Source organism: Xiphophorus hellerii, chromosome 17 (assembly GCF_003331165.1).
Source record: "Xiphophorus hellerii strain 12219 chromosome 17, Xiphophorus_hellerii-4.1, whole genome shotgun sequence".
Classification (NCBI taxonomy): Eukaryota; Metazoa; Chordata; class Actinopteri; order Cyprinodontiformes; family Poeciliidae; genus Xiphophorus; species Xiphophorus hellerii.
In genome coordinates, this window is record NC_045688.1 from 5,465,067 (window position 1) to 5,673,122 (window position 208,056).

The 208,056-nt window shown below is 38.5% G+C and overlaps 8 protein-coding genes, 3 long non-coding RNA genes and 1 pseudogene across 12 annotated transcripts; 7 read left to right on the forward strand and 5 right to left on the reverse strand.

Moving 5' to 3' along the window:
• Nucleotides 1–1,214: 1,214 nt before the first annotated feature.
• On the reverse strand, nt 1,215–2,611 carry LOC116736503 (uncharacterized). Its single transcript, XR_004342585.1, has 2 exons — nt 1,738–2,611; nt 1,215–1,616 (listed from the first exon to the last, which is right to left on the reverse strand). It is a non-coding gene; the product is annotated as an uncharacterized LOC116736503 (long non-coding RNA).
• Nucleotides 2,612–16,320: 13,709 nt separating this feature from the next.
• On the reverse strand, nt 16,321–34,164 carry st8sia1 (ST8 alpha-N-acetyl-neuraminide alpha-2,8-sialyltransferase 1). The gene is made up of 5 exons (XM_032588993.1): nt 33,242–34,164; nt 31,415–31,559; nt 24,913–25,019; nt 23,298–23,390; nt 16,321–21,966 (listed from the first exon to the last, which is right to left on the reverse strand). The coding sequence occupies exons 1-5, from the start codon at nt 33,418–33,420 to the stop codon at nt 21,486–21,488; spliced, it is 1,005 nt and encodes a 334-aa protein (XP_032444884.1). The 5' UTR covers nt 33,421–34,164; the 3' UTR covers nt 16,321–21,485.
• Nucleotides 25,026–30,610, forward strand: LOC116736506 (uncharacterized). Its single transcript, XR_004342586.1, has 2 exons — nt 25,026–28,959; nt 29,069–30,610. It is a non-coding gene; the product is annotated as an uncharacterized LOC116736506 (long non-coding RNA).
• Nucleotides 34,165–40,362: 6,198 nt separating the features above from the next.
• Nucleotides 40,363–44,372, forward strand: LOC116737069 (troponin I, slow skeletal muscle-like). The gene is made up of 8 exons (XM_032590030.1): nt 40,363–40,441; nt 40,837–40,871; nt 40,973–41,014; nt 41,395–41,436; nt 42,396–42,527; nt 42,605–42,694; nt 43,208–43,390; nt 43,472–44,372. Exons 3-8 carry the CDS (start codon nt 40,994–40,996, stop codon nt 43,571–43,573), a joined length of 570 nt encoding a protein of 189 aa, XP_032445921.1. The 5' UTR covers nt 40,363–40,441; nt 40,837–40,871; nt 40,973–40,993; the 3' UTR covers nt 43,574–44,372.
• A 9,330-nt stretch (nt 44,373–53,702) lies between these two features.
• iqsec3a (IQ motif and Sec7 domain ArfGEF 3a) lies at nt 53,703–148,798 on the forward strand. 2 transcript variants are annotated; one of them, XM_032589166.1, is made up of 14 exons: nt 53,703–54,614; nt 73,926–74,006; nt 101,565–102,168; nt 109,233–110,500; nt 122,354–122,515; nt 127,102–127,224; nt 131,638–131,804; nt 136,303–136,442; nt 138,601–138,726; nt 140,308–140,407; nt 141,020–141,178; nt 142,346–142,438; nt 143,621–143,664; nt 146,198–148,798. In XM_032589166.1, the coding sequence occupies exons 1-14, from the start codon at nt 54,019–54,021 to the stop codon at nt 146,741–146,743; spliced, it is 4,209 nt and encodes a 1,402-aa protein (XP_032445057.1). In that variant the 5' UTR covers nt 53,703–54,018; the 3' UTR covers nt 146,744–148,798. The 2 variants fall into 2 exon arrangements, with proteins under 2 accessions (XP_032445057.1, XP_032445058.1); XM_032589167.1 differs by having other exon boundaries at nt 53,714–54,614; nt 146,215–146,390.
• Nucleotides 148,799–150,929: 2,131 nt separating this feature from the next.
• slc6a1l (solute carrier family 6 member 1, like) lies at nt 150,930–164,920 on the reverse strand. Its single transcript, XM_032589169.1, has 14 exons — nt 163,947–164,920; nt 160,801–161,167; nt 160,151–160,282; nt 159,121–159,221; nt 158,771–158,880; nt 158,545–158,677; nt 157,022–157,260; nt 156,779–156,903; nt 156,559–156,671; nt 155,894–156,025; nt 155,527–155,629; nt 155,227–155,327; nt 154,288–154,455; nt 150,930–154,073 (listed from the first exon to the last, which is right to left on the reverse strand). The coding sequence occupies exons 2-14, from the start codon at nt 161,039–161,041 to the stop codon at nt 153,978–153,980; spliced, it is 1,794 nt and encodes a 597-aa protein (XP_032445060.1). The 5' UTR covers nt 161,042–161,167; nt 163,947–164,920; the 3' UTR covers nt 150,930–153,977.
• Nucleotides 164,921–169,426: 4,506 nt separating this feature from the next.
• Nucleotides 169,427–182,202, reverse strand: LOC116736606 (sodium- and chloride-dependent betaine transporter-like). The gene is made up of 16 exons (XM_032589168.1): nt 182,076–182,202; nt 181,631–181,827; nt 181,396–181,530; nt 180,315–180,455; nt 180,042–180,159; nt 179,179–179,226; nt 177,546–177,675; nt 176,571–176,705; nt 174,834–174,937; nt 174,630–174,754; nt 174,312–174,424; nt 174,085–174,222; nt 173,825–173,927; nt 172,087–172,187; nt 171,333–171,479; nt 169,427–171,199 (listed from the first exon to the last, which is right to left on the reverse strand). The coding sequence occupies exons 2-16, from the start codon at nt 181,818–181,820 to the stop codon at nt 171,074–171,076; spliced, it is 1,854 nt and encodes a 617-aa protein (XP_032445059.1). The 5' UTR covers nt 181,821–181,827; nt 182,076–182,202; the 3' UTR covers nt 169,427–171,073.
• A 567-nt stretch (nt 182,203–182,769) lies between these two features.
• On the forward strand, nt 182,770–188,068 carry LOC116736907 (protein mono-ADP-ribosyltransferase PARP11-like). The gene is made up of 8 exons (XM_032589782.1): nt 182,770–183,091; nt 183,192–183,316; nt 184,513–184,633; nt 184,765–184,840; nt 185,448–185,520; nt 185,785–185,912; nt 186,209–186,360; nt 186,448–188,068. Exons 2-8 carry the CDS (start codon nt 183,200–183,202, stop codon nt 186,762–186,764), a joined length of 984 nt encoding a protein of 327 aa, XP_032445673.1. The 5' UTR covers nt 182,770–183,091; nt 183,192–183,199; the 3' UTR covers nt 186,765–188,068.
• A 1,379-nt stretch (nt 188,069–189,447) lies between these two features.
• On the forward strand, nt 189,448–192,930 carry LOC116736908 (protein mono-ADP-ribosyltransferase PARP11-like). The gene is made up of 7 exons (XM_032589783.1): nt 189,448–190,405; nt 190,494–190,608; nt 190,685–190,754; nt 190,868–190,931; nt 192,051–192,184; nt 192,286–192,437; nt 192,523–192,930. Exons 1-7 carry the CDS (start codon nt 190,310–190,312, stop codon nt 192,771–192,773), a joined length of 882 nt encoding a protein of 293 aa, XP_032445674.1. The 5' UTR covers nt 189,448–190,309; the 3' UTR covers nt 192,774–192,930.
• Nucleotides 192,931–193,412: 482 nt separating this feature from the next.
• Nucleotides 193,413–196,317, forward strand: LOC116737142 (methyltransferase N6AMT1-like; annotated as a pseudogene).
• On the reverse strand, nt 195,840–196,674 carry LOC116737143 (trifunctional purine biosynthetic protein adenosine-3-like). Its single transcript, XM_032590157.1, has 4 exons — nt 196,530–196,674; nt 196,324–196,465; nt 196,104–196,219; nt 195,840–196,031 (listed from the first exon to the last, which is right to left on the reverse strand). The coding sequence occupies exons 2-4, from the start codon at nt 196,361–196,363 to the stop codon at nt 195,840–195,842; spliced, it is 348 nt and encodes a 115-aa protein (XP_032446048.1). The 5' UTR covers nt 196,364–196,465; nt 196,530–196,674.
• Nucleotides 196,675–199,699: 3,025 nt separating this feature from the next.
• On the forward strand, nt 199,700–203,234 carry LOC116736909 (uncharacterized). The gene is made up of 3 exons (XR_004342701.1): nt 199,700–199,882; nt 201,321–201,430; nt 202,532–203,234. It is a non-coding gene; the product is annotated as an uncharacterized LOC116736909 (long non-coding RNA).
• The last annotated feature ends 4,822 nt before the right edge of the window (nt 203,235–208,056 follow it).

Here is a 208,056-nt window from a genome sequence, read left to right on the forward strand (position 1 = left end):
GTATAAATAGAACATTTATACCTTCTATAAATGTTTCTATAAAAACATTTATAGAAGATAAAAAAGCTGATTTTAAGCAGCACATCCCTCATTCACTAAGATGACTTCTGCTTAGGTTGAAGTAGTGACAGAAGGTCACTACATAGCTGCATATACTATATCAATATGGCCCATATTTTATTCAAAAGTGAGTAAAAAGATGACATATCCAAATGCAATAGTTTGTGTATAGAATCTGATGTTTCTGTTTGGTAAAGTATTGTGAGACATTTGCTGTGAATCTGCACCAAATTCATATTCACTAGTGTAAAATCTTTCAAAAAAATAAATAAATCCCCTTAACGCTGTAAAACAGGGGTCATCAAATCCAGCCTTGAAGGGGTGGTGTGCTACAACTTTTATTAGATGAGTCTCTGGTTCAACATACCTGAACAAATGGCTGAATCACCTCCTCAGTATGCTGTCAAGTTCTCCGGAGTCCTGCTAATGACCTCACTATTTGACTCAGGTGTGTTAAAGCAGAGACGCACCTAAAAGTTGCAAGACGCCGGATCTCGAGGACTGGAGTTGAAGAACCCTTCTGTAGAATATCAACATTTTTACAAAATACATAAGACATACTGGATTATACTGTTCTATTAGAATGCTGTTCTAAATTGTTTCAAAACAGAAAGTGGAAATACTGAAATATACTAAAGGTTTTAAATTACCCTCCTGCCCATAGGTCATTATATACCAAATTATAATTGTCTTTTTGTCCCCCCCCCTTAAGAACATCATAACATTTGGTCCATTAGATTTTACTTAAACCTTCAAGCCTTTTACATGCTTTTTAAACTAAGCAACCAAGGTACTTTTATGTTTTGTGCACCATTACTTCCTGTCAATTTTTTTAATTTCACATTTTCCACAAGGGAAAATTTACCATGTATTGTAAAAACATAATTGTATTTAACTGCACACACGACATATTTTTTAAAAAAATTATGTTTCTGCTATTTTTGTGTGCCAGTACCAGATGAAATCTAATAGTAAAAATCTGTTTAAATTACAAGCATAAGCCTCTAAAAAATCTATGCCAGTCCATTAAAAGTGAAAGGATACTAGCTATACTGAAAATGTAATATTTGTGTGCAAGTTTATCAAGTTTAGCTAAACCTGTTAAATATGCTCACATAAACATAAAAGCTTCCAAAATCACAAACCACACTAGGTACATTTTAATACAAATTATAAAGCATTTATTAAATATTCTCTTTAACAGAATTACCACATATAAATTTTATTCTCCGCAACAGGTCAGGATGAAGTGGCAGTAAACGTCACCATGTGTCTGTCAGTCACGTGAAAACGGACTTCCGTGTGCTTCTCGGCCAGCCGAGTCACGTGTTCTGCCAATGGAGACCTGGAAAACGCTCAGACAACAGTGACTGTTGGGAGTACTGCATCACAATGCAGTGCAACAAATAGTACACACTTCCCCGGTTTACCTGGATTTTTCAATCCGCGGACCGGATGAGAACTGAGGATGTACGCGGTTTAGTCGTTTCCTCTGGACGCCGCCACGAAGAGCTCAGCAGCGCCCCCTACCGGACGGGCAGCGTCCAAAAGCGCCGCTGTGGGACAGATAAAGGCCCAACCATGAATCATGAAACAGACCACACAACATGAGCTGGGCTACAAATCAACACAGCACAAATGCATTCATCTCAGATTTACAATAGTAACTCTTCACACCTTCTTTCACATTTCCTAGTGATCAGTCATTGAGTCTGCACAGCTAGTCGGAGCAGTTCCACAGCGGAATGTGAACCAGTTCATTCCGGTTTCCAGGCCAAGTCGTAGAGCTCCTCAAAGTCTCGGAGTTGGTATTCCAGAATGTCCTCGAAGCAGGAGTCCAGAGCCGCGGACACGCTACTGGGAGAGAGATTCTCACAGTAGATGTGACCGGTTAATTCACCAGGAGCTGATTTTATTACGGTGTCCATCTTCATGTCTTCGTACACATTACTCATTAGATACTGCGTGGTGTTTCTAGGCGCCATCCCCCCGGCTGGTGGTGGATTCATACAGGCCGCAGCAACACGCTCATCATTCCTGGACCCTCTTTTTCCCTTTTTCCTCTTCTTCTTCCCAGAGTCCATAACAATCGGGCCGAGTTTAGCCCGATGAGCTAACCTCTGGTCTTGACTGGGGTGTTTCCGGGCGGCTGCGTTGTTTCGGTTCTGCTCGAAGGCCCATTTCGCCGCTCTGGGATCACAAAACTGCGTCCACGTAGCTGTAAATCCATGTCGCAGACACTCAGGTTTAGGGAATTGTGTGGTTTCAGTATCCATGATCTCTAAACACATTTCCTAATCGACAAAAAAAAGCCACGAGGAAAACTGCAGTACCTGTTACGAGTTAGTTGATAGGTTTTGTAGCTTCTTTCGGAGACCAAATAAACTCTCGGAAATAAAAAAAATATTCCAAAACAGCTTGATATCAAAAAGTTCTCAGAAATACATCAAAAGTATATCAGATGTAACTTTACTTGCTCCTGTCGGTTCCACTACCGTGCCCTAGAGCCGCTACAGAGATATGTCTGCTAACGCCTGAACAACGTTGCATTTGATTAGAGGAAACCACCCCGTTCTTTTCTTTGGTAGGGTCGCAGAATGGAGTGCCCTCTAGAGGTGTGGAGGAAGACAAACACGCCAAGAGTTTCTGTCTGAAAACCTCTAACTGGCGATTATCCTTGAATCCTGCAGGACTATTATCATTTCAGCGTTTATTTGCATATAATATTCACCACACTGCAAGGGTACACAACTAAATTAATTAGCATATCAGCATCAAAAAGGTAGTTATTTCAGAAAATATATTCATATACTGAAACTTTTTGTATTTTGCGAATTTGTTACTCAGAGTAATGTATGTAACGTGTTTGTTTCTGTGGTTTTGGTAGAGACCATCACAGAAAGAAAACATTAATCAGATTTAGAATTTAGGCAGCCAGTGCTTTAAAAGCTATCCCAAAGTGTTGTACAATTATTTTGTGTTAAGCCTCTGCTGTATTGAAGACATCTAATCTGGGTTTAGCAGAAAAATGACTGCACAGTTGCTTTGGACTCCAAAGTTCTGTTTTCATAAAAGTCAAGTTTGTGTTTCTATAGTTTGGAGGAGAAGTGAAAGAGGACAGAACCCAAGATCCGTGAGTTCTTGGTAAAATTTCAAGTGTTCTCTACTGTTTTATTATGCCCACAAAAATCAGGCGGTAAATAGCGGTTCATGTTATGCTCATGAACCGCTAGATGGCAGACTCCCATAATAAAATACATGATGAAGAAGTCTGTGATTGCTGCAGAGGGGAAATACATGAATGATAGAAGCGCATTGTGCTCTAATCCCGAATGTCTTGCAGACATATGTTTTTCTCAAGGGCTCTTATGGACTCTGAGTATATTTGGATATGTCCCAGAGATCATTTGCATAAAAGTGTTTTGTAATAGGATTGGAAGTGGCTAAAAATGCTGATTTTAAACTTACTGTTTCCTTTAAAAATACTATAAGTTAGTTACTTACTTTTATGAATTACCATAACTGAAATCTACTTTTTTTTTTTTACATTTTAATACTTTGTTATAATATTATAAGTAGACTTGCAAGTTCATTTAGAGAATTACTTGTAGCATGCTCTTTACCAGATTGCAATGTATTTACAAAATCACAAGACAGAATGTTGAGAACTACTTTCATATAATTACACAACATTCTAAAGCATGTCATATAGTGCAATACCTGCTTAAATTACTAAAGATGTGCATTTCAAAAACAAAAAGCTTCTATGAAAATCAAACTATTCTCAATTGACAAAACTGAAAGAAAACAATCATTTGCGTATAAGATGCAAATGATTGCATTTCAGATGCAATCATTTGCACAGATGAATCATGTATGAATCATTTGCACATATGAATCAAGATATTCTTAGAAACGATCAAAAATGGCCCACAACTAGCCTCAAGGATAAAGCATTTCTTTGTCAAAAATGGTAGAGATGTAAAACAACACATTAGTGTAAAGATTTGTAAAATTTGTATTCTGTTGTATCAACCTTGCAGACGACTCAGGTCTTCTGGTTCACGTCTACAGATCCCCAGATTCAAAACCAAACATGGAGAAGCACCATTCAGTTTTTATATGCCTTTAATCAGGAACAAACATCCCCAAAAAACTACAAATCTCCTGAAAGACTCAGTTCCTTTAAATCAATGATTAAAAAAACAACAATAAAAAAAACATTTGTTTAGAGCTGCTATTGATTCCTAACTACTGGAAAATAGATTCATTTTGGTCTGAATTACAACTTTTCATGATTTCTCTTCATTCTGCCGCTGAAATTCAATGTTTGAAAAGCAGAAATAACCCTGACTCTGTGGTACTGAAGTGGAAGACGACTCTCAGGATCTGTATAGCAGATCTGGTTTCGCTGCCGGAATGATTCAGGAGAAGGTTCTGTGTAGTTCATGATAAGCGTTGGATCCCTTTGACTTCTACAAAATCAGAAACTACAAAATGATACCAGCAGAATCCAAAAACAGTCTCGATTAAAAACACAGCACCAAATGGGTTCTCCTGTACAATTAGTACCTCAATGGATTGTACCTCATTTTTAATAGCATTAAACAGGCAAAGAGAGAATTCAATCAGAAGATTGGACATTGTTCTGGACTGGCAAAAAGAAAGCAGGTTCATAACGCTCATGGAGACTGGGAGATCTGAATATTTATCTGATCATTCAAAGCACATTGTGCTCATCGCCAACAAAAATTTCCTTATTTGTTGAAGATGAGATATCTACTCATAAAACTTCAACACAGTCCATAGATTAGATAAGAGTTTTAAATTGGACTTTAGTAAATTCTACCAGATATTACTACAGCAACGTGTAGTAATATCACGTAGGTCTACAGTATACATTTGCAAAGGAGTGCATGTGAAAGGAAGAAAATGAAACATGGATTTTATTTTTCATTTTTCCCTCCAATGCACTAGTTTGTGTTGGTCTTCAAACTGCAATGAAATACAAATAAATAAGCCTTAAACACCAAACAGAGAGAAGCAGTATTCAGCTCTACTGTATGCTCTTCTAATCTGGAACAAACTTCCCGAAAACTGCATAACTGCTGAAACACTGAGCTCCTTCAAATGAAGGCTACAAACCATTTTTTTTTGCCTTCGATTAAAAATAAATACATATTGATTGTAGTCTGTATTAAAATTTTTCTTTATCGTCCTTTGTTATATCAATGCAATTATGTGATGCTTGTCTCACGTTTCACGTTTTCATCATGTAAAACACTTTGTTGCTGCAAAGTTCTGTGTACAAATAAACTTGTATTGTTATGCCTGGTATATAACATGGAAAATATGTTTCCCAGTGGAGTTCAAAGTTAGAACATCCTACCCTCTATAACAAGAAATTACTTGCAGAAATATACAGTCTCTGACATGACCGACTTTCACATTCAGCTGTGAGATATTTGAGGTTTTTCAAGTCATTCTAAAAGTATAAAGATTTGAGATTTGTCTTGTTTGGAACTTTCTGTCACTTGCTTACCAGAAATTTTACAAGGCTCCAGTTCTGCTTTTCATATTTATTTTTGTGCCTCTTTATGAGAAAAACAGAAGTCTTTAAAAAGTAGATGGTCCTACAGTGATATAAAAGTCAAACAAATTCCTTTTGCGTCATGAGTTTTTTTTTGTTGCAAAATTATGTCTTCAGCATATTCTTTAAAAAATTCAGTGATGCAGATGGTTATGAGTACCATCTGCATCACCTTCCTAAAACAAAACACAAAAACAAACACAAAACACGGACTTGGTTTAAAATGTACGTTCATTGGTAGCTGACTTCAGATGAGGAGTGCAACAGCTGGAGTTATTCTGTTCAGACTGTAACTCGATTGGAATCAACATTGAAATAATGTTGAATACATTAGAATTTTTTTTTAAATTTCAGGTCAATAGCTTTAAATCACCAACTAGGCAGTAGTGTGGGGTTTAAATGTGCTGGGTTTTGTGCTCTCTGAATTTTCAAATGACAGGAAGTATGTTGTGCCAGAGTAAATATTTGAAGGAATCAACAAGATTTAAAAAGTAGTGACTTCCGGAGTAAAATGTTATTTTAAAGATAAGAGCTGCTTTCTTTTTAATCTGCTGGACAAAAAAAAAAAAAAGGGAGATTAGTCGTTGCCTCTGACAAATAACCACAAGACAGAAAATGAAGGAGAACTTTGTACTGGAAATTGTCAAAGACTCTTGGGTGTTGTAACAAATGGAACAGGAAGGCTTAGTGTATCCAGGATGCATGCAGTTCTGTGGATGTCCTTGTTTGTCCCTTTGTTGCTGTGTGCATTATTGGGTTAAAGTAATACTTACAGGTACTTGGCCCATTTTACATTTCCTCTGCGACCAGGATGGGAGCAGGACACTCACACACACAATCATCTGGTTCATCAAGCATACTTAGCCACATTTTAATTTGATTTCAGCCTTCGGGCTCCTTTGGTAGAAAGCTGTCATCATCCCTCATCTTGGCCATGAAGTTCTCTTTATCTCTCTTGGATTAAATTCTTGGTTTTGTCTACAAAACTTAACTTTTCTCATATGGAAACAATTCAGGTCAATTGAAAAATTCTGCTAATTTTAAGCCTTCTTTGTGCCCTCTGGGTTGCAAAAGGTTTCCATATTTACCTGCTGTTGAGGACTTCTCTTTTTTGTATCTGTCTTGCAGATGGCTGAGGGTTTTGGGTCAAAAGCCGGTGCATAGAATTAGTCAGGAGTTCACCAAAAGTCTAGATTCATCTGAGCATAAGTAAGTTGAGAGCATGTTTCACTTTGGATATGGTGCTCTTTTGGTTGTGTTGTTTTTTTTTTTTTTTGGATTTGTGGTCGAAAGTTCCAAATTTGGTTTGCTCCCAGTTACCAGGGGACTCCAGTGGTCCTGTTTAAGCTCACACAAAAGGGAAAATGCAATAAGGAATGACGTATTTATCTGATATGACATCGAGCCTGGCAGCATCGTAGCACTTTCCATAAATTGCCCTGGCAACTCACAGAATGTTCTGTTGGTGGGCGATCAAGACTCAGAAATGGTCCACTTAAGAGATTGCTTATTGACATTCACTGAAAGTCAGCTTGGATTTATGCATATTGCTGCAGTGTACATGCATTAGACGGATGAAAAATTGGTTTAGTTTTTTCCCAATTTAGCTGTTTCCAGACAAGGTAAAACTCCTTCATGAATTCAACTAAAATTGATTAAGCAATTTTTTACTTTTTTGTTATTTTTACATGAATGCATAAACTCACAACTTGTTAAATGCATAATAAGCATATTGTCATAACTAGCTCTTTCATCTATAAAAAAGAAACATTTTCCCCCTTGCACATTCTGTTTTTTTTTTGTTTTTTTTCACTTCTAAGAGCAGTGGAGGCTTTTTTTTCACAGAAAAAGTGAAAGTCATGATGTAAAAATGTGATTTGATAATCTGAAATACACAGGCGTGACAAAACAAACAAAAACAGAAAGAAATTGTTTTTTTTCTTTTGAGTGCTGTGTTCATGTACTGGCACATTTAAATTAATTATGATGAGATGGGCTTCTTTCTTAAATACATGTATTTATTTGTACACTTATTTTAATTAATCTTCAGTGTGAAAATAAGGACTGTGTTGTTGGGAAATTTGTCATGATGAACGTGATTTTTGTTTTATGCTTCTTCCTCCTTCTCGTACTCAGAGCAAGAGAGGAATCCTTTCCGCTCTGATACTTGTTGCTATGCCAACGGAGTGACCAGCTCTGTACAATATCACAGTTGTTCAGTCAGCAACCGTTGTGACGGTTTCTTTTTTTTTTTTTTTTAGGGAGATTATACTTGGAAACCCTCTGTGCATGTTCCATTCATTTCGCCCCTTGTTTTCTGGTCTTAGCATGGCTCCAGTCTGTACGCCCACGGACCACCTGCTGCACCGGCCTGCGCTTCCATCTATCACTCTGACGAATGATTGGCTCTGACGGTGTATTAATGTGTCTCAAACGTGGGTTAAAATCTGCATGCAGAAAAGGAATTTGGGATTTTATTTTTGAAGAACGTGTCGTTGTACTGTACATTTTTGTTAGCAGCCTCCATATGTACAGTGCAAAGCCGAGTGTGTGTGTGTTTGCTGGTGTGAGGGTGGGAAAAAAAAAATCTCTCTCTTACAATTCCAGCTCACTGTGCTGTGACCGTGGCTCGAGCAGGATGTGGCTAATGAGAACTATAAATATCCTGGAGCAGACCAAGCTGACGCTCACAAGACCACTGCTTCTGCAGACGCACACACACACACACACACACGCCCACGCACGCACCAGTTCAGTCTTAGTCCTGCTGCTCCTCCCGTAGGACAAGAGGGGGAGGAAGAAAGTGTTAGAAATCTCTTCAGAAGTCTGATGCAGACCACCTACCCGCATCTCAACCCACACTGGCCACTGTTTGCCAGGATGAGACCCGCACACCTTCCAGCCTCAAACAACAGCAACGTGTGGGTGTTCAGACGGTTCGGTCAATAACTGCGACGGCGTGATGAACAACGGTGATTCAAAGGGAGGGAGAGACAGAACAGAGCCGTGGGTGGAGGGGAACCAGAGCATACAGGAAAGAGAAAGGCTTAAGCATTAATTTAGGTGTCCCTTTTTGAACAAACACAGGAGCATAATTTCAAAAAGGCAGAATGAGACTCTCACAGTTTAATAACCTTCCTAATAAAATGCAGCACTGTATTTACACAAGAATATCTAATAATACTGCATGTCTTATTGCTTTCATTTCAAAACATTAATCCAAGTTGCTGATAGTGTGCCGGTTGTTATAGAGTTACATTAATGTCATATATACTGTATATCACTATAGCAATATAGAACAAATTTTTTGTGTATGTTGTGCAAAATGTAGCCCATTTTGTGCCGTCCTCAGCCAGACTGCAGTGGGCTGCTTAACAGACAGATCACAGCTGGAGCTGTAGATGTGCAACCACAACCCCTCGTATAGTTAGAGTTAATCAACATAAATTCACATCAAACCACAACAGATCCACTAGGCCATGTGGTACTGATGCACGCCAATTCATGTTCATCACTCAGCAAGGATATTAAGCATTTTTCCTCCGTTGAGGGATCAGTTATGTCTAACTGTTCTGTGTGTGCTACATACAAATTCAAGATAATCTATGCCTAACTAAGAATCTGCTTAAATCAAAAATGAGTGTTTTGTTTGTACTTTTGGATATGAATTCTGGAAGTTGACAAGACGGATTAATTTTATTTCTTTGGATGTCAAACTGATACGTTTGTATGGGGAAAAAGTGTTTTAGAAAAAAGGAGCAGGGTGCAGCTTTTCTGTGAACACTTGTTGCTTACTGCATGGGCTCAGCCCCCTCCTCCATTGGAGCACAGTGATGTGTTGTTGAGACGGCATGCAGTGAAGGTCGGGAGCCAGTCACGACCGAGCAAATTCTGTAGACCAACAAATAAAGAGAAACATCAAGAAAGGAGAAAAAGTTGGAAGTGGTAAACTTGTGTGCCTTTTCTTTTCTTCAGATCACACGCTCTGCTTTTGACAGTTTGCATAGACTCTCAGTTTAATCTGATATAAACTTCAGATTAAACTGAAGTTTATATCAGTTTATAATATATAATTGAATTAGTATGATATGGACGGTCTTCATTTGTCTTCAGCGTCCCAATTACCGAAGCTTTTAAAGTAATTGCGGATCTCGATCAAACCATCTCATCTTATCTTTTACACTGGTGGCTCAAGCCATAAAAAGCTTACTCGGTTACTGACAAGGGAGATTGATTTTCATTGGTCAGGGAGGAACGAGACAACTCCACTGGTCCACAGGACATTTAGCTGCAGCCACTTCACTGTTCCTCTTCCTCTGTCCCAGAATGACTCCCTGCCAAGCACGAAGCGTCTGCTCACTCTGAGCAGCTGCTACAAAAGAGATACTGGATGCTCTTGGTATCACTTTCAGACAGAAAATGAAAACCGGACCAATATTAGAAATTAAATGACAAAGTGAAAGCTTTTTTAAAAAAAACTGTTCTCATTGTAACGTTTAAACAGCAAACATCGCGTTGCTTGCAGTTCAAAGCTAATTTGAGTAGCACAGAAGCTAACTTGATTAGCTTTGAACTGTGGCTAATATTTAACAATTAAGTCCATATCAGCTTTCTTTAAATCTAAAACCCAGAGGACAGAACGGGGAAATGTGATCTCTCGTTTTCACATCCAGTACATATTTAGCACAATGAGTCAGCAACGTGACAGGGTCAGTCACTGGTTGTGCTGACCTGTAGCTGTGAATTCGGTTTGCAAACTCAGAGGGCGTGAAAACAAATGGACAAGTTTCTATCAATGCCTCCAAATTCCTACCCTCAAAAAATATTCTTCACATAATATTCTTTAAATTACTATTACTTCTATTCCGTGTGCCCACGTCTTCTTGTTAGGACACTGTTTTTTTTTTGTTGTTTTTTTTTTTGCCACAAGCAGTGAATTTCCAAATTGGCTCAAGTTGTACTGCAGCCTGTAAAGCTCACATCCGTCTGCTCCACTCAGATGCGCCGCATGGGCCATTTCCAAATTACCCATCACCCATTGGAATGCGTCCCTGAGGCTTTTTGCTACCATCCCCCTCCAACTTTGACTTGGCTGTGCCTTACATTATAGACTGAAAGAGGGAGAAAGTTGGCATGCCATCAGGAAAGAAGCCAGAACCCAGAAAAAGACAGATGCCCTTCTACTTCTCTCTGTCTCTCTCTCTCTTCCTCTCTCTCTTTCTGCTTGTACATATTGAAAATGAAACCCTTCGGTTGTCATCAGATGATGTTCCACCGAATTTGTAGTTAGCAGCATGCATGAACAGGTCTATTTTCTTAATCATCTGCTTCTGTCATCAAAAAAAAATCACACCCCGTCTCAATTCCAAAAGGGTTCGCTAAAGGCAGGTTTATTGCTGCTTCAAAGCCTGCTGCACCAAACTCTGCCCATCAAGGCTTTATAGGGATCAACTTTTCATGACCAACACATTTAAGTGCAAATGTATTTTGCTTTATACGAGATCATTGAAAAGCTCAGACTAAGTGAAGCGGTGGACTGGCGATCCCCTCTTTCAGATCATCTTTATCATTCCTCCACTGAAGGCGTTACAAGTGACGAGCAAATCCTACAGGGTTTCAAAGTGCAGCCCTGCGTCCTAATTGGCTGTGGGACCCTGCAGTGGGATGATGAGACCTGACATTAGAGGCCTATGGGGAAACATGTTTTTATTTACATATCCTAGAGCCTCTCTTTGAGGTTATCTCCCTCATGCCTTCTTCCCTTCAGCATTGAGAGAGAACAGAGAGCTCAGGCGAGGCCACTGCATCTACCACCAAAAATAGTCCTGGTGGGTTGGCATACTCTGATAAAGGGCATGCATATCATTAATCCATTTTTTCATTTGGATTATTCTTTTTAAGAAATGAAAAACAAATGTGTTGACATAGTTCAGCTTTATTGTGATCACAGAAGTTTACTGTACAGCCATTCTGCTCTGTAAATACACCAGCCCAAATGAGTCTGAACACAAAAACACCATAACCAGTAAAAAAAATAAAAATGCAGCTTATTTATCTCCTATCTAATACAACCTCCAATGGAAAGCTTATCTGCCTCTGAGTCAATTAAACTGGCTTTATTGCACATTCATTTAGTGCAATAAATCTTCATCATTGAGCATAATATTTATGTTAGGTTTTTAAAAGAAACATGGTTGAATGAAAACAGGGAGACGCCTATAATATTTCAGTCAGTGCCTCCGAGTTACAATTTTCTAAGCGAAAGATGTAATTATCTGACTCGCCAGGTAAAAGACAAAGGATCTTATGTCATTAATGTGAAATATACATCGTAATTCTGCACCAGAAGAAGCCATACACAACGAGTTAGAAAATTAGATTCGGCTCTAATCTAATTTTCCAGAATTTTCTAATCTAATACTTTCAGAAAATTGTAAAACTGAGTTCCTGATAGTCAAGGCTAAAAGCCCTTATAACAATAAGTGAAACATTTATCATTTCTAGTCTGGATTAGAACTTTTTTTTACTTCTTTACCTTCTGCCAGTGCAATATACTGGTTATCTTTTGTTTAATTATGTTTTTATTATGCAAATCACTTTGAACTGCCTTGCTGCTGAATGTGCTGCACAAACAAGCTTCACTCGACTTAAAATCATTGGTTTAAGGGTTTATATAAAGTTACAAACATTAAAGTTGGATGAAATGCGACATGAAAGTAGCTGTGCTTTTTTTTTTTTTTTGGACTTGAGAAAACCCAGATGACCAACAGCAGGAAATGACATGACCTCAAGACGTCCGTAGGAGAGACAGCTAATTCAGCGTCGTCTCTGGTGAAATCGGGTTTATTTGAATAAGGGCCTTACGTAATAAAACATAATGCAAGCGAAAACAAAACAAAAGCATTACATTGCAGCGGCAGAATAAAGAGAAGAAATCAAAAGTTGTAATCCAGTCTTGAATTAATCTATCTTCGTGTGTGAGATTATAAAGTCACAGGTTGGCTTGGTAAATGGCACCCGCAACACTAGACAGCGTGACGTCAATTTCAGAGACCTTGGCTATATTTAGACCTTCACTGATAATCATGTCTAAGGTGTGTCTATGGCTGTATGTTGCCTGTTCATCATGTTGAGTAAAACAAGTTTTGGAGAGTATCATTTCGTTTTTTCCCCCCACCCGTCTGTCTTGGACGGTGTCAGTATGGATGTTGAAATCTCCCTCAATGGGTTTTGACTTTGATTCCCAAATATTGTCAAGAAAACTGGCATAGGGTGTGAGATCTTTTCGGGTGCATGCAGAAAAGGTGTATAGAGGCCTGAGAGAAAAATACAGCAATCTTGTGATTTGATTATAATAAGAATTAATTGTATATGTATGATATGGGTATAAGTAATCACTGAATAACATTCTGAAATGTATGTCTGAGTAATGATCTGTAACGACAACAACAATGAGATGATTATGTCTGATGATTTATAATAAGTGAAAGATGTGATTTATTGTTAATGAATATCAAAAGCTGTGATGATTTGAAATCAATTTCATAGTAATACAGGTTGAATGTGCCTAATGAATAGTAACAGATAATATAGTGAGTTAGAGAAAGAAGAGGAATTTATGGGTGAGGTCCTGATAACAGGAAATGTCGCAAGCGGTTCTGAACAGATGGCCAGGGCGCACAGGATGGGTGGTACGGTGAAGTTGGCTAAGACCAACAGGGTTGGGGAAGAACGGGACTTTCCACACTAGTCAGCAGGCAGGAGGGGCCATCGGGGCTTTGCAGCAGATGTTCAGGAAGTCACGTAGACCGAACACTCTACATACACACATATGGTAGAGAAGTGTATAAAAACAGGCTGAAAAGAGGAACCAACTGTTCCTAGTCCGGCGGCGCTGAAGAAGAGACAACACGAAAGAGCAGATTGAGCAACGGACCGCACTTTGGAACCACGGTGAAACTCGGACTTCACGCTGCTAAGAAAGGACTGGATCCCATCGCCTCAGCGCTGGTTCTTAATTCGACCATCGGTCCCGTCTCAACCCAACAATTGCAACCTCTGCAACAAGACTTGGAGGAAGGACAAAGACCCCTAAGGGTTAAGGAACTGGGTTTTGCAAAAGGATTCGGACCCGTTCTACTTTGTTCCCTTCCTAAGGAGGATTTTTCCACACAAGACAAAGACTTCGACCAAGGATACTAGAAACTCCTGTTGCCAAAAGATCCACCATCGTCTGGGTATGAGTTGAATCTGCTCCCTAAAATTCCATCTTAGAACGTGCGACATAAGTTAGGGAAAGGAGACAGGGTAGTATGATTGTACATGTAAATTTTATTACACTGTTTTTGAATTATATGCAAATGATTATTGATTTGTATGTCGCATATCCCTGCTTAAGCGTGCTTAATAAATTCATACTATAAAATTCTAATGAGGTTGGTGGACATTGGAATTAATTGAGTCATTTGACTATTTTTCAGTTCTTTTAATTAAGGTAAAACTAATGTACATGATTCCAGAAAGTAGGAGGCTTCATAATTTCCTTTGGTGAGTGTAAATAATGACCCTGGGACTTATATCCAAGTCACTAAATCTAATCTAGCCGGTTCCAAGAGCGAGTTATATGATAGGAAGCGAGCTACCGTTAACAGAAGTGGTTATGGGGATTATGCAGCTGCGAGGGCTACTCAGCTGATTGTTTCTTAACTGTAAAGGGTCGTAGCTTCTGGATTGGAGGTAGTTAGAGCTAGACGAATCGCTTTCGCCACCAGTTTGAACAGATTATCTCTCATAGATCTCCTCTAGGGTAATACCCAGGTCTTAGAGATTTTCCGGACCTGTTAGACAGAGAACTGGTCAGTAGTCAGCCCAGGAGAGTTGTGAGGAAAGGGCGGGGCTGGCTATTGCGCAATAACAGACAATATTTAAGAGTCAGATTTTCCCAGGAATGGCTAATGAACTCAATTAAAAATGACCTGACAGAGCTAATGTTTAATAAAGCAATTTAAGTAACACAGTGACTAATATTTCTTCTGTGGAAGTTTGAGCTTGATAAAATATAGATGTCGGGTTTAAAGGCTGACTCGAGTGTTGTCCTTCTATCATGTTCCTGTTATTGCAGTGGGATATTACAGGATTTTCCTGTCCGGAGTAATCAGCAATCTGTAACACATGTTGATTAGGACTGTTTAATCACTGCAGGAGATTTCAACATCCAAGACAGAGGAGCAAACGAAAATAAAACAAACAAAACAACAATATGACACGCTTCGGCTTGACTCGGCACGTAAAATCCTGCTGTCATCCTGTAAGTCAGTGGGTGCATGAGGGCAATGGTGTCATCATGACAGTTAAGGGGTTGAACAGCCAACACAAGCACACTCTGAACTTGATGCATTCATACATCTTTGGCAGAAAGGAGACTTTGAAATACAAATATCTGATTGAACATATGAGTACATTACAGCTCTGTTGTTATGCCAACTTTCCAGACCACTTAGGTCTTCCGATTCAAGTCTAACGTGCATCCCCAGAATCAGAGCCAAACATGGAGTATTAGCATCCAGCTTCTTCGCTCCTCTAATCTGGAACGAGCTTTCAGAAAACTGCAAAAACTCTGAAAACACAGTTGTTTTTAATCGAGGCAAAAACCCTATTAGCTTGGAACTGCCTTTAATTAATCACAGCTGGAAAATCATAAACTGAAGTCTGTGTTTAAATCTGTCATCATTTTACTTTGAATCTGCAAAGCACGGCCATTATGGACTGCTCAGCCTTCTATTACAGACTCCAAGGGGTGTGATCTGACCATCCAAAAATAATGTTTACCAGGAGTTTCCTGACAGGGCATGACTCTCCACATGTCCAGAACTCACTGAAAGCAGTCTTTCATACAGGTGCCAGAGTGTGCTCTCAAATTAAAATAAGTTGCCAGTTCAAAAACAAGGCTACATATTTGGAATAGAGAAAAGTATTTAGAAAATCAGACAAGCTTGAATCTAACATTGATTTGCTGAATCTGTGTATAGAAGTGTCAATAGAAATATTAAATATTCATGTATCTAATATATCTTTATCCACAGTGAGGTTTTTGATATTGATTGCTTTGAAATGATCATAAAACTCTGGTATAGCAACAGAGGTGTGTGAAAACCTTCGTTTTGGTGACTACACAATGTGAGTTGACATTCTACAGGATTGTAATATGCAATATGACATAAACAACAACTTTTACCATGTGTACTTTTGTACTTTATGCAATCCAAAGTAATCAAGCCATACGAAAGTTAAAATAAGGAGTTAATTTTCCTTTTGTTGTTAACCTGTGATCTCAGTGCCACGGACAAGACAGTCAACTGCGTTTCTTCATAACTGAAAAGGTTAAGCTCTGAGCAGAAGAGGCCTGAGATAAAGCTGCGCAGCTTCTGCTGACATCTTTAAAAAATTCATATCCCATACAAGCCAAGCGTGCAGACAGGGCTGCGGAAAGCACAGTGGATTTCTGTGAACGCTTACAGTCCTCAGAAGGTGTGTTTGGCTGAATTACTGCGCGCCCACGCAAGAAAAAGCAAATCCTCCCCTATAGTAGATGTGGTTCTGTTTAACATTTCTCCTTAAGGATGAGGGAAACTCTCAGGGGAAAGCAACAAAAAAAGAAAACAAATATTATTTTTTTTTAGATTTTTTCTTTTTATTTGATTCTGGTGTTGAAGTTTTACATGGTTATGGTTGTTCTGTGATAATTTTTTATTTTATTTTATTTTGGCCATAAACAGTCAATTCAAAACAAAACCTCTAGTTTTATTTTTACATGCTCAGGCCGGGTTGCTGACATCAAACTGGACAAAATGGGTGAAAGTCAAAGTGGTACAAAGGGGAAAAAAATCTTTGAAAAGTGGATCTCCTTCCTCATTTTGCATCAAATGCTTCAGGTGAAGACAAAGAAAAAAAAAAGAACATTTACATGTTAAATAATACAAAAAAAAATGTCATTGAGATGTCATGAGTAGAAGCTGAACCCTACAAAACGACTCATTGCACTTGGGCTTAACTGCGTTTGACATGATCAGACAAGTTCGTTTCAACACAATTTATCATAGCACCATAACTAAAACTGCAAGGTTATGTACGCTAAATTACAATAAATCTGATTTTACAATTTATTGAAAGAGTAAGCCCCTATTAAGCCACATGGTGAACAATTTGCCAATCTATACCTTGTATGCAAATGCGGGTTGTTAAGAAATTGACAAAACTGAAAAATACAAAATAAAAATGATAATAAAAAAAAAAAAGCTATACCGATAGTGCGACAATGATGTTTGGCTAGTGATGTCTCAATCAGCCTCAATGTAACGGCGTTAATATAAGTTGATGTATGTAGTTTGTAACCCTAGAAATGAAACCTGTACTGTGATGTTGGCTTTAATGTTTTCTTATTCCAAACTCCCGTGAAAATATCTAAACAGACTAAACTAATTTTGCATTATTGTCTAATCATCTCATGCAAACTTATCTTTTTCTTGTCCTAATTTTACAAATCTCTTGGACAAGGGCTAAGGACTTTGTTTGACCTTTTCAGATTAAATTAAAGTTTCCTTCATCACCTATTAAATTTGTGCAGCTATGCTGGCTTTGTGAAAGGCCTATGTACAAGAGTTTTTGTTTAAAGCCACTGCATCAAACTAATGGTGTTTTATGGTGGTATGAGTATTTAGTCTCATGTAAATGAATTTCTATTCATCTGTCCTCTGTGCACACATTAATCTGTTGAGTGACAGGGAGGAACTGCAGCAGGCAACAGGCTGATGTTACTAAAATGTCTTTTAATGTAAGTAAGCAAGTTGCATCGTAGGTTAGATGACTTGTAACAAATATTCTTACATAAAACAAACCAAAAAAAGAGGAAAAAGAACCCTCACTTGAGGGGACATTCACATCAGCCAGATGCAACGTCTAATGTTCAAGCAGAAGTTGGCGTCTTTGATCAGCGTCAATCAGTAACAGTAAGATTAAATATTCCTTTGAGACCGATAAAGTACATTACAATTTAGAATCCCTGCCCAAAACATCCCCGTCTTCGTCCACTTTATTCAATATTATTAGACTCAGCTGAAAAGCCCTGATTTGCTTCAAACAATGTAAAACTCAAGACCGAATACACAAAGTCTTAAGGAAAGCCTTTAGGCCGCAGAACAACTAAGCAGTAAGATTATATTACAAACTTTACAGTAAAAACAGGCGATTTTGCCGTCGGAAAACCCCACCTGCTGGTGATGCACTAGAATGCGGTTAAAACAGGAAACATGTTTTAAAGAAATACTAACCTTAATCCAAGACTTGCCAACTAGCTACATATGAAAATGTCCAAAAACCTCTCTGTAAAATTGCATTAGTCCTAAAAAGAACTGTATGCTAATGTGAGATGGTTGTTTGCAACAGCCGCTTTATTATTTAACAGTCAACCAGCACAGCAACTAAGAAATAAATCATCTAAAGCTTCAAATATTTGCTAAAATGATCCGTTTTTAAGCATTTCTTCACAACTAGGCACGCAGCAACTAAATTCCAGATGACGGCAATAATAATGCACTGCCTCTGTGCAGTGCACCGTTATCTCCATATCTTTCTTAAAATAGTTGAACATGTGTTGTTTATATGGGTTTTTTAGCACATCAAAATGAGATTTTTTAAAAATCACTGTTTTAAATAATTCAAAAATCTACTCTTGCTATGTGAATTGCAAAGCTCACAGTGTAGCAAGAGAAGCATACCTTCGACTGGAGCTCAATTAATTATGTCAGATCTAAAACTAATTTGCCCTTCTTCCACAAGACCAAAATTTACATCACATTTTTTTCACTTCACGTTTCCACAAAAAGATGAAGCTGGCAGGCAGGTGTTTTCACTTGTTCTGGCTGACTTTTACCGACAGCTTGTGGTAAAAAAAAAAAAGAAAAAAAAAAGAGAAAAATCGACGGCCCAAAAGCGCCTATACTTTGAAAAGTCATCATGCTTACTTACAGTTAAACTGTCACATATCATTCGTTCACAATACTGGGCAGAAGACGACAAGTAAAGATGCAGATTAAAAAAAACAAAACAATCAAACAATCATAGAAGTTGAATGGACCGCAGTAAAAACTATTCAGGATTTTTTTTGTCTGTTTGTTTTGGAATAATTCACATTAAAGTTACATTTACATAGCAAATGAGGTTTGTAACCTCAAACAAAAGAAAGTCAAACACACATGCTGGGCATTAGTTATACACTGTCCTCTTTAAAGGAATCGTCTTCAATTAAAAAAAGAACTCCATTTTTCTTCTCATTATTGTGAGTCTGAGATCATTGGTCACGCTAACTTGGCATTTCAGGCTAACAAGCAAGGCAGTACAGAAAACAGAACATAAATCTATCAGTGCAGAGTAACGTTCACTTAAAAAAAAAAAAAACAACAAAAAAACCCCACACGATTCTTAGATAAAACCAAGCCTGCACTCTGATGGTACTCTGCAGGGAAATCTTTTCAGGGTAAATATAATTTTTGGTGTCAAAAACGGATACCTTTTTAAAAGCTAAAAAACACTAAAAAGAAAAAGAAAGAAATAATGTGATTTCTTAGTATTACAGCTATTATGTTTACACAATCACAGCAGAGTTTTGCTTATAGAAAGAATTTCTCTGTTGTGAAAAATGCTAGTCAGAAGCAGGGAGGAATTTAAATCTACCTGAATGATTGCAGATTTTGAGTTATAAAAATTAGCACTTTTTTCCCCATCAGCAGTTATTTGCCAATGTGGCAGCTTGCTGGGTAAATGAGCTTGCCACAGAGTGCTTTTAAATCCTGAGTTAGGGTGCCAGTCAGTTGGGTCTCCAAGCTAATTCTTAGACAACATTTCTCCTGACTTTCTTTTTGTCCCTGGAAAAACTGACCAATAATATGTTGCCAATAAATCTGCATTTGAGTTTTATAATTTAGCTTTGTTTCTGGATGGCCATTTTCTAATGTCTCAAACTCCAGGATTAGTAATAGCACTTTCTGGCACCTTTTAGTTTGGACGCAAATGAGCACGAAAAAAAATAACATTTCAAATATGATGATTAACGCCCCTTAATGTAGAGAGCTAAAGTCATTGATATCTCTTTACAAAGCCACAAAAAGCTTATGATAACCGATTCATAAAAACGTCAACATGTTTTTCTCGACAGCACTGAAAACTGAAAAAGTAAGCATCACCAATTGGATCACGTCAGTCACATTAGTGAGAAGGTCACAAGGAATTCTCCTCTAATTCATATAAAAGGCACTGGACCTTATTCAGCTTTACAGACGGAGCAGATAAGAACATAAAGCACTAAACTTACAAAGACGTTTGGTACCACCAGCAGCGAGGACTGTGGTTCACATCCTGCATTCCCCATGCAGAGTTCTCAATTGTTGCACCATCACCGGTATGGCACAACAGCATATACAAAGTACATTTTTAAGGAAAAAAACCCCAAAACAAAACAAAAAAAGACACCCTCAAATAAATAAATAATGCAGGTTTTGCATGTTTACACAAAAATGTCTGTTTGATTTGATTTTGAAGGCAATTGTTCAGGACAGAGGCTAAGTTGTGCCCGTTCTCTGAGGCAAAAATGATCAATAACCGAGTGCAACAGATTCACTAGTTACTCAACAAGGTTTCCTACATCGAATGGGAAGAAGCAACACTGACTGAAAGCCCACTTTGTGCCATTGAGTCCTCTTCATCTGTCGGTGCCCTCTTTATATCAGTGTCTCCTCATTTCAGAGCACAAGCAGCACAAGGACTGGGCGGGAGAGTATGAAAGAGTCCACTGTTCCCCTGGTTTGGCACTTGACAAGTACAGTCCTGCAACCAGGGGGCCGACTTCCAGCAAGGCTCTCTACAGAAGTGGATTAGATCAAACTAGGGAGCCTGCTTTTGCTGAATTGCACCAAAAAAGGTAATCACTGTTAAAAGAGGAGTGAAAGCTGAGGTACCTATGTGTTTTGGCAGGACAATATCTCCCCCCCTTGATGTACCACAAACACAATTCACATTAAAACCTAAAGAAAAGCAATAATAATAAAAAAAACCCATCACATTTGGCAAACAAAGACAAGATACACAACAGCAGGTTTTCCCTTTTAGATTCAAGGTTTAAAATGCAACATGGCTTAACATTCTAGGGGATTTAATTCATGAGTCAGTTTCTACATTGTATAACAGCTCCATTTGGAATCAATCAGTTTGAGAAAAACACTGAGATTACACCCTGAAAAAAAAAATTTTTTTTTTACCCCTTGCTCAATTAAATTTCACTTCTTTTCAAGCCACTAGCAACCACAATACCATTATCTGCATTGTTTGTTGTGTTTCAGCAGCCTTTTCAGTGCATATTATTCCCCTTTGGCCCTTCGCTCCCTCTGCCTCCTTACATCAGTAACTCAGATGGGGGTTGATCCAGCTGCCACATGTGTCAGTCAAGAGGAAAATCCATCCCCCTTTTCTCTTTCGCAGCTGAGGTTTCCCGTGGAAACACACAAACATGCACACACACTGTTCCACAGATGAGGGCAGGTGCATGGCAAGTTTTGGGACTGTATGGAAACTCTGTGTGTGTCAGGGAATAGACATTTTTATCACGAATAGGAAGAAAATTGGAGAAAATCAGGTAAATAAATAATCAAGGGTGCAGTGTGGGTACCTTCCAGAGGAAATATGTGGCCCTATAACCTTTATTCTCACAAGCGTCTGATAATTTGCAGTCCAACTCTCTTCTCCTGCTCATCATAACCTCACTGACATTAGGGAGTTGGTAGGCGCTCTAACTCCCTTCATTCTGAGGTTGACAGCTTCCCACCTTAACTCGCAGAGTGCCGCTTTTGTGGAGGTGCCACAGCTGGACGAACTCCTCCGGCATGGCGTGGAACCACTTACCGGGCAGGATGTTGTCATAGTAATGGTGGCTGATGGGCTGCCCGTCCAGTCCGATGGAGAACGGCCAAAAGCCGTAAACTGTCACCTCATCGCACATCCCCAGGGCCAGGCTGACCAGGAAGAGGCCCGTAGAGAGGCGCTTGGCATGAACGCCGCGGGCTTTCCAGAATTTGCCTACGTTACGCAGGAAGTCGGGGTTGGCGAAGAGCATGGTGAGGTTGGAATGGGAGTCTGTGACGGCGTAGTACGCCCGGAGCGACGGGTCGGTGCCGGGCTTCATGGAGAACGCTGGCATGTAGATGAAGCTAGAGCCGTATGCCTTCAAATAGTCCACAAAAGCTTTTCTAGACCAGAGAAGACCTTGGAATCTGAAGAAGAACAGTGAGAGTTGCTCTAAATGCATCAGTGCAGCAAGTAAGATTAACAACCTGGAGTAAGTGAAGCAATGAGCAATTAAACACAAAATAGATTTATGTTGACTAAGAATGAAATTTGATCTTGTGTTTATGTTTAATTAAGCCTTTAAATTATTAAAGGCCTAATCTAGTCACCATTTAATAAAAACAATTTTTTTTTAGTTGCTGGCTGATAGGATTAATTTAATAAACTATATAAATAGAGATCACTATACTAAGGACTGTGAGAATCTATGTCTGTTTATTTCTAGAACGTGTGCCTTTTAGTAATGTCTGCAGGAAAAGATAAGCATGCCAAAGTGGAAGGAGAGGCCAGCCACTCCCGGAGAGCTGGCCTGACAGAGAAACACCCAAAGGCTAACGGTCGAAGTTTGTGACCCAGAGATGATACTGAAACTGCGCTTAAGACTTCACATGCAGAAAGATAGGTCATTGCATTGTATAGAAAAGATAGATAAATGTGTGTTAGCAGCTGGGTTTGCTGTTTGCCCCTCCGATAATTAGCAGCTGCTATGTAAACAGGGATTTCAAATTACAATAAAAGGAGGAGAAGAAAGAGGGGACATCAGAACTGGTCCGGAGACAAAGATAAGGAGATACCCCTGGGCAGAGTTCTCCGTTCAATTGTAAGAAATTTAACCGTCTCCCTGTGTTCTTATTTTTGTCCAGCAAGAATGTCGGGTTATAGATCTGACACTGGCCTACAACTACTAATCCAAGAGCTCATGAAAAGAAAACCTAGAATAATATCTACAGTTCTGCAGGTCTGATCATGATGTCAGTCAAACATGTGATGATCTGGAGTTGCTTTGACACTTCAGTACCTGAAGAACGTAATTCATGAAGCTCTGGATTTGTCTCTCTAGCATAAAATCCTAGAAGAGAATGTCTGGCTATCAGTTTACTGTAGAAAGTCCCAGCAAGTTTTCTTTCCTCTGAAGCACTCAAAAAATGAACAGCAACAAACTGAAGATTTTGGAGTGTCCTAGACAAAGTCATAATAATAATATTATGATAATAATAATAATCATAATAATTATATACTTTCATTTTTATGTGAAACTAACTTTTCATGATTGGGTCCGTAGCACCGTTGACACACTATGTTCAGTAGCCTTAATAATATAACCTCTTGCAGCTTTCATTTTCCATCTGCCTCTAAACAAACCTCGAGATCTCCTTTCATAATATAAACTCATTGACTTCATTCATTTGTGAACACAAAGATCACCAATAACATTCAGTACATTTCCACAGTCAGACTGACGAGCAAACGGCTTTACCTTTTCTCAATGATGCTCGGGTTGGCGGTGACCAGGTGGGTTTTGTTCCCCACGTCCTCCAAATATTCCTTCGTAAGTGGTGGAAGGTTGCACCTAGAAGAGTAAAAGACCAATAATGAGAATTATTTTAATGTAATCCAACATAAAGACACACATTTATTCATATAAGTTAAGAAACTAAATGTAACATGTTCTTAAAAATATGAATATACTGTAGGCCCATTGCATGTTATTGTTTACATCCGGAAATTTATCACATGAGCACAATACTGGAGGGCAAAAAGAAAATTCTTTTATTTTCCATCCATAGCCACGCTGCCGTGGCAGAACAATTTCGTTAATTAAACATGGAGATGTAGGTATTATTAATTTAGTGTAGCGCAGCACAGCAAAGGGAAAATAATGCAGAAATGCCACTGAATAACATAAAACCCACTCGAATTCTTTTTTCCTCTCTCTCTCTGTGTGTCACCTACACGATACACAGATCAGTAGCCATAGCAACTGAAAGACAACAGTTCCACTTGTAGAGCAGAAAACAAAAAACATGCAAATTTTTGCCACACAAAGAACAGAGCGTCGAGTCTCAAAAAGCTTGCTGGTGCAGTTTATGTTTGATGCACTTGGGTGTGAAATTAGAGTAAGTGACCTTATTGGTTTCATGATAATTCTTTACACAAAGGTTCAGTGAACTAAAACCCCTCACTAGGTTAAGGGGCCTGATTGTTGGGTGGTACCTTTTAAAGCATCGATTAATTCCCAAAACATTATGATCAAATATCACAAAGGGGCCCTGAAACTGCAGGGGCCCAGGCTACCACTCCTGTAAGTCTAGGGTACAGTGTGGCTCAGAAAGAACCTGAAGAAACTGAATTACATGATGCACACTTGAGTGATTACGGCTTCACTCTCTAGCACTGATGGTTTCACACTTGTTGCTCCAGGAAACTGCAAAACAACATAAATTTGCATCTATTACTCAGATGGGAAAGTTACACACAGCTGGCAGTGAGTGAAAGGTTGAGTGTGTCTTGGAAACGCCACACGCTATTCAAGCTGTGAAGGAGATGTGTGCTCTACTAGCTACTGAGGATTTTCTTTTGTTCCACAGTCTTTGCATCTCTCCATTCATACTGGGCATTCAAATGTGCATTTTGTGCAAAAGTTTAGTGACATTTTCATCCAAAAATCAAACCCAGATGATTGAAAATACTCACGCAATAATCGTGAGTAAATAAACGCAATAATCACGCAAACCAAAGGAGGGCTCTGAATAGTTCCGCGCTTTAAGCTGGTTCTGCTTATGTTTTATGTTTGTCCATTTGGAAATCTGAATCGAATTCAGTTACACAAAGTACATTTATTTCAGGAATTCAATTCAAAAAGTGAATCTTGTGCATTGCATAGATTCACTGCGCGCAGAACAACAGATTTCAAATGTTTGATTTTTTTATTACCCATGACCAATAAGCAAAAGAATAAAATTCAATGGGTTATGGGGTGCTGTACAGCTTCAATAAAGTGAAACCAGGCCCCAAACCTACAGCTCCTTTTCCCTTTTGCTGTTTTTCTTATGTACTCTTAGCCGTAGACTCCAGAAGTCTCTTCGTCTCACCGCATGACGAAGTCAGCCTGGTCAATGTCCCGTCCACACTTGCTGTGCCTGAGGATACCGCCGTTGCCCACCACAGCACACTTCTTCAGGGGTTTCAGAGGGGTGGTCTGGAGGAAACAAGAAATGGTTTTGTTAGCAGGCAACCTGTTGCGCAGATTCACAAAACAAGCATTCATTTTCTCTAAGCAGTAGCCTAACATTGAGGTCATTATACAGTTGAGCATGTGTCCTTGTGCTAAAATTCCCTCAAAAGCCCCGGAGCGCTGAAAGACGAATCTCCAAAGAGATATGAAGGGGAAAGATTTCCGAAAACAAGCTGAGATCATGCAAGCCATGAATCCTACGGCGTCACTGATATAACCTCCTAGAACAAAGTCCATATTATGTGTGGAAAAAAATCATCTAATTATCAGGCGCAGACGAGAGGCACCATGTCTCTAAATTAATCTACCGATGAAAAAAGGTAATAAATAAATGTACACTTTAAATAAATATACCCTCTAAACCCCTTTTTCCTAAATATGTTAAATGTTCCACTACTCTAGTAATACAATCAGTCCTCTGCTGGTTTTGAAAAGAATTTAAAAAAAGCAGATCCAATATATCTCTGGAGAAAATAAGAATTAGACGCTCCCCTAAATGACCTGAAAATGACATAAAAATATTTGAAAAAGGCAAAAGAAACAAGCAAAAACATAAAACGCAGTCTGCACCACTTTTCCGCAGATAGACATAACCACAACGCAACTGACATCATAACGGTAAGCTGTTGGACAAATGTCTTCAAGCACTTCATTGGGAAAGAATCATGTTAGTTTAAATTTATGGTGACTTTTACGGCAGCTTAACTGAGACAGGATCGCCGGTTAAGCCCAGAATTTTTACGCCAGCAGAAAAGTTTATTTTTAAAGTCTGACAGGACAGCTGGTTTGACAGGTTAGTATCTGAAAAAAAAAAAGAAAGAATTGTAAAAGCACACACAGGGTCAGTGCGACACCGCCAGACCGCGCACAGAGTAAAAAGCTTGTGGGGTCTCTTTAGATCGCAGACGGGTTAACAGGCAACCAAGTCTTTATGTCACTGCTACAACACTGAAATAGCATGAACATAACTTTTACAACAGCGTGGCACATGTGATATAAACATACGGTGTCTTATTTTTGTTCCCAACTTGTGATAAATATCTACAGTATATAGGTTATAGCTGATTTGCTTTTTTCTTCCTTTTTCACAACTGTCTTGCCATTTCATGCCTTGTTATAAAAATGAGAAAACCAACAACAACAACAACAAAACTGTTTAGAAGATGCCAAAAAAGGCTGAACAAATTAAGAATGTCACAATTCAATTTAACTACATTGATCAAGTTCAGATTTTTATTGTGTTTACGTGTCCCTTTAAAGAAGTACAATCTGTTATCTCTATAATATATCTTTGAGCAGGTAACTATAAACTAATAAAACTTGCTGTCTGTGCAGACATTATGTAAGCTTCACATAGTTTTGAACGCCAGCAAAGCTGTGGAAAACGACACGAAAAAAAACAAAACATGCCGGATGCAGAAAAGACCTTGCTTCTGCAGCGTTTATTGTAAGTTCAAGGTAAGGATGATGACACATGGTGGTAATAACTGCCCTCCTTTCTCTCTCAGCGAACTTGCATGAGAACACATACGCAGGATGTACGGTTCGGCATCTGGGTCTCTGACGTGGGTCTCTTTGAAACCACTTTGAAGGAATCAGCTTTGCTGGTCACTTTCATTTGCGTCGGTGCAGACGAAATATTCACAATGCAGATCACAGATAAGAGTCCAGCATCTCACAACTGGAAAGTTGAAGCATGCTGATAAGGTTCTAATGTTCACAATCACATCAATGATGGATTCTGCTTTGCGGCAAGATAAGCCTTATGTATACAAGCTCTGTTTGAACCATCTTACTAACCTGTAATTACATGTCAAGCTGCTTTAAGGCATATTCTCTAGCAGATTCGGTAGCAGCTGCCAGCGCCGTGCAGCATGGCTGGTTGTCTGTGTTCAGACCCACAATCACAGCAGCGGTAGTTTACTGTATTTAAAAGAGAGGGCAGGACTCACGAGCATCATCTGCCTCACATAACTACCTGTTCTCTTCTCTCTGAAAAACACACTGCAGGTCATATACAGTAGGTTCACACAGGAAGTGCAGTACCTGGGCTAAAAATAGAGCTGCAATAACCTCTGTTTGGTAGATTCACTGGCGTTGAAACCGAAGAAGGATGATTACCTTTCATTAAGCATGTACACACTTTGGGGCTCGAGACTGCATATGCTAGATATGAAATGACTATTTCTGTAGATCATAGAGGCATGGTGGGTTACACAGAGTTTTTAAACCTAATCTCAAAGAATTTATATTTTATCTTTTTTTTTTCTTTTAAACAAATCTGTCAATAATTGTGACTGAGTGCGGCTGGCGAATTTGAACTCAAATCTCCAAATAAGTTAATTTATTTCCTTCTGCAACAGGCCGAGTTGCTCGGATAGCTTTTTCATTCTGGATTATATGAAGAGTGATTTTGGAATTTGTTCTGGTCATCTCCATCTGATATGAAAAACTAATGACATCAATTACGGCATAAAAAAAAAATAAACAGAAGAATTATTATTGAATGCTTTTCGCATCATTGTACATCGTATAAGACCTATGTAGAAATTAAAGACAATTCTTTTTACCAAGATGATAACGCTCAAACCAGCCCCTAAGAAACCAGTCTTTAAAGAAAAAGGAATGGAATAATTTTAGAGAAGCGATTGTAGAAATTCAAATTCATCTGAATAATATTAAGAGACATTTAATGAATGTTCAATGGATCACTTGGAGTCCATCAAACGGTTTTTACAAATTACAAAAACGTCCCATAGGTTTTTCGCAGTACTTCTAGTTGTGGCTGTCTCAGCAACATGAAGACAAGGGGCCCTAGTACAGAGAGAAATTTAATTTTGAATGCTAGAGGCAACTTCAATGAAGAAAAAAATAACAATTCTAAACTCTTTAAAAGGTGTTACACAGAGGACATTCCTGCTGAATATCTACCAGCAAGATATCACTCAAGGGTTCAAATCTCTAATAGTTCATTGGCTCAAACAAAGTCAAGAAAATAATATTTGTAAAAACATTACATGTGAGATTTTATTGTTACTTTTTATTATTCAAGTATAGGTGGTCTAGAACAAATTGTGAATAAAGAGAAGCTTATTCAGAGCCAGTAAAAAAATAAATAAATTGACAGCTGAAGTCAAAATTAGGTAGAAAATTCTAAAATATTTTTTAAAATGTTACTCCATAAACCCAAAGTCCATAAGGTGAAACAGTGTATGATTGTAGTCACATAAAGGAGGTACAGATGGGTGTGAAGTAAAACCTGGTGCGAACTGACAGGGAGGGGATTTGGTTAGCGCTCTAGCTTAGATGAAACAAAGCTAAAGAGTTATTGGTAGATGATAAACCAAAAACATAACTAAACCCACACACCCTAAGGTTCGCAAAAAGTAAGATTTTCATTTCAGACTGTCAAAACTTAGTATTGTGAGAAATAAAAATGTAATCAAGTACATTCATACTCATGAGTGAGTTTTGCATATTTTGAATATCAAATATAATGCTCTATATTGCTACACTGTGTTGAACCCTTTACAAACTTGTATTCTCATTATAGTTTGAAAGGTTTCAGCTAAGGATAAGATGAATAACCCTGTTTGCATACCACAGTTAGATAAGGAGAGCGCAAATTGTGGCAGAACAGGATCCAGCCAGTCAGGATGTTCTAGCAGCAGAAGTAAAAGGTAAAACAGCTAAGAAAGCAGAACTCCTTAAATGGTTAGCAGCCAAGAGTTGAGTATTTTATGCAGGAGAGGATTTGACAGGTATCATTTGCGTGTATGGGAACAGTTGGAGGGATTCGCGACGTCTCGGGGCGCGAGGATGAGAGATAAAAGTATGAAGTCCTCACTCTCGCACTCAGACACGACCTCCTCCGGCAGGGACTTATTGCTGTTCGTGTTTGTGGGTGAGTTGTGTTTCCATTTGGTCAAATGTATTGATTTAATAAATGTCTTGTCTGTGATTTTACATTCTGGTTTGTGGCTCATTTTTGTGTCTTGCCTGAAATATCTAAGATCCGGGTAGAGAGACGTGGTTTTGAGGCGATGGTTGTTTCGCTGGAGGAACTATGTCTGTCGGCTGGCCTGGGAACGCCTTGGGATTCCCCCGAAGGACCTGGAACAAGTGGCTGGGGGGAGGGAAGTCTGGTCCTCCCTTCTGAAGCTGCTACCCCCGCGACCCGACCCCGGATAAAGCGGAAGAAAATGGATGGATGGATGGATGGTTGTTTCTGTCTCAACAGTATGTTAGAGGTTCCAAGTCCACAACATTAACACACGCACATGTATGATTTTGTTTGGAGATGGCAAAGAGAGAATTTCTTTTAGCTCTGAAAAGACAAGAGCAGTATGGTTTTGGGCTTGTTAAATATTGCAGTGTTTCCCAACCCTGGTCCTCAAGGCACACTGACCTGCATGTTGTAGATGTTTCCCTGATTGCAATTCAGGAAAAGCCTGTTAATCAGCCATCTACTGAAATCATGTGTGCCAAAGCAGGAAAATGCCTAAAACATGCAGGGCAGTTTGCCTTGAGACCCAGGGTTGAAAAACATTTAAATATTCTACCTAAACGGCACATAAAGTGAATATCGGAAGTTTATACTCTTATGCCATTTTTCCATGGCATGTAAAGACAAGAACAAGATACTTCTTCAGAAGATTTTTTCCCCTATGATAAACATGAAACATATTTTGGATTATAGATAATTGTGTGTCTGTGTTGTTCCCAAAAACATGAACTAATGAGTAAAGGAGCAAGGGGGGAGAAGGGGAACTACAAATTGCTGTTTTTTTGTAATTCCCCTACAAACAATGGGACAAGAAACAGGTGGGAAAATAATTAACACCGACGAAAGCTGAGGTGAAACCTAACGAACCATAAAACCAGGAAAGCAGGAAAGCACAAAGAAAGTCAGAATCAGAAACAAAATGTGTGAAAATTAACTACATAGCGGAATAAACAAAGTAAAAAATATTATATTTGCTTGGAAAGAAAATACTAATAATAAACAAGCTGCAGTAACTTCATTGCATAAGTGCACACCCATAAGCTAATGTTTTAATATTAGGTTCCAGCATTTATTTTTGTTGTTGTACACTCCTGCCATCAATTACAAATAATCTAATTAACCAGTTTTTGCATTCTGATATGTATTTTTTTCCTTCAATAAATTATGTCAGTGTTGGATATTGTATCCTGCTTTGTGTTCGTAAAGACCTAATTTCAGAACATTAGCAAAGACAACTGCTCCTTTTCACCCATGGCGTCGCTTCCATCAACTTCATCTTCAGTAGCCGCTTGCATTTTCTGTAGAGCTTAAAAAAAAAACTTGTACCAAGATAATAACGAGCAGCATTTAATTAGCAGAATAATCTCTGAGTGCAGAGATGAAGACGTTCTGGTTTTGCGCTTACTCTGATTTAGACATTTCGAGGTACCATTTTGATTTTTAAAAAAAGCTTTAAGAACTATTCAAACAAAGTCCACCAGTCAAATAAAGAGTGGTTTCTGGTAGTAGAACTTCGCAGCTGTTGATGAATTAGCCCAGCTACTTGGGGGGGGGAAAAAAAAAAAAAAAAAAAAAAAAACCAGCACAGACAGGCACAGTGGTCCTGCCAGGTCACTTTCTCACTGCTTTCACATTTTATATTTATTCACCCGCAGCTCCCAATGCTTGCATGACTGGACAGGCACTGCTAACGACTTCAAATTAGGGTCAGATATTCATCACGGTCCTCAACCGGTATACTGAGTGCAGATATGCATCCGGAGCGCCTCCACTACGTCTCAGAACCACTTCAGCTTCCTGTGGTTACACGGAAAAACACAAAAGTTCGTGGTGCTCCTTCACCGTCAGTTTGTTTCTCACAGATGAATCTGCACACGCTGAGCCACGCAGCTGTGAATGCAGGGTGAAAACTGCTCAGTAGCAAAAATAATTAATTAACTACAAAATTAAGAAATTTGTAGAATTCTAGATGTTGATTTTCGATTACGGTTAAGCGTCTTTAGAATGACACCTTGGATGCTCGTCTACCCGTTCCCCCGCAGCTTCATATTGACTCCCTTTCACGCAAAGACAATGTGCGAGTAATCCTCTTCCCCTCGGAGGATGACTGTCTGCTCCATAATGGAGGAAGGGAGGGGTCAGTATCCCTGAGAAAACACATCGTCTTCACATGGCAGCAAGTGTGCGGAGAAACTACCTCAAAATGTATCTACTCCAAGTTACTCATGTGTCCTTAGGAAACGATTCCATCAGGAAAAATTGTGGCAAAAGAAATATTTTACATGTAACCTAAACATGCAACCCTGGGAAAAAAAAAAAAAAAAGAGTGCACCACATGGAAATGCTGGTTTACCTGCACAAAAACCGAATACGTCTCGTTGTTGACAGTGTGCGAGTAGTAATACTCTCCATCGTACCACAGGACCTTGCCAATAGGAGCGTTCTCCTTCGTCACTGCAAACATCCACCTCGGATTGCAACATTCTGTCAGCAGATTCCTGTGCAGGAAAGAAGGGAGGGTTAGTCTGACCTCTGAAGACCTCTAGACACTTTGGTTTAAACTGTGCCACAAGCAGCTGCAGGAATGATTTATGGTTGCGAGCTAAACAGCCAGTTGTCTTGTAATCGTCGCTGAAAAGCTTGTTGCTGAGCTGGAAACTGTTACCATTACAGAAACACGGTTATACGGTACATCCGATTGGTAAAAACGCACAACTCCAATGCTGACACCACAGGCCGACCACTATGGAGGCCAACGTGAAAAAAAGTACATTTAGGATGTCTTGCAAGACCAGGAAATAATAAAAATGTATGATTTAATATTTAGCTGAATGATGCTCTGAATGCTGTAGGCATGTTCTTGTTTCATAATCTTCTCATTACAGTTAGATGTAACACTACTTAAATTGCTCATGTAACTTCCTGAATTTAAAATATGTAATGACCCTCCCTCTTCTTTTCCCCGCTACACTCCTCTCCCCCCTAAAAAAAGAAAAACATGATGTGTCGCTTTTAGACTTCTGTATACTGGCAGACATACAGAATATCTATTTAAAGCTCCACACAGAGGCCCAGCACAGGGTGCACATCCTCCTTTATTGGATGGCCTTCGTTCAGTTTTGGTTCTGTGAACTGACTGGCTTAAATGAGATGAATTAAAGGTTGAAATTTAAAGACTACCAGTCAGAAGGTAAGTGGTGAACTTCCAAAGGTTAAAAAAAAAGGTTGAGCTATCCCAAACGGAATAATAATGCACATTTCAGGAATACATAAAAAGGTTGATAAAGCTTTGAAAGCAGGTGATGATCCTTCTCTAAAGATTAAATTGCAAAGAAAGTCAAAAGTTGTTCCCCATGCCATCAAATGGACCACAGGCTGACAGGAAGCGAGCTGGCCAACACAAAGCCACAAAAAATGAAGGATAAGTGCTACCAGCTTCTGTGTTAGGCAGATCACAGACCAACGGCTTCAACCACAGCTTCACAGTGGTTGTAGTAAACAAACCATAGTTTCAACATTAAAGAGAGGCCTTCGAGCAGCTGGTATGACAGTTGAAGCAAGTGAGAGGCACTCTGAACCAAAAACGGCTTCCACATTCTAGCATGCACTTAGTTGGTCAAAGGCTCATCCAGCAAGACAACAATCAAAAGGTCCATGCTATGACAGAACTAGAAAGGAAGAAATCACAAGATAAGACGAAAACATGAAATGGTCAACGCAGTCTTCAGATTTTAACTGCGTCGAGCTGGTTTGGGGTGAACTAGAAGGAAATGTGAAAGAAGAGCAACCTGCAAGTGCCACACATTTATAGGAACTTCTGCCACTAAGTTTCACTTTCTGAAGATTATTTGATTTCTATTGTAGGCCAGAAAGAAAGCCACGAGTGTTTGACTGATAAAAAGATTCAAAAAATATAACAACATTCCACAAGTTATTCATTGAGCGATGATTTCATTTCAGAGTGACGTAAATGCAAAAAAACCCCCAAAATAAATAAATTAATTAAAAATCAGTGGAACCATATATATATATATATATATATATATATATATATATATATATATATATATATTCTGTTATCTTTTAGCTACTCTTCAGTCTTCCTTACCAAATGTAATGTAGGATAAATAAGCTCTAACGGTATTTGAGAGTCAGGGAGAAATGTGAGCCTGGAACCGACCTGTACAAATCGATACCCGTCTGGTTCTTCTTCCACGCTTCCCCCAGTCCCAGCACCTCCTCCACAATCTCTTTGTCGCTGGGAAGTCTGTACGCAGGGAAAACGTAGAACCAGCCGAGCACCAGCACGCACAGAGCGGCCCACACCGACAGCTTAACCCGGCAGCATCGCACCAACATCTTCCCCCTCCGTCTTGTGTCAAAGCAGCAGCAGCAGCAGCAGCGGCGGCGGCGGCGGCGGCGCGTCAGAAACCTTTTGAAATCGCCGGATCAGAGCTGCTCCCTGTGCAGCATCCCGACAAGGAGCGTGAGCCGGGGTACAAGCTGCTCGGTTACCCGGTGGTTTGGTCCATGCATCGGTCTGGAAGTCCGACTTTGAATGAGACGGGCTCTGATTTACAGGAGAAGCAGAAGCGTGTGTCCGTGCGGTGGCTCACGCTCGGTTGCGGGGCTGTGGCGCAGTGTGTGAGGGTTTGTGGGAATCTGGCGCTCTGCTGGATGTGCATCACCACCATCATCCCAGCCACGGTTATTGTGAAGAATCAGACGGGGGGCCCCCACTTCAAGCCCGAGGTTCTGGAGCATCCCATTCTGTCCGTGTTGCTCCCCCCTCCTCGACCTTGAGTACTAAAAAAGCCACCCTTCTTACGGGATCCGGGGCTTTCCTTGAGGCCCCGGCTGTAGCCCAAAATGAAGAAAAGTGTGCGGCCCAGATTAACCGGGCCAGTCCTCCTCCTTTCTAAAGGAGCGCAACCCCCTTCCGACAAGACAAAGTACTTCTTGTGGGGATGGAGGTGCGTAAAGCCGGACGAAATTGTGGACGTGGAGAAAAGAATGTGGCTTTCAAAGTAAAAGCATGCGCTCCAACGCCGTATATTTCAATCACCATCAGCCCCCAAACGAGGTTGTTAACGCCACGCACAACCGCACTCACTTCTCTGACAAACCCCTAAGCTATTCTGCTCAGCAGCCCAGAACAACAACATTTAGTTTTATCCTTCACTCAGCCCAGAGCAGGAATTAGAACAAACTTAGAATCCAGAGAAACTTCTATTAGTTTATCCAGAGAAACTATTCATTACCTTCAGGGGTGTCAAACCCCAGTCCTCAAGGGCCGCTGTCCTGCAACTTTTAGATGTGCCTCTGCTGCACCACCTGAATAAAAATAATTAGGTCTTTAAGGCTCTGGGGAACTGATCTACACAAGGAGGAGGTCATTAAGCCATTTCATTCCAGTGGTTTATACCTGTGGCACAACTAAAACCTGCAGGACAGCGACCAGGACTGGAGTTTGACACCTGTGCCTTAGATCAATATGTAGCATTAAACTTTTAATATCAGAGCAAGACATACAGAAACTCCTGTTAGTTAAAAAAAAAAAAAAAAACAGACTAGAACAAAATTAGAAAGTATAGAATCAAACATTGAGAACCAGCATTTAGTTTTATCAGAACAAGAATCCCGATAAACTCCTATGAGTTTATAAATTATGAAGTACTTTTTGTTTGCTTTCCTTTGTTATTTTGTTTGTATTTCCTCAAATTTATATGAAGCACTTTGAATTGCCTGGTTGCTGAATATGTGCTATATACATAAAATTAGCTCAGCGCGCAGGACTCTTATGTGGTTTGATGGTTTGCATATTTCCGTCTGGTTCAGGTAATCTGTAACTCATTGGCCCGACACCATCCTACATAAGGGAGCCATTGAAATGAAAACAAGTCGCATCCATTAGTTTGTTATCTTGAGTTTTGAGATCAAAATTATTCTAATGCAACACCAGCAGAGCCACAGCAGTTACTTTCCTTCCATTACAAATGGCTGACATATCTGGTTCATTGCTGGACTTATGACCCCGGTGACCCATTAGTTTTTAGCCAGTAATTAAAGTTAGTTGAAAAAAGCTCAACTTTCATCATATGACTCAGTCATGTAAAGTAATTTTTCCTCTGCATGTATTCAGTAAGGAGTTTCTCGCCTTTTCTTTTCACAGTGGTCCATCTCAATATTTTGAAACTGAGTGTCTAGTTTATGAGGTATCAGTGAGGAAAAGGTTGCAAAAACAGTTGCGCAGCATCATTTTATATCTGCAGCGCAGTGACGAATGTATTCAGGAAGTGGTAAAAGAAATGTACAAATACGATATATACAAAAACATGTTCTCAAAGGAAATGGCAACAGCAAAGCTGACATGACTGGAGATCTTCTGTTCTAGATTTAGCATGAGGGTTGCAAGATAAGCAGCATGTCACTTTGACTCATTTTTTTTCGTTTGTTTCAAACTAAAAAAAAAAAGCTGTGGTCTTTGGCTTCATGCTGGAGCCTGAACTGTGTTGCGTTCAGGCCCTCTGCTGGCTTTTGTCGGCAATCGCAAAAATGATGCCAAACCAAACCGGCATAACACACTTAGTCTCTTCTAAAGACACTTCATCGCAGGGGTCTCAAACTCCAGTCCTCGAGGGCCGATGTCCTGCAACTTTTAGATGTGCCTCTGCTGCACCACACCTGAATAGAATAATTAGGTCATTAGCAAGACTCTGAGAACTGATCTACACAAGGAGGAGGTGATTAAGCCATTTCATTCCAGTGTTTTGTGCCTGTGGCACATCTAAAAACTGTAGGTCTGCGGCCCTCGAGTACTGGAGTTTGAGACCCCTGCTTTATAGTCTTTCTAACCCAGGAATTTCCCCCTCGCTGTCTGTAGCAGCTTATTATTCAGTGTAATCTATAGAACTACCAAAGATTCCCAAAATGGGAATCTTTGTCCAGGTACCAGAGAGGGGCCAGTTTGGCCCTGTCCCTAGAGCTACCAGAGAGGGGCCAGTTTGGCCCTCCAAGAGAGGGTGTGAAGAGGCGCCTTTGTTATGTAAATAAGGCCATTACTATCCTGTTCCAAGGACAATCAGCGTGAAAGTTGATGTAGTGAGTTTGGCTCTCCTCCCCCCTGCTCATCTACAGGGATGCTAATTAGACCATTCAGAGTCGTCAGTTTGGCCACATTTGGATGCTAATAACCCAGTTTGGCCCTCTCTCGGTAGCTCTAGGAAGATACCCAATCTGGCCCCTCTTGGTAGAGATAGGAATTTCTCAAAATCCTGGTAGTCCTAGTGTTAAAATGTTCTCATATTTGTAATTTGCTTGCCAACTAAGGAAATTCAGAGAACTTTCCATGTTTTGTCAAGTAGATGTAAATTTTCTTTTCCTTCTTTTAGAGCAGGTTCTGTGTTTAGACCTTTTTTAACCGATTCATTTCCATAAGTATAAATTAGTGCAGGTGTAGAGAGCGGGCGACTGTAATCTGAACCTTGCAGCTGCCAGTTGTGCTTTCTCTTTGCCAGTGTGTCTTTTGACATTGATAGGTTCTCATGCCTAAAGTGTTTCCTGTGGCCGGCTTCTCAGGGCAACCTGACAGACAAATAAATAGAAAAGAAACAACAACATTCCTGATCGGTTTAAATGCAACAGAGGCTCGTCCAAGTGAGGCGCTGAGAAATGAGGGGCGGTCGCGGCTCCTGCTGGGATTAATGGCGACCCAGTCAAGGTTGAGAGGGTGGCAAAGGGGATGATGCAGGCCACTTGGGTGAAGTCATGTCTCAGCTGTTCTCTGCGCTTTGCAGACAGAGGAGTTACAAATCAAAGGTTTGTGCAAAGTCTAAGCTGAAAAGTGTTAGCAGTAGCAAACTTGTACCAAAATAATAATAATGATATAATAAATCAAGATCTATTTAAGGTGTGTTAGATCAAAAAAGACCCAACACATATAACCATAACAAGGGACAAGCATAACCTTAGATGTATTTATTAATGGAGTCTAAATAGAATATGGCAATTAGAAAGGAAAGCCTGGCTATTTAGATAATTAAAAACAATGTTTTTGATTATTTGTTTGGGAAAAAAGGCATAGAAGTGTGCGTGGCACGAATACAACAACGTACTGGCAAATTTATAGACAGACTAGAAAGTAAATGACTACAACAAAGTAAAAATTGACCGTTTTTGGCAAAATACAAACAGGAAAACAGGATGAAAATGCCATAAAACTACAGAATGCAGAAGAAGAGAAAATACAAAAAAACAAATCCCTAATATAAAAACTAAAGTAGACATGCATAAATACAAAAAGAAACTCTAATCGACACATTGGAGCAGGTTTTACAGGCCAGTCTTGAATGCGGTCTGAGGAAAACTGTCCTTAATACGGACCTGACCGGATCGCTCGTGTCAGAGACAGGTGTGACTCAGGAAGTATGTCAGAAATGACAAGAACCCAAACGATGGACCGGATGGAGGTCATGCTCAGTGACCTATAACCTAACCTGCCTCATCGGTGGGACTGTTCTGGCTCCAGTTTAATGCTCCAACATCCTAATAACAAGCCAAGAACGAGAAACGTCTTCACAAAACGAGTAAAGACCTTCGGCCATTTCCCGTTTAAGTGCTTAGAGGGTTGTTGCGTTCTGGACGACCTAAAATCTGCACCGATTCAATTTTCTCAGAAATGAATAGAAAACCCAAACCACTGCGATGTAATGTCATGCCCATGTGTGCAATTTAGTGAAAACTCACTAAGCCGTTAAGTTTCATGTTACGTTTTTTTACAGTTCCCTTTTGTCCGTACTCTAAATGTTACTCATCAACTTAAAGCAACAGCACTTCAAAGTGCATCATAAAAACACATGCGTCTCGGTGGTGACAGTAGCGGAGTTGGGTTGCGTCAGGAATAGCTCTCCCACCTGCTGAGGTTCGCTGGATAACAGAGCATTTGTTATTCCATGCAGCTTTTCTCCTCTTATTGGCCCCGGTGTTGTTGTTCTCTTTACATCTCCGACACAATATAACTAAAAAATGTCTCCAAATTAAAATAAACTCTAATGAGCTTTCATTAATGTGAAAATCACAAATGGGACAGGAAAACAAGAAAACACACCAAATGAGCTTGTCGCATTATGCAAACTAATATCTTTTGCTCTCATTATTGTTTCTAATCTCTGAGAAGCCTTAACAAGTCTGTTGACTAGTAATCTTTTATCACAGCACCTCGTGTTCCTCTAAGAAAGCCAGTGCTCAGTTTACCCAAAACACCTTAACGCTCACATCAGCTTTATTCCGGTGGAAGCTTCTGGAAAGATTAGAAACTTGATGCAGCAGGGGTTAAGTGATTTACAAATAGTGTGGCAGCTCGGGTCAAGATTAGCGCTCGCGCTCTGAAATCTTCGCAATGCCACGCCGAGGAACTGATGAAAGGAGATGCAAATAGAAAATACAGAACAAAAGGGTTTATTATGGCGAAGAGGTCAAAGAGTGCCTCGAGGGGAATTCTGAAACGCAAAAAAAAAACATGTCTCTAATAACTTGATGTTGAAATTATGGGTCATTTTGTCCTTCCAGTTGTTAGTACTCTGTTTATTACTTTATGAAATGACACAAAATGATGACACTGAAAGTATGGCATCGGTGTAAGAACGTTTAAAAAGCATTGATTGTTTAAAAAGCGTTGATAAGGAGATGTGCAAACAGAGACAACAAATCTGTAGTTTGGGGTTTAAGAGACATGAAACTATGCATGCACACACTCACACCAAAGGGCAATTTAAAGTGGCCTAAATGCCTGAGGACAGCCCACACAAACATGGAGGCGACATTGCCAACTCCAAATTTAAAGCCTGGCTTGGAGGCAGCAGTGCTCGGAAAATGTCCAATTAAATCTTTTTACATTTGATGCAAAGAATATGTATACATATATTTTTTCAAAACAAGGAGACGGGGGTTGGGAAATTAATCTCAACCAGAAAGTGCTAGTTTAAGAATAGCTTTGGATTCATGCAGAAACCCAGGAAGCACTCCTCTAACACAAATATCACTATCAAATATCTTTGTGAGTGAGAGTCAAAGTAGTTCATTTAAAAGGTTAAATTGCAGACAAATGTTTTGAGTGACAATTTGGAAACATATGAATGAATGCCTTTCACAACACAAAGGCCAAAATGTCCAACGCTGCCCCCATATTTTATTTGACCAACTTATTTTCAGAAGAATATATTATTATTATTATTAATATTAAATATCATTTTAGAATCGTTTTAAGTTAGGGAATGTAATATTTTCATCATAAACAAAATAGAAAGACAATAGTAATAGTTGAAACATATTTTGCAAAAATATCTAGCTGTTTTTGATGTAAAATATACAAAAATATTAAATGGATGGATGATTGGCTAGAAGAACACTTGTAGAAAATAAATACGAAACTTTAAAAAAAGGCTAGACTAATTGAGAAAATGAACAGTAGTTCTAGTTCTGTTCATTATGAATAAATTTATTTGAAATTAGTTGCAATTTTTGCTGCCTTCGCCTTTGTTCTCTGTCTTTTTATCGAGCCATTGAAGGTACCCCAGGCCTGCTGATGCTGTGTTCGGCCGTCTCTTTTCCCAGCAAAGGGGCGTTAATGGAGTTATTGCTGCCATAAACTTTGCATATGCTCTGTTTTCTTTCTTTTTTGTTTGTTTCCATAGCAAAGACTCTGGGTGCAGTGCTTCGGTGATTGGTTGTATCTATTTGCTCAGTAAAATCACTATGGTTCCTATAAACTATGTGTGCTCTCTTCTTTTTTTTTTTTTTTTTTTTGTCTTCCCAGAAATGACCACATGTTTACTCAGGAGGATTGGTAATAACTCAGTCCTTCCAGCTGGACATAGATCTTTACCTATTGGTGTTTAGTAAACTAATCTTACTGCACTGTACCATAATTTAAATTGAATTTGATTGTACACTACTCAATCTGAATGTGACTATATGAACGCTTTGCATTGGAATCAATTAGATAGTTTGATTAAGAACAAACAGCTGGATACGAGTTTGCCTTGAGATGACTATTAGTTGTAAACTGAGTCCAAATAAATTTGTGGGATGGGGGAGAAGTGTGTTAATGTGGTTGTTCACTTTAAAAGAGTGAAACACATCATACACCAGAGGGAAAAGATGATATCATTAAAGCAGCGCTCATGATAGATCATTACCCCCTATGTGGCGCTATTACAGTGTTAGGGAGGAGATATTCTCTTCTTGGTCTCGTGCCAGCACATTCTTCAGACCAGACGTTATATTTACTGTCCGCCCCCTCATCCCTCTTTATATAAAAAGCTTTCCATTGTCTGGAGCAGCTGCTGTTTGACTCCACACGTCTGCAAACATCCATTCAAAGGTAAACTTGCTTTGGAGTTTGTTTAAAATATGACTTAATCTCAACCAATCGCTAGTTTTTGATGTTTTTATTTAGTCAAAAGTATCGTCGGGCTACTTAGGAGAGCAAATCTGGAGCTCTGTATTAAAAAATGATATGCCTTGGGTAACAGCTCACCTTTGTTGCTTACTTGTGTATGCGTTATTCACAATCAATCTGCTGAAAAGATTTGAACTGCAACACATTTGATTTAGCTTAGATGGTCCAAGTGACAATAGTGATGCCGGGTTCCAAACTTTTAATGAAGCCAAATACAGAAGAAATATTGTTCTTTTGCCCTTGCTTTAATCTTCCTGAATTACATGGTTAATTAATAGCCTAAATTGGAAATAAGATTTGTTTTGTTTCCTTTCCAGGTGTTTGATTTTTTTATAATTATAGGTAAACTGAGGTAATAAAATCCCACTTCTGCTGCCATTTTGTGATTCTCTTACAAACCAAACTGCTCGTGTTTTGATAAGCAGTCTCACATGTCCCCGTTTGCCGTTTCAGGCCCTCCGCAGACGTGCAGCCATGAATCCCAAAGGGGATAAGGTGAGCCAGCTATGTTCCACTGTGTTAATCCTCCATGCATGGGACAGAGGACACATTGTCCTTACAGACATGGCAAAGATGTGGCAGCGGTTATCTGTCAAAATTGCTGTCGGCATCCTTGAGAGCTTTCCACTTGACTCCGTCCTAATAATAAAGTGTTATCTTTGCACATGTGGCCGCAGCGAGTGGTGTTGAGCTTCTCTAGGCATTCCCTTTACATGAAGCGGTTCACAGCTATCTTGATCAGCTTAAAACACAAATATTCTGGAGTGATAAAAATGTTGAAATTGTGTGATTTTAGTAGAAATGTGAAGATTTTGTTTTTGCACAAATTGTGTCACGTAACTACATTTCATTCATACGAATTTCATTTCCCACAGCCGAAGTCAAAGATTTCGGCGTCCCGCAAGCTCTCCCTCAAAGTAAGTTTCAAATGTCACATTTTGTTTGTTTTTTTTACCCCCCACAATCCTGCAGCACAGATATTTCACATTTTGTCCTAGTCTAGAGATTCTGTGATTTTGATGAATTAATAACGGCATGCAATACATTGCAAAAGTATTCCCTTTAAGTCAAATTTTCAATTTTATGAAAATTTGATGTAATAGACATTTACAAAGTAGTGCAAACCTACAAATAAAAGCCTGGAAGTGTGCTGTTTTTATTATTCATCAGTCATATTTCACTGCACTGATAGCTGTTTTTATGTCTCTGCAAAGCTGTCTCCACTAGATTTGCACAAGCAGGGCATCTTTAAAGGTGCTGCCGATTTTCAGCCTCGGACACGTTTTAATTTTTCCTGCCGAAGGAAAGTCTTCCCACAGCATGATGCTGCCGCTACCAGACTGTGGCAATGATGTGTTCAGGGTGATGAGCAGTGTTAGCTTTCTTGCGAGCTTGGGATTTTTGCACGTAGGTCCTGAAAGTTCAATTTTTGTCTAATCTGACCAGAGGAACATCTTCTGTGCCTTTACTGATCCTTATTTGGCTTGTGGCAAATCAAAGATGAAGTTTTTTTAAAAAAAGTAGCTTTCTTCTTGCCATTCATCCCCAAAAAATGCTCTATTTATTTTTGCTGGAAGTTGACAGATTCTCCCTCCTGGACTCTGATTAATGCTCCCCCATCTAGCTCAGGTTTGAATTGTGGTGAACCAAACAGTGCACCATTAGATGTGCAAAGCTTGGACCAAAGCTTGTTGTATTCCAACCCTGCTTTTTACTTCTGCGCGACTTTATTCCTGAGCGGTCTGTTTTGTTTCCTTTGTCTTTATGAGAATTACTCTGAAGGTGTGACAATTGTGAAAGAAAAACAAAAAAACAAGGGGAAGCAATCCACTGCATCAGGCCTGGGACCAACATTGTCTCTAACTGTTCTGATCAGATGTTGCTCCTCCAAAGAGCATGTGAGGATCTGGAGAGGGAGCGACAGGAGCGGGAGGAGGAGAAAGGGCGCTACCTGAAGGAAAAGCTGCCTCCTCTGCAACTGTCCGGTTTGTCGCTGGATGACCTCCAAGTAAGAGGGATTTATGCCAAATGAAGTTTATTTTTAGACGCATTTATTGGACTGTAATGTGAAGATATCCCTTTCAGAAACTGTGCAAGCAGCTACATGAAAAAATTGACATTGTGGATGAAGAGAGGTATGACTGCGAACATAAAGTCAGCAAACACAACAAAGACGTAAGTTCCTACTTTGTCACGTCTTACATACATTTGCAATATATTTAATTATACACATATACTTAGAAAACCTGAGACTAAAGACATAGTTTCTGTTTTTAAGTTTGTTGAACTTTCCAGTCACCTAGGTTTGCAACCACACGGCTCACTGGGAAATCTTCGATCTTTCATGTAATTTCTGCAAATATTCCCCCCCCAGAAATGAGAACATCTAAACGACTAAATGAAACCATGTGATTTCCAGCCAAATTACATTAAAATTCTTGTATTATTATTTCTATATAAATTTCTAAGTTGTTTCATTTTTCAGTAAATTTAGAAAGAAATTATCATGAAATTGCATTTTATTTTCATGTTATAATTTGTTAAATTATTCTTTCTTCCTAAATGTACATAAGTTTTGAGGTTCTGAATGAAAATAGGAAAAGAGAAAAAAAGGTTTTTTTATATATATAATCGCTGCAAATACTTTACTATAGCAGGATGTTCATGTTTTGCTACATTTTGCTTTAGATCCACGAGTTGAAGCTGAAAGTCCAGGATCTAGGAGGCAAGTTTAAAAAGCCCGCCCTCAGGAAGGTGAGGGTCTCAGCAGACGAGATGATGAGAGCTCTGCTGGGCTCCAAACACAAAGGCTCGATGGACCTCAGGGCCAACCTCAAGTCTGTGAAAAAGGAGGATGTCAAGCAGGACAAGGTATGAGTAGATTCTCCGTTTATTCATCCGCGCTTCATTTAGGCCGTCTCGATATTTCAAGTGTTTTGATCTCTTCCTCAGGTCCTTACCAGCGAAGTGGGCGACTGGCGTAAGAACGTGGAAGCCATGTCGGGCATGGAGGGCCGCAAGAAGATGTTCGATACCGGCGGCGGAGCGCAATGAGATGTCGAAGCCAAAACTGGACAGTCATCGGGGAGAAAAAAGAAAATATGCCACACTTACTCGAAGGCTAACTTTGGCATCTTTGTTTGCTTTTTTGTTGTTGTTGTTTTTCAATGCAACATTTTAAGACAAGTAGCAACTCAGTATTTATTTTTATTTTTGTTATGACACTTAGTGATCAAAGATGAGCTAAATAAAAAAACGATCACTGTTTCCATATCTGTAGCTGACTTTATCATGTTTCACGTTCTTGGAACCCGTTAGTTTACACGAGGCACAAAGGGAGCGCGGCGATGCTGTGATGAATTATAAAAAGGACAATGAACAAATCAGGGAGGGGTAAAAGACAGGTGTTCCCAGAAATGCATCAGATTTAAATAGATGGCATGACGGCAATGTGACCTCCATGTTTGTTGTGACTCCCTCAGCAACCAAAAGTAAGCATTAAAATGTATTTGGGGAAGATAAAAGAAATAACGAGTTGGAGTGCAAAGCATAAACTGCTGGTTTATGCTTTGCTTGCAGTCCTTTGCTTCCCCTACGCGTGTCGCCGGGTTGACGTGGCATTTAGCACCTGGGAGTGTCATTGGAAGCACGACAGCAACGGCAACAGCAGCCACGCTCATGTTCCCAGCAAATGTAGCCTCAATTTTGTGCCGCATGCTGTTAGGGGCGAGGTGTGAAGCAGTCCATCTGTGTCCAAGCAGCTGAAAATGTTTTGTGTGCCTAGTAAAAGTATTAATATACCTTAATGAACCTTTCCACAATGTGACACATAATAAACACAAACCTTAATCTATTTCATTGGGACTTTTTTTTTGTTGTAACAACAGAATGCAGAGCATAACGAGTGGAAATGCTTTTCGAAGGTTTTTGTGATTAAAAATCTGAAAAGTGTGGCGTGGGTCCTTTTTAATGAGCTACAAGAGTTGCTGGCCGGAAAGTCGTGTTGTCGTCACTCTAATCTTCGGTGCCCTCTACAAATTCTCAGATTGAAGTCGGGAATCTAATTGGGGCCATCCAAACATGTTTTATTTCCAGATAGCTAAACAGTTAATCGCCACTGTAACTGTGTGTTTGGAGTCATTCTCATGCTGGAATGTTCAGTGTTGCCCAAAAACCACAGTCCACTTTTGCTTCTTTGTTCGCGGAGCCGGCCGGGCAGGTAAGGAGCTGTGGTTCCAATCGGGCCGGTCAAACAGGGCCGGTTTGAAGTCAGGTGTTGATTGGTGCTTTGGCTGCGGGGCGGGATAGAGAGGCGAGTCCTCGTCCAGATCACTGGGTCAGAGGAGCGCTAGACGGTATCGAAGTCTGGAATTTTGATACGAGGCGTCAAAAAATTCCATTCATAATGTTCTTACCCATTAGTTTTTAAATAACGTGCAATTGTAATTTTATTTTTTTTTTCGGTAGAAATAATATCCAATAAGCTGAATGGAGGATCCATGTATTTCATCACATATGAAAGAAATACGCTAATGTTGTCCCAATAAACAACAAAATTTTATAATTGCACTTAAATTATAAGCCATTGAACTGCAGCAGCCTGAACTTATATGAGCTCTCCTGGTCAAGATAATTAAATATCTCAAGGGTTTGAAGTTGATCTAGAAGCTGAATCTGATTTCTGAATCTCTCTACTAAATGCGAGTCCAGCTCAGAGACGACACTCGCATGAGAATTTTTGTTAGTTATACTTTTGGGATTGTTTTCTACTAATTCTCCTTTTTTCAAAAGAAAAAAAAGTCATTGTGGCAAAACAATTTACTTCTTGCTTCTTGCTGACCACAAAGAAAAACATAAAAAACCCATAGAATTCTCCTTTGAGGTTTTTGCAAAAGGCTACGTGGAATTTAGCGTGTGGGTTTACGTTGACACTAACACATTTGGGAGTGGAATTCTGACCCACTAGTGTCAGCTTTCCCTCGAGCGACTGTGCAAGCAGCCTGTCTCCAGTTATGAATAGTTCTGCTACAGCAGGGAACGTTTGAAAACTGCCTCTATGATTCAACGAGACTTGTGGCTTAGCTGCTTTTCAGCAGCTGAGTGCCTCTGTCTCACTCCTCAAGGATTCTTTGTGGCTTTTTAAAATAAGCAGCTCAACATTTCACAGACCTCAGTCTGCTGACGCTCAAAGAAACTGCTGACGCAGTAGAATGTGCAAGATATGGACTTTAAAAGGTCTCCTTCCTAAGCACCCGACTGACTTGTAAAACAGGCTCTGTAATCCATCTTCTTCTCTTTTATCATCATCATCTCCTTTGCTTTGAGGGATTAGAGAGAATCGATGAAGAATAATGAATCTTACCTGTGACTGCCTCTGCTGTGCAGTCTATAGAAACAATCTCTAGTATATTTCTCAGTTTCCCTCTGCGCAGTGAGGATCTGGGATGCTGCTCTCTTTCAAGCTGAAGAAAAATCTTGAATTTAACTTGTAGGAAAATACATTTTTCAAAGAGATTTGGTTCAAAGATCTGTACACAAAGAAAGAATGTTCTTTATGTACTTAGTGCAGAGTAAATGGTTCAAGAGTAAATTAAAATGCATAAAACTGGGATATTTTGTCTAAATCACATCCCCAACATTGACATACATTATCAATGAGCATATTACTCTCAAAATGTACACCCAACACAGACACATGTTGCATCAAAAGAAGTATCTCAAAACAAAAATTGCAATTTGGGCAAACCATAGAAAGCGATGTTTGGCAACGTCTCTTAAAAACTGTTTGTAAAATCAAAAATGTACAAAAATAGTTTAAAACAAGCTAAAAGGTAATTGCATTTTTATTCAAATGCAATATACTTTGTGATGCTCACATTAGATGTGGTGTGAGAATGAGTTAGAAAATACTTAAAAATAATTTTTTTAATGCACAGGTGTCAAACTCCAGGCCTCGAGGGCCGCTGTCCTGCAGTTTTTAGATGTGCCACAAGTACAAAACGCTGGAATGAAATGACTTAATGACCTCCTCCTTGTGTAGATCAGTTCTCCAGAGCCTTAAAGACCTAATTATTCTATTCTAGTGGTGCAGCAGAGGCACATCTAACAGTTGCAGGACACCGGCCCTTGAGGACTGGAGTTTGACACCCCTGGTGTCCATTATTTAGCAAATAATGGCTTATTTGCTAAATCTGGAAACAGGCAGAGATGATGCGATGCTTCAAACGGATCTTCAAACGCAAGGCAGACTCAGGGAAAAAGCCACTTGGTGGCAGCAGACAGCTGCATGACAGCAGCGATGTTTGCAACCGCAGTGTATCGTTGGAGTATGCCAGCCTCCACACATGTTAAAGCAAGCTCTACCATGGCCTTAAAATGCATTAGTCATTTATCCAACAGGAGCACATTGTCATAAAGATATTAGGAAAAGTCAGCAAGTAATCGTTTTTAACAAAATCACTTTGGCAATAAGTTTGCAATAACTGACAATAACTTGTTTATTCTGCCACCAAGCGAAGCAGGAATGGACAATGTGATTCTTAAAACTCAGGGACAGTGAATGCAACGAAGGGGGAATGTTGGGATCACCAAAACTCCACAGCAACCATTAAATGGTATCTGAATCTTAACCAGTTGTATGGAAGGCATGTCAGAATGAAGATTTTTTCATCTCGGCCTCCAAATCGTAAATGTGCTAAGCTTTCTAAACACAACTACTTTATCAAACTATATGGTCTTATTGTGTGAGACAAGAGGTGAGAAGTTTAAAGAGCTCTCTCTGTATGTCTAAACCAAGGCGAGATGTGACGTGTTTTTGGTCACGTCTCATAACACGAAAACTAAAACAATTTTCACAAAGTTGTAAGTGTTATCCTAATCTTAAAAAATAAATAATTACCGCTGTACCAGTTCACTTCGCTGTATCTAACTTAAAAGGTCTTGACTTAAAAAGAAATCATATTTTGTCTTCAAAGATAATGCGGAAACAGATTACAGCGCTTTCAGCCTGTACTTGTGCCTGATGAAGGATTCTGATTGATGTCATTAATCTTCCAACGCGCGCACAGCATGGGCGGTGTGTTTATTAGCTGAGAGACCGGGTAACACAGAAGGTGGTCTGCTGGTACAAACCACCAACTAGCTGTGAGATCCATGCTTTGTTGTGTTTCATCAAGCCTTTACTTCCAGTCATGTTCATCACATCGGTGGTATTTGCCTCAAGTTCAGCCACTGCTGGGCTGCTCTGATTTATGGTGCGCTAGGCTGTGCTGCTAATGCAACCTGAACCACAGCTCTGTAATGTATTGAGAGCTGGCAATATTTAATCAATCATAACCAAATTCAAAACATCAACATAAAAGACCGAATCCAAAAAGCAACTGGAAATAATCCAGTCTGACATCTCACGTTTAAGTTCACATACTACAGCCGTTATGCGATGAGCAAGAAGCTTCTTGGCAAATCCAATCCTCCTCTAGTCTATATTTGGGAGTTATGGCACAGAAAAGATGCCTTGGAACTGCATTAATAGCATCAGACTGTTGGATTTAATGGTTTAGACAGAGAGAAAAACGCACAGTCTTCAACACACTCAACCCTAAATGCTCTTCTTAGTCAAGAAGTGTTAATTGGATTTTACTCCAGGGTTAATTCATAATAACATAAACAGGCAGCAGATAGAAGTGATGGAAAAGCACATGAATATATACGTATATACAGTATATATATATATATATATATATATATATATATATATATATATATATATATATATATATATATATATACAGTACAGACCAAAAGTTTGGACACAACTGTGTGTCCAAACTTTTGGTCTGTACTCAATACAGACCAAAAGTTTGGACACACCTTCTCATTGAATTCAATGAGAAAGTGTGTCCAAACTTTTGGTCTGTACTGTATATATATATATATATATATATATATATATATATATATATATATATATATATATATATATATATATATATATATATCCATGTGAGCCATTAGGAAGATTTAGAGCTAAAAGTGAATCATTTGAACCAACGGTGCTGGTTCCCCACCACACATTTAACCAATTACGCTCTCTCTACAACTAAATCTTTATTAGACACTCAAAGCAGCACTAATCATGGTAAAATAGCTCCATAATATGGGAAAACTTAGTACCTCTACTGAGAGCTGTGACCTTTGAAATTGAATTTACATACACGCTGCGCAAATTTAACAAAAACTTACTCCCTCTTTCAATTTGTTCCCTGTAATATGCTTTCGCTCCCTCATGTCATTGAACCTATATACAGATATACATCAGTTTCAAATTTGTTCTTTTACGATTTGTTTTGTTGCACCTCGCCGTTTCAGACTATATAAATCAATTCAATGTATTCTATTTCATATTCATGGGGATAATCCAGGTAAATATAAAATGTAGTTTTCAAATTATTATTTCATTTACTGAGAGGCGGGAGAAAACCACAAAAACCAACCTTTACCATCACTTGCCTCATTTGGTGTTCATAATTCAATAATAATAAAACGCATTGGGCAAAAATAGCGAGTTTTGAGGCTAAAACAACTGCCGACCAAAAAACAAACCCAACAAAGACCCATATCATATGTCTTATAAAATATCTTAATGAAGACTTTCGGAAAATATTTAATAAATTCATAAAGCAATGAAGGTTGTGTCACATCTACTTCTGGCGGTTGGTGGTAGTATGATTGTCCTGGAGCTTAGCCACTTTAGGACCTGGATGACTTGCTGTAATTGCCGGAAGCCTGAATTCCTCTGTCTATGATAAAATCCTGAACATTAACTTCCAGCTATCAGTTTGTAGAATTAAGTTCAACAACACTTGGGCAACATAGCAGGACGATGATACAAAGAAGATATAAGATTTACACTGGATGGCCCAAATAATGTCTTAGTCGTTCTCTGGACTAAAATACGATGGAGGTGTGTGAAATGACATCAAGTTGTTCATACTGGAAAACCCTCCAAAGTAACTGAGAAAAAACAATTCTGCAAAAAACAGGATATAATTTCTCCAACGAAAAGTAAACAATTCATTGGCAGTTTTTGGAACCGATTGATGGCAGCATTTGTTGGCAAAGGTAGGAAAAAGCAGTTACGAGGTTTTGCCATGACCTTTTTTTGAGATGGGGCCAAATTGTGTTGGATCCCAATTTGAAAACTGATTTTCTGCTCCTTGAAGTTATCCCTGTTTGATGATCTGAACCATGTAGGAAATGTCAATGTCAGAAATGCGCAAGAACCTAAAATTACGCTGGAGTAGATCATTTCTTATTTTCGTAAAAGAGAAAAAACTTCCATGCAGCCAGACACCTCAGACTACACATACACAGGTTTTAAGGCACTAAATAAATTTTAAACTGTAAATGTGGCACTGTTGCTAAGAAAACACTTTAATCACAATTCATAAACTGCAGATGGGAATCAGATTGGCTTAGAGGACTTTCTGTCTTTGAGTTTGCATCTCCTTTAAAACTGTTTCATGGTCGTTTCATCACCTGCAGCTGCAGTTCCCAGCAGGCTGGGCTTCATCTTCCCCACCTAGTTCTGGTGAATAATAAAACGTGCAGCAACAAAATATATATATTTTTTACCTATAACCTATCATGTAGTTTTAGGAGACCTTTGAAAACAGACTGTGTTACTTTGCATTGCTTATAAAATCCTAATGTATTCTGGACAGGATATTTTCATTAAGAACTTTGAGTACAGTACATTTTATCTCATCAAACAAAATCGATGATTGCCGTTACCCCTGTATAGTCCACACTTTTGTTTCTGTCAAACCTGATAAGCTGAGTTAATCTACCATATAGTCGCCATCGCTTTTCTCCTTTCTTATTGATGTTCCTTATGGAAGAGGAGGTTGATGACTATTGGTTTTGGACACTGAAGCCGGCCAGAGGTCAACCAGATGCAACCCTTATTAGAGAACCCTCTTGTTTACTCAAGTGGAAGATTTAAAATGACAACAAAAATAAATCAAGCTTTACGGCAGTTTGATTTTAAAAAAAAATAAAATATGGGCTCTTACACAGTTTTAAACTCCTAACGATTCTAAGAAATAGATGGTAACATTTGCAAGTGGAATCCAAACTCTGGAGACAAGACAGAGGGGAAATCTATTGTTGCCTTAGGTCTCCCTGGAGGGTTGGTGTGTGTGTGTAGGGGTGGGCGTGTGTGTGTGTGGGGGTGTGTGTGTGGGGGTGCGTGGGTGGGTGTGTGTGTGTGTGTGAGCTGCCTGCTTCAAATTATTAATAGTTCTGGTGCAATAGAGGATGTTTGGAAATTGCCTCTGCGAAAGAACAAGTTTACCCAAAGTCGTGGCTTTTAGTCGCTTTTTGATGGCAGAAACAAACACCCTGAGAGCTTCTTTAGCGCTCCTCAAAGGACTCTTCCCGGTTTCTACAATAAGCCACTCAAAATTTTATAAACTGCAGTCCATGCTGACGCCGACAGGAACCACTGACTAAAAAGAATGTGGGAAATATGCACATTAAAACCAGCTCCCTTTTCACTGCTCAAGTCTCACTCTCTGTCTTCGTAACATATCTCTCTCTCATTTATCTTCATCTTCTCCTTGGCTTTGAGACATCAGAGGGAATCAATACAGAATAATGAATCTTACCTGGACCTCCCTCTGCTGTGCGCTCCATAGAAACAGTCCGCAGTATGTTTGAGCGTCATTTAGCTCCTGACTGGCGTATTTCTCAGACGTTGATCTGTCTGAATCTAGATGCTGTAATTAGAGGGCCTTTAAAAATAGTTAAAATCTGGTGAAACAGACACAGGGGTACTACGTTTGGGGTTTTTGTTTTTGGCCTAGTTTTCTACTTTTGAAACATGCATTTCTGTCTCTCCAAGTTTCACAACACTACTCATTTTTGTCTGAATAATAATGAGAAGAAATTCAGCAGGTGTGCTTTCCGCCAGAGAAGCAACGGCACCAATAGGGAGTGAGCCGATGCCGTCGAAAATCAGTTTTGGAGTAAAGTTCTTGAGGACGATGCATTGGAACGACAACAAACTTTTCAACTCGAGTCTTTTGGGCAACAAATGTTTTAAACTGGAACAAGAATATCAGATCGTGTTAAAGTAGGATTTTGATGATGAAGCATCTCAGACGCTGACACCGTTTTCATGTCTGCTCTGGTGAGTGATATCCAACCACGCCAGGGCCCGCTCGCTTCTGGGATGATTGGTGTTAGGGGTGAGATTTCACCCTTGCACCAAAGTCACCGTCTGGACCATTTTCCATTTCTACAATCCTACTTGAGGAAACTTTTTTTTTTGGCTCCGGGTAGCCTGCATCCTATTTTCACTTTATGCTGCTTGTAAAGGAGCCATATGGAAGGAGAGACCTGGCTGCAGCCACACCGGCTCGCCTCTGTGGTCTTAATATTTCAGAGTGTTACACATCAAGAATCTTTCTATGCTGCTTCGAGAAAGAAAAAAAAATCTGCTGAAACTGGAAGTAATAGAGAAAATAGAAATCTATAAATATAGTCTGACATTTAGAGATTATTAGGACTAATCGTGGCACACAAATCTTCCTGTGAAAATGTGACCTCGAAAAATAAAACAATCACCTTTATTACGCCGGAAATCATTTAGCTGGTAGCAGAGTGCTAAGCTTCTCACAGTTTAAGCATGTGCAGCTAAAAACAGCCCAAGGTTTCCTGCAGTAAAAATCACTAAAAACTCTGCAAGCTCTCCATTTTCTGCCCGTTCTTTGCTTGCATGACAACAACTGTGTTTTAAGTTTTTCTCGGCTGAAGGTGAGGAAAAAAAACCCCTGAAAGAGTACCTCTGCTTGATCAAACTTGCAAAACAAAAATAATAAGAAAAAAAATCATACTCAAGCACCAGAATTCTATTTTTCTTAAATACAAGTATCATAAAAATGAAAAATCTATCGAAGATTCCTTGAGGGTTTTTCAGTGGGAAGTGTCAGAGGAAATCCACACATTTCCAATTTTTCCTGTAGAGGAATGTTAAAACTGATGCATCACTTCCTTACACAACTATGTACCACTTATGCATAAAAACAAAGTTGATTATGCAATTATAAGCAAATGCTTCAGCAATCAGGTAACCAAAATATGATCAATAAGGAAGGACTGTTTGGAGCTGAAGGCATTCAAACAGAACACCACAAAAATGTCTGGTTTGCTTATTAGTTTCCTGGTAAAACAGAAGCTTTTCTACGATCATCTGAATTAGTTAAAGAAAAGAAAAAAAAAATATATATATATATATATAAATATATATATATATATATATATATATATATATATATATATATATATATATATATATATATATATAAAGATTTTATTTATTTTATTTATTTATCTATAAACACAAAAGGCCTTTTCTGAATCCCCTGAAGATCTTGTTAATCTCAACACGCTTTCTTCCAAGATCGCCGTTGTCACCTGAATTGCTTTTGGGAAACGCCAAACATGATGACTTACAGCTTTCTTTTTGCCACTCCTGCATAAATACAATGTTTGGTGGGTGCATCTAACCACTCTTAGGGAGACATGTATTGGTTGGATTGTAGTTGTGCCAGATTCCTCCAAAAGCTTGTTCACTAATATGCTTCACCAAACCTCTTTGGTCTTCACAGAACACCACCATTCATGCCAAACACTATTACAGATGTCAGGATAAAAGGATCGTAAAACATTTTGGAAAAAATCTATTCTTTTTCTTCCAATTCAAAATTTTATGCTACTTCGTTGATCTAAAGAAAGTACATAGATGTTTGAGGGAGTTATGACAAAATATTAAACACACTACAGCTGCACAGATCCTCAACCCTTTCCGTGCAGCGTTGCACTTCAGAATCTGCCAGACTTTTCACATTTCTGTCAAATGCGCAAACCTGATAATGATGTTGTTACGTCAAATCACCATCTAGGTTATTTTTAAACAGACAATCCCAAAGGAGATTGGATTTACTGACCAACATGTAATCATTTCATGTCTTATCAAATCAGCCATATGAAAAGAAATAGTCACATTAATATGTATCCAATATATTTTTGAAATAACAGCTAGAATTAGCTCTTGAGGATCCGAAGTTGGTGTAGTGAAATGCTTAGAACATTCAAAACATGCAAAAAAAAAAAAACAGTAAAAAACCAAAACGAATTCTGCTGCTTTCCTGTCGGCGCTGCGTGTTGACATCACCGTTTCACTACGGCTCCGCCTCCGCACTCTGCTGATGCTCATCCGCCACTTGCATCAGCACCATTTCTGGCATCCTCATTAGGCAGACGCGCAGAGAGAGCCTACCCAGCTCGCCGGAGCGGAGAGAGAGGCGTGAGACTGGTCGCTACAGCATCCCGAACAGACAGCTCACAGTCCGGAGGCCCCGCAGTCGACGCGTCGTTGCCCCAGAACCAGCTGAAGAGGAAGCCCGTCACAAAGCACAGCTAGCCCACTCTTAGTAATGGAGAGCCTGTTGGATAATCCGATGAAAGCCGTTCTGTACCTGAAGGAACTCACCACCATCGTCCAGAACCAGCAGAGCCTGATCCAGACGCAGCGCCAACGCATCGACGAACTCGAGCGAAAGGTGGAGGACCTGATCGGGGAGAACCGACAGCTGCGGGACCCCCACCTCTACGTCCAGCAGCCGCCCTCTCAGCATCACCACCACCACCAACACCACCACCACCACCCGAATCAGCGGAGCGCCAGTCCCCAAGCGCCGGCCCACCTCCATCAGCACCCGGGCAACAAGGCAGCGGCTCACCTCGGCCAGCAGCTGCCGCCGCCTCAGCAGCAGCAGCCGCCGCCTCCTCAGCAACAGCAAATTGTCCATCAGACAGCCCAGCCTCAGCAGCAGCACCCGACTCCCCCTGCGCCGTCTTCCCACCACCCGCAGCAGCTGCAGCTCGTCCCCACCTCGCCGCAGTCGCCCAAAGTGAGCAAAGCCGGCTCCGAGTCCGCCGAGGACGACAAGAGGAGCGCCTGCTGCAAGTCTCTGGTTCCGCAGACTCCAAGCACTCTGTGCCGCTCGGTTGGACTGGCCAGGAAAGCAGAGTAAGTAGCTCTCATGTGTTGTGCACAAACCAGGTATAACGAAAAGGAGTCCGTTTTCTGATTTATAAGCAGCTAGATGGAGCTGCTTATAATCGGCACCAGCTGGAATTTTTTTTTACATTAGTGCTGAAAAAGACTTCATAGCTTATTTTATGGCAAAAGATAGATGTCATGATCAGGTTTACTCTTTTGTTGTCCATAATACATTGTGTAGCTTTCAGATTTTCTATACTGTAACGGATCACATTTAAGGAAAGCAAACAAAGACATAACATCCTCAAATTTCTCTCTTTTTGGTTTGAGCCCTGCTTCTGTTTTCACAACACTCCTCTGTTAAACAAGTTGCACGCTCTGTATCGATTGTGCAAATGCATGCCAAATATTTTACGTGAATGTTTTATGAAAAAAAGAACCTTGCAGAAAAAAGTGTTTTTTTTACCCCCTTTTATGATTTTGCAGAAAAATTTCAGTCTTGCTATCTTCTGCTCTCTTTTTCTAGTTCACACCACTCAACTAGAAATGATTTTAAAACCAATCTGTCTCTCAGGCAGCTGTTCATAGAAAGGGATGACAATGCAAACAGACTTCTAAAAAAAACAAAAAACAAAAATAGAATAACACAAACAACCTCAAGCAAAACTTTCATTGGGTATTTCATAGAGCTGTGTTATACAGACTGTAGAGACTTAGACCTCATTAGGACACCGACATGGAAATGTTCCAGGGAAACTTCAAGTGCCTGGAAGCAATGAGCGCTAAGACAGAAAGACATTAGCAGGTGTTCATGTGTCGCCGCAGCGACCTCTCAGAAGACGCAGAGGGGCTGAAAGCACTTGTGTTGCAATTTTTCAAAATGCCAACCATCCAGTCTCAATTTATTTATTGCCAGGAAGCAGTGCAGATTAATCTGTCAGCTACAGAGAAAGTAGAAAATTCCTGGAAAATTGAGGGAATGCTTGCATGTCGTATTCAAGCCCCTATACTCTAATGCTCCTAAATACAATTTGGTCGATTTAAATCACTCATCAAATAGATCATATATAGAGTGCTTTTGTGTGAATTAGATTCAATATCATCTAAATATTAATATATTTCTACATGCTTTGTTTTTTAATCTGGTGAGGTTTGTGCTTTTCAAAACATAAGAATGTTCTTGGTTGCTGGTGTGTGCGCCTCAGAACTCTCCATGGTGCAGAATGTTCTTTGCCTCTATCAAGGTCACATGAATCGCCTCAGCCAGAGCCACACGCACACTCGCATCACGCAGTGCTCCAAGCCACATCTGTTTCACTCAGCCGCATTTCCACTGTTTCCGTTAATCCACATCAATTTATCGAGCTATTGAATTGTAATTCCTAAAGAGCAAGGGTCAGAAATGGGGCACGAGAGCAGGCACAGCAGGATGACGAATGCAAACAAAAAGGTACAGCACGAGAGATGTAAAATAAATGTCAGAAGGAGGACCGTCTGGATTCTTTAAAAAAAAAAAAGAAAAAGAAAAAATGCAACTTGACAGCTCTGAGGGATGATGAACAATGAGACAGAGAGAGAGGGATAGTCTCAAGCAGCTCTGCTCTACCCTAATGTAAAAGCAGTGACAAATGAAACACTGGAGATGCGATGAAGCTTTATCATTTTCCACATAGAGCACTGATCCGGTTATGACAAGATAGTAAGTCGCTGCAGACAAGAAGTGACGCTTTTCTCTTCAAGGTGGGGCGGCGGGGGACACGAGGACATGATGTAAACTCACTAATCAGGCATGTGTGTTCATTTGACTTTGCCATGGCAACGCAGTTGTTGGATTTTCCCTTCGCTGGAGAATCACTGCAATGAGCAGCTCATTAAAAATGTATGCGAGCTGATACAGAACACACATTTTCTGCAATCCTCCCCGCTGTAGGTTGCGTCTAATAGATTTCATTTTTGCTGAAGAGAAAGAGCAAAGAAACAACTCAGCCATCAAACATAAGCCCAAAGTAACCAAAGAAGGTGTGGGTAAAAAACCCCCAACAAAAAACGCTGTCTTTTTTTTACCTAATTATTATTTATTAATTCAAGTGATCCTACTGATTTGATACGTTTCATACAACACATTTACGTTTGGAATATTGCAATCTACATTTTTTGCTGATAAGAATTTCATGTGGTTTTTATGTGATCAGTAATAAGCTTTGGAAATTGAAGTCCAGGAAATATTTCAATTTCTTCATTTTGTATTGTGTAATTTATTCTTGAGTGCTGTGTGCTTCACTTCAAGACTATAATTCTACTTTTTTAGTTGATCAAAACTTGTTTACGACCAAAAAATGTTGTATAATGAGCAAAGTGAGTTAAATTTATTTTTTTTACTTTACTGGGTTGTAAATATCACTGATGTACAAATTAAATAACTTAGGCTCCAGTATAGAACCTGGTGGAACTCCTGAAGTGACTATCAACAAATCTCAATTTCCATTATTTAGTTGCACATAATGAAATCTTTCAACAAGTTAGTTTTGAACAAAGTGTATGATACATCATAAAATTAAGTAATAATATCACATCAATTCATTTACTGCCACTGCTGTTGATCTTTTTGTTTCGAAGCCACACTGACAATTTAATCGGCTGTGTTGCACAAAGTGAATGTTGCAGGCAGTTGGTGCTTTATATTGCCTATATGCATGTCTGATTACACATGTAATCAAACATTCCACAGTTAGTCTTATATATTTAATAAATATTCCATATTTAGACTCTGGTCGGCCATAGACAGATAAAAAGACAGATTTGAAAATTGGAAATGAAGGGAAACTGGCTTATCTCCAATTTTGTTGAAAGGCAAAAGATTGTCTATTTTCATTTTTCACTGAAAATGCCACACGGCAAAGTCAGATCACACTAAGAGAAAACGAGTATCAACAGAAATAATACTTCATCATAAGGATTTAAGCATCATTTTTCTACACCAACTATATATTTTTTATTTAATTAAAAAGGAGCACAGCATCCATTTGCAGAGCTCCAAATGAAAAATTAAATGCTTGCTCATGCCCATCACACATTCATCATCTTCAGCAGTGGCGTAATTTGAAGAATGCAAATCAAGGCTTGCCTCCAGCTCTGAGCAGTTGTTTACTGGAATGAGGCAAAACTTTCCCCCTCCGAAAAAAAGGAAGAGACGTCTGAAGTGTTGCAATTGCGTTATTCAGTCTGATAAGGATTCTCAAAAGGCTCCACTTATCTGAAGCAAGTTGCCACCAATCCCATCTTCTCTTCTTTATCCCCCCCCCCAATTCTGTGCGTTATTCCATAATTTTCACTTTCTCTTTTCCAATTTTGACTTTTGATTATCTGCCTCCACGTTACAGTGACAGAGTTTGTTTTGTTTTTTTCTCGATGTCTTTTTTTATTCAAACCTGTTGCCCTTTCCACCTCCATTTTGTCCTTTCCTTCATCAGCTAAGTGCTACAAGCATCAGCTGTGGAGTTTGAATCAGTATGTCTTACCGTGTTTTTTTTTTTTCTTTCTACCAATTAACCAGTCTCTGGACTGAAGCCCTTAGACCTGTTCTGTGTACGTCTTTAGAGCTGCCAAGTGTAAAACTCAGCGTGTGAGAGCTGAGCCATGTGTTCAGGAGAGTGACAGTAATTGTACAAGAGGTAGAGCCACGCGAGCGTCTGATATGCAGCAATCCCGTTGCCTGAGGTGGAAATCCCAGCATTCCCTTGCAGCTCCGGGTGTCTTACTGCTGCTGCTAACTCCTACACGCTCTCGTTGACATGTTAAGCTCTTGTTCTCACAAAAATGCATGCAAACTGTTAACAGGGCACATGCCAGCTGGCAACCAGCCTGTTTTCCTCCACACTAGTTGTGACTCCCTCTGCACCCCACGTGCCCTCTTTCCCCCCCCACCCTGTTTTTGGAAAGCAGAATGCGCAGCAACTCCTCTGCCATTTCCTTCACGCACCTGTTTTCTTCAAAGGATGTGCAGTAGCAGCAGGTAGATGAGGAAGTTCAGCAAATACATATCTTAACATCTACTGCGACTTGCTCCTGATTGGTGCAAAGGCAAAATCATTTGATCCTCTCAGATCAGTGATAAAGTTTAGATCATGAGGTACTATGAACAGCAGGCATTCAGAAGTAAGATCATTTCTATCAATAGATCAGCAGCACATAAAACACCTTAAAAAGTATTTGGGTCTCTGTTACTTTTACATTTTGTTACATTACAAACATATTTTATTGGGATTTCAAAGGAAATAAGAAGGTTTTGAAATTTTTAACAACTAAAAATCTGGGAAGGGTCAGGTACCAGGTATATACAAGAATATGAATCTAAATAAAGGAGCAATCCTTAGGAAATACTGCAATGCTCTACTTTATGCTAGTCCACAAAATATAAATCCCTTTAAAATACATTGGTTTCTGTAACATACTGTCATTTTGTCGATTCCTTTGGCAAGGACAAAAACCTGCGAGGGTTTAGGTCTGAGCAAAACATTCACAGTTCATGGTCTGCAGAGAAAGACCTGATTCATAAGTAGGAAGAAGACAGTTGAAGAACTTAGTGAACTTTTACTACTAGCTGCTGCAGGAACGGATGATAAATATTCATGAAAAATGTGTCAGAGTGGGGCAAAAGAATGACAAGGGACATCAAATTATCAGGTGCAAAGCAACCCGGGCAGAATATATACCAAGGGAGGACATAACATGTAACAGAAGCAGGAATGACAATCAGCAAAGGTCAGGTGTGAGACAGCAGTGGTGGGAGAAGCAACAGAACAATAAATTGGCAAAGTGACATCAGGAAGTAACCAGAATACAGAACAATTTCAAGAACTGGCTTAACTTGGAAGAATGAGCTGAATTACAATCAGTCAAAGAGAGGCCAATTTCATTTAAGCTTTGATCCATGTAAAATTTCAGATGCTTTAGGAGATGAGTGTGAGATCAAAGTCTGTCAAAACGGTGAACAGTGTTGGGAAGCTGAGTTTGCATATCTTTCCAAAAGAATGCAAGTCATTCTGGGTGCTGAAGCAGGACCAAAGTGCTGACAGGAACTCAGGAGAAGCAGTTTGATCAGGATTTAAAGACAAAAAAAGGGGAAAACCTACAGGTTTGGCACGAGGAGAACAGAACATGGAATTAAGTGCAAATATAGGATCTAGCAATTAAAAATGTTAACTATAGGAAGCTATAAACTGAGGAGGAGTTGGGAGTGTAATTGAAACCAGGTGAGTCTAATCCACAAGTGTCAAACTCCAGTCCTCAAGGACCGGTGTCCTGAAGTTTTTAATTGTGCCACAGGTACAAAACACTGGAATGAAATGGCTTAATTACCTCCTCCTTGTGTAGATACATTCTCCAAGCCTTGCTAATGACCTAATTATTCTGTTCAGGTGTGTTGCAGCAGAGGCACATCTAAAAGTTGCAGGACACAGGCCCTTGAGGACTGGAGTTTGACACCCCTGGTCTGATCAGAGGAATGTTGAACAGCTGTGAGACAGTGCAGAGCAGGGAGCAGAGGGGAAATGATTAATTACCAAAGAGAAAGCTGAACCAAAAACGCTACAGGAACTCCAAACCTAGACGGAAACGACCGACGCTAAAATAAGAGTCACAACCAATAAGTGCACAGAACAAAACACAAGAAGTCACTAAAAAGATCAAGACAAAGAAATTAGCATATTATTATTAAAGACTCAAATAGGAACATGGTTAGAGTGCAATGCCATACAAAGTGTTGGAAATGCAGTGATTTTAATCAAAAATTGAATATTTTGCCTTTTCAAAACTAAAACAATAAAAGATTATCTTCCAACTTAATTTGTACAAATATGAATATTTTGGTCCTTTCTTAAAATTCAGTGATTTCTACTGCTATGTCATTGTAAGAGTATCATTTTTCGCCTGAGTTTGGCTGCAACAGTTGCTTAAATCATGTTTCAAGCAAATTATGCTTTCAAATCATTACAAAACACATTTCCTCAGATTAGTTTTAAAGGGAAAAAGCTTCAACATCTTTCTCCGACAATAAGGAACTTCGAGGATGTCTCCAGCTGGCACTCACTGAGAGCATCTGTAATCAGAACTGTGACTATAATAACAACAATAATAATAATAATAATAATGGAGGAAGTGGGTTGCAGTCTACGAGAGAAATTCAAACGATTTCCTTTTTTTTATGTAATTGCATCCAGATTTCTTCCATTTATGATAATAGATGTAATTAGAGACTCACATCTTAAAAGTAAAACCTTTAGAAAAGTAGGAAATGATTTACATGGCACAATGTCACCTTTTGCAAAGGGAGAAAACGTACATTTTATCAGTAGGTTTTCTCTTTCTTTTTTTTTTTGTCTCTGGAGCCTAACAGAAATCCTCCTTTTCATCTCTGTACTGCAGTGGCAGGAATTCAGTGAGAAGTAGATGGGTGGAGACGGATTCAAGAAGGCTAAATGGTTTCCCAGACATTCTAGTCCTGCAAGGCTTTGCTCTTTCCTCATCCTCTCCTCCCTCTCCGTCCGCCTGGGAACCACACGTGCTCGGTTATGACTGGGCTGCTGCCGCCGCAGCCCAAATTATGAATATCACATTTGGTGGATAGTACTTTTAAATTGCTTCATTTCTCTGAGGATGTAGCTGCCGGGTGATTCCTGGCTCTGTGCTGCAATATTAGCTGCCTTCGTGCACCGGCTGAGGAGAGTGGGGGGGACAAATAGAGACCGTCCCAGGTGTCTGTTATACAACTGTGTGTTCATGCGTGATTATTTGTGTTTATTCCTGTCTTGGGGTGTTAAAAGGCCATGAAATTCCAGTGTTTGGAATATATATATATATATATCTATATATATATAGATATATATACTGTATATATAGATATATCTATATATTTATTGTTAAAGCCTGGTTGGGATAGCTGTGCTTATGGTGGCCCTGAAGGGGAATGAAACTACTTGCAAATAATAATAAAAAAAGAACATAATTTCAGAATCAGCTTTCCAGATTGCTATTGTATTCCTTCTAGAGAGTTTTCATTCGTAAAGGTAATCGCATGCACTTTTATTAAATTGCATTTTTATACAAAAACACAACCCAGCACCTCAACATTATTTATACCATATTAATTACATTAAACAGAGGGCACAAGTACTTTGATATCTGGTAGAAATACGTCATAAATATATTATTTAACATTTTGATTAACTTGCGGTGTGAATTTTGAGGACACCTACCTCATAAATCTTGAGTGAAAGCTTCAAAAACTCATTAGGAACATTGTTTAATATTTGGGCGGGTTAATGTTGCACCTTCACAGGAAGCAGCATGACAGACAGGCCAAATAATTGGACAGATTACAGAAAGACAGAATAACTCCACAGCAAAGCCCCACAGGACTGAGGGACCCAAATGTTGCCCTACTTACCTCACGGCTAAACTGCAAACAGCCTCTTCCCCGAATCCCTGGCCGCTATAATTTTCAGTCAATCAAAAATGCCAAATTGGGTTTTTAACATTCACGTTTCTCTAAGCAACGCTCCCACACTATTGCCACAGAAATAAACAGAAACGTCATTCGAATGACACATCATTTTGTGCATAAACACGGCATTTACATCTCAGGATATTTATGTTTTCGTTGTTAGTCGTGTTACATTGCCTGCACACTGAGTTGCTTTCTTCCTGGTTGAAGGTTAGTTTATCTCATTTCTTCCCTTATTTCAGTTTCATCCGCATGCAAATTAGCAGCAGGCCTAACGAGCGATCAGAACAGTGTGTCATTCATGTGTAATCTGCATATTTCACGGTGGTGGCTGCAAATGAGAACGCCATCGTCGACTCGTGCGGCGCGATGCAATCGGATCGCATTTTGTGATGCATGTTGTAAACACAATGTCATAAAAATGACATTTCCCTCCACATCAGTTCGAGTTGAGCCGTGCACGCTCCTGTCGGTCGTCCTCTGTATGCAGCAAAAGACCTGCAGCAGTTCTGGTGATAGATTTACAGTCAGTCGTCATGTGGATAAATACATTTTGAGCATTTTGATGATGCATTTGAACCGTCAATGAGGAAAGGATGTGCATTTTTTTCTGGATTTTGCACAGTGTTGTGAATATATCTTAGAAGCAAACATTCACCCGCACTAATATTTAAATAAATGTTCCACAGCAAGTTGCAGTTGAATCATATGCAACAAACTTCTGCCATAACTCTGGCTGAATATTTGACCTCTCTTTTTGGCATAAATAGAAAAGTTTATTTAAATTGTTTGGTTTCCAGGCACAGACAAGGACATATTTTCAACATTGTTGAGATTTATATTTATGATCTTTGTCGTTTTGAAGCAGCCAAGTGTGTCCCAGTTTCAACCCGCTGATCCAAACTGTCACCTCAGATTGTGTCAGACTGGTTTACGATGTTCATGTACAACCCAGGAATCATCAGAGCTCAAGCTTGTAAACCAAGAGATGCTAAAATAACTTTGTTATAGTAAATACTGAAAGGAACTTGCAATCAACTACTCCGAGACTGACAAGTATGTTGGGAAGAGTGACACAAACACGGTGTTCTGAAGAAGAAAAAAAAAACAGTACCACTTCCAATTGCTTCGACTTTCCGTTTCAAGCGAAATGTAAGCACTGTTAAAACAAAGGTTAGCGATCAAAAAAATGCAGATCAACTACAATATTACGCTTATGGGATTCCTCACACGATGAAACCTACTGCAAAGCAATGGACTACAATAGGGCGGCACATTTTCTTTAAGATTTATTATCTCATTATCTTACATCAACATTAGAAAAGAAAGGTTTGGACTGCTACATCGGTATTACATGTTTTTCATGCTTGTTTTTTTTAATGCATTAGACAAGATTAAAGAAACTTAAACTAAGTAGTTTTATTGCCAATTACCTAACTTCAGACACAGAAAAAAATGTATCTAAAAAAAACTATGCTATTAACATTGAAATAATATTTCTCAGTAACTGGACAGATGGCTTACTATCTGGGATGAAATCAGAGCAACACTTTTTGGGTCAGTATTTGTTTGTTTTGTTTATCTAACGGCCATAAAAAGTAATTGGTCAAAATCCAAAGACATTCAGCAAAGTTTTACTGGCCATGTGCAGGACTCCGCAATTAATCAAGCATCTCATTTCATTATAATTTTGGTTCCAAACGATCACAAAGACAATATAACTTAAAAAAACAAATAAATGTAATAAAAGCTAATTGCGTTGCAAGTATGTGCTTATTTTGTAATGTCTCCAGACTGGTACTTGTTTCCTCTCCTCCGGAGGCTGATCCCTTGTTGCAAATTTGTAGCAACGTTTACTGATTCCTCAGGCTTCGCTAGCAGCTCTTTTTGTTTTTAAGTGACAAGTAGCAAGTCCAAAAACATTTCATGTTCTTACTGGAAGTCTCCAGCGATTGGCGAATACATGCAGTGTTCTTACTTTTCTCAACATACAGTGGGTGCTGCCATTAGCCCCTCTCTGACCTTGACCAGCTATTGAAGCCAGACTATTGCAGACTGAGCAGTAATAGTTGGCTTTGTGTAAAATAAGTCAATGCAGTTTTATCATATACTTGGTCTGTTCAGTTGTTTAATGTTAGATGTGCATGATATTTTATTGTAATTTCTTGAAAGTTCCTAAGTGCATCAGAAAACTATTGATGCATGCAGTGTGATGACTAAAGCCTAAAAATCAAACTATGATTTATCTGTGTGCTACTCCACTGTTTGCCCTTTACCTTGCAGAGCTGGAATTCTTGGGGGACGAAGTGTGCTGTTGCATTCCTGTCAGTAATCAGTGAGCTTCCACTCTGAAGGTTCTTGTAAACAGGGAGCAATGTGCTGTTATGGAAAAACAGCTTCCCATCTGTCAAAGGGATTTCACCTCCTGGGGCTTAGCGGTGAAAATCCCTCAACAGGCATTTGTCACTGTTTTGGGCCATGCGCACAATTGTGCATTCTTGCATATGTGCATATATGTACGGGTGCATGTGCGTGTTCAAATAGGGATAGGCTCTTTGGGCTCACTATGGCCTCCTGTTGGAGCTGTTTCTATTTGTACTTCTCTCTTTTTTGTGGGAACTGAGTACAGTCCGAGCAAACATACAACTGATTCAAGATTTAAAGCCTTATAGATGACTCAAGCAATCCATCAGCAAAGTTAACCCAAATGTGCTAAGTTGTTAATTTTTTTGGCAAGTCACAACATGATTTAGAGGAAGACATTATGCTTGTGTTTTGTACAAATGGCAGCAAATCTGCCCTGCATCACTGTGAACAGATGGTGAGTCATCTTTGCCCGTATAAACTGTAAAATGTTTTGGCATCACATTGACGCTGAGGATTTTTAGCCCTCAAATCTGTGTTTCTACCACTCGAGCTTGCTGAGCATCTTTACAGGTCCGAATCTTTGTGATCTCACAAATTTAAAGATGAAAATCTTCAAACGTGATCTTCTTGCAACGTTGAATGGAAGAGTCTGTTAATAAGCAATCTATCCATCAGCAATATGACATTTAAAACTCGCTTTATGAAAAAAAACAAACCCAAGAAAACTATCTACCAGGCTTAAATTTGATCCTAATACTTGCATATGCCATTTGAAGTTTTTGACGTGAAGTGCTGGCATTGTGGCTTCCTGAGGTTCAGCTGCAGCCCTTAACTGTTGTTGTGCATGCTAAAATGCTCCAGCCAAATGATGATTCATTTATGCTGGGACAGATTGCTCCAACTGTACAAGAAAGCCTCCCCAAACCAGTTTTGTTTGCTTCTTGAGGCCCATTATATTTATTTATTTATTGGATTGAGCCCAGTGTTATCTTATCGAGCAGTTTTGCAAACCTTAGCTTGTGGTCTTTATAGTCTACTTTCTGCTCCACCTACCATTGTGATCTTGGGGAGAAAACCCCCCCCCAAAACATTATTTAACTTATGCTTTATAGTTACATTTTTGGAGTATAAACACTTAAGTAAGACACTGTGTATATAAGAATATATCAGTTTCCGCTAAATGTCAGACTAACGCACTAAACATAAATACTGTAGAATAGTAGGGTGAGGCATTTCATCTTTATGTTTAGTTTGGTTTGGAGTATAATCCCGATCACAAACACAAACTGAAATGGTTCTGCACAAACATGCATTTACCTGAGGAAATGTCAGGTGTTGTTAACTTCAAGGTCCTGAGTAATGTTCAAAGTCGTGGACATGAGGCTGGAAGGCTCTGCAGAGCCGATCAGAGCAGGCACTGCATGTCCAATTGGCTTTCTCGGGCTTCTCAGCAGATCACATGCAGTCTCAGCAAAGCTTCAGCTATGCTTTATTGCACTTTGGCTTAGAAGAAGAAGAAGGAGAAAAAAAGACACACTCATTTGCACATGCAAAATCTGTTAATTAAAATAGAATTACACAGTTTGTTTACTGCAGCAGTTGGTGAATTCACCTTCCCATGAAATTTCAGGATTTTATTTTTAAGCATATAGCTTTGATTATTCATACAAATTGGATGAAATTAGGCCTGTTTGTACATGGCGTAGCTTTACGCTTAACATGAGCATCTGGATGTTTTTGATAGTAGACACCAGCTGGAAGTCACATGCAAACTCATGTTTCTTTCTCTATCTTCTGTCGTTGTTGGCTCATCTTCATCATAAATCATTATCAGTCCTCTGTGGGAGACGTCATACCGACGATGCCAGCGTCGAGTTGGTCCCAAATAATCAGCGTGACGGAGATACAGCAAATCAACATATCATTTCTGACTATTATTTCCTGCGTTGGAAGGAAAATCACTGTTCTGTCCCACTCCTTGTTGTTAAAACATGACTCAAATAAAGGGTTCTTAATCAAGACTGACGTATGGTCAATGCAATTGATGTAAACAGATCCCTTTTTGACATTTAATTATTTTTTCTTTAACTGCCAATCCAAATAAGGATGGGCCATTTCTGTTCTGGTTCTGGCTTTGTGCACAGAGCTCAGCACCCCGATTTCTTTGATTAACTGTTACCAAGAATAATTCAAATATCACAAGCAATACAGTAATTATGTCAAATGAAAACAATTGTAAGTCCCCGTGTTCTAAGCATAATCATAGAAACATTACTGACAAATATTCCTGGGGAAGGAGGCATTTACTATAGATTACTTTTTATTTCTGATGAGATATGAGGCCTTTACACTGTACCTATGAGGCTTAGTAATTTTTGCCTGCATAGCACCATTGTTGGCTTTTGCAGCCACACATCCATTTCAGACATTCCTGTTTGAAAAGGTGTCCTTTTCATCAAGGAAACAAAGACTTTTCTGGTTACAACATCACTCTGTTGTTACAGTATCAAACAGCTATCTTCATAGAGTTTTCATTTGAAAAGGACATGGTCTTCAAGGTGCTTTTTGTGCCACAAAAGTGTATTTTAGAACTATTAGGCATGAAAAATAATAAAAGGTTAGGAGTGTGTTTTGTTTTCTGCTTCAAAGTTTGTTTCTCTGAAATCTGGCCCTTGTCGAGCACTGACCTTGCACTCTGGCCAGTAAATACCCTATTGGTGGACGAACCTCTGTAAAATAGACGCTGTATGCTTGGGCACTGATAGCAGAAAAGTGGAGAGAAAATATTTTGCCTTGAGTGCTGTCATTGTCCCTTTTTGGTTTGTCTATTTAGAGAAAAAAACAGTGAGACAAACATGAGTGCATGTTTCAAACTGCATCAGTGGCAGTAAAGATTTTAGTTGTCATAAGGAGCTTTTCAAATACAGAACCAAACATAAAGGCTGCAGAAAAAAATAAACTGGTATTTTGCATAACATATAAGTAATTGAATTATTATATATTTTTCTAAACAACATAAATATGTAATTTAAAAATAGAAAAGCACAAAACCATACTGTACTAGTGTACAGATGTCTTTGCAGGGTTTGTTAAAAAGACTAGATATTAGGGCTAGTTTAAATTAGATCATTCTAATTTTTAGCTAGCATAATAAATTACTGTCAAAGTAAAATAAATAATAATGCAATATCCCATTCTGCAGAATAATGTAGCATGTGCATCTTTGGAAATTAGAAAATTTGGCATCCTCCTTTGTGGACTCCTCCCAGACAGAACACTGTGTGGTTGAAAAAATGCAGTGTATTGAAACCTCATTCTCCTTTATATCTGTCTAAACCCAGAGTTATTGCTGTCTGACCAAAAGTGTTAAGAGGAGAACACTGATTTACAGCTCTGAATAAGACTATTTCAGCCAGCCCCGTATTTGACAGAGATTTGGAGGGAGCTGATTTTAAATCTATAGTTTGCTCTGGTGTATACAGAGAAATACAGTTCTGGAAGTGTTATATAACAGATTTTCTGACAATATTTCTTTGTCTGACTATGAACATGAAAGGTTTTTTTTCTCCTTTGTTGGCCTTTCTCTTGGGAGAGCAGGTTTCACTCTTTGGTCCATCTCCAGCTCTCCCGAGTTTCACTTACAAAAAGCAGGTTAAGCCGCTTGGTACAGACCAAGTCTGTGCTGACATGAAGCTTTCAGGGGAATTTTGCTTACTGAACAAATTTACAAAAAGAGTTGAAATGGCAGGCGTCCAAAAAAGAAAATCTATGTATTTTTGAAGAATTGGATACCTGAGAAGAGATTTAGGTTAGGGGCGTGTCTTCAAGCTAATCCACCACCATGCTTAAGCCATCATTAATACAAGTGATGGGAATATTAACCGGTTTTCATCGATCCACGGACATGCACATGCGTGATAGGAATGCATCGGTAAGGCAGCTTTAAATTTCTGTGCTTTATAAAGGAAATTTTTAATTAGACCGGATTTTACCTCATTGTATCGGTTAAATTCGATGTTAATGTACAAATGCAAATAAATAAATAAATAAAACTAATTATTGACCAACCAGCGCTTCCTGTAGACCGGAAGAGGAAAAAGCTGTGCGGGTAGGCGCGCGGGCTTAATTACCACAACAAAAATGGCGGAGCCGATATATTGACCTCCACACTATGGCTTTTACAAGAGAAACGGACAGCTTGATAAAGCAAATACGATTTGCAAAATGTTCGCCCTTTATTGAAAACACTTTAAGCACGACTAACCTTATCACTCACTTAAAACGGCGACATGGAATCAGCGTGGAGACGCCAATCAGTCCATCGTCTTCCGAGGCAGATTCACGTCGTTCTTCATCCTTCAGCTCCACGCATGGTGAGACTAGCATTTCATCCCTTTTTAGCGGATATTACACTATTAATATCCGCATGTGCAAAAACCATAACAGATGCCGTATACCCCTTGCTGGTTTTTGTGTGTGTCTGGAAATTTCACGCATGCGCACCACGCTGGAGGGCATAAAGACTATGCCACCCACAGCCACGCTGCCGCGGTAGAACAATTCCGCGAACTAAATGAAACTTGGAGATGTAGGTACTATTAATTCAATTAATTCAATGCAGTGGGCCACAGCAAAGCGAAAAATAACGCAGAAGAATAACTCAAAACTATTCGTATTCATAATTGCCATAGCAACTGACGACACGACATTATATTATGCATCAGGATTCAATGTAAAAAAAAAAACCCTCAAACATTTCCCACGCAAAGATTATATGATCATTAATAAATGATTTAAATTTGAATTGCTTCATTCATTTTTATTAATGAAAAATTATTTAAACAAACATATTTTTCAGCTAAGTTCATTTAAATCGAGAGGCATCTTGATGAGGAAGTAAATCCTATATAATTGAATCGCTGGTTGATGAGGATGTTAAATGTATTGGACGATCGTAGCTTGTGAATCCAGATGTGTATCGTATCTGGTAGAGATCAGAGATTTCCACCCGTAATAAAACCATATACCTAATACAACAAATAGAAAATTAGACAATTAGATAAATTGGATTCAAATGATTATTTTTTTTAAAAAAAAAAGAGTTATCATAAAGCTACAGTCAGAGAAAATGCTTGTGTGTGAAGCAAACCCAAGTACATCTCTATATGAGAATTTTGCTCTCTATTTTTTTCAAGTATAACATATTTGTTTGAATGCAAGGCAAAGAGTTTGTTAAGGGAGTGAGAGAGACATCCTTTAGGTTAACAGTTGGAGAACTGCGGTATTTCTAGTGTGAGATAATGCAAATGCTATTAAAGATACATTTTCTTTTAAAAAAACAACATATTCACATTTTTGTCAGAAGTGCCATTAAGTGGGGAGGGTACTGTATTCTGTGTGTACCAGATGCAGTGTGTGGAGGAGCTTATAAAAGCTTAGATGCAGTGTTTTGGTCCACGGGGGTAAATGGGAAAGGGGTGTTGAAAATCAGAAAGCAGATCATGCGAGTTCAGTTTAATCCCCAGTGATAACATTGACCAAAACTGAATGCTTGTTTTGGGGCGCGAGTGTGCATCTTTGCATAAAAACCTCAAGTCAGGGATTTTTACTTATGCAGGTTTTGTAATTCAAATCCACTGAGAAAATAGTCCACTGACTTTTGTAACTGATGAGCTTAGCAATTGTTTTCTAAGCTACACTTTGTACATGTTTTATGTTGATTCTAACTTCTTTTGTTTTATGTATTTTTGATGTGAAAGATTTAGCTTGTAGCAGTGTGCCTTCTAGGCCAGGAAGTTCTCAAGGGACTTTCTGCTTAAATGGAGGTTGAGTATTACTAATAAAAAAACAAATTCTGTAAATAGAAATATAGGAGTTGTCAACATGCTGTTGCTACGTGATGTAGACAAATTTAGATAATCTTAAACATCACAGTTTTTAGTCTAATTTCTGTTTGAACAACCTATTTTTCCACACTTGTAACAACTGAGACATTTTTGTTGTTTTTTTTTTGCTCTGTCTCTGTAACAGCTGCTCCACTGAAGGTCATGCCTGGCCATAAACCGCGACAGTTATAAATGGCTCGCAAGCGTTTTGTGCGGAAAGATGGAGGCGATGGGAGCAGATAGACGGCAATTGAAACAAAGCAAATTGAGGAGAGAGAAAGATCAAAGCAGGGAACGATAGTTACGATGAATAAAAGGGCTTTAAAAGATCAAAAGTGTTCACTCTGTCTTTTTGCCCACATTACTGCCCCGGGAGGAGAATTTTCCCCTCCAAATTCGGCAAAGTGAGTCACCCATTTTCCTCAAGGTTGACCAAAGTGCATATAATTGCAAGATTTGTCTGTATCTCAGCATCGTCTATGTGTGTGTTATTCTCAAATTCTCCTAACCCCACTGCACCAGTGAATAATAACCTCTAATTAAACATTGTGGTTGATTAAGCAGGTCTAAGAGTCTCTTTACCCGTATAGGACTGAGACAACACACAAATTAAAGAGCCAGGAGCTTTTCAGGCTACAGTGGAATAATTGGTGAAATAATATTGAAGCTTTATGGGTGTGATCGTCACAGTTAGGGGTTTTTCATTAAGAGCAACTAAGGAAACAGAAAGATATTTATTTAGTGAGTTGTAAAGGTTTTTGAGGGATGAATGCAGAGCTGGATGCAAGCTTGGTTAAATTGCTGCTTTTGATCAAATAAGTGCAGGCACATATGAGAGATGTATCCATGCTATCAATTAAATAGCAATTGAAATTCAAAAATGTAAGCCCATGACTCTTGGGAATAGAGGTGTGCAATTATAATAAGCAGTATAAGCAGAAGTAAATGCAATTTTAAAAAATCCTGCACACACTCAGGCTGGGTTACCAAGGTGAACGAAGAATAAAGAGTTCATTGCAGTAGAACTAAAAGTAAAGTGGTTGACAAAAACTAGACCATGCTACCAAAACATGTGTGAGGAAGTTTTTATATCCACATTTAGATGTACAATGAAAATAAATGAATTTTGATTTTATATAAATGTCAGCCATTAGACACCAGAGGCATTGACAACATGACAGATTTACTGTACATAGCCCTTTACGAGGCAGACTTTTTTATTTCTTTGTTGTAAGTTTCAATATTCAAAATCAAGTCTTTGACCCTTAAGTCAGTAATGGATTGATTTAGCCAAATGTTTCTTCTTTGTCCATTTACTGCTGTCATTTCCAGTTACTTTTGTTTTCAGGTATTTTTTCTTCAGCCTCCTCAGTCACAGGTATAATGCAGCAAAGCAGGATTTTATAACCTTGGAATTTCGAACTGGGGTCTAGGAAAGAAATAAATTGTAATCATGTATGAACCTTTTTTCCAACTCATCTCTCCAATATATTACATGAGCAAAGTATGGTTCCATGTTAAAATATCAGAGCAGCAAGGCAATTTTCTTTTAATTCCACTACAGCAAAAATTTTAATTTTGAAACACAAAAGAAGATCAACATTTCAGCTGTTTTCAACTTTTCACATTTGTATATGTTCAGGAGGAAGGGTTTCCTTGCCGATGAGCAGCATATGCAAACTTTATCATAGTCCACAAGCGTCTCCACTGCTCCAGCACTCCAACTAATCTGCGTTCCCTCAGAGACTGTCTTGTGTCCTGGACCCCCATTAAAACTAACCACAGCAGTGTCATGGTTGTTAAAGAGAACACAATTAGAGGAGACATTAACAATGAAAATTAATTTCCTGTCATCCCCTCCCTGGACTATCAGCCATTGTTGCTTGAAAACACCCAGTGACCGCCTTCTCTGGAATTTTTAGTTTTATTTATTTATTTTTTTCCTACCCTGCTTTTTTTAGAGGGACTGTTGCTTTTATGGATGTGCTGAATTTTCTATCAGCTTGCAGAGTAAATATGCTTGCCATTCTCTGTGAGATAAACTGCTACTCTTTACTGACCAAATCAGGGTGGTTAGAGAAGGAGGTTTAGTGAACTGAACCTAAAGACATCACTTTTCTCAGTAATTAATTGACAACACCCTTTGTGCATGCTCATTTCTCTCACCTGCTGTGTCCTTCCTCTATGTCCCCATGACGACACAGCGCAGCACACGTTGGGCTGGCCACATTTTCTGACAGAAAGAGTAATTGAGCATATTCCTCTTTAGCACAACACAGGCTGTCTGTAGAACCCAGCAACAGAAGGGGGAGGATGCGGATTCTAAGAGAGAGTGATGTAAAATCAGCGTGAAAGAACGAGCAGAAAGAAAGTAGAACGATGGGGGGGGGGGGTTGATACCGAGCGAAGGGACGGATGAACGTTTGAAATGCGAGGCAGTGTCCAGTCTAAAAGGGAGAGAGCGTAAACTGGAGATAAAAGGAAAGCTTTCTCGTGCGTGCATGAAAATTTTACACCCGCGTTCTTTCCACTTGAGCATCCCTTGGGAGTGGACATCTGCAGAGACCACCAGTTTGATGGCTGAATATTTTAACAATGCTTTGAAGCTATAGAGATGACTCACTTTATTCCCAACTAATTTAAATATACGATTTCACAAAAAATATAAATATTTACTTGTATGTGTGCAGAAAAGCTGTTGCACCAGTAGGTCTGTAATTAGAAAATGCCTTTGTGTATTTTTTTTTCTTTTGAATATTATCCTAATAAGACCTGTTTTAGAATAGAATAGAAATTAATTATTCTTTCTTTATCTGTCAGAAGACCTGGGGATTCTCAGTGGCTAATTTATTGAAAGCCAATCTCACAAATATGTAAGATAACACCATCTTTTTTCACTTCTTTGTGGAAAAAAGTTATTATTAAATCTCCGATCTTGCTTCCTTCTGATAACCTTCAAATGTCCTGTATAAGTTTCCCTTTTGACCAACATGGGTCAAAAGGGAAATGTATTTTTTTATGCTATGTCATTCGGAGCTTATTTAAAAGTAAAGAAAGCTTTGCTTTTTAGATATTTTCTGGCTAAAGAAAAACCCACGCTAAAATTAAGTGACTTGTGGTTGTGTAGACTGGAGTCCTCAGTTTCAGACAAAAATCGGATTTTTCATTTATGGTTGCAACTATTAATTGTATTATTTGTAGTATGCTTTCTCTTGTAGGTGGTTAACTGCGCTGCATTGATTGGTCAATTAATACTTCAAGAACAACATCAAATTGCCCTTTGCATTCAAGACTATATCAGCATGTTCATTCTTGCTAGATGTTTACTGATTTTGTACACAAATTTCATCAACTAAGTAATTTTTCATAATGCATTGGTGTATTTTTTTCATGATTAAACGCCTACATAAACAACTGCAATTATTGAGTACTGCTGATATTTTCTGTTTCACAGCCCGAAAAAAAAAAAAGGGAAATTGATCTGCTTCAAACCTGTTTTTATTAGAGAAAATCCCGACAAGTTGACTCTTTCAATAGGACCCTCTTAAGATATTGTCTTTTTTGTTTTGTATTTTTTTTACACAGCAACCAAACAGTTCTTCACCAGTTCTGCTGCCCAGCCCCGGAGGCCCCCGAGGCGGAGACCTCCACTGCCTGTGTCCCCAGGTAAGAGGATTCCCCTCACAGTAACATCTTCACAAATGTTTTGATTTTCACCTTTATTTAATTTCCGTTTTTAAGATCCTTTTCTCAACTGCAGCCTCTTCTCATGCATCCTGTTAGTAGCAGTGCTTCAGTAGCTAAACTCTTGTCCAGTCAGCTGCCTCAGAAGTGGTGTCTAAAGTTGAAGTGGTTGTAAACGCTTCAAGGTCTTGCAGGGAGGAAAAGCCAGAGTTCTCTCTTGAGTCTCTAAAGTCGCATGGCGGAAGAAGCCTTCCACAGATTTAGATTTCGAAAGGGTTTTGTGCTTCTAAATTCAAAAATATTGCATTAAATAACATTCCTTTAAAGTTTTCACAATTAATTACTTTTAGGTCATTTCAAAAATTCTGCATGCAATTAGATGCAGGTATTGTCTTGGCATTTTTAGACAGAGCTGGCTGCTTGCTCGCCTTCCACTTTTGTTTACACAAGTGCAGTCCACCTACCGAGTTTCACTGGAAATTATAGCATTCAACCAGCCAAAGCACATCAATAGCAATTAAGCCGTTCACCCGAAAATGGTTTGTTTGTCGCAGACTTTGGTTTCTCATAGGATTGCTTTTCTGCATTGTTCGAGCTTGGCAGAGGACAGAGGATAAGCAAACACACTTGATAGCAAATCATAGCCCTTGCACTGCTGGACACAATAAGTGGCAAAATGGCTGCAGACCAACGAACGCTGATGCAGACGCTCTTTAAACAAACTTATAGGCCTGCATGGTGTGCAGCCAGCTGCATGAACTGATGTAAAAAAAAAAAAAAAAAGTTTTTTTAAAACCCGCTCAAATCAAAATTCAAAATATATTTCTTACACATTCATATTATGTGTACATAAATGATTTTAAAAAAACAACTTTTTAAGCTATTTTAAGTCTCGGAATTGATAAAAAATCAAGCACACAATTTTGAAATCAATCTGAAGGATCAGTTCTCAACCTTTCCATAAAATCATCAATTCTTCTAGATGAGATTAGTAAAAAGAGAGCAGATCAATAAAACATATAAGACAAAACAGCTACTGGAATCCAAAAAAGACAGTGAGGAAAAAAAAGAAAACATCTCCAAAATATCTTTGATTCCTTTTTCATATTCTTTCAAGAGGTCAGACTTGCACTTTTTTAAAGGAAAGGTCTGGCGTAGTTATTTGGCTTTTAGCCATGTGAATTAATTTACCTGCATATACATTCTTACAGTACATTGGGCAGAGTATGTTTTAAAACTAGTACAGCAGCAGAAAGGGAGGAGAATAAGAAATCTAGAACTCAAGGGAAAATTAAATGGATTTTTTTGGTTCGTTTTTAGGTCCTAATCTTTGTAAGAACTGAGAAGCATTAACTTAGAGTTTTAGGACTCTAATGTCTTTTAGGATGTAGAAAAAGAGAAACATAAGCTGAGGAGTGGAACACTTTAATGCAGCTATAGGATTTAAACAAGAGCAAAAACAGAATAGAAATAACTTTTATTGTCCCACTGCTGTTGGCGTACCAGCACGGAGCACGCAGATTTACACAAAAACAAAATTATTAAAACAGAACTTAGTATATAATACTATACAGTAAGTAAATTCACAACATAAGAAAATAATGTGCAATTATTAGAAATAGCAAAGATATAAAAAAAACAAACAGTAAGATAATTTCAAAAATGTACAAAATGTGTTTGTGTGACTGCAGGTTGTCATCAGATGTCTTTACTTAAAAAAAAAATCTGTGAGAGAAAAACGTTTGCTCCCTCCCTTTAAAAATGGGGAGCAGGTGTTCCCATTGTTCAGGCGTCTTCGGTAGACTTAGACAATGTCCCTATGCGGCATAAAAGGTTGAGAAAGAAAGTGTGAGGCAGGGAAAGTTTGAGGAGACCAAGTCAAATTCGAGGTGTTCCTCTGCACCACACCAATCAAAAATTTGTCGCTCTTAACGCTCAGACAGCTCATTTACGCGGAAGGTGATTTCAAGATAGATGAGACGTGAAGGATGTAAAGTCGCGAATCAATCAGAGTTTATTGAGTCGAACTTTGCTTGATAAAAGGTGTATCGGGCTGTTGTGTTGTCTAATTGTTTTGTGCTCTGAAGGCCACTAACAAAGGCTTCAAACAAAGAGCACAGCACAAGGTCCTTAGTAACTTTCAAGACTTTAAAACGTCCCCCTGGCAACCTCTGAAGCAAACCACTTCAAAGCAGGACCCCCTGGGGCTGAGACAGAAAGCAGCTTGTGGTTTTTTGTCTTTTTTTATTTTGTTTGTTTTGGGGGGTTTTTTTGTTCTTGTTGCGTCTTATCTCTTTTTTAGAAAGCTGTATTCTGTTCAGGTTGATTTTCTGTATTTCCGCATTGTTGTCAGTAATTGGTTGATCATCCTTTCACGTGGCATCCCCACATCCCAGCAACATAACTCCACACAGCACCCCCTCCCTCCCCACCACCCCTCTCACCTCATCGCATCCGTCATCACTCATGCTCACTCCATTCGGGCTTGTCTCCACAATGTGGTCATACTGATTCCAAAAAAAAAAAAAAAAGTGCAATACTTCCATGTTGGTAAAGTCTACTAATATGTGTTAAGACTGTCATAGTGCATCAGTGTGTGTAGAATAGGGTCCTTCCCATGTTGGAAACTTGGTGAGCCTTCTTGTTGACACATGTAATGCATTTGTGTTCATGTGAAAAACAAACAAACCAAAAAAAACCTTATCATGTTGCATGCTTTGGCTTGGCAGTAATCAGGCATCCTGTAGCTCCCTGTCTTATTTGTTTGTGTGAGTGTTAGTGTGTGTTTGTGCCGTGTGTCACTGCAGTGAACATGGCATGCAGTAAACAATTTAATATACAGCGCCTTGCAGATGTGTTGCTGTTTCCCATTTTGTCACAATACAACCACAAACCCTGATGTATTTAATTGAGATTTTAAGTGAAACATCACCACAAAAATAATAGTGAAGAATAATACTTTTTTTTATTATCAATCAAATTTTAGCAACAAGGCATTTCAAAGTGCTGTACATCATAACAAACACAAAAACACAAAGTCATGCAACATAGAATCAACAATTAAAACATGACATTAAGTCAAGTGCCATCGTTAAATTTGTAATTGATTACGTTTCAAATACAACTCTAAACAGGTGGGTTTCTAGTCGAGATTTAAAGGATACTATGTGGAAAAATCTGTCATGAATTTATATTTGGCTTCCTGAGTCAGTATTTTATTGCATCACTTTTTACTGGAATTGCATTTGCAAATCTTGTGGGGGAGGTCTTCACCAGATTTACACATTTAAAGACAGAATTTCTTAACTTCTTCTTTTCAATAGAACTCAAACTTCTTGTAATTGTATGAAGAGAATTCTAAAACAGATTTAGGCCTGGATTGAGACTAACACATGAGTAGTCTTTGATCTAAACCTGCATGAGTTTAGATCCAGTTAACCTGCTGGAAGATGAACCTCCATCCCAGCCTAAACTCTCCCGAAGCCTCTAAAAGGTTTTTCCACCCGTAATTAAACTCCATCCATCTTCCGGTCACGTTTGACCGGCTTCCCGTTCCCCGGTGAAGAAAAATATCACAACATGATGCTGCAGCCACTGTTTTCCACCGCAGAGATGGTGATATATCTGATTAATGTACGCTGTGTAGTCTCCAAGGGTTTTACAGAACAGCTGTGGATAATCTATTAAGGTTTTATCGGGAACATATTTGTAGAATTGTGCACTATTTTCCTTCAACATCAAAATTATGCGCTGTTTTGTGTTGGTCTTTCACATAAAACTTAAAATATTTTGAGCTTTATGGTTGCATAGTGGAAAAAAATAGGAAAAAATCCAAATGGTATCAACGCTTTTGCAAGGCACTGTAGTTAAGGAATACATATAACACTGTAACAGATCATCAAGGCCAGATTGCACAAAATCTTGAGATATTTTACCAACTTGTACTTGTGCAGAACGTTTTAATGTTTTCACAGGGCAAATCTCTGAATTAGCATATCAAAGACTTCTAGCACCTTTCACAAATACTGACTTAAATTTTATGCTAATAAAATTTAAAATGAGCCATAGAAATGATGCGTAGTGCATGGTTTCCATAAATGCTTTTGCTGTATTTGCAAGCTAGCAAAGCGTCAATGAATGTTTCGCTCCAAAATGTGTAGTTGTTCTAAACTGAATTTGAGCCCTATTTTCATTTGAAAATAACATTTGGGATTATCATTGATTGACAGTTGATGCTAGGTTGTGTTAGTAACTTCTTACATACTGAATAATATATTTTCATGTGGGTGTTAAGGTTTTTATTGTGAATGTACGGAAACATGTAATGCATAGGATTCAGAACATGTATAAAAACTGGATTTATCCTGTTGTCCGGCAGAACTGAAATATTTCATGCTGAACTAAACCTCATTAACATAAAGAGAGAGCTCAACACCACTGCCATTTTAACACGCAACAAAACCTTCTTTCTCTCACTGGACATGTCAGAGAGATTGCAATCATGATGATGTTTCATTTGCACTGCTGCTTCTGGCTCGAATAATTTCAGCCTCCGTGTCAAAGGGGGTCAGTTTGGAAAAGGGCAAAACCAGGAGTTGCAACAAAAGCCCGCTGCTCCAATTGCCATGCTGCTTTTGGTAAACACCTGAGTTTTTGTCCTTTTGTTTTGTTGGATTAGGTAGAAACAGAAAAAGGACCCAACTTGGTATGTGAGAAATCATTAAAAAGAGGGAAAAGTTTGAGCTGAAAAGAGAGGAGTCAGGTTTATGCTGTCACATATAATGAGCACCCAGAGGAGGCCGAAAGCTCATCAGGGTCACCATCGCCAGGTCTAAAACGGGCACCAGAGGGTTTGGAGACAGTGGCGGATTTGTATCCCGGCACATAACGTCACATCTATAATCGCAGATGGAGTTGGCTGATTGTCTGAGATGGCTACAGCCTTTCAATTAGTTGTGTGGGCCATCGTCTGCTGTGCTCTGCTTCGTTTGCACATGGGAGTTCTATTGTTACCTTTATAAGACCGCTGGGGAGCCGGGGCTCAGCTTTCTGCTTTGCTGCAAAAACAGAACAGAAGTGCTGCAGTCGACAAACAGGAGCCCAGAAACCTAATAAAAGGAGGGGGAATTTTATTTAAAAATATATATACTTAAGCACCATTCAACCAATCTAAAATACCATCCAAGTTTATCTCGCCATCTTAACAAAAGTGGTTGTTGTTCAGCTTGGTGTTCCTGTAGTTGTTTTGAGAGTTGAATCTGTTGAATTTAACCCTGGAGAGCCATAGAAATATGCAAACACCGGAAAGCTAAGAACTTGCAACCTTGGTGGGTGTCTGGTCTCTGTGATCTTAAAACTGAACTTCCTAAAAGGTAATGAGCAGACTAGCTGGAGCGTAATAATAATGAGCTCATACTACAGGGTTCCTGCAGCCTTTTAAAATGTAAAAGACTAATTTTTAAGCTGCTCAAATTGGGTCCCTTTTTAAAAATCAAAAACCCAAACAAGAGGAAATGTTCAGACTTGCTCTGTAAACTTGAGCGCTCAAACAATTTGACTTCAGTGAAAGATTATTCAAGTGAGTGGCTTTAGATGCTAGAGCTCGTTAAGATTTGTATAAGTTTGTTTTTCTTCTTAGGTTAAATTATATGCAGGTAAAAAGCTCCTTGGTTCTGACTCACTCTAGTCCTCTGAGAAAAACGGCATTGTGATGGGTTTTTTTGGCCACATAGTTAAATATAAACTGTTCAGTCAGCCTTTGGCAGGTGTTGGCTCCCACTCTGGCCACGATGCTCTGTCCTGTCAAAGCTGCCAAACGTTTCACTCTTTCCCCTCTGCAGGTCCCAAAAAGACTGACATGTTGCTCATCATTTCAAACCCCTTAAAATTAGCCCTCCTGTGGTCCTCCTAACCAAATGCCTCACACACACACACATGCGCACACCAGCGCTTTAATTAGCTATCCTAATTAGCATACACAATCTGCCATTTAGCTAGTCAGAAAGGAAATTAGCTTGCAACGTCACAAAGCTTCATCTTGATGAGCACATAATTTTTTTAGGCTTTTTTTTGATCATGTCCTCAATTGCTGCTAAGGCATCCATCCAAAAGACGCATTTAAGCATATGATTACAATTTAATGCTAGGCATTTTATGACTAAGTATAAAAATGCTAAAAGGCAGGAGAATAAGAGGTGTGTTTTTAGCAACTGTTGAATTATGACTTGAGAGAAACGTAAAAAGAAGGACAAAACATTTGGGTTGTAGCCAGATCCGGTTTAAGAGACCGAGGTCATAACATCCTTGATCATAAGTACTTCTAAAAAGGATTTTCAGCGACCCACAGAGAGAAGAAAGTAGAAAGAATTATGGCATTTCTGTTGGTAATGAATTTAATTATGTCACTCTTTTCTATAATTAATGACTTTATTTGATATTAAACTGACATAATTATTGGAGTCCTGCAGCTTGAAGTGGCCTGAATAAGGACTTTATAGTTTATATCCAAGTAAAAAGGAAAAAAAAAAAAAATAGTATTAGAAAAAAAGGAATCCCTCATGAAACAGTTTTTTCCTCAGGGAAGTACAAAAAGTAGTGATGTACAACATTTGTCCAATTTTGCTTTTTCATTAAGTCTTTCTGACAAAAAAAAAAAAAAAATCAATAACTAACTTTTTCCTGTTCTATTACAGCGCCAAACCTAAGAATGTTTTGTCATCAGGCTACATGACATGAAGTAATTTTGCAGGCCTAAGAGAGGGTCACTGAGGAAATCCACAGCTGATTTTGTTCACCCAGAACAACGAGAAAACTTAGTCTCTATCTGCCAAATAAGATCTGAACAACTTTGATCGCTACAGTCTTAAGAGCTTCTGGAAAATGACTTGATTAAGGGAAATATTTACCATCTGCAATATTTTAGGGAGATAAAAGCAAGAAAACATCGCAGGAACATATAAAGGCAGATCATAAATATGCTATTTAAAAGATACATCATTTATTTTAGAAATTTAAACGGTGAAAATCATTTAGATGATGGTTTGGGATGCACAGGAGACATAACCTGAAACTTGTTGGCCATCAAGTTAAATTTTAGTTCCAGATGTTTCCTATGTTTGCTTAATGGTTATTTTAAGCTCTTTTTAAGTAGCTTGAATACCTCTGCAAAGTATTGTATTACTGAAGCATTTTTTCACCGCTTTGAGGTGTGCAGCAGCCACACGTGTTAGCCGACTAACTTGTTATAAAGTACAAAACACCCTCTGCTCTTCTTCCTCTCTCCATCAGGCTCACCTGTCCATCTGAGAATTGAATTTCACGAGCGATACCCCCGGCCACAGTTTCCTTGAACTCTTTGTTCCATAATTTAATATTTGTCGCCTGTCTATGCCTTTTTCTGCAATACAGTAAATGTTGTGGCGTTGGCCGTCATGCTGCTTCATCTGGAGCAAGTGACCTTGGTTGCTGGCTGTTTTGTTGTCATGATAACGGAAGGCACAGGAGAAAAGAAAGCAACCAGGTTTTTGAATATAGAGAGATTGCCTGTTTTGCTTTCCCCTTCTGCCATGACCTAAAAAGCTGCAGACCCAGACGAAGCAAAAGTTGTTATTTCTATTGTCATCTTCCATTGGGCCTTTAGAGTTAGGCTTCTGGCCTATCAGAGAAGCACGATCAACATCATTATCCTCTGGGGTCCCACCATTTAGCTGTTGTTTCTTTTGCTTCTGGTTATTTCCATCAAAACACATTCTTTGGGACACATGTAGCCTAAATTCATCCAAATATTTGAAACCTCTACAGGGAATGAATAAGAAAGGAGCTTTAAAGAATGTGGGAGCTTGGAGTGGTTTCTAATTAAATTGATGCCTTGAACTAATTTATTTTCACCCTAAGGTCTCTTTTATGCAAGCAGAGCAGCGACGGCACATCTGCGCTTCCTTCACTGGCTCGTTTCTTTATACGCATGAGAGAAGAATCTATATAGGCAATATACAAAGAGGACTGCTCTTTGTATATATTGCAATATAGGCAAATATATTTGCCTATATTGCTATATTCCTGCAAGTCAGCTACTGCTGTTTCTGTGTTCAAAGGCTTGTCTCAGTATTGTGACATAAGAGGCAGATGTTACAGCCGGGAAAAGAACCAGTGAACATATCCAACCAATAATACAAAAATCAAACCAATTAATAAATAAATAAAGTTGCATGTAATAAAGTGGAATGGCACGCTTACCAACATTGTTAAGTAGTTTTGTTGTTATTGACAGATTAAAGACATGTTCTGTATTGAGACAGTATTTTGACTTATTGCTCAGGTTTGATCTTGACACATTGTGCACATAAACAATCTAAATCTTTTTCAGCTCTTGAGGAGCTTCTTTCTGTGCACTCTGATCTTCACTTCTCCCCATATGTTTTCAATTGGATGCAAGTCAAGCCTAGCCTATATGTATTTTCTTCTGGAAATAGCTTGAGCTTCCTTGGCTGTGTGTCTGAAATCAATGTTCAACTTAAAATTCTTCTTCATCTTCAGTTTCTTTTCAAGAATTTTTCAGTTACTTTCTCAGTTTATTCTTCCTACAATTACGTCCTATGTTCAAAGGCAGCCTCATTCCGTCATGTTCCCACCTCCAAATGTTGGTTTACAGTTTCTGGGATGATTCGCAGTGACATTCATCCTTTTCCAGTCTACAGTGACATCTAAAATATTACATTTTTGGTCTTGTATGATCAGACTTTTTCTCCCAGTGCATTATTGAGTAGGCAAAATGTTTGGCAGAAATCTTGTGCATATTTGGTTTAAGGTCATTATGTCCTTTCTACTTCTGCATTTGGCCAAAACATTCTAAAATGTAGAAATATGTTCATAACCAATGATATCAGGGCATTTCAAGCAGAAATTTGCTAAGACTTTCTCCTGAAAGTTTCTCCTGAAAGTCTTGGCATAAAAAGGTTATGAGAAACTTTTTTATCTACCTTTTTATTTATTTAAAAAGGTTATGAGAAACCTTTTTATCCAATAAGGATTTGAATCAGCTGCTTTGGTGACTTTCTGTCATAGTGCATCTTCAAGTTTTTAATGCATATCCCCATGCAAATCAAATTTAACATATGAACTAAGTTCATTAGACTTTTTTGTATGTGTGGATTACTTTGGCTGCTACTGATGTGTAATGGAAATTTCTTGCCGAGTATCTCTGTTGGAAAAATACATCTACTGACATAAGCATGTGTTGAAAACTTAATTTAACTCTGTGTCGCAGGGAAGATTTCCACAAAGTTACAAAGTTGCTTTTGTACGTTTTCAAATGATTAAGCATATATAAATACATAAAAAAAAAATACGAGTAACTTTGAAACATTCCGTAACTGAATTTATTAAGTGGAACACAACACATAGATTACACACAGATTGATGTATAAAAGCTTTCATTTCTGGTGGTTATGACGATTTTCTGCTTGCAGTAAATAAAGACACAATGTTTGAGTTTATAATATTAAAAAAATAATAATACAGAAATACTGGCTTGATGAAAAGCATGTTTAATTCCTCCTAAAATGTTATTTCTAAAAGGTGCTTTTTATCTGATAATCAAGACTGATTGGAATGCATATTTTAATATTGAAAGTGACTGTATCTCTTAGAGACCACAATCAGCCATCCTTTTACTTTTGAATATAAAAAAAATGGTAATTTTGTCCTCTTTTACACACACACACACACACACACCCACCCCCGCGCGCACACGCACCGACACACACACGCCCACACACACAACTGTGGAAAGAAGTATATTCAAAGAAGACTGTGAAGATTGCACACATAAAAGCCAGTGTATTAGTCAGGAGTATGAGTCAGCCAGGCAGAGCGGTTGTATAAGGTGTTCTGTGGCGCTAAAGGACAATCAGGTTAAGAAAGAAAGTCTTTAATGATGCCATTGTGATAAGTTATCATTGCTTGAGACTTGTTTTAGATTTTGTCAGCCTGCAGGGTTTAAAATAAATTGCCACAGCGCCTGTTATGTTCGCCATTATGAATATTTTTAAAAGCTTCCCTAATACAATATAATAAAACCTTCCTTTGGGTATATTCCAACCCAGCCAGTCTTCTACAGAATTGAATTTCTGAACATGTTTTATCACATTATTATATAAAGCAAGGTGAATAATGATTTCCATCATTTCTGAGAATTTCCTCCTTTGTCCTTGCAGACACAGCAACAGAAGGCCACAGTATTTTCTGAGATATGCAGCTATTACGCCTATTATCCAGTAACAATATTCTCTGCAGCTATTTTGGTGAAAAATCTCAGGAATAAATCTACTCCCCCCCCCCCCTGCTTACGTGTTCAACCTTTTTCAAATGAAAAGGACCAGTTTGTGGTGCTCTTTCTCTCAGCCTTAGCACAGATCTTTCACCTTTGTAGATCAGTCCTGTGTTCTGGTTACGAGCAGCTCTTGAGATTTCAGATAAAGATTTAGAAAACAGTGGCAAATCTCTCCAAAAGATGAGATTGCATTTCTGTTTCCCTCCTTTTGTTCCTTTCTCCCGCTGTCTTTAATGGTTCACCATCTTATTAGTTTCCATCATCTTTGAGGCCCCTGAGTGCCCATAGCTCCAATCTGTGGCCTGGTCAATAGCTCAACTCACGTCTGAATATGGAGCGATAACATGTCCCCAGTGTGTAGGTAAATGTATGAGACAGAATCAGCCAAGACAGAAGACATAATGTTTTGGGATAAATATCCATTCTCTTCATGTAGCTGACCCTCTATCTAAATTGCCCAGAGCTCCAACGACGGATAAAATAAGTTGGCTTCTCTGTACAGCAGGGTGTGCTCATGAGAACCAGAAGCTCCAAGCAGTCACAACATCTGTCTGCCCACATGACTGCACATGTTGTCCTGACCTTTATGCTTATGGCCATTTGCCCATGATTTCATCCCATGTCCCCCATCCAATTAGTCAACTTTAATCTCATAGTTAAGCTGTAAAGAAGTAAATGATGGCAGTTTTAGAAAAAAAAAAAAAGATACACATGCCCACACACAGTCTGCATCTTTATCTGGCCTGCAAAAAAGGGAGCCAGAATCCAGAATGGGGGCATTAAGAGGTAACACGAAGGGCAAAGAGACGGCCTGAAACCAGATATCAGTTGAGACGGAGAATTTGTTTCATACAGGGCAGTGAGTCTTAAGGATCAAATGAGAAGACACTCTTAAGAGGATAGATTCCTTATCTGGCTTTATTCTGCCATGCTGCTAGTCTTTTATTGTTCTTTTTACCAACTCACCTTAAAACCAAGGGCGCAGCATAACAGATCTTTTTGTTCTGCATTTATTGCATTTCTCTTTTACTTTTAAATGTAAGCAAAACTCCCCCAAAAAACAAAACATGGTCCCTGTAGGGACTCTGTCAATCTAGGGACCATGCAATCAGTGTAGCTAAATCTTCACCCTTGTATGTTTTTTTTTAATTGTTGCCCCTGTTTGTTCTTGATTTTATTATGCAGTAAATTACTGTGTAGTTTATGTATAATGTGACTGTTGCTACACTGAATCAAGCTAATCGTCAGTCAATTCAGTTCTTAAAACATAGCCTTCCTAAGATGGCTATGATCTCCTAAGAGAAAGTTCTATGTTGACCAAAATCCAACTCATAAAATTATTCTGTTGATTAAAAACGAATGCTGCAGACAATTTGTTTGTAACCGCTGATGCAATTAAAGCAGCGGTTGTGAATGTATGACATAGTGGAGCAGCTAGTTGCCTACATGTGCCAGGGCAGTTAGGTGTACAAAGACCATATCGTATGAGATTAACTTAAGTCAAGACGGCGTCTGGCATCACAGACAGGGCACATCAGTGAAATGAGAACTTGTATTTGTATGACCTTCAGCCATTTGGATTATGTGTATAGATGTGTAGGAGGAGGAGGTGTGAGAGTCTCTGGAGAATGTGTGTGTATGAATTTGTCACCTGGAGGTACAAAGTTGTTAGATTGGTGAGAAGGGCAGAGGCCCTGTACACTCAGTGTACATGAGCAACGCAGGACAGGTATTCTCAAGTCCCAAAGCCCATAGCAGCTCCAAACAGGCAGACAGACACTTGGCTCCCCCACAAAATAGTTATTTGCCAGAAACAGTGGTAGGTTCGCAGCAAAGCACAGGAGCTGCAGAGCCCAGGCAAAAGAGGAATGAGAAGAGACGTATAGCACTGACCTATACCTGCTAAAGCTCCCCTCAGGGCAGGCCAAAGCAAAAGTTTGGTCACCCTGACTGCCAGATGGTCTTCAAAGTCCCTAAAAGCAAGACAACCCTGGGCTGAAGAGAGGAAGCTTCCCCCAGAGCACCCTACCTGCTCAGCAGGCTTCAGCTGGTCTCACTCGGACCAAAGTGCTTTTTTTTACATAACTACTAACATGAAAAACTATTACTGGAACCATTTCGAGAAAGTAAGAAAATAAATGTTGACCATTGTTTTTAATAATCAACTTTGTCAAAACACAATACTGATGTTATTTAACACAAGGGTTATTTTTCACAAGGTTTAATAAGGTTACTCCTATATCTAACAAAATTGTATGTCCCCTGCAGCTCAGGGGCTTCGGCACAATCCCCATTTTTAGAAATCGTTTTGGCCTTTCATGCACTTGAAGACCATGTGTGTCAAACCAAAGTGGCCAAGTACTTTATGTGTCACCTTCAAGATAACGATTGTGTGCTTAAATATTTTATCAATTAAATCAAAGCAGTTTTTATCTGTATGCAGCCAAATGACATCAATGTGAAAAGATTATCAATATTCTCTAACTTTAAGAAGTACTCATCGAATGATGAGACAGCCATTTGCTCATGTTTTATCAATACATTCTGCCATAACCCTTTGAGGACATTCTCGATCTTGATATGGCCCTAAAAGATAATGAGTTTAACAACCTTGGTGTAGACAAATCAACGTTCAGTGTTTTAAAATGATAAAACCCTAGCCCCACTTCCAACCTAAACCCTTATCCCCAGCATATTATGTCAGTAATATGTACATGTCTTTTTTTAATATATCAGTTTCCATAACATTGTTACAGCACAACATAGGGGCCTGATTTACTTACTCACTTGATTGTTTTTGTTTGGGTGGAAATTTCTCTTGAAATAATGTACATGAGGAATATTTTTTAAATTTAGATTTATCTTTAATCAAGACATTTTTAATAGATCCTAGAAAAATCTCTCTATTTTTAACTCGTTCTTATCAATGTTTTGTAATCTTACATATTGAACTAGTTCAAAGACTGTAGGAGAGCAAGAAATCCATTCACTAAACAGGCACTGGGAGAAACAATATGAAAAAGAAATGTTTTGCAGTTGTGGTGACCTTAAGGGATACAGTCTTTTCCCACTTCTCCCTCTGAAGGGACGTTAGGTGTCCCATGCGACATTGTCAAGTTGAGAGTGGATCACCGCGTACTGCCCTCGTCCTCCCCTCTTGTGGCTTGCTGACAGCCTCTTGACGGTCCATCAGCAAGGAAATTGGTGGAGAGGAGGCGCTGGTGCAGGGGGAAGAGGCAGGGGGAGAGGACATGCAAAACTGCTGACGAGGCTTTCTGCCTCACCGTCGCCTCACTCAGCGTAATGAGAGATGTGGATGACAGGGATGAAAGCCAGTGGAAGTTAAAATACAGGTTGGGGGTTAGTTTTGGATTGGAACGAAATGGAAGAAATAGTGAGCTTGATACAAGAGCGTGTTTCAGCTCTACTAAGGTGTCACTTTAAATGGAGTACTCTGTTCTGTTAAAACTGACATTTTGTCCTTTTTCTTTACATTATAATTAATGACTAGCCTTCACACTATTGAATGCTGATGAAAGGAAAGAAAAGAGAATTAGGGAGGACAGCTTCTGTTCTAACTGTCATGCTTTGGAGCACCGTGAATTAATTATCTTGACTTCTAAAGCGTATGTGTTTATTTGGTTTGAAACTGGAAATTTTGAGTCACACTGTGCCATCTCCATCACTTTGTAATGTAGCTGGGGAAGTACCAGATTAGGGAAAACCGAGGGAAAATAACCAATGAGCAAAAAATTAACTCATAGAGAGAGCTGAATAACAAAACAAAAGTTCTACTGACCATAGAAAGAAAGGTTAACACAAACATAAGAGTGTAAACCAAATATACAAATCAGAACACAATAAAGAACTAAGTTCATTCATGTTGACAGAAAAGAATGAACTTAATTTATTTGTGAATGAATTTCAAACAGAAAAACAAGTGAAAACCTAAAGCACAAACAGCCAAAGATTTCAGATTTGTATTTTACCACCTGTTCAAAACTAGTTTTTTCCTCTACTTCACCATCATGTGGGAGTTATGTCATTAACATTTCCAGAAATACCTGTCTAGGATAAATAAATCTTTTGAAAAAAAAGAAGAAAACCAAGCTGAAAGTTAGTTTTTGTAACTTCTTTTGGAAAACTTAAAGTTTGACCCTTTATTGTAAAGGATAGTATACTGAAACTCTAATCTATAATTAAAATGCTGCTGCACTTTCAGTGCGACTGTAGAGGTACGGCGAGCTCATTTCAAGATGGACCTCTCACATTTTGACTTTACCAAAAGGCCTGCTCATGTTCAAACAGTCTATCCCCTTTATAGAGGACCATTGTCAGAGAAAAAGATTAAACATGTACCAGCACAGACAGATTCTGCAAGATGTAATTGAATTTTTTCCAATTCTTCTTATCACTCTAGTGATAGGATACCAGCTGAACACGTGCTGCAGTCTCAATAGAAACACAACTCGACTCATCATCATCAGACGTTTTGTTGCTTGTTTTTTTTTGCCAATGGAAAAACAAAATGAAACTTCTTCCTTTTTTATTTTACTTCCCCTTGAAACTAATTTCACCGACGAGGGGAGACTGATTTGCAGTATATGAGCTTGTCTGTCTGTCTGAGAACAGTGACAGATAATGGAGAACGTGCTACAGGGTGAAAAATGGCCCTTGTGTTGGGCCATGCCTTTCCTGGTTCAGTGCCATTTTTACAATAAATATTCCCCTCACTTCTTTTTTTTTTTTTTTCTTTTGCAGCTTGTAGCAGTGGTGACAAAATAGGTTTATGGGGAAGGAAATAAATAACTTTACTGTGAGGGTTCCCATATAATCTGGGAACTCTCTTTAGAAAAATAGACAGCACTAGGTGTTTGCTGGAAGTGTTTAAAATGATCTATGTACTTATTTTGGCCTACGTGGTGTAGAGGGGTACCATCTCTTATGACATTCCAAAATTGAAACTTGGGAGGTTTAGGTGGCGATCTACCATTGCCAAGCAAGATTTCAAATATGTGACATCAGCTTTAATCGTCTGAGTTCTGTTTTCAGCAAAAACATAGTGTACTTGTCATATTTGTGTATTTGTTTCATATCCTCTTTATAGTTTTACAACCTCAACATCTCTGCTGTGCTTGACTCAATTAAGTAAGCTGAGCTTTTTTGAGCATGTGTACTGCTATGTATTTTAGAGCATTTTGCCTACTTCCCCTGCAAAATGCAGGGGAAGTAGGCTTGTTAAAGACTTGTTTTAATCAGATTGAATTGTGCTGTATAAAATGCCTTTAAGTCAACAAATCACAGATTATTTTCTGTTGCAAAAGCTTTGGAAATATGATTGATATTCACTTGAAAAAATTACGGAAAAAAAGATGTGAATAGACTTTCTGGCAAGCGGAAAAAAGCACCACTACAAAAACACTAACTAAAAAAAAACTCCATATTGGCCGACACACAAAATAATTTGAGAACTGACAAGCATATAATTTTAGATAGTTAAAGCAAAAATTAGCGTTTTATCTTTATTTTGTGTTAGCTAAAATTAAAGTTTTAAGGGCGTGCCGTGGTGGCATAGTGGTTAGCGCGACCCATATTTGGAGGCCTTGAGTCCTTGACGCGGCCGTCGCGGGTTCGACTCCCGGACCCGACGATATTTGCCGCATGTCTTCCCCCCTCTCCTTCCCCGTTTCCTGTCAGCCTACTGTGATATAAGGGACACTAGAGCCCACAAAAAGACCCCCTGGAGGGGGTAAAAAAAAAAAATTTAAGTTTTAACTCATTCCCTCTTAACTACTGATTTTTTTTTTCCAAAAAAAGTCCCAACTTAGTATCTTACTTGATTCCTGCGTGTGATGTGAGGTCCAGCTGCCACTGGATTAGTCCAGTGCTATTTCTTTTTAATCAGTCAAGGTATCCAGGTCATCTGCATGTTGTATTCATTCAATCTTTTCATCCATTTTACCCGCTCTGTGTTTGATTAGAAGAGGACTCAGAGATAAAGAGAAGTAGGGTTTTGATCTGAAATGTTATGAATGACCAGAAACTTCTTAAACTATATTTTCAAATGTTTAAAAGATTGTAAAAGCAAACTTGGATTTAATATTGTGCTAAATACTGAACAGACTGATCTTTGTATGTTTTCCTGTTTTAGGTATATTAAGTTTGCTATTAAAGTTTTAGCTGGGGGTGCAGTATTACATAAGATCATACCCTTGAAAATATAGTTTTAAAAATTCATTGAATGCCTAAAATTAATGTAAAACTCTCACTACATCATTCTCCAACCATGCTTTGGAGATTATACATTACAGAAAATATATGTAATTTACATCTATGCTGCCATGGCTGTTCTTTCTCTTCAGAGGAGAGGCTAAATTCACAGCTAAGGTTTTTGCAGCTTCGTTGCTTAACTTTCACATCAACATGCAGCTGGACTGTCAAATTGGGGTAGGCAAGCAGCACTTTGATCATAACCACTGTGGGAGGAATGACAAAGCGAGTGGGGTTTTAGCTGAATCATGTATATCCCATTATCTTTTTGCCTCAATAAAATGCACACTTTAACCAGTGATATATGAAGCAATTTGTATCAGTGGTGTCTACAAGCCAGCCATTAGTTGAATGTGAAAATACAATACGTCACACAAGATTAAATTAATGGAGACTCTTCAATTATGCACTGTGAATCAAAATTCTATAGTCCCTTGTAGGGCTGGATATTGTTAGGAACCTCATGATTCGATTCGATTTCGATTATTGCTGTTGCGATTCGATTCGATATTGATTTAAAGTTGTGAAGACACAAATGATTTAAGATAATGTTGACATTTTTAAAATATTTATTTTCATACAGACTTCTGTAACATCACATTTCTGAGCAAAGAAACAAACTTCTTTCTGCAATGTGCTTAAAGTAGAAAACTGTTCTTAATAAACAATAAAAAATAAAGTGCATGTAAAATAAAATTAGGCATAGCTTATCTCTTGAAAGTCTAATATAAATAAAAATGCATTTCAATAACATCTGTGCATATTAGTGCAGATTTAAACACAAATCATAGGGTTGTATTCAACTGAATTGCACTGAAAAAGTTTAGTGCTTGTAAACATTCTTAGCTTTTGAACATGTAGTGATTAACCTCTAATTTTTGAACATATCTTGAACTGAACTATAGTACTGTAGCCAGAAATAAAGAATTGTACTGTAACAGTACAGTTCTTAATTTCTGGTTACAGACTAAGTGGGCACGTGGAGATTCTTGTTCAGAAAAAGCAGCTGATCCACATGCTCAGGCTTCAATGCACTTCTCTGGGCTGTGACTATGTCACCTGCTGTGGAAAAGATCCTTTCAGCAGGTACACTACTGCCTGGGATGCAAAGGTACCTTTTAGCTTGGCATGACAACAAAGTATGACTTCCATGAAGGGGCCTGGTCTGAAGCACATTTGACACCAATTCCCACTCGTTCGATATGAAATGAAAAGTGATGGTTACGTAGGGGTCGGTCGCTCTCGAGGTCCAGCCATCACACATCAGAGCAACTCTTTCGGCCGACTTTAACGACTCCAAAACGGCTGACTACAGTGACTGCACAGCGACTTCTGTCATGTATTTACGTGTTGGTATTGCGTAGCGTGGTTCGAGTATCTTTAGCATATTCTTAAAACCCTTGTTTTCAACAGCACTGTACGGTCGTAGGTCCTTGCAAATAAACACGGCTACAGACTTTGTGATTTTTTGTGCGCGGGCAGAGCTTGGCGGAAGTTTAGAGATGAATGATTTGTCGATTTGTGTCTGTTTGGAGTCAACAGGTTGTGCTTCGGGTTTTTGTAGTGCATCTGCGTGGTATCTGGTTAAGTGGTTGCGCATGTTTGTCGTGTTACTGCAATACTTTAATTCTCTCTGGCACAACTTACCTTGCTTTTGTCGACTTCTTGAGTTCCAGATTTAGACGGGAAAGCAAAATGAGCCCAAACATCTGACTTAAAAGTTGACGGAGTTAGCTTTCTACAGCTGCTCGCCATGACTGTTGTTATGCGCTCAGGTGCTCAGCACAGTAACCAAACTCGCAGCGCCCCCAACGTGTCAGGAGGTGAATCGATTCTGAGGAGCCCCCTAATCGATTATGAATTTTGCGTGAAATTATTGCGATGCATCTATTCTTCAATTATTTTACCCACCCCTAGTCCCTTGCAATGTTTGACCTCACTGATGTAGTAGTAAATACACATATGGATCTATACTACAAATTTCAGATTAATCTATATCGTTGGGAAGAATTGTACCTCACAAAATTTACTTAAATATTTAAGATTTCATCCGTTTTTTTAAGCTCCTAGACTTCCACGTCATAAAGGCCCTGCAATCTGATCTCAGAAGTATCAAACTTGGTGTTCTGTTTTGCTTGAAAAAAGCAAACTCAGACTCTAATTTGTATATGACAAAACTGCCTAAGGATGTTCTCATGTGTGGTAAATACAAAGACAGTCAAATAAGAGGGGGAAAAACACTTATATCCCCCTGATGGGGCTACATAATAGGCAATTAGTTTTCAAAAATTATCCAGGGCTTGGGGAACAACTCAGTTGTTTGTTACTCTCTCAGAAGCAGCTGCATCTTTTCTCTAGGCATTATTGCTCTCAAACACACACTGAGCTACTGTATCTGCTTCTTTATCAGGCATCCATAAAAATCTGGCTTTGCTATGTCATTAAAGAATAGATTTGGGGATTCTGATGTGTAGCCAGACATGAGTAAGGAGTTGAAACACAACCATCAGAAAATGACAGGGATCGTTAACATGGATACATTTAATTTTTGAAATGTGTTTTCTCCTCAGACGAGTTTTAAAAAGTAAGTATCTCACCTGCTGCCAAAACCTAATAAAATTACTTATTTGGATTTTAAAAGAAACATGTTCTTTTGTAGTTTGGCAAAATTATTAATCAGAATGGTGCCAAGACCAAAGCCGATATCTTACATCTTCCATGGTCGTTTGAGTTTGTGGGAATGGTAGCTTTTATGTGTCTCTAATTTGCATTAGATCATTATTCACATTAAAGCCAACGGTTATTTACAAAGAATATTGTATTGGTCTGTGGTCTGTTTCAAAATATGCGCCATATGAAGCATTTATCACAATATGCAAAACGGAAAAGTAATGAACAAATACAAAAGTAATTGATTGCTACAGAATTGCCTGAACAACTTAATATTTTTCACTTTAAGTAGTGATTCTGGATGAATATGACTATTACATTGTGTTTTGCAATATGTGTTTTATATTCAACATTACCGTATAGGACCAGGGTCTTAATCCATGGTGTATATGATCGTGAGTTAGGATGGCAAATGGCAACCTCATAAGTCAACAAAAAAGGAAATGATTAGAAACCAAAACGTACACACCCCAAGGATCATAATAGGAGAGTCCCAAACAAAACAAAAAACAAGATCAAGGTCAGGATACTGGCGGTGATGGTGAAGGAGGTCTAAAGGCTGGCGGTGGCTAAGGTAGAGGAACCCTGGAGGTCGACAGGATCAGGAAACAGAAACGAGCCCATCTGGACACTTCCTCAGATAACTTGGGAACCGGTGCTGAAGGCAGGTCTGCCTGAACAACCTTGTTGGAGAACTCGGGAGCTGAAGGTGGGTTAACCTGGACAACCCTCCTCTAAGAACTCATAACAGGAACAAGAAGTGGTTCGCACCAGAAACCCTTACCAAAGAACTCAGGAATAGGAACAAGAGGTTGATGTTCTCAAACCCCTTGTTGAACTTGGTAACAGGAACATGAAGCAGGATGTCCTTGACCCCTTCAGAGGACCTGGGATCAGGAAGACAAGGCTAAATTTGAGCTACCAAAGATGGAGGAGTAGAAAAAAAAATCAGCGGTGCAAGCAGCAAAGGATAATGGGGAGGATTGTAATGAAAATGAAGCATTAAGAAGACTAAGATGGCCATCACATGATGAAGGTTGCATAAATAGAGTTTGTCACAGAATTGGATGTGGATCTTGCATTAGACTGCTGTAGACTGCTGAGAAACTCTGGGGATGCATTGGGTGGTGCTGGGCTGGAAAGGGCTCATGAACACTCAGGAGAGACCAGGGGTTGGGAGCACTAAGGCAAAAATTTGTTTGCTTTGTTGTTCAGACGCAGCAGCAGCTGGAGGAAAGGAGTGGACCTCTTCTAGTCTTGAAACCTTATGTCATCAATACACCACAATGCACAACTCACATATCAGCCAGTGCAGCTCTGCAAATACCTAACTGGCAATTCAGAAGTGTAACAGCGGTATGTTTACATCAAGGGTGTCCAATCCCAGTTGTCAAGGTCAAGCTGTTTCAAATGCTTTATTGTCTTCTGTATGTAATTAGACTCTGAAAGAAGATGATGATCCATTCATATGATTCAGGTGTCTAAAACTAGGGAACATTTAAAATATGGAGGACTGACTTTGGACCCCACTGAGTTACTTCAATCCCACGTTACCTCAAGGTCATTTCAGTAATCTCACAGCCACAAAGTTTGTGGTCTGGCTTGATGTGAAATATTTTAAATGGGCTCCTAGTGCTAAAACAAAGAGAGACTCAAGAAGTACTGTGCAAGAACATACTTCGGTATGTAAGACTTGACACCTAACACCAGATTTACAGATGATTTTCTTTGACCTTAAATGATGTACCTCATTTTGTATCCTTGAGCTCCTTTTTATGACTCTTGAGCCTTGAATTGTGTCTGTTTACAACTGCAGAGTGGTAACAATTGCTCTCTAGTGCAATCTCAGCTGCTTCTCTCTCACTTTCCATTTTACCCACAACCTGGGGCAACGGATTTTGAAGAGATTCTATTTGAGACCGTGTATTGAATATTTCACCAGCCCAACTTGTTTTCTTAGTCTTGCTGCTCGGAAGAGGTTTCATTGGTAGTGCAAGGGAATTGCCTGTGGTTGTGCTAGGCTGTGCATATCTTCCATGCTTTACTACTTCTCTGAACCCATTCTGGTTGATTAAGTTGATTTAATCTTAAAAAATTAAATAATCTCAATTTGATTCAGAATGCAAAGAGTGACTTTCTGATTTACATGACATGCTCCATTCTTGGTCATCTTTATGACTGCTGCTCAGAATGTATGGATTTCATTTAAAGATTCAGTATTATGAGTGCGTTGCCTTTTATTGTCCATCTCTGTTTCTCGTTACCTCTTTCTTGCTACACAATTCTATTTTTGAGCCATGCCCTCCAACCCTATAGGGCACACTATTGATCAGGCTCTGTATAATCAATCCATGACCTTAAGATTGATCACAAGATGCAAGCAGAAAAGAAGGATGGCGCCAACCATGCATCACTGCATGTCTACTCAAGATGAATTTTCATTGGTGAGAACAAGTCATCTTCATATTGTATAATTATGATTTGTTTTATCTACCATCTATTTGGACAATTAAGGCTGTGCTGCAGTACAGACAACAAATTTGTGTTGAACTAAACTGCCTTTAGCGTGTGCATTAAGGATTACAGAAGTCTGGAGACTGCCTTTTTACTGTGAAGAAAGGGTGGAAAAAAGCTATCTCATGATTTAAACATGTAATAGCTATTTTTGCTTTAAAACGTCTATCAGCCAGGGTATGCAGCTGTTTTTTAAGAGGTGGTATGTAAGATACTCCATGGATGCTATTGTTAGCTGTAAAACAAGGTGCTTCTTTTAAAGCGCTTTGCTACCGAGGGATGTATACATGAGGGGCTGATGTATTTGATTTGACAGCTTATTGAAAGAGAGAGGGAAAAAGGTTTTTATCGGGCCATTCAAAAGCTTGTTCAAGCTTCCTAAATCCAATATGAATGCACACAGCTGGATGATGTTATATGAAAACACTCCCATTAGCACCACAAGCTCAGAACAATGAAATTCTCTACATTTTATTCACCCAGACAGTAAATAAATATGCTCACAAACAGACTACAGTTCCATGCAAATTGTTGAATTTGATAAAACCCAAAAGAATACCAAGTAAATATTTAATTTCTCCAACTTTTACATGTTAAATATGTGCAGCATCAATAGCCTGGATTGAGGACTCCAACTTTATGGTGTTCTTGGTTTATTATTCTTTTTTCAACTGGAGCTCAGAAATTCTGACTTCTCAGTTCAATTAGAATGGAGCATAATATGTTACCAGATAACTGTAAGGCTGTGTGTATTACAGCAGTCTTGCTATGTTTTATCCACTGAGGCTTAATCATTCATGCTGTTTGTAGGAAGTCATTTTAACATCTTCAAAATCAATGTAAGGGTTTACATTCTCTAAAGTACAAATAAAGACAGCTTTTTATTTGTGCTAACTGTGCTAATCGCTATTTTAAAGTGTTAAGGACTGCTTACAATATAAACTAGTTGTGTTGTTTTAATATGAGACAGCTTTTTCTCTATTTTACACACAGTGATGTTGCCTCTATTAAAAAGAAATATGATTTTCTCAAAGCTCTATAGATGTTATTGTCAGAACATGTGTTAAACCAGCTACATCACAGACCTTTATTGATAACAAACTCACTTATAAATAAGGTGAATTTTTCAGAGTCATCATACAACTTAAATTGGAAACCAGCCATGAAAATAATCAGCGTACTTTCTAAATGATTCTTCTTTCAAGGTGACTCTGGTACTTTTGGTGCTTTCAAGGATACGGTTGTCATAGAACTAATGCTGACATTGACATTTGTTGTTGCCACCTGTTACCAGGAGGTGGAATTTTAAATGTGATCAGTGGAGAACATCTCCATAATTTATAGATGATTCCCCTGGTTTGCAAAGGTGTAGGCCAGATTTGGAATAAGTCTAATGAAGATAAAATGATGCTATCCACTCAGTTACTGAAGAGGGAAAATGACTACACTTGATCTGGTGATCAAGTAAGATAGTGCTCGCCTTTGCATTTAGTTACTTAATGCTGACTGTGCATGTTATAGTATATTTATCACAAGGAAACCCTTTTTAGGAGAATTAAACTGATTTGCAGTCTGCAAAGGAGGTAGTTCAGATCAGGTGTTTTGCTGTGCTTGTCATGGATTTTTCAGTAGGAAAAGCTTTGAAACAATAAGTACAACCCTTTTTGTGGGGTTTCAGTACTGCTTATATTTTCTGCTTGACACCAAGTAGTGTTTTTCCTGCTTACAGGCATGGTAATGGGGTAGGGCAATGTTTTTTTTTGTAAATACACACCTATGCTTACATTATAAGGAAAAAATATCTTATGTATGCTGAGCCTCTGCTCTTCATGCTGCCCTTATGTTCCGCCTGATGAACTGATTAATTCTCTGAGAGTAGTGTGAGAAACACTTCTGGGAGGCAACGAGTGAAAGGAAATTCAAGTGACAGGAACTGAATTTCGCTTGGTAATAAGGACTCACTTTGCTAGGCAGACAATAGACACAGACACTTGCTTCCTACAGATAAATTTCATGTAAACTGTTCAGCCATTTTGGGAGAATATAAAGTTATTTTCTTGAATAGAGCAAGATGAAACTGATATAACGAGTGGCTTCTTTTGGGATCTCATTTGCAATGACTTGTGCTGATGTAGTTTTACTCACATAATGCCCTCTTCAGCAGCTTCCTGGCTGTAGTCCACCAGAGGCTAGACCTTTTCAACCCTTCTGGTCAGAGAGTCCGATTGCTCATCTCATCACTGTGGTGATGACACAGCGAAAATGATGAAGGTTAATGAAAGTCAAAGTAGTCTGCAGTGACTTGGATCACCCTGAAAATATAATCAGGACGGCTTCCCTATAAAGATCATGAAGTGGCGCTTGAGTTTATTGCAGTCACCTGTATTCACTCTACAGCAGCTGTTTGGTGGCTATACATGAGCTGAGTGTACTGAAATAAAACTGTAGGCTTTGTTTGGTGCATTAAAAAAATTAACCACCATGGCATTACCATCTGTTTATATTTTAATACTTTTGAACCTGTTGTTACAAATTAGGAAAGCTGAACTTGATTGAGTGTAACAAGTGGAAAACAAACAGTTTAATACTTGTTTTACTTAAAGTAGTCTTTTAGAAAACTTAAACACCAGCAGCAATCCATTGAAATTGAACCAATTATATTGTAGGGATAAATGTTTTCTCAACAGGGTTCGGGTCACACCAGTTTTCTATCCCATGAAGCACTGTAACACCAAGATCACTGAACCAGCTTTTGGTACGTTTGGCAGTTAGGGCTGGTGCAAATTCCTGCTGAAAAATTAACTCACCATTCCATAAATCTTGTCAAGAGAAGCAAGCATGAAGTGCTCAAAAATTTCTGTGTAGATTATGCTAAGTCTGAGTAATAACACATAGTTTATTAACACCAGCAGATGACATGTCTCCTCAAGTCATCAATGGCTGTAGAAATTTAACACATCTTTCTTTGGAACCAAGAAAATTGGTTTCCAAATACTAAAATAGGACTTTGGGTCAACATTCTCCGGTTCTTTTTCTTCTCTTGAAGCAAGAGTCAACTCACTTTGCTTCCCAAATCCATGTGGACCTTTTTCTATTATGGTTTCATTTGGATTCAAGAAATCAGTGTTAACTTCTTGTAACAACTAACTGGACTACAGTGATAATTACCTTGCTGGTATGTCAACATGAATAACAATCAGCATTTGTTTAATCTCAGTCTTCCCCTTTAATATTGCTACATCTAGGAGATAAAATTATGTGAAGTTGCTGTTACGTTAAATTGCTTTGTCCTTCAGCTGCCAATCTAACTTTATCTCACAAAATCTATTATGATTGTTTGCCTGGATTAATTCACTCTATTTAATATTTGCTTAGCATTACAGACATCAATGTCTGTTCTCCTACTGGTAGATGGCATAACCACAAAGAGATAATTTAAAGTCCTTGGTATGCCACCTGCATATTAGTAGCCATAACAGAGATAGCAGGGGATGTTGGACTTTGTAATTGTGTTCTGGATGGAAAGTGTGGAGGCCACTGGTCTCATCCATCTTGAGCAGTGATGTATGAAAAAATGAGAGGAGGAAGAGAGAGAGCGAGAAAGAGAGAGAGGCAAGACCCAGGGCTTGTCTTCACGTCATCAGTCACGTTGACACCTGGAACTGCTCAATCTCCTTACCTGGGGGATGAAGGAATATCGGGAAGACTGCATGTGTGTGCAGGAGATTAGAAAGAGAGAAGGATAGGAAGCTTGACAAAATGGATGAGAAGGATGAGTATGACTGACAGGGGATAGTGAAGCTGCCATTGAAAAGTTGAGGATGCACACATGACTGTGTGTATATATATAGATGTGAATGCATACACAGCACTATCAGTCACTGCATTCAATATGTGCGCCTATTTTACAGCAAATGTTCATTTTAATGGCTTTATCAGGATCCTACTACAATCCATCTGTATGCACGTTCTACTCTATCATATTGTGGCTTGCCAGAGAAGGTGCTTCTGAAAAATGCAGGAAAGGCTACATTTAAACTACACGAAAGCACGCAAACACTGGAAGCAGAGGCAGTCAGCTAAAACTAGCACTTTCCTCCTAAAAGATGCATTGTCTTTCCCGGACATGTCTATTTTTGCACAGGAAAAGCGCTCACCTGGAATTGGATATGAACAGAGCAGACTGTATTTCTGTATCCCAACAACTTAATTTTTGAATAAGCAGACAGAGCTTTAAGCTCATGAATATATTCTCCTCATACCAGCATACTGAGAAATTTGATGAAGATTTTTACATTGGGATTTTACATTGAAAGAAATCCTCCTGAGAACCACACATTGTATTGTATAGTCAGCTTCAGATTTTTTGTCGAGTGACTGCAGTCGTATCATTTTATGTAATTACTATCATAATTAATGTCTTTCACAATGTAAACCTAAAAGTAAAGGTTTAAAACATTTTAGGGATATCTCTCATCTTGCAAAACATATTGGCCTGAACAAAACCTAAATAGAAGCTGAGTGCTGATTCTTGATTGATTTTGTTTTGGTCCAAAAATAAGTACTTCAGTTTGTTTCTAATTTCCTGAAGAAGGTAATGCACACCCATGCATTGATTTGTTGTATGGGTCCACAGTGACCTGGTGACATTAGATATTTTGATTAAAAGTACCAAATAAACAGTTTAATTTGTAATGTGTACAGTTTTTTTTGTTTATTATTTATTGTTTATCAGACTTCATAGGGTTAACATTTTTTTGATACTAGACAGAAAAAAAACAGTGTAGCAGACAAGATAAACACAACAAAAATATTGGTGATGGCTACAAGCTAGCTGCTAACAAAAAAGTGAGCTAAGGGATTTAAAAGTGTTTTTTGTTTTTTTTGCCAATACAAACACATCAGGATTACACATGCATGAAAATGGCTATATTAAGATTAGTCATACCTAGAATGCATTGCTTTACAGAGATTACATGTTATGAACCATTTCCTTTATTTATACAAAGTGAAAATAAAAATTCTGAGTTTTCATATATTGTGCTCTTCCTCAAGTGTATAAAGTCTTGCAAGCTGGTGTCGATGCAACTCTTCTTACAACTAAAGAGAAGGTTTACATATTCTATATATTTACATTTAAACCTGTCGTAGACTCCTTTAGTTACATACTGCGTTAACCCCCACCTATAAGATAACATTTTTTAAAAATGAAGTGGTGATCTGGAATAATTCTAGAAATAACTGTTCACACCATTTCAACACAAAATACCTCCTTTCACAAAAACACATGAGTAGCAATTTTCAGATAAACAAGCACAAAATTCCTTAAAAAACTTTGTATAAGCTGCATGACTGTCCCCTGTGTCCGTGTGTGTGGGCGTGTGTCACTAGTGGCTGTCAACTACTTTGTTTTTGATTTTTTTTCCACATTTTCTTCTCTGAAGATTTCGTTGTAATAAATATTAACTTGCTGCTTTTAGTGCTTTTATGCTCTGTGGTTTTATTAGCTGTTCTGTGCTTTATATTCTAGCTAATTTTCACTGTCTGTCAGTGTCTAGACAGACGAGGTAAACACTCGTAGCAGAGCAGCTGTAGACAGATGAGCTGGCCCTGCACACAGTTGGTAGCCAAGTGAGGGATCAAACACACAAACAAAGGTCACCTTACCTCTAAACCCAGGCAGCCTGGAGAAGAAGTCAGAGCTCACCACGGATGCAGCAGCAACCTCACTCTGCGTTTTCTCCTCCTCTCTGCAGCGATGAACTTTCCCCGGACTCATCTGTGGGGCAGGAAGGGAAGGGAGGTGAGGGGGAGCCGCAGGGTGAGGACCAGTCACAACCAGAACCAGAACCACCACAGCAACAGCCGCAACAGCAGGAGCAAAAGCCTGAACCCCAGACTATGCCATCACAGCCCCAGCATGAGCCAGAGCCCCAGGCTGAACCTCAGCCACAGTTGGAAGTTAAACCCCAATCCGAACCTGAACCCGAGCCTTCACCAGAGCCTGATCCTCCACCCCAAGATGAGTCTGTGACCAATCCCGCGCCACAGGACCCTCCTGAAGCCCCGTCGCCTTGCCTTGAGGAGAAGATGGCTGTTGAGGCAGAGAATCACAAATCAGAGGAGGTTGCTGAGGCAAAGCTAAGACATGAAAGAGATGAGGTGCAAGGTGAGAGCGGCGAAGGCAAGCCAACGCAAGGGGAAGAGGATGAGGAAGAAGGAGGAGCAAAAGGAGGCGGTGCAGGCAGAAGGGCCAGTCTACATCATACAGCCTCACCCCTGAGGGTGCAGCGCAACGGGGCCGGCTCACACTCCGCCTCCTCTGACTATGAGCTCTCGCTTGACCTCAAAAACAAGCAGGTACGGTTGTCCTGGGGATGGGGGTTATGTTGGTATGTTTTGGGGCGTGGGGAGGGGGTGGATAGATTGTGTTGGCTTGTGTCTGCTTTACTTTTTGTGGTCAGACTCTGTGGTGTGGCTCAGTTTCTGAATGATAACCAGGGCATTTAGATAACATATTTGATTTGCTTTAATAAGATATTTGTCTCTATTTGTGTGAGTTCCTCTGGTTATTGTGGATAATTAAAACAGGTTTTAAGGATGTTTATCCACTATCATAACATTATCATTGTCATGCCATCATTTCATCAACATCTTCACTTGATATTGTGGAGCTAAGCTTGAAATCTCTGTTTCAAAATATTTAAAAAGTGTAACAGTTTTGTTTTACTGACTTAAGTCAATTACAACATTTAAGGCATTTTAATAGTTTCTTTTAAATAATTGTATTTGTACAGTGACTTCCATGTTCACAGGTCTGTCTTGTAATCATGTTTTTCACCAGGGGAACAGAAATCATCCACATCGCATAATCATCCCCATTTCAAGAGCCATTAAACATTTACCATCCATTTCCATCATCATTCCTCTCAACAACATTCTTCAGCCCATGGATTTTCGAGCAGGTAAGGCGGGTTAAAGTTAGTCCAGTTGGCATGGTCCAAATATTTTCTATTGGGTACTGCAAATGTTTTCTTTATTGATTTTACTGACCAAAAATGTTTCCTTCAAATCCCTTTCAGTCCCTCCCTTTTGCTATGGAATATATTTCAAAACACACTCAATAGCATTTCATGGAGAGTCATTTTTGAAGCTTTGATGATTTTCATGCTTTTGTTTTTCTGTGCCATCAATATGATTTGAGTGATTTAGGAACAGACATTAATCCCTACTGAGTTCTAGCCTGTTGCGTCAATAAAATCAGTACCATTTACATCCAGTAAAATAACACTATGTTCTATCAGCATTACGTGGTCTATTTTAGTTTTGTGTAGCACTTAAATAATTCACTCACCATTGAGTCTCAGAATGCTGCTGTCCCTCTTTTCTGTTTTTCTTGGCAACAGTGTAGTTTGACCCTGACAGAGTTTCTGCAAATCAACCTCAATATAGTGTTCCCAGATGGAATGAATTCGGTTGAGTAAGCTACACTTATGCCTTGACAATCCGTCAGATGAAATGCACAAAACTTCATCACTTTGTTTTTAAACACATCTGGCTCAACACATAAAACTACAGTCTTCTATATAAAAAGTCATTGCCTCCACTGATGGAAATGGATTTGTTTTCTGAAGTGCTTAGCTAACATTAGCATGCACATTTTCTGTTTGTTGTGTGTTGTGTTGTGTGTTGTGTGTTTGTTTAATGACTCTTCTCCTGTGCTGTTCCTTGCACTTGCACCTTTTCACCTTGAACACAATGTGCAAAACAGCCAGAGAGCTCCATGAGAAAATGCTGTAGAGTTTCTTCAGACACTCTACACTTATTTTATAGCTATAAAATAACCTGTAAGTCTTACGAGATAGGCGCACAGAAATAGGCTGTGATTGTATAAAAATAAAAACTACTCAGACACAGTGGGGGTGCAATTGATGATATCACTCGCAGTAGAGGACAAGAAATACTAGGAGTTGAATTTAATAAAAAGACTGTCATTCCACTTTCTCTGTTCCTTCTGCCCATATATTGGATTGGCCCCAATCTAAATATGTAAACTTGGGTTGGGGCATCACTATTTTTTCTGCTTAGTTTTCCAGTTTTACTTTTAAAAGTAAAAAAAAAAGTAGCTGTTGGAAACAAGTGTTTCTAATCCTCTAAACATATTTCAGTGACAAATGTGCATTTTTCATATCATATACTCTGGTATATGATGTTTTATTGGAGTTCCTCCAATAAAAATCACAAGATTCACTTCTCCTAATGGAGCTGCCACTGAAACTTGTAGAATGTACTTGTGAATGATGGTTTGTCAACACCCCCCTGTCATCTCTATTCACTCAATTTTGACTGGATTTCCTCCCTCATCACTCCTTTAATCGAGGCTCAAAGTTCTTTTAGCCTCAAGTCACCTCCCCCCTTCGCTCTTTTAATCTCAGATCTGAGAGTCCCTCTATTCTACTATCTCCCTGTCAACGAGGCTTGAGATACACGATCGCCTGGATTGATCTTCTGTCCACACACGTGGGGGGGTAGGGACTTGATGGATATCTGGATCAATGTCAAAGTAATTGGATCTGCTAGGCGATACCTTTATTGCCACGGAAGAACCTGGTGATGGATTGTTTAAGTCACTTAAATCTGAGCATTAAAACCGTGAAACATGTGACATCTTTCTAAACTGAATATATTTTAAGTGTGTAGATTTTCATTTAGATGTTGTGTTTTCCCTTTGCTGTTCACTTACCACGTCATACAAGTATGTCTAATTTAAATTTTAACTCTTAAATTTAGTTTCTAATGTGCTTTGCAAACGTAATCTAATGTAACCAAACATACGAAACATGCAGTTTTACATTTTACAAGTGTACTCAAGCAAAACTGTGATAATATTTGTATTACTAAAATTTCACTCCAGTTATTTTTATAGTAAGCAATGATTCTTGCAACATGTAGGAATGAGAAAGCCAACAACACCAATCAAGTGAATAGAATGCAGTTCAACTAATATTAAATTGGAAATATCTACATCAAATTGCTTCTTTAATATAAATTGCGAGTGTTTCTTATGGGTCACTTTAGACCTGATCTTACTTTCTGTTTCACTTAAATTCAGGAAAATGTAAATGAAAAACATACATTTCAAATGCGTTTCAAGATTATCTCCCACTTCATCTAAGTCATTAATTCTGCTTACCATAAATGTACCAACAAAACATGTCTGCCTTCTACTGATAACATGTGACCTTTTCCATTGTCATCCTTGATTTGCACTACAGTCAGCATTCCTTAAATCCCATTACTATTAAATAATCATAATCATGTCATTAATCATGCGAATGTTTCTTTGCTGCAAAAACAGCTTGCATGAGCTTGAAAGCTAATAATCCTTCCTTTGCATTTTGATTATTTTTTATGTGTCTTTTTTTGGAGCATGTGGGATCTAATGGTGTGTTGCCTTATTTGCAACAGACTGTCTACCTCAACATTATTTAAGGAGGAAACTTGATCTAGTTCTTTTCCAGTTAACAGTTTAAAGGGGCAGTGTTTAAGTTCATATTTTGGCCTGTTCAAGTGGAAAATGACACACAGAATGCTCCCATAAAAAGCAGATATTTTGAGGTGGTATATAACACATTTCGGAGAAGGTTATTTTACAGGGAAATCTTTTTCATTATAGTTTGTAACCCATTATGTCATGTTTTGTGGTAAAGAGAGCTTACAGACCTGTGTCCTTTACTTTAGATATTTATATTTCAAATTAAGTCATTATTGACTTTTAATATAATTTGCTGATATTTTCTCATTTATTCTCATTCATGCCCTTAACTTTGAGGAGAATTACCAATGCAAACCCAACCTGCATGCTATTATTTTTTCAGCACCTTTTCATTTCTCATTCAGAGGGAAACTGGAGGTCATTATGGTGCTGATCTGTCTGTCAAGATTGATTTAGAAACAGCAGATAAACAGAGGACTGCCATTCCCTCAAATGACTGTGCTACCAAAATAATCTTTTTCCCCATCACAGCTTAGTGAAGTAATCACAAGTAGAGCTGACAGGGGGCTAATAGGGTGAATTTTTAACAGTGCCAATCTTGGTGCGGTCATCTGTCTCACAACCCCTTTTTGTATATGTGACCTTCTTTTTGACACACTTGTTTTCATGTGTCTTGTGCTCTTTTCATCTGTCGATTTGCTTGTATGACCTTTTCTTTCTTCACGCTCTCTACCCACTCTACCGCTCACAAATAGAAAGGGATAAAATTCTTTTTTTCCAATGACATGAGTCAATTAATTAAAGATAAAAGTTTCCTGAACCATTTGTGGTAGTATTTGTAATTTGTAAGAAAAATGACCCTGCTGCCCACCATGTGGGAGTTTCAAAATATATTTTAGGTGGGTCTAAACCTGAGGAAATAAAGGGATTGTGTAGAACAATAATTCCTGATGTATCCATTAAGTATCTATTCTGCAGTTTTGATGCAGTTTGATTCCTAACGGTTTGTTTATACTGTATTGAGATTGATGGTGTTCTCATGTAACAGTAGAGTATGCATTACTTAAATCATTTCCATCACGTTATATGGTCAACTGACTGAAAATTAAATTTCATGGCCCCATTAAGAGCCTCAAGTAATCAAAATATTATTAGCCAAATGAATCCTAATGTAAGTGACGCCGTCCGTTTTACTTTAAGATTCAAAAGGCTGCATGCCAAGGTGAGTGAAGCATCTGCATGGCGTCACATTAGATTACATAGTTTTACTGAGTTAGTGCCGTAAAATTTGAACTCCAGTTGCTTCAGCTCTGTAGCAGCGGTGCACATGTGCAGTATACCAGATAGATTTTAGGGAAAAAATGCAATTATGATAGAAAAAATAAAATTTAAGCAACTCTGACAAGATGTCTTTGAATGACCAGAGAAAAAGAATTGGACCTGTTTCATGTATGTATATAAAAAATTGTCAAAAGTTTGAAGTTCTTAAAAATTTCCAGGGTTTTCTTTTCTTACATGTCATGCCTTTGAAATTTTGATTATACTTGCATAGAGATGAATATATATGCAAATTAGAAGAGGACTTCACTTAGTAACTCGTGATTTTAAGTTGTTATGTAGAAGGTAACACTTATGTTTTGTTGATATCTGTTGGGGACTTCCACAGGCACGCACCCAATATCAGTTTAAAAGTTTTAACTTTTTGCCTTAAAGTTTACAATATTTACATTGAAATACTTAAGAAGATAGAGTTTATCCCTCAAGAGGCTAACTGACTTTAGTTCAGAATGTTAAATACCGTTAGCTAAACAAGATAAAGAGAATGTAGTACAAGCAGCTGTGTTTAGTGTGAAACTTCTGCAATGCTGGATAAAAATGCAAAAAAGAGCATTGAAATCTCAGTCGACAAAGCTACAGAGCAATTTGAGTTGCACTGCTGCCCATCTGTCGTTCCAATACAGTTTGTGTCAACATGATATCAGATTTGATCCACATTTCTCTCCAACTGTAATATCTTTGTTCTTCTTAGTTGTCATAATTCTGTTTGAATGACCAAGAGTATCAGTTCCACCCTTGAGTAAAGAAAGCAACATGGACCAAATGCTTCCCAGCCCAGACTAAAATGAAAGCTAAGCAAATAAGATCAACTGCCACATCCAATCAAATACTACACAACTAATCTCTGGACTCAAGGACACCCCCACAGCTGATGTTTTGCAGAATTGGTTTGGATAAGGGACCCTTCTCTAAACAGTAAGGTCATTATTATTATGACAATGCACATTTTATAAAGTGCCTGAAGGAGAATTTATTTGGAAATAAAGTGCACACAGTACATTGCAGTTTCAGTTAAAAAGTGATAAATATTCACACTGAGTTTGACCAGACATGACAGCTACTGCAGATACAGTAGAGCTGTAGGCCTATGTTCTTTTCAGAAACTACCTTAATATTCTCCGTACGTTTCACTTTGCTCACAAAGCCTCTGCAGAGAAATGTAAATAGGCTAGATGAGATGGCTTTTCAGTGTCATTTACTTTTTCTAAAGAGCTTTACATGTGATTTCTGTTCTTCCAATGACAATGCCAGAAGCAGCATCTTGTTGAGCTGGCCACTTATCAGAAATTGCTAACCCAGGGGCCATTATAGTCTATCCGCGCTTAATGGAAATGTGCCCAAGCTGGTGTGGTGACTTTGTCCTGCACTTAAGTAAAAGAAGATCAAAGTTACAAGTTGAGTTGACAGGAGGGTTGTTTTATGTACACCAAACTAATCCTCATTTATGCCCATAATTGTGATACCAAAGCAAAGTTGAATTCTTGCAAGAAGTGAAAGAATAGAATGAATTTCTAGTTTCTTAAGCCAACTCCCATTTTTCTGTAAATAGAGATTTCCAATTAGAAATACTGATAACGTGTACTTCGTCAACTTTCAATTCAATTCTGTCAAGGCTGAAATCTCCTCTGCACTCGTGTCCTTTAATGACTTGGTACAAAACTAGAAATCACATTAGTTCAGGACTGAATGAAAATGATCTCAGAGTGACTTGGCAAGATAAGCACTTATTTCTGGGCTCTTCAAAAGATGCCAATAGACTCACTGTTTTAGGAATTTTAAAGAGGTTTCATTTAGTGCTTGAGAAGCTGCCAGATGAGAATGGCAATTTTCCATTTCCTACACTACTTGAGTCATTTTTCACAAGTCAAGAAATGACTTGATCAGTTTCAGACAATTTTGCTATGACAGCATTACTGTAGAGATTATGTTTGCACTTCACTTATAAAGATTTGTTTAAAATATTGTGAGAAAATTGCTAAAGTAGTGCCGTTAGCTTTTGACTTGCAAAAAATGTCACACATACCCTTCGAACTTTTGATATCATGTTGCTATACATTGAAACTTTAGGATTTTACTAGGCTTTCATACTACAGACCAATGCAGTGTCATACATCATTGTACGTTAACAGAAAAATAAGCGGCACGCCTTTGTTTTCAGCCCCCTTGAGTAAATTCAATCCAGAGCCACAATTTGCGGTATGAACAGCGATAAATCTTCTTGAGTTTTTCTTCCTAAGCTCTGCTCATCACATTGAAATTTTTTGTTCTTTGACAAAAGGTAAAACTGAAACAGATTGTATGGACAGCAGCTGTAATAATCAAGTTTTAAGCTTTGCCTAAATTAGATTAAAATGACTGGCACACACGAAAGTAGTTCGATGTAAGCCATTCCATTGTAATTCTCAATTTTTTAAAAATAGATGTTTGCAATGTCTGTTCCAAATATTCATTTCCTAGGTAGCAAATGTCATAATTAATGGATTCAGCCTGTTATTAAACAGGTTATCTCAGATGACTTTCTGTTTCTTAAGATGTTAAAAACACGAAACAATTAAGTATGTTCTCATCTATGTTTCTCTGTCTTTGTTAGATCGAAATGTTAGAGCACAAATACGGCGGCCACCTCATCTCTCGCCGTGCTGCCTGCAAGATCCAGACTGCCTTCCGCCAGTACCAGCTCAGCAAAAACTTTGAGAAGATCCGCAACTCTCTCCTGGAGAGTCGCCTGCCCCGACGCATCTCCCTGCGAAAAGTCCGTGTGCAAAATACAGAGGGGTTCTCTGCTGAACGGGCCCTGGCAGAAGGCTGCAACTTGGCAGGCATTCCTTTGGTGCGCTCGCCGTCTTTGCCTGCCTCGGTTGGCAGCACGTTGACTGACCTGGAGGACTCCTTCACGGAACAGGTCCAGTCACTGGCAAAGTCTATTGATGACGCACTCAGCAACTGGAGCCTGAAGACCATGTGTTCGCTGCAAGAAGGCGGCGCCTATCAGTTCAGCGCCGACTCCTTCAATGCAGCAGCATCGGCCGCTCCGGGTGTGGAAGGGGGCGGCGAAGGTGGTAGTGTGGGACAAGCTGCAGTTCATCAGGGTCCAGTTGACCCAAGTGACCTGTCAAAAAGTGCAAGTAAGCTGATGATGGCCTTCCGGGATGTAACAGTGCAGATCGACAGCCAGAACTTCAGAGTTTCATCCTCAGTCATGGAATCATCAACTTCAGTCACTCTTGGCAGCTGTATTCAACAAGGGGCCTCCACCTTTGTAACAACCACTTCCTCAACAACAAACTCCACACCGGCCCCTCTCACACATGGACTATCAGATGAGCCCCCACCTCCAGAGGCCCCCACAGAACCAATAGACGCCCCACCACCACCTCAAGAGCCCCCGCCACCCCTAGCAGAGACAGAAATAGAAGATGAACAGGAAGTTGAATTTCCTGCCCCTCCCCCAAGTGAAGAAGAGCTGAATGATGAGACCCAACCTCCCCTCACCCCCCTTGATAAGATGTCTGCCATTCAAAGCATAGACGAGGTGGCACCACCCCCACCTCCTCCACCGACTGAGCCCGTTCCACAGGAGCCCATGCTGCCGAGGAGCTCTCCTATGGTGGAGCCTCTTGACGTCAAGAGATGTGGCTCGGAGACGGCGGACAACAGCTCGGAGCAGATGAGCAGCAGCAGCACGTCGACTGAGGCGCGCTCAACATCTGAGGCCTCATCCAAAGAGGCGCTGCAGGCTATGATCCTCAGCCTTCCACGCTACCACTGTGAGAATCCCGCCAGCTGTAAATCCCCCACGCTCTCCACCGACGTCATGCGGAAACGCCTGTACCGGATCGGCCTCAACCTCTTCAATCTGTGAGTGATGAGTTTTATGAAATTCTTTCATTTTAAAATTTAATCTCATTAGAATTCTAGAACAACTTAACGAGAAAAACTAAAATATGTTAGAATGGTAGAGCAGTTTAAATCTTGACTTTTGTGTAAGGTTCATAAAGTTTATTAAACTGTTTTTATATTTCTAAAATCCATCCATCCATCCATTTTCTTACACCCTTGTCCCTAGTGGGGTTGGGAGGTGCTGGTGCCTTTCTCCAGCTAACGTTCCGGGCGAGAGGCAGGGTTCACCCTGGACAGGTCGCCAGTCTGTCGCAGGGCAACACAGAGACAGACAGGACACACAACCATGCACACACACACTCACACCTAGGGAGAATTTAGAGAGACCAATTAATGTTTTTGGACTGTGGGAGGAAGCCGGAGTACCCGGAGAGAACCCATGCACAGGGAAAACATGCAAACTCCATGCAGAAAGACCCCAGGCCGGGAATCGAACCAGGACCTCCTTGCTGCAAGGCAACAGTGCTACCAACTGCGCCCTAGCCCTATTTCTAAAATGCAAAGACCAAATATTTTGTATTACAGTGCATTGTACAACATCCTTTGAACTTTTCTAGATTTTTTTCTTGCATTCCAAAGGGAATGACTAAACATAAACATTAAAAACATACATGGAAGCAATTTATTTTATATTTTCCACAAACATGGTGCAATTTTAGAGCGCAATCAAGCCACTATGTTACCTCCAGTTATAAAAATGCTGTAAAAAAAGTCATTTAAAGAAGTTATGTTTTTTTACACAAAAAAGAAACATGATTGACTTAGCAATATGACTCCTTGAAATTGGGTCTCTGTCTCTTTAAGAGAGAAGCAAAACCCCAGATATGTTTTTGATTTGAGATTAACATTATGACATGATGTAACGCCAAAAAAGTCGATTTTACAGGATACTGCCCCTTTAAAATCACGTCTCATTTTCCTTTCACTTTACAATTATACTCTACCTTCTGTTGCCACACATAACATTTAAATAACTTTGTGGTTGTGACGAAAAGAGGAAAAGGGATGTGAATATTTTTACAACTGTACATGTGGGAGGCTCACTTGTTCCTCTTGTGCAGAATATTCTGTGTGAATATTCTGAATATTCAAGCTTTTCTATGTAATTCTTATGAACTGAAAAAGAGTGAAAAGAAATTTGACAGCAGATTTATTACATTCAACACTGTGTGAACAGGAAGATTTATGGAACAATCTGTTACTCCACTCCTCCTGCATATGTACCTGAACTGTAATAAGGCCTTCTGGACAGGAAAGAGCAGAGGAAAGCACTTTTTCCTCTCTGATCCCCATTGTACAGGGAAATCCAACAAAAACTACCAGATGTGAACATTGTGGTTATTGAGACAGAGGAGTGTAGGAAGAAGTTTGAACACCAGGCTTATGTTGGACACGATAGGAATAAGAATATTGTGGGGGTTTTGGGGCAAAGTAATTCTTGAACACCACATAATGTTTAAAACTGTCTGCATTGATATTTCCAGAAAATAGATCTTAATTTTATTCAAAAATCTGTCAAGATGCACAGTAAAAAAAAAAAAACTAAAAACATTGCTAGTACTGTTGAAGTAATAAATGCTAGGATTTGTATTTTTCAACAATTTACACATTTTTCTTTGTTCTGACTTGACAGCTCTGAGAAACCATTAAGAGACAGTATCAACCTGGAATATGTGCAAACGTGCCACATAGGTTTCCACCAAAGTAAGGTGGCAATTATATCCTGCTGGCACTGGGCTTTGTCTCATTCAATATTGCACTCCCTGCAGGGCTAAAAGTGTGCTTTGGACTAGATGTGGAACATAGTGCCTGTTCCTTTGTGCTAGAGCTGCCCAATTGTATTAAATCACAATTTTCATCAAGGTATGAATTCATGTAAAATGGCACAAAACTGCTCAGATGCAATATTTTATAAAATCGAATATTTTGAGGGCCATTGATTAAATATTTCATGCTAGTTACATACATTTTTATTGTTTTCAATGCCCATACTGGAGGAATATATGCTAAATCCATTTTCTGGATCTATAAAAAATATTTGGTCTTTTTAAAACAACAAGACAGGGATATGGGTCACCCTTTAAAAAAATCTCTTGCTCTGTCCAGACAAATTTAATGCATGGATGCGCCCAAGTCTGCTTTAGAGTAAAAGTGCTGGATGATTTCTAGTCGTAATTACCATGGAATTATAATGGAGGCAAAATGAAACATGGTGAACAAAAGAGAGTTACTTTGCATCTAATATTTTTATTTGGCAGTGATAATTTCACCCTAAGTAGTTTTCACAAAGCTTCTTGTACCATTAATAGCCTGTGCTGGTGGGCCACATTTGTTCTATTAATAAACAGATATTGAAAGGCCACAAAAAGATTTTATTTTTTGGGGGTAGAGGAGGGACTCTTTGGATATCTGTGCACAAGGTAATGTAGATTCTGATTCTGAGATTTTCAAAAAGCTGCCATTTTGTCCAAATCCAACATGCTCTATAAAATATCTTAAAAGTTCTCAAAGATCAATAGGATAAAACTGCTCTCATGTGTTATATTCTGTTCAACTAGTATTTTATCACCTTCATGTCTTGCTCTCTTTTACTGTCTCACAACCTGAGAAAATATGTTCCTTTAAAAAGCTTCTCATATCTCTGTTCTTCATAACCACCACGCTGATACTGAAAACAGCTGGCTTTTCCGCTCAGTAACTGCATCACATCCAAAAATGTTAGGATTATAGAAAAAGATAATTCTGACTTTTTACAACCATAACTTAATTCTACCATGACAGATACTTTTCAACTTTTCTTTCACTTCACTACTTTGTTTTTATTTATTTTTTTGTTTCTTTTTTTAATTTTTTTATATAAGTTTACCCCAAATTATTGTAGTGTAAACTGAATAAAGAGTAATTTTATGTGTCAAAATGAAGATCCCTGCTAAAAAAAACTGCTCTACAAAACTGGACATATATGAAATGCGTTGTACAGGATTAGTCTCAAGGTATTAGCATCACAGGTTTTGTCAGTGCTAGCCCCATCTCCTTTAGTCACCATGCCAACATATTTTTCCCATTTCTCTCTACCACTTTGTCAACACCTAGCTGTGTTGACTGTGACGTGCCCTGCGAGGTTCTTATCTGGTTTTGACTTTGTCATTCTTGACGTGAGGCTGAGGGCAGCCGGAAGGGTAAAACCCCAGAAAATATAAAATAACCTTTTCAAGTAAGAACAGGATTTTCCTCTGCAGTCTGCGAGACGGAAACAAGAAAAGTAGTGACAAAAAGACAACAGTTGTTTTTGTTTTCTTTTTATGTAGAAATAGACTAATTTTACGTAGCAATTTCGCACTTTTTTTTTTTACACTTTATTTTAATTTAAACTTTTGACTTAACTTTCATCATTCCTCCCTTAAGGAAAGTAGACATAAGTTTTAACAATATTTTTCAACCCTCCATTTTGTTTAAAAAATCAGATCAAATCCATGTCCTTTATATACCCTTGCATTTGGTGTCTACATCTCACATTGTGTTAGCAGAGTTTCAGTAATTATAGTTTGATGTTTTGTTTTGTTTTTGTCACTGGGTCATTTATACAATCATGACTTTTCTTCAGTGACGTCTGCATGGTAAGTTAATATCATCCATCTGCAGAAATCATTATCGGCATATCAAGAGAAATAACTATAAATTAGGACACATTTTGTGTTTTTATCACACAAGAGAAGTTGTTTTGCTTAAGAAAACGTTGGTAATCAGTCCACAAGTATTGCTGCTGCTTACTTTTTAAAGGTACAGTGTGTAACTTCTACAAAAGAACCCCCCCCTTTCTTTTTTAACATATTTGTTAAAACTGTGACTATGTCATGACAGTATAATATGAGACAGATAATCTGTGAGAATAAATCAATCTCCTCTGCCTACTCATTTGATTCATCTAGAGAAATACACTGCTCCGTCAAAAACAACCAATCAGAGCCAGGAGGAGGGTCTTAGCGCTGTCAATCACCTTTTTAATGCCTATTTTGTCCCTTTTTACAAACACTGTCTATATCCCCTAGATCAAAAACCTTGAGCGATAACCCCACTTGTAATAAACTGACTGAGAGGGTAGAAGAAGATTAAAAAAAGGAAGTAAGAAAAAATGAAAAGTGAAGAGAATGAGAGATAGAAAGGCAATCGGGCTTAATACTTATTAGTTCCACCACTTCATATCCTCCACCTCCTCTTACCTGCACTGTGATATCCTTTGCATCTTAAACAGCAGCGTTTGCTTTGGGCTAAAACTTTAGTATTGCTTGATCATGCAGACAAAAAAGCTCACATAGACACAAAGAGAGGAGAGAGGTACGCTAAAACCCAAATCTGTGTGCACAATGTTTGCAAAGCGAACTAACGAGCGTTTTCATATAAAGTGACATAAAGAGAGGGAGTTCCAGTGTTTTCATTAAATGTCTATATCCGCTTTTGTTTATGTGCAAGCTCTTCCAAGAATAAAAAGACGGATGAGTGTAGCAGCAGTAGAGAGGAGATGTGAGAGACATAAAACAACACTGGGAAAAGGTTGAGAGAAAGACCCCTTGATAAAGTTTTCTTCCTGAATGTGGCGAGAATGACAATGACAAAAATAAGCTGCAGTGTCAAATCTTCAACACAAGAAATGCAAGAAAGCGGTGTCAAGAAAATCCGAGCTCATCCCACTTCCCCATGCTGGAGATTTTAGTTTAACAGTAATAATAAATAAAGTTATCTTTAAAATGAATCACTCAAGTGACATCAAGGCCCAACAGTAGACTTAGGTGTCAATAAAATAAATCTGGTTGTGTGTGTTGTTTTTGTCTCATGCAAACTTTGCTTTAATTCTACTTTTTTCTATCTAATCATAAGAAATCATAGTCAGTCAGAAAGAGTCATTAAACAGGAAAAGCAGGTTTCCTGGAAAAAGAGGAAGTAAGTTTCCAGCCTGCAGATTTATAAAAATAGCTGAGACTATTCCTTATTTTAAAGCATGAACGTTTAAAGAATGAAATCTAAACATTTTGAGTAATTTGATAAGATTCAAAGTAAAATACTTATATTAATAATGGTTTACTTGTAATAATATTTACACGTACATTTGTGGGAACACTTACAAGAAAAACAAGTAACTGTAACTTTAGTATTAAATAATTAGAATCATGTATTATTCTTGGTTTCATTTTAGAAAACATCTGTAATAACTCACATTAGGATTATAATAAGAGTAATTAATAGGTTATAAAATCATAAATGAATGCTAAATCAGAGAAGCTAAAGAAAATAAATGTGATATAAATGTGATTTTGACATTGAACTTGAAATGGTGTAAAACATGTAACTGCAATTAAACATCACTGATATGTTGGAGGTAGATGGTAGGTGAAAGGTGAACGATTAAGGGAAAAAGGGGAACTAACAGGAGAGCAGAGATGATCAACGCCTTATTTAGAGAAAATGTCGTGCAGGCAATGGACACAGGAGGTTGAGCAACCCTGAGACATTAGCACAGACATTAGGACATAATGTCTGTAAGACAGTGATGGATATGAGATCATCTGTCTAAGCAGACAGCAGGCACACCAGGGGGGTGGATAAACCCTATAAAAGGTGGGTGCAAAAGAGGAACCTTTTGTTGGATCCTCCGGGCAGCTTCGAGCCAAGATCGAGATGGACAAAGAACTCTGCAGCTGAAGAAGAGCCGGGGCCACAGAGCCGAAGACTGTCCTTCTCATGGAGACCAACCCGTCAGGCCCACAACCTGTGGCTTTGAATCGCACTTCTCTCATCGGCTGGGTTCAGACCCCAAAGACAAAGATGAAGACAAAGGCAAAGAAGAAGAACTGGTGCCTTTTTTCCTTCCTGCAAATCCTGTGTGACCTCAGCATCCATGCGGAGAAGAAGCTCATCAGACCTACAGAGATCCCAGCCTTCGCTGATCAACATCTTCCTCCTGCTGCATCACCTTCTTCATCATCAAGCCAGGTCTGGGGTTCGAAACGCCAAACTCCGTCCGTCTCTCTCAAAGGTTCCCTTTTTTAGTTCTCAGTGTCAGCAGTAGGGAAAGATAGACTAGATGATTGATTTTACTTATTTGATTATTTCTGCTACTGAATTAAGCTGTACTGACCCTTGCAAAACTGCCTTACTAATAAAATATTTAGCATAAAGAAAATCTAAAAGATGTTGTGGACATTCAGTTAATGAGTCACCTTAAAGTTCTTTGATGGTTGTAAAATAGCTATGATGTTTGATTCTGGAGAGGAAAAAGTTTAAAATGTTTTTAGGTTTCTGGTAGCCCAAATGTAAAACGTCATCCTTGGGACTCGCCCGAGTCACTAAAACCTACCTGGTTCAATAACAAATGCAAGTTGTAAAATAGAGAACGAGCGACCATTAACAGGTGTGCTCTGTGAAACTAGTTGGCTGTAGGCTGCTCAGTCTGGCTAATTCACAGGGGGAAGAAGGGTGGGACACCTGGATGTAGGCCGTCAGATAACCAGGCGAATCGTTTCTCGAAACCAGCTTAAACAGAGTTTACTTCAGTTCTGGACAGGGTAAATCCCAGCAGATTTAGGAAACTCAATTAACCCGTTAGAAGGAGAGCTGGTAGCACATCTCCCCTCTCAGAAGAGGAAGCAGAGAGTGAGAGAGTAGAGAAAGAAGGGGGAGGGGGGGTGTTGCGCAACAACAGCGGGAAGATATGTGACATTTATGACTATTTCTTATATGGGCGCCTTTCCCATCTAACACCTATCGAACATGCTCTTAATTCCTCTTCATGCTCGTGTAGTGAACACAATGATTAGCCATTAGAGCAACTTGTGGCAGACCTGGATCTTGATGAAAATGAAGCACCATCAGAACTGCATGAATTAAAGAAATATCAATGTGAAGAGCGAGTGTGTGAAAGAGATATTAAGTACATATGTCAAGCAGGGCTAATTAACATAGCAAAGCATGCCAGATTCCTCTAGAGAAATCTTGCACATCAGGAGGCAAGTGCTTCACAAAAACCTGACTGCATGTGTGTACTTATTGAGAAGTAGCGGGTGTCTGTTTATGCACGCACAATCCTTGACTGTGTTATCATTCTGCCCCCAGCGCCGAACGACCCGGCGCATAATTACAAACTCTAAAATCCAGATGTCAAACAGAGGGAGCAGTTCTAATTCTTCATTCCCAGAACTCGGTGCCATTTTTTCTCGTTTTGCTCGGAGTATGTAGGAAAAAAATAAATAAATAAAACATTTGAAAAGATCCTTTAAAAACATAACGCAACACCTGATCTAGCCAAAGTAAATTTAACAGGAACCGATTAGAAACAAATTCTAAATGGCAACAACAGCAGTGACTTGCCAAAATGCTAATCCGTCTTGAACCTTTTTTTCGTTTTTGTGACTCCAATGTGTTGTATTAGGATTTTATGTAATTTACCAAAATAAAATGGAGCGTAAAGTGAAATGGGAGCGAAATGATATGGGATTTTTTAAAAGTAGAAATAGAAATCTAAACATTGTGGTGCGTCTGCACCTAACTAACTACAGACATCTAGTTCTCAGCTGGGAGATGTTCAGTGGACATCTCTTAGCTGTGAAGCTCAAAATTAAAGTTTTTGACCGACATGCATAACACTGTGTGAAGGAAAACTAACACTAAATATGTAGGAGTTGTAAAATATTTAAATAAGGGCTAAATTATAGAAGGACCAGAATCTGCGCAAGTTTTTCCTAGAACTCAGTAGCATGGGTCAAAGTCTATGCTCAGGCTTTGCACAAAAGTTTCATAGAAAAATTCTACAAAAATGGTTTGAGGATGCTTGTTAAAATAAACAATAAGTATAGACAAAAGCAATGGTCCTAGCAGATTTAATCTTTTTCTGGGGACAGATAATATGGTCAGATGGAAGGAGCAGAAAACCAAGAAATACAAAATGTGTTCACAGATGTCTTATATCAAATCTCAGCATTTTGCACAGAAGAGTAGTTATTGGTTGTGCAAAGGTGAAACAGACATCAGTCCCCAAAATGCTTGCAGCAATGGTGAGCTAAACAAGCATCGACTCAGTACACTTTAGATTTTTTAATTGTAAAAATATTCTTTTCTACTTCACTGTTATGTACATTTTCATCCTGGGCTTTGACATGCACTGCTATTAAAAAAAACAGTTGCAAACTGTTTGAAAAGTTTAGGAAATGTGGATATTCATTCAAAACACTTTTACATGAACTTAAGGAAAAGCTAACCATTTCACTAAGTACTTCTTAGTGAGACGGCACCGTTGACGGACAGGAGCAGTTTTGTGCGTTTTGCATTAATTTTGGGCCCCGTCATGTTTACAAGCACACCACGCAATCATGGTGCCGCTCAGAAAACGCAAAGCGATGCTAACCAACCATCAGTCTGTCTCTGGTTAGTCACAGAACTCTGTGCCTCTGGTGAAACAGACAACATACAGTGCTGACAGCTGAGGTTTAGTGTGAGTCATAAAAAGATATGATGTGCTGCCGCAGTTCATCTGTTCATAGGCAATTAAGAGAAAGTCAATAAAGTGTGAGTGTGTGTGAGGGCAGGGGGGGTGTTTATTCATGACAGCACACCAAGATGGAGAAAAAAAAAGCTTAATGGCCTATATTTCTTGTGTACATGAAACTTCCATAGTGTCCCTGCTGTGCTGACTAACCAGTTTTACGAGGGTCTCCACCTTGTAACACTCTGCGGCACTGCAGCACAGAGGTGTGGCACGCAACTTTTAGAAAAAGTAGAACAAAACCAAGAATGCAGCAGTAGTTTTAGGTAAAGTACAACTGCTACAGGGAAAACATAATGTCAAAAATTGTTTTACAAAAGTAGACTAGTATCAAATGTCTACTCTTCCACCAACATTATCTAAAATTAAGTTCTATTATTGTAAAATGGTGCCTTGTTTTCTGTACTTTTATTTATTTTTTTGCTGTGTGTTTGTCATTACCCAGTTTCTGGTTTACAATTTTTTAAAATTGTCTTCTGTTTCATAATTTTGTTCTCTTTGCTATGGATTGGTTTTGCTGCTTTAGGATCATATATATACTATTTTTGGCAGGTGAAATTATTAGTTATACAGCACCCATCCCATTTGCTGATTCCATAGGTAAAGATGTGTAAAAATTTTAATTGTATTTTATTACAGTGATATTATATGACACATAAAAATGTAAAAAAGTCCAACCTTCATTTGAGTATATTTATTCAGAGGGAAAACACCATATTTTAAAAAATAATTGTGTTTGAGCTTTGACTTTGTTTTGGATCAGATTGTAGAGATGGACATGGAAGGTCGATTTTGTAGTAGTGTTCATTTAGCCATATATTTTTGATCATTATTTTGTTGGGAGACCCATTGACGACCCATTTTTAGTTTATATGCAGGAGCCATTGACCTTTTATTTATAATATTCCTGTAGGTCAGAGTGGATGGCAAGTTTATTCGTCCTTGATTCAGTTGCTTGTTATTTGACTCCTAATCTTTAAATCTTTGCTGCATGTTTTGTCCCTTCTCTTTTTGCTTTTTCCAGAAACAGACCCACAGCTTTAATAAATTTTTCCATTGTTTCACATCATACCCATGTGAGTTATTTTCATCCAAAAAGATTAGTTTTAGTCTCATCTCACCAAATTACGTGGTCCAAGTTGAGGTCTTTGTAGAAGTTGGCAAACTTTACATGTTCATATTTGTGATGTCAGGTCAGAAAAAGACTTTTTTATATACTAAGCTGTTGATTAGCAGAAAGAGTTGTGATAGTTTTAGTTGCCCCATATTTTTTTTACAGTTTGTTTTTTTTTTCCGTAGTGAGTTCTTTCCGCTTTTTGCATCTGTTCTGATTTAGTGAAAGCAGGAGGATGACTATGCGTTCTGGTAAATAATCTTAAAAATGAAAACAACAACAATGATTCTTAACTGTTGCCATATGTGTCAACTTGAAAGAAAATCTAAAGAAACATATTAAAAATGTGACAAATATCAACATTGCTGCTATACCAAAGAGAAAGATTTAACAGTGAATTATAAAATAAAAGCAGACAAAAAAACAGATTTGTGCTACAGGATGGAATAAATATGCCCAACATGCTGTGCTCACCTGAAAGTGATTACTTTTGCATTGCAGGAATCGGTCGACGCTGGCATGCAGTTATCCAATGAAAACAGTCACCCTCATCTAAATCTCTCCATCATTCATCTCCTTCAAATTTTCCAATCTTTTCCTCTCTGTTCATTCCTGATTGCAAATAATAATCACCATGTGTGATCCATCTGTTGTTGGGCAAACATCAAGTGAGTGATATCTGCCAAATTCATTTGGCGAGACATCATCACCTTCAGCTGACAGGGTGAGCTAACAGCTGAGGGAGCGCTGATGAGGCTTTTGTGGCAGATGCTTTGCGACGGTCCTTCCTATGTTCATCCTCCCTTACTCCGCTGTTCCCGGACATCTGCTTTGTCTGGTTCTCGTCCAGCCTCCTCCTCATACTCCTTTGCTGCTTTTTATCCTCCCTGCGCTCTACTACACCCATTAACCGTGGTGCACACATGGTCATACGCATGAAACAGCTGTGATTTAAACACTGCATGAAGACAGGAACGAAAAAGATGTGACAATGGTGCCCTCGCATCTCCGGAACTCATGTCTTCTACATTTAAAGCGGTTTTAAAAGCAGAGATATCACTCCTCCATTCATATTCACATAATGTGTTACGCTGTCAGCGAAAAACAATCTTTTAAATGGATCGCAGACTGGACTTTTTTTTTACTAAGGGCATAGTATAACCATCATATGTGTATGTTGTCTGAACACAGGCTGATTCTTGCATCATGTTACGACTGGGACTTGTGTGTTAATTTTGATTAATTAATTACATAGCTTTTAATGCATTCACATTTTCTTTCTGTCTGTATAAAGGTCCCCAGCAGGATAACATTCACATGCAGCTTGTGTGCTTGCAAGTAAAAGCTCTCCATTATTCCATTGTTCACATAGCTTTGGATCACCTTGGCTCTCTCTGCCATTTAATGTCAAAGACTTAAATCATAGAAGCAGACTAATGGAACATTATTTCAGGTTTAAAAATTATGCTTTTTTTAAAATCTTGATAAACTTGAGCCCAGCACAAATCACATGTTGTCAGACGTTGTCTCCATTTATCAAAGAATCTTTTTATTTTTATTTTTAAAAGTTATCACCACTTCTGAGATTTTTATTCTCTAACATGCAGTTACACAAACAGCTCTGTGCCATCTACTTGAATCCTAAAGTCTAAGTATATTTACTCCATCCATATTCATGTTAGAGGCAGAAAGTAATGTCAGAAATAATTGTCACAACTCCAGCAATGTCTGGTAAATTTATTGCACTTTCTTTGTTTTCAGTAATGATGAATGTTTCTTCATTCAGCTAAAAGAACTTAAACAGATTTAGTTGAATTTTCTAGATTTTTGTCCATCATCTCCACACACACTTAACAGTAGACCCTCAAAACTTAATGTTTACTTAATGTTTTTAATTTTTCTGTCAAGAACATTAAGGGAAAACTTAAAGGATGCAGTTCCTCTTCACTTTGTGTGAGATTAAATGTGTCCGCTATAAACTTCCAAATGGTTTCTTCTAAACTGCAAATCTAAAGTAAATGACTTATTGCCATTAATTCATACACAGTATGGTGCAGGGCAAATCATATCTTTGAAGTAATTAGGATTTATATTCCAGCTGCAAATTTTCATCTGAGAATTCCTCCTAATTGGCATGCTTCTCTCTCTGTCTTATCTGTCCCAGAAACCCTGACAAAGGCCTTCAGTTCCTGATCTCCCGCGGTTTCATCCCAGACACGCCCATCGGCGTAGCCCACTTTCTGCTCCAGAGGAAGGGCCTCAGTCGACAAATGATTGGGGAATTCCTAGGAAACAGCAAGAAGCCGTTCAACAGAGATGTCCTGGAGTGAGTAGCAAACGAGACGGCCTTTGATATTTTAAGAAACGTTTCGTAAACCATCAGATTTTTTCTGGAAAAATCAGGCCTAAGCTTCAAACGTCCAAAGCTGTTTTCATGGGGCAAAATCCTTTACCTTTCAAAATTATATGTAAGGGTGAGACTGTTTTCCCAGTCAAACATGTAAGTGAAATTATGTTGCAGGTGGCCAAATAAGTCTGTCTGATGAGCTTACTGTGAGTTTGCAGGGGTTATTTAGGAAACAGATAAAAAATGTGTTTGTACAAGACATTGAAAAATACAACATGTTCAATACCTTTCCAGAAAATCTGCAGATTCACTCCATGTTTGGCAGACATGGAATGAACTGACAGATCTTAGCTGATTAGATGGATTAATACAACCAGCAGCCTCAACCAGCCTACCTTCATGTTGGCTATAATCTTAGAGTTTCAATAACGTGTATTATTTTGTAATACACATACTTACACACTGTGTATATGAGTAAAAACGCCACATATTCAGAAAGTGAATGAATTGTGAAACTCACCAATGCATACAGTAAAGAACTACAACAGGTTTACAAAAATGTGTATGCATGAACACCTCTTCTCTGTATCACTTTAATTAAAGTATTTTTTGGTGTAACCAGTTAAAAGCTTTCATAAAGCTTTATTGGCAGAGCAGACTATTATTCTGAGCTACAGCAAAATACCATCAAGTACTAAAAATCTACAGTGCAAGCACTTCGTTACTTTTCATCAACCTTACATACGTTCATATTTTTTGGAAGCGGTGTTCATTAGTTTAAAAGCATCCTGTCTAATTAGCTGCTCAACAGCTGTTGTGCATTAAGCAGCATGGGTATGCATGCATATTTAACTTTGGTCGGGTTACATTTTAGTGTGGTCTCTATTCACGTTCATGGCTGACTACAAGTTATTCTCCAATAAGATGTAGGTCACTAAAAAGCAATGATTACTCTGCTTTTATGCCGCTGCTTTCCCAGGCTGCTGTCAGTCAAACTTAGACCAAATAGTAAATTTTATTGTGTTACTAAAGAGGTGTGTGTGCATAGTTATAGTGTGACATTCTATGCTGTACCTCAGCAAGCCACATCTGACTCTTTCTTGATTTCTTGATATCTCTTGCCATCTTCACCAAGACTTTTGCAGATCTTCTGACTTATCCAGAAAAATTTGCAGATCTCCGAAAATCTTATCACTGTAGCCAGTTCACACCTCTTCCCATGGGAATGAAGATTTGCATCAAGACTTTAAAAGTCAGCCAGGATGTGAATTGTTTCGGGAAAGGCCTTCTGGAGTGAATAGAAAAATGCAGAATAAATAATTAAGTCTATGAATCCCCAATTTCTGCAGTGGGGTTGAGGTGCTATTTGCCTGTGGAGGACAGTTGTAGCAGAGAATTCAAGACTTTCCAAATTCCTTGCTATTCAGCAATGTTTTAATAGTCTTTGAAGTAAGTCCTGAAACCCATAGGGCAGTCCCAATTCATTCTGACTAAGACATAAGCCACAATGTAATTTAAACTTTGCTAGTGTCCAAAGAGAACATTTTACCACACTAATGGTTCTTAAGCCACTTATATATTTTAATCTGTTTGATTTAGTGTTACTAGATCCAAAAACATTTCAAAATGCCTTAAAATATATTACTACATTCTAAGGCTTATATTATACACATAAGCCAGTCTTGAGTTTTGAGTCAGCAGGCATGTTGTCATCAGTAGTATTAGTCATTAAAATAAAAAATAAACAAATACGATTCTCAGAAACACAAACAAACGAACATGACTCACATTATGGTGTAAATGTAATTCCAGGTCAATCACCTCATTGTGGTTGTAACTCACCCACTGCCTTAACTCCTACCTTTTCTTCGTCTCTGATTTTTGTACAAACTCCCTAAGTTTTAAAAAAATAAATTGTATCTATTTTAATCTTATTTTGTTACTGACTCAATAATTTTTTTCCCAAAGGAAGATTCTCTACCAGATAGCTAATGCTAACTCATCTACTTTCCTGAAAAAGTCACTCATGGTTCTCAACAGGAATTATGCTCATAAGGCTTCAGACACCAATTCAGCTAGCAGACAGTTTCTCTTCACAACTGACATAAAGATATATAAACACAGGAAGTGCTATTATTGTTGTTTTTTTAAGAGGCTCTGAAAACAGCAGATGCATGTGAAGAGGGAGGTGATGTTGAACAGGAACATGATAGAAGAGTGCAAAGTGTGTGTGAGAGCACTCTCTGTAAAGTGTAGTCACAGGAGAGTGGGTGTGCGATTGTGGTCTAATGTGAAAATCACTCATGGTGATTTATGGACTTTGAATATGTATGTGCATGAAGGGAATTTGTCTGTGTATTTCTCAAACTATAGCAAAAATATTTAAGCATCTTAAGTCAATTTAATTATTAGTTAATAGTTAAAAGTTGTACACTAAAGACATCTAATTGACATGTTTTTGGTTGGACAACTGGAACCTCTTTATCTGACATCTCATTGGCTGCTGAAAGTCATATACGTTTCCTCTTCTTTTACACCTGCTATTATATTTGAACTAACATTTTCTATCAAAATGGACACATTTCAATATCTGTGCCAAGTATTGCATGACGGTGGCAACTCTACAAATTTATGTGCGTGTTTGCTCTTTAGTTCAGAGCGTGCATGCAGAAGGCGTAGAAAAGGGCCGATGTACTTAGGCTATATACAGCTTGTCATCTGCCATTACATAAATAGAGAGTGACAGCTGAGGGAGAAGGCAGAGAGGTGGTGGAGAGAGGAAGTGAGTCATGAAGAGGCTGACCAGAGAGACTCAGCGCATCCAGAGGAGGATCACATCCAGCTCAGTGTAAACTTAACCTTTGAATGTATTAAAATGCTCTTTTTAAATTGAAAATGCTCCCAGGCGATCACATAGGTCACCTCTTCAACCTCAGAAGAACGGGTATCGGTTATGACTGATGGCTCTGGCTTGCCTTCCAAGGTAGTGGAAATCTGTTCTTAGCCTCCTCAAGACATCAGTATTCATCTAAACGTTGTTGATAAACAAATGTTTCGCCTTATTCTAATGTGCAAGTATAATCCAAATGATGCAAAGAACGAATATAAAGAGTACTGAAATCATACACACGTCAGGGTTAGTAAAAGATATCCCAACTAAATTGCACAATAGCAATGAACAAACTAGAACTAAACTATACACAAAGAAAACTACAAAAAGGTAAAATATCTTAACACCGATTCAGAGGTTAAACTAAAATACATAGAGAACAGAACAAAAGGAATACTTGCGAAACTACATCTAATGGGAAAAAATATGTGGCAATATCTTTCTAACACAGAGGAACTGAATGTGGAAAGACCTTTCAGAAATAAACAACAAACACAAATGAAAACCAAACACCCAAGGATCATAACAGACATGTCACCATATACTGTTTTTGTTGAATAAATTTTGCTCCTTCTTTTGAATCCTTCTCCATCACAGTCAGCAGATGAGAAGTTAGAGAGACCTCATTTTACAACTATATTAGATTTGTCAGCCTGGTTATTACACTTAAGGGTAATTTGGGCGTGCTATTGCAGCATAATTAAGAAAAGATAAGGCAGCTAGAGACAGATAAAGACTTTATGAACTTCCATCTTTGTAGTGAATATCAAAATGGCTGCTGCAAGACTGGATTAATTATTTTTTACCAATCAACCTGGGAATTCTACAATAATAATCCAAGAGAGAAATAATCTCATGTTTTCTATGAGAAAACATGAGATCTCATGCTTAATCTCATTGAAGCATTTTCATATTTTTTTCCTCTGTTATAATTTATTTTAGGTGTTCTGATTCCTTTATTATATTTGTGTTGTGTCGAGGAGGGGTTTTTTTGTGTTTTTTTTTTATTCCTGCAAAATAAACAGCTGCATGAACACCTTCAAAGAATGATGATTCACAGTTTCGATGCTTTGTGTGCAGTAGTGATGTAAAGTCTGCTGTTTTACTTTTTCTGCTGGAGCAGCATGTGTCACACTCAAGCACTCAGCTCATTAACTCCCTTTGTTCCTCGTGATCCATACTAACACGGTGTACGTGTGTTTGTGCGTGTGCCGCAGTGTTCTCTGCAGTAGAGCAAACCGTAGGGATCAGAGGCCCAAAACGAGGTTTCGAAGCAGTTTCGTACTTCATATGTCGCGCCTCAGAAGTCTGCGATGTCAATTATTTTGGACACACTGTTCCTGCATTCAAAACAGAAACGGTTATGGAAGAAAATAATTTACTTTCAAAAGTGTGAGTAGTTTTAAGATAAACCATACAAAGCTAAACTAGATAATTTATCAAAATACATTTTGATTGGTCGATACAATCCCAATAAAATTCAGTAAGGGTTAAAAAAAATCAAGAAGTATGATAGCTTCTTCAATACTCTGAAGATCAGTTTGCTAGAGAAGTAACAACACTTGATCAGGTTGATTTGCACTTTGCTATGAACTGTTTAAACACATTTTCCTTTTCTTTTTCTTTTTTAAAAAATTTTGCTTCTACCCCATCCTTTACTCTCGATGCCCTCCAGTTGTGTGGTGGATGAGATGGACTTCTCAGGTATGGAGCTGGATGAAGCACTGAGAAAGTTTCAGGCCCACATCCGCGTCCAAGGAGAAGCCCAGAAGGTGGAACGTCTTATTGAGGCCTTCAGGTAAGAGATTTTGTTATCTGTTTTGGAGTTTTTAAAGACTTTTTTTTTAAGTTTAGACATCATCTTAGCATGACAGTTCCACTGAAACAATTAAGTTTTAGCTGCTGAAAGCTCGTATAAAAGGGAAACATCCGCAGAAGCATGGCAGTATAATTCTTACTGACAAAGAAAAACAGTAAATAGTGCATTGCATTCTGTTATGTCATGTGGATATTTCTTAGAACTCTCTCTATGCCCATTGTACCATTTTAATCTTTCCAACTGGATGTTTTTGACATCTGCTTTTAGGTTTTATCTGGACTTTAGTTGAAAAGCATCTCATGTTTTACTAATGTGGTTTTTAATCTTTTATTGTAGACGTTTAATCTGGAGGATCTCTGCCTTGGCAAGAAAAAAAATTGGATTAAACCTTTTTTCTGTGGAATTTAATCTACATCTTCTCAAAACTCTCATTCATTTGAATGTCATGTTTTTGTTTTTTTAAAAATGTGTTTCATATTGGTAAATTATGTCCCTCGATTAAGACCAGCGAGGCCTGCCGATCTTTAGATGTTTGTGTTCTTTTGTAACCTTCTTGGAGTAATTTTGGGAGATTTGATATATAATTTTGAAATTTTTTTCATCAAAAATTTTAGGCATGATGAAAACCCTTAAATTGGTAAGGGCGAGGCATGACTGCAGTGGGTTTTGTTAGAACCGTAGCGCACAAAAAAAAAAAAAAAAATCAATGTGCTTAACAATACTGCTGTGAAGGAAGACCCCACATATTTGATACAATGTCCTTGTTAAATTGAAAGGCTGTGCGATATGTGTGCGATAAAAGGTAAATGATGCCCTTGAGCCAAGATTAACTGAAGTACTTTAAGGTATTAAGTATTATTTTAATATTTAACGGAATCAAGTTGCAAACCAAGTTCGTTTGCTACAGAATCAGTTTGATGGGTTTTATGTTTTATAACGCCATAAAACATGCTTGTATTATGTAAATAATTTGGATATAAATGCTATTCAGCACATTTTTTTCCTCTCCCATTTTAGCCAGCCGGTTGGAAGTTTCTGGTCATGTATTGGAAAGAGTAACGATCTGCAGTGCAGTCGTGGCACTACGAGTTAGCGCTGTTTGTTGTAACCCCTTTGTAATAACAGCCATCTGCCACAGTTGTCAAGGTGCCCAATGCGGAAAACAAATTGTCATCGTGGGGTGAAAGGTTGGCAGGAGAAATGCTTGGACATCAGGTGCGCCTGCGAGCCATTAAGAGCAAAAAAAAAAAAAAGGGAGGGGAGTCACACAAATTGAGAGAGGAAGGGAAAAAGGGGAGGAAAAAAAAGAAAGGGGGAGGATGGTTTATAAATAACCAGTATTGCATAACCGTCACTGTCTCTCTGTGCCTGCTTTCCGTGCTCCGGGGCTTTGAAATGCCTCCACACACACACAGAGAGATACAGAAATCTCCAAAGTAAGTGAAAGGGATTTGAAGCAGCAGCGCTAAAGAATGAAGCAGTGAGAGAGGTGGAGTTTGGGGGGCCAAAAAGGCAGCCGGCAGCCTCAGTATCTGCTGCGTTAGTAGATTAATGAATGAGCAAATATGAACCTGTTCCTAATACCACAGATTTATTCTGTTCCTGTTTCCAATTCTGGCATTACAGTAAACAATCCGGAGAGTCTAGGTTTGGTGATTTTCTATGTTTGAGCCTCATTATCATAGATAAAGATTATGCAGCGTGGATAATTTTGCCCTCAAAACCTCCCCAGGAAAACATAATGACTTATGTATCTTAGACAGAAATGTGACATTAGGTTAGAAGGCAACTACGAGGGCTAACGATGAGGCCTCACAAATCCATGTTGTGAAAAGCATCATGCAGGACATTTTCGTCTTGGGTTAGTTGTTTTCTTTGCCGACACACTGAAGCATGACAGACTCAAAGCAGCAAAAGTGACAATTTATAGGCAAATATATGGCAAAATATTTTAGTTCCCTATGATTATTATACAAAAACCCATCCAGCTAATACATTTTAATCAGGTGTGAATCAAACGATCTGCAAAAGATCTTCTAAGGTTAAAGGTCTACATATGTACACGTTATAAATTATTCCAACCTGAAGCTGTTTTATTTCATATCTCAATAGCAACTGCTGATTTTGAAGCTGTTGAAAAGTTTAATTCCAAATAAGCTGTTCTCTGGTCCAGTTAAATCATCTCACTTGAATACAAATGCAAAAATGTATTAGATTAAAATTACATCTAAACTTAACAGTAGACGCCCATAACCTCGCTTCTTTTTCTCCTGGTAAATCTTCATCAATGTTCGTACACAGTAGATGCTGTGTCCTGTAATTTACTAAGATGCATTAAACTGCCTTACAAACTACCAGCACAAGAATCCAAGAATTTTGTCAACTGCATCAATTCAGTCTTCTCATATCGATCATTTTAACATGTTAATATGCTTTGATCTAAACCAGTATTTCTCTGAGTTTTTATTTAATAAGTATCACATCACCAATTACAAAGTTTCCAAGTACTTCCATTATGCTAATGAGATTTTAACACTTAGCTGTGTGGAGTTAGACTTTTACAGCTGTTGGGCATCATAAAAAAAAAGAAAAAACATAAAAAAAAAACAAGAAAAATAATATTCATATCCATTAGCATTGCATGTCTGATGTAAAAACAGCCAAGCTCCATGTTTCAGCAATCAACCAGAAGGCACCCTGAAGTCACAATTCCCCAAGAACAGAATTGTGTGCATATAAAACATAGTAACAGCTGCAGTAATAAACTGTTTATTTGTACTTCTGGTAGTTTGAGTCTCATTAAAGTTTTTACCCTCCTGATTACACACGCAATTGCAGCAGTTAATGTATGTTGACTAATGCTTTCAGCACCCATCCGTTTTTGAAATTGTTCCATAAAAATGACTATGAAACAATGGGGATGCATTATTTGACTTGTTTTATACATCCATGATTTGTGTTGTCCTTCAACAAGACAGTTAAATGGTGGCTGTGGTGGAGTAAAAATATCCAAATTAAATGTGGATGTTATCAGTGCGAATACAAAGAACATTTTTGCACTTTCTAAAGATTGAACTCAAAGCCAGTTTAAACTGTATAAAGAAAAAGGGTAAGACCTAATATTGGCCTTTGAGGTACACCACAACACATTGAGGGTGAAGAAGAGTAGTAGTCACCTATGGACATAGAAAAAAGACCCAAAGACAAATATAATTTTAATAATAGAAGAACTGTTTTTTAAGACTTACAACTTGTTTGAGTTTTGACAAGAGGATCTTGTGACTGATTGTGTCAAATCTAAAAGAACCAAAACAGGAGCACAATCTAAGTACGGTGTTAAAAAAAAGAAAAGATCATTAGACAGTATGAGGCGAGATAGCAGAAGGAAAACAATTTAAATACTGTAGACATAATCATGAAGATAATGAAAAAAATCCTTGTTGAAAACATCAAAGTCATGCAAAGCTTTATGAGCTAGACTCATACAATCAGCCAAAAACTAATTTTCACAGTGAAAAGTCAAATAAAAGTCAAAAGTTCTCCATGTTGTTGGAGAAAGAGCCGAAGAAGGCCAACAATTCATCCATATAAATTCTATTTATAGTCTGAGGCTGGTGTCTCTTGCAGTCCAGGCTTTGTGGCTCAAGGACTTGGGTTCCCTTTTATCAGTACATATCCAGGAGTTTTATGTTCTTTTTTTTCTGGAACCTATTTATCATACAGACTAACTCTCGTTTTAAGGCTGTACTTTTTGGAAAACAGTCCTCATTAAGGAAATCCCTTTGCATCACAGAAACCCCTTATTAATCCATCTACCAAGAAATTGAAGGCGAATTGTTTTCAGGAGGAGGAAATGTTTAAGAATACTTTATAAGAAAACAGGCATCAATGTTTAACACTGAGCATGATTTTATTTTGTTTTTGTTTTTGCGCTCGGTTTTCTGTTTAATCCGTGGCTGATGCAAGAACTTGGATCCAGTGGGGATAAAAGTGTTCACGCAGAGAGGCACTGTTTCAAGCAGAGCCGCCCCAACCTCACCTACTGTGAAATTCATTGCTGCTAAGGGGCAGCTGACGGCTTAAGATGAGCCCACAGGCAAAATTAAAGCCATAACTCTTATTTCGGTATGACACTCTAATGCTCAGCGTGTGTAATAGTTTTCTGGTAGCGTACCGAGAAAGGAGGCTTTGGTTTTAAATATTCTTCTACCATTTCATCTTCACTGCTTTTCTTGTCCTTCATGTTTATTTATTCATCTCTGTGCACTTTTCCGCCCATAGACGGTACTAGAAAACTGCTCTCATATGAGTATGCAAGTATTTTTGCAATTCTATTTTCTTCCTTTTCTTATCTGGAAATGTCTTTTTCTTTTTTCCTTTTTTTGCCCGCAGCCAGAGGTACTGTATGTGCAACCCTGACGTGGTGCAGCAGTTTCACAACCCAGACACCATCTTCATCCTGGCCTTTGCCATCATCCTCCTCAACACCGACATGTACAGCCCCAACATTAAGCCAGACCGCAAGATGCTGTTGGAGGACTTCATACGTAATCTGCGAGGTAAGGGGCCTGGCATTACACATAAGCTGCTTGTAAAAATAAAAAAAAGCACACCGAGGGAGTTAAATGACAGTAATTAGTCCACATAATCGGTTAAAGCGGGGAGGCGACTGATGATGTGTATGTGTTTAAGCTCAGAAGATAAAGTGTTTTTGAGCTGGATTTTTCATGCTGTGGGAAGATCCTGAAACAAATTCTGAAAAAAGGAAGCCGTTTTTTTCTTGATGTTTAATTTTCTGGTTTAGGACTTTTTAAATAAGCTTCGTCACAGAATGGGAATATGGAAAACTGAAGATAGGGAGGTTTTTAGAAAGACTGATCACACAAGTAATCTAGACAGTCTGCCTCTAGAAAAAACATAGATAAAACTCTTAAATATTTTTGCTTCCTCTAATCTCTTGGCCACCAAAACTTGATTCAAAAAGAATAATCTACATAAGGACATTTTGAACTGACCATGTGTCGATTGAAAGACGCCTTGAGAATGTTGTTTTGTAGAATTCAACAAAATCTGTCAACCAGTAGGAGGCCTCCCCGTCATTGGAAAAAAAAAAAAAAAAAAAGTAAAACCTCAATTTGCTGTGTTCTCTCTGAGCATATATTAATGAAAAATTGTAGTTCAAAGTCCTGTTTTTAGATGAAAGTATATTCTCTATTTTGTTTAGAAATCAGAATTTCAGATTATGGAGGACGAATGAAAAGGCACAGAATTCAATTTGATTGAGTCCCTGTGTGAAATTTTCAGAGTTGTTGATGATTTCAGGAGTCATGTCACACACTGGTGTTGGTCCACTGTGTATTCATAAGTCTTGCAGAGACACATAATTTCCCCCTCAATTTTAGCCTGTTTGAGAGGCAAGTTGAACTCAAGTCTAAGTGTCTAATATTTACATAAAATGTGTTTTCATCCACCTTATTCTGCCAACAACTCTTCTGTACTGCAGGTTAGGAATTCAGACTTGTCGCTTAGCACAAATGCATTTAACAGTTCCCTTTTAACATTGAATTCACCAGGCAAAAATGTCATAGGCAGTCATTGAAACTTGATATAGTGCAATATTTATGTAAGTAGAAATACAAATATGAATTTATGCTCTAAGAAAAATAACCAAAAGAGTTTAAAATCTGTTAATGCTGAATTTCTGAATGAATTTGGAAATTCTCTCCATCATTTGGAGGTTTTTCTCCTCCACGTTCTGAGTCAGAATATTTAATAATAAAGAAATATTGGCAAACAATGTTCTAAATCTGCATTTAAGAGCTTGCTATCAAGTTAAAACTAACAATGCCATTCATGAATGACACAAATCACAATGAGCCAGGTGCAGTGTAGGTAGTAAATGACAGAAAACATCAATCTTATGAGTGAACAGAGCAAGAAGAGCTTTTATTTTGGGGGGATTTTTGGTGTCCTTCCAATTAGGCAGCGGCTCTGCAATGCCAGAACGGTAGAGGTATCTTATGTTTATTTTGTGTTCAGTTGGAAAGATGTCCATGTGGTCATAATTATGGAGGTGTACAGCCAACATGAACAGATTGTTAAGATACATTATCAGTCCACGGTTCATAAACATCACTGACTAATAAGTGCATCCTATCACAGTAATATATGCACAGCAGCTGTCAGAGCCGCAGTCTGTAGCTTACACAGCAGCTTGCTTCCACTGCTGATTGCATGCTATACAGATTGTCTAACACCAAAGTCTACGTTTTCAAGTCAAGTATGTGATGTGCATTCAACTCAAGTTGGAGGCTAAAACTTGAGTCACAAGTTTTTATAGGGAAAATTAGCCAGTATTGCAAGGTGTGTAACTAGAGAAACACAACTAGAAATGTCTGTACCGTTTTCTATACCAGAAATTACAAGTTGCATTCAGAATGTGTTAACCAGTAGATGTTACTCTCTAGATATATTCAAGAACAATGTGTGGATCAGGAGGATTTCTCAATGCCATTGTCCATGTCAGTTTGACATTGTTCTGCAAGTATAATCAATTACTCATTAAATCCTGCCTTTTTATAAGCTTGTGCCCTTAATTTACGCTAATTGCTAGAGTAGTGATAATGCCACAGCAAATAAGCAAGGATAAAGAGTAAAGCAAAACGTAATAAATGTCTTTATTAGTAGTGAAAATATGCATGCCTAAATTTTATTTAAAATTACTGTAATTCAAGAAAGCAGTTTAATTCCCCACAAATTTCTCTGTGTTCTATCATATTTCCTGCTGTGGACTCTTGCTCTGAAAGAAGGCAGTAAATTTGAAAGTAAAAAAAAACAGCAGAAGTAAATGTCCAACCTTTTTCGGTTTGCATTCAGTTGAGCCTGCCCGCATAAATTTGAGAGATAAATATAAGGGTTATGCTCCCCCCCCATCCTACAAGCTCCACAAATTAACTTAATGTGACACAAACCAAAGAACACCTGTAAATCTTTGCTACGGTATGCAGACAACTCCTCATTCAGTGCATGTTGAGGAAGAGACACGAGCCTCGTGGTTTAGCTCTCCCTCCGCGTAATCAATCAGGGACTGCTGAGGTCGATGCAGAACAACTTCAGTACATTCATCCCGTCTGTTCCTCACAATCAAATTAACTTGGAAAATCAATTCCAGCATCTTATGCAAATTAAAATATGCCACTCTCTTTTGGCCTCTCTATTCATCTTCTGCTTAAATTTTACCCTCCATCTCTCCATGCATCATCTTATCTAACCTATCAATGCGATGTTGTCTGTTTACTCCGGTGTCTTTTTTTGTTTTGTATTCTGCCTCTCAACCTTTTGTCCCCACTTGTCCTTCTCGCACACTGACAGAAGAACAACTCATTCAGCTACCTGGCTGGGGTGAAATGGGATTAAGCCTCTAAAATCAGCAGTCATGATGAACGGTGGAACCTTTATTAACTCATTTAGCAATAAATTAACTAAGTTTGCAATAATAATCTTAACTTCTGAAATTAATCTAGTGTGTCACAGTTGTACAGAATGAATCCTGTTTGTATCTTGCAAAAATGTCTGCATCTAGTAGTTTGGTGCACACCCTTTTTGCATTTCAATAACTTCTTGCATAAGGAAACTAATAATATTACAAATTTAATCTTTTAATAGAGATGGGCTTAACAGACCTCCATAGCATATGCTTGTCGCTTCTTTTAGCATGGTGTTTTTCCCACATTAGCTGCCTTCCTGTTTCAGTTGTTAGCTCAACTCTCTTCAGACTAAGTTGTTTTTGCAAAGACGCTGTGCAATTATATGATTTAGTTATGCTTTTGTATGCTTGCAAATAGTGTAACCCATTTATTCTTTATTTCATTTTATGTGGCAGAAGCAATTTTGAAAACTGGCATTTTGAAAACAAGAGTTTAACTAACCCTACCCATAACCTTAAAGTTTAACCTAAAACAGTGCTTCCACTACTTATCAGACACTAACTGTTACTTTGAAATTAATATAACAGATTATGTTTTTGACTATATACCATAACATGCAGAGATTGTCAGGTCTGGTGTTGGTCTAGGTGCCAGACAATTTTCTTGATGTTTTACAAACAGAAATAAACTATCTCTGGTCACAAGCTGTACTTACAAGAAGTCTATTTCATTTAACGTGATGCAGTCCACATTTGACAAGTCTTTCAGGCTGATCTTTGTTAGTCCAGATGTCCAAAAAAGTCTCACTTTGTGGTATCCCCAATTTGTAAAACACAGTAAATAGACTAAGTGTTTTATACTCAAATGGTTAGGAGGTAATTAGGGTGGCAGTGGTAAAGTCTTTACAAATCTTTATTTAGATGACCTTTTAGTGACCTTCTTGACAAATAAAAAGAAGGATGAAGTTTTGTGCCAAGGTTTCATCACTTAAGTTATTCCTTCTGATATTCAAGGGTTTTCTACAGAGTTTGATTTTGTCACGTGTGACGCTCAGTTTCTCTGAGTTCAGAGACAAAGCAGGAAGGACTGGGGAAAAAAGCCAAGAAATAGATAATGTAGGAGCGAAACTGTTTTGTATTAATTTGACACTTGGCACACATTTCCCTGTGGCCATCTCCTTTTCACCCACAATGCCGTAATGTGCTGTGAAGTCTCAGCAGTGGCCCTTCGTGACTCACTGGCATTGCCATCAGTTGTGGCCTGGCGGCTTCATTTTCTTTAGACAAATCCTGCCCCATTGAAAAGCCAACGTACCACACAGAGGAACACAGTTGTGTTAATGTAACAGGGAGCGTTTTGAGGGCACACATTAAACCTAATGACATGCAGCTTCACTTCTGTCAAACTACTTTTTTGAGCTGTGGTATGTTCTGGACATCAAATATTCTAAGAGCAAAGTGTTACCTACCAATTAACCTCTTCACAAATTACCCTTAACTATTATTTAAGGAGATAGAAAAAGTTCTTAAAAAGAAAGTATGCTGTTGGATTGAAGAAGATTCACTCAATACTGTATTAATTTGATTTATTGTTAAAATAAATTGTATCCATTTGCCCATTGCGATCTTAGGTGTCGACGATGGAGCAGACATCCCCAAAGACATGGTGGTGGGGATTTACGAAAGAATACAACTGAGAGAGCTCCGCTCAAATGAAGACCACGTCACCTACGTCTCCAAAGTTGAGCAGTCCATAGTAGGGATGAAAACGGTAAGGATGCAAAGTTTAAATATTTTCCGACAAACTTTTGGCCAGAGAAGTAAATCGAGTTTTGCTGGAACGTTTTCTGTGCTAATCAACCCAGTCATTATTCATGCCCTTATCACAATCACTTACCACATTTATTACTCATTAAATGTCTCATCTACAGCTCATTCATTAACACAAGTCATTACTTCATCTAGATACGTCATTAGCCGTTGCTATCATTGGACCTCTTAAATGGTTTAAATTAACAGGAGGGTGCTGTTGCAGCGCCCATATGGGGGATGCAACTGCTCCCTGTGGAGTTTGGCAACATTAATAAATGTTACGGAACTCAGATTTTTGTAACAAACCCAACTTCATCTTATTTATTGCAAATGATGGGTTTAGATTTACAATAATGCAATTATAAGACATAACCAGCTTTAAGAAAAGAATAATTACTTTTTCCTAATTGGCACAGCTGACAGTTTTTATACAGGTCTGGGTTTAATCAGTTAGCTTAAGGAGAAAAGCATTTGAAGTCTGAAGAAAAGAGTCAGAAGTAGTACAGGAACAGTTTCAGAGGTTTTTTTTTTTTTTTAGACAGAAGAACTCAGATGAAGATACAACGACAAGAACGTTTTGCTTTTTAATTTAATGACTTTACCATTTTCGCTGGTAATCATTGTTTCTGGGTTTTACTGATTACACCGAGCATCAAAAAAACAAATTCGGATTTTGTTTGAATTTTAGGTGGAAAGCAGATATCCCGCATCTTTATTTAAAAATTACACTAAGTGTCAGATATCCAATAGTGCAAAAGAAGCCAGCTATTAGAAAACAATAGCGGTGTCATCTATCTGGGTTTGAGATGTTCATAGGGGTTTCATGGTCCTGTGGTTCTGATCAATTTAGTAAGTCCATTACTAAGACCCTGAAATGTCACATTAGTTAAAAATATGTGAAACTAATGGCACACAGTCAACTTCATCCCCCCTTTTTTTTTTAAGTATTTTCTCTTTTTCATCCATTTTATGTAATCACAAAAAGATGAACGAAGATATAAATTCTTGCTTTAATTAGTCTCAAGATTTAATGTCAAGAAATTCCCAACTTTCCAAGTGACACTGAAACACTGACTTTAAATAATTGCACATACCCTCTTGGCTTGTGCCGTTTCAGTCTCTCAGTGATAGATGAGTAGCTATGAGATTATAGAAGGAGTGCTGTCATACCCAAACAATGATGGATTGTCCTGACAGGAAGTGAACGTTCTCGCCAATGGGAGCAGTCTTCCATAAAAAGAGGGAGACTTTGATCAAGTTTTCCCCTTCTTTAGCACAGTTATACCATCCTCCAATGTCCAATTTATATCTTTCATAGCTGCCTTGTAAAACATTTGTGAAATATAACAGTGTTTGGATCTAAGCCATATCTGAGCCATAATCTGGTTAAACTTGGAGAGACACGTAAAGCTCAAAAGAGGAATAGCAACAATTTAAGAAAAAAAAATGTACAGACTATAAGCGTTTCCTGATCTCATTTGTTTTGTGCAAGAGTCTAGCACTATAAACATAGACATTTAATTACAAGGAAGTGTTGAAATGCATTGTTTTGGTTTGTAATTTTGAGGTTTGAGCTCTCCCTGTCGGGTTAACAGTTTGTCAAGCATCTTTGTATTCAGCCAGAAGTAACCCTGGAAGTGGTCACTGCAGGTGCAGCGGCCAGATGAGCCTAAAATGTCCAAACTGCAGTCTTGCCCGAAGGACATTATCAGCCTGCACGCTTTTAGCTGTTGCTCCTCCTCATCAGTAAAAGTTATGCCAAGGTTCCCCTCTTGACAGTTTAACAGATGCTTTCTGCAGCTAAATCTGCAACTGGACAAACTTTCTGGTTATTATCCAGTTGGCCCAGCAAAACATACCAAATTTATAGTCTGATTCCGCATGCTCTGTATGCTCCCTTGCCATTCTGTGTTAAAGCATTCATTTTTAGTTTTTGCTGCAATTAAATTTTACTTAAGATCTCTGGGTATTTTTGGAGAGATAAGACCAGTCTTTTCCCACATGCTCCGTTTCTGAGATTACATATCGTGTAGGGTGCATAGGTTCTTAATCTGTTTTGTTGAATCACCCGAAACCCTCTTGAGTCATTTGACAAGACACCCGTTTCACGTCTTCAGGTTCTCTCCGTCCCTCACAGAAGATTAGTGTGCTGCAGTCGACTTTTTGAGGTAACAGACGTCAACAAGGCACAGAAACAGGCGGCGCACCAGAGGGAAGTCTTCCTCTTCAATGATCTCATAGTGGTAAGATTACTGCCCCAGAGTTTTTAGAGTCTTTTTAGATTTAGTGTATTCTGCATCTCAGGTTTGTCTTAGAGGAGTCCTCCATCACTGTAACTCTCTAAACTTGTATAATGCCAGACCCACCTGGAAGTACTCCAGTGAAATTTACCCAATTCTTCAAGTTGACATCAGATGGTAGGAGAGAAATGTATTTATCCTAGGATGCCTTTTAAAAAAACAGCTGGCAAAACACACCTTCATCAGGGGTGCTACTAATTGTGCATTGGGTGTGTGTGTTTTTTTTTTTTGAGGTTTGTGTTGTATTTGCCACTTCAGCTGACATCCAAGTAAACAATGTTTAGAACCAGCACAAAATATTTTAATCTTTCATCAAACAAGAAGTCTGTTCTTTAGTTGCTTTCTACTACAAAGATTATGTTATTGCACTACTAGGAAAAAGAGTTGAGGCATGAATGAGCAATGAGAACATCTGGAAGGGGGCATTTTGGATATGGGGGGTAAGGTAGTGGTATAGAGTATTCTCAATAAAATAAAAATCATTAGTGACTCTCAGTGTCTTGTTGCTTTCCTTTCTGTCCTCAAAAGCTTGTTCATGCTTCCCCCCCGTAAAAACATTAAAGCTGCTCTTTTCGCTGTGACAGCTGCAATGCACCACCTCCTCTGAAAGCTTCTCAACTGTTATGTTGTTTTATAACTCAGAACTCTTGAGCTGCTTCTTCTAATAATAGATGGTGGCAAATGTGGCGCACCCTCTGAAGAAAAGGTTGGCCCTCTGCAGAGCTGTTACAGAAGCCGATCATAAATTTCCAAGTTTCGTGAAGCATTGAGTGATATTTTTTAATGTTGGGTATAATTAATGTTCTCATTAGGAGACACATGAGGATCATTTATCCAAAGTATCTAACTACGCTAATAATTACGTCAAGTACCGACCAGTTCAGCGAGAAACACTGCAGTAGCGCAGCCATCTTCCCCTCTTTGTACCACTGAAGCATAAAAGTAACTGGGATCTGCAGGAATGGAGGTCAAAAAGACTATTTAAAGTAGTTGCTGAAACATGTTAGCTGCTGACATCAAATCTGAATTTTGTTTAGCTGAAATTAAAAGTTACAGGTGTTGTATTTTTCCCAGAGAAACATTTTCTAGCAACAGAAAGCAGCGTAGGAATTACCTTGAAAAATCTTCCCAAAGAGGAAAAAAGACAGCCTTTATATTTAATTTGTCTCCTGTTCCAGCAACTGAACATGTCATGAGGTGTTAAAGTGCCAACGTGATGTATCTGTTTGATACCATTTGCCTGGAAAATTATACCAAACAGTATCATTGTGAGACAGATTTGCCTCATTTTTCTCTATTTGGAAGGTCGGTGAAAAAGCTTCGCAGCATCTCTAATACATTATGATGTAGGTTCGCCACAGAGGTATTTGTCATTCAAATGATGCTCAGCTAGAGACACTTCGAAGGTTAGGGTGAACATTAATATGGGCTGTCTGCCCTTTAAATTAGTTTCAAATGACAAATAGTTTTAAATAGTTTCTAAGCGGCTCATCCCCCGTTTTTTTTTGTTTTTTTTTCTTGCAGATTTTGAAGCTTTGTCCAAAGAAGAAAAGTTCTGCCGCCTATACTTTCTGCAAAGCTTTGGGCCTACTTGGCATGCAGTTCCATCTTTTTGAAAATGAATGTAAGTGACCATTATGTCCTGGCTACTTAAAAATAACTGGGAGAGAGTGGAGTAGAAAATGTAATTTTGCAAATGCATTTGCTTTAGCGTCCAGCAAATAGCTCCATTTAGGTTTGGGGCCATGACATGCAGACCCCTGTTGCATTAAAGCAATACCTTGAGACTCATTTAGCCTAGACACATGAGGATACATGTACCAGTGAAACTCGTTTAAGCATATAAATGTTGCACATGAACAACAAATGCTATATATTTCCTTTCCATTTGCTGGACTTGAAGGGCATGTTTGCAGTGACCTCCAAGTATACAACCAGTTTTGATAAGCTATTAAATGTTTTGGAAGGTTTAGATATGCTATTTTTTAAATCCATGTCTTGTTAATGGCGGTGGGATAAATATAGCATACATTTATCTCTGATTTAATGATTTGAATAAAAATGCATGTTAAGTCAGAATCAACATAGACCCAGGGAACATTTTGAACTTTGGCAAATAAGAAGTTTTTCAGTTTTTACTTGAAACCGATTGGTTATGTGTGCAGCAACACCTTAGCTTCTCTTTTTTTCCCCCCAACTTTTGAGAGAGCGAACCGATCTCTTTTGAACTCCACAGACTACCCTCATGGAATCACAATCCTCTCCCCGTACGGCTCAGACAAGAAGCAGGTGCTCCACTTCTGTGCCCAAAGTGCAGAGGAGCTGCTCAAGTTTGTTGAAGACCTAAAGGAATCGATAGCAGAGGTGTCAGAGATGGAGCAGATACGCATCGAGTGTGAGTGTGTTATCACAGAGATAGTTGTTCACTATTAAAATTGAGTAGTAACACTCTTTGTTCAACTTGTGCTGGATGAATAGGAAGATTTTTTTTTTTTACCTTATGCACACAACAGTTTCTTTGTTGTTGCTTCTTAAATTGAAAATGATCAGGTTTATAGTCATTTACTTAATCATTTCTTCATACCCTGCAACATTTTCTTAAAATTTTACCAAAGTAGACATTTTTTGGTGAGCAAGACTATCCTCATATATTGTTGTAAAAAAAACATGCAAATCAGAGAAATTGCCTAAATCAATAAATCATTCAATTTATACAAAACTCTGTGGCAGTTAACTAGGCTGGACAGGGTAAGATGCTTCTCAAAGTCTCCAGACAATAGCACAGTTTACCTTGTCTGTACTTTGACACGTATGAAAAGCCTTCACATCAGGAATCTGTCCTGGCAGAGAGCATCAAAGAAAGCATCCCTGCTGGGATTTGAAGCAACCGCCTTACCTTTCACAGTGAGGGATGGCCTGCAGCCGAGGGAATAAAGATGAACAAGATGTGAAGACAGGTAGAAGTTAAGAAAAGGGTTATTTATCCCTAGGAACTAGGGAAAAAAAAATAACAAAAGCAATTAATACTTCTTACAAAAGAAAGAAACCCGCACAGGCAAATATTCCATTACTCATAACTACATGCGCACATACACAGAACATTAACTTTGACTGGGCCAGTCCAAAACATGATTATGCATTGATTGATGCATTATTTCAAGATGAGAATGTGTATAAATGTATACAACATTCTCATGTCCGATGTGTGTGTATGTTTTTTAAATATATCTTTATAATGCTTTCTGACATCTTATATTCTTTAACTAAAACTATGAGGCATTTGCAGAACAGCTGCAGTGGATTTTATTCCCTACCTTAAAAGCCAGCGTCTCAACTTTGTTGAAGTTAGAGTACATAATCTTGGTTACTAAATATAATCAAAATAATGAAGGGATGGAAAGGCAATAAAAGAGTAAGGGTAGTTGAGTATAAACTCAACTTCAAACAGCCTTTTGAAAGACATTAGTAAGCAGGTTAATGTTTTCCTTCTTTGACACCACCAGTCAGCTTCATCATTTTTTGAAATTTATCTCACGAGGATGACTGTTTTTCTTCTTTGCAGGGGAGCTAGAAAAGCAGCAAGGAGCCAAGACACATTCAGTTAAGAGCAATGGGACACAGCTAGAGCTGCGCAGCAAACAGGGCTCGCTGTCAGGTGTGTGTTAGAGAGTGAACTGCTTTAAAAAAATACAAGTCATCATCAAGAAACGCAAGGTAAATTTTCAAATAGGTGACTATCATCAGAAATGATGAAATATCTATTATGGACTTCTGAATTTGTCATTTTTGTTATATTTCTGGATGCTAACAACGTCCTTAATGTTTGTGCTGTATACGTATGGAATCATGGAGTTATCTTTAGATTGCAGATTAGTGTCAGCTTTTATAGAGAGCTCCTCAAAAATTGTCCTCTTGCATGTTTAAGAAGAGAATATTTTCTATCACTGTTTAATCCTAAAAGCTGTGTGAAATTCTGTTGCGATACAAAAATATAAAGAAAACATCTGATCGCGCTAACATTTCCTACACATTTCAAACTGGAATAGAAACTAGCAACTTTGGAACGATCCAGTGAACAATCATGAGAAAATGAAGAGCTTAAATACAGAGGCAGGGGTGGAAATGACAAAGCAGTCCAGAAGGACTAATCAGAGGCAAATGAAAAACAGCTGTGGAAGGAGGCAAACTGGCAGGATGAGGGAAGATCATGGTAAATGCTAGAGAAGAACTGAGAAACTACAAACCAAGGGGAAAAGAGTGGGAACTAATCAAAGAGAGCAAAGTCTAAAAGCATGAAGAATAAAATGCATGAATAATTGAAGAAGCTAAATACAAGGGAAAAAACTGGTTTGGTTGCACTTTAGCAATAATAATGAATATATATCTCCAACACATCAGGATCAAGACAGAGCTATTTTGTAAAAAAAATAAAATAATAATGCTGCAAAGACAATAAATGAGCTGGAGAAACTTACTACTTATTTATTTATTTTATTCTTCATATAACCAGGAAGAATTGATTATATGAAGAATAACCAATTATTCTTGATTATTCTAGAATAATTGTGCCTACAGCACAATTTGCAATCAGGTTGCAAATTGTGCTGTAGGCACAGAGCAGGTAGAGGGAGGTTGATTTGTAACTACATCCCAATTGGCCCCTTTAACACCGACCCATATTACTCCCCCACTGAGGAAATTTCTCCACTTTAATATTCATAAAATGTTCCCTTTAGTTCTGTCTAAATATTTAACTTTAAAATTAAGATGCTGGAAACAAAGCATGAATCTTGCCATCAACATGCTGTTTACTCGCCCATTTCCCCTCCTTTTCTAGGAAACACAGAGATAGATGAAAGAAGCGGACTCAATGCAGTTGAGGTAAGTGCGTTGAGATGGGTCAAAGTTTCCAACGGCAGGTAAGTCAGTGGATTCAGCATTAGGGCAGGATGAGATAGGAGGAAGCACCAGGACCAATCACGTATTCAGGACTAGAGGCGTCAAGCAGGTGCGACTGAGGAGTGAGTGAGTGAGTGAGTGTCACTGGGTAAATTGCAGCGGGCATGTGAGGTCACTCAACATTATTTGATAAAAAAAAACTTCATCTGAGATGGTGATGTGGAAGGGTTATAAAAGTCATAGCAAATATGCGTTCTCTTTGTCCAAAAGTTTTAATTAGATTTACGTACTCTGAAGTGTAGGGCATTCACCACGAAACCCTAATTAACATGAGAATATACAGACGGATAAATTTAACTATTACTTGACCTAGAGTCAGCCCCCCACCTACCCTTTTGCCAGGAACGTCTCAGGCGAAACATTTTGTGCAAGGGAAAGAGCAAACCAACTACTGTACCATAAGTGCATGTCCTCAAGGGACCAGGTGACCTTTTTGAATCCTTTACGTGGCTGTGGAGTGGAAGGTGGGAGTACGAAAGCCCGATACAAGGGCCATCTTGACATTCTGCTGTTTTTTTTCCCCCCGCGCAGCCCTTTGATGATCTTTCAGGCCGTCGATCTTTTTAGTTCCTGCTCTTTACAAAAGTGTGATTTCATTTTTTCACATTTGGCCGCATTGCTGCTGTTAGCTTCTATTATATTCTATTCTAAAGTCTCTCAATGAGATTTTATGTTAGGCAAACACAAAGTTGCACATATTAAGAGCAAGGAAAAACATACAAGGTTTTCCATTTTTTAAATAAAAGTCCATGGTTTCCATTTGTATTCAGCTCCCCAGAGTTAATTATTATTTTTTTAAATTTACAAAATGTTTGAGTTTTCTGAAACAACTTTTGACACATGGAGACATTTTTGCTCATTTTTCTTTGCAAAATGGCTGAATGAAAAGCATCTTTGAAAATCAATTTCTCCTATTTTTGTCATCAGGTCTTACTCCAGATTTTCAGTTGTCTTTAGGACTGGATTTTACTGGGTCATTATGACACATGTATATGCTTTAATATAATCCGTTGCTTTACAGCTGCAGCTGTATGTTTTGAGTTACTGACCATCTGAAGGGAACCTTCTTCTGCAGGTTTTAATAGGTTTTCTTTTAGGTTTTTCTTGTATTCAGCTCTTTCCGTGAAGTGTTCATTTTTCAACTTAAAATTTTATGGACGTAGGCCAAAAAGCTCAGTTATAAACTCAACCAATGACAGCTCTTTCCTCCACATATTCACGTCTCCCCCACATCTAGAGGGGCACACTGAATTTAACTTCATGTTTATGTCTTGGTCAGTTTCCAGTTGAAAAGCCAATTGTACGGTGTTCCATTTAGGGGTATCAGATTGAAGGAAGTGACTACAAATGTGACATATTTCTGAAAAAACATTGAAAACCATGTATTCTTTTCTTTGTGCTTTAGAGCTATGCCTTAAATTGCATTGTTCAGCTTATTAAATCCTCCAAAAATGAACTAAAGTTCATTGTTTTGGAACATGACATGCTCAGCTAGACATATTTGTTTCCATCTCAGTAGGTGTTTTATTAACCTAGGAACTATAATCAATTTAAATCTAAAAGTGCAATGCCTCTATGCTGTTCAATAATAGCAGTAGAGGAATTTTAGATACATTTATGTACTGAGTTGACTCCAGTGCGTTTTGTTGTCCTATATTTCACCTCAGGTCAGCCTTCTTGGTCTGAGCTACCTTCTTACTAATCTGCCATACACCCAACAGTAAATGTCAGGGGCTGGTGGGGAGCGACTGGCTGTCGAGGCACATTCATCTTAGAAACTAGGACAGTTTGTTCCAAAAATAAAAAAATTTAAAACTTCCTTATACAGTCATGGCTAGCATCTCGTGGCAAGCTTTTCATTTCAGTGGACTTGATTAGATTTTAGAGAGAAATGTAATACTATAAATTAATGTTTCCTGTAGACATCTGTGCTTGTGGGCCTGCTCACCTCCTGTCCTCTTCTTCCACTTCTCCTTCTTCTTCTTCTTCTTCTTCGTATGACTTCCGTCTATGTTCTGGTTGCCTCGACCCTGAAGTGCCCCCTCCCCCTGCACCCAGTGTCCACCGTCACCATAGTGCCACACAGTGGTTTGGAAGGGAGACACAGGAGGCCCCCCAGTGTCCTCCTTTGGAACCACGGGGCACCTCCCGTAGTACCGTTCTTTCCTTCACTGCTCTCCTTCCCCCCAGTCACACACTGGTCTTCCCAGCATCCGATCTCCTGTTCCCAACACCTGTGGGGGTGGAGTGAGGAGAGTCACAGTGCTTTTACACCTTCACTAATCCCCAACACCTAAGTTCCTACGCATGCCCTGTGTGATTGTGTGTGTGTGAATGTGCTGCCACCCCCACAAAAAAAACAAACAAAAAAAACACAACAACGCTTGACGGATGGTAGAGGAGGAACCAGTTTTATAACATTTGATGCTGTTCTCTTGGCTGTTTTCTAAACTAGGTGTCAATTCACAACAGGCTTCAGACGTACCAGCTCAGCAGCAGTGCGGCTCAGAGCCCCGAGAGCGCGACCCTTCTTAACAGACGTGGGGAGCTGCTTTTCCAGCAGGGGTTAACACAGGGGCCGGTGCCTCCACCTCAGCACCCGCGGCTGCATTCCGCGGCGAGCACCCCCGCCCACCACATCCCCATTCAGCTGCAGCACCAACCCGCCGTGAGCGTGGCCGACCTGCGACCCGAAGCGCTCATCCAGTGCCAGCAGATCGTCAAAGTCATCATGCTTGACAGCAGCGGCCACGGACGCGTGGAGGCCTTCCTCAGCCAGACGCCCACCCACCACCACCACCACCACTACCAGTACCACCAACTGAGCCAGTCTGCAATGTCCAGCCCCATCCGCTCGCCAGACGGCTCATACGGAAATGACGGGCACCAGCCCCCGCTGCCTCCCCCGCCTCCACCTTACAACCATCCACACCAGTACATACCCCCGGACCCCCGCCTCAGTCTACACCGGACCCCTAGCGGCTCTCGGAGTATGTTGTAAATAAATTGACACATAATTTCACAAAACCTTAGACCGATTTAAGATCCATCTGTACATAATGTACAGGTACTGTATACATACAGATGAAAGAGCTATAATGGGAAAATAAAACTCCAATTATATGCATATATTTAAAGAAAATATTAAAATAATAAAGGTTTTAAATCAGACTAGGATAAATAAAGTCCACATATATATATATGTATATATATACATATATATACATATATATAAATGTGTATATATATACATATATAAAGTTTTACTCGATTGCTCATGTATTTTGAAATATTATGTAGTTTTAAAAAATTTCTATAACTTTTATGTCAGTTTTAACTCTCGCAAGGGGAAAATAGAAACTATAGTTACTGAATTTAGTTCGGGGATGGATTCTTTCTTCACTTCTTACCACAAATGAATCCCTGAAACTTTTTTGTGATAATTTCCAGGAATGGATGCTCAACACTCCGAGGACCTCCTGCTTCTTTTTGTGTTTTCTTCCTTTTGTCCCAGACCCCACGCCTACTTACTGTGCTGTATGTACACACGCGTGTATAACTGACGCTTAATGGAAAACATGTGCCAAAAATACATATGCCTCCACTAAACAATGACTTCTTTGCACTTGACTGAATGCTAGGGCTTAAAGAGATAAATACAAAAAAAGCAGAAAAAATACTTTAAGATAGTAGTGCTTTTGGTCCTCTTCTAGCCATTTGCGCTTTTGCTGACTTATTTATGTGATGGAGGGCCTTCTCTTCCTCTCAACTCCGCTAGATTAAAAAGCAAAATGTTTTTCTGTGAAAAGCTGTGTTTTTTTTTATACACCCTTCCGTTGTATTGTGTCTGTATCACCTAAGAACACTCAGTGGTTGTTTAACATAGACCAGTGGTTCTCAAACGTTTTATAACAAGTACCACCATAATAAAGCTTTCCACATTGACACACATAAAAACAACAATACTTCAGGACTTGGGAGTTTTTGAGTTTGATTATGTAATTTGGAAAACTGTTCATTTACACTGCAGGTTAAGTTGCAGAATTTAATTGTGCCCCATATTTATTTTAATTTCTCACTCGAGCTGAAAAAAGTCACAAGTAGGTCAGGTGAAGTTCAAATTTCTGCTGGAAAAGATGTTAATTTCTGACCAACTGAACCTCAAAGTAGTAGTAGTAATAGACATTTTGATTATTTTTTATGATTTTAATTTCGTTAAATCTTTTATTCTGTACTATTTGGGGACAATCAAACAAATTATAGAATTATCTTGAAAAACAACCTAAGTAATCCAATTGTCAATAAATCAGCACAAATGTACAAATTTGTAAATTTGTGACGAAGTAGAATGACATACCATATGGAAAAACTGCCACTGATTCGGATTATGAACCCAATGGTACTTGTTTTTGAATTCAGAAGTTCTGAAATATGAATGTAACCAATACCATTTGGAAACGAGAAAGTTGAAAAGGTCTTATGTGATGATTCCTGTGCAATACCTTGGTAATGGCAAAACCTTTTCATAGGCCATCAGTTATGATATCAGTTTATATGAACCTTAACTGATAAGAGGCAGCATTGCTTTCTAAATGCTGACAGATTTAAACTTTTTCTTGGGTTTCTATGCTTTTCTGTTCGTTTCCAGCATGCCTTCAACTCTTATCTCCTTTGTCATTCCACTTTATTAATGTAAACTTGTCTAATGCGCTAATTTGATTAGATTTCTTTGTAAGTGCGGATTACATCATCGACAGCCCTGTTATTAACATTTACTAACACTGCAAGTGACCAGTAGCTTGGTCTCTCACAATATTGGTTAACAATCTGACTGGTTTTTGAACATGGAGCTGGAACACAGTAAACTTGAACACTAGTAAGTAGCTACCAGTAATAGGTACTCTTTTAGTCTGTACTTGGAATTAACAAAAATCTTTCCACCGCACCTCAATTTTGAGACGTTTCTGGAAAAAACTCTACTCAACTTGCTTATGTTGGTTACTGTTGGATTTTTAATGGCCTACATCACAGCACTTTGCAAATTTCCTTGAATATCACTAAATCAATCAATCAAATTTTATTTGTATAGCACATTTCAGCAGCAAGGCATTTCAAAGTGCTTTACATAATTGCAAACACAGAAACACAAAGCAACATAGAATCAATAATCAAAACAAAGCATTAAGTCAAGTTCCATCAATAAATTTGTAATTGATTACATTTCAAATACAATCCTAAACAGGTGGGTTTTTAGTTGAGATTTAAAAGAAGTCAGTGTTTCAGCTGTTTTACAGTTTTCTGGAAGTTTGTTCCAAATTAGTGGTGCATAGAAGCTGAAAGCTGCTTCTCCTCGTTTGGTTCTGGTTCTGGGGATGCAGAGCAGACCAGAACCGGAAGACCTGAGAGGTCTGGAAGGTTGATACAACAACAGCAGATCTTTAATGTATTGTGGTGCTAAGCCGTTCAGTGATTTATAAACTAACAACAGTATTTTAAAGTCTATTCTTTGAGCTACAGGGAGCCAGTGTAGGGACTTTAAAACTGGTGTTATGTGCTCTATCTTCCTGGTTTTAGTGAGAACGCCAGCAGCAGCATTCTGGATCAGCTGCAGCTGTTTGATTGATTTGTTGGACAGACCTGTGAAGACGCTGTTGCAATAATCAATACGACTGAAGATGAACGCATGGATGAGTTTCTCTAGATCTGGCTGAGACATTAGTCCTTTAATCCTGGAAATGTTCTTCAGGTGATAGAAGGCCGACTTTGTAACTGTCTTTATGTGGCTCTGGAGGTTCAGGTCAGAGTCCATCACTACTCCCAGGTTTCGGGCCTGATCGCTGGTTTTCAGTTGTAATAACTGAAGCTGTGCATTGACTCTAGATCGTTCCTCTTTAGGTCCAAAAATAATAACTAAAGGCACCGGTGGTACTTGTATCACAGTTTGAGAACCATGGTCATAAATCATCAACATTTAAGATTAATAGGAATGAAAGACAACCATGAAAATGGGCTACTGGTGAACCAAATTCAATTAATCCAAGGTGGTTCATCTTCTTGAAGGCCATTTGTCAGAGTGTGAAGGAATCTGCTGGAGTAGGTTCATACTTTAAAGGGGTATTATGTAAATCTCTTCACGTGTAACATACTATATGTACAACACACTGTGATCCGCTGCAGTTTTGTCAAATGTACCCTTTTCAGGAAATCCTAAATGAAATCACGCAAAGATGCTTCAGATACAAATGTTAAAATCTGTGTTTACATTTATTTGTCTTTGTGCTACCACCATCCATGTTCCCTTTGGTGGATTACCGCTTGCTCATCTGCGAAACTCTCTGCGCTGTACATTCCCACATCCCCAAGGTTCCATCTCGGATTCTCGTGACTGTTTTCTCTCCCGTCATGACCTTTCAGACTTGACATTTTCCAGGACAAAGGGAGGGGGGAGGCAAGAACTACATGTAGCTTCTATTGCAAATGATGGCATTAACCCTCCTCTTTGTGCTGTTGTCTTTACTGCTTATATTAAGAATGGGACAAAAAGAATGCACTATCTGATCTCTTTCTGTTTCACCTCAGCTTAGATTGTAAATACCACATGTGAGTGGAGTTGGGGAGGACATGCAAGCTACCTTCAGCCTCTTTCAAATTGCCATTGCCGTCATGCGTCCTTCTTGCTGAAGTAGGTCAGCAGCTGCCCGAGCCCATGCGCGTCTGTCTCTTAAAATATAAGCCCCCACCAGGTACCGTGGAATGGATGTTCAGTTAACAATGCTCCCATCTGACCTCCATCTGTCTGATTTGTTGATTTATAATCACACACCCTGTGCGGGAAGGTCTCTATCTCATCATCTTTCTGTCCCACCCCCGCCCCACGACTTTCACCTTGTGAAAAGACAAAAATAGAAAAAAAAGTAGGCTTATGTTCCAGTAGGCAGAGTTGATGAGTGTTCATTCTAAACAAATCCATCCGCCCCGTTGTTTCCATCCCACTGATTGCTTTTATTGTTGTTTCATAATGCAATGAGAGGAATTAGCACTTTCAAAATGAATGAACAGCTCCGATGATTAGTTTAATATTTTTACTGGCTTGGAACACACTTTCAACAGTTATGTAATGAATTTTAGCAGATTACATTGAGTTCTAATGTTTTGGATTATACACTGGTTTATGATGATTGTACTCATTTGTTTGTTTGAGACAACTTTTAGATATAATAGGATGGATTTTCTTGTTTTTTTGATAGTTTATTTTTTTTTTGTACTGCATGGCATTGGTTTGACAATGTATTGACTGAACCCTGATTCCAAAAAGGCTTGAACTTAACAGGCATGAGTGACATGTTTAAGAAAAGTAATGTTTTTGGTTTTTAATAGGTAACACCCTCAAAAGACTCAAAACAAACAGTAAGTTTCAGTGCCTCGTGACAGAGCAGTCGCCTGTTCCATGTTCCCCTTTTGTTTTTAACCAACCCGTTGTTGTTCCTCAGTTTGAATATTGTGTGTTTCAGGAATTTCGGAGCACAGATTTGACGGCGGGGCAATAAACATGAACACGAGACACACTAAGTGGTTGGATTCGAGTGCAAATTTCAATGTAGCATTTTGAAAGTGTAGCAAATGGAACATGTAAGGAAGAAACTTTCAAAAGGGCTTTGTCATACCAGTGCACACCTTCATCAGCTAATGACGAATGGATCTCGATGGCCTATCGATCACTGTGTTTGCTCAATACCATGTAGAAAAGTGTAGAAATGGAGGACATGTTTGAGGCTACACAGGTGAAACCATCTTTTCCCTCAGTTGAATCATTCCTCTACCTGTATTTACAGTATATCAACTTGAAATTAAAGATTATTTAAGTGAATTCACCAACATGGTTTTGGCTCAATTATTGGATTTAATAGCAATGAGTACAATGGCAAGTTATGCAGACGCTAAATCTTGTACTTAAATAGATTTGTAATGGTCAACATGACTGATTTCAGACACTGAGCTATCCTGTGAAGATGGTGATGCAAAGGCTCTGGCTTTTGGTTCATCTATCTATGACTCATGGCCTCCCAGAGCCAGGTCTTTTTTAAGGTCCAGAATCACAGTAGTGCGCCTCGAGTGGCTGTTTATAAAGACCAAGTTGGAAAAGCAAAGCACATTGGGCAGCTTTCACTTAACACTAACTGTTGCTAAGCAGGCAACAACATTACGAGTATGAATTATCAACATTATCCCCAGATAGCATACTGTATGTGTTTAAGGAGTGGATAGCAGTCAGACTGATCTTTAAATAACAGTATTAGTCACTATGAAAGACGATGACATCAGCTTTTGTCCTGAAAGCTGGCGGCTCAAAACGAACATCTAAAGAGTGACGTTTTGATGAACTGTGGTTTCTGTTCAACTAAGTTTACACTTTATAGAACCCTTTATGAATTCTGAGGATAAACATTCAACAACATATTCTGAATTGACTACAACCATCAGGATGTAGCTTGTTTATCCTCAGTGGTAAAACAATGCTGAAGAAAGCATTTATGTGGTGTTTCTTTTTATTAGTTTTTAGTGACATGAAAAGCTGAAGTACAGTCTATCCATATATACAAAAATCTCATCGTTTCAAAGTATGCATCTCCAGATCTGTACATTTTATATATATATAAAGTTCAGTGGTTCCTTTTGGTGTTTACCCAATTTTTGCTTAAATTGAGCTTTTATCCATTCATACTAGAAAGGTTGGTTTGTGTTTTCTTATTGTATTGATAAGTTTTGTGTTTGGTTTATATAGTTTCTCATGTTATTTGTGTGTTTAATGTTTTCTGTAATTGATCCAGTTTGTTTTCCGCTTCTTCTGCTTAGACAATTGGCCTCACCTGGTTCCAATCCCAGTGATCCCACCTCCTAGCGATTTCATTTTTCTCTTGTCTGTGTGTTGTTTTCGTAAGTTCTAGTCAGATCCTCCTTGTTATGCTTTTTGTTTGTTTCTGTACTGGCTTTAACTGCAACCTGTTCATGCACCAGACACCACCACCAAAACTGGCACATAAAACAAGGCTATTCAAATGGGTTTGCCCTGGACCTACTGTTTCTGTTTTATTAGCCTTTTAATAGAAAGGTTTCTGCTACCTGTAGGTGGTTGTAATGCAGCCTTTAAAGGTTGAGATAAATCTGCTCATTAGACTTCTGAGAATGTCAAAAGGCTAGAAAATGTTACTTGTGTTTTAAAAATTGTACTTTGGAGATGCATGTTTTAACACCACATACCGTCTTCTTATAAATACAACTGTGTTTAGTTTTCTAATATTGTGAATACATTGGAAACAACATTTCTTCATATACATAAATTCAAACCTAAACATATTTTAAAAAAAATTAAATTACATTTAAATTAAATTGGAAATACTCCAGTATTCCTGTGGAACTTGTAAGAATTATATAATGAACACATTATAGCAAAAGTCAATTCAGTGCCTTGTAGAACTGTCCATATCCCTTGATTTATTTATTTTTAAATATACACTTTTTTTACAAAAAAATATTTTTATGAAAATCAAAACCGCTTGCTGTGCTTTTGTATCTAGTCCCCCAGGATCAATACTTCACTGAACCACTTTTTGCTAAAATTATGATTAACTCTTTCTTTGCAACTTTATCCCTGGCTGGCGTGTTCCTTTGTCTTTATGGTATCGTTTGTTCATTAGCGTTGTTTAGCAAACCTCTGAGGCCGGTACAAATGCTGACATCAAATCACTCACAGGAATACTTTAATTACCTGACTTATTAAGGCAGTTGGTTTCACAAATTTTTATTTAGAGGTATCACAGTAAAAGGGGCTTAATGCAAATGTATGTCACACTTTCCTATGTTTGATTCATAAAAAAAGTTAAACCTTTAATGATTTTTATTCTACTTTGTAATGATGTGCTACTTCGTGTTTTTGTTTTAATCCCATAAAACCCCAGTATAATACATTATTGTAGCCAATAACAGGGTACATGCAGGTTATGTACACAGTTTCATTCATAAATAAATTCTCAGTTTGTCTTCAGAGTCTTCTAAATGCAAATGTCCACTACATGTCGAAAAAGGTTTCCAGCACAATGTGGGTTGGAGTCGAGCAAGTGAAGTGCTTTTCCTCTAGAGATTTCTGTTGCCCTGTTTTTTTTGTTTGTTTTTTTACATTTCAGCAGAGATCACATTAAGTCCTGGCAGTCAGAACGGTTTAACCTGAGCAGTCCTGGCTACACAGGAGCTTCATCCATGCTTCCTGTGTGTGTGAATTCTTCCAGCCCCGATGACTTCTCATCCTCCTGGGTAGTTGTCATCTTCCGCCAACGCTGTCGGATGTAAAAGAGAGTTTAATCGCCCACTGGTAAGACTACGAAGAGTTCCTTAAAGTTATATCAAATGAGATTAATGTAAATGGATAAATAACAAAGCTTGAATTGCATGTGTCCATTCAGCGAAAGCAGAAACTTTGTGCTAGAAGTCATGCGATGAAAATTCATCTTCTAAAAAATGAATTGGAAACATTTATGCAGGAAGATGTACCTGTTTGATGCTGCCTTTGGTAGTGCAGAACATGTAGATCACGTAACCTGGGATGAGGATCATTGAAGACAAAGCCATAAACCATCCAATCACTTGACCCCACAGCGGATACACATACTTCCCCAACGTCAGGGGCGTCATTTCAAAGGCACTGAAGGTGAAGACCCCCTAGAAAAGACAAAACTATTAGTAGATGTTACTTTGATCATTATAGTCATATCACACTGTTAAATTGTCGTGGGTGAAAATTATATGAGAAACTTAATTTCTAGTTATCTCTTTACTCTTTCTTTGTTTCATACATGTAGTTCAACATTTTGTGTTCAGTCTACTTGACTTGATTTGGTAAAAAATGTCATGTTTGTTCAGCCACATTAAACAAAAGCTCCTCATCTTCAACAAGTTTGTCATATTTCCCATGCGGGCAAAACACTTCTCATAGATCTTTCATCTACAGTGTAATTTAAAAGTGAATGTTTTAAATTACATTGAAGACTTTTTCAAGTCCTGCCACTGGCACAAAATATTTGTGTCATCTGCTAATAAAACAAATATTTTATTTGATACTGTGCAGATTACATACATGTTTAGAACCCAACACTGACCTCAGAGGGATCTCACAGGAAATATCCAACGATAATCTCTTATTTGTTCAAAAAGCTACACTTCTTTTGATCAGTAGAATTAGTTATGTCCTCAAATCAACTAATACTCTAGTTGATTGATCAAAAAAGCAAAGATGGAGGTGGATGCAAAGTCTGGATTGTTTTGAGATGACATACCAATTACCAATGAGAAACGCAACATTTTCGGTAATTATGTAATTCCTCAGTTTGCAATATAATTAGGGAATTGATCTTTTCAAAGAAAAAAGTTTAACTAAAGCAATGACGTGTTTATTGAGCAACAAAAGGTTACGATCAATAATGGTTCCCGTACCAGGCAGATCAGAGGCGTGAAGAAGAGCCAGCAAAGCTTCCACCAGACACACGGCCGATAACCGATCATGTCCTCAATGTTTTTGTAAAATCGTTCAGCTCCTGTCACATGACAAGCAGTGTGCAAAAGAAAACAGGAGCAATGAGAACAGAGTGACCAAAGAGAAGGGATGAAGTCCCGTGATGTCTGCGATAAACAGTTACTTTGATCCGTTCAACTAATGTTAGCTGTAGATTTTCCAGCAGATTTCAAAACGCTTTCATTGTCAACAGCAAAAATGTGAACAGAATGTATCCTCACCATAAAACCAGGATATGGAAATGGTTTCAAAGAAGACAAGGAAGAGAAGACACATCCCACTGGCAGAGTAGTAATCAAACATCTTGAACACATACAGACCGCCCTGAGACATTAAAGCAAAACAGACATAAGGAAAAGACTGAAAATGATCAAATCTTATTTTTTTTCACAATAATGCAAAAAGTAACCAGACCAGACTAGAAAAGTTTAAACGAGATTGTGCAGACACTACGTCAGCAATGGAATATTAATTTGTTTAAAACGTTCTATGCATCGTTGCCAGTGTTTTTGAACAAATGAATGTTGTGTAAATGCTGTGCTTTTAAAATATTGCTTAGTGAAATAGCTCGAATACCCAGACAAGCACCTGAGTGATATTGGAGAAGCCAATGACGAAGGAGATGAAACAAACGATGAGGATGAAGAGCTTCTTCCTCTTCCTCAACACCAAGGGATACTCATCCATGAGGGCTGTGATGAATCCTTCAACTGTGCAAAACTAGCCAACAAAGTGTGAATAGAAATGACTCAGAAGGCATGCTACACACACAAGGAACTTGGCCAGCGCCTTTCAAGACTTAATTGTCACATTTTACGTTTTTCATAGTTTTCATGTTGCTTCTCCTTGGAGAGAAACGTTTTTTTTGTTGTAATTTATAAAGCGGCTGATGAATTTATGTTAATGCTTTTTAAACCTTTGTTTTATGTGGTGTTGAAACATCTACTCACTAGTCGCTTTGCAAAGAGCTATTAACATTTTACAAATGAAGCCAAAGATGCTTTATGTTACTGCTTTGGCTCCTGGATAACTATAAATTCCCCTCTGACATGGCGCTTTTATATCATCAGTATTTTTGCGATTTATAATGAATTCAAATTAAATCATTACCATGACATTTAGTTTAGACGTGATTCTTCTTTTGTTTAAAATGCCATCAGTTTTTCGCCACGTTGGGTCACACATAAGTAAATGCAAAAACTGCAAATTGACCCCCAAAAACATTAGAAGAAAAAAAACTTGTATTTTTCTACCTGGCTGTCCAAGCCGAGCATCATGAGCATGGAGAAGAAGAGGATGGCCCAGAGGGAAGACATGGGAAGCTGGGTGACAGCCTGAGGATAGGCAAGAAATGCCAAACCCGGACCTGTGATGTAATTCAGATCACACTTTTATTCTTTTTTTTTCCCTCGCCAAAACAATTTTTACATCTGGTCATAAATTTGCATTAATAAAACTTGAGCAATTTCGTACCCGACGCTGCCAGTTCCTGCACTGGTTTCTTTGTGATGTAGGACATGAATCCTACAATAGAGAAGATAACAAACCCAGCAAACATGCTTGTACACGAGTTAATGCAGCATACTATGATAGAGTCCCTGAGGAGATAGGATGGGGGGAAAAAAAAGAAAGAAACCATGAAACTGAAAGAAAATAGAGAGAAAAACAAGATATCAGTTATTAAAGATGTTTAAAACTTAGATCTCCTGTCCCTACTTGTAGACGTCGTTGTTGTAAGTGTTGTAGCTTCCGAGCGCGATGAGCGAGCCCAGGCCCAATCCGTAGGAGAAGAAGATCTGAGTCGCTGCGTCCAGCCACACCTCAGATCGAATTAGCTTATTGAAGTCAGGAGTGATGTAAAACAGGATGCCGTCGATGGCTCCAGGAAGCGTGACGCCGCGGAAGAACAGGATGAACAGCATGAAGTAGGGGTAGGTGGCGGAAAAATAAACCACCTGCGAGAGAAATAGTTTGTAGACGTGGAAAAGTTCTTCTTACTTTGAGGGCTCTACATGTGCACAACCGCAAGTCCTGTTTCTTGAATATGTGAATAATGGAATAACACAGAAGGACACATTTTCTAAAATATTTCCAGTTTTTCTTGGCCGCAGGACTTGTGAAACGTGACTTGCAGTTCTGTTGCATAATCATTACGTCTAATTGGTAATGTCCATCAACACCAGGACCTGGAGGGAATCCATTTTTCTCACTTCTCTCAGGCTCCTCACATTAAAATCCAATTATCCCTGGCAGTGAATGTGTAAATGTGTTTCTCCTCACATACTTTGCTTCAACTTGCAGTAATTTTAATTTCCAGGCAGTAGGCTGGGATGTTTTTTCTCCCTTTTTTTTTTCTTTTTATATCCAAATCATTAAGCTATATGAGCTAAAGACTCCCTCAAGCAATTATTTCTGTTCCAGTGTAAAGTCAAAGGACTTGTTGGGGGTTATGAGTCTTGTCGACTCAAGGAAATTCAACAGTAATGTAATCCTTCAGGTTCAATACTGTTATATAAAGAGTCAGAATAGATAAATAAATAATTCATGAAAATCTTATCTTGATAGTGTCTATCTCTAAATAAAATAACTTTTAAGGTAAACTTTTGTTCCTACATCAAATACAAATGTCTATCTGGGCATGTAGGGTCACCATGGAAACCAGAGACAACACATTTTGGGACCCATATTGTTTTGTTTGCCCTCATTTATCCCATATGGGGCCCATGTAGGCATGCTGGCTGGGATAACATTTCTGTAGTAAAAAATGTTTATATATTCATCAAAATATCACAAATACAACACTTAGTGCCATGAAATGTATATAATATGGTGTTTCTGATTTTTTTATTGGGCCTACGAAAAACTTTTCAATACAAGACAAGGTAACTTATAAAAATAAGCACTTTTGGAGGTTTATGTATATATATGTTAGGCCGTAATCAGACCTGGGTTGCTTAATAAAATTCAACCAAAGAATGTTAATTACAAGGAATTCATAATTTAACTTGGGGGCAGATATTTTTATTATTATTATTATTGTGGATTTGGCTAGCTTTTTCACTTATTAAATTATATGTTAATTCAAAAAATGCATTATTTATTGACTCAAGATATCTTTGTCTATACTGAATGACTATGTGTGATGAAAAAGCTAAATTTAAACATGTTTTTAGGGAAAAAGAGGTATTTTCACAAAGGTGACCAACTCAAGCTGTCGTGGTTTCATGAGGCAATCTCACCTTTCCCGTCCACTCTACCCCTTTCCAGATGGAGAAGTAGACCAGAACCCAGGCCAGCGCCAGGGTGCCCACTAAAGGCCAGCGCAGCTCTCCCGGCGTCTCCAGACCGTCGGTCATCTGGTGCATGTTACGTCTGCAGATACACAGTTACAGGCTGGGTATAGTCATTTTAGCTGTTTCTATCTGTCGGGTGGCACATTGGACGGGTCTAAATCTGCTAACGTACTCCCAGAACTCTGTGACGGCGCTGGTCAGGTTGGTGGTGTCTGTCAGGCTGTAATTGGAGAAGCAGCTTTCGGTGTTCCAGGGGTTATCACAGCTCTGCCAAGGCAGCTCCTGAACAAAAAAGCCCAGTCAGACTCCTGTGGGACTTAACATAGTGGGATGTTGGGTTGAACAAAGAGGACATTTTTCCAAAGACAAAGAAAAATCAGTGACTCCTAAAACAGCGTCCTGCTTTATTAAGCATGTTAAAAAATGATGTGTTCTTGACTCCTTCCAGTCTTTATTAACATACATATAGTTAAAACTTATAAATAACTTCTGTCTGCCGAGATTGGTGATGAACAAACCTACCGAGCTGAAGGAGTTAAATAAATAGTAAAGAGCCCAGGCAATTATGATTATGTAGTAGATGTTTAGCCAGAACGACAGGACAACAGCAGCCAAACCAACACCTAGGAGAAGAAGAAGAACATGAAGAGAACTTCAGCATCGAGAAAGATGAATTGAAAATCAATTCAAGTTGATTTTTCCTCAACCCTGAAACACAACCGTAACCCGTGAAAAAACGAAAAAAATTACGTAAGACACAATAAGTCAAAGCTACTCTATGAAAAAAAACATAGTACAAAAATACAGTATGAAAAAAAAGGTTTCTTGTTTTTTTTTACCTGCCTAAATATTTTAGATCAAACAAAATTAAACAGCTTGTTTAAGGTCTTATCACAATATCTTACAAATTCATAGTCCATACTTTGACTAGGTCAATCCCAAAACCATTTTCAGAGTTTGATTTGCTGGTCAAGTCATCCAGGTCCTGAAGAAGAACAACCTCATACTGCCACAATTTTTGACTGTGAGTAGAATGTCTTCATTCTGAAACAGGTTCCAGAAATATTAAGCATTGTCTCATCGGTGTGCAGAATTTTTCCCAAAACTTCTGAGCGTAATCAGAATGTTTTTTGGGGGAAATATGAGCCAGGCCTTCATGTGCTTTCTAATAAGAAGCTGTTTTGCCTTGATTTGATGTTGGACCAAAACGCAGACGAAGTATTTAATGAGAGCAAAAAGCTTTTATATTAAACATAAACTGGAACAACAAATACAACAGTACATTTCATAGAAGGAGTCAGCAACAGACAATGAAACCAGATCTATAAATGCACAGAGGAAGGAGAGGACAGCAACAAGGGAACCATTGGGCTAATGGGAGGAAAATAGAAACACCTGAGGAAGAGTTCAGGCGGAGGAGAATCAGGGGATGGACAGCAGCTGTGAAGGGGAGCAAACTGGCAGGCTGAGGTAACTAGGAAGATAGACTTATTTGATTTTGTTGTTTTTTTTTAAAGCTTATTCATATATCTATGTAAAATGTGAGAATTACCTTTCATCATGGGAATGAGCTTCCACACCCCTAACCCCCCCACGGAGGTGAACTGTCCCAGAGCTGTTTCCAGGAAGAACAGAGGTATCCCAGCAAACACCAGGGTCATAAAGTACGGGATCAGGAAGGCTCCTGAAGAAGAAAAGAAAACAAAACAGATAAGAGTATGTGGAGTGCTGGTTAAATTAACCTCAATTTCCCTTCATTTTAAGCCAAGAAGAAATGAAAACTTGCCATGGTAATCCTTGAGGTTAACACTGTTTTTCTGAAGTTCGTTAAACCAAGCCCGTAGATCTCTCTATTTCTTCTTATTTTATTTCCACACAAGAGGATAGGTTAAATTCAATTTCTGGATAATTCAAATTTAGCAGATTGGTCTTTGTCTTGCCGCTGGGAAGGTTTTAATGGTAAGGGAAGAAGGAAATGCCTTCCAATCAAATTATCTTTTGAATCAAATATCAGCTGAAAGGAGTAGCTTTGGCCTAAAGGGGCAATTCTGTGTTTTGCTATGATTGTTTGGGATGAAATATTCCAGCATTATAAATTCAGATATTTAAACCTTGAGCCTCTGCATCAAAGAATATTATTACTATAATGCCTTTTTGTACAAAAGTGGTTCTGCTAGTGTCATTGTTCCAGTTTGTTCTTACCTCCACCATTTTTGCCACACAAATAAGGAAATCGCCACACATTTCCTAAGCCAATGGCATATCCTACACATGACAGCAGGAAGTCAAATTTCCCCTTCCAGCTTCCCCTGTCAGGAGGAACTTCCTTTTCCTTCTTTTGATCTGCAGGGGGCGCTGTGGAGACCAGGTCCTCAGAAGGGACGGCTTGTTTGACCTCTGACGGGGAGTTTAAGTCCACTGTAGTCTGCCCGGTCTTCCCCATCGTGGGACCGCTCCGGTCCAGATAGGTCAGAGAGCTTGTTGTCCTCACGACCAGGGATAGAGCCGAGTATTGATGTTGGACGGATTTTGTTACACTAGGCCTGGATCTGGACTGACTTGAGATGTGCTGCAAGTAAAGTTTTATTAAGACGTTACTTACACCTTTTCTGTACAACTTTAGAAATATCAACAATAATGTAAAAATAAGACTGACATTAAACTTTCAAATCATTTTTTGTTTTTTGACAAACGGTGTTTTGCAAAATGGGCATTCACATTTTGTAAGGTAATTATAACAAACCACTCTGTAATTCATTGGAATTTTATGTGATAAATCAACACAAAGTACTGCAAACTTATAAGGTGGGAGGATAATGATATGTGGATTTCAGTTTTTATTTTTTATGTTTTCTACATGCAGGTACAAGTCCATCTATCTAGAGACTGAAATTTTACCGTTACCTGTTGAAAAAATGACTCAAGCTTTGTGAGATTGGACAGAAAGCCTTTTGTGAACTTGATTTTTTTTAAAGCCTGCCACACCAAACTTTTTAATTGAAAGCTCAACAGTAATTTCTGCATTTTTATTTTGGTAGATGATCTAGAAATGACTACAAGAATACCTAAATTGTTGGTCAATATTTTGATCAATCACTGTATGTTTAATTATTTAAAACTCCTTGTGTTTGACAAGTCTTTCTTTTACACCAATTATTAAAATATAAATAAAATATATAGGAGATTTAAACTTTCCAACAGTAATTGTTTTATTTTCTGAGAGTAATCTGTGGACAGCTACTGTATATCACAAGTGGCAAAATTAGTATAAATAATGGAACAATTAATAGTGTTTTAGGATAATATAGATGATTTAATCAAAGCAATTGTTCACCACACATTACCATATATCTTTATCCTTAGTCTTATTACCAATCCCCATGTTTTTTACTGGTTTACTACAACTAATATCAAGAATTGGTCCAAAACCAGAGAAATATAGTAGAAATTAGGGTTTAAAGTTCAAAGAAATCTTGTACTAATAAACTTAATAAAGTCACCTGCACATTTCAGTTAAGTAAAACAATGTGAACAAGACCAAGTCTACGGTTCTGTTTCTGAAGAACAACGCATTCACACTAATTATGTTTGCTGTTATATAATCCCACATGTTGCCCGCAGCAGCCTGACCCTTGTGAGGCCTGCTCATGTTTGCAAATATTGACTGACCTAAAAATTGTTCAGATTGCTTTATGCAATTGAGGTTAATTATGGATCACTTGATGAGCTGTACACCCGCAGTAGGGCGTTCTGCACCGAACTATGACTTATCTGCAGCGTAGAGTTAAAAACATTCTGTTCAAAACAACCTTTTCATTGTTCGACATCAAATCAGATTAAAACATTTATTATTTTTTTACTTCAGTTAGGACCTCTATTAACTGTTTCAATATGACTCATCACAAAATCCGGCAATCGATGGGCCGGGGGGGAGGTAGTCCCTGGAGAGGTCAGTTTTCTATCACAGGACAACACAAGACACACGGGGTAGACAACCATGCAAACAAATACTCATACTTAAGTGCAACTGAAAGAGATTAATTAACCCGATATTCATGCTTTAGAGGTCAGAGGGAGCTGGAGGAGCTGGAACACATGCATGCATAGGGACAATATGCAAGCTTTATGCATAAAGACTCCAGGCTGGGTCCAGAATAATGACAGAGAGATTTGTTTTGGAGATTTTATTTCTCCTTTTTCAGAAGTTTTAATACTCTAAAATAACTAGTCAAGAAGATTCTATGTCAATAATTTAAAATCTCTGGGTTTGAGGTAAAAGGAGGCACCTGAGTGTATTTTAAGGCGCTGCTTCCTTAGGTGAGATCCTGGAAAAATCTTAATATATTAGTCAAGATATACAGTACAGACCAAATGTTTGGACACAACTGTGTGTCCAAACAAACAAACTGTGTCCACTTTCTAATTGAATTCAATGAGAAGGTGTGTCCAAACGTTTGGTCTGTACTGTATATGAAATAAAACTACTGGCCCCAGAAGAAAGTAAAGTAAATCATTTAGAAGATGTTGTCTGAAGTGGATAAAAGATTAACAATTACCAGAGTAAAAAGATTCCTGCACAGACATGAACAGAAAGGGAACTTAGCCAAGAAAAAGCAATTTCTTCAAAAGCAACATAAAAAGCCAGTTTACAAGTTAAAAAAATGGCCACAATTCCAAACCTTAAGTTTGGGGAATTAAAAAGGGAAGCTCGCAAGCCTCAGAACACAATTCTCATAGTACCGGTGTGTCAGCATCATCTTGGTTTGGGTGTTTTGCTGCTGGAAGAACACTTCATAAAAATAGATGGAACTATGAGGACAGAGCATAAATTTAGAAATATTAAAGCAACATCTCAAGACATCTGATGGAAAGTTAAGTTTGGGTGCAAATTGATCTTCCAAACAGGAAATGACCCAAAGTATATTGTCAAATTAGCTTCAACGTAGCTTAGGGACAAAAAACCCCCCAAAAAACCCTCAATGTTTTGGAGTGGCCATCACAAAACCATCATCGAAATGAAAAGGTGTATGTGTGAGCAATGTTTTCTATAAACATGACTTGGTTTCACTGTTCGGAACAATGGAAAATAATTCCAGCAAACAATTGAACGAAGCTTGTGAAAGTATAGCCACGATGTTTGACACAGGTTGCATAGTTTAGAAGACAATCAAACTTTGCAGCTTCAAACTGAAATTCACATTTGAAGCCAAATTTGAGTTTTGTGAGGCCTTCATTGGCAATTTTATTTCTTATTCAAGAACAATTTATACACACGATGTTATCTTCCCTCAGCCGAGAACACTGACAGGCTAAGCATGCAGAAGGCAGCGTACAGAGGTCTATCCTACCTGTTAGCTCCCCAGCTCCTTCGTTAAGTCATCCACTTCTGTTTCCACATCAGCTGCTCCGGTATCACAAATCCAAAGACAAACATGAAAAGATTCACATCAGTCCAAAAGGCCTCGATGATTTACCAACATATCTGGGACCCCCGTGTTGGATTTTGAAACTCTCTAGTGTGTCCAATCATTTGAAGGTGGCAGATCCTGCAGCTGGTATTGAACGCTTGGTAATAAAGTTCGACCTATCCACTTTGATTACAGCTCCAGTGTGACTGGTGAAGCCCTGCAGCCCTGGGGGAGTTGGAGGGTTGGGAAATGCAATACGTCAATTGGTCAACTCTGGTGGGGGGATTCTTGCAGCCATGTGAGTTTGGGCATTGTGGATTAGCGTTTGCTGCAGTCAGCTCTTGCCAGCAGTGTTACCATGGCATCCCTTTGCACAGAAGGATCTGATGAGTGAAAGACCGCGTGGAGTTTGGAAAAATGAAGCTAGTGGTGGGAGCTGGCAGAGGCAGTGGATATGTATGGGCTCAAATGAGGTCATGCCAGTATCAGACTGGTAAATGTGACTCGACTGGCCAGGGACACAGAATGAGCACAACTTTTATCACTATAAAAAAATAATAAAACATTCCCGAGATCAGTTGTTGCTTTGGCATTATCGAAACACGATGCCAAAACCAATTTGGCGTCGTGTTCTGCCAGCAATTTTTCCACATAAATCCAAATATAAAAGCACAGACTAAATAAACGACTATTACATACAAGGTTTGCAAAAGTACACATTGAACTGTTTTACATTTTGTCATGCTACAACCACAAATCTCGTTGTATTTTATTGGGATTGTGTGTGACAGACCAACAGAAAGCAGTGGATATGTGAAGTGGAAGTAGAATGTTTCGGTAACACTTTATTTGAAGGGGCGTGCATATGACACTGTCATAAACATGACATAACATGCCATGAACATGAAAGAGTCTTTATGAATGTTTATGTCATGAAGTGTCATTCAGTGAATAATGACACTTTTAACGCAAATTTGCTCTAAAAGTTGCATTAAAAGTCTGTTAAAAGTGCCAAATTTGCATTAAAGTGTCATTATTTATGAAATAATTCACTAATGTGCTCTAAAAGATAGGCCACAATCCTCATCCACTATCATGTGTACTTCCTGAACCGTTTTAGGGTACATGAGCTTACTCATGCCGTAAAAGGCAAAGGGATTTTGAATAGAACAGTACTTAAAGTCTAATTAACTATAATGGACCACAGGCTAGAATGGCTTTTCTCTCTTTTTAATTATTTTACCTTCAGCTCAACAGTATCCTTAATAAAATTACTTGATGTAGATATGAGACTGTTATTTCTCCAGGCAGGTAACTTCTTGGCTTTATGATCACCAGTTTTAAATATTCTATATTATTATCCTATTAGGGAAAAGCTAATTAAACATCATTACATTCCATTGTTATGCTGGAGAAAGAGGATTGTTGGTCAGGTTTCAAAAGTCAAAGATTAAAATCAAATTAAAGGCGATAATTACACTTATGTGAAAACATTGCTGTCAAAAAAAAAAAGAAGATATTTTTTAAATAATCTCTGGCAAGGTTCATGGCCCATGTGGACCAAAGTGATGATAACTGAGCAGGACTCGAGTTGTCAAAACGGATCTTCATCAACTTGTTTACAGCATCCCACGATCAATGCAGCCTAATTATGCATCCAGAGCGCCAACTGCCTAGAATAATAGGGAGCAATTATGGGGGGCGACAGAGGAGGGATGTTGGACAGAATTTCATGGAAGTTTGAATTAGGTTTGAGCTACGAAGATAACAAAATCTGGGCAGGATTCAGCAAGGTTTATGGAAGTTGTACATATTTTATGCTAGTTGGCTGGAACGGGATATTTATGTACGCATTTTCCTCCTTCTGTAAAAAGTTTTTATGTTTTATGTCAGTTTAGATTTTCTACATTATTAATTAGAGAAACAGATTTTTTTTTTAACTAAAACTTTATCAAAACATTTTTTTTTTTTAAATGACTCAAAATCATTTTTGCTGTGTTTTGGTCCATTCCTCCTGACAGAACAGATGCAACAGACCTTCCTTGTACACAACTTTTCAGCTCTGCCCACAAATTTGGGTCTGAGATCCGGGTTTTGTAAAGGCCGCTCCAGTCAGCATTCTCTTTAAGCCCCCTGGTCCCTCCTATAGCAAAACTCCCACACAACATAATGCTGCCGCCCTCGTACTTCACTATTGGAATGGTGTTCTCAGGCTTTGCAAGTTTCCCTATTCTTCCCCAAACAGTAGCAGTGGTCGTTATGACCAAAGACTTACATTTTAGTTTTATCGGACCCACTACATATACCTAAATACTGGTTGTCTTTTGCTACAATGTGGCTCTCGATGTCGCTTGTTCTTCCCCATTAATTGTTCTGTCTTTCATCAGCTTAGATCTACATCTTCTTTTGGAAACAACCTAAATATGATCCAGACATGAGGAAGTCCTCATTTTTATTTTTTTATCCTACTTATTTTCTATTTTTTTGGAATTTATTCATTTTACAAAAATGTACAAGGAAGCAGATATTTTAAGTTATTTTTCTTTTCTTTCTTGTTTTTTAAAGAAAAATTGCATCCAAAGGTGTGCCTCCATTTCACTCAAATGTCATGAATGAACCAATCTGAAATTTACATAGCCATAACATAATCAACTAGGCTTCGTAAGTTTCATAAAGGTTTAGAAATCTTTGTTGGCGTCAACCTCTGACTTTGAAGAAAGTAGTAAGTATCAAATGCAAACAAATTTTTGTGATCTCAACTGACCTGAACCAAGAAAAAACTAAATCTGATTTAATGTTACTGAAACAGTCGTGTGATTTAAACAGTGTATGTAAACGTCTGGTTTCAACACTGTGTTCTGTCAGTTCAGGAATGTGAAAATGTACCTCCAGCTTCACTTAAAGAAAAAAGTGGGGTGGAAAAATGCTGTCTTTGAGGCCTCCTGGCAAGCGTACTTTAATTCACAGCACACGTTGTGGTCTCCGAATCGATGTGGTGGCCGGTATAAAGCAAGGAACCCCCAGAGGCAATTGGCATGCATAGATAGGAGGCTAATATTCCCTTCGTTTCCATCCCGTACTGCTGCAGGACGACACGTGCCGCATGCATTTTCCACAGGTTAAGGACGAACCAGGGGCGAGGCACACTGCAGAGAGAGAGAACGGTTGTGGTAATGAGAGGGAAAGAATGAACAATGAGAAATCTCTGTGAAGGCGAGCGAGGGAAGGTATAGAAATTGGTTCAGAGGCAAAATGAAAAGAGATAAAAATTGGGAAAGTTGATACATAGCTCTGGTGTCAGTGTAGATAAGCAGAAAAACAGATAAAAAGATACAGAGAAATCGGAAAATGCCCGTAGGACACAGAGAAAAGCTTTTCTTTTCTTTTTTTTTTTGCTGCAGACACAAAAGCAAAACTAGAAGACAGAGCACATAAGATAAAAGAGCTGACAGTCCGTACTGAATTGTCTGCATTTACAGTTGGTGTGATATCTGAATCCAGTAAAGTTCCACTAGCTTCTCTGAAGATTGGGAGAGAAGAACTGTGGAGATCTTTCACTGGCCTGCTCCTTCAATCCATCCGGATCTGCTTTAATTACACCGCAGCAATTACAGATGTCTCAAACCCATCCACGCTTATCCTACTGTATGTCTCAGACACTTTACCTTTTTTTTTATCTGCCTTGTTGGATCTGATGTCTCCCAACTTCTGAGATAACTCAGTAAAAAATATGGCAAGAAATATTACCTTGATACATAATATTCTAATTTGTTGAGATGTGCTAGTACAGTGGTTTTGAAGCCGGGCTTTTCCAATATGACTCTGAGAAGATGCCCTGTCCTTGTCCACTCGTGCAGGAACCTCGCATTAGGTTGTAGTAGTCTCATAAAATGGATTTACAATCCCTGTTTTAAGATGCTTTTTGGACAGAGGCCCAGAAAATGCCATAACTCAGAGGCTGTTTTGATTGGTTTATTACATTTACTCTGAAATTCACAGGAAATACATGTTGCTTGTAGGACATTCTGACATGACCAGCTGTTTTAAAATATAAGGCAGACTGGGAGCTCAATAAGTAACTCTGGATTCTCATTCTCATTCCGCGGGGTGGCTAGTGGAAACCTACGGTGCTTTGTTCGCATTTCTTTTGGTCCATATTGTCTGATAGTGATCTCAAATTTCAATGTACTTTTAGGGTGATTTATGTAATAGACCAACGCAATGCAGCGCATAGTCGAGAAGTGGAAGGAAAAGGATATGTGCATATATTCTATATATATTTTTTACAATCACAACTGGAAATTTTCTCTTAAATCTATTACGAAATGATGCAAACTGCATTCGGCAGTCTTAGACAGCATTCAGTCTACAACCTAAGAATAGAAAGAGTTAGCACAGCTAAAACTCAAAGGCTGGTCGAAGACTGCCTCAATCACTGCAGCAGCCATGAGACTCAGAGCTCTAAAGGGAACTGCAGAGATTCAATGCTTAATAGAAAGTTATCTGTTGGCAGAGCAACCATGTGGAAGAAGGTACTCTGATGAGATGAGATGCTTGCATGCCTACATGCAACTATTTTGTGTTTTGGAAATCTAACACTACCCTGAACACACCACCACCACAGCATGGAGCCAATACCATGCTGTGGTGTTTCCATGACAAATATGTGATTAGAACAAATACGTATGTATTTATTTCCTAAATATATTTATTTATTTTCAATTTACCCTTCTATTTATTGCCCATTTTGGTAATATCAGTCCATCTAATGGCTGGAATGGGATAAAAGGTTTCAGCTTTTTGACTACAATGACTAGCTTTTCACCTCAAATGGTGCCTGGTTATGTAAAGAGCTATCATCAGAAATGCTAATAATAAATAACAGGATTTGTTTCATCACATACTGAACTGCAGCTGATTCTGCTGTGTGGGAATGAACCTATGAGTTCTAAGCTGTCGAGAGAACACCGGGAGCTTCTTGTTGATTTTCATCCTCTCATTAACTCGAGCTACTCAACTGATTCATTGGCAAATTTGCAATTTTTCCAGCACGAAGAGTCAGTTTATGTCATACGAGTCACAGTGTTGAGATCAGAGGTGATGAGCGGGGGAAGACAGTCGAGCGGAATTATCTGTTAATTGAACGCCGGTTCGGATCACACAGATGGCTGCGTCCGGTATTACCTTGGAATAGGTTCATCTTCAAAAGTTAGAGTTTTTTGGTTTTTTTTACCGTTTTGCAAAATAATCAAAGTAAATTTCAGGATCCTCATTTAGACCAAAATGAAACCGTACAACAGAATAGAAGTGTGTGTGTGAAAGGAATGGATTTGCAGGGGGGGATACACTGATTCTATTTATTAATCCTGTGTGGTCAGGAATCAATGGGCACAGAAGCAGAGAAACGCAGCAACAGGATATTGGACTTATTGATTCTTTTAATAGAGTTTATAAAGTTAATTACAATTATCTGCATTAAGTGTAAACACGAACGGCAACACAGAGTGACTGAGCAGTTTTCACGCGCTGTTAAAATGCTGTGTTTTATGAGGTAAAACAAAAGACACCAGGATAAATTTGAAAACTTTTTGGCCATTACCTGCAACATTTTACTGCACAGTTTAACTAAATAATGAATAAATCTATTTAGTGAGAAATCTAAAAAAAATAATAGATGGGTGCAATAATATCATGGTTGCATAACTGTGAAAATACTAATACTTTGTTGAGGAAGCTTTAAATTTTAGCTTTCATTTGTTCACATATCATCAGGAAAAAGATGATCCTGAAGTTAAGTTCGTCTGTCTGTGTTTTCACAAATTTGCGTTCTTTAGTTTGCAGAAATGTTACAAAGGATCTCATTGTACAAGAGTATCATTTAGGCAAGGGTACAAATGCTTATGTATGTACTGTATGTGTGTGCATAAACCACTACTGACTGTTTTCTACTTCAGAAGTCAATTTCCTGTATTCTCCAAATGTCCAGACAAACAATCCCCAAGTCCAGCCCTTCAGGACAAACATCCTGCAGTTCTTAGATGCAGCCCTTCTCCATAAAAACTGGATGTAATTAATGGCTCGTTAGTCATTTATTTGTTGTTTTTGAAGCTCTCTTATGTTAAGTTGTGTTCTGTATGGAGATTGCCAAGTTTCTGGTCTTTGTGTTAACTTCCTGTTTCGCTCTCAATTCCATTTCATTGACGCAATTTGCTGGTTTCCTCACTAAGCTGCTCCCACTCTGCTTGTTAGTCTCACACCTGTTTTTTTTTTGTTTGTTGTTGTTCTATTAATCCCGTTTCCACAGTATTTGTCCCCCTTCTGGTTCCAATACTCTTTGTTGGTTCAGTTTGTTGTCCAGTTATTAATTTTGGACGGAATGGGAACTTAGCACTCTGGCCGTTGTACCTCCTATCTGTCTGTCTGCACTTTAGTACTCCACTCCACATGATGCTATATTCGATTTGGCTAAAAACTCCCAGAACCTCGTGATGGAATGTGTTATGCTCTGAAATTCTACCTAAATTTAGGGGGTAACAGTTCCAAATGGTAAATTTGGCACTGTGCACTCTAATCATCGTAGAACATCTCAGTCCAAGTCTAATCCACATATTGTGGTCTTCACACCTGTCTCAATCGAACGTTGAGATGATGGATAAAATAGTCAGAAATCCTCTTTTTGGGTTTTACCAAAAAAAAAAAATATCAAAATCAAGTCTCATAAATTTTAATTTGGGTGAGGGTCGGGATACATGCTGGACAGGTCACCAGATCATTGCAGATTAATATAACTAGTCAGGTTGAATTCACTTGACTAGAAAACATTGTGAGAATTATTATATATGCCCTTTAATTGTATATAATAAATGTCATAAAAAACTTTTTAGTTAATTTAAGGTAAATGGTAAAAGGTAAAACATAAGGTAAATGTTTCATTTAGATAACAGACAAGTCTCCCTCAACTGTTTGCACATTAATAAAATATTGGCAATATTTTATTATGAAATACAGACTTATTATCATCACTTAATGCCAAACTTTGTCAATTCCTCCGCCGTCTTCATGTTTCTTTACTCCAGATTTCTGTTTGGCTCCCGTTGTGCTTGAAAGATGACCAGATTGCACATCGTCAGAACCGGCTTATCGGGGGAAACCTGTCGCAGGTCTTTAGATGGTGTGGTCATGTTGTATGGATCCTTACAGTGGGAAGGGAAATGTCATTGAATTGTTGTGTAAAGATGTTTCATGATGATACAACCTTTCGAAATCCAACTTTCGACCCTTTCGGTACAACCTAACCTTAATCAAACGGGGTTTGCATTTACTCACCCTGCACAGAGTGATGAAAATATACGCAAGACTGCATATCAGTGGAGTGGCAATTAGTAGAACAGCTATTGTAGAAGCCGACGATCCAAACAGTTCATCGTGCACACTCAGTGGGCTGTCTTTTGACAAGTTATACAGCATTGTAACCTCGGATTTGAGAAAAACAACAAAAGTTAAGTTAGGGTGTGGACTGTAGCACAGCCAGATGCAAAAGGAATGTAGAAGAGAAGCAATTTAAAACTAAATTACCAAAATCGAGTGTAAAAAATATCAAGTTGAGAGTCATGTTGTCTTTATTTTAGAAGTAATTATAAAACCTGTTTTAAACCAACTGTTCACTCACAACTTCTGCTAAAAAATATTTTTAAATGATGTTCTTATATCTTCCTATATTATAGTTCCTGGAGGCATTTTAAAATTTACTAAAAATAGTATCGATATTTCAAAACTTTATACCAGAAATTGACCATAAAATTCTAATTGGTGCATCTCCAGAATTATTTTTTTGTTTTTACTGACAATTATGGAGTCTAGTTCACGGAACCTTTTAATAATTATTAATCCCATGTTACAAAATAAAACTACCTTTATAACATACTCAGTAAAGTTTAAGTTTTACATGACTATTTTGTGGTATTAAAAACAAAATGCAAAACATGAGATGGAAATTAAAATCCATTCAAAAATAATGTAAGGTGGAAAAGGAGTGCAATTTGACGCAAAAGTAGGAATGCACACATAAAGGAAAACTCACCACACATATGAGTGGGGTCACAAACATCCAGCAGTACTTTAGAACAGGGGACGGTCTGTACCCAATCATATCCTCAATGTTGTCATAGAAACGATCCGCGCCTACAAAGTGATAAGTGGATAATGAAAGGAATATCTTTCCACCTTCAAACATTATTGATTTTAAACATTGTACTGAGAATATATGTATATTAAAAAACAGGAAACACCAAAGTGTAATTATGGACTGGATTTATAGGACATTAAAATGCACGTCCACGTATTGCCAATTTACAGCGAATTGCCACCCAAAATGAGGAAAAAAACGACTTCCAGAGAAATCGTGCAAATGGCGAGGGAATGAGGAAAATGGGAATTTGACATAAGAGCTGCTCGCTTCAAGCTACCATAGAGAGAAACAGGAGGGGAACTGATATTAGAGACCGTCTGAATGGAGCAACATCCGCAGATTGTTTTTCTGCAAACAGCACACAAAGTCGCCACTCGATAAGTGATACAGTAATCAACCCCGAGACGTCTTTACATCTCCGCGGTGAAGGAAACCGAGGGGTTTCGTTTAGATTTAGATGAGAGAATATGTCTAAGAAAAAGTGTAGGACTGGAAGGGATAAATCAAGTGGCCAAATATCTCAAACTGGGAGAAGAAAGCCGCTGCAGAATCTGATCGATTTCATCAGTTTGCAGTTTCCATGAAGGAAGTTATTTTGGAAATAAAACGCCGCACTCTAGGTTTGCAGAATGAGATTTTTAGAAGAGGTATATATCAGCTCATGCATAGCACTAGATTCCTTATAGAAAGACATTTAAATAAACAGATTATTTGAGCACTGACAGTTGAAGAAACTAGGACCAGTCTAAATCCATTGAGCTAGGACAACTGCTGATAATAAACCTATGGGAGCTGGTCAAAAAGACGTAATGTTTAATAAAATATTATTAAATATAATTTATTATATTAACCTGTATAATAAATTAGTGAGACATTTTATTACTTTGTTTTCCCGGTCCTTTTCTGGACATCTTGTTCTGTCAGACGGGATAGTTAGTTACAGTAAAAAAAATAAAAAAAATAGCTCAAGGATGCAGAAATTAAAATCCAAGTCCAGCACCCTGCTATTAAGGACTTGCCAAGTGTTAAATAACAAGGCAAAGACAGTGGACTTGGTTAAAAAGGAAGGAAAAAGTCTGCTTGGAAAGATTTATGTTGGCAAAAACACTAATAGTCGAGAAATGGAACCTAAAAAAATGCACTAAAGTTCAGTCTAAGGTAATGCTGTTTCAAAACGATGAATACTGCAAGCAGGTGGGCGACTAGTTTTGAAGAGAAGCTACTAAAACATACCATGTATTTTTGCTCAAAATCTACTGCAGTGCAATAAAAGTAGGGGGTTTTATCTCAAAGTACACAGGCTGTTAGAATCTCATGCACAAGCTTGCAAAGAAATTAGGTGATTAAAATAAATGCTCTGATTTTAAATTTCAAACAAAAATCTTTTGTGAAACTTCTAAAAAAATATCTTAAACCTTTCATCTCATTGCCCTCAGATGACAAATGGTTTTTTTTGTTTGTGTTTATTTTTTGTCATGACTGATAGGTAGGATACATTTTAATTCATGCAACTACATAAGTTTTTCATTGAACAAGTTAATATGGAGAAGGACAAAGAGCATCTGTAATTCATTGTCATTACTGTGCAAATTAATCGATCATTATGGAATGTTGCCAGCCAGGGGCTTACCATAAATCCAGGAAACAACAAGGGTCTCTGCACAAGCAATGAGGAGGAGGCTGGTTCCACTAGGACCAAAGGTGTCGACAATACGGAACAGACCTATCCCTCCCTGAAAATGGAGTCCAGTCATTAAAAACAGGGGAGATGTTACAAATGAACACCTCAATAGTCATCCATTAGCATTCCTGCATCACCTTCGTCCCTCTCAATTAGGGGAAAAGAAAACGTATTGGATAAATAGTGCTGATATTTAGCATTCAGCTCACCTCTGTAACAAATGGCAGCCCCAACAGGAAGCAAGTAACTGCAATGACCAGGACCAGGATCTCCCTGGCGCCTGGTCTTCTCAGACGGCTTGGGAACAGGTCTGTGATGGCTGTGGCCAGGCTCTCCACACACACAAACTGTGAGGTGAACATTGTATTCACATGCTTATTAACAGTGATGATGTGGGTGGCCTGTAGCTAGCGCACGACTCCAATGAATGCAATACCTGACTGTCGAGACCCAGGAAGAGAATCATCAGGAAGAAGAGCACGGCCCAGAAAGGTGAACCGGGAAGCAACGACAGAGCCCTGGGATAGACGATGAAGGCCAAACCTGGACCTGCAGGGGAGCAAATTTTAATCTGTTAAAAAAAAAAAAAAGTCTTTAAAATGTCATTTAAGCATAGGGTGCCATCTTGTGGAGATCATTGCTTACTGCCACTGCTGAGGAATTCAACTAGTGCTTAATTTATGATAAACACACTGCCAGTAAAGTGTTGGGAAGAAGAGTAACAGATGGTGTGAGAGAGGGGCAGTCGGCTCACCGCTGGCTGTAACGTTGCTTATGGGAACGTTGAGGTCGTGAGCCATGAATCCAATTATGGAAAAGATGACGAAGCCAGCAAAGATACTAGTTGCGCTATTCAGACAACACAGCACCAAGCAATCCCTGAAACACAACCAGAAGTTAGGCGAGCGACGTTACAGTGCGTGAATGTAAAGCGATGTTTGGGTGTGACAACACTGACTTGTAACAGTTATTGTTGTACTTGTTGTAGCTTCCCAGAGCCGTCAGGACTCCTTGACACACAGCGTAGGAAAAGAAGACCTGCGTCCCTGCGTCACGCCACACCTGGAGAAGGTGGGAGGATTAGTTTAAACATTTTTAGGGGCTACGTGTTGACATTAATTTGCAGTAATAATGAAACATGTTTAAAAGCCATGTACAGTTTAAACTTTTGTGACATTACAACCACAAAGTCGATGTATTTCAACACAGCACTGAACTACTTTTTGTTGTGTTGGATTTGTTTACATGCCCGTCTGTTTTCTCTGCCAGTATCTGGTTAATATTGACAGTTCCAAAGCTCTTGAACATCAAACCATGGAACTGGCGAGTTTCCAAAGCAATGTACAGACCCTTTCTTAAGCATTCACAATGGGCTTAGCGATTTCCTTGCCTTAGGGTCAAAATGGGAGTCTAAATCTGTAGCTAAAGATCCTCAAATTTGCTGCTGCACAAAGCATCAGCTGTCTTACTTTCGAACGCAACCCCAGACCAAATGCTTTCTACTTCCCTTCGTTACAGATTCACACAGGCACAGTGACAAGACACACATTCTTACATTCAGAACACGCCAGATACAGGCCAGAACAAAAGGCAGTTCAAGCAAAAACACATGCTTGTATGATAAAGTGAGGCTCAGAAGACTAGTCTGGTTTTTGTGAACATCTGGCATTGCGTAAATGTGCTCAGTTACACAGAACTTTTGCCTACATTCTTAATGCACTTGCAGTTTTTTCCCCCCCAAATTTGACCATTAGCCCAAAAAGACATACATGCAGCTTTTAAAGGCGTTTTCCATGATTAGACTTGTCAGTATTATCTTGGTGCAAAATAGGTGGGGGGTTTTTTGTAGTCAGGGACTTCCTTCTTCAGTCATTGATTCCTATCGAGTGTTCCCATGGTGTTACTTTGATGAACACCCACATTGGTGAATACATGACGAGTAGTTGTGCCCATGTGCTGAACGAGACATTTACATGTGTTGGGGTTCAGTACACAACTGGTTTAATGCTACAACTGACATTTCTGGATTACAAATTCGTCTTCCAGTCTAATTTTCTAAGATAATGTACTTTGGGATTCCATTAGCTTTAAGTCATCAAAATACAATTAAATAAACACCTAAAGTACTTCACTACATTTTATCAAGCTATGCAAGTACCACTTTTGTTTGAATAGCTGAAATATCTAAGTTTTTGGCAATAGTTCGGCCTGTCAAGCTGAGGGTCAGGTTGTAAAATGGATTAAACATTTATCCATTTTAAGGGGAATGCTGGGCTAAGCCTCAAACCACGTGTCTGAACTCCCAAAGTAAAACTCTTTTTTTTTTACTCCAGAATGTTTATGTCTCTGCAAACATCATAGTGAAGAGGATGCTGGGTTCGCTTTCCATTTTCTGACCAAGTCTCAGAACAGGAAACGAGAGTCAGCAAAAAAACAAAATAAAAAGAAAAAGAAAGAAAGTAGTGGGCGTTACAGGATAACAAGATGTTGAGTTTAACAGAGTTTAATCCAACAAAGGGATGTGTGTGTGTTCGGAACAGAGCAGGACTGTGCTTCAGCGCAGAGCGTGGGATTGCTGTGCATCTTGAAATTTCTGTTTGGAATTTTGCTTCAGAGAAAAACAAACTTTATAAAAAAATTTAAAAAAAGAAAGAAAGGAAGAAAAAAGCAGCAATTTACAAGAGTCATTCCTTACATCAGGATCAGTGAGCTTGCTGAAGTCAGGTTTGAGGTAATACTTGAGGCCGTCTCCTGCTCCTGGGAGTGTCACTCCACGGATAAACAGGATGAACAGCATCAGGTATGGGAATGTAGCAGTGAAGTACACAACCTATGAAAAAAAAGGATATTACCAGTTTATTAAAGCAAGTAGGCAAATTGGTATGTATAAATACATGTTTACTATCTGCTCAAGCGGGAAAATAGTCAGCTGGTTAGAAAACAAGATGACTCTTTAGCCAAAGTTACAGAGGTGGAAAATATCAATCGTTTTAAAGCATCGCTTCCTGATGACAACATATGAACTTTGCAGAAAGCTTCTGACAGCATGTTCTTTCTCTTGCTGTTGTGCCCTCAGGCTGAACCGTAGTGGAATATTAAAGCTTTTTTCATGAGATGTTACTGGTGAAAATGTCTTTGTTATAACACATTGAGGCTCTTTTTTTTTTGGCAGCCAGCACTCCAGCACTATTATGCAAAAACAAACAATGAATGTGAAAAAGAACCAAAGTGGAATTTGTGAGAAAATCTCCAACGTTGATAATATAACAATTGTACCATTCATAATTTCTTGTAAATGATGGCCAAAATCATTCATCGTAATCAGTTTTATTTTAAAGGTTTATTTTTGGTTTTATTTTTAAATTTGTGTGTTTAATGGGGTTTTTGTTGTTGTTTTTTTTTATTTAAAAAACAGACCTTAGATCTCAGACTTTGGATTAACAGGGATCTTTAACTCACTTTCAACTTGAAGAGCATGGAGGCATTAGATCTGACGAAAGAGATGCTTCATATAAAACGACTGCAAATTATGAGGAATCTACTGTAGTTCTATGACAGAAAGATAAATAAATTAAAGAAGAATTAGTAAGAGGAGAGGCTATACAGAGCTGCTGCGTACTTTGACACCCTGATGCAACGTTCTGAATTAAATCCAAACGAAGTCGCTTGCCTTTCCAGTGGTTTTGATTCCCTTCCAGATGCAGAAGTAACATATCACCCACGCAAACAGGAGACACAGAGCCAGCTCCCAGTGCACATTACCCAAACCATTGTCATGTGACATTCTCAACACACGGTTTCTGTGCAGAAAAGAAAAACTCAGTCAATTATTTAATCATAAACAGAGCAAAGAAAAAAAAAAAACAATGCAGATGTCAGTGAGTTTGTCAAGGTCAAAAAAGCTTTTTGTCTTTTTGATGTTTCCACTTATTTATTTCATGACCGAAAATAGCTCTCCTTGTCAATACTGCTGTATAAATTATATCAGATTTGTTGTGGAATACTTTACTTTGTGCAGTAAACTCACAGGGGCTTGAAAAAAGACAAAACAACATATTTTTTCCATCACAGCTAAAAGATTTGCCAATACAACAAATCAGGAGATGATCGTGTTTTGAAGTTTTTAGAAATAATAACAAAATGAAAAGCAAACAACAGTTAATCAAAGTTGCGAGCTAAAAATTTAACAAGAGTCTCTTGCTGTTGCTAAGGAATGCAAGTGGCTCGGTTTCTTTGTTGACTTTGGATGACTTTGTTTCGCCTCCTGTTGGGTTTGCATTCTAATGCTGCACTCTGAGCGTCAAACTGATCTCATGGTTTGAGGAAAGAATTAAGAGCCGTTGCTGAGGGATGTCAACGGCAGTTCAACATGTCGATTACGAAACAGCAGTGATTTTCTCATGCTTCAAATGTGTGAATCAGTTGGGGACAAGCGGTGAGTTTATGACCAACAAACTTTTATTGGAACTAGTTATTTTGTTGAAGAAAAGCATTAAGCAACACAATGATAGCAACCCGTTAGCTAATTAGCCCACATCCTTTGTTCCAGTATTCACTCTCCCAGTACTCATACACCTTTCATCCTCCCTCTCCTTGCTGGTTCCTCCTATTATATTCTGTTATTTCCTCGTTGACACTCACCTGGTTTTTTGTTGCTGGTTTCTGTTTTTGTTCTGCTCTGGCTCCCTGTGTTCCTGTGATTTATTTATTTTTTGTAAGTTTTTGTTCATTATTTTTTAGTAAGTTTTCATCATTTACTTGCTGCCCTGTGCCTCAACCATAACATTTCGGTCATTTCACAAAATCTTAATGCTCTAGCCAAAATCAGCCACCAGTTGCAGTTGAGCAGTTTGAAACCACATGGTGCCATGACTAATATATGTTTTCAAGATGCAGACTATCAAATATATTACACTTTAATTCTCTGACTTTCCACAAATGTCCATTAATGACAAATTATTTCATGCATAGGAGACCTTTTTCAACCATTCTTGTTCTCAGAACACTGCATACTTTTTTTATTGAGTACAAGAAAATCAATATGCACTGAGCATTTAGATCACGTTACTGCTAGCTGCCACTGTTGACGCCTGGAGCTTTGTCAGTGCCAATGCTATTTGAGTGAACAGAACAATCTATCAAGACTGTTGAGGAGAGCAATGTTCAGAGTCTCGTGACAGTGACTGAACATTTTGATTTATCGGTACAACTCACTATCATTGCTGAATGAGTACAAAGCTGCGGGAAAGTGGGAAAACATTCATGCAGTTTGGAGATGAAGTGTGTTTAGGTTTGTTACTTACTCCCAGAACTCCTCCTCTGGGGAGCTGTATTTCAAAAAAGTTTCACTGCTGGAAAAAACAAAACAAAACAACAAAAAAAACATGAATATTAAGAATAGCAAACCACATTTAATCAAACCAAATTTGAATTGTGGCTCAAAAGATTTAGGCCTTTGCAACAGTAAGGCCATTCCTTTTTTTAAATTCTCTGCTGACTAATTAAAACCAGTTCCTTAGGCCTTCCTGTTACCTCAATAGCAAACATCAGGGAAGATTTGTGCTTCAATATTTGTGTTATCCAGAAGATCTCCTTCTAATGTTGAAGAGACATTAGAAGTTCTATAGTATATAGTATAGATCTGGTTATATAGTTCTATAGCCAGAACTATATTTGTAAAACAATATAGTTCTGGCTAAACCATATTGTTATGGTGTTTTTGTAGTGCAGTGAGAAGGGAATACTGCTAAACCAACCAATCAAAAAAATAACTATTTTTTTTCAGGAATGCAAGAGTTGGTTTATTTGTTCAATTCATGCATCAACAATATTCCCTTACAAAGATAATGAAGGTTCAAACTGACTGAAGAAACTTTTGTCATTTAACTGCAATACTTGTTTTTATCTTGTGCTTACCAGTAACTGCACCTTCTTTCTAGAACTATCAGACTATTCCTTGCAAGCCCTTCAAATATAGTGTTTCAAATTTGTAATCCCAACTTGGAGACTTATCAAAAATGATTTCCCATACTCAAAACAGAAAAGGATGGTGTGTGTCCCTCATGTTCCAACACATCATTAATCTCACCATTGTCAGTCTTTGATTTCACTCTCCAGTTTTTGTGTCACTAACAAAAACTTCAGGGAGCATAAAGATGCAACTTACAAGTTACCAAAGTTGTCTTCGTAGCCATTTGAGGAGATGTTGTGCAGAAACGACCAGTTGTAATCTTTATCAAAAAGCTCAGGGTTGGCAAACAAGCCCGGTCGACTAAAGCAAAAATCTGTTAAGTAAATGTTATTAAAAAAAGAAAAGAAAAGAAAAAAGGAGAGGTTACTTCATGTGTGAGAAAAAAAGATTTGGGAATCTTTTTATCTCACACATGGAACATGTCCTTTTCACATGTGTTTAAAGAGGCATCACTTATTATTTCCTTACCAGTGTTCCAGGAGTTTGCACATGAAGACCAAGGCAGGGGGATATTGAAAGAGTTTATTAGGTAGAAGATAGCCCAAGCCAAAACCACAATGTAATAGATGTTCAAATAGATCACAATCACCTGGGACGCAATCCCCAAACCTGCAGGGAAAGTGAATTTTTCACATGGTAAGTGGGTGGGTTTTTTTCTTCTTTGGAATACAGTTTGATCTTGAGAATGCTGTTCTGATTTCGCAAGGGTTACGACTATTTGCTCTGCATTTAAAGATGATTACATGTTGGCACTAGTTATGAATAATAAACTAGCAATATTAATCACTGCCAACGAAATGCCTGCTCACAACGTGCTGCAATTTGTCAAGTTCAAAACACAAACTAAAATGAAATTCATTGAGGCTTTATTTGATAAAGCAACAAAAGCGGCACAACAATAAGAGAGACAAATCATAAAAGTGTGGCGTTCGTTTTAATGCATCCCACTAAATAAAGCACCCACAAAGCTAGTGAAACATGCGGCGGCATCATTATGCTGCAAGGAATATTTTTTTCTACAGAACGGAGGGTATAAATTCAAGTCAAACTTTTCAGGTTTTTATTTGGAAAAACATACCCAGCTATATCCCACATTCAAGCCTTTTGTAGCCTCTAACAAGCTCAAAATGTTTTTTAGTTCCCACCTCAACTCCAACCAGCTTTTCTGCACCTGCTGAAGTAAAGTTTCCCAACAGCATCATCTGGCCACCATCGTGTTTCACGGAGACATAATATGTTAATGGCTGTGTGCAGTCTCAGAGGCTTAGATGTAGGCCAAAAAGTTCAATTTTGTTCTCATCTTACAAGAACACCACATTTTCCCTTCCACTTCAAAATGATTTGCTTCTTTGAGCTGGTAAAATGCCAACAAAAAAACATGAACTTTGGTTGCAATGTGCAAAAGTTCAAAGGATATTAGCTCCCTTGCAAGGCTCTGTATCTCATTGTATCGCTCTTTGGTAATCAAAAAAAAAAAAAGATTGAGAGTGATAGCACAAAGCAGCTATTGTCAAAGGTGGATCACTTCTTCTGTATGTCTGTTTTTTACCCTCGAACATGGGACATATTTTCCTCCAGGCGGTCACCCCACCCTCACTGGTGTACTGGCCCAACGCAGTCTCCAGAAAAAACACAGGGATGCCACAGCAGAAAAGGAACACACAGTAGGGGATGAGAAAGACCCCTGGAATCACAAACTCTCATGAGGAAATTGGATTATTTTCAGGAAATTGTTTAATCCTTTGTCATTATGGAACATCTTTCACAAACACAACCCCCCTTACCTCCTCCATTCTTATAGCACAGATAGGGAAAGCGCCAAACATTTCCAAGGCCAATTATTTCTCCAGCCATGGAGAGAATAAACTCCATATTGTTGGCCCATTTTCCCCTGGGCTGAACCCCCTCCTCAGGATCCTGTTTGTCCCGCCTGTGCTCTTCAGCAGAGCCCCATTTGTCCCTTTCTTCTGTCATAATCCTCCTACAGGCAAAGAAAAAATTTAATGAAACATATGTTGTATCACATCCAGCTTTTTACACATGCATATACGAAAGAACTGATTGAAATGCAAAAACAAGAACATTTTTTATAAATATCTTAAGCAGAACAGATTTCTCCTATCTTTAAAAAATGTAATAATAATTTTTCACCAAAACAGCTAGTAATGTCAATATGCCACAAATTTTTCAATTAGTCAAAAACAAACTTTCCATATAGTTTTTTCTTACCAGTGTGATTCTTGTAGGCATCAAAGATAAAATCCTTCTGGTTTGTCTGAGCAAAGTTTGAAGACAAGTCTTATTATACAAGGGGCGTGTCCAACGGGACATAGCGAGGCTGTCCCACAGAAGATGGATTAAGTTACATTAAGTTCTAATAGTACTTCTAATTGCTGAAATGTTTACAATAGTGACTAAAATTCCCAAATCATATAAGTCTTCCTGCATGACGAAAGACAATATTATGTCGCTGAAGCAACACTAGTGTTTCTCAATTCCGGTCCTCAGGCCCCCACTCCCCTGCATGTTTTAGGATTGGATTGAATCTATGGGTGATCAACAGGTTTCTGCAGCACTTGATGGTCATGCAATCATTTGAATCAGCTGCTCTGGAATAGAGGCACATCTAAAACATGCAGAGCAGGGGGGCCTGAGGACCGGAATTGAGATGTTTCATGTGTGTTTTTGAAGTTACAGAACAGGAACCTGCTGGAAAAACGCCAATTAGGATGAGCCAGGCCAGAATTATTTTAATACTTTCCCGTTTTAAAAATAAAGATAAAAAACTAAAATACGATAAACTGTGAAACGACTTACATATTTCTCAAATAACCCCTTTCCCCTCTTCTGATGGCGTACCTGGCAGGACAAACTCCGGGTTTAGTTTCCCCAAACACGCCTTCCTTCCCCTTATTTGACTCTCGCGCTGACGTTTGCGTTACGTTTCCGGAAATAAAAGTAAACAACGGTTTCCAGAAGGAAAATGATATTTACTCGTCCACGTTCGTGCCGTCTCTTTGATTTTTCATCCTCCTTATTCATTATTTATGAAGGTATTACATTTCGAGAAGACAGGCCTAGTTAAATACAAACTGAAATCTGGCGAAACTTCCGCAGAGCTCAGAGAAAGCGGATGCGGCAGCCGCTAAGGAGAGCTAGCTCGACATGGCATTTTTCTGTTTGAGTTTGTTTACAGCATGGGATACTCTCACGACAGTGACTTAAACACAGCCCGTCGACATTAGGTTCGTCTGACAAATGAAATGAGCGCATAGTCCGTTTCATTCCTCCTTGTGCCATACGTTATTTCCCCGTAATTTTGTTGTTTGCTTGTGTTAATTTCAGATTTAGCAATGTTAGCCATCAGATCTTCAGACGAGGAGTCCACTGAGATTGAGGAGATGGACACCTCAGAGCCAAACTGGTGCTGGTTCTACTTGGCCGAATGCGGAGTCTGGCACATGTTTGAGGTAGTTCAGAATTGATCAGATTTAAATGCGTTTTAATGCATTTATTGAATCAAACTGCACAAGTGTTTTGCTAGAAAAAAAAGTTTATTTAGAGTCAGATTGTGCGAGATTAAGCTTTTATTTTTAATTGTATTTAAGCTCGCAAATAGTTACATTTGCTGGGCATAGTTTTTGGTTTGCACAAAAAGGTAAAAAAAAAAATTAATTAAAGTTCAATTGTTTTTGATAAATCAATAATAACCACGACTTATCTGTAAAAAAAATGACTAATAATGTATAAGAATAGTTTCCACAAAAGAGAATAGAGTGCGTGGTAAAAGTATTGGCATTTCTAATACTTAAAAATATCTAATTTCCATATGAATTTTTTTATGTATCCAGATAAACCTAAATAATTTTTTAAAAATGCCACTTCATCCTTAAACTTTAATATTTTTTATTTACATTACAGGCACAAACCTAACTGTATGATTTTTAGGTAGACCAACACAAAGTTATACATAGCTGTGAAGTGGAACAAAAGCAATAAAATTAATTTCTTCTTTGTTTTTATTTTTTGTTTGTCTTACAAATAGAAACCTGAAAAGTGTGGCGTGCTTTTGTACGTTATTGACTTTCCGCTTCTATTACAGCTGTAATTGTTTTGGGCTGTCTTTACCAGCTTTCCCCTTCTTGAGGCTGAACATTTTATTGATATTAAAACAAGCTTAAAATTGAATGGCACTCAAAGGACAACCCCTATCTGGACTTTGACTAGGCTGTTGTAAACCATTCTGTTCATACTCTGATCATATGTTGCTGTCCTGGTGCCAGCAGCTGTTGACACATTTTCTTCCAGTATTATCCTCCATCCGTCTCTGATTAGCTTCATTTACCATTTTGAAGAAAAAAAAAACAAAGCCAGATGTGCTACTCTGTGCTTCACCCTCTGAATACTGCATACACTTTTAGTTTTTTATCACACTTTGAATTTTGTCCAAAAAATTTACTTTTTTTGTCTCATCTGACCAGATTATAGGTCATAGCATGACAAAGGGAGGGAAAAAAGTTAGAAGTATGAATATATTTGCAACGCACTGTAAGTCAACCCTTCAGTAAAATTCCCTTTTGATGCCAAGGATGTGTAATTTCTTTCCTTCCAGTTGATCATCTGATTGGTTCAGGTGTGCTCTGTTCTGTCTTGATGTCTCTGTCAGATTGATCCCAGTGCAGCCTGCTCAGTGACCAGCGCTCAGATTGAGCAGTGCTATAACAGGAACCAGCGAGGGGTCATGGAGTTCTACACAGCCAAATACACCTATAGACTGGACTTCTCGGGTAAGCTGAGATATTTTAAAAGGCTACCAATAAAGATGAGTAATCTAAGAAGTGGATCATATGTAACTGTTTGTGTATTTTCATAAATCGCAGCTTCTTTAGTGCTGAAATCTATTTTTTTTCCTCCCCAGTTATGCGACAAATTAACGTGACAACAGGAAAACAGAGGCCAATTAAACGCTCCCTACACTCTACCACTGGCTTTCGGTAAGATTTAATATGTAAAGAAAATACATAAAATTGACTTCTTCAGCTTTATGCAATTTTATAAGTCATCAAGATTATACCCACCAAAATGTTGTTTTCACTGATTTATGCATGTTTGAGAAATCTTAGAATCTCATGTTGCAGCCGTTTTAATTGCCTAAATGCCTGCTCATACAATGCGCCTCCTATTTACCTAAAACTCTGCATTGGACCTTTAGTCCTCACCTGAGTTTTGCATGAAGAAGCATCGTTGTGATGACATATGGCGTATGGGGTTCTTAAAGAGACAGAGGCTGATTTCAAGGCATACCATTTGGCTATGATTCAAAGATAAATTTCCTTGAAAGTTGTTTTTGATAAATATAGTCTTTCCAGTACAACTGAAGCGTAGGTGCTTGGCTGTGCTATAAAATCACATTACGTGCCTGGGAAATACATAATACCCTCCATCGAGTGTGGTCCTTCAAAAAGGTAGAATCTAAGAGTTTGAAGGAATTTGTGATACACGGTATGTAAAAAAAAAAAAACTAGATGAGGAATTATCCTTTTGTGTAATGTCTCATTCTTTTTAAGCTAAAAACTGTCTGTCCTTGATTTGTTCTTTCAGGTTTATTTGTGATAATCTGGCCTTGCCTGTGCCATGTCATTGGGAGCGAATCAATACAGACGAGTCCTATCAGGTAAGACATACAGTATATATACATATATAAATATGTTGAATTCAATGCAAATTGAAACCCCCACAACACAAGATGCTTCAAATAATAAAACAAATTTTTAGGTCCAAAAAAGATAACCTCTGTAAAAAATGTTTTATGATTTTCATGACTGATTTTCACAAACACTTACTGACACTTGTTGATGCCGAAGAACGAGCAATAGTAATAATACAATCTAATCATAATTACAATGTGTATTTAAATTTTTTGTTTGTTTTTCTGCAGCTTATCCAACTTGGTAGAGACACATATGAGTTTAAGGAAGTAGCCAGGCTGTACGATAGGACGATGGATCATCCAATAAAATCCATCCAGAGGATCCAGAACTTGGACTTGTGGGAGTTCTTCTGCAGGTAACGTGTTGTTTTGAACTGATTCCGCCGTGTTTCCTTTTGTGAGCAGACGATTCCGTTGTGACTGTTATTGTTTTTATATATGCTGGCTAAATGAATTTAAAGACGGCGACACGTCAGACAATTTGGGGGCAAACAAAAGCAACAAGACAGTTTTAGAATCAGCAACAGATTTGGATTTCGTGCAGGAAAAGTTTGTGTGTGCTGATGAATACGAGTCAAACTAACCGAGTTCAATAAAATCTTTCATACCTGTAAATCCATTATTATGCTCTGTGTTGTGTTTCTCCCCTAAGGAAGAAAACACAATTGCGAAAAGTCAAGCGAACTCTGGATATTGAAGAGCGAATGCTGTTTCATGGAACAGGACACAGCAACATACAAGCTATTTGTACGTTTAACTTTGACTGGCGTCTGACAGGGAGTCATGGTGATGTTTATGGCAAAGGTACAATCCCTTTGGACTGACACTGAAACGCACCGGTTTCGTTATTTGTTTGATTTTTAAAATCTCGTTTAATTCTCCTTCCTGCAGGGAGCTACTTCGCCCGAGACGCCAAATATTCCAGTAAATTCTGCCACACAACCGGGAAACACAACACCACCTTGCAGAGGCACGGACTCGCTCCGCCTATATTTGCCAACGAGCCGCCCTATAAAACCATGTTCCTCGCCAGAGTGCTTGTTGGCGAATACACGGTCGGTCATCCCATGTACTGCAGGCCGCCCTCCAAGGATGCTAGCTTCACCAACTTCTACGACAGCTGCGTGGACGATATGGCCAACCCAAAGATATACGTTATATTTGACAGCAATCAGATCTACCCAGAGTATCTGATCGAGTTCTATTGATGAGGAAAGAGTTAATGAACAGATTTGATTTGTGGAAATGGGAGAAGAAAAAAACCCCGTCACTTCCAGTGAGTAACTGGAGCATTGGATTTTTTATTTTTTTTTTAAGTGCCTTTGGAAATGTTTAAAAGGTGGGAAAACAATGGCGGCATTCTGCACACTTTGTTAAAAAGTTAAAAATTCTTACGTGTGCTGTGTTTTGTACTATGTGTCATTTCGCTTGTTACACAGTGGCTTCAGTTTGGAGATTTAAGGCAATGTTCCAACTCTGACCCCTCGTCTTATTTTTAATCCACAGTGCCATACATATGCCAATTTATTATACCAAAAATATGTTGTGGCCTCATGTGGTGTTAGTTTGTTACAACGAAGGACTGTGAGTGCCTGCATTTGTTAGCAGTAGTTTATATACAGTCCTATTGGCATTAATGTCATGACAATGTGTGGCTTTTATGGTGATTTATGATTGTTCTTTTTCCAGGGAAGGAGTGATTTTACAACATATCCTTACAAAGAATTTAATTAATTAAATTAAAAATGCAAAAAAATGAGCATTTTTCCTAATTTGCAGCTCAAAATTATAAACATAGACTTTGGATTACTACCACTATTAAGTTCTAGTTTGATGTGAGTTTGGCTCATCGCCAGGCTGTATCCAAATTTCAAGCATTTGGCCCAAACCTCCATTAAAAGAGCATGGGTTAGGATGTTAGGCTAGGAAATCCACTTGAAGTGTCTGAGGAAATTCTTTGTAACACTTCACCTAAAACCTTTAGCTCACCATGAGTCATGTTGGCATAACATCCAAAGCACCTTTCTTACTGTCACTGTTATTATTTAAGCGTGACCTTTTGACGAATTCTTCTCATAATAAGCTTCTACCTCTGTTATTTAAACCATGCATCAGTGCACTTTTTACCCTTTCTGTGAAAGGTTTTACTCCTAACTGTGTCACTGCGACACAAACTTGTGATGATATGTTCGTCTGTAGCTCCCAAGTGTATCTTTAGAAGTTTTGGCGACTGAACTTACATTTTTATTTTGTTACTAAGAGTTGTTGCGGCCTAGTTCATGTCTGTTGGAAACCAGATGAGCGTCACATTAGAAATGCAGTCCTATAAGTGTGTGATCATCAACAGCTGTACCTGAGGAAAACAAGTCACCTTTGCACCTGGAGTACATTTATCCCGTTAAAAATGTCGCCGGAACATAACGTGCCTTGTGAAAGTATCTGTACGCCTTAAACTTTTCCCCATTGTAATGTGTTTTATTGGGATTTTATGTGATAGAGTGTCAAAATTTAACAAATAGAAATCTGAGAAGTGTGGCATGCATTAGTACTCACCTTGTTGAGTCACAACTTTGTAGTTTGCTGAAATTAAAGTGGCAAGTCTTTTGGGTAAGCCTCTACTATATTTACACAGCTAGAGATTAAAATAGTCTGACCACAATTTCCCAGTTGAATTTGGTTCTGGAATTTGACTGGGCTGTTATACATAGTAAAACTATCCATCTCTGGCTGTATGTTGTGTCCTCTTATGAATCTTCGTCCGAGTATGAAATCTTTTGCCGCTACTAAAAGTTTTCTTCCAGATTATCTTCACATCAGCCGTATAGTCCCTGCTAAAGGAAAGCTTCCACTGTTGAAAAGATGTGTTTAGACTGAACAGCGATGTGTTTTTTTTCCCCCCCTCCTCGCAGTGCTTTGCATATTGGCCAAACAGTAAAAGCACTTTGTACATGCTTGCTGGCTTGATATATTTTTTATAGCTTTCTTCTTGATATTTCATAAATGATTCATAAGTTTGCAATTATGCGATATCACTTCAATTTTTTGAATGATAGATGTTCAAAGCTTAGGAAATGTTCTAACCTAACTCATCTTCAAACCTCTCTGCAGCTTTATCTCTAATGTAGCTGCTGTGTTCATTGGTCCTTAAGATATTTTTTTGTTCAATAATATAAATTAACTACTAACCCATTTGAACCCAAATTTTTCCCAGACATAAAAATATTAAAATCAGATGTCATTGATAGCTCTTTGAATTAATCCAGGGGAAATAATTTTAAAAATTGTGGAAAAATATATGAAAAAGTGTGTTCTATGATCGGTCACAATTGCGACCGGTGGGATAATATGGTGTTCTTACTAAGATGAGCTGAAAGTGCTTTTTCCAAGTAGAAAAGATAATAAAAGGTGAACATTGTTTCTTTATTTGAATATACCTTGCCACAGCATTACTTTAGTGCAACATTTGCTCTGTAAAGTAGAAATTTGACTATCTGTGTTTTCTAAACCAAGGTAAATTTGAGTGCTTGAGTGTTTATGTATAATTATATTGAACTTCAGTCAGTTGTAGTGTTATGTTATCCCATTAACATAGATCATAAACATAACATCTATAGTAGAGGCCTTCATTTATATTATTATAATATTTAAAAAAACATCTGTCAGTGACTCCTGACAGCTTTGTTTATGAGTTTCAAACTAAAAATGGGGAAAGTAAAAATAGAATAGAATAGAATAGAATAGAATAGAAGTACTTCATTCATCCCAGCAGGGAAATTACTTTGCAGTTACAGCATAGAGACAAGACACAATAACAACTACCACTGAGTAGTAGTTGTAGATAAAATAAAAAAATAAAATATAAAATGCTATAAATTGTAAAAATATAAAATGCATGCCACACTTTCCAGAAAAACTAACCAGCATGTTTTATTTCTTTTCCCTTCACAATTAAACACTGCTTAGCGTCTCTCTATCAAATAAAATTCCTATAAATTACATAAAAGTTTGTGGCGGTAACACAATGTGAAAAAGTTTAACCAGAACAAATACTTTCAGAATGCACAGGATGTACTGTAATAAGTAATGTTGCTTAATAATGTAATATTGCTTTTGCTGTGTCATTTGGATGACTGTATCTATTACCAGCTGGTATAAGAACGGACCATTTTGGCTTCTGTTAAAAAGCTGTTGCTGTAGTTCATAACTGATAGCTTTGAGTGTATGAGTCGGATTTATTGATAACTGTATGTTTTCTGTGTGTATGTTGCACAGCATAATAAATTTTGCAGCACAGAATCAAATACTTTACAGTCTGCAGCTTATCAAACAGGACAACAGGGACCAGAATCACTGCCTGTTTGTCATTTACAAAGTCCAGTCTTTAACAGATTAGACAACTAGGCAAGCTAGGTTTTTGTCTAGAACTCGCTGTGCATGTTAATTTAAGCATCAGAAAACCAGGAAGAGCAGGGTGAAGTTTTTAATGGCGGGATAAGATGAGAAACAATGCCTGGAAATACTCATATTGTCTTGTTCTATTTGTCTAGACCTGGCATAAACTTTTCCAAACTGAATAGGAACTCTGCTTCACACAATTAACTGGGAGTCTTCAGTGTAAAACAGCCAGCCTACCTCAGTGGGAGTGGTTTAGTTCAGGAAACAGAAACTCAAAAGCCAAATTAAATAGTCATGAGTGACAGAGAGACAGGTAGAGCAAGTCCACTTTTTTATTCAGCTTTAGTTCATAAGCACAATGTGGGCTCTAGATGAAGAAAAAAATATGGACATATCCGACACTCCGTGGAGTTGGTATTATCTGGAAGACTGTGGGAGGTGGCACAGAGTTGAGGTAAACCTTCATCTGTTCTTTAGATTTTTATAATTTTGTGTATGTGTGATCATGATTGACACTTTTCTCTTTTGTTTTCATTCTCCAGGATGATCCCAGCAAGTCCATTAGGAGTCAGGACATGGAAGAATATTATTTGAGAGACTCGAAATCCATTATTAACATAAATACGTTGAACTTCAGAAGCAAGATTGATTTTTCAGGTGTGTGTGAACACTCATTTTCACAGTTTTGATTTATTTCCAGCTGGAGTCATCTGAAATGTGTGTTTCTGTGCAGTGATGTTGCAGACCGACCTCACCACAGGAAAACAAAGGCGAATCCAACGCAACTTTAATCTTGAGAAAAGGTGTAGTATTGCCAGTGCCTCTCGTTTACCACAGCGCCGTGAGTTCAGTTTGATTTCTTACAAAGTGAAAGTGAAACCATTGCAGCTGCGTCTTTGCTCATGTTTTCCTGTAGCTGTTCCTGTTTCTGTGGACCGCCTGTTTTCTGGGAAAACTTTGATCCTACAGCTCCTTATCAGGTGAGGAAAAAAGGAAAATAAATAGCTTCCTGACATTAAAGTGTTTTCCTGCACATTATCTCTAAATCAGAAAAAAAAAGAAAATCTGTTTTATTTCAAAGAATTTAAAGAACATGACATCCCTTTTTCAGTTGTTTTGCTTTATTGGAAAACTGTAACTACACATGGCAATCAAAATAAGATGGCAGCTGTTTACATCAGTGCTAAACAACTTTTGAGTGGTTATGGACATTTAGCAACAAAACAGTGTGACTTGATGTAGGTTATTTGCATGAATGGCTTTCAATTTGTTCATGATTCTGATTCAGAATGTCGGACATTTCAGGTCTAGCTGGAAAATGTTATTTTTTTTCTGTTTTGCCACAAAAAGTATTTATATGAGCCGTGACATTCCCATTTTTAGTTACCTCTGCGGGTTACAGAGTTTTGCATGAAGTTCAGCAAGTGAGATGTGGTTACTTCATTTTAAATCCAGTTGTTTTTTTTTTTAGGTGGATGGAACATTTGGAAAACCTTTCTTTCGGGTATTTTATGATCTGTAGTAAAATAAATGTTGTACCGTTTAGTAGGTACCTGATTGGGGGGGCGGGGGGGGGGGGGGGGGGGGGGGGGGGGGGGACATGCTTTTGTTTCTGCTCAACACCTTCATATACTCACTTAGTAAGTATTTAGTACTCCTGCTGAACTTTTTCACATTTTTGTATATAGTAGCCACTAAACTCTGTGAATTTTATTTATTCTAATTTTATGCAATAGACTAACACACACACAAAAAAGACTTTAAAAATGACTTATGGCTTCTTTCAATCATAACTTTGTTCTTACTACTCTCCCATGAAGGCCAGATTTGTCGAGAGTACAATAACTGGTTGTCATGTCAACAGATTCCCCACCTAAGCTGTTTATCTCTGCAGCTCCTCCAGGGTTACCAAAGGTTTTCTTGGCTGCTCTTCTGATTAATGCCGTACTTACCTATTTACCCTTTTCCTTTCTCTTGTTTGGTCTATCACATCCCCATTAAACTAAAGTTTTTAGTGGGAATAGGACAAAATGGGAAGAAATTCAGGGGGGGAAAAACCCTCTTCAACTTACTGTATGTATGTGTGTCGTGTTTTTAAGCTCATCCGACTGAGTGAGCTCACCTCAGAGTATCAGACTGTGGCAGATTATGTGATCCGTGATGGTCTCCTATCCAAATCCATCGTATCAATAAGCAGAATACAGAATCTGGAACTCTGGGAAATATACTGCCGGTAAGAAATAGCTTTTATATTGAGAGTTGATGATTAATAATTTCTCGTCTGTGATTTTATTTTATTTTTTTAAACCGACTGTCACTCTCTGCATTCTTCAGGAAGAAGAAACAGCTTATGAAAATTAAAAGTGTCCAAGATATTCCTGAAAGGCGCCTTTTCCACGGGACTGACACTAAAAACGTGGACAGCATTTGCAAGTACAACTTTGATTTAAGGAAACCTAAAACGAACGGAAGAACATTTGGTAATGGTAAGACAGCCACTGCCACGAATCATGTTTGTGTAATTATAATATAAAACCTGTCTGAATCGTGTTGTTCTTTTTCTCTTTACAGGTATATATTTTGCCATCCATGCATCATTTGCAGACAAATACAGTACCAACAGCACACATGATGGAAACACTAAAAGCATATTTCTTGCTCGGGTGATGATAGGGAAATTTAAACTTGGACAACAGGATTTACTTAAGCCAGATGATGAAAACGCATTTGACAGTTGTGTGAATGATGCCAATCATCCCACAATATTTATTATATTTGATCCAAATCAAATATACCCGGAATATCTTATAGAGTACCAATAGCCTCACTCAACTTTAGTCAGTCTATGTGGATGATAAGTCTGTCGAATAAATAAGTTAATTTGTTGAAGAAAGCTTTTTAGAGTAACGTCCCATTTGAAGCCAATAAATAATTTAAAATATCCAATAATCTAATTTATCACATAGTTAACATTAAATATCAAGTATAAAATTATGATACTATTGGTTTTAAACAACATTTCTGTTGACGTCCAGTGCATTATAATTACTATATAGATATTCAGATTTAAAACAATCGACAAATAAACTTCAGAACCAAACTAAAGTGTGTGTGTCTTTCTGTTTTAATCCTGCTTTATCCGTCTGTATGTATTAAGATGAGAGTGTGTGAGCAACACATGCAGATGTGCATACATACAATATATAATACATACAAATGATTTACTTGAACAGTGTCTTAAAATTAAAATCTTTAATCCAGACAGATCAGATTGTACAAAAATATGCAACCAGACATTTAAGACCATTGTGGTTAGCACATAACAAACTGGGATAAACATTTTATAAACAGATGCCAGTGAAAATCTATATCATATTGAATTTTTCAAAGAGTTAGGGAAGACCTGTTTCATCTTAGTGATGCTTATGTAGGATAATGCATTTCATGGTGCATTATCCTACATGTATTCTCAAAACAGGTTGGTGCATGCGATACGAAGCTAAACACAATTTCTTTAAAAAACAGTTGAAAAGTTTCAAAAATGTTACAAAAGCCCTGGCATTAAAGCATCAAAGTCACATTGCTTTCAGCTGGCATACATTTGACCCCAAGAGACAGACCATTGGACCAGGTAAAATGGTCAGTGTTGTAAAGTAACGAAGTAAAAACACTTCACTACTTTACTTAAGTATATTTTGGAGTACTTCATACTTTCCTCGAGTATGAAAATTTTTGATAACTAATTTCCGAACTTAATTGCATACTTTTACTCCGATACATTTTCAGTGTGTGGTTTAGTTACTCGTTACAAAAAAGCGAGAGAGAGAAACGCAAGTGTTTTGACCCCACCTACTGATTGACTGCAACAAAATCGGTAGCCTATTTGCCTGGGCTTGTTCATCACCACCAATAGGATACACCTGTTTCGCTTCTCCCATTAAACACAAAGCAAGTCTCGCAATCAGCAGCAGCCACATGGAGGAGGAGACGGAGACCACAACGACTGCAACTACGTCGGACACGGCTCCAGGGGAACCACCAGCTGGTGACGAGAGCCCATGGCCTTATTTAAACACAATATACTCTTTCGTGGGTGTTAAAGATTCGTCGTACCGCATGTAGTTTATGTTATTCCTGCCCGAAGATGTGGAAATTCTATCTTACAAAAACTCCCCGTCCAACTTGAAGAAACACATCGAGGCAACTTCTTATGAAATGGTTATAATCCTCCTGTTTCAGTAACTATAGCTTGGTCACTAGGCACTATTGTGAAATCTTGAGCATAACGTTACCTGTATAAATGAACTTTGTTTGGCATTGTTTCAGTTCCACACGTGGTGTATTTAGCTTAGGCCTAATGTTGACTGTAGCAGGCTACCTAGACTCCTCTGTTCAAGGGGGGACAGAAGCCATAGCGATAGCAATTTAGACTAAATTTAACGAATAATAATCAGTTGTAAAGCAGGTTAAGTTAACCTTGTGGTATAGGTAAAGCACCTAATTTTCTTAACTAAATGATGCCTGCAGGTATATCTATTAGCAGGTTTAATTTTGCCTGCACTTGGTTGTGTACATTATTTTAAGTGTATTTGACAAGTTTACCAAAATATAAAAAAGTCATTCAAACTACATTTGCTTGTTTTACTTTTTACTTATACTTTTCATTACATTACTTGAGTACATCCATTTTTACAGCAATTTCCATACTTAAGTACAAGACGTTTCAGATACTTTAAGACTTTAATTCAAGTAACATTTCAGTCAGTGACTTGGACTTTTACCAAAGTCATACTTTGGAGAGGTACCTATACTTTTACTTGACTCTGAGATTTCAGTACTTTATACAACACTGAAAATGGTGCCTTTAAATGCACTGGACTGGGGCTGTGAGATAGCAGAGACTCTTCAGTTACCAATCAACACCAAGGTATTAAATGTTAAATGGGCCAAACATCATGGAAATATGTATCGTGCAGATTTAGTTGTTTAAGAAGTTTTTTGTGAAACGCCAGTTTTCCATAAGATCTACAATGTTGTTGTGAAAAATGACATGTTACTGTTTGTTACATTTGCTCTGCAAACAGTGTGTCTGAATGAGCATTTCAGTGCTTTTCAAGTTTTGTGTACAAGAGACGGACCTCGTGTTATTTATGTAGAAGAGCTTTACTGTTACAGAGCTTTTGATTTACAGGTGTCATACAGTCATGAAGATGGAAATGTTTATACACTGTAAAAAAAATATCCGTAAATTTTACGGTCCAAGGAAGCAATTAGTAATGTTTGAAATAGTAAAATGATCTCTGTTTTGCAGGTGCAGTCTTTTGCCAAGGCTTAGTGGGAAGGTGGACGTCGTCCTCTTCAATCCTCCATATGTGGTCACTCCATCAGAAGAGGTATGTATGTATGTAGCTAGATAGATAAATTCTTAGATGAGTATCTAATGACCTGTTGAACCGTTCAGGTGGGCAGCAGAGGTGTAGAGGCGGCGTGGGCCGGAGGAGAGCGAGGCAGACGGGTCACCGACAGGTTCCTCCCTCTGGTTCCTCAGCTGCTCTCAGTAAAGGCCTGTTTTACCTCGTCACCATCGCCGAGAACAAGCCAGGTCAGTAGAATAGCTTATGATGCAAAAACTAATCCTAATGAGAAACTAAAGGCTTTGTTTCCCCACAGAGGAGATTATCAGTTTAATGAGCCAGTTTGGGCTGGAAGGAGAGACCCGCCTGTCAACCAGAGCTGGGAATGAGAGGTTGTCAGTCCTGCGTTTCCATAGAAACCAGCAGAGGTGACAGGTAAGAGTCCTCAATGTAAGGAGTACAATTGACAGTGATGTACTTTATTGTAAACTATGGTTTCTGATCATTAGTCAGACATGCATTAGTAGAGACATTTCAACGCCCTTGCTTCCAGACTATGTTTCCATCTGGTCCCAGTTGTACCGCTCCACTGGCCACCAGCTCCAGAGCTTTAGGGAACGCTTTGTGCTCGGCCTCCCTGATTCTGGCCGACAGACTTTCCTCTGTGTCTCCAACCAACACCGGAACGGCTTCCTGGACCACGACGGCGCCTGCATCAACCTCTTCCTAGAAGAACAGAAGAACTTTTATTGTGTGGATTTATTTGATGAGCTTTATATGTGTTAGCGCAACACTTACAGCTACAAAGTGGACGGTGCACCCAGTTATCAGCACTCTGGCCTGGAGAGCCTGTTGCTGGGCATTGACCCCTTTGAATGAAGGCAGCAGGGAGGGATGAATGTTGAGGAGCCTCCCTAAAGTTAAAGTTACAGTTACTTGGGTACAAAAGAAAAAACCAGCACAAAAATACATTTTATTTTTAAACACAATAAAACTTTACACATAAACAGACTTTTACCATGCCATTTTTTCACAAAGATCCCAGTCAGGATCCTCATGAAACCAGCAAGGCAGACCAGTTCCACTCCAAACTCTTTAAGGAGAAGGTCAATGGTGGCATCAAACTCAGCTCTGCTGCCATACAGCTTGTGATCCACAACCTGTTGGAAGACAAAAACAGAGATGAGTAAAACTTCACATTAATTAGGATGAATCCCAACCTACCCTGGTCTGGATGCCGGCCAGCGCTGCTCTCTTCAGACCCTGAGCTCCAGGGCTGTTTGAAACCACCAACACCTTAGGCTCCTCCCCCTTTCAGGTGACAACAAACACCTTTATTGTCATGTTTTCCTTTTGTATGAGTTGAGCTGTAAAACTGTAGGTCAGATTTGAACTTTTTCAGGTTTTGCTCAGTGTTCAGGTCATTGCCAGCCAACATTTTATTGCAGGAAATCGTTTCAGGAAGGAACCAATAGATTCAGGAGTCTGGGAGATGTGACTGTAACCGACCTGAACACTGAGGCCCCAGAGCGCCCCCTGCAGGATCTGCTGCACCATCACCGTTTCCAGCAGCAAATCAATCATCTGTTGGTCCAGACAGAAAAGCTGAAGCTGTCAGTGAAGCAGATCAGAAGCTGAGCAGCAGAAACCCAGAAGAACTGGACCTCTAGGATCACTGATGCTGCAGCTGAGGAAGAGGAGGACGATGAAGGTGAAGCTGCCATCCTCAGACTTCTTGTTTATCAACCCAAGAAAGCAGAAAACCTGCAGAAAATCAGCTGAAGAAGAACCACGAGGAGCTGGAGACGTCCGGCGCCCTCTAGTGGCTGATTGAACTACTGCACTGGGAGAACTGGACCTTGACGCTACTGCAGCTCAGCGGCTGGTTTCTCTCTGAATGGACCAATCGGAACCAAAGAGGATTCAGCTCTGAGACAACTATTTACATACAGTAGTTACACATATGTACAACATGTTAGTGTTTCTAAACACTTGGAGTTTAGAAAACACAAAAAACTATCAGGAGTTGTCAGAGGAAAGTTTTAAAACATTAAAACTTAACCGTTGAAATTAAACCATATAATTGTTTACTAAAATATTTCTTCATTGCTCCTGTAACAATAAAACGTAATAAATGTCTTGTGTTTTTATAAGACTTTTATATCAGTGTTTTCAGAGTCCAGGTTTCATTTATTAGAGAAACTCAACATCTGCTTTATTATAAATACATTTTCTTTCTAGTTTTCCTTTTTTTCTTTTAAAAAACAGGAAACCCACCTAAATTTAAAAAAATTAAAACAGTGATATCTAACATATTATGTCTTGACTGTCTGGTTGTTGATTCTCAGTTGTCTAAAGTAGGTTTGATTCATTTTTCATCAGGATGTTTTAAGAGGCTACGAAGAGCTTTAAAAACCCAACTTACCGCAGAGATGAGATATTATCCCACTTTCTCAGTCAGGAGAACATCCGATTGGCCGGTCAGTGTCCTGCTGGTTCTCTCTTATCTCTACCTGCTGTAGAAATGAACCGATCCATCTAATTCATCTAGGAGGGGTGGAAGTGTGTCATTAAAGAGAGAAATAGGAAAAAACTGCATCATATATGGTATATTTATGATGTAATAGTTAACAATACAGGGTTTATAATTACCTGACTGATATGAAAATGCATATTTCACCAAATGCTAAATAATAAATAACAGTCCAAGTGATGCTTTTATGGGCTATTTGTTATTGTAAATGATGACGTCATTAGCTGACATAAACAAGATGAGGCTGCTGAAGGTTTGTTGCACCTTCTGTGTATTTTTTTTTTATCTTGTTTTTGTTCCCAGTTCTTTTCTCATTTCATTTTCAAATTAGAACAGAAAAATCCTCACTTCTATAAGTGAGCCCGGTGCTGGAAATTGGACACGATTCGCTTTTAAATATGCGAATCGTACTCAGAAGCATCAACTCAGCTTCTGAGTACAGAAGCGGTCTGCGGTCATCAGCGTTTTTATGATTTGATTTCTTTAGAACTTATGTAAAGAAAACCACAAGTATTATAGACATTTAGTTATTATTATCGGTTACTTTCTGAAAGATGTGAAACAGAATATAGAAACAATAAGTTGTGTATTGAATAATGTTTAAAATTTGTGCTGAAATTTGGCTTTTTTATCCACGATTCTTCTCATTGTTGTTTGGACGCCGAACGTCATCTTAGCATTTGCTTGCTAGATGGATCATTATCAGCTGCGACCACAAGAGGGCGGTAGAGGAACAAAAAGAAAATCATCTTTGTTTATTACAGTGGGCTCTTTGCACCTGCCGCGCTGACTTCACAACCGCATGCGCAAATGCGGCTCTTTTTTTCCGCTTTGAGTTACTATGACAGCTAGAAAAGACAAAGTGTTGTTTCAGACGAAAATAAAACCATACTATGAACATTGCTTTCTTCCTACACTGTAAAAAATATCCGTAAATTTTACAGTTAAATAAAGTAAACCATGAAAATTGAAAACCGTAAATTGGAAATCAGTTTTAGACTGTTTCTTTAACAAGTAATTACCGTAAATAAGATAATTAGGAAAAAATGTAATTTTTACTGGGGGGTTTTTTCAGAAAATTTACATTGCCCTGCTGTTAAAAAAAATCTTGTAATACTTTTAACAGTAATATGCTGTAATTTTTCTAGTAGTACATACTGTAGTTTTTGCACTCATCTTTCTTAAATAATACAGTTAGTAGCTGTTAAAAATGCATACTGTTGTGACAATTACAGAAACATACCGTAATTTTTCTAGCAATGTATACCGTAGTTTTTGCATTCAATAATTATAAAGTATACAGTTCAAAACTGTTCAATATGCATACTGCTGTGGCAATTACAAAAATATACTATAATTTTTCTAGCAGTGTATATCGTAATTTTTACATGTATAATTAATCTAAAGTATACAGGTCAAAACTGTCAATATGCACACTATTGTGGAAATGAAAACAAAAATTGTAGTAGTGCTGTAACCTTTGCATTTAATTCTCCTGACAGCCCAAATTGTGTAAAAATAAAGAAATACTTGCAATCGTCTTAAGTTGTGGGTCCTGAATCTGGAATCTATTAAAGTTTGACTTTTTGAATTATGGAAATTAAATATCTTTCCACGAAATGTTCTGTACTGTAAATGATCTTGTTGCCAATATTGGATTTTTTTCATTAACAAATAAATTAAAATAATCTGTACTCAGTCACAGAAAATGTTTTAGAGATATTTGTAGTCTATATTGTAATATAATTTATTCGGTTTAACAAAAGTCATGTAAGTCAAGTTTCCTGTCTGTAGACCTGGCAGGCAGCCTGTAGTCAGTCTTAATTAATGGCCCAACAGGGGAACCTGCACCTGGTCCGCGCGGACAGACGAAGTGGAGTTCTGGCGGAAGTTTGGAAGCGGTGGATTTGAACGGACCGATCAGCGCGCTGCATTTGAGGACCCGTCGCACTCGGTGGTTCGCGTTTTTGTCCAGCTATTCCGCTCAGATTGTGCAGAGACTTCATCATCCAACCTTCTCCGTCTGATCGGCTCTCGTTCTCAGGTAAGGAAATATTGCGGAAATTTTCAGAAAACAAATAGTTTGAGTTGCATTCGGTTGGTTGAAAAGAAATTTCAGGGGAAACGAGGAGAAAAAGAAGTTGTGGAAAGTTAGCCTCTCCACAAAGCTATTGCTTACATCTGTTTTGTATCGCCATTGCTGTAAGCTATCCATCGAAGTAATATATTTAAGATGTATTCACGCAACCTGTGTGCAGAAACAGTTAAATCTGTTAAAGCCTTTGTTCTCCATTGCAAACTGCATCGCAACGAACCAAGGCGTATGTTCAAGTGTGTCGCAGCCGGTTGCAAGCAGGTGTGTACTGGTTATGCAGCTTTAAAAGCACCCTTCTATCGTCATCATAATAGCATGCCAAGAGTTGCTCTGGACACAAGTTTAACGAAATTAAAATGCACAGTTCCACATTGTAAATGGCAGTGTGAAGGGATAAAAGCTTTGGTTGTTCACTTGAAGGAGCATATAGTAGAGGGGCGCCAAGTAACCTGCCCTGTGAAAGGGTGCACCTCTGTGTTTCGTGTAAAATCTTCCTTTACCTCTCACATCTCCAGGAAACATAAAAATTATTTGGAAAATGTGATTTGTGAAACAAGTAATGAAGATACTCAGAGTGCTGCAAGTGCTACTACAAAAGATTCCAGTGTGCCAGATGCAGAAGACACAGTCATAGATGGACCAAATTTCAGTGACTCGTATCTTAGTAATGTCTGTATGTTTTACATAAAACTACAGGGACAAGATCTTCTTCCATCAACTTCCATCAAGAACGGCTTATTCTGGAGCCCGGTGTTTTAAAGACATGTTCAAATATGGGGAACCCAAAAAAGTGTTGTTGGGCAAAGACGAGGACAGAAAAGATAGATTTGCATACTACGTTCCTGTGCTAAATACGTAAAAAGGTATGTTAGATTCCAAATATCGGCAGGGCCTAACGACGGCTCACGGCATTTCAAAAGCCGAAGTTCTCTCCGACCGCGACGACGGTAAGGTGTTTAAGTCCAATGTATTTTTTCAAGAAAACCAAAAATCTCTCAAGCTGGTTCTCTATCAAGATGCATTTGAAGTTGTGAACCCATTGGGATCTGCAAAAAAAAAGCACAAGATCTTTGCCGTTTACTTTTCTCTACTCAACATGCCACCCCATGTCCGATCAAATACCGATCATATGCGGTTGGTCTTGTTGTGTAGAGAGAAGGATTTCGAGGAATTTGGCCATTCCAGAGTTTTTTCAGAACTGTTGACTGACTCGAAAATACTAGAGGAGAATGGGATAACTATGGCAGATGAATCAGTCACGAAAGGAGCACTGTATCGCATTGCCGGAGACAACCCGGGCTCTCGCCGCATCGGGGGTTTTGCGGAAAATGTCAGTACATCTCAGTACTTCTGCAGATATTGTCTGATTACTCGCTCTGAATTTCAGAGTGAAAATCCAGCTATCATCGGACCAGAGCGGACTCCAGAAACGTATCAATCTGCCACTAAACAGCTGGAAAGAGAGGATGTGACAGAAGTACAGGGGATTAAGTTCAGGTCAGTGTTTAATACTTTAGAGAACTTTAATGTTTGTTCACCAGGCATCCCCCTCGTCTTGGCCGTGACATCTTCGAGGGTGTCCTCTCATATGATGTCGCCCTTTATCTCAAATACACGATTGTCAAAAATAAACGGCTGACATACACAATTTTCATCAGACAACAGGCTCATCAGACAATTCAAATACAAAGCAACAGATGCTTGTTCCAAACCTTGTGCTGTCACTCCAAAAGCACTGAAACTCAGTGGACAAGCAGTACAAAACTGGAATTTCTTGAGACCGTTGCCTCTGTTAATTGGTGATGAGGCGCAGGATTCACAAGGTGATATACGGCAGTTAACATTGCAGCTTAAGGATATTGTTGACCTGATTTGTGCTCAGCAAATTTCCAATCCTCAGGTTGCATATTTGAATGTTCTCATCCAGGAATATTTGGAAACCAGGAAGGTATTGTTTCCAGATAACGCAGCGAGACCTAAACATCATTATTTACAGCATTATCCAGGGCCGATTCTGAAATGCGGTCCACTCATCAGGCTCCGGACCATGCGGTTCGAGAGCAAACATAGTTACTTCAAAAGATGTGCCAGACAACTGAAGAACTTCAAACATCTGTGTTTGACTCTTTCAGAGAGACATCAGATGTTACAGGCCTTTCTTTCTGCTGGAACAGTGACTCTCCCGACCTTGCAAATAAAAGATGGCTCACCATTTTATTTAGAACTTTACAGTGAGGATACAATGACTCCCGCAGATGTGCAGTATAATGGAATAATTTGTAATCAGTAGGAATGATGAGTCACTGGAGTTTGTTGAACTCATCCTTACATTGGTGAAGGATGAATCTGCACTTCATGTTCTGATGAGAGTGCATTGTGGAGAATTTCTTCCACACTACCACATGTACTTTGTAAAGGATGAAAGAAGAAGATTAGAATGCAGACGCATTAGTAAACCGATTGACATGTGGCCATTATCATCTTACATAAAAGATGGGAATCGGTTTGTACCATTAAAGCATAGTGTTTTGGCAGCGTAAAGGCTTGATATGAATGGTTCAGAGATCAACCTTTTTTTAGTTTTCTGTATTTCAACAGATATGACGGATACACAAAAGGACATCCGCGATGCCATTCGAGCAGCGCTTCCTGGTCTTTCACGGGAAGTTTTGGCTGCTTTAGAGGATGTGTCCGAGAAACTCAGCACTGCAACCGCAGACGATTTCCAGTACGTCACCGAAGGAGACTTACGGCCTGTGCCGAAGCCCATTCGGGCCAGAAGACCGGTTGCTGCACGGGCCCAAAATAGTAAGTATTTTGAGAAAAAGTCTTGTGTAACTTTAGCATAAAAACATGTGCTTTACACCTAAATGAAAGGTCAACAAAGACAAATGTCAATCATATTTCATATGTTTGTTTATTTGACAAGGACAACGACGTACAGCTTCTCATTCACACCTGGTAGTTCCTGTGCAGGGGACACACAACAGTCTGCTAGAAAAGGAAACACTCTACATTAACAATTCTCTAACATTATTTTACACAAGTAATTTTGATATCACTAACACAATTTAAAAGATGAAAAGCCAAACCTATGTAGTGGTATTTGTAGAAGTTTGAATGCATTAGTTGTCAGTTGCTTGGTCGGCACAATGGATAGTGTCTGTGCTTTGGACACATGAATCCTGTGTTGGAGTCCAGCTCGTTACCTGTTATCATAATTTTGTAAGCAAAATCTGCTTAGTGGTACTTATACAGGTTCGAATCGATCAGTTGTCGGTTGCTTTGTTGGCACAATGGATAGTGTCTGTGCTTTGGACACATGAATCCTGTGTTCGAGCCCAGCTCGTTACCTGTTATCATAATTTTGTAAGCAAAACCTTCTTATCGGTACTTGTACAGGTTCGTATCGATCAGTTGTCAGTTGCTTGCTTGGCACAATGGATAGTGTCTGTTCTTTGGACACATGAATCCTGTGTTCGAGCCCAGCTCGTTACCTGTTATCATAATTTTGTAAGCAAAATCTGCTTAGTGGTAGTTGTACAAGTTCGAATCAATCAGTTGTCAGTTGCTTGGTTGGCACAATGGATAGTGTCTTTGCTTTGGACACATGAATCCTGTGTTCGAGTCCAGCTCGTTACCTGTTATCATAATTTTGTAAGCAAAATCTGCTTAGTGGTAGTTGTACAAGTTCGAATCAATCAGTTGCTTGGTTGGCACAATGGATAGTGTCTGTGCTTTGGACACATGAATCCTGTGTTCGAGTCCAGCTCGTTACCTGTTATCATAATTTTGTAAGCAAAATCTGCTTAGTGGTAGTTGTACAAGTTCGAATCGATCAGTTGCTTGGTTGGCACAATGGATAGTGTCTGTGCTTTGGACACATGAAACCTGTGTTCGAGCCCTACTCGTTACCTGTTATCATAATTTTTTAAGAAAAATCTGCTTAGTGGTACTTATACAGGTTCGAATCGATCAATTGTCAGGTGCTTGGTTGGCACAATGGATAGTGTCTGTGCTTTGGACACATGAATTCTGTGTTCGAGCCCAGCTCGTTACCTGTTATCATTATTTTGTAAGCAAAACCTTCTTAGCGTTTTGCTTATTCTTAGCGGTACTTGTACAAGTTCGAATCGATCAGTTGCTTGGTTGGCACAATGGATAGTGTCTGTTCTTTGGACACATGAATCCTGTGTTCGAGTCCAGCTCGTTACCTGTTATCATAATTTTGTAAGCAAAATCTGCTTAGTGGTACTTGTACAGGTTCGAATCGATCATTTGTCAGGTGCTTGGTTGGCTCAATGGATAGTGTCTGTGCTTTGGACACATGAGTCCTGTGTTCGAGTCCAGCTCGTCACCTGTTATCATAATTTTGTAAGCAACATCTGCTTAGCGGTAGTTGTACAAGTTCGAATCGATCAGTTGCTTGGTTGGCACAATGGATAGTGTCTGTTCTTTGGACACATGAATCCTGTGTTCGAGTCCAGCTCGTTACCTGTTATCATAATTTTGTAAGCAAAATCTGCTTAGTGGTACTTGTACAGGTTCGAATCGATCATTTGTCAGGTGCTTGGTTGGCTCAATGGATAGTGTCTGTGCTTTGGACACATGAGTCCTGTGTTCGAGTCCAGCTCGTCACCTGTTATCATAATTTTGTAAGCAAAATCTGCTTAGTGGTAGTTGTACAAGTTCGAATCGATCAGTTGCTTGGTTGGCACAATGGATAGTGTCTGAGCTTTGGACACATGAATCCTGTGTTCGAGCCCAATTCGTTACCTGTTATCGTAATTTTGTAAGCAAAATCTGCTTAGTGGTACTTGTACAGGTTGGAATCGATCAGTTGCTTGGCACAATGGATAGTGTCTGTGCTTTGGACATATGAATCCTGAGATAGAGAGAGAGAGAGAGACACACACACACACACACACTCTTGTACCCCTTTGGCTTCCTTTTGCCTGGGTCTCTCCCTCTACTTAGGTTGAGTGAGTGACCCTGGGTCTCTCCCTCTACTGGACAAATTTATGCTTTAAACTGTTTTCTCATATCAAAATAATTGAAACATTTAAGGAAAGTCCAGATTTTGGCGCAATTAAGCTAATCAATCACAAGAGAGATGGGTTTGTGGCTTTCTTAACTATCCCTCCTTTACAGAACAAATGATTGGCCAGTTTAACTGGATTTATGCTTTAACATGGTTTTTTTCTAAAATCTGCATTTATAGCCAAACTGGCCAATCAGAAGAGTGGATATTTTGTTGCGTTTAATCTGCTACCTAGCTAGTTACTAACTATCTATTTACCTTAGCTAACCGTAGGCGTACGACTAGTGATCAGATCAGATCTGATTATCGCTGTTCAATCACCTTTAGGCTTAAAAAGTGTCCCTAAAACATAAATATCTATATTCAGACGTGAAGAGAACAGGCGTTTCAACGTGAGTTCATTTATTGTCTTTCTCAGAACAGTACAATACAACTGCAGTACTCAGAAGACACAGCAGATGGCAGCATAACAGCCTCTCCATTAATCATTGAACAAATACTGCTTCATATTTCAACACTCACACTTAATTTTTTACAATGGTATTAAGACACAAGATAGTGCTGAAATAAATTTTAACTCAACTTGCAAGACTAACGTATTAGTCATTTTCTGTTTATAGTTTACTTTTTGTCTTGCTATACTCAACAAAAAATAGTCAACTTTATAATGAAAACTACAAAGCAAGACATTCTATCACAGATTTACATTGGAAAAAGTCCAATCTTTTTTCTAAAATACTTAAACTTCTGTCTTGCAAGAGGCGTTGTCAAGATATCTGCCTTCATGTCATCGGTTGGACAATATTCTAACTTGACTTCTCCATTCTGCACACATTCACGAATGTAATGGTAACGAATATCTATGTGCTTGGTTCTTGAATGGTCCACCGGATTCTTTGCTATTGCAATGGCTCCTTGGTTGTCCTCCAGAATCACTGTAGGCTTTGTGACCATTCCAAGATCACTCAGTAATCTTCTCAGCCAGGTACCTTCTTGAGCTGCTTGACTAAGAGCAACATACTCAGCTTCTGCTGTTGAAAGTGCAACCGTTGCTTGTTTTTTGCTTAGCCAGCTCACTGCTCCTCCGCTGAGTAGAAATATGTTGCCTGTTGTTGAACGGCGGTTGTCTTAGACTTAGACTTAGACTGATTTTATTGTCACTTTGCATGCACAGGGTGTATACAGAACGAAATTTCGTTGCATACGGCTCAGGACAGTGTTTTGAGCTTGCAATGTTGTGAGGTTACTCCAGAATAAAATAAAATACAGTATAAAATATGAATATAAATCTAAATATAAAATATAAAGTGCAGGACTGACAGTAAAATAGAAGTTAATTAGCTCTGTACATGTGCAAGGTATAAAGTGGAGACCAGATTTTGAGTGCAGTCCAGTTAAGAGTTCAGCAGTCTGATGGCAAGTGGGAAAAAGCTGTTTCGGAACCTGGTGGACCTGTACTAGATGCTGCGGAACCTCTTTCCAGAGGGCAGCAGGGAGAACAGTCCATGGTGGGGGTGTGAGGGGTCACTGATGATGTTTCGGCCTCGGGACACGCAGCGCTGGGATGAAATGTCCTGAATGGAGGGAAGGGGGGCCCCGATGATCCTCTCTGCTGTCCGCACCACTCTCCTCACATTCTTCCAGTCGGAGGCGCTGCAGCCTCCCCACCACACAGAGAGGCAGCTGGTCAGAATGCTCTCTATGGTGCTTCTGTAGAACGTCTTGAGGATGGGCGGGGGCAGGTGTGCTCTTCTCATCCTCTGCAGGAAATACAAACGTTTCTGTGCCCAGATCTCCAGCCCAGTCAGCATCAGAGAAACCAGTCAAATCTTTGTCCCCTGAACAGTCATACTTTAGAGCACATGTGTCAAACTCAAGGCCCATGGGCCACATGTGGCCCGCTACGTCATTTTATGTGGCCCTCTCTCCCCTCCCACCGTTTTACAGCCCCATTGATTGACTTAAAATAGGTTTTGAACACGAATTGACTACAAACTACATATCCCATAATGCCTTCCGATTCTTACCAACCAACATTACGGCTTCTCGCCACTAGAGTGCAGCAGAGTCACCTCAAGCTGATTATTAATTTTCCCAGCGAATAAAACTGAAACATCGACAAGCTAACAAGCTAAAGAGCGAAGTCCCGTGATGTTTCATCGAGGACTTTTACCGTCTCCTGCCCCCTGATTTGATGCCACAGCTTCGACTCCATGCAGCTCGTGTTTTGTCCACGTTTGGAAGCACCTATCTGTGCGAACAGATGTTTTCAATAATGAATTTAAACAAGACCAAGCACAGATCGCGCATTACTGACGAAAACCTACACGCCGTTTTGCGGATTGCCACAGAATAGAACTAAAACCAGACATCGACGAACTGACCAGGGGAAAACGGTGCCAGACATCTGGCCAGAAAACATTGGTAAGCACGAACAAACTAAATTTAAATAGAATGAATGTAAAACCAAAACTCGGTATACTGGAATATGCATATAGTTTATTGATTTTGCTTGTGTTTTGTTTATTTACAGAACACAACACAATGAGGATGTGTGTGAGTTGGTGACAGGGTGAAGAGTGATCAGCGTTGTGTTCAAGGACATGCAACATCACCTCATTGTTTTGTTCTTATGTGAAATGCATGTTCATTGTGTAATAAATAACGAAAACGTTTTGTGAATGAAGTTGAGAGTTAATATCAAAACTTGGTTTTTATTATTTGTCTGCTTATCTTTAAAGCAGACAAAGATTAATTTTCCCAGCGAATAAAACTGAAACATCGACAAGCTAACAAGCTAAAGAGCGAAGTTTAGCTGAGCAGTTTAAAAATACTGAGCATATTTTTAAACTGCTCAGTTTAAAAATACTGTAATTTTTAAACTGAGCAGTAATTTTACATCCATGCAAACTCAAATGTAATATTTAAAACTTGAATACATAAAATCAGTTATTTAACAATATGAGGTGTTGTTTAATTTATTTTTAACATTGTATTTTCATACATTTATGCTAGGGTTGCCCAAGTCTAGTTTTCCAGACCTATCACTCTGCAACTTTAGATGCGTTCTTTCTCTAACACA

Bases quoted from the DNA above. Each gene is read 5' to 3' on its own strand.
- LOC116736907 (XM_032589782.1), top strand. From the start codon at position 183,200: ATGTTAGCCATCAGATCTTCAGACGAGGAGTCCACTGAGATTGAGGAG. The intron at 185,913-186,208 runs GTAACGTGTTGT...TTCTCCCCTAAG, and splicing joins TTGTGGGAGTTCTTCTGCAG to GAAGAAAACACAATTGCGAA. The intron at 186,361-186,447 runs GTACAATCCCTT...TCCTTCCTGCAG, and splicing joins TGGTGATGTTTATGGCAAAG to GGAGCTACTTCGCCCGAGAC.
- LOC116737143 (XM_032590157.1), bottom strand. From the start codon at position 196,363: ATGAGGATCCTGACTGGGATCTTTGTGAAAAAATGGCATG. The intron at 196,220-196,323 runs GTAAAAGTCTGT...CTTTAACTTTAG, and splicing joins CTTTGTGAAAAAATGGCATG to GGAGGCTCCTCAACATTCAT. The intron at 196,032-196,103 runs GTAAGTGTTGCG...CTGTTCTTCTAG, and splicing joins GCACCGTCCACTTTGTAGCT to GAAGAGGTTGATGCAGGCGC.
- LOC116736908 (XM_032589783.1), top strand. From the start codon at position 190,310: ATGTGGGCTCTAGATGAAGAAAAAAATATGGACATATCCGACACTCCG. The intron at 190,932-192,050 runs GTGAGGAAAAAA...CGTGTTTTTAAG, and splicing joins ATCCTACAGCTCCTTATCAG to CTCATCCGACTGAGTGAGCT. The intron at 192,438-192,522 runs GTAAGACAGCCA...TTCTCTTTACAG, and splicing joins CGGAAGAACATTTGGTAATG to GTATATATTTTGCCATCCAT.
- LOC116736606 (XM_032589168.1), bottom strand. From the start codon at position 181,820: ATGACAGAAGAAAGGGACAAATGGGGCTCTGCTGAAGAGCACAGGCGG. The intron at 180,456-181,395 runs GTAAAAAACAGA...CTTTCCCTGCAG, and splicing joins AATATGTCCCATGTTCGAGG to GTTTGGGGATTGCGTCCCAG. The intron at 179,227-180,041 runs GTAAGTTGCATC...TGTTTTTTCCAG, and splicing joins GAAGACAACTTTGGTAACTT to CAGTGAAACTTTTTTGAAAT.
- slc6a1l (XM_032589169.1), bottom strand. From the start codon at position 161,041: ATGGGGAAGACCGGGCAGACTACAGTGGACTTAAACTCCCCGTCAGAG. The intron at 156,672-156,778 runs GTACGAAATTGC...ATTACATCACAG, and splicing joins GCAGGAACTGGCAGCGTCGG to GTCCGGGTTTGGCATTTCTT. The intron at 155,328-155,526 runs GTGAGGATACAT...GTCATGTGACAG, and splicing joins TTCCATATCCTGGTTTTATG to GAGCTGAACGATTTTACAAA.
- st8sia1 (XM_032588993.1), bottom strand. From the start codon at position 33,420: ATGTTGGTGCGATGCTGCCGGGTTAAGCTGTCGGTGTGGGCCGCTCTG. The intron at 31,560-33,241 runs GTCGGTTCCAGG...TTTCCTGCACAG, and splicing joins ACGGGTATCGATTTGTACAG to GAATCTGCTGACAGAATGTT. The intron at 25,020-31,414 runs GTAAACCAGCAT...TGTTTCCTCCAG, and splicing joins CGTATTCGGTTTTTGTGCAG to ACCACCCCTCTGAAACCCCT.
- LOC116737069 (XM_032590030.1), top strand. From the start codon at position 40,994: ATGAATCCCAAAGGGGATAAG. The intron at 41,437-42,395 runs GTAAGTTTCAAA...TGTTCTGATCAG, and splicing joins CCCGCAAGCTCTCCCTCAAA to ATGTTGCTCCTCCAAAGAGC. The intron at 42,695-43,207 runs GTAAGTTCCTAC...ATTTTGCTTTAG, and splicing joins TCAGCAAACACAACAAAGAC to ATCCACGAGTTGAAGCTGAA.
- iqsec3a (XM_032589166.1), top strand. From the start codon at position 54,019: ATGGAGAGCCTGTTGGATAATCCGATGAAAGCCGTTCTGTACCTGAAG. The intron at 122,516-127,101 runs GTGAGTAGCAAA...GATGCCCTCCAG, and splicing joins TTCAACAGAGATGTCCTGGA to TTGTGTGGTGGATGAGATGG. The intron at 140,408-141,019 runs GTAAGTGACCAT...TGAACTCCACAG, and splicing joins CCATCTTTTTGAAAATGAAT to ACTACCCTCATGGAATCACA.